This window comes from Myripristis murdjan, chromosome 10 (assembly GCF_902150065.1).
Source record: "Myripristis murdjan chromosome 10, fMyrMur1.1, whole genome shotgun sequence".
NCBI lineage: Eukaryota > Metazoa > Chordata > Actinopteri > Holocentriformes > Holocentridae > Myripristis > Myripristis murdjan.
The window spans coordinates 21,770,134-22,033,920 of record NC_043989.1 but is presented as its reverse complement, the minus strand read 5'-3'; the positions used below and the strand labels follow the sequence as shown (position 1 = coordinate 22,033,920).

The window sequence follows — 263,787 nt, the reverse complement described above, 5'->3', positions numbered from 1 at the left end:
CAAGCCAGCAATTCACTGTTCCTGTCGCTTTGGGTGCATTAGCAGTACATATAACCAAACAGGATCTTGTTTTTTTTAATCGGTTTGATTCTTAGTCTATTGTCGGCTAATTGCGTTTTTTTTTTTAGACAGATCTTAACTGGAAAGTGTATGGGTGAAATGAATGGAAGCGAATGAAGCGGGCGATAATCCAGATGCCGTAACTCTGTAGCAGCATATTTTATGATTCTCAGTCACAGCTCATCAGTTACTGACATCCTTTGCCTAAGTTCAGATTTGTGAACCTTTTCTCATGAAACATAAAAGGAATAAAGTAAAAATGGTTATCATTCACTCCAATGTATTTGCTTGAATTTCTGGAGCCCCATTCCTGAATTTGAATAAGTTATATGAGAGGGCTTGCAGCACTCTGTGCTTCATCAAAACAAACTTCTAAGTTTTCCCTTGGCATATGCTTTTATTCCAAATCAAGGTGCTACTTTTTCAGAGGTAAATTGGGCCATTACTGAATAGTACTTGAAGTCCTTATATCTTCTCCAGTTTCTCTGCAATAAAATACTGAAGATGACCAGTGACTGTACCTCTTAGTGTACTTCCTAATGGAGGCAGGGAATGACTAAATCACATTTCTCAGAGGGCTCACTGACCTGTCACATTTGAAAATGTATCTATACTGGCACACTTACAATTTTGGATTAAGAGTGGGATTATCATTTCATTTAACTGTCATTGATGCATATCCAAGTGCAACTAAATTTAGGAAAGACAGAGCCTTAGAAATTTGAGGATTTAATTTTAACTATACAGATCAACTTGTTTCTAGTGGGACACTGAACAAATACCTGGCAGATAATTTTACCAATTGTGTGTTTTTTGGTTTAAAATTGTATGAAACCAAGTTTCATAAATTTTCATGATGTGAGGGATCTGTCTAAACCCATGAAACAACCGAGATCTTGCATGATTATAACTCACACAGGACTATAACAACATATTCATATGATCATTTGGAGAGCACAGAAGATCAGCCTCTCCAGAAAGAGACTCCACACAGGATTGAGACGACAGCGGATGAGGAGGTAGCAATGGGTTTTCAGCAGTTCAAATTTAATACTTTGTCCCCCTTTCTCTACAGAAACCCAGGTAAAAAAAATCCCCCACTCTCATAAAATACAACAGCAGCAGTTACCAGTAAAAAATGAAATGCAAAAACAAAAAAAGAAAAGAAAGAAAAATAAAGAAAAAAATAGAAAGCATATAAGGGAGGAGGGAGAGAGGATGAGGACAGGATGAGGGAAGGAAAATATATTTTCTATATACGATGAGTGAGTCCAAAGTTCTTCTTCAGTCCGGGGTGGGGACAGCGAGGGCCCTGGGAACTTGCTGTTGTGTTCATTCAAAATGGAGGGGAGGGGAAAAAAAGAACAAAAATGAGTCGAGTCCAATCCAACTAGGGGAAGGAACCAGCACTCTAAGGCAGGGATTTATTCAGGAAGGGCTTTCTCCCTCTCTGGATGAAAGAAAATTTCACTCCTCTTCAGCCTGTGAGAGGTTACTTTTTGTGTGTACATATGAAATGTGTGTGCATGTTTGTGTATGCAACCAGTAAATTGGAAGGTGTGTCTGTCTTATACATATATATATATGGTCATTGCGGCTGCCCCTCTCACTTGCTGCAAAAGAGGTGGCATTTTTCTTTCCTTATTTCTTCATTCATTCCTTTGCTTTACTTTTTTTCTCCCAGTATCAGTCCCCGACTACCTAGTAGTCATCCAAATCAAAGAACTCATCGTCCTCTCCTTGGTACTCCATGCCCTGGAAATCCACCCTGTACCGCAAGATACCTGAGGAACACAAAGATGGCAGATTAACAAGATGAACAGGGTGTCTGGTTAGCTTATGTCATGTTTTGTAAAATCAGGGCAACATTAAAGGAAGAATTTGTACTAGGATAGGCTAATCCCCTTTAGATAGAAGGGGGGAGTATTAGTGTCTACAAAAGCAAGACTTCCTGAAATCTTCAAATGTCTTGTTATAAAGCGCTACTCTGAATTAGACGAAGCTAACTTTTGGGTTATGGAGAAAAATGTACAAGTCATTAAATGAACTTGACTAGCAACCACTAACTCTCCATTTTGGTCTCCCTTTGATTCATTGTCAGAAACAAAATGCAACTTCACAATTAGCTGACATCAACAGGAAAACTGTGGAAATCTTCATCACGTTAATATTATTTTCAATACTTTGACTTGTAAAGTGCTTGATTTCTCCTGGAACTTATTTTCCAATTTTCGAGACTGACTGATTGACAAGTTAAATAACATACTTCAGAAAATACAAACATTTGAAACCATATCTAAGTATATAGCAATGTACAAATGAAGGTAGCCCTGCACACTGCTGTGACTTGGAAAATTCATAAAAGTAAATAAATAAACATTTAGTGTGACATGTTGACCCGACTTTGAACTCAGCGTGACATTTCACATTCCATGCTTGACAAACATCTGTGACTGAGACGTTGAATTAAATTGTTTTGGAATAAAATCAAAGTTCGAGGTGCTCTGGTGGCTCACTGTGTAGAGTGTGTACCATGTACTACTGAGGCTGGCCTTTATTGCATGCCATCCTTTCTCTCTGCACTGGGTCCGTCTAATAAAGCAAGAATGTACCCCTCAAAAAAAAAAAAAAAAAAAAAAAAAATTAAAAAACAAACCAACAAAAAAAAAAAAAGAAAAAGAAAAAAAGAAATCAGAATATTTACAAGTAACAGGCCCAGTCTGCAGGATGACTGTTATGGCTACATATTTTTATTTTGTTCCTGCTGTTCATTAAGACGACTAAGGTGTGCAAAAGTTGTTCTTTTGCTTTTGAGAGGATAAGTAATGTGATACTTTATCGATCTCCACAGGGAAAGTCTTTGTGCCTGCACACCTTCCACAGGGACATCAGACTGATGGCTCAGCAATAGCTCCCTACAGTGTTTTCAGCAAGGTGGATTTCTTGCTATCACGGAGGCTTGAAGGACCTGTGGTTAAAGGGCCATTCGCCCAAATATGTGGGACAAAGTAACCACTCGCCAGTGTCTACCTTTTATTATTCATAACTTGATGTTTGACTTAACTATATAACTCGGTAACCACCACTGCTGCCACAAACAGTGTGCCACAAGCCCTTTCTCAATTAACAATGTGCTCACCCCCGATGCCACCAAAGCCCTTGACGAACTGGGACCCCTCCTGGCTCTTGTCTGTGACTATCTCCAGCGTGGCTCCAAATTTCTTGTAGTTGTTAGCGAACCACTCCAGCAGAGGCATGCTCTCAATCAACTCATGTTCCTGCCCCGTCTGGAAACACAACCATAGTCGTGAAGGTACAGCATGACAGCTATAGATCTAGATCATGGTTAAATTAATCCTGACACGACAATGTGCCTTCATAGATAATGTTTGGCTCACCTCCTTGTCTGTGAAGTGGGACTTGTCCTTTTCCTGCTCTGGCGTTAAATACAGGGTCTTCTCATCTGAAAAGCCAACAAAGAGACACCAAGATTCATAACGCATCATGACCGCTTTTGCAGCTTCATGTTTTTTTCTGCAGTTGGACATGCAGTGTGCTCTCTTTGTGTGTGTCTGTACCGTTCTCAGCACCGTTGCTCTCTGCCCCATGCACGCGTAGAATGTAACGCATGGTGTCTAAGTTCTCATAGACTATGAGGATCTCCACCGCTCCCATCTCCAGGGCTTTGAGTGTGTCTTCCACACCAAAACAATACTTCCCTGTGTCCTGGCTGATCTCATCAAAGTATCGCCCTATGGAAAAGGGCCAGACAGGGACAGGAAGAAAACAATCATAATAATCATAACAAGAATAATAATGATAATAAAATAAATAAAACCAAACAAGAGGCAAGCAAAACTAGTTAATGTGGGCTGATTTACCCAATGACCAAAACTCTTCAGTTAGTCTGTTCTGACTTAAGAAAAACCACAAGAAAACAACAACAGCAGGCAGATAGATATTTTGTTTCCCCGCACACTTGTTAGGATTCCAAAAATTGTTCCAACACGTCGACATAAACACCCACCTATGAGCTTCTTCTCCTGGATGAACTTGACGTTGGATAGGACCTCTGCCGAGAGCTCGATAGCCTGATTGAAACCATTCTCTCCTCCATAGGAGATATCCACCAACTTCAGCACCTTGGCCTGTAACCTCTGTACACACAGAAACACAACTGGTTAAACACACTACACTGATAGATAGACAGATAGATGGTTAGATAGATACACAGAGAGGCACTAGTGATATACTTATGTCCTGCAAACACAGTCTTTGCCAGCCAGCAGTCAAAGCAACAAAATATACAACAAAATTTACTTTCTGTAAATTAAATTCTATCCTAAGTTTGAGCTTAGGTGTAGTTTTGTGAGACGTGAGAAGTGATTCTGTGAGATCTAAATATAAATTCTCTCGGTAAATTGATATCTTTGCCATCTCTGGTACCAGCTGGAATTACTGGCGAACCAGTTCATGTTCCCGTCTTCCAGCGTCTCAGTTGATCAGGCAGATAAGGCTTCATAAGGGCCAGTAGTTCCATCCACAGTATTAGAAACATAGAGGAAGCCTGATTTGAATAGATTTTATTTAATAACATATATGGGATTGTGAGATTCAGTGTGACTTTTTGAAGTCAGAAGGCACGCATACACACACCATCTGAAAATATTTATCTATATAGGAAAAATGTTGCTTGTCTGGATTATTGTCACAACAGGCATCTATAACATTTCATCTTTTGCCCTTTGTAGTTTGGGTCCACATCTTGTCTTAGTGACAAAGGAAATGCACTAATCAGACCTATGCTACCAGACTGTGCTTTCTGACTGATGTCTTTTTTAAACTCTTTGACAAATTATGCTCTTCAGACGTTTTCTGTATTAGCTTTGAAACATCAACCAATGTAAAAATCCACAGCATACTTTATTAGCAAAATCACAACTAAATACAACTTCCTACTTTCCTAGTGTTTGTTGAGCTCAATAAATTACCTTGTTGGGTTATTTTTAGTGTGTTTTTTTCCAAATTCTCTTCGCTCTGGATTTTTGTATTTGGAAAAGACGTTTACATGCATAAATAGAGGATGGCTAGATTGATCAATCAACAGTTTCTGGAAATATTGCACTTTAGAGGAACACACACACACTTACCGGGTCAAACATGTCAGATTGGCTGAGTTCGGTCTTGAAGTCGGCAGAGCCAGCCAGGACCATTCCTGCCACGTTAACTTTGTCGTTGGACACAAAAAGCTGGACGGCCGTCTCAGCCACTTTCCTCACGTAGTTGTGTCTCTTCTCCATTCTCAGACGAGCAAAACGCAGAGCAGATTGTCCTCCTCTGCCTGAAAAAAAGATGAGACAAGCAATGACCAAAATGCACCCTAGCAGACAAATCTAAGGGCCGCAAACTAATACAAAGCATGCGACTGATATTGATCATGTGTGCGACTTATCTAATTTTTTTTCTTCGTTCTTTTGCATGATCAGATTCAGCTTTCAGATGTTAGGTACACAGATTCTCATGTAACTAACAGTTTTCAGTTTTGCCTTAATTCTTTGCATAATTGATCTGTTTACTTTTTGGATATTGAATTGAATATGCATTTGTGTAAGAGGTTGTATATCACACAGTTTACTTGTACTGGTTTACCTGTAGACACTTTTTTTGCTCTTTGTGCAGCAAACAACCTAACTAGTCACCCAGTTATCAGAGTACACACACATGCACACATGAACCCATGAACCTATTCATATCAGTACCAACCCTCTATCCTAATTCTTTGCCCTGATGAAGGTCAGCAGGCCAAAACATGTCAGGCAGGGTTTGTTGTTCTACTATTAAATAGCCAATTAATAAAGACGCTTTTGAGTTTTTGGTCTAGCAGGAGTTCCCTTGTTCAAATGTGTCGAATCGCTATGAGAACGAAGCAGCATTTGATCAGTCTAATTATCCCTGATATGTGTAAAAACAGGGAAAAAGAGTGGTGCTGTCAGCATCTTTTAGAGCACAAAAGCTCATTAGTTTTTTCAACATGAAAGAGTTGTGGGTTTAGTGTCCAGCAGATCTGTGTATTTTGAATCATTACCGTGCTTCTTGGGCAGGTCCACGGTGAATTTGTGCAGCACCTCTCTGGTGTTGCCCTGCAGTGTTCCAAACAGGGCCCCGCTACCGTCGATCACGATAAAGCCAAACTTGCTGTCGTCAGAGAGCAGGGCTGTCAGTGCCTGGGTTTGGGAGAGTGAGAGAAGGAGAGGAGGGGTGAGGAGAGGGAAGCACAGCATGGATTAGGGAGAATGGAAAATGAAATCCTCCACTCTCCATCAGATAAATTTGCAAACAGACAAAGAGCAACTGCTCTCACCTCTGTGTGGAACTTGTTGTCACAAAGGTACAGGGAGGTGTTGATTGGCTTGAAAGGCTCAAAGTCGATGTTGACTTTCTTCTCCTTGCCTTCCTCGGTCACAATGGTGCCACAGTACACCACCAAACCATTAGGTGGCACTGGCAGGAAAGAAAAGGAAGAGGCCATTTGATGACAGAGGCAACAGGTATTAGTTATGGAAACTAAACATGATATACAGCACATACTCAAGAGATAAATCTCAAGAGATACATTTCTACAGCAGAGTTACTCTGGTTGCGCCAATACACCATGATACATAACTATATAAAGAAAGCCTTTCCACCCTGAAAGATTACTCAGAATCACAGAGTCAAGATTTCTTACTTAAGAGTACATTACTACCAATGTTTCAACATTCAGGTTTCATCAGAGCAGCAGGTGTTTACAAGCTAATGACCTATATATAGATCTCCAGTGCCCTCAGCTGAGGGTAATCTAGTGCCTATAACTGGCTGCAAGTCAGACACACTTTATAGATCACCAAAACAGGTAATTACAGTTTCACAATTAACAATCATACATATCACCACCAGTTAAAAGATACAATAAGCCTGTAAAAAAGATACAGCACTATAGAAAACAGAAGCAGTTTCTACTACTTTTATGGTCTACATCTCAGGGCTACTGATACTCCATACAAGAAAACAACAAAGACTTCCATAGAGACAAGGCAGGCAAATGCACATTCATAAATGTGTGAGCATTTCAAAATCAAGATCATTAAATAAAACAACCAGTAAGCCAAAAAAAATAAATAAATTAAGACCTACCAACATATAAATATTAGGCTGCGGATCAAAACTTATCAGACTGTTCAAACACATCCTAACCAGATTAAAATATGTTTAGCTGGCTACAAACCGGTATACTCCATTTGAGTAAAACAGAAATATTCCATTACAGATGTTGCAGTCTCAGTTGTGATCAGCAGTGTCACACTGATAACATCCTCCAAAGATAGTAAAATGTAAAAAGTAAATAAAAAAACAACAAAAAAAAAAAAACAAAACGCATCAGTCTTCTCTCCAAACAGGCAAATACACATCTGATAGACAAATGTCATACTTACTTAACTAAGTATGACGATACTTAACTAATAACTGCAATCGAACGATACTGAGGTTGGCAATCAAATTAATATAATTTCTCTATCAGTCTTAACTTGGCGGAAAACTTGTTCAAATGTACAAATCTAGTAATAATTGTTTGAAGTAACAGGAATGAGATGCAGCCTGTTATGTATTTAGGTATGAATTCTGAGCAACTGGACCTGAAACCAAGCTTATTGGGTGTCTAAGAACCACACATCATAATCCATACCTTTGTTGTAAAGTTTTAGTCTTTGCTGTACAGAGGTGATGGCACCAAGCACAGAGAGCCTGTTGACTCGACTCTTAATGTTAGAGGCGGTGCCAAACTCATCAGCCAACATCTTGGCCACTCTGGATATCTGGTCCTTGGGAGGGATGATCAGTGAGATCATACTGGTGCCGTTACTATGGAGACAGACAGCGGGAGTGAAAGTTGGTTATTACTGCATATACATTCTGACAAACCTTCCAAACAGGTGCACTCATGCCAACACATACACACAATTGCACATTAAGCAGTTACTGTAACTAACTGTGGGATGTGGTATCAAATGACACCCTATAAACCTTTTACCATATGACCAAAACTGAATATGTCACTACAACAGTTCCTCAAATCCATGTCATAATTACTCTTGAACTTCATGGCCTCACACATTTAAGCCATCAACTGTCTCACCTTCATCTTATTCCCACTCATTATTCCCTCTCGCCTGACAAACAACACACAACCTTCCCTTTTACAACATTACCTTGACATGACCTGAAGGGTGAGAGAGAGAGAGAGAAAGAGGGTGGGCTTTAAATTACACACACACACACACACACACACACACACACACAATCTCTGTCCTTGACACCAAGGACTGAGCTTAAGTCCCACCACTCCACATTGTCTTTGTATTCTCTACCTGTCAAAAGGCTGAGCATACACGCTGACGGGGCACACAAACAGGTAGCGGCAGCTTGTTGAATATGGGGCAAATGGTCAACCGTGTGTGACATGGCAGGCGGCAGAGCACACGACAGGAAATTCTGCGCAATACTCCATGGCAAGCTGTCGCAGGACAAGCGGCTGGCTAACGCTGCTAACACCCACATTTCATATGTCGTATTTGATAATGCCGGGAGGCCGCAGGCCACAATACCCCTAACTAACCTGCAAACAAAAGATTTTGAATAGTATCCAACTGACCACTCTGTAGCAAGCGAAGCCTTCCTGTAAGTTGGTCGACTATCATGAGCTAAACACGCTTGCTGTAATGAGAAATTAATATTTACAGCATAAGATTCGTCTGAAAATACCAAGCTAGCTTCATAATATGTACTGAAATATGTCTGGCAGAGCATGTGGGAGCCCAACTAACTGTAAGCTACCCGGCCTGCCATTATCATCAACGTGCTTTCTTGTCAAAGAAAGCCATCGCGGCCTGTATCCAGAGATGACGTCTGTTAGCTAGCCAGCCCCGTTAGCTTCTTGCTGCCATATACCCGTTTGTCAAAGCTACATCCAGCAACATTGTCCGCAATGTCACTGAGAACATGTCAACCTGGATCCGTGTAAAAACACCCTCTGCCAAATCAAGACAGCGAAAAACGTTACAGGAGATTCAATGCGACAGTAGTTAACTGCATTAGCAAGGTAGCACCGAGAGCTACAGAGAGCTAAGTTAGCTAAGCTAGGCTACCACTCCCAAATTCGGCCCCACTTATCCGATCTCCAGCTGTTGCGGCGGTCCGCACAGGCACACACACATACACACACACCCCATCTCCTCAAACCATAAACATTCAAGCAACCAGACTGTCCACGGGGATCGATACACAGCCGCTCTGATCGATGACTTACCCACGAGCAGCTTCCAAACTTTTGATCAGCTTTTTGATTTTCCATATCTCCACGTTCCTGTCCGCCGCGCTGGGGTCGTCCGCCATCTTTCTGCTGTAATCGCTTCAGCACCTGAAAAGACGTGGTAAAAGACGGGCAAAAACATAAGCGGCAAAGCGACCGGCAACAACTCTGACTCTAAGTGTCCTTAATCCAAATCGGCTGACAAAATGTGTCACATAACTAGCTTGCTACCTCTCCAAACCAGTGGTGCGGTGTCCGTGAGGCACCTGACCAGTGCTGGTAGCGGGACTGACCGTGAGGGAAAGACTGTACCCCGGCTGTCTGTGTGAGTAAAGTGCGCGGAAAAAACAGGCCTATGCCGCTTTCCAGGCCCTAGTGTCCACCCTATTCATTATCTAACGGCGCTTGAAGACGACCTACTTTCCCCTAGTTACCCTGGAAACCATAGAAACACTACTTGTCAGCCTTTTAGACGTCAATTTCAGTGTATGTGTGTAAGTAGTGCCGGTACGGTACCTGCCTCGGACAACACCGCTCCGCTCTCTGTCTCTTGCGCTTATGTCTGCCGAGTTCGCCGAGTCGGTGGTCGGAGGAATGACGTTGCCTTCTCGACACCGGTTTCTCTTCTCACACGCAACGCGTGGTGCGACGAGGCTCTCACATGGGGAGGTGGTTAGGATGGGATTGTGATGTTCACTTCCTGGAAACCGCATAGGAACCAACGGCACATTTTGGCTGGTTCCCATTTCACGTCAATCATATAATCCTACACGATAATTGGACCGCAGCTGAAGATAATCACCAGACCGGGCGGATGTACTTTATCTGCTTTTTATGGGACTTGTAGTTAATAAATATGTAGTTTGAAGACAACTCTTGAAACGACGCGCTGCGCGAAGCACGTTGCTCCCACTACTGTCTTTTCTCCGCTTTTTTGTCCAAAAGTCGAAGTCTTAATATCCATGCCACCTTTCAACATTTCCGACTCCTATTTGAGTTTTGAGTTTTTAATAGTCTCTATACTTTACAAAACATTATATTCTTATTTATACAAAGAGTTGAACAATGACATCTGGTGGTCGAAATGAAGTGAAGCTGAAAGGTTGTTTGGGGTATTTGTCCTCAAATGAATTTCACTTTACCTAATTACAACCCTTCAAACAGAAACAAGCTCACTCTACTGTTGCTTTCAGCCAGCTGGCACCTTTTCTCATGCAGATGCGTTTCTAGTTATGAATTTCATGTCGGTTTTCTACTTTCATCAGACAAGGTACAAATTTGCTGGAGTTAAGGGCTGTCTTGAAATGACAAGGAGTGCACACATATTTGGCCATATTGTATTTTAATGTGTACACACACACACACACACACACACACATAAATACATATGGACACACACGTGTCTGTGCTATAGATAGATATATGTAATCTGCCATATTAAAACTTCACAGTAATCTGTTTAACTAACAGGTTTAGCAATGGTACTGAGGTCTTAAACACAACTAAAACTGACAGTTATGATTTTGTTTTCCTCCGTGCATCCAAATCAGCAGGATCAACTATTCCTTTAGCTTTAACTGTTGATACAATGTGGTCTCCTAACTGCTGAGTGAGACATTTCAAGCCAGAAAGGTCAGCTGTCCAATTAGTCTGATTGGTGGTATGAAATCCTTTCCTGAAAATTGTAGCTGGGAGGCACAGTTGTTCCGTTACCTATTGTTGTAGAGGCTGATAATGCCGATGTAAATTATTGGGTGAGATGCTGAGAGGTGCGTGCGTGTAAGCCTAAGATTGCACTGTAAGTGGAGTGCCAGTCTCATGTAGGTCATATCAGGGCTGAGAGTGTGTGATAGGTAGTTCTGGGACACAGTAATTTACTGTTGAGCCTTCTGGAGGTGTTGTGAGCCAAATTCAGTGAAATATCTCTCACTGGAGATGTCTTCTTTACCCAAGTGACACTCCAGCTTTCAGCCATCCCCTCTGTCCTCTCCAAGCTATGAATTAATCAGTTTTAAAGCTAAAGGGCAGTTACATTAAATCTTGTGTATGGTTGGTATAAGCAAAAGACAGATTGTTCTCTTTTTGCTTAGTTAGACACTGTAATTATCGTATCATTCCCTTTTTACAGGAGCTGCCCACTGGAAAAGATGAAAGGAAAACATGCATATTGTACTCATGAAAAGTATTACATAATTAGTAAAATGTTGTCATTAAGTAAAATATTGTGTCACAGTATTCACCATGTCCTTGTGAAACAGGGGCACCCATTGTTAACACATCGATTTTTGAATACATCACACCTTCTCAGAAAACTTTAAGTCTCTCTTTGTCTTTCAGTTTTCCTCTTGTTCTTTCTCTCTCGCTCTTATTTGAGTGTAGGCTCACAGCACTCTGAAACCCTGTTTAGCTGCCATACTCTTCTACTGTAGTTCAAAATGCTCCTTATAGATTCTCCATTCCATAAAATTTATACCTTTTATGGAAATGCCAGGCTTGTCGTTTGATGTGCCACTTCACTTGAAAAGCTGCTTTGAATATATTGTACAGTTCCAAAGTGGAGGGAGAAGTGGTTGTTTCTCAGACACAATCATCAGTGCATAATTAAACAATCATTCATTTAAAAAAAGGTGACAACTCAAGAGCTGGTGTGTTTTTCCATCATGTGATGTGATTTTTCATGGGATTTCTGAGATAGCATTGTTATATATATTTAAAGATGTAGCCCACTGGAGGTGTATGGCAGTGTTTAATCAACAGAAATTGACCTCCAAGTACACCCCCCAAATCGGAAAGGACAATGAGCCATAAACAGTAGTATTTAACCCTTTCAAAGCAGGGCTGAAACAAGATTCATACAGTGTGTGGCATTGGAAATGCAGTCGGGTCTGTGCAAATTTGCACCACTAGGTGCCAGCATTGCTTAATGAACAAATGAACTGCCTCAACAGTAACAGGCTTCTTATTTGATAACAAAAGACCATCATATCCCTAAATCTTCAGTTCTATTGAATTGTTCCATGAGATACTTAGAACTCCAGTCCTCTTTTAGTTCTAGTAATTGGCTTTTGCAGATTGCTTGACTTGAGGACGTAGCCATATGTTGGATATTATTCGATGTCTATGATGAATTGTGATTGATTTGCTCCAAACATCTGTTTGTGCATCAAGGAATAACCTCAGGGATCATCCCCACGGTATTAGGCTGTCCCTCTCTGGCGAGCTGGAGCAGTTGGGGGAGGAGAATCTGTCAGTACCCAGTGCTGTCTGGATTGCTACATCATGGAGAAAAAGTGATAAAGCAGTTTGTGCAACAGACTGCTTCCAAAACGACACAGCACCATAACCAGCACCAATTCATCACCATCTGTCAGCCATCAGCGCTGTAATGATCTGTCACTTGGAAAGGGACGGTGCTTGCTGTGGTGTGCATGGGAGCTGTACTGGCCAGGGTTGACATCCCTGCTTCCACCTGGTCTTGGATTTAGCCTTGATGCATGGTCCACGTTCCTCCAGATGAGCCACCGGGGTGCCTCTTTGGAAAGTTTATTGATGGATATGTGATGTTCAACAGATGTAGGGTCAGAACAATATGAGGATTTACGTGCACAAAACTACTAAAGTAGATTTTACATTTGTCTTTTCATCATATATTTGTATCTGTAAATGAATTCATTATGGTTAGAGTTGATTGAATAATTCATCACTCAACGTAGAAATATCACCAAGAAAGCCTGTCTGCAGTAGCCAATGCAAGGCTTTACAACAGATCCAAACAAATGCATTATTGGGAAGAAAAGGTTAGTTGTGTCAAGGCTTTCTTTCATGCAAAGCAGAGGCACTGGATGAATTTGATAAGTGCAGAAAAGTAGAAACTTGGCCAGAGAGAGCTGTGGGGTATGGAGGCAAAGCATATTACATCAGTTTTAGTTGCAAGTCATGATGTACTACCATCTGCCCACAAGCGGAGGTGGTCACAGTCAGGGGAGACTAAATTGACATACTGGATGCACATGTTGTGGTAAGCTTCTAACCCCTACTCTGCCTCTGACTGGTTAACCCTAACCGTAACCAACCTACAAATGAAGGTAACAATTACTAGCCAGTCATAGGCAGGTAGGATGGATATGCACATCCAGTATGTCAATTTAGTCTCTCCTGCTCACAGTGGTATGGGAAGGCATGGTAGCTGAGGGACATTTTAAGGGAATATGCTGGGTGCTGCAGGGTTGCTTAGGGTTTGTGGCAAAGTCAGCTGGATGAACTAAACATTTCAATGTTGAGCATAAAGTGGCAGGAATTAGTTTTAGTTTTAGTTTATTACTTCATTTGACAGTGCGGGTTAATAACATTTCTGAAAATATACCAGAGTTAGTCAGAAAGGCTAATTTTCATCTGTAGTCCCCAGGCAGGCAATAGTTAAAAGCACTGAAAATACAATCAATGATAAAACAGTGACAATACAGAGCTTGCACTGCACAGAGACAAGAGACACAGCCTTTATGACTTTATGAAAAAAAAAATAAAAAATCAACAAATAGCATAATACAATGTAAGGCCTCGTGTCGTGTGGATATTATGTTCAGGGCTTTACATTGCATAATAATGACAAATAAGACAACAACAAAAAACTATTCTTGCGTTCACAAGTTTGATTTCTAATAAACCAGGCTCTTAATGCTATGGAGAAGGGATGGTAGTTGGCAATCTTTCTTAATTGTTGCAGCTGATTCTTCCAATCCTGAGAGGCTCTGAGAGAAAAAGCAGATCAGCCACAATTACACAATTACATTGTCTTCTAGGGATAATAATAATAAGACAATCTCCTCCAGTTGTTGCTCCAGCAGTTTTGACAAGTTTTTAATGTGATATAAGTACAGAGTGATGGAGGAGCCATGTTGTGTAATACCTTGAAAACGAGACACAATCTATTATATTTAACTATGTTTCCCCAGCTTAGTAAGTTGTTCAGTAAAGTAAAGTAAAGTTGTAAGGTCTATGTTCAAGGCAGCAGTGGAGCCAGTGAGTGGATGTGGAAAAGCATACTAACTAGGGCACAGAATCACCAGCACTGTTGAGTGTTCAAGGGTGGGAATGTTTGCTGGTGTATTTGGTTCAGTATGTCAGTATGTCTAATGGTCCTGTTGATCTCTGAGGTAAAGCTTAACAACTGATTGTTTGTAGCATGTTTGCTGGTATTTGTTTGCCTGTGGGATATTTGCTGATAAGCTGACATTGTTAGTCTGTTGATATATTGGCTGGGTAAAATCTTATGCAGGGTATCTAAAATGCAGGGTCTGCATTTTGTACTCAGGTGTCAGTGATGCTGCGGTGTTCAGTCTACTAAAAGTGGTCTGGAGGGAGTTGTTTCCATTGGAATCCACCACTCGGCACTGTAGAGATGTTTTCAGCCTAATTAGGAAGGAGCTTACTTCATAAAATCAATGACAAATACACTTGTGCACTTTAATCCTGTTATATCTATATCAAATGATTTGTGAATGATGCTGGCTGGATTTGTACATCACTCTTTAAACATCTGAGTAAGTCCTCTGCAGGGGTGAGCCGTCATTATAAGCTATAAATGCAGCGCATGCCCAAGTCCTTCAATTATAATCTTTAAAATGTTGGTCTCCTAGTGTGTCCTTTTATAATATACCTTATTTCTATCATTTTGGTTACAAACCGCTGCCTATATACACGTATTTATCTCAATTTGCTAGCTAAATGCTGGAAAGTTGACAGCTTGACGTGCGCATGCGCTCTGTGATACCGAGTACAGTACAGGCCAAAAGTTTGGACACACCTTCTCATTCAATGCGTTTTCTTTATTTTCATGACTATTTACATTGTAGATTCTAACTGAAGGAATCAAAGCTATGAATGAACACGTGGAGTTATGTACTTAACAAAAAAAGGTGAAATAACTGAAAACATGGTTTATATTCTAGTTTCTTCAAAATAGCCACCCTTTGCTCTGATTACTGCTTTGCACACTCTTGGCATTCTCTCGATGAGCTTCAAGAGGTAGTCACCTGAAATGGTTTTCCAACAGCCTTGAAGGAGTTCCCAGAGGTGTTTAGCACTTGTTGGCCCCTTTGCCTTCACTCTGCCGTCCAGCTCACCCCAAACCATCTCGATTGGGTTCAGGTCTGGTGACTGTGGAGGCCAGGTCATCTGCCGCAGCACTCCATCACTCTCCTTCTTGGCCAAATAGCCCTTACACAGCCTAGAGGTGTGTTTGGGGTCATTGTCCTGTTGAAAAATAAATGATCGTCCAACTAAACGCAAACCGGATGGGATGGCATGTCGCTGCAGGATGCTGTGGTAGCTGTGCTGGTTCAGTGTGCCTTCAATTTTGAGAAACCAGAATATAAACCATGTTTTCAGTTATTTCACCTTTTTTTGTTAAGTACATAACTCCACATGTGTTCATTCATAGTTTTGATTCCTTCAGTTAGAATCTACAATGTAAATAGTCATGAAAATAAAGAAAACACATTGAATGAGAAGGTGTGTCCAAACTTTTGGCCTGTACTGTATTTACAGTAGTTTTGTAGCCGGTGTTTCCTGTATGTGGGTGTTTTGAATGGAAAATAAGCTGTCTGCTAATCAGCTTTTCAGAAGACGCATGCGCAACACGAGTAGCTACATAGCAAGCTTTCTTGAAATGTTCAAGTCAACTGCAAGTCATTCACTTGACAGCTAGCTACCGTTAACGTTGTTAGCTGGCTAGCTAGTACGGGAACGTTATACATTAGTTTGTTCCAGTGTGCGAAATAAGGGGGAGCAAAGGGGAGCTAGCTCCCCTAGTAATGACATGAGCTCCCCTGGCTGGAAACATTGTGAAATTTTGGGGGAGCCGTACCTGCACAGTGCCGGCCAGCACCGCACGGTGTGCGTGGCCACCCGGTCAGGTCTGACGGATCTGGTTGATTATTATTATCAGTTGATTACTGATTGTGCAGTGCCACGATTCGCAGTTAATCACGCTGCATGCATTAAACAATTTTGCGGAAGCAGGAGAGCGGCATGATTTACGTTGTATCCACGTTTGCGCGCTGCGTCCATGACCGTGCATGTGCTCGTGCATGAGCGCCCGTACAGTACTGGAGCACACCCCCTCCAACTGTGCCAGAGTAATTTTAAGTTGATTTAATTTAACAGTCAAACGTTACTTTGGTGGTCCGTGGATACGTTTTCATCATGTGGATTGACGTTTGCGTAGCCCATATAAATGCTCAGGAAATCTGTTGTTAGGATGAAATTAACCTGATCCATCGGGATGAATTTTCTCTTTATAATAATCCTATGTCTGTTCTGTTGTAGGATATGAATGCAACAACCAGCAGTTATACGGCATTAGTAAGAGGTGTAGGCTATTAATTCAGGCATAGGTGTGCAGTACTATTGTTAAAGTGAGCATATGAAGTGGTTGTCAGTTGATATAGTATAGTTAAAAACCATATTATGCATTTTAATTAATAAATAAATGGCCAAAAATTTTCAAGCTCGCGCCTGCAATGAAATTGGGACCACAGCATGACTACACAAAAACGGCACCGCTCGCCATTGGTCCTCTGTATATGTCTACTTGACGTGGGTTATAAAACGTCAGCCTTTAAAACATCTGTGGGTTCTAGAGAATGATAACATCTGAGGCATAATCGGTGTAGTCTTTAACGGGTGACACAAACCAGCAAGACTATTTTGAGCCCTAAAATGTAAAAAGTATGCAAAACATGTAGAGGAGGATTCAGAAGGACTAAGTGTGCGCACATCCAGCAACATTTTTCCGGTGCAAGACAAAAAAACTGCAACTGATAATATAAAGGTATCAAGTCTGCACTTTGCATAACAACCAATAATTTATTCTCTTATGTTTAGGCGACATTTCTCAGGCCTGAGGAAGATCTCACAGATCAAAATGTTGCCAAAACATGTGAAAGAATACAATTATCAGTTTCTGAGGATGGTTCTCTGCAATGTATTTTAACTCGAATACTGGGCCTATTGCAGTCATAAGAGAAACGTCAAGACTATCATTTTTGTTTGACTTGCATGTAATGATTACTCTGGTACTCTAATACAAAGGTTTTAAAACCTTTTTCATGTTGTGGATGCCCAAGTTGACTTTCATCAAAGGTGAGGACCCCAGTTTTATGTCATTTTCCCCTATGGACACTGATATGGAAAGATATTCATGTTTGTGTTAAGTATAAAATTTGTTTAGCTTGAGCACTGAATTGTAGTTTCAAAGTGGTGCATTTTGAACCATGATGGTAACATAATTTCCTAGTGAATGAAATTTGCTGAGGACACTGTGGAAACTCTGGACCGCACTTTGAAAACAATGCTATGCACACCTGAATGACTGATGTGTAATAAATCTGCAGGTGTAGCCTGTGGCCACCCTACCTGCAACATAACACTGTACCCTACATTGTATCACTAGTGGCCTCTGGTTAGCCTGTCCAGGTAATGCTGTCATAATTTGAGTGGCTAATGGTTTGTGCTGTCATGGTGGCATCTGCATGTGCCACAGTGACCAGTCAGTCACTTGGAGGGGGAGCGTCCTGTGTGTATGGGGTGAGTGGATATGTGTGTGGGAGAGTTATGGAGAGTGTGACCCAAAACAGATGCCATAAGGTTCACTAGGCTCCATTTTCCATCTGTGGCCATCTGCTAAAGTGGAGCTGAGGGAAAGAGGGGTGAGTGAGGGGATACAAGAAGAGAGTCTCTGGGGTATTCAAGGACATTATCTTGCTTGTCATCCCTGACAACTTTGGGAGGGCTACAAGACAGAGTGGGAGGCTCCACACAGATAGTAGCCAACCAATCAGACACAGAAACAGGCAGCAAATAGATAAGCAGAGACACAAACACATTGATATTAAGGTTAACAGGTTATCTATAAAGGGAGAAGACCAAAACAAGAACTTTATAGACTAAAATAGACTTTAAAGGCGTCATCGAAAAAAAAAAAAAAATCAAAGCTCTCTGACATATGTTTCTATGACTTTTGCAACCCTGCTCTCAAAGACATGTTAATGTTTCAGTGTTTACCCTCCCATGGAAACTTAATTGCTCTTCAGTGTGTGCTGTGCAGCTCTCGACAAGGGAGAGGAAACCTTTGAACTCCTCAGAGGGAATTAAGCAGCACTTCTTCTCTGCTGACTGGCTAATCTGTGACTCAATATGTCTCTCTCTCTCTCTCTCTTCCTCTGTCTGCCCTCATGAAAGAGAGGATCATAATCGTCAGCACTTCAATAGCTTGCTTATGACTTAAGCCTATCTTCTTAAGATGCACACTGTGTATCTGTGTGTGTGTGTGTGTGTGTGTGTGTGTGTGTGTGTATAGCCTATATGTGTGTGACAAAGTACAACTGTTTAAGTCTGTTGGCCATCTGCTGCGGCACTGTGTTTTTGTGGTGTTGGGAACATTATGATTTTGGATTGCAGTAGCAAAGGCTTTGGCTTGTGTATGTATGCCTTTCTGCAGATCTCAGAGTTGACATTCTTGTCACATCCCTGGCTCTCTTTCTGCTCTCCTCAGAGTCAGGCAGGAGATTTACGGATCTGCTTCCTAATATTAAGTGGATTAATCAGGAACGGAGGGCCGAGGTTGTCATAAATATAAATGAGGGCTTCTGAGGCGTAGGGTGAGACTTGCTTCATGTCCACACAGTGTAGGCTATTAGGAGTTTATCAACGCAGTGGATTAAGACCAATAACCTCAATTTAGAGGCCAGGACACACAGTCTATCTTAATGATGCATTTGAAAGGGGTTAAACTAAAGGTAATGCTGTCTAGCTGGCCTGCCTATACCACTGATTGACTTTGGACATAATCCAATTGTCTTTCAAGCCTCAGGGAGTACAGGGTTTAATATACTATGCTGTTAGTTCAAGTTACTCAAAAACTTTTTTGTGGCTTTTTTTTTCTATAACTGTAACATACTGGATTTTTTTGCTTTAACAAAAAAGGTATTGGCACCTTCTAAACAATGCTATGTCAAAGCACCTCTGTTTACCAAATATTTTTGCACAGAAGGTATCTACTTCTTCCCAACTGAGCACCTTGAAGGCACAGACAGAATCAATAAGGTTTTGAAGGGCTGAATAATCTACACCCCTGGATATCAAATATGACAAGGAAAGTAGAATCGCTTGGACAAACAAAGTGGTACCAGTCAGTGTTAGCCAGGAGGATGGGGCTGTGTTATTATCAACACAACCAAGTGATAAAGCCTTGATGCCACCCATCACCTCGCAGCAAGATAACCAGAAGCTGCTGTCACTCTGACACCATTCCCAAGGCTCGATGCTGTATCTTTGTTTGTTAACAATCTATGAAGGGGACATTAAACATACACATTCAAATATAGATATGGACACACACAGGGAAATGAGCAAACACATTCTTGTGAATATTATCATGAAATATTTGTGGAAAAATCTTTTTTGTGTTTCAAAAGGTGTGGCTGCATTAGACAGATACAAACAAATACAAATTATATTTTTTTGTTCATTGTTTACAAGAAAAACTAACAAAACTAAATTCTTGACAAATTGACAAATTCTTCTAACCACAGAATCTTCTTCCAATTCCTGGCTGTCCAGTTCTTGTGTGCCTGGGCCCAACGACACCGGGCTAGTCTCTGTCTTTCATTGATCAGGGGCTTCTTGATATGCTTGTAGGACCTTAAGCCATGATCTAAAAGTCGGCCACGTACAGTGTGGGTAGAACACTGGACACCAGTTTGGTTTGACCACTGCTGCTGAAGCTCCTGTGATGTCATTCGGTGGTCTTGCCTGCACATGCGGATCAGGATGCAGTCATTTCTTGCTGAAGAAACCCTTGGACGCCCAGATGTTGGTTTGTCTTCCAAGGTGTTGGTTTATCTGTATTTCTGCAGAGTGTATCCAACTGCATCTGCACTTCCTGGCTATCTGGCGGCAGCTGTACCCTTCCTGGTTCCTTGTTTTAGCCATTTTTGTGTCTGAAGAACTTTCAAATGTGCTGGCTTTATATAGACACGAAACTTGGCAACAAAAATTGTGTCTTTTAATAAAAGAACGACCTTCATCACTGGTACCAAAATGACCCAGTACTCAAAAATTCTTATGTATTTTTTGGAACCAATCAATTTTAAGTTTTTAATGGCTTTTTTAGGATTTGTTTAGTATTTTGGCTGTGACTGTACTAAAAGAAATTGCACTTGAAGACCTAAGAGTGATTCTTAATGCAATTTTTCACAAATGCATGGGGTGTCTGAAAACTTTTTTCCACCACTGCATGTGTGTTCATGAATTAACATGCACATTTAAAACATCATGACATTGCAGTTGTGCATGTAATGGTTTAGACCTTATGGATACTACCACAATAAAAGAGAGAGAAAAAAAAAACCCAAACAACTTGTGATGATAATTCTATAACGATGGGTCCACTCAGTTCTTAAAGGACCATTATGTGTGATTTTGAATATTTGACCCATTTAATATAGTTTACACACATTTATACTGCAACAAACCATCTTGTAAATCATGTGTGGGTATTTAAGATTTCAGAACATATAGTGAATTTGCAAATTTGAATTTTTGGTTGAAACACCAACCTGATAATGTTCTACTTCTGTGACTAACAAATCTGCAGGTATTTTACCACTGACAGTTGCTAAAAATACCTGATGCCACATCACTGGGTGTGGCCAGAGATGTACCATGCCTGAAAGATTCAATCCCACGAGATTAGATTAGATTAGATTAGATTCAACTTTATTGTCATTGCACATGTCAGTACAGAGCAACGAAATGCAGAGGGCAGTGCAGAGGGCAGTGCAGTAGAAGTTTTCTCTGTTTGTGATTTAGTGTTGAGTTACCCTTTAAAAAAAAAAAGTCAGTCAGTGCTGGCAGTCGCAAACATTATCATTCTATACTACTTTTTGTTATGAAATAACTGTCAACCGTGATCATATGTTTTTTGTGTAGACCTAACATTGTCTGACTACTATGCCTTGCAGTTATGGTCATTACCATTCTGGTGTACAGTACTCCCATCCAAAAGAAGTAAATAATGAAGGAAATAACGAATATTTTGTCATCGTTTATGATGATCACATTCCAGATGGAGTATCGCACACCAGTACAGAACCATTCACTGTAGTGGGACTTGTTTTGGTGACACCTTTATGGAGACTACCCTGTCTGATTCATTGTGAAATATTCATGTTTTGTGACAGTCACTGAGCACCGGAGAAAGACCAGGGCCTTGGCTTTCCCTGGCTCTATGTCTAACTGACATGTGCACACATACACACACACATATTCCAGGAAAATCAAAGTTTTCATACCAGTGAGTCAGTCCAGTGTACACGGTAATCCATGCCATCACTTGCGGCACAGCGTTAAACCAGTCTGAAATCATTACATCAGAGCCACCACCATCAGCTTCACAGATAGACTGATAGAGAAAGGAAGAGAGGAAAAGGGGGATGGAGCAAGGCAGGGAGATAGTGGAAAATTGATTTTCTGCTGGCTGCATTAATCAGATTGACTACAGAAAGGGCATTATCAGATCAATGGATTTAATACAGCGTATTAAATGAAGACAAAGGCGTGTCTGGCGAAGCGAGCTTGCTTTGACGGATGGTGATGGCACTGATCAGAAGTCAGACAGCCATTTGGGTTAAGCATAAATGCCTCTGAGCACAATAATGTGTGGAGTTGGTAAAACTCCGTCATAAATGCATGACTCACTCACTTTTGCATAAATTTATGAATATATATGCACGTCATACTAAACATTCTATGCTCTGCCATGTGTTTCTGCAAGAACATGCATATGTGAATGTATACGACCTGTATGCAAGTGTGTCGGCTGCATGTGTCTGTTCTTGCGCTTGCATCTGCTGCCCGTACATGCACGCTGAGGAGAAAATGGAGCCACTGAAATGAGGACACCACACAGAGATAGTATGAGGGACAAACAGACCTAAATTTATTCAGACAAACATTGTGGAACTGTCACAGTAAAATCAAGACATTTTCAGCCCATAACATCAACATTGCATTAGAAATCCAAAAGGAGAAAAACAAAAAACAAAACAAAAAATAAAAGACAGTGAAAATCTCACTAAACTATGCTCCTATGGCGAGGGCTACAGGACTCCAGCTACAATAAGTGACAATGACCTTTACACACCTCAGTCTATTTAAATGCAAATGGACAATGCCACATGGCAATTACATTATATTACATTGCTTAAATATCATTAATTTCTTTTTAAAAGTAAAAAATATATAGAACTAACAAATAAGACTCGCAAATATGGCCATTTAAGTTTGTGTATAACGCCTATGTGTTTGTTTATCAGTGTGTCTGAGGATGGTTTAGTCACTGCTTCGGATAAGAGGGAGAGATTCGGAGTATCTGAGCTCATTGTGCTCCCATTAATGTTTGAGCAACACAGGGCTTAACACTGGTAAAAAGGGTATTCTGCCCTTTAAATAAGCAGCCAGGCAGGAGAGGGACAGCTGTGTCTGCAGAACAGAGCAAGGCTCTCTTATGACATCATAACAGGGCAAATGGAAGGCTGGGGTTAACTGCAGCACCAAGAAGAGAGAAAATGGATTTAACAGCAAGAAATAAGCTTATGCACACTTCACAATGTTACAGTGTGAATTTAGATGTCTGCATGTGTCTCTAAAAAGTCAGGGTTTGACGTTTGATTATAGAAAAGGAAAAGAGAAATCAAAGGAAGTGACTCAGGGGAAAGGGAACACCCTCGCAGCAGATTTAGCTCAGACACATCCCTTGTTGGGAGATGAAGCTGGAGGGAAGGTTAGAGAGGAGGGTAAAAACAGGAATGATTAAATGAGCTTGTACTTGTACATGTCTGAGGGAAAAGCGTGAGACACAGGAGAAGGAGAAATGTTGGAAAGTGAGCAGTGGTGTGTGATATTTTTTATTTATTTATTTTTTTTAAATGGGCTTTGTGTCTGTAACTAACATGTGCATGAGAGCTTCATTTCTGCCTGACTGGCTCTAAAGGAAAGAACAACCAGACAGATTGTCAATCTCAGGTGGCTAGTAAGTGGTTATAGCTAATCTCATAGCTAATAGATACTATTCTTGCATTTGAATACTGCAAAGCACCTTTCCAATTAATCAAATCAATTGTGGGACGTTTATAAAATCTTAATGATTTCTGTAGTCTACTATTTTCAAGCAATCTACTATTCCTTAAGAGGCCGGCTTAATTGTGTTGCTCTGACAGCATTTCTACTAAAATACTCTTAAACACTCTTTGCGCCTGTGTTGTTCATAATGAGTGTACTATCAGCAGACAAACTGCACTGACGTGATCTTAACAGCATGAATCCAATAACAAACAGATTATTGCAGATGGTGCCTTAGATTCTCTTCTCTGAAAACATGCACCATGACCTGTTGGATAGCAGTTTGTTTACGAAAGTGTAATGAGATTAAACATTCGCATGTTTGTACTGCATTAGTTATCCCAAGCTAAATATAATGCTCCTTATAACTGGGTCTACTGGGAGCCAACAGATTCTCCTTCTCATCTGTTTTGGATAGTTATAATAGAACCCAAAGGGACACATCTTGTTGCTTTCCTGAATAATGTATGAAAACAAGACTATTAAGATTATTTAGACCCTCAGCAGACTCTAGAGTGAGTGTTGAACTCACAAGAAGTCAGTCACTGAAGGTCCTAGGCTAAAGACACATGATTTCCCCCCCCAAACATCCCTCATTAGGCTTTTAGGCTCTTTTCTGCTGCTTCTGTGCTTTTTTTTTTTTTCAAAGCCAAGAGATAAGTGCTGTTCCTGTTGTTTCCCTTTAGGTCTGTGACTAAAAGCAAAGGGTGCTTTATCAAAGCCTGGAAAACGGGGGGAACTGATGGCGGGCTTTTCTATTTACACTAGAGAGATTTTGGCCATACTCTGAACTGAAAACACAAAAACTAGAAAAATAAATTAATTTTGATTTGGTGTTTCATTGCATAAATAATTTTACACTTTGAGTTTGACAGAAACATTACTCTTTTTTTAAGTGGCATGTTTAATATCTTCTGCAAAGACATCTACTTTCTACCCCCTGAGCTTGGGAGAAGAAGAAATGAGACTCTAGACAGCACTGCAAGAGCAGCAATGTACAATAGAAGCCAAAACAGCGTCACTGTCCTTAACAAAACATGCTGTTTTCCTTCTTTCAAGATGAATTTAATCTACAAACTTGAGCTGATCAGCCAAATGTCAGTTTCAGTGGGAAAGGACAAAGTGTCTCAAATCTTTCTCCTTCCTCTGTTTCCTTTCTGGGACATTCAAGATCAACAATTACATAATTTACAATCCACTAGGAAATTACAGACATACAGACATACCAGAGGCTCTGATATGGACACACTGAGATACATGACAGACAGAATTTGAGACAAACCAAGAGAATGGCAGGGAGAAAAAAAAAAACAAAAGAAAAGAGAAAGTTCATGTTGTCAGGTCCAAGATGAAGGGAGAGGACAAGGCGAGTCGAACTGTCAAAGACATTCAACAATCTTTGTTGGAATCTAAAAGAGTCTCTGTTCTCGGATGGTGGAGAGACATGGTTGTTGATCCAGGAGAGAGAGACTGAAGAGTGAGACAGGAATTATAATAACAAGTTCTTGAACTGAGTGTTGGACCAATGGCTTGGTGCAAGAGGCAGAGGGCAGGACAAAGGGCAGGACACTGGGCGCACTCGTTTAAGGGTTTCCCCGTTTGGCAGAAGTGTACTGGCTACGTGGAGTTTGCACTAATTGCTGGACTCCTGCTATGTGGCAAGGCCTAGAAACTGGTCACTAACTGATTTGAAGCCTCTTATTGGTGACAACTAAACATTGCTAGGGATGGGCTCTGGCATGCACACCCTGTTCTATTTAAAATGTGTTCTCATGGCTGCAGATTCATGACCTATCCACTCAGAATCAAAACTGAAACAAACAACCAAAACAGAAAGCCATCTGATGGAGGACAGTCTGACCAGTAAACTCTACAATGGCCAAACATATAGAAAGAAAGATTCAAAATGTGAAAGTCTACATTTCATTATTGTTACTTGGCAAAATATGATTTGTTCTTCTGCAGAGCTCACAAGAAAGTCATGTATTGTTTATGTTTACTGGAGTTAACAACATGAATATTAGGTACCAATTGCTTTCAGTGGCAGTGATGCTCCTCTTCATACTGCATATGTTATTGTGGGTGAGTTTTTTCTCTCTTCCCTTCTTTCTTTTGCTGCTGCCACTATTTATGCCGTTGATTATGGCAATACTTCCCGCCTTCGCTGGTGTCCACCCTTTATATGAATGGGAGAGTACTGGGCACCCTTAAATGTGTGCGCATGCTGGAATGGCTTCAGATCTGTGCTGAGTGAGCAGAAGTTTGCTAATGGCAGAGTAGATGAGGTGGAGCTACCAGACATAGCCAGTTTCATCGTCCTTGTCCTCCTCTTGGTCCTCATCATCATCGATGGCTCCTCGGGGATGGATCCAACTCCACCTCTGTTTCTGTTTGCCCCGCCCACTCTGTAATGGGTCCTCCTCCTGACTGTCATGGAGAATGACTGCACCACCACTGCCAAAATCCCCTGAGGTCTCCTGCTCCTCATCTGCAGACAAACACAGACAAGACAGGTGACAGATAACTGATTGACACAGTCTGGCAGACAGCCCTTGGTAGTAAGGATTCTTATATTTTACCACATGCATAACCTATTATCTCCTCTGGGAAAATACATATATATGAAAGGTTGAATCCAAAGGCAGAGAGACAATCAAACAGACACATATCAGGTTTCACAGACAAAGATATTCCCTGACTTGAGAAATACTTGGCTTCCACTTGCTGGGGAAGATGTGACACTGTCTCCCTGAGGCCTGAACTGTCGCTGACAATTAGCTCTCTTCTACACAGACCCACTCTGAAGCAGTCCCAATATAGACACACACACAAGCACAAATGTGACAACAAAAAAAAATTAAATACTCATTGTTGTGCTGCCCACACATCCCCGTTTTTTGGTCTGGCTGTGTATCTGTCAGAGAGCGAATTTGTGACTGTGATGTTGCTCATGCTTCAGTATTACATCAAAAAAGAGGCTCTGCAGGCACTCTCCAGTAGCCAAAATAACAAAGGCAGAAAGAGGACAGTTTCATAGCCCTCCATGTGGATCTAGGAGTTAATTCTGAAAGACAGTCAATTTTGCCAAGGGCACAAATGGGGATATTTCCAAGTTAGAAAAGCTGATCTGTGGTGGTACTCGACTAATGTGCAAAAAATTCACATATCTGTGACAGTGTGTGTGCTAGTGAAAGTAGTGTATTAGTAGCCTGACACAGCCACACTATGATTTAGTTTTTTTTGTTCACTACAGGAAACAGAGTCTGGGCACCGCTGGGTTCAAACCGTTCACTGGCTACAAAAATATTAAACTAGAATGTGGCAAGATGGTTTCGTAAGTCAACAGAAAATGAACTTATGACATCAGCTGTGCAAGGTTAGTGTATTAGCGGGTAATTTAAAGAGATGCTTTGCGTGGCTGGAGTCAGTGTGTGACTGTTTGTGTGTGCTATCTTCTTACCACAGTTGGGGTTGCTGTGTTTTCTCGAGCCGGCGATCTCGTTACCATATTTGTCCACACACCAACACTGACCAGTGCTGCCATGGCACTGGGTTGGCTTGAAGTAGCCATCATCAGTACATTGAGGGATATAGGAACCTAGAGAGAGAGATAAAGAGAAATAGAGAGAGATCGAGAGAGGGGTGGGGTGTGGGGGTGTGGGGGGTGGAGAGAGAGACAGGAAATAAGGGAAGAAGGCAAGGAACAGGAGAAGGAAAGTCAAACCATTCTGTTCTATAGTCAGATGCAGGAAAAGTCATCTCTCCTGTAATCGTGACCAAAGTTCTTGTGTATTCACAGGCTGAGACCTGCAATCAATTACCGCTGTGAAGGCTGTAGGACAACAGCCATACATCCTGCTCAAAGGAGACCAGTCACTATCAATAACACACACACACACACACACACGCGCACACACACACACGCACACAAACACACGCACAAATAAACACTTTCATGTGACCCAGTCAAAGCCCATTTCTCAAGCTGTGTTTTGTTGTGAGCCACAACACTAATATACTTAGTAATAAATGACTGTGGTCGATAGTGACAGAGGATTTGTATAAAAGATGTCAAACATGTGTGGGTGTGTGTGTAACACTGTGTGTAAAACTATGTGTGTAATTGATTCCTTTTTCTTTCTTGACCCTCTGTGAAATGTTAACCTGATATTTATCATATTGTTCAAGTGTGTGAGTGTGTGTAAGTGCCAAAGTTGGCGATCTGTCCTTGGACATGGGTGTGTGATTTGATGGCTGTCACGCAGTCAGACTGACCTATGAGGATCTTCTGTGGACTCTGAGTCAGCCTGCTCTTCTCATTTTGGCAAGGCAATCCTAAGAAGAGAAAAACACAAAGACTGTTTTAAAATAAATAAATAAAAAAATAACACTCTTTCACTCATTTCAGTCTTCATTTTAAAATTCTTCCCCTGACCTCAGCATCATTCCACTTAGTCATCCTCTCCATCCTTACATGAGTCTCGCCACTCAATTTATCCTCTAACAACCCTCTTTCTCTTCAGATTTCCTCTTTACAACAGTCTGTCTTTGCCCATCTATTTTCCTTCATTTCTTGTGCTTTCCCTGCTTCTCTCTACCGCTTTCCTTCAAGAGCCCCTCTGTCCCTTTGTTCTGTCACTCTTTCCACTTTAGTCTCCCTGTCAGGCAGCACGAAACAGTACAATCACTCAACTCCTTTTCTACATCATGCCCTCCTTTCCCTCTTTCCCTTTCTTTTTCCCTCCCACCCTCCCTCTTTCGCTGCCTCACTCCCTCACCCTTGGGCTTCTGGAAGCAGTAGCACCACTCATTGTTGGACAGTTTGCCGTCTTTGAAGGAGTCACAGGAGTTGAAGAGGGGCTTCATGCACAGCTCATACTTGTCCAGGTAGATGGCGCTCAGCTCTGATTGGTCCAGTAAGAGGTCAAAGTTCATGTCCAGCTTGTTGAACATCCAGCCCAGTGAGTCTTTACATATGGGCAAGATGCTGGTGTCAAAGCCTGGGGGTGGGGTGGAGAGAGAGAGAGAGGGGGAGAGAGAGAGAGGGTTGAGTGTGAATTTCCTTGATTAGTGCCTTGTTCAGACTGCAGGCAAATTATTTCTTTTGGATTCACTGTCCACATGGTTATTTGCTAGTGATCAGGTTGGATTTGTGTGTTCAGCATTAAGCTATCTGCATGGGTTGCTGTGGAAATTATATAACTGACAGTTTTTCAAATGCAGAAGCAAAACAAAAAGCTGCAGAAATAGAATCACATGCATCATCCTTGGCTTCCTGACATTTATTTCTCAAGTCACAGTGCAGAATTCCTCTGTTGCAGCAGAACATATCATAATGAAGAAGACTGCTGTATGCAGCAATGTTTCATACTGCAGTTATGGCAGTCCAAGCTCTGCATTTTTTCCATTTCTGGCACTCTGGATATGATGTTACTGTCATGTGTCATGAGGTGAGTAATGTTTAGGATGGATTAAAAACTGTTTTTGACCAAAGGAGTCAAATGAACATCAGACACGTATGTAGAAATCTGATTTGAACTGCATTTCAAACCATTTAGAAATGTGGCTCAAAGTTCCTTTGCAGAAACTGGATTCCATGTTTTTTGTTTTGTTTTTTTGTTTTTTTACTGGTCATACTTAATAAAATCAATTTGACCCCAATTTGGATATGCCAAAAATCAGATTTGGGCTGGCAGTCTGAACAAGGCCTACCATTATTGTGGACAACCAGTGGTGGGTACAGTGTGAAGTGCTGTCCGTGGTGCTGAATTCTGTTGGCAGATGTTTATGTGCAAATGTCAGATGTTTTTAACTATAGTTTTTAACTGTAACACAAGAAGATGCCACCATTTGTCAAACACTTGATAGAATTTCGGTGTTCAAAATTTGACTTAATGACTGAAATCTAACGGTGACTGTGTGTGTGTGTGTGTGTGTGTGTGTGTGATACATTACACAGAATACAGAAATACTGTTGTCACCATTACACTGTCTGATAGCTATACTTATGTGGAGTTTGAACAGATAAAGTAGCACATAGAAACAAACAGACACAATTTCTTTTAATCACACTCTCACGTTCACACTTGCACTAAAAGCCATACAGAGAGTTAATGCACTTACGGCCTGTGGCAGCATCAAAGTCGGAGGATTTGAGGTCTCTGTTGGCATCAAAGTGCAGAACTCCGAACCAGTCCTTCAGTCTGGAGGCCAGGCTGTGGAGCTCTGTGTCGCTGCAGGCTAGACACACACACACACACACACACACCCACACATAAAATAATGAGGAGGGGGGGATCAATCCTATGCTGTCTTCAGTTAAAAAAAATCCTCCTGCTCCTATCAAACTTTGATTTAATTTCTCATCTTCACTTTTCCTCTGTGTGCAATCTCTCTTTTTCACCAAACTCTCCCCTTTCTGTTACCATAGAGGGATGATAACAAACACAATCTCTGGACTGTTACCATAGGAACACAATCTGACAATTATATCTGAAGAGCACACTGTGTTTGTGTGTGTGTGTGTGTGTGTGTGTGTGTGTCTCCCAGTGTGATAAAAAAGTTTCTTTTGATCAGCAGCATTGGGTGATAAACCGATAGGAATGGCAGCAGGTGAAGAAAACATAGGAGTCACCCTGGGATGGGAGATGGGTGGTGTGATATTGCTATAGTGTTGTGATGGATTGTAACACATTCATACCTCTGCAGCTTAGCCTTAGCTTGGGTATCATAAATAAGGCAAAAACAATACACACACACACACACACACACACACACACACACACTGCAGGGCCATATAAAACACACTCTCACTCAGACATGCACACAACCATCGATTGGTGTATTTGTAATTCCAGATGGTCCTCAAGGTGAACATAAAACAATATTCTATATTAAGAAGCCACTTGAGAGGGTCTCTCTCTCTCTCTCTCTCTCTCTCTCTCTCTGTGTGTGTGTGTGTGTATGTGTGTTAGTGTAGGTGCAGGTGTAGGTGCAGATGTAGGTGTGGCTGGCTGAGATTCAAAGTAGGGCAGTTAAAGGTCACAATGATAGCCAACACTTTGTGACGGAATGTTGAGGGCAACTTTTTGTATTGGTGGACCGAAAATTGATGAAATAAATGAATAAATCAAAATCTGTGGTTGCATATTACTGTTACTTGATAAAAGACACTGTTTGTAGAAAAGTTGTATAAAAAAGGATTATCTTTGGCACTTGGCAAGACATGAATGAGCTGTGCTGATAGTCAGTATTATAGCATGACCTCGAGTGAGATATTTTTTAAACATCACATGTTGATGCCATACTTCAAAAGGTTTGTCTTTCCATTTTGTCCTTCTTCAAACGATCACAGCAAATCAGCACTGTTGCAGATATTTGCTGTGCTCATGGTTACAGCTGGCACTGACATTATATTGTCACTGTTCTGAATAGTGGGAAACTGTGACATGCAAACAGAACAGGAAGCTCCTCTCTTTCTCATCTCTGCTGATCAATCTCAGTCTTTTTGGCTGCTTAGCAAAACATTCTACACCAGTCTCCCTCTGTCAGATAGAAATGTATTCATACTCAAATGCCACTAGACCGTTTCAAAGGAAATTTCATGATCAAAACAATAACACAAAAGTTTGCATGCAAGACTGGCACTATTCCTAATAAACATCCACCGCATCACTTCTAAGACTGCAGTAACTAGCTTGCTAGTGCTGAGTTGTTATAAATGACAAGGCAACACTTTTTGAGTCTGTCTGCATCAGAACAAAGACAGCATTTGGAAAAAAAAATAAATAACCTGACACGATTATGTCTCTTTACCAGATCCATTCAACAAAATGCTACAAACTGACTTTTTAACAATGATTTGAAACATTTGTCATCTGTTATTTATCCAGAGGTCCAAAACAAATTAGTGGATATGGTTTCTGAGTATTCAGCACTTAAACAAGACTCCGGAAACTTCAAACTCCCTCTTATTTTCTTTTTTTTTTTGATATTCAGATTTTATTCATTTTTCATAATAATAATAACAAACAAACAAGACATATCAAACAAGACAAAGACAAAGGGAAACCGGGGGATGTAAGCAGCAGTTAAAAGGATGATAGTCGAGTATACAAAAAGTCACATAAAGGGGGGCATGGAACCCCGGCTACCCACGGTCACTCACCTACACCCTCCACCGGCAGAGGTGAGCCTGGGCCGGTAGATGTTCAGTTCCTGTACCCAGACCCACCCCTGCCGTCTAGGCATCGGCAGTGAGAGGGCAGCCAGGCGCACGCGCACACCCAGATGGCGTAATGTTCAAGTCAAGAGGCCTCTCACAAAGTCCCAGGGGCCTTGTAAGGCGGAAGGCCTTTCCCTATAGTCCAGAGAAAGGGCAGCCTGTTCCATGGCGAGGATGTCCATGAAGTCATTTCGCCAGTTCTCTATATTGAAACAATTCTGCTTGCGTTCCTTCCAGTTAATAAGGATAGTCCTTTTAGCCACCATGAATGCGAGTGAGAGGATGTAATGTATTGTTCTTGTTGCTTGTATCCTATCCATCTCAACTCCAAGCAGGCAGGAAATTGGACAAAGTTCGATTTCAATGTTCAGCACAGAAGTGAGTTCATTTACAATGTCAGACCAGAACTTTTTGACAGCAGGGCAATTCCATAACATGTGCATGAGAGTGCCTTCCGAATCACAACCATGCCAGCACATAGTAGATACAGACGGATCAATCTTATTCATTGTTCCCGGAGTCAGGTAGGCCCTATGAATTGTTTTTAACTGAATTAATTTATATCTAACACATTTTGAAATGGTTGTACTGTTTCTAAGTGCTGTCTTCCATTGTGCTTCGGAGATAGGCAGACCCATGTCACGTTCCCATTGGCATTTGGTTTGAAAAGTCATACAAGGGTTCGCTGCAGAGAGAAGCTTATACAAAGTAGACACAATGCCTTTTCTTTTTGTGGCTGCTATTAGTTTGTTCTCCATTTCTCTGTGTGTCCCTAGTTCTATACCTCTAGACAATAATGATTTAATGATGGAGTAAATTTGATTATAAGTTAAGAAGTTTACATCAGTCAACCCATATTGTATTTTGATGTTATTGAAAGTTATAATTTCCCCATTATCTACAATTTGTCCCAACTGATTTAGGTTATGCTGTTGCCACGTCTTGTCCTTGAGAGTTTTACCACCTGCTGTAAACAAAGGATTATGCCATAGTGGACAAGAGGGTAGAGAGTATCCACTGATAGACAGGCACTTATGTAAAATAGTCACTATTTCACATGAGAACTTCAATAGTGGGTTATTAAGTCTAGATTTGGAAGGGTTGTACCATAAATTTGAAAGAGTTAAATCCCTACTGTGCTTTGATATCAATTGTTCTTCTAACCATTCACAGCTGCCGACCTCTCTGTTTCTATTATATGCCCACTGCAAGGGGTATCGTGCATTGTATGCAATATAATACTGATAAATATCTGGTAACCCTATTCCACCACTGGGCCGTGGGTTCTTTAGCTTTTTCTGACTAATCCTGGGTTTCTTATAATTCCAAAGAAATCCAGAAAATATTTTGTTGATTTCCTTAAACCAGCTAGGGGGGAACTTAAGAGGGATAGAGGACATCAAAAAGGTCAGCCTGGGTAACAAGTTCATCTTGATCACTTCCGACCTGCCCCACAGAGATAGTGGCAACACAGCCCATCTCTTGGTGTCATCCCTTATGGTCTTCAGTAAGTCTGGGGCATTTATTTCAACCAATTTATCAATAGGGGCCTGGATCTTGATTCCCAGGTATTTCATTCCTTTTGGTTTCCAGCTAAAGGGGGCAGAACCTAGGTGAGATTGAAAAGTTAAGTTGTTAAGGGGGATGGCTTCACTTTTATTGTAATTGACTCTATAACCCGAAAATTTACCAAAATTATCTATAAGGTTTAATACCTGTGGGATAGAGTAGTTTGGTTTCGATAACGTCAATAAAATGTCATCCGCAAAAAGGTTGGCCTTGTATTCATAATCACAGATTGTAATGCCATATATCTCCTTATGTGCTCTTATTGCACATGCTAAAGGTTCAAGTGCCAAGATGAAAATTAAGGGGCTCACATTACAGCCTTGGCGAGTGGAGCGATGGAGTTCAAAGGGATTGGACTTGATACCATTTGTTCTTACAGTGGCAGTTGGTTTATGGTACAGTGCCCTGATCCAGTTCATAATCACTGGGCCAAAACCGTACTTGGGAAGTACATAGAACAGGTATTTCCATTCCACTCGGTCAAAGGCCTTCTCAGCATCCAACGACACTGCTATCGCCGGATGCTGAGAGGTCTCCACCTCGCAAATGACCTGAATCAGCCTCCTCATGTTATTAGAGGCATAGCGGCCCTTTATAAACCCAGCCTGGTCAACGTGAACCAGAGAGGGAATGACCTTTTCAATTCTCATAGCGAGGACCTTGGCAAATATTTTATAGTCCGTGTTAAGGATGCTCAGTGGCCTATAATTGCCCATTTGGAGGTTGTCTTTGCCTGGCTTTGGTATCAAAGATATAGATGCTTGCCGCATGGTTAAAGGCATAGATTGCTTCGATACAATGTCATTAAATAACAGTGTCAAGAGGGGTGTAAGAGTGCCATGGAAGCACTTAAAGAATTCACTGCTATAGCCATCATCTCCACAACACTTTCCAGTAGGTAATGATTTAATAGCCTGTTGAATTTCATTTTCCAAAATTGGATTATCTAGTGAGTCTTTTTCATCACTGGATAGGGTTGGGAGTTGAATATCTTTGAGAAAGTGCTCCATTTCCTCTTCACCCACAGAACATTCTGTTTGGTATAATGCGCTGTAGAATTTAGTAAATGCTTGATTAACTTCCAGCTGATCACTAACAAGGGAGCCATTTACATTGTATATGCTTGATATTGCCTGCCGATTTTGTTGCTGTTTGAGTCTGAGTGCGAGCATCTTGCCAGCCTTATCTCCTGACTCATAATATTTACGACGGAGCTGGTATAAAGCGAATGCATTTTCCTCATGTAAGATTGCTTTAAGTTCTGTTTTAATTACATCAAGTGATTTTTTTAACACTGCATTAGTGGGGTTTGACATATGCTTAGATTCAAGGTCTTTCAGTTCATTAATTAGACTCTGCTTCTTAGCCATTTTCTCTTTTTTCTTAGCCGATGCATAACCTATGATCCAACCCCTACACGATGCCTTATAGGCCTCCCACACAATTTGAACAGATTCAACAGATGTTAGGTTAATACTGATAAATTCTCGCGTTCTTTCCTCAATCAGAGATACAAAGTGATGTTCTTTCAGTAGAGAATTGTTAAATCTCCATTGCTTCATTTTGTTATTAGTTACATTTAGAACAAAAAGAGTGGACAGAGGAGCATGGTCTGAGATGATAATGGGGTGAATCTTGCAATCAATTACATTGCTGACCAAACATTGTGAAAATAAAATATAATCTATCCTTGAGTATGAAGAATGTGCAGATGAATAAAATGTGTATTCACGTGTGTGAGGGTTGACCATGCGCCATACATCTGTTATTTTCAAAATGCATCATTGCTCATTAAGGGAGAACTCTAATGTTGCCAAAGCAAAGTACACAGCACAGAGTAATTGATGAATCCAACACCTAGTGATCAAATAAAGAGATGTCAGTGAAGCAGAGAAGTTGAATACAATAAAAACCATGAAACATGGACATTTAGGTGATGCAGAAAAGGTCACTCCTGTCTCTTATATTATGGTAAGCTGTTACAAAAGTGCTGCCAGTGTGCAGCACACCCTGATCTCAGTAAAAATAGATAAATGAATGAATGAATAAATGAATGAATAAAATTACAAAAACATTTCTTTCCTACAAACATCCTTATATTTCTTAAATATGGTTAGGGTTCAAGTGCATTTGTGTTAACACTGATCACAAATAGAAAGCTGTTTTTTTTTTTTTTTTTTTGCTTTTCCCCGATGCCTGTCTTTGCTTGTTAAATATACTGTTTGTTGAATACATCATGACATTGCAGTTTTAAGTGTAGCAATCTGACCATTTCATTGTTTTGGCTCTTTTGGAGACTAATATAGTTGGCCAAGGTCTTAAAATTTTGATTTGATTTAGCTAACACTGAATGATCTGCTTGTCAGTTCTTTTTTTTTTTTTTTTTATCTCGGCCAGAAAACTTGTAATTACCTATCAACCAAACGTCCATTAAAACAATGTATAGTTACACTTAGACTTAGATCCAACCTACAAGTTATACAAGCTGTGAGAAATGCATTCAGTTTGTTGGTATAAAATTAGCAGGGTGCAGGGCTACAAATAAATACTTGTATTCACAGAAAGCTGCGCAAGTATATACAGTCGTGTGAGTTACCTGTATTTCAGTTATGATCTGAGAATATGAAGACAAATGTTAGGTTGTTGCAGCCACTGCAAAGCAACAGAAGCCAGGTGACAATCTGGAGCAGGGGTGGGAAACCATGTGCCAAGTAGGGCAAAGTCTCTGCAGGTTTTCATTCCTACCAAACTCTATTACTTATTTCACCTTCAATACGGAGGAGGAACTAATCAGTGAAATCTTCTGATTTTTTGTTTGAATGAAAACCTGCAGGCTCTTAGCCCTCCATTGTTCCCCACCCCTGGACTGTGGCTACCCTGAGAGATTGTAGGAAAATAACATATTGCCATGAATATTTCTGCTGGAATCACGTGGAGGAGTGTTTGTGTGTCTGTGTGTGTACATGTGTTAGAACCTGAAAGATTTCAATGTGTTATTCATTTCTGCAGGTAAAGTGCCTAGAACAGTGGGGAAGGATCCCAACAGTAAAATACTGACTATTTTGCTCCACATAAACTTCACAATCTTCCATCTCTGTCTTCCATAAAGTGTTCTGCTTTTCTTGCTTTGCGTCCACAAGCACTCCCTCACACTGTCAGTTCAGTGGTTTTCGCTTTTCCTACTACTACTTCTCTTTTTTCTCTATTGCTGGATTATTCTCCTCCACTGCTTTCTCTTCTCCCTCCATCACTTTCTCTTTTATCAGTCATCTGCTCTCCGACAGAAACCTACCCTTCAAACTTAAGACTGAGGCACACATCTTGGTCTCTTGCTCGCTTTATTATTCTCATCTCTTTCTCTCTTTTCCAGTTTCTTCCTCTGACAACTCTGTGTTTCCTTTCCTCCACCTCCTTCTTCCTACATTCTTCTATGGACACAAAGGATTCAAGCACTTCTTTTGTTCACTTTGACACTCACTACTCTGACTTTGCTCTATTTCTCTGACTGCTTCCTTTTTCAATCCCACTCCCAACATCACAGGTCTCTAGATTTTGCATTGGAGGGACGACTCATAATTCTTTTTCAGTGTGACCCAAATTGCTCTGGACAGACACAACACAGCTGCCTGTGTCAGAGGTCCTTTTGTTGGTCAATGAGTCAGAAAGCTGTGGTTGAAAACACTCATGTACTGAGAGGCAGACAGACAGTTGGACATGGTACACAGGAACAAAATGGCCTGTTAACTGTCTCTCTGTCTTTCAGCTCCACAGCAGGATCAGCCAGGCTTAAAGAAGTCAGACATGCTACCAACACCAGAGCCACTACAAAGGCAACAGAGAGGTTACACGGGTCACACGGTGCATCACTTCACTGTTAACTCCTTGGGTGGAAAGGTGGGTCAGTGGCAAGGGCTTGACCAAAGGAACTAAATATAAACCCTTAAAACTAAGGGATGCAAGTGTCTTTGACAATTATTAACTGAGATTAACATGCCACACAACTCAAATCAGTTATGTCTAATGAAAAACCTTCTATCGCCTTTTCAGCAGAAAAATAGCACAATTTAAAAACCTTGTCTGAAAAATTACACAATGTGGTCTTAAAGGGTTTGGCAAGCCCCAAGGCCATGAATCTCATTCATAACAAATCCTCAAAGTGAAATCACTCAGAAGTGTAGTCATGATTTTATAGATGTAGAAAATATTAACATTGCAATAAATACCACTTTGCTCTTTTAGACATATAGCGAATGACAGAAACTGAGAGTGTAAATGAGAGAGCCAGATGAGTGGAGGGTGATGGAGTCCAGCAGGACGTGTTATCAGCGCTATGAATCCCCTGTGTGTTAGATATCATAGATTAGTATCACACAAGTAAATAACCTCTCTGCCGTAAAGATTACACACAGACTGAAATAACCTCTCTACCCAAGATATTACAGGGAAACACACATACACACAAACACACACAAACTATTCCTCTATCTTATTCTCTCTTATTTTTGCCATGACAGGGTCATCACGGTGTCCCCAAACTCTTCAGTCATCCACGCCTGTCACTGTGTACAAATCACTGATTCATCTGACAAGAAAGCAGTCGATTACTTGCTATAAAAAAGTATGAACCAATTTTTCGGCAGTCAGCAAAACATTAGCAGTGTAGGCATGCTGCCCATCTGGCACTGACAGTTCATTTTTGTTGTTGTGTTTTGAATTTCACAGCCTATAATCACATACGGGATACAGTTTAATCTATTGGACAAGAGGCACAATCCATGCTGCAATGAAACACTTTTCAGGAACTACTAGCACCAACAGGTGCACCTCTGTCATTAAACACGCACACATACCACATGCAATTACAATGTCTCGATAAAAGTTTTTAATTATTTTAGGGCTGTCACCATTAACAAGTTAATCACATGCAATGAATTTTGGGCACATTATACGTTGCTATAATTCTTATTAGTATTTTTTTTTTCAATAACTACATTTTGCATGTTTTTTTATTTTCTCCCTTTAGTGCACCGGAAGTGCGGTTAGCAAACACCTGTGCTTTCTGCAGTCTGGTGGTTGTACATCCACACTGTGTGATTAAAATTGCAGCAACAGAGAAAAAGGACACCTCTGCAATAATGAATGGTCCTTTTCATGTTAAAAGACTCCCAGATGGCGGCATATTACTGTTGACAAATCAACAGTAATATAATATGAACCTTGTGACGAGTGGAATTTAAGTGTCACTTAAGTACTCTGAGTTTGCGCTTCCACCATAATGTCAAACATAACTGCTGTGATGGCGTTTTTTTTTTTTTTTTTTTTAGTAAAGTTCAATTTGTTATTACTCAGAGGGCCATAAAGAGCTTGTTTTTCAATGTGCAGTGCAATGGAATGATGAAGATTACATTTTTCTTTAGAAAACCAAAAATGTTACAAATATCCTGCTGTGACAGCTATTTTCTTGTGGAAGACAAGTAAACGGACATGAAATTCGATTTACTTGTGAGAAGTTGTGAGAATTTAGTCTTCACTGTACTTCTTTTGATTTGAAAAAAAGAATATTACAAGGCACATTTTTTTTCTTTGTGTTAAATTCCCCCTAATCAAGCCATTCTGTTATGAACTACTTTACTTAAAAACTATTGTCTGACAGCCCTTATGTAATTACCCATGGCCAGGTCAGCTTTGTCACACCATCATAAGAACATTCTGCTAAAAACAGTACTATATTTGAATTTAAGTATTTATGTTTGCCGCACACTTTTTATGACATGCAATTGTTAGTATAAAGCCCAGGGTTTAGAAAGGCTAACTTTCTCGCAGACTCATGTGATACTATGCGATTGCATGGCATCACATGAGAGGACAATTTACTTTGGGGTTCTTTGTCTATTAATTTGCATTGACTGCTGTAATATAGACATGCACAGTTTAACTAAAAGTTTTATTTGTTTAAGGTGCATTATCACAACCCCCAACACTTAACAGCAAACTTAAAAGAATGACAAAATAGCATGTAATACATATAGCAATGTGTAAGCAATATATAAAGCAATGTATATGATCCTAAGACAACACAGGCTCTAGTGCTTTACAATAAAACATACTGCATGAGCACAGCTTCTCTGCATGAATGTAACATGCCACACATTGTTGGACTGTACTGAATCAATAATTGTTAGCTTTTCATCAGAAGTTTTTCTCCTGTAATAAAATCGAATTCCAACCTTCTGTCAGCTGTAAGGATGCCAATCTCTCCTTCCTCCTCTACTACAAAAAAAAAAAAAAAAAATTCACTGGGCAGGAAGAGAGGAGGAACAAAAAAGCCAACACATGAAAAGAGAAAGAAACACAGGCTGGGGTGACAGGTTGGCAGCTTATCAGCCTCTTGTTGCTGATGTTTACATGCACATTAAATCTCACCAGTATTCAAAATACTAATGTATACCATCTTGGAGTTGGCACCATATGCTGTTGACGTACTGTAACCTGGATGGACTCATATTCCCTGTCATTAGAAACCAGAACATGATACCAGTAGTACTCCGATAGACATGTGCATGTTTTCCCATGTACTGGACAAGTTCTATTAGATAGACAGATAATGTTGTCCTTTTTTAATAGAGGTTGTAAAGCATTTTCAGAAAGTGAGTCCTGCTCTTGTCACAATTGTAACTTAAACTGCCTTGGTAGATGCATGTGAGGTGCAGAGACAGATGCGCTAGACAAAGAAATTCCATTTACTGAGGGACATATGGATACATATGAAAGACGCACGTGGACTGCCTATCCTAGATAAAGCTTTAAGCAGTGCATGAGCTAGTCACTGTCCACTGTCTTGAAAAAGACACAAACTGTTGCTGGACGACATATATGATAGCGAGGCAACTGGTAAAGCAACGCTGATACAGTATATTGCGGTGAAAATGCACAGGTCAGACTGCAGTGCAATCTATTATCAGGAAATAACACTACAATATTATAGTGGAGATGCGCCTGCAAAGAAAAAAACAACACCATTTCAATGCCTAGTTAATGCTTACCTATATATAACAGGATGCACAATGATATACCTATACTGTTAACACTACTAAGGGTAGAGAAGCAAGCTTTGATCAGCTCAGGAAATATGGGCCATGAAAATTAAATGCCTATAAATTACCAGTGATGTATCATATAGCAAGGCACTCACTCCCTAATTGCTCCAATTTGAGATTCTTGAGCGCGGGGTGGGGGTGGGGGGATGGGGTGGGGAGGGAGCCAGACCAGGAGTTTTCAAGCCATAATGGATGTGTGATGGTGGTGCTATCAAGCCAGTCAGGTTCACTGATACATGATAGCACCAGAGAACATGAATCCATGGGCCAATATCGAACCAGTCAGCGTAAACGGTTTGGAACAGAGGTTGAATTCTGACCTCAAATATTCCCTCTACAATCCATCCTCTATCTTTGAAATGTTCAGAGACTGAGCACAATGCTAAAACATTAAACTTCAAGGTCTGGGCATGGAGACACAGAGAAAGGGAGATGTAGAGATGGCAAAGAAAAAAGTGAGAGTGAGTTTGTATAAAACAGAATGAACAAATGCTAGGAGATGTAGGACAGGAACAAATATATGGGAGAGAGAGTGACTTAGTTTTGCTGTGAAGTAGTGTGGGTCAGCAATGTGTCCTCTATGCTTACAACTGCAACAGAAGAAAAGTGTCACCATCAAATATCAGAACAAAACAAGGGAAAGCTGAAGGGAGCATGAGATGGAGCTTGAGAGGAGAAGAAGAAAAGTCAAAGCAATGGAAAGAATAAGGGTGAGATGGGGGAGGGAAAGATACAAGTAGGACAGAGGAGGGAGGGAGATAAATAGAGTGCAACCAGAGTTACAGGAAGATGGAGTTATGGAGAGAGGGAATGAGAGGATAATTGAGAAAGGAAGGAGAGGAGGAAGAAGAAAAAATGATGGAGTAGGAGACTAAATGGAGTGAAGAGGGCAGGATGATGACAGGGGAGCGAGAAAGAGCATAAAAAAGAAGAAGGCAGGAGACCTGAAGAGAGAGAGAAGGTGAAGGTTAATAGATGAAAGGAGTAAGTGAAGAAGGGGGTTGTTTGTGTATGTGTATGTGTATGTGTGTGTGTGTGTGTGTGTGTGTTTGTGTGGCTGAGGACTTTGCCTGTACCTTGGAGGAAGTGATAGTAAACAGTCAGACAGAAAGCCTGTGTGTTTCTCACTGAGCACAGGAGAACTTATTGATCTGAGCCACAAGTCAAATATCAAACAGCAACTGGCTCATGGCTGGGAATTACCCACCTTTCCTCCTTTTCCTGCTCGCACCCCAACACTCACACTCCACACCCCCTTCCTTTCCCGACTTTCATGTCTGTTAAGCCAGATCAATAGAGTCTGGTGGGGCACGAAGCAGAGAAAATCCAGTGGCCATCACACACACCCACCCACCGAAACACACACACACACACACACACAAAGAGGGAGAGCTTCATCAATCATGTATGTAAAGGATTGAGAAGGCTATGTTCTGTTTCACTTTGTGTTTCATTTTCAACTCTCTTCCACCATCGCTCTGGTTCTCTCGTAGGACTAATGATCTTTCTGTGTGGGAGAGAAAGATATGATTGAAGATGATAATGCATGTCACGTTGAGAGGGGAGAGAGAAATGTGGGAATAATGGAGTGTCTCCTACAGTCTCATCAGCAGAAGAAGATTAATATGCAGGTTAATGATGTAATTCTGAGTGTTTGTGTGTATGTGCTTGTGTTGACTAGACTAATTTTCTCATCAAAAATGTTTCATCAGCAAATTAAGAGTTCATTTGCAAAAACAGATAAAATGTCATTCCTGAAAATAAACAACTTGCTGTTTTAGGTAGTGCTTCACATAAAGTACTTTCTGAACTCAAAATCCAAAGTTTAATCACAAAAACGAGTATCACCTATGTGTTAATTGTATGACTTTCTGATTACTATTTTCTGGAGAAAAATGTTTATAGAAATTCATACAATCAGAGATGTTTTTGCATGTGAAATCTTCAAATACACTGTAGAAACTATGGAGGCCTGCAGATCTCAAACCCTTAATATTCAACTCATAATATTACCTAGAACATCAAGTGACACTTACGGCCTTTAAATCCCTATCTTACTTCCCTAAAAGCATTCCTTGGGGTCACGAATGCAGCACCATCAGCAAAGTCTCAATTCAACTTTTACATAAAGAACTCACAAAGGAAAGCAACACTAGGAACTGCATTATAATATTTGCTTCTATCAATTCTACATATTTAGTTTACATTGAGTTGTGTTTGAATGAAGTTTTTAACATGTACGATGAATATTATATCGAGATTATTATAATTAAGCTTGTCATGTTCAACATCCTCTGACAGCATAAATCATGACTGTTTTAAAGAAACTTCCTTCAACTAGCACCTGTTGTAGCAATCACAGTTAGAGCCAAACTTGGTTATTAGGCCCTGCAATAAAAGAAGTGGCCTCACAGTGTGGCACCGTTTTGGACCAAGCTCTTGGTAACATCCCTCTCCAGAGAAACTTTATCTACTCTGCACTCTTTGTCAAGGTGGTGGTGTTCTGTGTGCTGAGCAGGAAAAGATGAGAAGAGAAGAAGGATGACACCTTGATCCTGCTAGGAGATACTGCTAGTGCCCTTTGACAACTGAACAGAATCAACTGGGAAGCGATTCAATTCAGTGAGATTCATCTACTGCAGAGATACTGATAGGGAGACGTGCTGGTCTTGTTTCTTTGCCACAACGTCCCTCCTCCTGCTGAAGCATGTGTCCTGTTGCCTGGCAACCAGATAAACTACTCCGCTGCCAGAGCCAGAGTGAATAATGAAGAAACTCTAGGACAGAGATTCTATGATGGGGATTTGTCCAAGACCAACTTCCAGATCCTTGTCACTGCATCCCAGAGCAACTGAACATCCTGAACTGAGCTGCCCTGAGTCAGCTCCAAATCTGCTGACCTGCTCCAGGCCAGCAGAGACAGAGCACCCACCCATCGGCCATCAGCCAAGCACATGTGCTGACCTCCAGTTCACCAGAGGTATGTGTGCAATAGCCTAATAGCTGATCTGTAGGTCTGAGTGAACAATCTTTAAATCAGAATTATATCATCTGTGTTGGCTCAGTCACCGACCTCATATCTTGGTCTCTCACCTGTTTCTATCAGGGTGCACTGAGTGCTGTTCCAGCAGGTTGGATTCCACAAGTAGGATGTGTGAGCTATCTCCAACCCAGTCCACAATATATATATACACTACTCACAAAAAGTTAGGGATATTCGGCTTTCGGGTGAAATTTCAGGATGAACCTAAAATGCATTATAACCTTTACAGGTGAACTTAATGTGACCTTCTGTAAACGTTTGAATGCACATGTCCAACTGTTCAATGTTTCAGTACTTTTTGCACAAGTTGCTGTTCTCTAACAAGGAGTTTAACGGCAAAATTCACATCAGGTGTTTGATGCTCCAGCTCATCGAGGTCGTATCATTAGGGAATGGCTGCTGGAGACTGGGGTACCTCAAATGGAGTGGCCTGCACTTTCTTCAGACCTGCATCCCATAGAAAATCTATGGGATCAGCTGAGTCGCCGTGTAGAGGCTCGGAGCTCTGTACCCCAGAACCTCAATGTCCTGAGGGCCATCCTTCAAGAAGAGTGGGATGCCATGCCTCAGCAGACAATAACTCGACTTGTGAACAGCATGAGATGTCGTTGTCAAGCTGTAATTGATGCTCAAGGGCACATGACAAGTTATTGACACTGATATTTTTTGTTGTGGTATATCCACCACTGTTGTTGGCTTTTGTTTCAAGAAATGGTTTGAGATGAGGAAATCACCAGTGTATGCTTCTACTTAAATGCCCTACTTTCATGATATAATATCACTGTAGTGTGAACTTTTTATATTTTCCATAAATTTCACCCAAAAGCCAAATATCCCTAACTTTTTGTGAGTAGTGTATATATGTATGTATGTATCCTGATGTATAATACATCTTTGTGTAAGAGAAGCTGATTGTGTTTTAGTGTGTATTAGGTTTCTTTAATACAAAGGTCACTAAAGGTCCCAAGAATCAGAAGGTGGTCGTGAATGTTTGATAATATGAATAACCAAACCCACACTCACTATAACAGTACAACAGTACTTTTGAGGTGTTAACACAAACCCCCCCTCCTACATATCTCTAAGTGACACTGTGGTCACACCTCTGCTGTGTAATAAAACTGAAGTTACTGAGGAGGCTCCTCAGCGCCTTAGATCCAATATAAAAGTTCTTTCTGGGGATTCCGCATCTTTCATCAATCATAGAGATTATAAAAACTTTTGTAACTCTCTCTACTTTTCCTGAACACATAATAAGCAAGACACCGTAAAAAGGGACCCTTCCTTAGACTTTTGGTTTTAACGGATGCAGAGAATTTTTGTGTTTCCAGTCCCGCTTCTGCCTGCTCTTCAGAATATGTTTCTTCAAGGAGAGAGTGAGAATGAGTGGTTAGCAAAATATGGAGCTCTCAGGAGCAATATTTAATCAAGCTATTGAAAAGACCACTAGATTCATTAACAACGTGCCCTATTCTGTTTCAGGTCAGACTGGAAAGACCAATATGAGGATGCTGGGTGGGTTTTTCTGGCTCTCCCCTTTTTCCTTGATACTCAGGGACCTTCTTCCAGGGTTTCTACTCTGTATGGAAGAGAACCCCTGGGAATGACGTTAGAATGGCCAAGCAGGGCAGATGACCTAGGGCACTGGACCACTTGGAAAGCTGAAATAATTGCATTACTGTGCTGGTGTGTAGATAAATTTATGTCATTAATGTCAATTGAAATATGTCACCATGCAGGCATGATTTCACATGAAAGGGATTCCAAATCTGAAACATGCACAGCTCCATTATTGTGAAGTGGAGGAAGAGTTCAGGCCTTTGATGGAGAACATTCTAGGATTCCTCCTGGCTTAATTCAGCCTCCATGCTAACCAATACTGATTACATACAGTATACTGTATCCAGAGCTCATTCGATAATGGAATGTTGAATAGACATGAGATGGAAAAGAAGACAGCTGCTTCACACAGCAGTTCCTTCTTTATCAATACAAAATTAACCACTGCAAACTGTTTTATCTCCAGACACACACATTCACTGTGTGTAGAGATGAAACCTTAGGCAGTGAATGCTGTTTCCTGTGCATGTTTGCTTCTCATTTAAAAAAAAAAATAAATAAATAAATAAATTCTCTGTGGCCACTTATGTGTACCACTGAACAAAAATCCTTTTGCATCAAATTTTCATGATAAAACTTGATTTGACTGTGCAGTTTTTAATAGTTATGACAGTTGGCAGTGTTAATACATCTTTGCTACTGATTTTTACTTGCTAGAATACGGTATGCAAGCTGCTAGCCTACTTTTCAGTGTCAATGGCAGTTTTTTTCAGAGCTTTTTACTGGAACACATTTACATCGGAACTGGAGACACCAACTCGGAATTTTGTGACCTCCTAGTACAATGGAATGCAGCATTACATCTAGTATGTATGTCAAAATGGCTGCTGTGAACAAGGTCTATTGTGTGAAATGTAACCCTGTCTTGACAGAACCTCTTAAATCATTCACTGTTTTTTTATTTTTTATTTCATTTTTCAGGCCCTATTTCATGGTCAAGCCTGAACATTTTTCCTCATTCATTTCTATTTCCAATGTGGTTTGTGAAATGATCTCAGCCTACAACTTTACTTTGGTGTGATGTCTCTATTAGAGGCAGGGCTACTTCTTGCAATGCAACATGCTCTCATGCGATGACGTGGACTATTTGCACATGTATAAGCTTATTTCATGTGATCTATTAAGAGGCTGTATTATGTGATTACTGAACTTTTTTTTTATTATCGTTTACATAACTTATCTGGGAGGAAGAATATACAATGTACACTGCCTCTTTATTAGGTTTGTCTCATGAGAGGAAAGGAGTGGCTCTTCATCTAGATAAAGGGTGGGTGGGTGTAGAGGGTGATCACCTTGAGACATCAGGACTGTGGTCTGTCTGATCAGATGAAGATGAAAGACAGATAGAAAGAAAGTGAGGAGAGAGGGAGAAGGAGGGTTGAGGTGACACTTTTTAACAAGGAAACAGAAAGAGGAAGAGATAGATTCAGACAGTTAGATAAGGAGATAGGAGGGAGACAGGAGGTCAGATTCATTAAAGCGATACAAGGGTGCGTTTGATTTTCTGTGCCCTGAGCTATTGGGTCTTCATTGGCAGTAGGTTGAGGTTAGGCCAGAGCCTGATTGCTAATGCACTGTCTCCAGCTGCCTGTCATCATTGGCAAACAGAGGCAAACTGGTAAAGAAAAGGGCACTTGTCGAAAAATAATTGGTAGTAAAAATAAGACTAATCCAAGGTAAGAGAAGATTTTTGATTCAGGCTCTGTTAGTCCAGGCAGAAAGCAAAAATGCTGATGGGAGGAGGAAATGATACTAAGTAGGGTCAAATTAACTTCTAAAACTAGGGGTTCAGGAGTAAAAAAAATGTCTTTGAATCAGTGCTATCTACCTGTTTATTTGACATATTAGTTGAGTCCCTTGGTCATGTCACCTGACCTTATCAAGGCCGTGGTTACACCTGTCATTTCAATCCAACCTGGCTCTACCAATCATGCCAGCTCACATTAGCTATCAGGTGTGTACACTTTCAGATTGGATCTTGGCTGCACTGAGAGCTTATCTCAAAATCCACATTTTGGGGTGGCCAGGTGTGCACACCTGTCAGATCTCAGTTGTGTTTGGTCTAAAGCCGTCCAGAAAACTGGATCTTGTAATTTACCACACCCCAATTGATGTTGCATGCAACTGGACTCCATGTTCCATCACGTTCCTCCACAATCAAGGATAAGAAGAGGAAAATAAAGCATGGGTTGTAACAGGGAAACAAACAAACAAAAAACAAAACAAAACAAACAAACAAACAAAAAAACACCACCAAAAGTAGGTTTCCTCATACAAATGTTATTCAGCCACTTGGTGTCATGATCTCAGAGGTGAGGAGTTCCCTCCAGTGTTGGCTGAATACTCAGACTTTCCCTCTCCACTGACACCAGGAGATTGCTGACTGATATGATTTCTGTGCTGTGTTTTTTTTCAGTAACTGCCAGCTGTTCCAACTTCTATTGCTAAAAATGCATAAAATCAACAACAAAAGGAGAGCTTGACTTGCAAACAGCACCATGCTTTTTTATTTAAATATTGCATGAAAAAAACAAACAAATCAGATCTTAGATTTGACCACAGAGCTGACACATAAGTGTCATGTGTGAACATATCAATTAGATCTGATCTGACACCCAATCCGTTCTGGTTGCTAAAGTGCACTGGAAAGACAGGCAAAATTATGCCCTAAATCTAAAAGGCCAAAGTTTGACCCAGGGGGGAGTACTGTCCCTCCCATGTGTAAACATTACTTTTCAATGCAGGGTTATTTGTCATATTCATCTAGAGTTCATATTTTTCTAATCCTTGAAAATGAGTATGACAATGCACGGATAACTGAATTTTTGTATTAATGATAGAGCAGTTTTATACAACTTGTTTTTCTTGATTGTTTACAGATGGCCTACCTATCTTCTATGATCATTTTCTCTGCCTGTTAACCCAAGTTCAGAGCATCCGTTTGGAAAGGCTTTCTGAATCAAGTGCTGTACTTTCCTTAATTTACCTTCTCTCACATTACATTTCAGTTCATTCATGAGCACACAAAAGGGTTTGAGGAATAATTACACAGCCACTCTGTAGAATAACATATAATAAACTGTTGATGTGATGGTGAATTTCGAGGGAATACAAACCAATACAGATTGTACTCTAAGAAGAGGAGCCTCTAAGACATGAATTTTTATCAGGCAGAACTGAGGGTGTAGAAAAACACACCAGAAGACATGGGAGTCTTAGTGAGGGTCAGACTGGGTGACAGTTGAGCATGCAATAGAGATTACACCCACAAACACACAACACACACGGTGACAGAACAGCTAACGGTGCAAACACAGGTGATGTCGTTATAATGACACATGTTATGTGACTTGGGCCAGTATTGTTCTGAGATGAATTAACTCTGAAGCAAGTGTCGCCTGAGGATTCTGCCACCCTGAGGGGAAGAAAAAGTGACAACCCTCGCCTGCTGCTGGCTGCCGTATTGCAGCAACAACTCAAAAGATCAACGGTGTCACACACGTTCCACTGATGAGCTTCACAGTCCATTTTCCACTCTCGAGATCCACTCTGATGACATCACCTCGTGTCTCCTCAACCCCCTCTGTAGCTGTTATTCAACTGGGAATTCTGTCTTTTAAACACAATTAGCCTGTTAGTGTTTGAGGTAGTGCATATTATCACCTAATTGACAAAGCAACATACACCTTGAGTAAACATCCACCATGATGATTAGTGGGAGTATAATACCTCATTAGTGCAATCAGCATATTTGCTCAAATCTATTTATAAAATATTTCAGACTTATCAAGCATGCAGCCTGGCCACTCATGCTAAACTCTTGCTCTTGTCTTACTCTACAAATGAAGGAATACAGCATTAGCTCTTACACCACAGACTATCTGGGTAGGCACCCTTTATGCTGTGTCATCATTAGCCTTCTGTTCCCTATACAGTTACTGGCTCCATCCCTTTACGACATTCATACTGCTACATCACCTCTTTTCCTCTCTCAAAAAAAAACCTACCTTCCTATGTATTCTTATCTTTCCATAGCCTGTGTGTGTGTGTGTGTGTGTGTGTGTGTGTGTGTTTCTGGCATGTCACTGCAGCTTTTCTGCATAATGAAGGTTAAATCACATAGGTTCAAAAACACTCCATTAGTAGACATAAGAGAGAAAGTGTACAAGAGAGGAAGGGAGAAGAGAAGGGACCAACAGAACAAAAAACATTCTCTTGTGTGCTCTCTGTGGTTGCAAGGACAAATTTAATTTACCCTGAGGATTTGGCCCATTCAATCACTGACTTTGCTTTGTGAGTGCCAAGCTCGCAGCTAGCTGTGAGATAATAAGCTGCTAGGCTTAAAGAAACCCATTCACCTAAACTAGCACTGGCATAGCATGGATAATTAATGTCTAATGTCTGTCCGGAATCCCACTACCAATCCCTGCCTCCCATTTGTGGTTTAAGGGCTTGATATCTGGCCAAGGGACAATGGTGAAGGATTTAGCCATGTTCACACACTTGACAAATGTAATAACACTTCAGTTAAAGTTACTACAAAGAAAGATGACCATACCCATGTTTTTCCTTTTACAATATTGCATTCACAAAACCGACCCAGCCATCTGAACTCAGGAAGGTGGTTATCAACTGGTTGTGTCATCTCATTTCATACAAAACTATGAGTATGTTCACATAAAAGAGGTGGGGTTTATGAGAAATAACCAGTTACATGCAACATGTATAGATCCAGAGCAGGGAATAAAAGACTATTGATCACCATGGAGAAATTAGGTTGTCAGAGCAGCAAGAGTAATATGATTCAGCTGAGCAAAGAAAATGGAATGTAAGCACATAGATAGAATGTAAAAATAGTAATAAAAACAGGAGAAAATAAAAGAATCATAAAGGCAGAAGACTATAAATAATTGTTTTATGTAAATATACACTTTTTTTTTTTTTATTTGAGTTTAGTCGCCTTTAGTAGACTGTAAAAGTGGCAAGTATGAAAAAGGGTTATATTTAGCCATTATAATGAACATATATGGGCAACACAGAGACAGTGTAACAGCAAAAAAGTAATGCTGGGGCACAGGCTAGAGAGGAGTACAAGGGGGAAATTGCAGATAGTAAAAATGCATAAGTAAGCAGGCTTATCACTACCTGTCATTAAGGCACAGTGGCCATATTTTTCATTGAAACAATGTGGCGTTATCACACTGAGGCTGTGACAACTTTTCCTTTTCACAAAAACCACCTCATGTTGGCAATTAAAGTTTAATCTATTGCTTCAGTTGCACTCTGGAATGCTATGAATGATTTTTTGTGCACTTAACAGTAAAATTCATTCATTATTAACCACTATACACTTAGGTAAGTTATTTCCTACTTCTTAGAGGCCACAGACTGAATAGCTTAACAGCCTCAACAAACATTTATAATATGGGATATAATGTATATTATATCTCTGATGTAATAAATCATCTTTGAAAGCAAAGTGTTCTGTCAGTCTCTATACACCATTGCCCTGTAAATTCATTAAAGAGTACCTCAAACCTAACCCTAATGATATTTTTTAAATAAATAAATTAATGTATTCCATGGGTAGGGACAGTGATACCATTTTTCCAGAGAGCTGACAAGTGAAAAGGTAGGCTTTTTATGCATTTGGACTGGATAGTCTGAACATAGCCTGTGTCACAGAAGGTAAACTGTGCAGATTAAATTACTACTGTGATGTGTCCCGCAGAAAAGTGAACCACCTTTGTGACATCACAACATCCAGCTTAGTAAGAACTCTATTCTATATTTGTTCTAACGTTGATTCACACTGAACATCTTAACCCTGACTTTTTGTGGATATCCCTGAAAAATTATTGAGGTATAACCGTGGACTGGAGTGGAGTTTAGTTCGCTCTGGCTACAATTGGGTACATCCCACACTCTAAGTTGGAAGTGTGAAATGACTTTTAGTCTGGAGCGAATGGTGGTTTCAGCCCATGGCTAATTTTAGTCACCTTGCTGATCTTTCATCTGATTACAACCCCCTGAATAAATGTATTATAAGATGAAGCTGATGTAGTGTTTACCAGTAAACAGGGTCAAATAAAACTAACCCATGCACCAGTGATTTTGAGGAAACCTAGATTTAATGATTCAGGAAAAGGGTGTATCAGAATGGGTTCACAAATGCACTCTTTTTTTGTTGAAATTCTTTAATAGGAATAGCCCCTAAAGATATACCAACTCATTTTCAAGAGGGTTCTCAATGACAATAATACAGTGTAAGCACAGTTAGACAAAACATTCAACAAAAAAAACAAAACAAAACAAAACACAAAAAAACGATAAGATAATTGAATGATATCAAATGTAATAAAATAAAAATAAAAATAAATAAATTTCAAATAATAAGACACAAAATCCAGAGATCACTCTCCAAGCAGAGCATGAAAATGGATCATTCATTCATAGATTACAGAATGTTTTGAACAAATGGAAAGATGACATGGATCAAATATTTATAGGTAGATTATTCCAGTCAGAGGGAGCTTTAAACAGAAAGCCTTTTGACTTAGAAATTACAGGAACAGAAAATAAGAGCTGTATTAAGTAGAATGTCTTAAATAATAATTAGAGGAGAAAGGTACTATAAACTGTTGTAAATAGTAAGGGTAATTGGAATATTTACATTTAAAAATAAAGTGCAGCCAATACCTCTGTCTTCTTTTGATAGGATAAGGACAATTAAGAGTTCCATACATTGTAGAATGATGAGTTATGAAAGGTCAGCTGAAAACCTCTGCTTTTAAAAATATATTTGGGTGTGAAACCAAGCAGAGATTGTAGGTGTAATCCGAGGGGGACACACTAATTAATTGAGTTAGGTTGAGACTTTCAAAAATGTTTCTTTCTTTACTAGAAGATTTGGCAATCTGATTGTTATTGAAGTCACCTCATACAATAATTTTATTTTGAAAGTAATAGAATTTATAGTAGAAATCACACAGTTAAAGGATTCAACAAGTGCAGAGGGGGGTCTTTAAATGTTTTAGATAGTTAGTAATAGTTAGTTAGTACTTATTCTCAAGCAGAGTTACCTTTACAGAAATACACTCAAAATGCAAAGGTTCAATATCTGGGAAAATCAACTCAGAAATCAGATTAGAGGACATAAGTATGGCTCCACCCCACTCCTAGTGCCTCTGTTGACTCTGTATGAAACATAGTTTGTAAATTTAATTTTAATTGTTAGATATTCTGTTAGTGAGACAAATTTCTGATTAACCCTCCTATTCTGTTCATTTTGGGCTAACACTCATGAGGTTCCCGGTCACAGTGACCGGTAACATTGTATTTGATTATAAATCCACTATGATACATATTATCACCTAATGTTGTGTTAGATCTTTTTATCAACTTCTGCTCTTGTGAAAATGACAAGTTTTGAACTTCTATTTGCTATGTATGTGCTGTAGGCCTAATTTACCTGAGATCATACCATTCGTTTTTAGGGAAAAAACATTATATAGATATTATTTTGACTATAACAAATACTCAGATTAACATATTGTAGTATTTATCACAGAGTACTTCATTTCAATGTTTTCCAAGGACACTGTTTTGAAAACATTTCAATTTTCTAAATAGCGGCAAAAAAATAGCATCTTTTGTGTTCCGTCAGCATTGACCACTATGATTTAGCTAGTCATCCTCATGACATTTTCACATGGAAGCTGACCGTTCCTCTCAGGTGGGGATGAGGTCCAGGAAAAATGACCATTTTTGGACTGAAAGGTGACCACAACCTTCAGCTGGGTCTTCTTCCTGACACCTGACAGGTGTCAGGTGTCAGGTGTGACAGGTGTTGCAGTTCCCATGGTAGGTTCCCGTGAGGGTTGCCATGGAAGCCAAAAAGGGGCAAAGTTGTGTGTGTCTGTGTGTGTCTGTGTCCGTGTGTGTGTGTGTGTGTGTGTGTGTTGTGTGTGTGTTGTGGTTGTGTGGTGTGCCTGCTCAAAGACACCTACATGTTGGGTGTGGGGGAAGAAGTCTGAGAGATACTTTCCCGTGGGGTTGCCATGGAAGCCAGAAAGGGGTATAAGGTGTGTGTGTGTGTGTGTGTGTGTGTGTGCCTGCTCAAAGACACCTACATGTTGGGTGTGGGAAAGAAGTCTGAGAAATACTTTCCGTGGGGGTTGCCATGGAAGCCAGAAAGGGGTATAAGGTGTGGTGTGTGTGTGTGTGTGTGTGTGTGTGTGTGTGTGTGTGTGTGTGTGTGTGTGTGTGTGCCTGCCCAAAGACACCTACATGTTGGGGTGTGGGAAAGAAGTCTGAGAGATACTTTCCCGTGGGGGTTGCCATGGAAGCCAGAAAGGGTTATAAGGTGTTGTGTGTGTGTGTGTGTGTGGTGTTGTGTATGTGTGTGTGTGTTTGTGTGTGTTGTGTGTGTGTGTGTGTGTGTGTGCCTGCTCAAAGACACCTACATGTTGGGGTGTGGGAAAGAAGTCTGAGAAATACTTTCCCGTGGGGGTTGCCATGGAAGCCAGAAAGGGGTATAAGGTGGTGTGTGTGTGTGTGGTGTGTGTGTGTGTGTGTGTGTGGTGCCTGCTCAAAGACACCTACATGTTGGGGTGTGGGAAAGAAGTCTGAGAGATACTTTCCCGTGGGGGTTGCCATGGACATCCAGAAAGGGTTATAAGGTGTGTGTGTGTGTGTGGTGTGTGTGGTGTGTATGTGTGTGTGTGTGTGTGTGTGTGTGTGTGTGTGTGTGTGTGTGTGTGTGCCTGCTCAAAGACACCTACATGTTGGGGTGTGGGAAAGAAGTCGAGAGATATCTTTCCTGTGGGGGTTGCCATGGAAGCCAGAAAGGGTATAAAGGTGTGTGTGTGTGTGGTGTGTGTGTGTGTGTGTTGCTGTGTGTGTGTGTGTTCACACACATCTGTGTCTGCTCAAAGACACCTGCATGTTGGGCTGTGGGAAAGAAGTGTGGGAATGTGTTTAACTCTATTTTATGCACTTATTGTAGTCTTACCCATTCATTTCTAATGACCGGTCATTTGTGACCGGGAACACGATGGGGTATGCAAGTTAAATAAAACAATTCAAAAATTAATAAAAATCTCCAAATTTATTTATGTGTTCAGATGCCATGTGTGAACAAAGTCATGGAACCTCATGACAAACAGATGAAATTAACTGCATTTTTTGGAGAGAAAACTTGTACACCGGTCAGATTTGACCGCGAACACGACAGGAGGGTTAAGTAATGACATTAGGTATGTACTGTTCAACCCATACTCTCAATAAATCACTGTTTGATAGAAGGCTTCAGATGAACTATTTTCAGTCCTTCATCCAACTTGACACGTCAGAAGAATACTATCACTGACAGCACAGCAAAGCAGGCCAGAGAAATACGGCACAAACACACTTTTGTCACATATAGGCTATTCCACTGAAACTGATCACTCCATGATAAACAGCAAGTTCTGGTCTTTCAAAATCTCTTTCCTCCCCATTGATCAGTCCTATACTCATCTACAGCACACTATACAACCACTTCAGACCGTTATGGCAATTATTTCTAACCCTGATACTGATCTTGTCAAGCACAAGACTAATGACATGGCCAGTGTTTCTGGCTTGAAATGGCTTATTCAGCAGTTTAGGAACCAAGAACAATGTGAGACTTCCCGCTGTATGACAAACACTACTACAAAGCATGTGATACTGTACAATAACTCTTTCCATTCTTTGATCCCAGCTGGTGTCCTTTCTTTTTAGTTGCTTGCACTGCTGCTCTTTTGGGCAGCTTTAGAAGCTGCCTGCTGTAACCTGCTGTAATCTCTGATCATGAATCTCCAATTCCCGTGGAGTGGATGTAGATTCCATTGTAATGTAGCTGTTCACATTTCTGTCCACAAAAGTGTGAATTAAATATTAATAATATATTTAGGTGTGGACCTGGGACTCTTCATTTGGTACTCTAGAGAAACTGAAAGCTACCCATAGAAGGCTGTGTGAACCAAATGCATTTCAAGGTTTAGACTTGCAGTGTGGAGACCCCTGGCCTCATCTGTACATGTTCTATGTGCCAACTTAAACCCATCTGTGCACACATTTTGGCCACACCGAGACATGGCAAACTCACTGACAAAGCAGTAAAATAAAGGAAAATGTTTTAATTACACTTTAAGTAATTATTCACGCTCCATATCAAATTACACCGACTTATAATAGTCATATCCCAGGGGAGGATCCAAGACTTAATCATTTGTTTGCTGTTTTAGTTTAAAAACCATTTACCCAAAAGCATCTGCAGTGTATGTTCATTATGGGCCCATAATTTGCATGTCCCATTTAAGTTCTAAAAATTCAAGGTGTTAAACAATTGGACTGGATTTAAAAATAATAATACATTATAGAGGCTTTCTGTGGCACACAAAGCACACTGGAGAGACTATGGCAGTGCGCGAAGCCACCCTCTTCATCAATCTCACCACTGGTTGCACTGACTGACACCCTCAATCAGAAAATTAGGTCAAACCTCTTGTCAAATCTGTTATGTATTTCTGAGTCGAAAAGGGAAATACAGAATGCATTCACTCTTCCCAAAAGCAAAAGGTAAATTTAGGCTACTGGGGTCAGCTGCAGGAGACTCAACCTCCTCTAATGCCATGTTGGTGTCACCCTCTTTCTCAAGCAGACTCCCACTAATTAGAGTTTCAAGGTGAGACATCTGTCAGGGAAAGAGAGCTTTGTTGTTCTTTTGTCCCTGCCAGTGGCACTGACACTCTGTTGATGTGCTGAAGTTCACTTCTTGGCAATGACCTTTATATTGGAACTTTTTTTTTTTTTTTTTTTTAAAACATGAAGGGTTGGGCTCTTGAACCTGACAGTATTAACTAGTGCTAAATAAACTTTTTTCCCCCTTACACTGAAGCCAGAAATTATATTTTGTTTTACTCCTACTTTGCCATTTTAGTACTTTCCCACATAGAATATGGAATGACAAGGACATTTACGAGCATATCAATATTCATGAAGGGCATTCCATAAACCCTCTATAGCTAATTTTGAGAGTTAGGGTGCGGAGTATGAGGCTCATGTGCATGTGCACCATTTCAAGTTTATTGAGATTTATAAATGGGGCACTACATATTGGTGTGTGCACACACGGGTTTCTAAATGTGATTATTTTTGTCTCTAGGTACTTTTGATTCAATAGTGGCCAAAAATCATTGTGAAATACACTGCATTACCCATGAGGCTTTAAGGTTTTGCAATGAGGTTTTCTCATTATTTTTACCCTTGTCATCCCTGTGTTCTGTAATGAATTTCAAACATCTGAATAGTCAGTACGGCCTATAAATAATAGGACATAAAACGCAGTTGAAAAACTTCACAAAACCTCACAACCTATCCCTCTGCTTGTATAGAGGCAAACAACCACCAAGGATGTTCTGAGAATATTAAATATAATGCATAGCCTTCAATTAATCTTCATACAGTTCACTATTGTGAATAGGACAATAGGGTTGTGATACTGCATGATGTTACATGAGCGACAAAGAGAAAAGAAATGAGTGAGGAAGGACACTGGGGAACATGGTCTAATGAATACACTCTCATGCACTCTCCAATTGCAGCAAGTTTTTTTTTTTTTTTTTTTAAAGAATCTTTCATGTATCATCCTAGGCAACAAGATCTGTGTCCTAGTTGATATCTAGATGATGGAAATATTTTTGACATTTTTTTCTTCCAAAAGTATACATCAGGATGTCTGGAATCTCTGTACTTTGTCTCCTGCCTACGTCAATGTTTGGGGATCTGTTTGAAATGGACACTTTGAAAACTACTAAAGCTTTAAATGGTGATACTGAAATTGGAAAGCCATCACCTGGCCGGAGGGAAACTAGATGCAATAATAACAATACTAAAATGGATAGAACTTTGAAGCCCTCAGGCCACATTCTACAAGTGTGGAAGTTTTTTTTTTTTTTTTTTTTTTGAAAATTGTTATTGAAAGTTTCACCCACTGAAATACTAAAGCATAGCCCCGCTGGCGTATACAACACAATGTGCTGTTCTGTTTGCAAAGACCACAGAATAAAGCAGAGTGTAGCATAATTGTACACGTGCAATAAGTGTTCATCAAAGAGTACATCTGCCTCTTTATACAGCCACATTCTGGTTTACTTTGTTTTGGAAATCTTTCAGTGAAAGAAAAAAGGTTGTTGACAGGTGTGGCACAGAATGACATTTAAAAAAGATCCTCTGTGTCTTGTCAGAAAAACTGAAAGAAAAAAAAAAGACAATGTGCACCCTGTAATATTTACAAATCCTACACTGCAGAGTACACTTAGTACTCTAGCTATCACTCAAAACCTGGAAGCAAAGGATACAGAAGATAGAGGTAGAGATGAAACAGAGTGTGAAAGAAACAGAGCCTGTTCTTTAGTTTTTCATCGCTTCTATTAGGGAAAGAGATAAATGGAATGATCACAAGACATGCAGACACTGACAGGGAAAAAGAAATGTGAGTGAGGAGAGGCTTTCCACTGTTACACCAAATGCGGGTGTGCTAGTGCCACTTGCATTTCCACTGTCAACTCTGGGCTTTGACTGCGGCTCAGTGGGGCTATGTTGGGGCCAGTTTCTAGGTGCTAATGGCCCTGCAAATACCTATAGGCCAGACAGGTCTAACTGAGGTCTGTGGTGGAGTTAAGTGCCGTGGTGTGTGTGTGTGTGTGTGTGTGTGTGTGTGTGTGTGTGTGTGTGTCTGTGTGTGTGTGTGTGTGAGTGTGTGTGTGTGTGTGTGTGTGTGTGTGTGTGTGTGTGAGTGTGTGTGTGTGTGCGTGCGTGTGAAACAGATGTCAGCGCAGCAGCTCTTTTTTTTTTCTTTTTTTTTAGCAGAAAAATAACAGAGAAAAGAAAAATGGAAAACAATCGGTAGCCCTGGTCAAATAAGGATATTAGGGCTTCACTCACTATCTAGGCAGAGGATAACATCTATTATCAAATCAACAGTGCTGAAATGAGGATGTTATGCAATATATATATATACACACACACACACACACACACACACGTATATATATATATATATATATATATATATACAGGTCTGCAAAAAACTGAAAAAACTGAAGTCTCAGTACAAGACAGTTACAGCACACAACACACAAAGTGGTGACCAAAGGAAAAAAATCCTGTTGTACATAGCTGTGCAATAGTTAGTTAGCGCCGGGCGTGCAGACTCTAACCACGCGCTTCCTACTAGGCATGGGCGGGGTTAACCAGGTACCCGACTATCCGAGGAGAGAATTTGCAACTCGGTTACAAATTACTACTCGGTTATCTGCGGCAAACAAAAGTGTCCAGTCCAGCTTAGGATCAAACTACATGATCATGTCATGGTTCGGGTATTCTTGATGTTAAACATTTTTGGATCAAACAATATGGTTTTTCGTTTTGTAAAAGCATATTTTTATCAAGCCTCAAACTTTTCAAGCCCATGGAGTTGGCCCTGCCTATAGGCTAGAGCTAAGAAGAATGTAGAGAGCAGGGAGAGAGAGGCTATCGCGTCTGTTAGAAAACATTCTGAAACGTTAACGTTATTGTTCAGTGATTCTCAAATTTCAAATTTAAGCACAACTCTTGTAACATAATTGGATTCCAGTTGTAAGAAAACGATGACAAGAAAAGAGGGCACGCCTGTATTGCTTTGACTGTCGAGGTGAGCTGCATGCAAGAAACAGCAAACAGAAGTGGACAAAGAGTTGCAATGGACGGGTAAATTTAGTCTAGATTGTAATGCTGGTCGATGCATTTTGGGATAGCTGTGTCTGTGAAATAACCACACTTTAACAAACAGAGCTCATTTAACCCGCTGCCTTGCACACTGATTTATGCTATTCCCAGTGCGATGTAATATTAGCTAACTGAGAGCTAACTGAGAAATGCGCATCCCTACTTCCTACTTCCAACTTGTAAGCATAGATGGGATGTGTGATGATTACTCCGAGGCAGCATGTGATAAGCAGGTTATAGGGCAAGACTGCAAGGCTATCGGCTCAACAGTGGAAGTGCGAATGGTTTTTGTTCTCACGGCTTGAGGCCGAGGGGCCACTAACACCATCTGGCACCAACACAGCCCTAGCTCGCAGTGGCACAACAGCAGAGAGATGGCTAATGGCTGCCAAATCTATTGAATGGGAATGCTGAAAGCTGAAGTCTGGACATAAGACAGCTGGCAAAGAGAAAGAGACTAGGAAATATTACAAACAGATATATAAGGAAGAAAGAGGGTCTAAGGATAGAGGATGTATTTCCTGTAAAGCCCTTTGAGACAAATTTGTAATTTGTGATTCTGGGCTGTATAAATAAATAAAATTTAATTGAAATTGAAAGAGTTTTTAAATGAATTCTGCTCACCCCGCTTATCTATCTGGAAATACACACATACTTCATTTTTGCTCTGTCTACAAACACTTTGTAGATTTGTGTGAATAAAAGAAAGAGAGAGAGAGAGAGAGAGAGAGAGAGAGAGAGAGAGAGAGACCTTTGATATTCTTTACCTCACAAAACGGCACACGTTAGCCACTACGTACACTTCTACCATGTGTGTGCAGACACAGCTCCATACAGCAGGATCTGTTCAACAGATCCTTATGGGAGACCACAGCACATGAATTTGCACACAAAGGAGCAACAGCATTTCAATACACAAATGGGAGGTTTCCCCAACAGGGATTAAGCCTAGCTGTAAACTAAAATGCCCTTTTAAACTACAATAAATTTAATTAATTTCTCAGTCATGGACTGAAAAAGTCCTGGATACATCTTAATGTTCATTTAAATGGTCTGGTTTCCAGATCAAAGATTAGAGTTAGTTGTGATGTAAATTAAGGTTTAAATTAAACCTCTAAGGAAGCAGGTTTAAACTCAGATTACTGATATTCGTCAAAGGCGAAACAGTGTCCATTCTGTTTCTCCTTCAGTCCCACACAATTTTGTGCTTTTCTAGATCCAGTTCAGGTTTTATGAGCATCATCTTGTAATCAAATTTGAGTAATAATCTATATATTTTAGAAATGTTTACTTTGATGCTCTCTATTGCTAGTTGATACCTTACAACAGTGAATCAACCTACAGGCAGTTGACCAAAGCTTTCAAATGTTTTATTACAAACTCCTATGAAGAGAGGGGTCTTCTCCCAGAGAGAGAAAAAAATTCCTCCATAAGTGATGTGTTTAATGTTTATGGAAGCAACAACACTAGGCTGTCTGTAATAAAGGTGAGCTGTTTAACACTTTAAATTTAATCAAGGACTACATAGTCCACAAGTAACTAATATGAAGTTAAGATGTGTTTTGGAAAGTCACTTTTTTGGCCATGATTAACTATTCTGGATAACTATTCTGGATCTGGATCGGCCTTATCCTGTTGTAATGGAATCCCTGTCTGGGAAACCTCCTCAAAATGTATCAAATTAACACCCTGACCAGCCACCAACAGTCTGTCACAGTTATATACATGTAAAGAAACCCTCTTGTCCAACAGTACAAAAATCCCACCTATATACCAGATGTAATATCCAACAATGTCATTAACCAATCTGTAATATGAATATTCAGCCTTAAGTCACCAATTGATCAATATTACTGTGGGTCTAACAGCCCACAGTTCTACAGTTTATTCCTTGTTGTTAGCTAAGTAGCCAGCTTAGCCTGCCCAAACAGTAATTTAATCAACATATGTTTTGCCCTTTTTTTTCTAAAGAGTACACTGGCCCCAGAACGTACACACCCAAAGAAAATTCAACCACCAGTTTTCCAAAGAGCAAATTGAGCAAAGCAATAACACCTGACACACGGTTATAGCAATCCCTCCAGTTTGAGTCTACCTTATTATAGAATACAGCTGAGGGAGAGAAAAACAAAGATTTCTGTTTTTGTGAACTGAGGTACAGTTTTAATGTTGAGGGGGTTGAGCTATGTGTGACTTAAGACTTTGTAATGCAATCAACCTTTTTTTCTATTATTTTGTTTGGCTGCCTATGAGTTATTTGGCTACATTTAAAAGTGCACAGTAATGCCACAAATGCTAGTACTTGCTATTAATTGCTATTATTTTAAAATCATTAAATCATGACTGAAGTAACATATCAATTTTGATTTCCAGGAAGAAATACTGAAAATTGAATTTTCTCAAAACAAACAAACAAAAGAAACATACATTTGTATCCGGTCCTGCCACTATCAAATTCAACCCTAGCAATTTCAGCTACGCATCTGCTCTGCCAGACCTTGTACCCACACTGGATAATGCAGGCGTAATTGCGTGGTGCTACAAAAATGCACACCACATCCCTCAAATCAGAGGCTACAGATGGAGTGACATACCGGTCCTACCGCCTTCAGAAGGCTATAAGAATTTAATCAGCAGGAAGGGAAGGCTGTCATACATCCTCCAAGTATTTGTAGATGACACATAGTGGAAAGAATTAGTCCTTAATCTATCCCAGTACAGTCTCTCCTATACTGGAATTACTGCCTTAATCAAATTAAATTTTCCTGCCTGCACACAATGAAATTAACACTTTGCAGGCTCTATGTCACTGCGATACACAGGGTCGACAGAGAGAGATCTAGCAACTCACCAATCTATCTATCTAAACAGACAGCAGCTACTCACCAGTCTTGTCAGTCTTGTGTGGAGGTTTGCTGGGTTCTCGACCCGGCAAACAGGGACACAGTCCTTCACACTTCACTGAGATCACCTTTCCAGACAAACAGCCCTGGAACTCCATCTTACACTGTGAAAATACCCAAAGAAACATGGAAGTTTTTATTTCTATACATTAACTCCAGATTACAACTGAAAACACACACAAGACATGTTGGATATAGATGCACTTACATTACAGACATAAAGTCCTGGACCTCCTACAACCTGGCTAATGAATAGGGCTGGGTATCGATTCAGATTTTCCAGATCGATTCAATTTGATATTACAAGGTCCCAATTTGATTCGATTCGATTCGATACAATATCGATTCAGTCAGGGATATTTCAGTTAAAATACCAATTTTACTTGGATATTAAAAAAAACAAAAAAAAAACATTTAAATAATGCGTGGCTCCAGAGTTTTAATGAGGCTTTGGAAAAGCTGTATGGTCATATGTCCTTGCATATAAAAATAGCAACAGCCTCAGTTATTTTCTGTGCACGTTGAGAGTTTGCTGGTAACTTACGCACCAATACCTGCTCCTGGTTGGTTTGTTTGAGCCGTGCCGACTGTGTTTCTGGGTGATGTCTTGTTAAATGGTTGCAGAGATTCATCGTATTTCCACAGTATTTTACCTTCCCGTTGCATATCTTGCATTATACAACACGTGGATCCGACCGAGCAATCTGATTGGATTCAGATGATTCAGATGTTTAGAATGTACTCAAGTAAGCATGACAGCATGGCTAGCCATGCTCAAATGAAAAATACATCATAACTGAAAATATTATTCAGCCTATAACTTATTGCCCGGGTCTGTGTGATTTCCATGGCACACGAAATGTTTCACCGAAACCCGCATCAAAAGCCGCTGTCAACTTTGTTCGCCTGCATAATGGACCGTTTGGTTGTCAATTTTGATTTATCTGGCGACCTAAGTTTGGATAAATGGCTGAATGAGGAAGACAAGACAGAACAGAAAAAGCCGAGATACGCGAGAGTGACGATCAAAGCGCTGGATCAGCTGGAGAGGTCAGGAAATGAAGCCAGTATGGCCCGGTCAACATCTTGGGCCGTCAAATGTCTACAAGACTGCCTGAAAAACGGTGGGCAAAGAGCTGATTTCTCAACTGTAAGGAAATAAGAGCTAAACAAGATCCTCCATGAATTTTATGGGGCTTTAATTTCCATAATAAAGAGGGTCAGCACCACGGACAGTACCTGCTGAGGCAGAGTCAGAACCATGGACAGTACCTGTAAGATTTTCCACGGAGATGTGCAGACTATAACTTTGTTCTTTTTATTAATGTGTTAATGTTATCAGTTATTAATCAGCCTATTAATCGTTATTCATTCAACTTCTTTATGAGTTGCCTAGGCCATTGATTTAATTAATTTGTCAATTTGTTTGCATCTGTACACTGAAATGAACATTTGATAAATCAACACATCTGCGAAAACTGTCATCTTTATTTCAGAGGTAAATTGATAATTGCCTGGAAAGGTGATTAGCAAAAGCCCCCGAAAGGTGGGGTTGAAATTATATAACTCTGTTCAGCCTTAATGTGACTGCTTACTTTTGTTACTTTTGCTGCTTAGCCACATTAATTAAATTGGAGTGACACACCCCCAGCTGAAATAAAACAAATGCCGGTGAGTTTATTAAAAGATAGATGTTTTTTCTGGCGCCAACACTGGAAAGCAGTAGCCCATATTTAAATATAACTGTTAATATAAGTTTGTTGTAGATAAAGATCAGCTGCGCTGGTGAGTCATTGTCACGGCACCTGTTAGATTAAAAATGACTGAGAGGTCGGCAGAAGTGTAACTATCAGTCCATGAAAAAAATATTTTTTCCAGCGGACATTCTAGTTACAACATGATTGAGCTAGCAAAGCAGTTTTTTGTTGCTATGTGTGGTATTTATTCAGTTTTGGAGAATCACGATGTCTAGAAAACATGATAAGCCCAAGTTGGCTGGCTGACAAGGACTATTTAACGTCAGATCTCATGTATTTCCACTGAAACGGAGAGAATACTAGCCAAAACTTGCGGGCGAAATGCCCACAGTATGAATATATTTTGATGATACATTTTATTTTGTTGGTAATAGTTGTATAATTACATTATTATACTCGAGGGTGTGCTTGACCGTCATTATTGTCATGATGCTAACGTGATAATAATAAACGGAACTCGAGGCAAGCGCTTCGTTCTTGACCACATCACTGAAGATGGTCCTCTCTTTCTCTGGCGCTGCGCGAAGTGGCAGCCTGTTGCAGCAGCTCCCGTGTGCGTCTTAGTTTTTTGTATTTTTCTATTGTAATGTCCTGCCACTTGGTTCCCGGGCGTCAGGTCCTGCCACTTGGTTCTTAGTCTCCTGGTTTCATACTAACTCTCCTTATCTATACAATCTATACAATCATGTATATACTTCAGCGCCATCTGTATATTGTCATACTCATTCCATATGTATATTTTCACATCTCGTATCTCCTTTCCTTAGGTTAGCCCTTATTGTATTTTTTGAGTCTTTAGTCTTTATAGTCTCTATTGTATATTTTTAGCCTTTATTCTTTTTTTAGTTAACTTTATTGTATGTTTCTACTGTTGCTGCTGGAACACCAGAATTTCCCTGGTTGGGATCAATAAAGTATATCTATCTATCTATCTATCTATCTATCTATCTATCTATAAGCACACCCTCTCGTGTAATAATGCTTAATATCGCTTGTTTTTTGTCCAACTCATCGTTTTCCCCGTGCTTGTTGTTAAATCGGAAATACATCCAAAAATCAGCTTTTAAACTCGCTGGCGGTGCCTTCAGTAGTGTACTCACTCCAGCCATGTTGTTTGACTGCTAGCAGTAACAACATCTCACGAGATCTCGTGCCATAAAATGCAGCGCTAAATGCTGATCACGAGACTAGCTGGGTTGATACCCCAAGCTGCTTCTCTGCAGCATACATCCAAAGAAGAAAAAACTAGTTAAATTAAAAGATTGATTTTTGGATTTTATGAATGGATACTGAAGCATTTAAAGGGAAATTGATTAAAATCAATTAAACTGTTTTTTTTTTTAACCCAGCCCTATTAATGAAGGATAGTGTTTACACATATATTTGAGGTATGTAGCTTTAGCTGGAACTATAACTCACTCTGGTGTTTGTGATATTTCGAGATTCTTTACAAAGCAAGGTGAGGGGGGATTGCTGAGGCAGGAATGATCATTTATCTTAAATGAACAGATGTGTCCATTAGGCAGCTGCATAGACACTCCATTAGACACGCAAATGCCCAGTGACATTCTATCATTCACCCCAATACTAACCCAGCACAATACAAAGAGCAAGATGAACTACTTCAGAATGTAATTTAACAGTATCTCTCTTTTCCCAGATAAGTGAGGGGGAAGATATTGTTTTGACTTGCTGAAAAGAAAAATCCAATAATGAAATTCCTGCTAGAGAAATAATGAAAACTTACATGGATTATGTAAATTGTGCCTGTGAGGTGCTGGGGACAAGTGCCGCTACTGTGAGACCATGACCGTGCATAAACACATACACACATGCATGCACCTTATCCTTAACACATGCCTGTCTTTTTTTCCTCACTGACACTTTCATTTTCCACGTTCTAATTTAAATCTATCGTTTCCTCCGTCACCTCTTTGATAGCGCTGCTAATGTTGCTTAATGAAATTTGTTGACAAAGGAGCAGCGCTGTGTCCTGTTCTCCACATATTGGATTAGCAGTCTGGGGAGGGAAGGAAGCAGAGAGAGAGAGAGAGAGAGAGAGAGAAAAAACCCAGGAGATAGATGACCTCCCTCATCTTCTACCTAGTTGCTGTCAGCACACTGAAAACCTCCGAGAATCTCTCTGACTCTCTCTCGTAATGGGTTAATAGCTATGTGTTAAATGAAAACAGTGTTTTATCACCAATTTGTTTCATGGTGCAAAGAGATAGAAGTGGACTGGCTGGTGGAGAAGAGGAACTGGCCTACCTACCACCTTCTTTTCCTCCTGCAAATCCTTTTTATCTGAAATCTACCCTTCTAAAAATGGCCTCCTGGTCTGAACAGAAGAGTGATACATTGGAAAATGGAAAGCAACATGGAATAAGTGAATGAGACAACAGGAAAGGACAGAGAAAGACAGACAAATAAAAAGATGAAGCTTCTTCAGTGTAGGGTAAAAAGAAACAAGACAGCAGGGAAAGAAAGAACTAGGGAGAGGAAAGTAAAGCTGAAAAGATGCCAAATCTCATTTATCAAGGAAAACAAACCAAAAAATCCAGAGGAAGAACATTACAACAGATAAATGATCTGTCCCACTATCTTTTATAGTTGAAAACAAACATGCTGAATTACAACCACTGAAAAAAGGAGAAGAAAAGGGAATGACACTTAGAGGAATGATTGAGAGCCAGAAAAAAAGTAATAAGAAGAGAAAGAGCTTTTGAGACTGTTAGAGAAAGAAACAGAAGGGAGCTCTCGCCTTGGAGGAATAGGTGTGGCCGTCAGATCCACACACAGGTCTCGACTGGAGTGCTGAACACGGCCTACATTTCCCATGAACACCAGCTTCGAGCTTGTGGTTGTGGCCTTGGCTGGTTTTCCTGGGCTTCACACTGAGAGAGAGAGAGACAGAGAGAGAGAGGGAGAGAGAGAGAAATTTAACATGCATGTAATTGCAAGGTGCAACCAGACTGGTGCAGCTTACCCTTCTGGGCAATTGTAATCAGTAGTAGCCTGAAGTAAAGCCTAAAGACAGACTCGCACAGCGGAAAACAGAATGAACATTATCCAGACTGGTGAAATCACTCTTGTACTGGGAGGAAACTACTAGCTTATTTTCTGCCTGTTAGGGTCAGTGGGAACGCAGAGAAACCTGATTGATCCTTCGAGGCCTTTTCAATATTGAATGTAATTGCATCTGATTCAAATCTCCCAGCAATCTCCTCTCTACGTGCTCTCATATAACACCCTGCTGCAAACTGAAATACGAACCAGCCACCCAATAGAACAAAGACTCTTCAGAGAGAAATTAATGTGACAACAGCAAATGATGGAAAGTGAACATCAATAACTGAGATGAACGAGGTGAGATTCCACACTGTCATGCAAACTCTTTCTATGTGGCTGTTTCTCATCCTCTTCCACCCTTTCTTTAGTCACTCTTTCTCTTCTTCATCCTTTCCTCTTAAGTCTTTCTTCCTCCTTTCCTCTTCTCCTCCTTGTGCTTGTAAACCCACTCGACCAGAAGAGTGTCTAGCACATCTGTGCGTGCTAAAGTGTGGATTTTTGTGCTGTGGATATCCATGTTTGCTTGCATGTGTGAGTGAGCTTGTATATGTGTGTCACAGTAGAGTGTGTTGGGCTCTTGAGGGATACTGAACTGTGAAACTCTTACTCTGACAAATCCTAAGAAAACTATTGATAATTGACAGACCAAATGTATACATATTTTGATCTGTCTTTTAAAACCAAAAACTGTAATAAAGGAAAATTGTTTCTCTCAGTAACCTGGCTTATTTGCAATATATAATATATATATATATGTTTTGTCACCACTGTGAGGAAGCAGCGAGTATGTGATAAGTCAAATTTCCTACATGATTTTGCATTGCATGGCATGCCATCTCTCTCTATGCTGGTTATCTTAGGTTACACATTTAAATAGTTTCTACATTTATTTGCAAAGCATTAACAGAGCAAGGATTAAACTAAGCCACAAGCCCAGAAATAAAATATCATTATCAGCATCTTATTTTCAGACTTCTGGGGTAGTTTGGGGAAAACAATGACAAACAGCCACAACATCCAATCAGTTCCTCCACACTAGCTACAATGGTAATGAATTGGAGATCAGAGGAAAAAGTGGAAGGACAGAGTCAAAGGACCGTGCACAGACTGAGGGCAGCCACGCCTCTGTCATTTCTGCTCCATTTTCTCCTAATTTGTTTTTCTCCTCACTCTGTCAGTCAGCTCGTCCATCAGAGAAGGTGGAGAGGCTACACTAAATAAGACCAGGGGGATTTTGTTGTAGTCAGCTGGCAACCCTTCAGTTTCAAAAATCATTAGAGAGAGGCCTGAGACAGACAGGTCATTATTATGGATTACAGGTAGAGTAATATTTATAATTAAAACTCAAGGGTATGTGGTAGACAGTTATTCCTGAGTGACAAAACAATGGTATGGTTTCTAATGCAATCAGAATGCTGACTGCCAGAAGAAAACACTAACAAGGTCTGATTCCAGTTGATCATAATTCTAACTGAATCTGCAGCCCTCTCCTTGCTCAGTTTTCATGCTGGAATTCTTCTTCTTCTTCTTTTTTTTTTTTTTTTTTTTTTTTTTTAATTAAAGATCACACTAGTGTTGATTTCATTCAATATACATTGCACCTGGTTCTTACCTGTGGGGTGGTTGCTTGTGATTGGTGCAGATGGCTGTCTGGTAGTCATGGCTGACACACACCTTGTGAGGAGGGCAGCGCACCTTCAGACAGGGGTCCTTGGTGACATCTGGACCTACAGGGAGAGACCGGGGACAAACTTCATCTTTGAACTGTAAAAAAAAAAATAAATAAATCAAGGAAAAGAACACCCAAATGAAACCAAAGACAAGCACTGATGATGTGGCTCTCATGAATCTGTTTACCTATCAATCACCTCTACTGAACCTCATATTTCCCTCATTTTCCTGTCCTATTTCTCCAGCACTTTCTGATAAATTACTGAAGGATTGACAACATAGTAATTTCCATTGCTTTAAAAACATCTCTACTGCACTGTGTGATAAATAGGACAGTGACAGTCCACTTAAGAATCAGAGGGCCTTTGGTTGAAATTAAAGTTGAAATGGCCAAGCATGAATCTATAGAGGTAAATAATAGAAGGAGAAACAGAAAATGTTATGGAGTAGTAGGAATATTGTATGAAAAAAATATCAAATTTTCTGTAGTGTGATCATCTTAATTAGGACTATTCTTTCCGAGTGCCAACCCCATCTTCTTCAACATCAATATCCACAGTGACAATATTGCTGTGGCAGTGAAGCACAGCTGGCTGGTGTCCAAGGTGACAGAGATCAAAGCAGCTCATTGACTCTGAGCATTGTGTCATTTCACGCTATGCTAACAGCACAAACCCACCCACAGGTGACAGAGAGGTAGGAAGAGAGAAAGGGGCAGTAAAGGAACGAGAACTTAGGTTTTGTTGTGGAGATCGAGCTGACATCAGGCAGTGGGCTCTACATTGATGGTCATGGTGTGCCTGTCAATCAAACAGGCTGTATCAGGTGTGCGGGACAGAGGGAGACGGTCCCTCATCATGACTAAAAACCAACAACTACAAAAGAAAGAAGCTACAAACATGAGATCAAAGTCAAAGAGGTGAGGAAAAGCTCATCTTCATTTCACACACACTCTCTCACAAAAACACACTCACATAAAGGCCTTGACTATTTTGGGAAGACGAAAAACATTTCAAAGCCTAAGTTTATAAATCAAAGCCCTGTGCTATGTACAAGTCATTAGCATGTGGCTGCTAATTTCACAAGACAAGAGTGGTCTTGTCTTCATTAGGGGGCCTAATGACTTGTGTTTGAGCCACAGCTGGTGTCTGATATGGAAACCAACCAGTCTCTGACCTGATCACACACTGCGCTGCTGTTTACATGCTGCTTTATTACAGTCAGATCACACTGTGGAGTCAGCCAGAGACTCAGTCAAACTACCTGATTACTTTTCTGATCCTCACACAGTAAACACACAGCTGTACTGCTGTGGCATCAATGAATGAAGGCCTACACATATCCAGGATACACACATTGGAGGTGACACACCTATATACATTCAGCAGCACATAAACAACCATATGTGGCACATTTTCTCTGAGATAGCGAGGTGATATGTCAACCTTCCTCCTAACATCTGTCTGTTTTGTGCTATGTTTCTATCTCCCGTTTATTTGGGCCTGGCCTCAGCTCTATCTATCAGCGCTGGAAGAAACTCATCTGATTTCTCTGCTCTTCAAAATGACTTTGTCACTGTGAGGAAATGAGAGATGAGAGGAAAAAGAGGAGATCGAGAGGGAGGGAAATGCACCTTAAGATGAGTGTGTGCCTGAAGCAATAAAAATAAATAAATAAATAAATAAAAATCACACACGCATAAAAAAGCGACAGGGCAGAGTGTGTTCACACACAGACAAAGTCACAGACACAAACACACAAATATGTGTGATATCAGAGGTTTCAAAAGTGGGAAGCAGGCCTCAGCAAACAATTTCAAATGAGGCTCAGACACTGAGGGTGGAAATTCATCATCAATTTCTAATAAACTTATGTTTTATTAGTTATCATTTGAAATGAAATACTGAATCACCTAAATGTCTGCTATTTAACAAAAGAGAGCTCGGGGATGTTTCTAGGGAACTGTACTGTTTTTCCTACTTTCCCTGAGTCAGAAAAAGAGTTGAGCAGCAATATTAGGCTAGCAGCTTAGCTCAACTGTTGAGTGTCTTTGGAATCAAATAGCGTCTACGTGATCCTAGTGCTGGGCGGTATACCAATTCATACCGAATACCGGTGGTTTTTTTTTTTTTTTTTTTTATATGATATGAATTTTTCAGATACCCCAATACCGGTGTGTGTGTGTAGCGGACATAACGTTGGTAACAGTACGTGGAACGTAGCGCCGCGAGACATCGTTGGAGGGGGAACTGTTCTTGCAGTGGCACTCACTAAGCAGTGGGTACTGAAGAACTTTTACCAAAAAGAGGAGCTGTGTCGGCTGTTTGGAAGTTCTTCGGCTTCCAAAAAATCTGTCTGGCAAAAGCAAAGAAACTTTCCAGGCTACCACAGCGCACTGACATAGATTGTGTAACAAAATGAAGAGTTGCCACTCCGCTCTATTTTCACTGGCTAACAGCAGCACACTGGCTTAGCTTGTCTATTCAGAGAAGAGGTATCACTTCGGCTTATTTTTCAATCTATGTTATCACAGGCATACTACTGCTCATTCATTGGTAGCTGAATTGTTAGGTCTATTTCATAAGTAATTCACATTTTTAAAATAATAATAATTCAACATATTGTTAAATCAGTCAAATCAGTCTGCATATTAACACAAGTGGCCTTAAATTTGCATAATAAAAAGGTTATGTATTTTGACTGCAACTGTCATGCATTCTGATTCCTTCCCTTCAGTAGAATTATAAGTGCCACCTCTTTGCATCATTTTGTGTTGCCATGTAAACCTGTATTAATACTAGGGTGGACAACTTGGACATTAATGTCCAGTTGTCTGGACATTAATGTCCAGTATTCATTCCTCATGACAGTAAAATAGGTCATTCTAAGTTAATTTACTGCAGTAATTCTTCTCTAAATCATTAGAAAATGTGGTTAACATTTTGCATGAAAAAAGAAAATACCGTCATATAGCCTACCTGTGAAACCGTTATAATTTTGAAAAAAACCGTGATATACATTTTTGGTCATACCGCCCAGCACTACGTGATCCAGACCCATCTATGATCTAGGAACTGAACTAAGCTAAGGGAGGGGGCACCTTTTTTGAGCTGTGTCTGAGGGGAGGCCCACAGACTCGGACCCTCAAAACCCTTAATAGCTACATATGGTTCCAACAACAACATTACATCTGAACTTGTATCTTTATCTCTTAATATCCACTGAAAAATAACAGTATTATGGTGAATAAGATTTGGGTTACCCGATGAGTAAATTGAAAAAGCATTTAAATCATTTTTCACCATCCCTAATTACCTCTACATTATAGCCTATATATTCTTGGCCAGAAACATAAAAAATCAGAGTCTTTTTTTTTGCTTGCTATGGGCCAGGGGTTCTAACATTTTATCCTATAGACTTTTGCTATTTTGACATGAAATGACAGGGTAAATGCAGGTGTTACTAATGACATTAAAGAGGGTTCCCTTCCACAGAGTCAGGGACCTGGCTGGCATTGTGCATGCTGGCTCACTGCACAGGCTGGTGCAATTGATTTGATGGATGCTGGGGCCATCCACTTAAGAAAAATAAATACTTATTTAATTTATTATTTTGATCCCCATTAGTCACTATCAAGGTAGCAAATACATCCTGGGGTCCACACAAGTAAACATGACATCATAGCACAAAAATATTACATCATAATGCAAAACAATTATAAAACAACTACTAAGAAAACTCTGAAAATCTTTTTTCTTTGGTGAACGCACTAGGACTCCATATTAATGCCATTAGAAGGCTGTTTACTCAGCTATTTTATGTCAAAATATAAAAGGGGTCTGCTGAGGCGTCACAGTTAACAGACATGTTCAAATCACAATTAGTCTAGCATGTTTTCAGAAACAGCTTATTTCAGGTCTTATCTACCTAAATAATAATAATAATAATAATAATAATAATAAAAATAAAAACTTATGTAGTATATCTTAATACGTGTAAATTACTTTAGTAGATGATTCTCTTCTAAGAAAATTGATTGATTGTCTAAATTAGAATCGATTTTTACCTCATCTGACCAATAATAAAACTGTAGGTAGATGTAGCATGATTTGTTTGTTAAACTATGTTATCAGACTTTGCAGCTGTTGATATGACTATACCTGTATCCGTGAACTGGCGATACACATACTGGCAAACAAACAAATAAATAAATAAATGCCACTTGCCTCTATTGTGGCTGACACGGGTCAAACCTATCAGGCAGCCTGACGCACTGAGCAGGTGCTTGACAAACCTAGCTTAAACGGCTCCCGCCTCTCGCTTATAGTTGCATACAACCCCAGTCCTACGGTAAGTTAGGACGGAAGTTAACATAAAAAGCCACGGATATATCGATTCGTAATGCCTCGACAAAAACGAGAAAATGTCGATAGTTATCCTGTGTTCATCAAGTCTGAATGTGTACACACGTTAACACGGAGCCACAGCTACCAGCATTAGCTAACTTATCTGACGTTACAGGTACTGGTGGCAAATGGCAACTCAGCGTCTGCAAGTTAGCAATGGCTTCTCGGAAGTTTATGGATCACGTTGCTGCAACTAAAACAGACGAACAGGAGGAGAAATATTTCTGGCCAGTGATGGACATACTTTGCCTACAAAACTATACATTTTCAACGGCTGGCGACGAATGATGAGGCTTTTGTAATCCCTTGTGTGGCAGTTGGAGTCGAGAGTTGGCAAGTTGGTCGAGTTCCTTTCACAGACTGGAAACATGCTTTAGAGACATTCAAAAACCCATCCATCAAAACCCACATCTTATCACAACTAGGCATGTCTCAAAGGTAACCATTTCAAAAATTAAAGACTTTCTCTGATGCAAGATTCAGGAAAAAGCCGAAGAAAACAGCAACTTTGATTTTCGCTGCCTCCAACAAATCGCCTCAAAGGGTTAAACTGATAAGGGGCCAGAGGCATTCAGCAAACATGGTGACGGGAACTTCATTGCCTTACTCAGGTTGAGAGCTGCACCTGGTGACAGTAAATGTGCAAATGACGCCAGCTGCATTCCCGAAAAGCAAAACAAAAAAGTCCTGGGTTGGATATTACAGCCAGCAAAATGGTCAACAATCATAAAACAACACCCGGCAAAAGCTTAGTTAGTGCACGATTTAACTTTGCTACAATCAAAAGAACGTCACAGCAAACGGTTGTATGACCTCAAATGCCAGCATGATGGAGAACTGATCTGAAATGCCACATCTGAGAGGAAGAAAGAGTGGACTGGCACTTACTCTCAGACGACAGAGACGCTTTGTTGACGTCATAAGAGGTCGTGGATGTGTGGAAAAAGACGAATGGACCAGGGCATTACGAGGTAAGATCCAATTTAATTTATATAAATATTGAATGTGTTGAAGACAGGCGCTTCTATCTGAAAGCACACACAGTGGCAGAGGAGAGTGCGAGGTGGATCCCCCCCCCCCCGCACACACATCCTTCCTGCTGTGTTTCTTGACATATAGCACAAAGGCCATGCTGTGGCATTTTTGGCCAAATAATTGTCTTGTCATTGATGTGCCCCCTCTATGTTGTGCTCCACTTGCTTGTAATTTCCATGTGCATGTTGAGGCGAGGGTGGTGTGTGTGTGTGTGTGTGTGTGTGTGTGTGTGTGTGTGTGTGTGTGTGTGTGTGTGTTGGGGTATAGCCTCTGCAGTGATGCTCTCCCTCCCTCTCCTCCGCAAAATATTTTTGTAGGTGTGTTACTGGCTCTGTCGGAGTCAAAAAAAGATCAGCAAAAGAACAATGAGAAGTGAAATGATTGGATGGCTGAGGTGCAGAAGAGAGCATAGAGGAAAGATACAGTGACAGTGATGAAGAGAAGCGGGGAGAGGGTGACAGGAGAGGTCAAGACAGTACAGAGGATTGTGGAGAGGGCAGAGGAGTAGCATGGCATTGAAGATGATAGAGTACAGGAGAAGATGGTGTAGAGAGAACAGAGAGAGAGTTTTATCAGTTTAAGAGTGGATTGAGCAGCATTGACTTCACCAACCTATCAATTCTAATACAGAGTCCCTGCACCACACTCCCCACTGCCCACATGTGTATCTCACACTTCTTTCTCTTCCTCCATATTCTCTTCATTCACCTCATCTTTTTCATTTTAATTATTCATAAAACATCATTGAACTTCATAAAATTGTCACAACTTTATGACCGTATCCTGCATCTTGTTCTGGAATGCATATGTGTTTTTCAAGTTATATTATGCTCTTTCCTTTGTAGATGTGGAATAAATCCTAGTAACAGTTACCGTGGTTACAATGACAACTCTGGCTGGGGATTTGAATGAACGAGGATCTCTGTTGCTGTTAAACGAGAGGACAGGTTGCCAAATAAACAAGTGGAGCAAATGGGAATGTGTGTGTGAAATGAATGTGATGGTTCCTCATCAGGGGCTGCTTGGTAGAAGGGCTGGCTGTGAAAAGACTGTGATTTGAATGAGTTGGCTGACAAGAGAGGAATGGATGGAAAACTCAAGGATGTGGACTGTATACAGGCACTGAGAAATGCAGCTTCGGGGTCCTCCAATTTTTTCGGCATAACAGATAGGAATAGTGTTGGGGCAGTGTGCATCCATGTTAGTGTGTTTAGGTTATCATGTGTGCATGTGTTATTGCAATTCTTGTGTGTCTGCTGTGTGCATGGCAATGCATTTCTGACAGATTTATCAACATTATGCATAGTTATTCATGTGAAATAAGTATGTGCTCTTCTGCTGGAGAACCACCTTTTTAATCTTACAGTGCAATAACTGCACTTCATCCAGTTTCTCTTCAGTGTTCATTGTGTGTCCATTCCCTTGACTATAGGATGAAGTCGGTTCTGACTTTCTATCCACCTCCACTCTCTCTCTCTTTTACTGGCAAAGTCTACAGCACAGAGCCCTCAGGGAGCCAGAGGGCAAACAGCCAGGCAGAAGATGGCCAGAAGCGTGGATGATAATGTTCAACTAGCACAGGGAATTTCAGAGGCTCAGTCCCTAAACTCCACTTAAATACATGTTGGAAGAAACTCCTGAAATACTTGCAGTTTATTTCTGAACAACCTGACATATACAATTTGAGGTGGTTATGTTTACCTTTTCCTCTCTTCTCTTTCTGGGAAAAAAAAAAAAAAAAAAAATCTTTGAAAGGTTAAGATTCCTTCTTGCACCAATACCTTACTGAAACCAGTCTTAAAATTTCTTGTAAACAATGGTTGACATAAAAGTAGAGCTAGGCAATATGGCCAAAAAATTAAATCATTTTTTCCCCCAAACTTTTAACAATTTGCAATTTTAATCTTGATTTCTCTTGTTTATTGCTAAACATAACTAACTGATGGAAATTTTAGCGGGCATGATCATGTGATTGTTGCATGTATATATGCGCATAGATGAGTGAATTGTTTGGCTCAGCTCCTCTTATATCATTATAACATATGTAGGCAAAATCTCAATTTAAAGATAAAACTGTTTTTTTTTTTTTTTTTGCATCACTTTAAAACATAAACACAAATTAGTATATTTAATCAATTTATTGCCCAGACGTATACAGAAGTGTAGTCATTGGCACAAGTAGACTCGGCACATGGTCATTAAATCATGAAAAAAAGCAGTAGAGGAGATGCTTATCATGCACATGATCATGACTCTGATCTCTGCTTCCACTGATAAGGTAAAGTACGGACACTTTCTGAATCAGTGTCAACACTATTAGTGGCAGAAGTGCTCCAGAATAATGATGCAGTTCATCAGTTTCATCTAAATATGCACCTGTTTTTCATGGAGTCAAGATGTTACACAACCTTATTTTGGGAAACTACAGAATGATCCAGGGCTTAAAAACAGCCCCATTAACGTTTAATTGCTGCAATACTTCCACCTTGACTCCTGGCAGAAAAATTATCGCTCAGGCTTTAAAATTTCATTACAAGAAAGGTTAGGTGTGAAAAACCTTTCCCTCTCTGGAAACTGGACTCTTCCACTTTACTTTTTTAAATCTATTGCACCCCTATTGTTCGTTTGGACAAAAAGTAAGTCTAAAAGAGGAGGTGAAGATAAAACGTTCTTGCTGTGTCCTCTAATGTTGGATGGAGGCCAGAATGGAGAGCAGTGATTGGATAATAAAGATGGTCACAGTCTAATAGGACAGGCCACATCGCCAACATGCCCTGTCAGTGAGAAGAGGTTGACCTCAAATTAATTGCTACTGAGCTGGACATAGGTCACTGGGGTGTTTTATCCAGTGTGTGTGTGTATGTGTGTGTGTGTGTGTGTGTGTGTGTGTGTGTGTACACGTATGTGTGTGTGGCTTGTACTTCTAACCTTGTGAGAACTAGGTTGAGTTTTAGACCTTTGGAGTGAGGACATTTTTGTGAAATTAATTTTTGGCTGGTCATAACTCCTTCAAGGTGCTGCTGTAGCTGTAGGATTGAGAGTTGGGCAATCAGTGTTCTAAGTGGAGAGTCTTCTTAAGGATGCATGCACAAAGGTGTATGTGTGTGTGTGTGTATACGTGTGCGCACAATTTTGTCGACTCCACATCTTGCTTTGCTCATTGTTTTCCCCAGTTATTGTTTCTGAACAGCAAATAAACAAGTATAAGATTAAATAAACAAGTGCTCCCTCAGGAGAAATTCTGACTGTTATTTGAAAAATGAGCATCACTTTCATGCTTTGATACACTAATTAAAAAGGTATTTCTCCTCTCTCACCTGGGGGGAATACAGAGGAATGAAAGAGACAGAAGAAAGACAAACAGATTTGGAGGTATGCTCTCTTCTCTCTGCTTTGTGAGCGTTCCTCAGGGTGTGACTGTTTGGCCTGTGAGAGGCACTGGAGCGAGGGATGACAGAGAGGAGTGATAGAGGGATGAAAGCACACAGAACCTCCGGGAGGATGGAGGGCTAGAGCTGAATTAATAACCACAAAATTAATTATTGAAAATCTGGCAAAATAATATTATTGTGGATGTAACTGAGAAACAGAGGAGATAAACAAATGCCATGTAGGCTACATGTCAGAGAAGATACCCCAGTGGCATATGGGACAGAGAAAAGGAGAGAGTGAGAGGTTTCCTTCATTATGAAAAATACTGAAAGATGACAATGTCAAATAATTTCTACATTTAACTAATGAGGAAATTTTTCAGATCTTCACAAGCAAAGGGTTAACAGCATCAGTTGCACTCAAATTGTAGTGGATCCTGTCACAAAACCAGAGGTTCTGAATAATGGGTTCTAGCCTATATTTGCTACTTGCATTTTACCTCTTGTAAACAATGATAGTTTTCACTGATATTTTCTTGAGTTGACCACAGCACAGAGGGTTTCATGGAGGCTTTCTGTCCATTTACAAATGATCAATATTCATAATTGTCCCACATGAATTAAATAGAAAATGTACAAAACTACAATACATATAGCCTATAGAAAATATATTTGAAATGTTTGTAAGAAGCAGTACTTTTGTATGGCCCAATATGAAAGTAAGACCAAATGGCCTTTTGGAGGAATTTTCAGGGAAAACATGGATTACACTTACAATGGCTGTGTGACTGTGGGAAGATTGTGTGTATTTGAGTGACAGAGCTCCCTTGAATACCTGGATTACACACACACACCTACCTGTTGCACAGCTTAAGAAGCTAACATCCTTGAAGTCATAATGATGAAATGAGATAGCAGGCATGATTTTGCTGTTTTTCTCTGGGATTGGCTATTGGAATGACAGATGCAATCATGCGCACATAACGACTTAGGATTTTATCCTAACCACCTTAGCTTGGTACAGCTTGCACTCTGCCTCAGATTGCGATCAAATAATCGCTACAATGAAGATTGTGTTCCCTCGTGCCAGAAATGTATTTTACTTCCCCGAAAGCCTCATTTGCTGATCCGAGTATGAGCACTCAGGAGCTGGATTGGCACAGCTTCCGCTAAAACCAGTACTATGGATGCACACCGACTGTAATCTATTGCCAATTTGCTTTTCAATATGAGTCTGTATTTTTGATATTATGCACCTGAAGAGACACTCTCTCATCCATCTTTCCATCTCTTATTGTTCAGTCTTCTTTAGAATATTCACAGATTGTGCATAAACCAGCATCTAACTGGAAAGATGATTAAGAGTTTGTGTCATAAATATGAAGCTTGTTTCACATGTGTTGATATGACAAGTTAAGATTCTGTCCAGAGTACACTGGCCAGTCATCAGCCCATTCTTCTTAATCAGCCCTCGTCAGTTAGGCTAGTGAGGAATATAGTTATAAAATTCTAAAATTCATAAAATTGTGACACTTAACATATCTCAAATTGACTTTTGGCCCATATCTCCGGAATTGAACCTTCTTGTAACTTCGAAGCAAGGCCATCCTTGGGTTTTTTCGGGGCTTTGAACACGTTACCTTGGTCCTGTGTCTCTACAACCCTCTGTTATGGATATATAAACTTTTGACACTTAATGAGATCAATCCTACAGTAGGCATTACATAACCATTGTATTGCAGTAATGCAATTACAACTTAAGTCATTACAGCCCCTGTCAAAACAGGAGGTGAATGGGAGACAGGGAAACTGGAAATGAAATCCAAATTGGAAGCTTGTCTCCCCCAGCTACTTGGGATTTCACCTCCAGTTTGCAGGATTGGCAAACAAGCACAAGCTATGATACCCCACACGATACTAGGGACTATGTACTTTGGTGTGAGTTTCTGTTTTTTTTTTTTTTTTGTATTAAGCCATTGAAGTGTTAAAAGGACTACAAGAACCACTCAGCTTCATTTACTATTCAGCCAATGGCTGCACATACTTTTGCATGTAATTATTTGGCACAGCTGGGCAAGGTTATTTGGATAGGCGTCTGCCATGTTCCCACATCAGTTCAACAAACCAACCCAACCAGAAACATCCCTGTCTCTCTGCACTGCACTGCTGAAGACTGTGTGTGTCCAAGAATACAAAGTAAGTCCGCTGATCTACACCATTGTTTGTGAAGTCTGGATGCATATAATTGTATTGCGCACTCCAGAGCGCAACGGTTATCCATTGGGTCGCTGTTTCAACAAACTGTAGCCTGTGGTGAGTGTACACTCGGTCAGCACACAAAGACAATGGACAAAGTTTATGTTTACGAACTGCAGAAATCGCGAACACATTACAATGACATTACTCAAACACTAATATGTAATTTTACAAAGAGCAGCAATATGGCACTACCACTTCAGAGAAATGGTGTATAAGAAGAATGTGACTAAGAAATAACATATCTAAGTCTATCAATCATACCTACAATGCTGGGAGAGAATATTTAAAGAAACTGTAGGCACAAGCATTAGCCTAATGCTCAGCATACTTAAAAAGCACAGGCCATGTCGGCTAAAAAAACACATTCTAAATCTGCATATGTGTTTTATCAAATAAGGGCAAAGGAAATCACAAAACTCTTCCTCAGAATTGACTAATCAGCTGTTTGAGGGACATCCTGTATTTTTTAGTGTTTCAGAGACATTGCTGATATTGATTACACATAAAGCTCTGCAGAGGTTGCTCAATAAAGTAGCAGCCCTGTGAAGAGCTAGTGGCTGATTTGGCCCTGTAAGATTTAAAAAGAAGACAGAGTGGTTGAATCTGTCACTGATGTGTGAGCTGATGCCTGAAGGGGGCTTAATTTTGTGCATGTTTGTGTGTGTATGTGTTTTTGTGCATGCATGTGTGCAGGAAGGAACGTTGTATCATTCCTATTACAGAATCAGCTTTTATGCCAGCTATTCTGAATCAAAGTCCCTGAGAGAGAACAGATTCACCTCTGAGACAAACAGCTAGCCATTTGCTGCTGATAGACAAGGACTTGGTGTTTATTCGACCTTGAGAAAAATTCAGTGAACGAATACAAATGACTGCTCAATCAGGGTTATCCTTCGCTAAAAAGAGGCTTAAGTGCTGCTTATGCTTGGCCAGTCTGGCTCACTTAAAATCCATACCTCTTCTATCCCATTTCTATAGCAATTTTATACTTTTATAGACTTTAGTTTTTTTTTTTTTTTTTTTTTTTTTTTTTTTGCCAATAGCAAAACAAACCTCGTAATTTTACTTCAGTACAAACTGTCCAAGCTGCATTTTGGTCACGATAACCATCACAAGGGGCATCATAAAGACAGGGATAGACAGTTACTGCTACAGCTTTCCTCCACTGTATATTTTTTTTTCTGTTCTTTTTATCCTCTCATTCATAGGACTCATTGCTGTGTTGCTCAGGTGGTGGTGAATGTACTGAAAATTTGAATCCTTGAAAATGAAAAAAAAAAAAAAAACCAAGTTGTAAATAAAGCATCAAAATTTTTGCTTAGAATCAACCTGTAGTTTCTTTGAAAATTGTCACACCTGCAAAGGATGCATAAAGGATGAACTGTGTATTTGTTAACGCTTACAAGGAGCCACTCATTGCTCCTATTACCAAACTCATTAACAATCCAAACACATGGAAACCTACAATAACAATACCAATTTTCAAAATTAGGTAACCATACAGTTATTAATAATTTCAGAGTAATTTGTACTTTTCCAGAAATGTCCAAAGTAACAGAAAAATGAGTTGCAAAGTAAAGCTAATTTCACACCTGTCTGTTCTCACTGCATCCTATACAGTTTGGATTAAGGACCCTTCTGCTAAGACAGTAAATTTTCTTTTCCTAGAAAAGTTCCAAAAGGACATAGGAGGTGTTGTAGAGGCTGTCGTTTGTGACTAAAAAAATGTGATATACTAAATGGCATTTGATACAGTAAGTCCCCACTGCCAAATGCAATTAAATGGAAATTACTGTAGCCTAAGTAGAAAAAAAAATGTGTTCATGTAAATAACCTAACAAAAGAAACTACTGGTAATGATGTTGGTGTGCTTCAAGGTTCAATTTTGGGTCCTTTATTATTTTGTCTGTAGATTAATGACATAGGCCAACTTGAAATTTGCTCACTTGCTGTAACATGCTAGCCTGCATGTATACTCATGATACAATTATGTATACCTGCTAAAGTTAGGCAAGCTGCGTGACTCTGTCAGCTATGGCTAATGACTCTAAGTAGCTTTCAGATTCATAAATATTTACAAGTGGCAGGGATCTATCTATCTAGATAGATAGATATATAGGCGATGGCTGAGCAGCTGCATGCAAGCCTTACATCACTGAGCTCAATGCCAAGCATTGGATGGAGTGGTGTAAAATATACCACCACTGGACTCTGGAGCAGTGGAAATGTGTTCTGTTGAGTGACAAATCACGGTTCTCTATCTGACAGTCTGATGGACGATTCTGGATTTGGCAAATGCAAGGAGAACGTCACCTGCGGGATAATGCTGTGGGCTTGATTTTCAGTGGGTGGCTTTGGCGCCTTAGTTCCAGTGAAGGGAAATCTTAATGCTTCAGCTTATCAAGGCATTTTGGGCAATTCTATGCTTCCAACTTTGAGGGGACAGTTTGGGAAAGGCCTTTTTCTATTCCAGCATGACTGTGCCCCAGTGCACAAAGCAAGGTCCATAGAGTCATGATTGGGTAAGTTTGGTGTGTAAGAACTTGACTGGCCTGCGAGTCCTGACCTCAACCCCATCCAACACCTTTGGGAACTAGAATGGAGATTGTGAGCTAGGCTCTCTTGTCCACCATCAGTGTCTGACCTCACAAATGCTCTGCTGGATGAACGGGCAAAAATTCCTACAAACTCTAATATCCTGTAGAAAGCCTTCCCAGAAGAGTGGAAGCTGTTAGCTGCAAAGGGGGACCAACTCCATATTAATGCCTATGGATTTAGAATGGGATGTCATAAAAGCTCCTGTAGGTGTGATGTGTGGGTGGTCCAATACTTTTGTCCATATACATCTATCTGTATCTTTCTATATCTATATATCTGTATGTATGTATGTATATGTATGTACATATATAGTGTGTGTGTGTGTGTGTGTGTGTGTGTGTATCTACAGTGCTTTGAAAAAAGTATTTTCACCCTTCCTGATTTCTTTTTTTTTTTTTTTTTGCATATTTGTCACACTTAAATATTTCAGATGATCAAACAAATTTTGATATTAGACAAAGATAACCCGAGTAAATATAAAATACAGTTTTTAAATTATGATTTCATTTATTAAGGGAAAAAGGCTATCAAAACCTACCTGGCCCTATGTGAAAAAGTAATATCTATCTATCTATCTATCTATCTATCATCTGAGCAGTGACTTAAAGTTGTCATTTAGTAACATTGGCAGTTAAAAGGCACAGCACTATAGATTTTGCAAATTGAGCAGCTCATTTCTCCACAAATATATTCTGCGCCAGTTAGCCTGTGACTTGTCTTTGGACTGCTGCTTCATCTTAGTAATGTTACCGTTACCTGTCTGAGAATCCTGAGGATTAATGATGACATTGCCGGCACCGTCCTGCTAATCCTTTTGGGGTCCGTTTTTTTTTTTTTTTCTGACCAGCTTAAACTTCAGGGGAGGTAGCCTTACATTTTAGCCAGCAGTCTATGTTTGCCTGCCCTTCAGGTCATATCATTGAACCCATGAAGTTTTGTCTAAATTCTAATGTCTGTATTTGCCAGCAAGTGATGCTGCAACAGCAGAGAGGGGTCATAGTCTTATAGAGAGAGGGAGCGAATGCATGCCAGTGTGGTGTCCAGGCTGGAGGTCAGTCCATCTGATGCTGCACTTCCAGACTATTCGCCCTGCATACCACGCCGGTCCAAATATTGGCTAAACATTATACATCACCGAAAATGTGTGTGTGGGACTTTCCCGCATTATGATAGAAAGACTTGCTGGAATCAGTGAAATTATGTGCAATACCTGCAATGCCATGCTGAAATGCCCTGCTTCTAGTATCCTGTGGGGTATCATTTCAAAGAAGTTTTACTGATGTTATTATAATCCATCAACCTACCCAAGGACTACAGATGAAAATTAACCTAGCCAAATCTGGCATACTTTAAGTCATGTACACTGATGTGCACAGTCCCCTTTTGTATAAATAATAGGGATGGTATGATGCCATTTTTTCCTTTTTCCGATCCCATTCCGATACTAAATTCTGCCTAAAAGCCGATACCGATCCGATACCAGTGTGCTTCTGCTGTACACTACCAACCTTACATGATATGATTGCTGTCATCAGGTTAAACCCTTTGTAAAACATGAAAGAACATACAAAGAATGAATGCCACAGAACTGTTCTTTTATTATCCAACTTAGTTTGACAGTCTAGACACTCTTAAACCGTTTTGCCAAATGGCTGACATTTTGCAACTTACCATATTGACCTACATAAAAGACGACCCTGATTTTAAGACGACCCCTCTTTTTCAAGACCCTTTTTTGGAAAAAAACTTTTTATATGGACAATATCTTGCTTGAATAAAAAAGCCACTGGCCGGCATCAGGCCAGTGATTCTGATATTACCAAATAAGACTATATCGGGCCTATACAAATACCAGTATCCCTAATAAATAAACGGAAGTTTGTTAACATAGGTCTGTGAAGGTTTGACTCTAGCCAGTAACTTCTCATTAACTCTGCCACTTCATGACTACTGGCAGTAAACATTTCCCTCTTTTTCTGTGTCCTGTCTCACAGTGGTGCAGTCTCAATCCATATAATCTGCCTTGCATTCTGGGATAGCATAATGCTAATCAGCAGCAGCCAGACACAATGTCGGTAAGCCAAGAGAGAGATTCTTTGGTACAGGGTCTGTGATGCCCATTTCCCTGTTGAAGTTAGACAAAGAGACACCCATCTTCCACTCAGTCCTGTGTTAATTAAGGCACAGCAGCACGACTGGGAGTCCAGTGTGGCTCCAGGCTGCTTATTTTCTCTGGAGACAGTGCAGGGCTGTTGGATTGTATTGGGCTCAACATCACTGCAGATAGATAGCTGACTGAAAGTCTGCCTTTGTTTCTCAGAAATCCAAGTTGGTTTCTTTTTCTTTCAGCACTGTTACAACATTTTCTTGTTCCTCATTTATCAGCCTTATTTATCCCAATTTGTCTAATTATTTTCTTGCCATATATGCATATAGTTTTTGAATGCTTTGACTTTATTCTGACTTTCTGTTGTTTCACTTTACTTTTCTTTGCTTGCCCTCTCTCTTCTAATCTTTTTTTTTTTTTTTTTTTGCTGAGGTTAAACATGGTAAAGTTAACTGTGCTACAGTATTCCTTGTGGTACTGGTTTCAGTGACCTAGGAGGTCAGGAGTCACCTGTAATGTCTGACCAATTATAGTCAGTAAGAAGAATAGAAAGTCTGGAGTGGAGCAGGTAGACTTATAAAATATTTAACAGTCTCTCTGAGGATGGCCTTACTTAGATACTGAGAGCACAGAATCACTCATTCAGTCTGACTCTGACAGAGAGACTGCAGTCCAACATGCTACGGAGTTATCCAATGGGCCTCACTCTCAACTTTTTAAAGACAAAATCTACGTTATGTGTGGCAGCTGCACCCTGTTGGTTGAAACTGTACCACAAACATTTGCTGAATGTTGTGATTCTAGTCTGCTAATACACACACACACACACACACACACAGCACATATATACCCTGAACATGAATCTAGGGGTGAGTGTTGCGGGCCATTTACCCACCGAAAGGTGAAGAAAAACAGAAGCATGTTAAAGTTACCTGGTGGGGTTTGTGAGCTCTAGTGGCACTATAGTGCACACCCTGAAGACCAGGTTCCCATACTGTTCACTTAACATTACTTCACAATGCATTCAGCATGTTTAGTAAGCCTCAAAGACACACACAATGTCGTATAGTGAATATGGGTTCACTTATTATCAAACTGCCTCAAGTCTAACTCAAAATAGTAACTGGCCAAGAAGATATTAGGCTATATTTTCTTTGATCTGAACACATTATTAAAAAGGAGAACATATAAGCTGTAAAGAGAAGCCATTCACTTGAAACTCTTGAAATTTGCCCCTGGATAGGCCCGGCCACAAATAAATTAACTGTAAATATTACCTCCTGCGCTTCTAGGCCCAGTGTTTTTTTTTTTTTTAATTGTGTACTGCTGATGCATTTCTATTAAAAAAAAAAAAAAAAAGAATAAATTCATTAACCCTTACTGTATGAAATTTAAAGCACTGACTAAGGAGTATCGAATACATAGAGGTTAAAGCAATGAAAATTTGCATAAAATTTGGAAATCTGTAACAAAGTCTACACAGAATTTCAGACCACAACACCTACATTAGCTTGTTAGCCTCTGCTTAGCTATAAACTCAAATGCCAACGGAGACCATGTTAGCCTTTATAATTACATGCTACTATAAATACTGTTGTGTTGCTTTGAGGAGATACATCTTTAATCCAGCATATTACTGCCCACACTTTAACCATCTTGCTAAATTCCATATTACAGCTTTCATGTTAGCACTGACTAATAGACCATGATGTTAGGATTGAGGCTAACCCTGGCTAAAGCTCCATAGTACTTAGGGGCCTAGCTTTGATCCTTGTGTGTGAATTCGCCATGCTTTATGTGGCTCAGATGACAGGCTGTGGGCTTGGTTATCTCTCTCCTCCAAACCAACATCTCTTCACACTACCTGAGACAGGGTGGAGTGGAATGGGACTGAACCAAGCAGTGATGTATTATATCCACACTTTGATAGCTATCACCTCTTAATTGGAACTGCAACTGAGACAGGCACAGTTCAGAACTATTTGAATTTCCTGAATGTGCTCACACACAACTGGAGTTAATCACTGGAGAAAAAATATATCTTCTGCAACAGAAACAGTTGTCACAGAATAATGTGGTTGTTAGTATCCTTGTACTTCTGTAACGTCGAATTTCTTGAATCACCATCAGATAGGGTTGGGCGATGTCAACCAAACTGGCACATGACGATGTCCACAGTTCAGGGTTGCAGACTAACTTTTTCAAATGATGAGGAAATAAATGGTTTTATTTTTATTTAAACGTTTGCTTTGATTAAACAAAGGTCGATTTTAATTGTGTATTGTAAAATGCTTAGAATTAGCTAAAGAAGTCACACTTCCCTCTCTAAAAATAATATCTTTCAAGTTTCTCCCCAAAAACAAAATTTTACAAGAATACACTTGCACACATCATGATGCCATAATAATATACCTTTGCCCAATGCTCATTTTTACTGAATAGAGCTTGAATGCACCACAGTGTAACTCAGTGCACCCTAACAATAGTAAGGAGCCTTATTCCTTTCAGTGTGGATAAAGCTGAAGAGATGCTCAGTTGTAGTCAGCCCCTGTAGTGGAAAACACTGGTTGTAGCTGCTATCAATGCATGCATTGATCCATTTAGTCATTTTCTATGTGATAGGCAAATAATAATAATGATAATAAATTCCCCTTTTATCAAAAACACGTGTGTCTTGCCAGAGATGCTTTTGTCCTGTCTTGGGGACGACTGGACTCCCTCAGTCACCAGTCCTGCATGTTAAGCCTAACCAGGATAAGTGGAGATTATTCTGAACTTCAACCTGATCACCAGGGCAGTCCCCACAAATAAGTAACAAGTTAGAAATACATTTTGTATCATAGATACACACGGAGCTAGACGGGAATGCCCACAAACGTCACATCCGGTTTTAGCCTGGGTGGAAAACAAAGCCTTAGCGACCATTGAGAACAACAAGCGGACAATGGTCAAGAGCTGCTGTGTGACGTTTTGCTCATCGAATATCGCAAAAAACCCCGAATTAAAGTTCATACGTTTGCCAAACATAAAAACAGAGCCTATTAGAAGGACAAAGTGGTTGCAAGCTATCCGCCTGATGCCAGCCGGCCGGTATCGCGGCCGGCCGAACACCATATCTACCCACCCGGTCAGGTCAGTAGGAGTAATAACATGGAAGGGGGCAAGCCAGTAATTTCGCCTAGGGCAGCAACATAGCCACTGAGTCTTAAGAAGAAAAAACTGACTAAGAGGTGGTCATTAGCAAACACCTGTATTGGTCAGCTCATGTGTCAAAACAACTAGCCTAACTGTAATTCACTCAAATGAGCTCCATAAACATGATTAATTCATTACTGGCTCTTGCTGTTTGATATTAAGGTAAGTTTAATTGAACACAGCTGTAGAAAATGTAATAGTGTCTCTTACCAGGCGACTCAATCAGGTAGTTGTAAATATCTCCGTACGCGACCAGAGGCAATTGGGTTGGATCGTCTGTCCGGTCCTTAATAAGATAGGGACAACGATCAATTCCGATTTTGGCCAGCTTTGTCAGGTATCGTTTTTTGTCGGCTGGCAATAAAGAGTTAATGTAAGCCATTGATATTCATTTGAAAATCTATATTTTACTGGAAAATAGGATTCAAAAATCGCGCTAAATGAATAGGAATCAATGAGAGCAAACCAATGTTTTCCACCCAGGTGACTCCGCCCCCCAGTTATGACGCGCTGATGACACTACGCCGTGTGTATCTATAGAGGAGAGGCACTGAAATTAAATATATTTTTGAAGCATGGGCCTTTTAAATCACAATGTTACAATGTTAGAAGTCTCATTGGCTGATGGCTGTCAGCCATCAGCAATGGAAGATGATATCGTCCATCGGCCCAACCATACCATCAGACTGCAGTTTTCAAAAAGATGGGAAGACTGGTCTTTCTTTTGAAGAGAGCTGTGTTCATTATCCAAAAGTAGTTTATCTAATACTCATTTCTATTGTAAGTCAGCAAGGCAACTGTGATCTTTATGTGTGATCTTTATTAGGGATGGCTTGATACCACTTTTTCACATCCGATACCGATACTGCAGCCTTGAGGATCGGCCGATACCGATCCGATTCTTTTTGTCACTCTAAAAGTTGTTAATAATACGTGGATGTAATTTGCTTGATACTGACATCTAAAAACACCACATTCACTGTACAACAACTATTCTGGTCCCCTAAAAAAAGAAGGAAAATATGTGACAACAACTGAAGTCATGTGTAACTGCTGTGGCTTAAACTTAAAGCTCACATCGCTTTTAACAGCATTTGTAAACACAACAGACCCAGCTGCACCATTCAGATTTTAGAAATAAAATAAAAGTACAACTTGGTGCAAATTTTGCATTTGAGTTAGTTTTATCAACTCGGAGTAGTTTCACCTGGAGTTAAGCGCGTGCACAACAGCTATAAGATGAGTCACCATGGCAACGGCGAAGCGTCGGGCTGCGTTTTTCACCCCAGTTGAATTGGAAATCTTAATGCATTCATACAGCGAGTTAGAACATTTTTATTTTATTTTTTTAAATTGCAACACCGCTGCAGTGGCAAAGGAGAGGGAGACAGCGTGGGAGAACATTGCTGCTCGGGTCAATGTGTAAGTTTAAATGTAGTCTGTTGCAATCAATAATATTACAGGGGAAAACTGCTTGAATTACTGCTGGCCTATTAATTTATTTCATTTAGGTGACGTGGAACGGTAACGCTCAAAAAGATAATTGTCTGGAAATGCTAAAACATCTATGCGCGGTCTTATAACCATCTCCCGACGAATATTTAATTCTTTGTGCAGTAACACTGCACCTTCATCCACGGGATCGTTGTCGAAAGGACATGCCATGTTTGTGAAAAAAAGTCGCCATCTAACTACTAATGGACTTCTAATAAAGGCCCACTGACTGATTTTTTAATCATTAAAAAAAAAAAAAAAAAAAAAACAGACGGCAGAACTAATACACCATGCCAAAACTCGCCTGCTGACTGAATGAATGAGGAAGTTACATACGGTGTGTGGCTGAAAGAGGGCGGACACAGAGAGAAACTCGAGGTTTCATGAGAAAAACCTGGTCCCGACCAGGTTAGTTTCATGGAGTCTGTTACTGCGGTAACTGACCGAGAGCTTAAGTTACCTCCCTCTGTGAAAAAGGCTAGAGTTACCCCTCTTTCTCTGCTTTGAGTTACCTCCCTTTGTGAAACGGAAAACTCAGAGTTTCCCTCATTTCAGACTCCGAGTTTTCACTAAATCTGCTTTGTGAAACGGACCCAAGATTTGCTGCACCAAAACAAAAACGGTTCTTTTTTCTTTGCACTTGCCTGTAAAAAGTCTCCGTACTCCTTTCCATGATGCTTCTTCAAATGCTTTATTAAGTCCGTTGTGTTAAAACGTCCGGTTTTGCTACCACCCCTTGAGACACTCATATTGCAAACGTTGCGCTTTTGTCCTCCGTTAACGTAAAGTTAACGGAAGACATGACTACAGCTCTGCAGGCTTCTGCTCACGTGACGAAAACACAGGCACATGGCAACCATGGTGACAGCTCGTCTGTGTTACGGCATGTCGTGCAAAGTGAAGTTGAGGATATATGAGATAGCTTGGGCTTATGGATCGGATCGGACAGGTTCTAATAAAAAAATCCAATACCCGATCCAGTCATTTTGGCCTGGATCGGACCCGATACCGATCCAGTGGATCGGATCGGACCATCCCTAATCTTTATGCCAAGAAATAAATGAAATATAATTTAAGTGCTATTACCAGGCCACACTTGAAATGGTTGTAGAATATTCTGTTAAAAATCAAAGGTTGCTTTCACATCCCATAGTCTGTTTTCGTGGCATGGACTAATAATTGGTAAAGTTTGTATTAGTTTGTTTTCTACTACTGGGGCATTAGCTATTTTTTTCATTTTGGTTCAGTTAGCTTTCACATGACAAATAAAGCAGACCATCACATGTAAAGCAAAGTGACATGCGTGCTTATAATAGGTCAGAGAAGAAAGAGCATAAAGAGAAAGGGTTCTGTTCATAATACAAGGAATATCTTTAATCATGGAACTTGTAATGTTTATGGCAGTCATTAGTTGAAACTTCTTTTGATGTTCTGTAATGCCTAAGCAGTAGTCATTTACATTAATGCAGTTCAAGCGTTGATGAGCTTATCTCTCCCACTTCAAATGAATCACTCCAGAGTTCACTTGTAGTGGATCCGAGACTACCTCTTTCAAGTGGACTCAGGTTTGATTAGGGTGTTCTCACTTCCTACCCAAATGAACTGGACAGTGGGGGTAAGCAGACCAAGGTTTGATTCAGCTGGACTAAACACAGCTGGTGTGAAACTGTCCTAAATGTACAGTTTATTTTCCCCAAAGCATCAGGTCATCCTAGTACAAAATGAAGTCAGTGAGACGAAGAGAATCTCCTCAGTCTCGACACCGGCACAAGCTTTGACTAAATTAATGCTAATGTGATGGTAATTATGAGGACACTCACCATCCTGTATTGTCCTCCTGGCTGGACCTGTGTGAGCTTTAGTTCCTGGTTCTCCATGTCTGCTGGGTCGGGCTCCTGTCTCTGGAGAATACAAACACCAAAACCAGGAGGTTTGAATAAGTGGGTTGTTGACCTTTTACCTTTTTTTCCTGCAAATGACATTTTTATTTCATTTTTTTTCTCTATTTGTGATTTCATGACTTTTTATGCTATAAATTAAAACTATTAAAAAAATAGTTTTTCAGCTCATATACACTTTTAGTTAGGCCTTCAGAAAGTGCCAGAATTCTGTGGCACTGTATACTCATAGTGCACCAGTGATCACGCAACACTGAAAACTGTGCATGATACAATACACAAAGCTCAGAAAACAAACTGTATATTTTATCTTTAATGCACTTCTGGAAAAACGCACACTTATCCATTCAAATTCAGGTTTTCCTCGCCCACCCTGCCAGGTGAGACAATCAGTGGAATAGTTACACTTTGATATAAAAGTATTTCTTTGACAACCAAATTCACTGGGCCCAGTGGGCCAGATGCAGGAAGCGATATACAAACAAATTTCTAATTATTTTTGTTTGTCTCCACAATTTTTCTTATTTTGTAAGTACCCATTGATTTCTGGGATTATTTGGGACCAGTGTTTTCTTATTTTTGTCCTTCTAATTGTCTCAGTCCACAAATTAGTTGTACACATGGAAACATACATTTTTGAAGAACATAAATGCATCAAATGAATATAAGTGCATAATCACATTTCTAGATTATTGTGTGTTTTGGAGTAAGTACAATGATTAGATTATTAAAATAGGAATATTTAAATGCAGACATGAGAATTTGTTGAAATAACAACAAAAAAGCCTATATATTATGACAGGTATTGAAGTTATACAGTCATGGACGAAAGTATTGGCACCCCTGGAATTTTTCCAGAAAATAGACCTTCATTCATTCATTCATTCATTCATTCATTCATTCATTCAAATACACCATTTCTCCCAGAAATTATTGCAATTACAAATGTTTTTGGACATACACATGTTCATTTCCATCTATGTGCGTTGGAACAACACACACAAACACACACAAAAAAAAAAAAAACAGAAGAAAAAAAGCTAAATTTGACATCATTTTACACAAAACTCCAGAAATGGGCCAGACAAAATTGTTGGCACCCTCAACTTAATATTTGGTTGCACACCCTTTGGAAAAAATAACTGAAACCAATCGCTTCCTATAACCATCAACAAGCTTCTTACACCTCTCAACTGGAATTTTGCATCAGTCTTCTTTTGCAAACTGCTTCAGGTCTCTCAGATTTGAAGGGTGCCTTCTTGCAACAGCAATTTTGAGATCTCTCCATCGGTGTTCAATAGGTTTTAGATCCGGATTCATTGCTGGCCACTTCAGAACTCTCCAGAACTCATCTCCAACCATTTCTTGGTGCTTTTTGAGGTATGTTTTGGGTCATTGTCCTGTTGGAACACCCATGACCTCTGACGCAGACCCAGCTTTCTGACACTAGGCCTTACATTGCGGCCCAAAATCTTTTGATAGTCTCCAGATTTCATGATTCCTTGCACACAGTCAAGGCACCCAGTACCAGAGGCAGCAAAACAACCCCAAAACATCTTTGAACCTCCAACATGTTTGACTGTAGGTACTGTGTTCTTTTCTTTGTAGGCCTCATTCCGTTTTCTGTAAACAGTAGAATGATGTGCTTTGCCAAAAAGCTCTACCTTAGTCTCATCTGTCCACAAAAGTTTCTTCCAGAAGGACTGAGGCTTACTCAGGTACATTTTTGCAAACTCCAGTCTGGCTTTTTTATGTCTCTGTGTCAGCAGTGGGGTTCTCCATGAGGTGGCGGTCTCTTGCCATCTCATGCCAGCTTCATCTCATTCAGATGACGATGGTCCGAGCTGACACTTTTGCACCCTGAGTCTGCAGGACAGCCTGAATTTGTGTGGAAGTTGACTAAGGATGTTTGTCCACCATTTGAACTATCCTGCATTGCATTCTTTTGTCAATTTTTCTCTTCCGTCCACGTCCAGGGAGATTAGCCACAGTTCCATGGGTTATAAACTTCTTCATTACATTGCACACAGTGGACAAAGGAACTTCAAAATTTCTGGAGATGGTCTTGTAAACTTGAGATTGTTCATATTTTTCCACAGTTTTGCTTCTTAAGTCCTCAGACAATTCTCGGCTCTTCTTTCTCTTCTCTATGCTTGATGTGACACACACAGGCACACAACACAAAGGTTGTAGTGTGTTTGCTACAATGGGCTTGAGCATCACTTTCACTCGACTTTTCAGCTGACTTTTTGGTCATGCACTCGTCATGTAAATGCCTGTGATGATTTTTCATGTGCTGGTATAAGTTGGTTGTGTTGCCGCTGAATGTTGCAACTTTTGCTCGACAGGCTTTGCACTAGGCTTTACACAATCAGGAGTTTTGGGGCCGATCACAGATCAGTGAGTTTAAATAAACCGATCACCGATCCGAACACACGAGGGAACAATATGTCTATTTTAATAACTTGTTTATTTACTGTATATACAATCTTTGCCATGCCCCAAACTGACAGAGATGCAAGGGTAAAACATCAATGACCTCTAGAGGGCATTCAAGGACTAGCCAGACATAAGTTCAAAGTTCATTCACGTCAAACCAAAATAACTTGAGACAGAAATAATGGGTGAAACAACTTACTGTAATTAGATTACTTTATTGTAATTAAACTACTTTACAGGTAAATACTGCAAATAAAGGGCAGTGATGCTGCCTCAAACATTCATAACTCCATGAAATTAAAAGTCACAATAGTGCAAATTAAGGGCAGTATTAGTAATGATGCCTCAAAACATTCATACACAACTCCATGAAATTAACAGTCATACTACTGCAAATAAAGAGCAGTAATGCTGCACCAGAATTTGGCTAGCTCAAAAATAAACAGTGACACTCAGATCAACAGAAAATATGGCACCCAGGCCACATGTATTTCTAACAAATAAAATAAATAAATAAATAAATAGTAGCCAAGTAGTACAGTTATACAGTAATACATGTACTAAATAAAATGTAAACAATGGCTCCCAGGCAAAACAAACATTCCTTTCAATTGAGAAAGGGGGTTAAACTTGCTACATTACTTAGGTTAAATGTCTATGGCTCTTTAAACATCAATGGTAGATTCTTTCTAACAAAGAGGAGTATCTCAACTTTACTGGCTGAAAGCCTGCTTCTTTGATCATCCAGGATGTTGGATGCAGCGCTGAATAGGCGCTCACTGTCCACACTTGTACAGGGTGCAGACAGGTAAGCTCTTGCAGCAGTGGTGAGGGCAGAAAAACGATCCTGATGGTCTCTCCAGTAAGCCAGTGGGTCAGCATCCTGAAGGATGACTGGGTCTGACAGGTAGACATTCAACTGTGACACTGCTGGAGTGGCCTGCTGTGGCCTTTCTTCTTGCATGATCTCACCCAGCATCAATGAAAAGGAACCAGGTCATGGCATCTTCTCAGCTGGCTCATCTGCGTTGTTGGTTCCAGGTCCTTGTCCTTCATCAGGGCCTATCTGTGCAGCCAGCAGATCCAAAAGCAGCCCCCATGTGTGTGCCTTGAGCTCTGCAGAATAGCATCGATCCTTGTACCTTTTATTAAAACGAAATCATATATAAAAAATTACATTAATTTAACTGAACATTTGTTCTTTTAGAGCAACTTAGAATAAGACTGAGGATTTTACTGTGTAAAAACCCAATATATAAGATTGATAAAATAGATTTTATGCAATTACAGAACATGTTTGCTATTCAAATCAGGGTGTTAGGCTCATCTAAATTATATTATTTTATTAAATTAATTTAAGTATATTTTGCAGATTATTTTAGGCTAAATGTGTTTTCCTAACCTTGGGTCTAATAGAGTAGCCAAGCTGTAGAGGGGCTTGTCTTCAATCCCACCAAATCTCTTGGTTACAGCACTCAGCAGTTCCGCTATTGTGGTCCCCACACCATGATCTGATGTGGCATCTCTGCTCAGGAACCGTTTTAAGGCGATCACGGATGGGATCACATCAGAGGCAGATGCAGTGGATGAGCTTATTCCCCTTGTGAGCTCCTCAAATGGTTCCAGGATTTTTATGATGTTTTCTATCAGACTCCACTGGTTGGAACTGAAGGAAGCAGGAACTTCAGCAGCCAATGCACGTTTTTGCTCCAGCAGGCTTTGGAACATATAGTAGCTGCTGTTCCAGTGGGTTGTCACGTCTTGCTGGAACTTTTTGATGTCCTGGCCCAGCTGTTGCTGCACATCATGAAATGCACAGTACGCTTGAGGAGAGCGTTTGAAGTGTCCGATGATGCGTCTCCCGGTAGCGAGAATGTCTGTTATCACTCGTTGCACCAATAACACGTCATAGACAGCCAGTTGAAGCGTGTGGGCCATGCATGGCAAAGTCGGTAGTCCTGCTTCTCGCATGGCTTTTGCCATATTTGCGGTGTTATCCCGGAGTACGACATGAACCCTCTTTCTCGGAATCTGCCACATCTGGAGTATGTTGTCCTATTTCGTCACCAGCGCTGCAGCAGTGTGGGAGCCGCGGAATTCCTGAGCGTGCAGGACCGCTGTTCGGAGTTTGAATTTGGAGTCGATCCACTGGACTGTCAAACTCAGCAGTGACATGGGGCTGATGTCTGATGACCAAATGTCTGTGGTGAATCTTATCGAAGGACTGCCTTCTTTCAGGAGGCTCTCGACGTGTGAATGCACATCCCAGTGTAGCTCATTTAGACCGGTATCGCCACAGTATGTGTGCCCTGGGAGGAGGTAGCGTGGATCAAAGTATGCTAGCAAACGTTGAAATGCGGGTAGAGTTGTCAACCGTCCCTTGAAATACGGAATCGTCCCGTATTTGGCAACCAAAACAAACGTCCCGTATTGAACCAATAAGGGACGCACTTTGTCCCTTATTTTTGAGAGTCTGCCCCGTCTCCCGCTGTTTGACCAATGAGCGGAGTTAGTGAGTGTGCACTCCGTTCATTGGTCAAAGCACTGTCACTCAGTGAGTGTACACTCCGTTCATTGGTCAAAGCACTGTCACTCAGTGTTGCTAAGCTACATTGTGCCTGCCCCTCCATAGCAACAGCAGCAGGTAACCAGGAGCCAGGAGGCAAAGGCGCACCAGTCTGCACCGAGCTGAGTGCAGCGCGAGGCTGGTGCTGGCGCCCGTGCACGCTGTGCCCAAATTGAAAATTTTTTAACTCGGGCGCAGTGCCCAGTGATGACACCTCGGCGTGTCCAATAGGAGAGAATAGTGGAATCAGAAAAAAATCTGGCAGATTTTGGCAGAACGGCAAAACAACAATGGAGGAAAGCATCATTGTGGCTGTCTCTCTGTGTGCAGCGCTGTGCAGCACCAGACTACAGTCCTACCGTCATCTCATTAAAAAAGCCCAATCATGGAGAGAGAGATCCAACAATTTGGGGGTCCCTTATTTGTCTGCCTGAAAGTTGGCAACCCTAAATGCGGGGTTCTCCACAATATTAAATGGCAGGTCAGCGAGCACGATAAACTCCATAAGTTTCCTTGTGCCACCCCTTGCCTTCTCACTGTCACGGTTATACGGATGGGTACTGTCTAAAGTAGTTTGCTTTAGCATCCGTTTCGGTGTTTGTTTTTCTTTTTCCACGCTCCATTTCTTGAACTCGGCATGCTCCTCCTTGTGTTCCTTATCCAGGTGCCTGATTAAATTTGTTGTGTTGAAACATTTTGCAGATGCTTCCCCCGCAATGTACTGCAGTGTTACACAGATGGCAAATAGCTAGAATTTGATCTTTCTCAGACACTCTGAAGTAGTCCCACACCACCGACATGTTTGTTTGAATCCCACGGCGAATGATTCAAGATTAAAAAAACGTTATTGTCTGTCACATAGTGATGGGGCTCAAAACTAATATGGCAGTGGTGTGTAACTTCTTCGGAGTAAATGAGACAGATAAAACAATGAAACAGGAGCATCTGCAAAAAGTTTCAACATGACAATGACGTCATTGATCGGATCGGCGAATTAAGACACATACAGCAGATCACACAAATTGCATAAAATGCAAAATATCGCCCAATCCAATATTGCCGATCAGATCGGTGGAAAGCCTACTTTGCACAGTACCTGTTTCTGGTGCATGTCTGTAGTCTCAAACCTGAAATACTCCCCTATGACCGAGGTGCCGCTTTTTTGGGATTAAATCCCCTAACTCCGCTTCTGGTTCAGCTGAAGCTATTTCAAAACATGTTATTTAGGGACACCAGCTTGTTGTTACTGAGTGTATGCTATTGCCTGGACAATGGCCACTTCTGATTGGTTAGTGTGTCCACGCGTAGCATGTAGCATGTATGTGTAAAATAGTTGACACAACAGATCCTGGTTCAGTTAGGAGCACTGCAAAAAAATGCAGCTTTTGTGATCACATGATCGCACTATCTGAAATCGCAATTTTGATCAGAAAACGATAAATCGTTCAGCCCTAATCGCTGTCCATGTCAGGTCTTCAGAAGCTCTCCTGTCTTCAGGAAGTATACACTATACCACTCTGCTAAGTGGGTGTTGTCATTTCCTCGCACCCCCACCACGTCATTTGGCAGTTTTGTCAGACAGTTGGTGTTGTAAACTTCGTGTAGGGTGAGGGAGTGCGATACGGCTGCCAGTCTCCTAAAGAGGTGGCCGCCCCGTGACACAGATATAGGAAGTGACTCTACAATGAGCTGCCTCTCTTCTAGACTGTCCCTGGCCAAGACACACACCTCCAGTTTACAAACAGGTGGAATTTATCATCCTCCACACATGGTTAATGTTTGGTGCATCTGGAGTTGAATTCTTTTATTATTTTTTTTCTCTTAACAGAGAAATAACAAAAAATAGGAGAGAAATTTAAGAGAATGTTGCTGCATCTGGCCCATTGTTTCATAAATTTGCATGATTGAATTTGTACTCATTCAGTTCAGTTTAATTATATATATATATATGTATATATAAAATTAAACTGAACATATATGCATACATATATGTATGTATGTATGTGTGTGTCATATATATATATATACACTATATTACCAAAAGTATTCGCTCACCCATTCAAATGATCAGAATCAGGTGTCCTAATCACTTGGCCTGGCCACAGGTGTATAAAATCAAGCACTCAGGCATGCAGACTGTGAAACAAGACATTTATGAAAGAATGGGCCGCTCTCAGGAGCTCAGTGAATTCCAGCGTGGAACTGTCATAGGATGCCACCTGTGCAACAAATCCAGTCGTGAAATTTCCTCGCTCCTAAATATTCCACAGTCAACTGTCAGCTCTATTATAACAAAATGGAAGCGTTTGGGAACAACAGCAACTCAGCCACCAAGTGGTAGGCCACGTAAAGTGACGGAGAGGGGTCAGCGGATGCTGAAGCGCATAGTGCAAAGAGGTCGCCGACTTTCTGCACAGTCAATTGCTACAGAGCTACAAACTTCATGTGACCTTCAGATTAGCCCAAGTACAGTACGCAGAGAGCTTCATGGAATGGGTTTCCATGGCCGAGCAGCTGCAGCCAAGCCACACATCACCAAGTGCAATGCAAAGCGTCGGATGCAATGGTGTAAAGCACGCCGCCACTGGCCTCTAGAGCAGTGGAGACGCGTTCTCTGGAGTGATGAATCACGCTTTTCCATTTGGCAATCTGATGGACGAGTCTGGGTTTGGAGGTTGCCAGGAGAACGGTACATTTCAGACTGCATTGTGCCGACTGTGAAATTTGGTGGAGGAGGAATTATGGTGTGGGGTTGTTTTTCAGGAGCTGGGCTTGGCCCCTTAGTTCCAGTGAAAGGAACTTTGAATGCTTCAGGATACCAAAACATTTTGGACAATTCCATGCTCCCAACCTTGTGGGAACAGTTTGGAGCGGGCCCCTTCCTCTTCCAACATGACTGTGCACCAGTGCACAAAGCAAGGTCCATAAAGACATGGATGACAGAGTCAGGTGTGGATGAACTTGACTGGCCTGCACAGAGTCCTGACCTGAACCCGATAGAACACCTTTGGGATGAATTAGAGCGGAGACTGAGAGCCAGGCCTTCTTGACCAACATCAGTGTGTGACCTCACCAATGCGCTTTTGGAAGAATGGTCAAAAATTCCTATAAACACTCTCCTCAACCTTGTGGACAGTCTTCCCAGAAGAGTTGAAGCTGTAATAGCTGCAAAAGGTGGACCGACATCATATTGAACTCTATGGGTTAGGAATGGGATGGCACTTCAGTTCATAGTATGAGTAAAGGCAGGTGAGCGAATACTTTTGGTAATATAGTGTATGTATATGTATATATATATATATATTTCACAATCAGTGCATCACTAGTCATCTAAACAAACTCTCAAAGTCTTCCCTCCCTGTAGGCCCTTTATGTTTATCCTGCAAATAATCCCATTTCCTCCAATCATCTGTCTTTCTGTCTATCCATCTCTGTCTTTCTCTTGTCTCGTTTCCCAAGAGTCACTTTAACATCCTGGCATGACTTAGCAAACAGATTGTTAAAGTCTTTATTGCAGAGTAAAGTTTTATCTTTACTGACTGTGAATCGTCAGGATTCGATACACACACATTCGCAAAAATACACACATACATTTGAATTTTTTATTTGGAAACTAACTAGCCTAACTGAAGGATATAATTACTGGATTACTCGGAACAATAACTGGAACTCAACTTGGACATCTAGCAATGTCACACATCACAAAATGGTATTAAGGGTTAAAAAACTTGTCTAATGGAGAATAGTACCTTGCCAACTGCTTCACTTGTTCTTTGAATCAGGATCCTACACACACACACACACACACACACACACACACCCTCTTTTTTAACTAGGGTGTATGTTGTTTTTCCCTCTCCTAAAACGGTCAGCACTGTTTGCACACCACAGAGTCAGAGCTCGATTGATTCACAGCTTCATTTTGGTCTCAGCTTGTATGTTGTTGACTTTGGTTCTGCCTTGTAAATTGGAAGTGTGGAGCAGTAAAAATCAATTCATGCAAGAGATTAACTATACTTTCTGTAGCATTTGCCAAACTAATATCTACCCATTCCCCTCCATTTACTGTGTCATCCTCTCAGTTTGAATAGGATTTAGATAAGTTTCTTACTTGAATGGTCTTTCTGCTAAATTAACAATGCCCTTGGTGGTTATGTGTGTGTGTGTGTGTGTGTGTGTGTGTGTGTGTGTGTGTGTGTGTGTGTGTGTGTTTTAGCAGGCAGGCAGCATCACTTTATTATTATGTGTGGGTGTATAACATGGTGTAGGCTTATATTAAATGTGTTTCTGTGTGTGTATGTCTCTCAAGCTTCATTTGTGTGATAGCAATACATCTCTGCAAGCTCTCAGCTCTTTGAAGCAGTGAGTTGAGAGCTGAGCTTCATGTTATGGCTATTGATATCAAGTCACTTTTTATGAACCATTAAAATCACAGCAGTAAACAATGTGGGGAGAAAGCCTTGAGAACAAACTACTACAAACCACTAACATATTACAGTGATATGGGACACTGTCATTCCTGTTTTGACACCTTGTTCATTTGATACATCGTACAGTTTCTCAGTTTCTAATACAGAATTGAGGTATCACTGAGGTATCACTTTTTAGTCAATTTATTTGCTCTTATTCAATGTAGAAGGTAAAATATTGTGACATTGGAGCCCTGAAATTGGGCATAGAGGAATTCAGGGTAGATTAGGGATGAATGGGCCCATAAAGTGTCTTAGTAAGTTGTTGGGCCACCAGAACAGCTTCAATGCACCTTGGTTTAGATTATCCAAGTCTCTGGAACTTTACTCGAGGGATGGAGCTCCATTCTTCCAAAAGATACTGCACATAGAGAGGGATATCATAGCAGGGCTGAAGTGCATAAAACCTTCATTACAAAGACAAATGCACAGTTTAGAGTTCAATGGTGCAAAAACCATAAGTACTGGTCAACAGAGATGTGGATCCACTTGTTTCTGTAGAGGGAATGCTCACTGCAAAACAGCAGAAAGTTAATCTGAGTCATCATCTTTATCCTGTGATGAAACATTTCTGCCCTGATGGAAGTCATCTCTCACAGGATGACAATGCCTCCATCCACAGGGAGCAATGGCTCACTGAATGGTTTGATAAGGATGAAAACAATGTAAATAGTGTGCTATGGCCTTCACAATCACCACATGACACCCAATGAGAGAATATCTCTGGATACCTTTTGTCTTTGCCAAGGAGCACTGAAGCTGATCTGGTAGTTTGTTGTGGCCCAACGCCTTTCTAAGACACTTCAATGATTTTTCCTGTAATTTGCCACCTCTCTGTATGTCTGAGTGGACTTATTCACAGTGTACAGAAAACATCAGTCAAACAACAGACAGGGTGTCAAAAGCTCAGTATACTGCAATAAAATGCTTATCAGTACAAAATAGAGGCATAAGACACTGCATCAATCATGTGCAGTTCAGCGATCTAATTACAGTAGGGATGAATACGTTGCTTGTTCCTAAGACCTGGAGGAAATGTACACACAGGCTTAAATGCCACATCATTTCATGTGCAATTGGATTGTTACACTGTGTGACAATGCTGCTCTCCCTGCTATCAGCCGTGGTGACACAACACAATGTTACTGATGCATGAATGTGGCAACCATTGCCAATCTGATAACCAAAACCAATCTGACAACCTTTGATGGATGTCAGATAACATTAGGCATCAATCCTGTCTCTCTGTTTCATCTGGCACCAATAGTGACCTGTAAATAACACTGTACATGGACTAGGCAATCTGATAAGGTCATTAGGCAACCAGAAACTGTAGCTCAACGTTGACTGTTTTTCTTTCACTCTTCTCTCTGTGTATACAGCATATCTCTGTGCATTGTGTCCTTGGGTCTTTGAGCCAGTTGGTTTCTCCATTGCTCCTCTGGACTCACTGTTATAATGGGACAGCGCCTGCAATCTGTAATCTTCCCCAACTCTTTTCACTTGATAATGCATTACACAACCTCCCAATTCTACTGGACATACCCACATAGAGGAGCCCAGAATGGAATTACAATCCAGACTGCTAATTATATTGTTGGCCTTGTTGGTAAAACAGCTGCTACCTGCTGCCAGAGACTCTTCCTTTGCCTCTCTTGTGTGTCTGCTTAGGCTCAGAGACCATTCCAGGGCAGCTCTCCCAACCGTTACAGATGGGGAAGAGTGGAAGGTAAGTCAGGTCCAGAAAACAAGTAGAAGACAAATAAACGAATGGGACTCTGGGAGAGTTGAGCAGATCAGGAAGAAGTGGTCCAATTTCATTCATTAACTGGACAGTGGAATCCAATAAGGAGCTGTGGAGACAAGCTCAACAAGAGGAGAAAAGGCATAGCCAGTGGCTAGAGCAGGGCTCAAAAGTCAGACCATTTCAACTGCAAATGCAACCAAAATTTTCACCATAGAATTTACTTTTGGGAGCACTTGTGTGACTGGACGATATTTTCTTTGCACAACTGTATTTTTTGTCTGGGCCAAACTATCAGTGGTTGTGGTGGAGGGTCAATACATGTAAATGCTGTTTACCCACCTCTTCAAATCTGAAATAGTGTTTATCACCGCCTCGTGTGGTTGTGCATTGACATGGGTTTATAAGCCCAAACTTGGTTTCCTATTGCACTATTTGTTGTGCAGATTCTTGGATCATTCGTTTTGTTCTCTGCCTGAACATGGACAGGTTGTGCCATTGTCTTGTTAGCACAAAGCAGCCGTCAGTGCACCGCCTACTTGTGATAGGCGGGGATAAACAACAATCACTCTCCTGAGCAGATGCCAGCACAAGCGCTGACTGGCACTGATTGCATTGGCAGGCAGACCAGACAAACAGGGCTGTGCGATATGGTCAAAAATTAAATATCTTGATTTTCATGATTCTATTTTTCTTGGTTTTCAGTAGACATCCTCAAAAAGACCAAGACATAGACCAAGACATGTAGGTACAGTATCAGAGATGTTAATGTCTTTCTGCATCAGCAATAAATGTTAGTGCTCCTTAATTTTTTTTTTTTTTTTGGTGTTCCTCAGTTAGCTAGAAGTTAGGTGCACCTAACTTCTTAAGTTGCTTTGTGATTGCACATGCATCCTTTTTCTTTTTGCGTATCTCCTTGCATGAGTGTGAGACCCTGAGATCAAGTTGGTTTTGCCTCCTTCCTGTAAATGGGAAACCGAGTAAATCTAAGAACACGGCTGACATTTTAATGACTACACAGCAGCTGCTCCAAATACAGATTGCTGCCGTCAGTCACAAATGGGGGCAGAGAGCAAGGGCAACAGCTTATGTGCTTGTGTATAAGTGTGTATATACACAAGCTCAGTGTGTACTGTGCACAGGCATTTAAAATTGGCAAGGGCATATGTGATTCCTGTGCAAGAGTGTGCAGCTGTATAGTCTGACTAGGATGTAAAACTAAGCAATTGTTTAGCAACAGTCAAAACAAAACAAAATCAACCAATCAATCATTCAGTCAGTCAGTAAAAAACAAATTCTCTTCATCTTTCCAAGAACTTTATCAAACCAACCAAAATGTAGTTAAAATAGATTTTTTTTAAATCACTAAATTAGTGAGATTGTGACAGTGTCAGCCCTGTTCCCTGTGACCTTCATAAAGCTCTTTGACAAGCTGCCACTCATATCATGCCCCCAGATCCTGATCGATAATCAGTCGTTAAGATAAATCCAGAGATGAGCGTTAACCACAAGACTCTAACGCCTGGTCTGAAATCAGTTTTGTCACACTTGAAGCTACAGCTCTATTAGCGTATGCAATTCTCTTGTTTGTTAATCTAAAGTCAGTTTTGGCGAGTGCAGTGTCAGTTCATATCCTGATGAAGCTCACAAAAATCTGATCTGATTTCAGCAGCTCAAGCCACCCACGGGGCAGGGAAGCTGTCCCTCCATTTCATGCTGTTGTGCTGCTGTCCCCTTTTCTTGGTTTTTCATTTTTCATTCTGACTGTTACTGACTCTCTGTTGACACTTTTCCTCATCCACTCTGTGTTTTCTTCCATCCTCCTCGCCTCTAATTTGACCTCCCCTCCACACTCCCCTCCGCACTCCCTTTCTTTGTCTCCTCTTTCTGCATACACATGGGTGAAGGGGCTAAACATCAGGGGTACATGAGTCAAACAGGTTAACCAGTCAAGGTTGCTAGAGGCAAACTGAGCTAAATGTCAAAATAAATTCATGGCCAATGGACCATCACCATGGAAACACAATGGTGTGCATCAAAGACATAATAAAGCACCAAATATGACAAAAACTGTACACACACACACACACACACACACACACACACACACACGCCAAAGACAGCCATCAGATAACCATTAAGTTACAGAAGTTACAGTTTTGTTTAGGGTGGTAAGTGGAAGCAAACAAACAAAGCATTGTGTCAAGTGGGATGGAGAGAGGTGCGACCTGATAGGGTAGTCTTCGAGATGAACATGTGACCTATTCACCACTTTACATCTGTGGGTGGAGTTGTTAAAGGGCTGCAGGTCAGGTGGTCACCACAGTCTGCTCTTACTTTTTTAAAGATTATTTTCTGGGCATTTTTACTTTATTACATATTTACAGTGGAGAGAGACAGGAAAGAAAGAGGGGATGACATGCAGGGTCTGCGCCATATTTGAACCCAGGCCACCGCGGCTTAGCCTTAGTGGTAGGTGGTATGCCCTCCACAGTGAGCCACTAGGGCACCCCAGAGTCTGCACTTGTTGTCATGCAGGTCCTTCAGGCAGCAGATTGCCAATCTGTCAGCTCCGAATCAGCTGTGAGAACTGGCCAACAACCAAAACAGGAACACATAACTTTAGTCGCACTCCCTAAAGAAAATAAACATTCGGAGTCAATTCTTTTTTTCTCTTGAGTTAATTGAGATAATTTTTTTAAGGATAATGATAGTGATGGTTTGAACACCCTAATTGTCCTGTCAGTAATGGTCCTGTTTGTGTCCTATATGTCTGTCATCAAAGTCTATATAGCAACAAAATTAGAATTTTGAAGAACCACATGGCAGTCATTGTTTACTAAACCATATCAGTATTTAATTTATAATTGCCTGCAAATGCCACCCAAATGGAAACTATTATGAAGAGAGGATGGGCTACTGAGCAGTGGGAATCAGAGACTGCAGATCAGTGAAGTAAAGTTGTGAATGGATGTGATGAAACCGTTTTGATTTTATGGAGGATACATTTAGTGTGTTTTGAAAGTCTGCGGCTCTTAGTGCTACAGTTAAGAGTTGGTTTGTTACACACACTTGCACAGATAGTGGGGCTGGGTGATATATCACTATTTTATTAATATCATGATATTAGATAATATATTGTTTGGGATTTCAGATATTATAATATCATGATATGACATGAGTGATGTCTTTTCCTGGTTGTAAAGGCTGATTTACTTTAAAGAAATACAATTCTTTGAGTTTATTACATAGTTTTAGCTGCTTTATTTGTCTCTACCTGTTTGGTCCACATTACTAATGATTGCATATGAATATATTATGAAAGCAGTAATACACATCCCAGCAGTGCGGTCACAATATTGACACTGATGTATTTAATCAAAGATATTGTGATAATGATTTTTTTCCATATCACCCAGTCCAAGTGTATTCAGACGCACAAAACAACACACAGTTGTCTCGAAGGTGGAGCATCTCAAACACAACAGAGCAAAATCCACTAGCTTCTTGAATGTAGACAGTAGTTACCCTGACTAAAATATTTATCAGTGGCTAGTGAGCAAGTTAATTTTCCACCCACTTGGGTGATGCACGACAGCCATTTTGCGCCAGAATGCTCACCACACATCAGCTTGACGTATAGAGGGAGGGAATCATTGAGCCAGTTACACTTGGGGATGATTAGGTGACCAGATGGAGAAAGCCAAGTTGGGAATTTAGCCAGGGCACCAGGGAACCCCCTACCCTTTGCGATAAGTGCCATGGGATCTTTAATGACCACTGTGAGTCAGGACCTCGGTTTAATGTCTCATCTGAAAGACGGCCGGCAAATTGACAGGCTCTCAGTTCATTTAGTATTGGGCTTGTTAACAGTATATAGGAATTCCTGAGGTTGCTGGAAATGGTGTTTTGGTGGGCACCCAGCATGTTAAGTAGGTATGAATTTTTAGAATCATCACAGTATAGAGTAGTCTGTCTAAATATGGTGCATCAAATTTAATTCTATTCAGTGGGGGTGATGATGTACTTCTCACTCAGTCGGTCAGGTTCAGCAGTAGGCTACTTTTGCTGCTGCTTCAACCAGTCTATTTATGCACTCGACTTTGGCAGTACACTTTGCTTTCGCTGGTTTCATGTATTCAGGAAGGTATTGGGCATGATTAAACCATAGGATTAAATGAGTGGGCTGTGTGTGGGTAGGTGCAGAGGAGCCCTTGGTCTATGTGCCAGAAATACCACACAAATGAAGAAATGAGTACAGGCCTGGAGAGGCTGCTTTGTTCCTTCATATAGACTGGTAAATATGTTCCTAAAAAGGAAAATATTAATTCTAGTGCTCAGATTACATGTCCTGTGGTCTTCTCTGTTGAATCAGATGGTATCTTTATAATACTTTACAGGCAAATTTGTATGCAAGCTAAACATTAATATATGATAATGCACATAGATCTAAATGCAGAATTATCTATTAGTTTATAATGACTGATTGTGGTGGCAGGATTATCAAAAAGAAGATTGCAAATAATTCACAGATTTTCTACCGACCCCAAGCCAAAAATTTCACAATGTTATAAAATTTTAGTTTAGAAAGACTTTATATGAGAAAAATGGTAACTGGACAGGTGGTTAGTGCATTTGTATAGTCTCTTTCATAAAGCATGCCTGCAACAGAGATCGATGAAGCAATTGAGAGGAGACAAAATAAGAATGCCACATGGTTCTCTGTGTGTGCATTTGTCAGTTAAGTCAAGTCAGTGAAGTCAATCATGTGCTTTGCTATTTTATGTTGATTCACACCCTTTGCTCCCACAGGAAAATTATATAAGATTCATTTGGCATGGCTGATACATCAAAAATCTTGAAAAATTCCCAAACAAAAGATGAGATTAGCGTGGAGGATAGAGAGAAGATGGAAATTGAGTAAGACAGACTGAATAAAAGAGGAAAGATGTTGGGCAGACACATGGGTAAAAAGAAGACAAAGAGAAACAGAAAAAGAAAGGGAAAGGAATGTTTAATGTAATGACAATGATTAAGACTGACTGCAGGATGGTGAGGTGTCCACAAGGGGGCAGAATTTTTGTTCTCTTTTTAATTCTTTTGTTTCTCAAAAGAAAATCACAATTGCATTTTCTTGGTTGAGCTGAGAGCTGGCCTTGGCCCTCAGAGCATCAAACACTATCTTAGTCAGCCATAGTCCACACAGAAAGTTCTCCATAATCCAGCAAATGAAAGAGCTAAGGAAATGGATTTAAGATACTGTCAGCTGGATAATTTGTCTGCATTGTGAATACTAAATAGAATATTGTTGAATAAAGCCAGGACAGAGATTTAATTTAATCAGCTGCACAAACAAGACAGAAAACAGTGATTCAGTAAACAAACAGGTTCTAGCACGAAAAATCCCTGTTTAAACAGGAATGCTGTGGTTTAGATTCTATCACAGAGACGAGATACAACACTAAAGAAAGTGATAGGAAAACAGAGCCAAACAGAAACCTACACCAGAAATGTATGTCAACAACACAGTCCTTACATGGATATGTGAATATTTGAAATGGACGGTGATGGACCATATGTTCAGTACGATTACTTTGGATCCAAATTAATACTTCCTATAACTCAGCATCTGCGATTACGTATCAAGTGCTCAAACTCGTTAAGTCACAGCAAGTATTTGGAAACGTAACTGATTGGATTAGGTTTACTTGCGCACTGCCTTGATGAAAGCATTTACATCATTCAAAGCAACACAATTTCAACCATTTCTTTAGGTTATCAGAGAAGCATGTGATGCAGTGAGATCCAGTGAGTAATCCAGTGAGTCAGTGTCAGATGAAAAATGAATGAACATTTTGTCAGATTATGTTGATGAGCTTCCAAAACACCTCGATGCAAGGGGTGATTATCATCAGTGTTGCGAAAGCTGAAGACAGACTTGACTCTACTCATGCAGAGTGCAGCATGTAACAGGAATGCTTTGTTGTCACATACAGCATGGATGCTCTCATGTAATTAAACCCGCTGCCAGTGTATTCAGGTCAACATCTTGTAAATTTAAAAAAGTTAATCAGAACAGGCTAAGGTTTGCGTGGCTGAATAATTTGAAATATTGAGCACAAATCTGGCTGTGTCATTTATATATTCAGGACCTTAAACACAGGCATTTGCTATACAATCACATTTGCTATAGTGGGAGCACTGCTATATTAGGTTCTTACAGGATTATTAGTGTGTGTGTACATGTACTGTGCATTTAAATCAGGCTGATATCTACACTGGTGTGAGAAATATCTCCCCATATTCAGTGTCATTCTGACTGATAGGAGCTCAGTTCATTTACTGTCAAGGGACCTGCAGACTAGGTGTTCCTTAACTGTACGTGAAATGGTAACTACCATGTAAAGAAAGGACACAAAATTTCCTGACATTCTTTGAATCAGAAATCTACAGAAACTCTCTGTTGCCTCAGTCTTTGGATCAGGTTATATGCTTTTACTTTTGGCTCTGGCCAGAACTAGATTTGACACCAGGTCAGTGTTGTGGTTACGTACTACACATTATGCCCCTGTGTTCTGGGTGTTTAAATGTGTTGTTGTACTGCGTAAAAATATATATTACAATGCAGGTTCACTAACTTTTTGCTTTGTATGATACCAGTGTCAATGGCAAATTTTCTCCACTGACAATAATGGCATTTAAAGAGACACAGATACTGTGTTATACTACAGTAGTTATACTTTTAGTAAAATGCCATATGGTAACATTCTGCTGGCTCAGCTGATGTATACTGTGTAGGGCAGTTACGAATCACAAATGCATCTTGATGCACCAGGCTAAATGTGTAAGATGTGGCCACATCGAATTAGATGGTGTGGCTCTGTACAGAGTTGGAAGTGAATTGCAGAATAACATGTGTGGCACTTGTAGTATATGTACTAACATATATCAGTACATCCCAGTATGACATGCATGTTTTATTTTTGGCATCAACTCCCGCTGCCCTCTCCCATCCTGTGGCGTAAGTTTTATAAGAAGGATTGGAAACTTTGCTGCAAAATGTTTATGCATAACCTACCAAACAGCAGTGACATGCACAGGTAGTGCCACTAATCTAATCTGCATTGTATCGTTGAACATGTATCAAGATGTGTGTCAAGTCGGTGGGTGACATTCATGCCCCTAATATCATGTAGCTCCAATATTTTGGGGACCTTTGTTACATGTCAGCCTCATCTTTGCTGTCTCTCTTTACTGTGAACTATGCAACAAAGCAAAAATAGCAAAAAAGCTATATGAAAATCATATCAACAGCATGGAGCTTCTAAAAAGCATTTCTTAGGCAGGTAATGCTAATGCATATGCTAGCAGTTATCAAAGCAAATAAAGTGCTGTTCACTCTGACCAAATGTAGGTGGAGGTAATTATCCACTTCTGCTTTTAATGTGCCTGTAGAACAGATGAAGAACATCAGCACTTTTGCACAAGAGGAAGAGGAAGGAGGAGGAGAGGAGCAGATGAGGACAAAGGCATTTGGCTGGGAATTAAAGAGTTGGTCTGATTCTCTCTCAGACCACAGTAGAGTGCACTGACCCCTGAAGCAATGCTCTGTGAATGTGTGTGTTCACACATTTGTATGCTTGTTTTTTGTCAGACACTGCTCCCCTTCATCTCATCCATCGACTGGGGCACAGACTCTTCTTCACTAAACCTCTCTCCAGCTCTGTTCATTTATCTGTTTTCTCTCTTAACACTTCTGTTTGCTTCAAGAGAAACTGTATAGGCTTTAGGCAGAGTAATGTTATGTATCTTTAGCTGCCAAAGCTTTACAAACAGGTTCAATAGACTCTTGCCATTGCTAAAATATGAACAACTCCCTACCTGGGGAGAACCATCTTATTTTAACATCTCTTGAGTGAACCACTGAAAACATTTGTATACTGACTGTTCTGGATCCTGGATCCAGTGCATCCCTACTTACAACCAGAGATACTGATGCTTGGGTATATGTGTGCTAGGTCTCTGTTTATTTCAGACATCTACACTCTAACCCTGAAAAACCCATCTTCACTTTTAACATCCATACTTCACATTCTCTCTGCTTTGTGTTCCAGATGAAGATCAATGCACACTGCACACACATAAGTCTGATCCATTAAGCCATACTCAAAGACACTTAAAGTCTTACCTTGGTCTGCTGGCTTGGAAGGAGCCCAGCTCTTGAAGTAGTCATCCTGAGTACAAACACAGCAGAACAAAAAGATTAAAAATAAATTAAGGGAGACTGTACATGTTTCTTAGTGTCTACCATGGCTATTTATGTGTACATGTCCACCAGACTTCCTGATTTTTTTGTTTTTTTTTTTTTGTTTTTTTTGTTTTTGTAACTCACTATCTAATTTTCAGACATTTATTTTATCTCCACTCCAGAATTCCAAATATTTTAGAAGGCATACAAATAATAGCCTAGGTCTTGTTTAGTTATCTCTTCCACTTAAATCATCCTCTGTCATGCATCCACCAACCACAATGAGAGACTTTTAAGCATCTTATAGGAGAAGTGGCCGCTGAAGAGCATTAGTCACCCTGCAGCTCAGACAGTGGGAGTTTGTTAAAGCATGCATAAACACACAAATCAATTTATAGGCAAAGCCACATATAAACATGCTCTTACACATATGCACACACAGACTGAGGAGCACACACACTTGCTAACACAAGAACTTTAAACCCTGCTCCCTGCCATAGTGCATCTCAGATGGCATAATAATCTGGCTTGTCTGACTAAGATGGCTTTTCATTTTGCTAAAGTAGAGTCATTGATAAAGCAGCCAGTAGTTATGTTGCCCTGCTCTCTGCTGTAATCAGCCTGGCTTATCAGTCCAACAGTTCAACAGGAATTTAGAGACAGACTACAGTGATTTGTTGACCTGATTATCTCCCCACCCAGACCACTGATCTGTCCCACTGAGATGAGACAAATCACACAGAATTACCCTCCAATTACACTCTGTAAGCAGCCTAGTCTCCCTTAATAAACTACCATTCTATTCACCACATGTCATCCTCAATTAACCACACAAGCAAATGTTTGAAGTTAAATACTGATTAGAGGGTTGTGCTTTGAAAATGATTTCCCCAATCCACCCCACCTACACCCTCTCACTACTGTAGAGGGCACAGTATTGGCCTAATTACAGTGAAATTGGTGCATAATCAAAGTGCAGCATTTCAGCATGTTCTGATTAATCACAGTAGTGGTTTGCATGTGCTACAGGCGGGAGTTGGCAAACAGGTGTGTGGTGTAGGTGTTGGCGTTGTTGCAGTGTGTGTCAGACGGCGGTTACGCCAGTGGTTAACTCACATGGAATAGGATTAAAAGACTAATTGAGCTTTCCATTGAACTCATGGAGTTGTAATTATGAGTTTGAAAGTTTATCAAAATACCGATATATGACATCAAAACAAAATGATTGGCAACACAGTCAATGAGTACGTTTACATGCACATCATATTTCGATTTGGGTCAATATTCTGGTTAACCCTCTTAAAGCCTTAAGGGGTCAAAACGACCCGAGCGTCCGTAAGCCTTTTTCCAGGGTCCTGCAGCGCGCCCATGCCTCGCCCTCGGCTCCGTGGCAGTGGTTGCGGCCTCCAGCGCTCCCGCATGCCCCCGGGCCCCCCCAGACCCCTTAGCCTCGGCAAGTCTTTTTTCCGGGGTCCTGCGGCATGTTCGGGGCCAAGGCTAAGGGGGCCGTGACCTTGAAATATGGTGTGCATGTAAATGTACTCTTTGCTATCTTAAGAAAAAAAAAAAAAATCTGACCATTCAGGCGTTCTTCCCACACCCAAAAACTTTCATTAAGATTGCAAAATTAGTGATCACAATTTCATATAATAGACATAATATATTAGAACTACAAAACCTATGGTGCAGGACACTTCTGTGTGTTGCAACTCAAGGTTGCAACACACAGAAGGTTTAGAAAACAGGTTTAGAAAACATACATACGGTAGTTTTTCAACAGCAAAAGTATAACCTTAACATGTAGCCCATGTTTATATCACGAGTAAAGATGTGTTATGAAAAATTAAAAAAATATATAAATCTTTAGTGCTATTTTTGACGTGTTTCCACAGTTTTTCCACCCACTCTGTTTCGCTGACTAAAAGGGTTGTGTTCAATGGCGTAACATATCAGCATATTATCAACTTTCATGCACTTTATTACACTTTATTGACTTTATTGATGAAAGTTATATGGGACTTGTGGACACATGCCATTGTTACACAACCTCATAGCTCGTGGTAAGTCTGCCTTGGATGGTTACAACTTTATGGCTAATAATCAGATCTTTTTTTCAGAATATCGATTAAATTTGCACTTCCGGGATCTATGAACCACCCACGGCGTGACGTCTTTGAAGCCGAGAATCCGGGAGTCCACCAGGACAGGTATCCTAATTGACTTTCAGTGGACACTGTTTACGTGGTGACTGCAAGTAATTAAAACAGGTTATGTGCGAGGAGCACGCAATGCGTTATTAAGAGGTCGTGCTCATTTCACGGATTTCTGTGTAATCTGTAATGCATTGCAAGGGCTTGCGCAGGTGCAAATGATCACACGTATTGCAGAATCGAAGAATTAAAACGGACGGCCTTAACATTAATCTATCGTATTGATGAGTTATCAAGGACATTTTTGCGTTTTTTTGTTGAGAAATAAAAACTTTAACACAGTGACAGGGAGGGAAATACTTCCGGGCGGAAGCTACATGGGCAGCAGCGATAGTAGCGTCCATAGCAACAATAGAAACCTGAAAGAGACTTCGGAATAAATAACAACCTAGAGATCGTATACATTCACTCAAAGAAGATTATGAGAATCAAATGCACGTTTCTCGCTAGAAATGTTATCAAAGTGCATTTCAATGCATATTAAATTATTGCATTTTCCACTGAGAATAAAAGGAATGTCCGCCATTTTTTTTAAGGCTCTCGCTTCGGGGCTCGCGCAGGCACGCTGGTCACTCTTGCTGCTGGAAATCCGTAGGAATATGCATGAAAATTTGTGCATAACCTTTCATATGATATCATACGAATCGTTTCATAATGTTAAGCTAGGTAGCGTTAGCAGCTAATGGTAGCTATCATCATTGACTTTCATCAGTGAGTCATTTGCTGTGAGTGGACAGGTGCATGCTTTTCTATGTTGTAGTGGCTGTTCATGTTGGTTACAGTGGAATACATTCAGCTTGGAGGAGGGAAGTTCCACCTTGGAAATCGGAACCTCTGACAGTGAATGGAAAGCACGGCATCTCACTCAGATGAGGAGAAAACAAATGAACAAACATATTTAACATCTGACTAGGCTGATTCCAACTGTATTAAAGAAGCGAAAAAAATCGATGATCGATTAATCACGATTATGTTGTGGATGATTATGAATCGATTATTAAATTTTTAAGAATCGATTATTTGGTGACACTGTTCTTTGCGCTTCACCAAGCCGATCAGCGATTCGCGCTCGATCCCTTCGCGAGAGGTTAGACAAACACCGCGAGACAGCAGAGGAAAGACACAGACGAGAAGGAGCGCGGTAATCGAGAATCGCTAATAATCGAAAATCGGTTGTTAATCGAATCGGGACCTCAATAATCGTAATCGAATCGAATCGTGAAATCACACAGATTAACCACCCCTACTTACTACATAGAGTATATCTGAAGGACTGATATTATCTTGATTGTTATGGCCTGTCTAGAATGCAATCTGGGAATCATGTTGGCGCTCATGTACACTTCAGCAATGTGCTGGGGAATTGAACACTCGGTGTTCAGTGTAAGGATGCCCTGTCGTTCCACTCTGCCTCCCCAACTACCCCAAAAGAATTGGTGTTTTTAACCACCCTCCAGCCTGGTTCTGGTAGACTGCAGTGTTTTGAGATGAAACATCTGTTGCTGCAGACCCTGCCTGTTACAGGCAGACTATCTCCAACTAAGGGTCCACTGCCTATTCCTCTGGAAGCTTTATTTTCCACCTGTGCAATCTTATTATTGGCCCTTTCACCATATGAGATTAGCTGGTGCCATGTGCTTACATGGCTCACTGGACTGCTCTGTCAGCAGGTCTCACCAATATTACCTACAGACAAATCGATGCAAGCTCTACCCCACAGTAAACTGGCCTAGTTTGTGTATGACATTAACTTGATAGTTTAGCACCATTTTATAAACCTACTTGAACACTCCTCTCCCCATCAGTGTATTCACCTAAAGCCTGAACCTAATGAGACAGGGAGTTCATTGGTGCAGGAGCAGAGAAGCCTGGAGCGGCTATGGCAAATCACATGGGAAGTTCCAAGATCAAGCTCAATGAACTGAGGCTTGTCTCATGGCAGTTTGTAGAAGAATATAATTTTTTACAATGAAAGCAGTGTCTAAAGTACTGTAAAATGTCATGAAATGTAAAGTGGAAACTGGATAGGATTTTCTCTAAAATTACTTTGTGGTCCCTCTGCATGGACTTGACAATTGTTTTGTTACCACCAGTTTAGTAAATGGTTGAGCATCCATTGCTTAGGCAATTGAATTTCCTGATTTAACTGAGACTGCAGCAACTTAACACAAAAATCTATTCCAGATGAAGTTACACTGATAAAGGAGCTTGTCTGAGCTCATCAGTGTTTAGGCATATCAAGCCCAACGCCTGCAGAGTCGAGCAGGTCAGTCAGCTCTGGGTCAGATGAACTAAACAACAGAGTGCAGTCAGTCACAAGCAAACAAACCAAGGACCCACTGGAACAGAAAACACCCACCCCCCCTCCCCACCCCCCATCACTCTCCATCTTCATCTGTCTCTTATTTGTCTTTATCTCAGATCTGCTTCTTCTTTTCCCCTTCTCTCTTTTCCCCAGTTAGTGCTGCTTCTCCCTAATCTTTGGAAATGCATTGCACTACTGCAAGGTACAACATGCAACAAACTATAACCTTTTTTACATACAGGAATAAATGGAATATATTGTACATTATTTGTGCTTTACTGGGGTGTGAATAGATTTGTAGGCTCAAGGTGTCAATTAAATATTTCAGAATTCAAAATTCTTTCTTTCTGTTTTGTTATCTTTCTAATCTTACCAGTTGTTGCCTCTTCTCAGTATTTCTCAGTGTTCATCTCTTTCCTTTCATCATGTTCTATGTCTGCCTCTCATTAGGCTCTTTTCCACTTCTCCTCGTTCTATCCCTATGCACATTTATATGTCTCAGTCTGACTCATTGTGTTTTTCTTTTGTGTTCTCCTTTCTGCTTGCTGTCATTTTCATCTCTGCCCCTTCTCCCTCTTCTTTGGCACTAATAAACAGGAACTTTCGATTTTCCATTCGCAAAATGTTCAGCGCCAGTTCCATTTGATATTTTGGCACCTGCTTGACATGTGGGACTCTCTCTACTCCAGCGTTCATTGCTGACTGGTTACACACTTGTGTGTTATTGCAGTGATGGTTCTTATCTGTCGAGCATTTGAAGAAGCCAAATGGAGAAAAAACACAAGTAGGTCTAAGCTCCCATAGTCACTTGGTCAGAGAATAAGATTCAAAGGGGAAACAAAAAGGAAATATTACTACACTTGAAGGAACTGGCCTACAAGCATGATTTGGACCAATTGATTAAAAATACAGTTTAAAATAAACTTAAATAAAATCCCATTTCAAGAAAATGTGTAAATAAATAAGCAGACAGTTATTTTAGCCTTCAGTATGATTGAGTTACTTACGTTGTTAAATTAGCAATGCCAATCGCCTTTTTCTGTTGTGTCTATGACCATTACTGTTTCTTGAGAAGACTAGATTAGAATGAGATACAATAATTCTTGTTTACTCCAGTTTGGGGTAGTACTTGTTTCTTGTTGTGCAGTGGGAAAGAGCCCTAAGTTGCAGCAGAGAAACAAGCAGTTCTCTGCAGTGAATCATTTTGTGCACCAGAGGAGACAGTTACAAAATCACATTTCTGTCTCTATAAATAGGAGTCTTGCAAAGTTTCAGAGATGAAATAGACCCTCGTACCTCAAACCCATTCTTTTTGGAAAATGCAAGCTCATATATGACTTTGTTGCATTTGTGCAAGGGTCCCCCTGCACATCCTCAGACTGACAGGCAAAACATTTTTACTACGTAGATTTTTTTTTTTTTAAGCTTGAGAGCTGTATATTAAAAAATAAATAAATAAATAATAAAAAAAAAATCCTCATATTTGCCGATGAATCACCTGGGCGCAGCACCTAAGTCTTATAATGACAGTGAAAACAGTGGCTGAGTTGCTTTGTGTTTGTCTGCCTGACTCTGAAAGGCTGCAGGCTGGTAGGCACTAAGTCAGTCACATACACTCAAACACTCCAGTACCCTTGACATCTTGTGTCATGAACCTGAACCTGCCAGGCGTGTGCCTTAGGTCAGAAGCTGCTTCATCACCCACAGCTGGATCACAAATAAATGTCCACTTAGCTCATCACAGTGATCCAGCAAAAGGGGGCTTTGGCCTTGTGAAGAGGCACTCTCTCTTCCTCTGAGAAATGAGAGCAATTCAGCCAGCTCTCATCTCTGGCCTTTCACAGCTCATCTCCCACAATTTCTTAAAATCAGAACTCATACTGCAGAAGCACATACCATCATTTCACATTCTCTTTGCTGTAAGTAAGTTTTCCATGGTTAACATATGATGTTTAAAAAAATGTCTCTATAGTGAGCTATGAATTGGAGTTTTAGTTCTGGAACCTGACTGTTCAGCTCTATAATAGTTCCCTTGTGTCTTTGATTCGCTCTGTTTTTAACCCACAGAGACCCACAGAGACACATCAGTGTGTTCTGCTGATCACTGTAGTGCAACCCCACTCTGCAGTATGCAATACGTAGTGACAATAACATGCATGTCTATATTATTTTCTCTTTATCTTTTGCACTTGCGCTCATTCACACGCACGCACGCACGCACACACACACACACACACACACACACACACACACACACACACACACAGTAGTCCTTTACTAAAAGTAGCACGTTGAGGACACCATATGTGTATAACTGAAACAACTTGTTTCAGGAGGTTGTCAACAGATTAAGCTTGGCATAGTGACAGTTTCGTGCCAAAAGGCTTCGCCGAAGGTGCGCTCAAAGCTCACCAGCTCAAACCGGGTCTACTGTCAGCGCAGGCAGAGCGCAGCCGGTGTAGTGGAAGTTTGGCTGACCGGCGCACAGTGCCACACGTCGCCAAAACCTCACAGGCAGATTTCCAGAATGTCAGGCACATTAACAATGCAATAAATACCCACAAAAACCAATATTCAATGCTACTATCTCAATCAGCACATAAATTTATCCCCATATCGACCCACATCTGATGTCAGATCAAAGGAGATGGGCACCGTTTGGGATGCGTAATGGAAACCCAACCTGATCACCTGTCAGTCAAACAATGTGTCCAGTACGGTGATGTCTTTTCTAGTCATGGTGTCTGGCACTGCTCATGTTAACTACCCAGTTTTTCTTCCATATATAAATATTCCACACAAATCGAAATTCATCAGTAAAATTCATCAGTTCCTTGCCAGACACTGGGCGTTTACAACAGCAAATGTAAAGGCTTTCATGAACCGGATTTTGTTTTAATCTCTAGTGTGTTGTTGCATCAGTAAGTCATGGAGTCGAAAGTTGCAAAACAAAGATGTATTTATATGAAGATGGCGAGGATTATCCTTTGAGGTAAAAACATTCATGAAAAATGGGGGCTTCACAGTTAGATTTATATTTGCTCGTAAAAATCAATAACTTTAACAGATGGTGACAGAGCTGGAAAAAGAGATGCGAGGCAGGTAGGTAATGGAAAGACAGGAATGAGGAAGACGAATGTAAGGATAGATGCATGGATGGATGGATGGGTGGATAGATGGATGGCAGGCAGCTCCAGCAACATTCCAGCAGCCAAGACTGGCCTCATTGTCCTGAGTGTGTGTTGCTGCTGCTCTCTTCCTCCATGTCAATTGTGTAAATCTTCATTACGCCTTTGCGCAGCGCATTTAAAGGCGAGGACGGGCTCATTTTATTGGTATAATGTGAATCGGCTGTGTCAAACCCACTCCACGCCTTCTCTCCTCCCTTCCACTGGTAGGAGGGATGGAGAAGTACCTGTGCCAGTGCGCACGGCGTGCCAAACTTGCAAAATCCATCTGGCCACACCCAGTTGGCGAAGTGCAGGTGCGCTGCGCCTCCGCCTTGCTCAGTCTGCGAAACTAGAGGCCATAGTGTCTGAAACAGTCAGAGTTAACGTAACTGCTCCTGGGCTTGAAAGCACGGTCTCTACCGTCTTTGTTATTGGATTAGTGGGAGCACCAGAACAGTTGGAGGAGTGGAAAGGAGAGGAGGAGAAAAGATGTATAACAATGCCACAACACAAGAAAATGAGATGGAAATTAATCTAAGTTTACCCAGAAAAAAAGGAAATGAAAGCTTACTCAGCCCAGAAGTTCTTCTACAAACTACAGCTGCTTAGGTTTGAGCTAATGATTCTCATTGCTGACATGCGGTGATGAAGCCCAATTAGCTACTCTCTTTTGTCCTTTCTTTCACTCTGTTCGTCTCTCATCTCATCTTTATTTCTCCCTTTCTCTCTCTGTGATGTTACCAAGGCAGTTATTGGTGCTGGGATCTGACTGTAGCTAACACCATTTAAACTATAGTATAAGCCCATAGCCATTTATACTATTGCAAGCCCATTATATCTGATTCAGTGACTTCACCTGCTCTCAATAGTCCATTCACACTCTGCTGTCAGGTATAGAAACAGGCAGCCTGTGGTAATACACTAAATCACCCACTGTGAGAATCCCGTAGACATTTGCACACTATAAAGAAAGCCATCTGGGAGTAGGACTGCAGATCAGCAGCCCCTTTGGTAAAAGTTCAGCTTCATTGCACTGCAAACAGATGAGGCATTGGATATCACGGGAACTGATACTTCAGGACCAAGTTGATACCTGTAATCCAAAAATACAATAGTACCTGTTTTCCTATGGCACCATATGTACCGGATGTATTTACATAGATTTAGTATTTATTTAGATTTAGCCTTCAGCAGGCGGCATGGTGGTATAGTGGTTAGCACTGGCGCCTCACAGTAAGAAGGTCCTGGGTTTGATTCCCACCTAGGGTCCTTTGTGTGTGGAGTTTGCATGTTCTCCCTGTGTCTGCGTGGGATTCTGCCGGGCACTCCGGTTTCCTCCCACATCCAAAGACATGCAGGTTAGGTGAATTGGAGACACTAAGGATGTTTTCACACATATTTGACCCAATATACAATGTATCAATTTTCAACTGGAGCGGCTCTGTTTCACATATGCTTTTTATCGCTGTACCAAGTCCACCATTCTACAGAATGGAGCGTCATGTATCCATGGCAACCAGACCAAAATGAAGTGTGTAGCACCTTTCCATCTGGAAAAGAAGGTTCAAATGAAGCCTTGAGATGTAAAGAGAACACACATGAACGATGGAGACTCAACAGCAACGCCGTCTGATATGCCTAACGTTACTGCTTTTGGCAATCTATATAGTTTGTCTCGTTCAGTGTCGGGAAGTTATAACGTTTGAATTTGAAAACAAGGCACGGCTGCGTGTGAAGAACAATGTTTTCTTGCACTGGAGAAGCCAAATGCGAATTGCCAGACAAACCAGAACAAGGCACAGATTGATTCTGGTAAACCAGGCCCCCCTCACCATACACAGATATCGGCGAACAGCCAGGTAAGTTGTAACGTTAGACATGAACGAACCATTGATGTTAAATGCAGTTACGTTTGCTAGCAAACACGTGATAGTACTAAACGTTACATTAGGCATACCATGTAAACATATGGGCTCATTCACACCTGGCTTGTATCCCATTTCAGCTAGCTGATATTTTACATTATAACCCTATGGCGGTGGAGAGGAAATTCTGAAAATAACAGCTGTTGTTGGTGTTTTCTTTGTTCAGCTCTCCACCATAGGGTTATAATAAACTTGTGGAGTACACCAGGCTTGAGCTGACCCCGGGTTCGCTGCGCGTTCATACCACTGGTTTGGTGCGCCGCACCGAACTAAAGGGCTTGGTGTGCCACTCCGAGACCACCCCTTCCAGCCGCTCTCGGTATGGCTGTTTTGGTTAACCTCGGGTGCGGCTAGTTGTGTTCACACTACCCGCACCGCACCAATTAGGCCAGCCTAGACAGTTAGGTCGACCTAAACACTGTATGTGTGAAAACACCCTAAATTGCCCCTAGGTGTGAATGTGTGTGTGACTGTCATTGTTTGTCTGTCTGCCCTGCGATGGACTGGCGACCTGTCCAGGGTGTTTCCCTGCCTTCCGCCCAATGAGTGTTGGGATAGGATCCAGCAACCGCCCGCGACCCTTGTGAGGATAAGCGGTTTGGACAATGGATGGATGGACAGCCTTCAGCAGGCTGTAGCATATTCTTCCAGAACTGATGGGGGCAGTATACACTTGTTCAAGTGTGTGCCGAAGAAGAGACAAACACATGAAAGATGGCTCCATGGCTGGGGCAACAGCTTCGCCTCAAGTTGTCCAAAAGAAACACAGCAAGTCGGCTATTGAGGGATTTTGCATTCAAGGTGGATGCTTAAGGGATAATAATAAATTCACAAAATATACAAATGGTGCCATCGAAGTTTCCCATTAAATAGTTGTTTCTTTTTGTAATTATGCATAAGCCCACTTATTATGTCCATATTTTTTGCATATGTCTGCTGGATACTGCAAATTAAATTCTGATTTTCTTTTATTTTCTTTTTTTACTGGTATTGAAATGGGTATCGAGAATCATGGAAATTCACAACTACTGAATTTCTGCTATTGTGAAAACCCTACATGTTCCATGTTAGGGGTGGAACAAGTTTCAACCAAAACTGAAAATTATAGTTCTGCAGTGTTCAGTTCACCAAACCATACATGTGACTGTTTTTTTTTTTTTTCTTCTTGGCACCACAGTTCTTGCATATCAGTTGTTTGTTTGAATTAAAGCAAACACATTCATCAAGTAGATCACTCAACACTTCTTTTAATTAATGATAACATTAGGCCTAACAAATTATTTTTCCACATGCCATTTACTGTACAAAGACACTCTAGGCACTCTTGCTACATTGTACAACTTTTAGAAAAAATTGTTTAGTGCCGCATTCAACTATTTATGTCGAATTCTTGGTATATTGTAAAAATGACAAAGGAACAACTTTAATTCTGAGTCAGTTCAATTTTATTTTTCAAAACTAGCATTGGGGGGGCAACATTTCAAACCATGGCCTAACAATCAGGATGAAAGCCAAATCATGAGAAATCATGAGAAAGCATAACCATTATATCCCTACTCCAGGTATGATTCATGCTTGAAGGGACTGAAGCTTCCTCTATGGATCATCAAATCCATAGTTTTGCTTCCCACCAGTACAACAAACCAGTCTAGCTAATTCATCTGCACAAAGTGTATACATATTGATATACTTTAATATGTGAAAACAGTTCTGCAGCATGCTGAACTGTCCCACATCATGCCAGCTGCTCTACCTTGCTGTGCATTTAGATCAGCTTCAGCTCTCAAGCTCTGCACCAGAGCTGCACCTTATGGTGTGTTCAGACCAAACGCGATGTGTCGCAGTCTCGCTTGAATACTGCCGTGATTTTTTTTTGCTTAAGTTGTAAATTTTAAACTGGCGTGAAGATGCGAGTGGCGCGAATTTGACCTGGAATATATCATGGAGCCACGCGTATTCGTTTGCGTAGAGGTCGCTCATCTCGACGCGTGGTAACGTGACACGTGCGCGAGATGCAGTATTGACATAACCGCTAGAGGCGCTTGTGCCAACGAATACACAGTGACACAGTGACACAGTGACGGTGAGGTCACAGGGTCAGAAGGCAATGGCGGAAAATTTTGAAGAGAGACCCTAACCCAAAATGATGAGTTCTTCCTCCTCAAGCGGATCCCTGTTTGTTTACAATACTGGCATGCGATATCTGGGCAATACCGGCTTTTTCGCGATCTCCAGGTCTGATTGCTGCTGTCTGCCCCTGGTGGAGACCTCCATGCGTTTTGGACGTGTTGTGCTGTAGCAAGTGTGTGCACTCATGAAGCACACTGTGTACGCATACATTAAGTCATGCAGCAAGTATATTCCAACCTGTTCGTGTCTTTTGTGTCATTTGCGCCGCTTGCCGCAAATCCGTGTCTAGTCATGTCTTTGATGACTTTGTATGTAATCGTACCGCGTTAAAAACTCACTTCGCGTTTGGTGTGGACACTCCTTTATGGCAGCAGGCCCACTATGAGACAAAGACTAGAACATCTGGAGCTTCCAGTCAGCTACTGCAGTGACTTTCAACATGCTGCTGAAGCATAAACACAATGAAGGAATTAATCACTTACCTCCACCTCCTTTAAATGATGGCAGTGGAGAGAGAGAGAGGAGGGGGGAAGGTGTCAGTGAAAATGGTATATGTGATGTCCATCAGCTCTATTACAATTCCATGTTACTCATTCTGAATACTGAGCTCAACCCATAGAGCCATTTAATAGGAATCTGATTCTGCACTGCAGGACACGCACACACGCACGCGCGCGCACGCGCGCGCACACACACACACGCACGCACACACACACACACACAAACACACACACATACACCTTACTGCTGCAGGAGCAAGATAGCCTTATTTGATGTGACATGTAATTCCAAACACATCGAGGGCAAATTATACCACCTGAGAGTGGAGAAACAGAGAGAGAGAGGGTGAGAGAGAGGGAGAGAGAGAGACAGAGAGGTTGGAAAGTGATTCATTTCCGGGAAAAGAGAGAATGAAGAAAGTGGAACAGGAAAAGTGAGGAGATGAACATAAATCGCCAACTTACCTTCCTTTCCCTCTATATCTTTCTCTCACCCACACATCCTTACCCATGGACAAACACACATTGAATTTCCAGTGCATTACAATTACATGTCTATGGTGTAATTAAACAATGTGACATGGCTGAAATTATTAAAACCATCAACATTTACAGAAGTTGATGTGCTTTGAAAAACTGTTCCTCAGATTTATAAACTTAGTTCATGGTGTAGCCTACATGATGTCACATGCAATCTGGTTTTGAATGTTTTGCTGGGCTGACAGTTAATGAGGCTCCATATTGTCTGTCAGACAATAATCAGCCAGCAAATGCTAGACCACAATGATCATGTCTCCTGTTGCTGGGTGCTGAATTTTCAACACTGAATAATCCCAAAGATAGAAATATTGGTATGCAGTGGATGATACAGTTATCGGAAGGGTTACATTTTCACTCCTACACACCTTTTACCATCAAACTTTAAAAAATGCTCTTTGTGTTCATTATCATGTTCAATATCAGTGTTTTTCTAACTGAATTAAAATCATTTCACTGGATATTTAACATAAGCAGGATCCATTATAGCCCAATTAAGGGGCTCTTTCAGAGCACATTTTGAGCAGGCACAGCTGATGATGTCTGTGTGCTAGCTGTTTTGCAAGAGTGTATGCATTAGAGACTGGATTTAGAAAGCATAAAAATGAGATTCACTTTCATTGGAGTTGAAACTGCATCATTTTTGTTGTTTTTCTAATTTCTGTGGCTTCCAGACACGTTTCTACACTTTTTTTGTTTGCTGTTTAGTTTATTCTGACCAGCGGCTGAACCATATGGTGCGTGTATTCAATACGATGAAGCCTCTGACCTGCTTTCATGATGACACCTACTGTAAGGAGCTATTCACATTACCAAGTTTGTACCGTGCCCAAGCACGTTTGCCCCTAAAATCCGGATTATTTGACTAGTGTGATCGCTCTGTATCGTGCCTGAATACAGTACACTTCCCCCGCTCTGGCACGGTTGGAAAGGGTGTGCACATGCACTGTCACACAAGTGCGCGGACGTAAATCATGAAACTTTCCTCCTGCCTCTGCAAAATTGTTTAATGCGCGCAGCGCGATTACCGGCGAATGGCCACGTTGCGCAATCAATAATGAACCATGCTGTCTGTGTCACTGTCAATTGTGCTGCTGCAACCGTGTATAAACAAAAGTCGGTTTATAATGAAAGTACAGCAGTCTGTGTGCGTGGAGATCCGGCAGACCTGGTGCTGGCCGGCGCGGTGCTGGTGTGCGGCCACCCGGTCAGGCCTGGTCTGCCGGATCTGACAGGTGCCGCTCCGCCTGTCAGTTGGACCTTTCTGAAGAAGGAGGAAGTTACCTCTGAAACTGTCAGGGTAAATAAACATCCCATGTCTGATTAAAAGGAACAAAAATGTCTTTTAGTTAAATGTCTTTTAGATGAATGTATTTGAACTATACTGATTTATGATGACATTGGACCATGCCTGTTGTCATATTTCAACGTGATGACGTGCATACCGGGGGCAATCGCGCTTGGGCGCATTTGGGCTTTAGGTAATGTGAGTGCAGGCTAGCCGGGGACTGGTGAGGGGGGAATTTTTGCTTTACCACGATACAGAGCAAATGGCCCTAATGTGAGCAGGCCCTACAACTCAAGTCCACCATTGGACTCCAATTAAGTATTGATGTCGAAGATGCTGCTCTGCTGGTTTTACTAGCTGATGTTAATGAAGGATCAGAGTGATTGCTGCTAGCTCTGTTGTCTAAGTCATAGGAATGACCTTTGTTGCCATCACTCCAACATTAACAGGCAACCTTTTCCACATCATGTCTTTGCCAGTGTCATTCAAACAGTAAAGTGTGATTTCAAGGATGATCAGGATATGATATTTTCTCTATTTATAGCACTTCCCTTGTACTTTCCACAACTAGCTAATACATAATTTGGTTATTTTAGCATCACCATAGGTCTCAAATTTCTCTGAATTCCTAGGTGCATTTTTTTCTTGTGTCATTCTAACTAATTATTATTTATGTAACAACTTTATCAATGCCTGGACAAGAAAGTGTACACTTTTCTTCTGTAGTTATAGATAAGATACAGTAGGTTGACAGCAATGTGGCTTATCGATAAAGATGCATCATGTGCTGCTCAGTGGGAAAACTGGAGTGCATGGCCAATACAGAAAATACTGTTTTCCAAACACAACAGTAGCATAAAACTTTCACTGTGTCAACTTGTTTTTGCAGTAATCACCAGGGTACAGTATACATAGCCACAAACAGGATATAAAACATTTATTAATTTAGAGTTTAACACCATTCAAACATATCATCATTAATCTAGGCAGGCCATACTCATAGAGACCAGTTCAGAAAATATGGCTCACATCATAATCATCTGTATAAACGGCAGTACACTGATGGCTCATCATAATTTAAGCTGTTGATCTCTAACACAAAGTACACATGTTTACACACACACAAACCCCACTGCACTGATTCCAACCGTGAATTTTTGAGGGAGGATGAGCCATTTGCAAGATGCCTATGATGGTAATGAATATGAAAATCAAGGATTGTCCACACTCACACCATGATATCTAGATTGTGACTTTGGCTTAAATCGATATGCATGCTTCCTCTCTTCTGCACCAAAGACCCTGCAATCAGTGTTGAACATGAACAGGTTGTATGAATGGTGTTCATTGAATATGCTCATATGTTTAAGGAATAGTGAAATGAGCTCTTTTCACAACTAATGAATATGAATGCAAGTGCCATCACAAGAGTCAATAAGCACGTTTACATGCACACCTTATTCCTGTATTAACTGGAATATTCGCAATATTCCGTTGCACACGTGTCATGTAAACACGCACCGAACCCGATTAAGGTCATATTCCGGTTGGAGAGAATTCCGAATAAGCCCCCTGGAATGTTCCTGTTCCAACCGGAATATTGGGGCAGGTAACCACCTTAGTCGGAAAACTCCCCGAACCGGAATATTCAGTCACGACTGCGCATGCTCGACTCACAAGGAATTCTGTGGCGTCTTTGTTGCTATGGTTAGGAGACTGCAGTCCACCTTCAGCTAATGAAAGACTTAAATATCACGGAGTATATCGATGGGAGAAAACATAGAAATAGTGACAGAAGAAGAAGAAAAAGAAGAAGAAGACGAGGAAGAAGACTTCTTCGCCTGATTTTCCGGCAGACCAGACGCCTATACGCATGCTGCTGCCCCCCGCGGCTGAGTGTCGCATTACGTCAGAGAGTGGAATACGCCGAAACACGGGGGCATGCCAAGTAACATGTAAACGGAATATTCCAGTTGCCGCAGCGCAGTTACCTTAACTGGAATATTGAGCCGAACCGGAATATGGTGTGCATGTAAATGTACTCATTGACACTGTTTAATGGCACCGGAAACCAAGGCAAACAACTGGTATTCTATTCTGAGTTAACCATGCATCTTAACAGTGATGCAGTCCTGCCATTCCTCATGGCCAGTGGCATGGATCAAGCATACCCACGTATGACCGTAATGCATACAATTGACAGAATCATTTCCATCAGCAGCGCCAGTGACGAGTGTTTTAGCCTGCTGAGGCTCATTAAGAGCTATTTGCATTAGTGCATGAATGAGGCCAGACTTTGCTCTGTGTAGATGGGACATGTAAACACAGACAATGACAAACTGGATTATTGGAAATGTATTTAAAGCAATTTGATAACCCTCCACAACTTTGTGAACAAGATAATTGAAAAAGAAGGGCACTGTGGTACGGTGAGTTTAATAGATGCCCAGTGTGCCCAGTGCACGTATGGACAGGACTTTGATCACTGAGATATGCCACTGATTTGTATAGCCAGATGGCACAGCCAGCATCCCTCCTGGTAACACATGCTTTATGGATTCCCTAGGACAACCTGTGAACCCTGACGGTATTCCCCAACCTGTTTGTTAGATAGTCAGTGCACCCACTACAGGTGAGAAGAAACCGTTAACTCAAAGTATTTTTCATTATTCTTCCTCAATTATCATAGTATCAGCTATTATTATTACCACTTCAATGACTGTCAAGTCGGAGAGGAACTTTTCAAGTTTTAAAAGGATTAAGACTGTCATGATAATCACATTGACTGTCAGATTTTAGCAGCACACTATCAAGATGTTTGATCACATGAAACCATGCCGTGCAGTCCTGCGTCTTTAAGAAGTAAACATCAATGCTGATTCAATATTATTTCTAGCAGATTATTATAGGTTGAGTCTATATTTTATATGTGGTTTCCTCAAAAGTATTTAATGAACTGGCATTCACTGCATTAAGATGCTATTCTGTTGTAGTAATGGCAGTGGAGGTTATCAGAAAACTGCATGTTGGTTTGGTGCCGCATCATAAGAGCAAAAGTGCAAGTTTTTTCTGACAAAAAAAAGGAAGAAGAATCAGCTGTTGCACTCTTTAGTTAAAAATGATAATTTCTTGTGATCACTTTGCAATAAGGTCTCCTGAAGCTACTGTCATGGAGAAATTGGTATCTTTGCCTCTTTTGTCTCCTATTCTCTTAAGGATTGTTGAACACTGGTGCAAAATGGTGAATCTAAAAAGAAATCTGGGTAATTCTGAGGGGCTGACAACAAAACTTGACACTCATTTTTATATAGTTTTATATACACTAGTTGAATATTTTTCTGCTGTCAAACTTAAATTGTTGCTGCGCTGGAAATATCAAAGTGATGTCAAATTCTCCACAGTACATGTGGCCAGCTATTTGCAGAAAAAAAAAAAAAAACACGTCACCAACAACGAAAGTATCAGGACTGCTTTGTACATTACCAAAAGCCATTTTTTTTCTTTTGTATTAAGACATTGTCAGTATGTTTTGGGCTGGGCCTGTCTTTAAAGAAGCGTTTGTTTTTATGTTTGACTTTTGATCTAAAAAGTTACTTCAGTGAATACTATAGACCAAAATGTGAAGTAACCTTAGTCCCTTAAGATTTTGTAGGATGTATTTTATTATTCTTTGATCCAATTACTGTCCCAAGGGCTCTTTGCCAATTCAATCTTAATGCACAGTCATCCAAACCATAACTGAATTAAAGGGGCTTGGTATTTAAGTGCTGAAACACATGAAAACAAAAAGTCGATGACCCAATTTTCCACCATACACACTGTAAGGACAAGGAACACAACATTTAGAATAAGCTGTTTTGCCCAAAATCCTCAGTGAGCAATTTTTAAAGTTTGTATAGGAACAAATTAAATATCCTTATCTCACTCTATGCAAGACCTTCATAGTTTTACATGGTTTGAATAAGGCCCTAACATGACAATATTAGTTTAGCACTATTTTGTGGCCTTGGTTAAATGTACTTTTTCTAGTCTTAGTGTTGATTTTAATTTTCCATTCAGCTTTGATTAAGATAAGGACTATTGATAAGGACTGAAGAATTAATGTGTCAATTATAAGTTTAGATGAATCATTTGGATATGAACCCATAGGTGCAAAAATGTGGTACCTGCACTAAATTACACTGCACACTGTAATTGTTAACAAAATAGTTAGATTGCCAAAGCCTTGTAAAGGTTAGGAAGCCTCCACATTTTTTAGCAATAGGGGCCAGAACATAACTTCTGAAGAATGCAGACCTCTGCCAAAGTCACAGCTCAAAGTTACGGCCCTGTTTGGGCTAAGCCACGCCCACATTCAGCAGTGCTGTTGTCTAAGGCGTTCTGACTTATGATATTGTACTCAGGGCACATTGCTGAAACCAAACACCATTAAAGATTTACCTACTGAATTTAGTGTATTTATGAGTCTGGAGCCTTGCCCAACTCCTTCCTTCTCTCTATCCTTGCTATCGTCTCTTCTGTATCCTCCTCTGTTCTCCCTCTCTCTGCCCCCCTGTCTAAGCAACATAGTACTTGTGGATAGGAAGTGGTCTAGGAGCAGGTCAGTATCCCATGAAGCAGATATAAGCTTTGTCAGCTTGTGGCATAATAGAGCTGAGAGCAGATTTTATAGTTTCATAGTTGGATTATCCAGTTCAGTCAGCTGCAGGCCTCTGCAAAGGAAGTAAAGAATGCTGACTACAGGGTAAAAGAAAATAAAGTTGGCTTCTGTTACACTTGAGCCCCAAATAATTTTCAGAAACCAAATTCACATACATGTCTATTGTCCATGCGCACGCACGCGCACACACACACACACAGAAAAAAAAATATGCGTTGGGAAGCCATGCTAGTTTGTAATGTTTGGCTTATATGTTGTCTAATCACTCTGACACACACTGAAATTACATTATCATTATTATGGACAAACATAGGGGGTTCAGAAACCTCATAAATACTATCAGTGTTTTATTATAAGCCATAATGATGAGTGCTTAACATGTCAGACTTGTCCTGCCCACTTGATTTGACTATACCCCAGGTCCGTGTGTGACTCTTTTGGTGATGATGACCTTTTCTCAATCTGCTGACCTTGAAGATTAGTAATGCTAAAGTAGTAGCAGCATAGGAGGAGAATGACAGAGAGAAAAATTGAGTGTGATGTAGACAGAGGATGAGGCAGCTTGGGAAAATGGAGCACAGGATGGATGGATGGAGAATGGATGATAGGCTTTAGTGGGAGGAATGGAGGGGACGTGAAGATTTAGAGGGGGGGAGGAGATTTAAAGGGACGAGGGAACAGATGAAAGAAGAAAAAAATGTGAAAATGGAAAGTAGTAGAGGAAAGAAACGAAAAATGGCAGGATGAAGAGGAGAGGTAGAGGAGGGATGGAGTTTTTTTTTTTTTTCCTAGCAGTGGAGCACCACTGGACTCTATCCAGTATTCATGTCTTCGGCCTTGGGATAGACAGGCAGCATCTCATTGACATGAGCAGACAGATAACTTTGAATATTGCATGCGGTGCTGAGGAGATGAAGAAGGACACGCACATGTACACACACTTTTTGCTAACAGTGAAAGACATACTGTAAAATGTGCAGACATACACCCCTTTAGTTAACACAACAAAGCTAGGGTAAGAGGTGATTATATCCTATATTCTCCTCTAATCCATAGTGTTTCACTCAGATCTGACAGGACCCTTTCAAGTAAAGACAGGATTCAATGAACCAATGATAACATAAACATTTACAGTCTGTCTGTGTCCTCGAAAGTTGGCAAGTCTGCAAAGTCTGCAGCTATGACTGACAGTAGACTGGCAGTCGCTCCAAGCAGACATCGATGAGGTCCAAACCTATGGGGAGAATTATTCGACATGCCTCACTATGGAAAAGTTACCCATCTCAAAGATAGAACATTCTGTGACAGACGCAGGTAAAATATTGCTTAGCATATTACCCTTGGAAAAACTGCCAATGTTTTCTGATGGTGGTGCTGCTATCAGCATTACCAAATGTAGTGTGATGCATTTTTCAGCCCCTGGCGAACAGGTAGGCCTAAGTGAAGTTTGTATGGTATAGCAGGAAGTATTTAGGAAATATTCCTCCCTTCTTGTTTGTACATTTTTGCCATCAAACTTGTGAGGCTGTGTGTCACGGCCAAATGGGTACATTCATCAAAACTCTGTCATAAAAATATTATGTGGGTGGGTAAATTATGCAGTGTGTGCAGTTTGGTGGCAAGTAAGGCAAGTAAAGTAGGAGTAAAAAATAAATGCTGTTGCAAGATAAACCTGATAGCAGCCCTATGTGTGTCCTTTATGTGTGTCCATTCTTTAGTTGACAAAGCATCAAGCATATGTAGTGTATATATGGTTCAAGTTTTTTTTTTGTTTGTTTGTTTGTTTTTGTTTTTGGTTGTCTCGGACAATCAATTTTGCCACTGCATCCAAATACGTTTGCACTAATTCAACACCCCATTAGGTCCACATACTATGTCTTCATGTTGTCTCTTGGCTAAAATGCAGGGTCAGTGCCTGTCGTGTAAAATACTGTATATGTACATAAATAAAATAGACAATGGAACTATTTAATCAGACAGTGAACAATGCAGAATTCCCTCTGTCTCCTACAGTGGACCAGTAACTAGATTGACAGTGGCACCATGGAAAACTTGAATCCTTTTGATTTACATGGTGTGCTGTAGTCTGTTTATTTTACTCCAAATTATACTGCAAAGGGGATGGAAACCATCCATTTAGCTCAAAGTCAGACTTTGTGACTTGACTATTACTGTTAAGTTACCAAACCATATTGAAACACCACTGCGAAGAAGGGATTCAATAATAGCTCTAGAACAGTGGCATAATATTAGCTGTATAATGCTGTAATCTACGCTGAAAGCACAAGTGGTAATTTGTGTGTGCATAAAATCAATCATAATATCAGTTAATTTACACTCCCCATGAATTCTCAGTGGCACATGATCAACAACAGATCTCAGGTGTGCAGTTTAAAAGCAGGTGGTGTTCATCACACCAATATACAAACTCCTGTATTGCTGAGCTAAATGTCACCATCATCGGAAATATGATTTAATAATCATAGAAGCTTCTACAGTCATCCATGTACAATGTGGAAAAGTACAGGGAGTGTGCACAACCTTGCAGGGCACTCATACTGATTGTCTGCTGGGAGCAATGAGACACTGACCTGCTGTTTGTCTGCATGTAAGAAACAAGTGATACCATTTAATTGCACAGGGGTTTACATTCATGTATTACAGTTTCTGTAGCAGTACCTGAGGGAGTGTCACATTAAATGCCAAGTTAAAATCTATAAACATTTGTCTGACACTTGCTGCACAGTTCAGTACGTCTAGTGTCTGTTATCGTTACACACAATCTTTAAACATGATTTCATTTGTGAAAATAGTAAAGTATGATTTTCTTCATGAAATACAGAATAAAAGCTAGAGAGACACAGCACATATGACTAAAGGCTAATATTAGTAAATTAGAAGGTCCAGTGTCACTTTTAAATAGCCAAAGCACATCAGGCAGGTTGTTCCAAAAGAGTAAAAGAGCTGTGATGGTCAAGTCCTGATTAGCCTCTCCTTAGTCTGCTCTAAGGAGAGGCTGATTAAATTAATATAGGATGTTACCACACGCGCACACACACACACACGCACAAAAATCACATTAACAGTGAGTAGCTAGGGAGTATCCATTGTATTTCCTCTGACAGGCTTCCGGCTACCAGCTACCTTGCTGAGTTAGCTTGTTTGCTGTTGTTGCGCACAGACTTGTGAACACCAGCAGTCTCACAGCAGCATGATACATGAGAAGGGGGAGGCACTAGCCGCATGACAAAGCAGGGAATGGACAACGCAATAGATGAATCAGATCCACTGTGTATTCTGCACGGCAAGCCAAATCCTTGCCTGCCATAGCAGTTACTTTAATTACTTCCTTTCCTTCAGACTGAGTCCTGATTGCCTTTTGTTTTTAATCTTAACTTTGAAACAGCCAACAGAGACCTGGCCCAGGACCTCAGGCTGTGATTTGGCTCAGTACGAAGTCTGTGGTACAGGTTTGTGTAACACTCCTCTGTGCTTTTACAAGCAGTGTTGGATAAGTTATTGGATAAAGTAATTAAATAAAGTTACCCATTACTTTCTACAAATTGTAATCACATTACTTTACTTATTACTCACTCTAATTGCTAATGACTTTTGCATTACTTTCTAAGACCTGGATCAGCCCTTATCAGGAGAACAAGATATCAAATCACATGAGTACTGATCAGTTTGGGGTATTACATCATATAAAATAAAAGTCTGATTATCTTCACAGCTGATCATTCAGCCTATAGCACTCCATAACTCTCTCACTGTTCCCCATCTCTCTCTCTCTCTCTCTCTCTCTCTCTGTCTCTGTGTGTGTGTGTGTGTGCGCGCGCGCGCGTGCGTGTGCGTGCGTGCGTGCACGCGTGTGTGTACATGCTCAGTTTCTTTTCATTGTCCTTTGCTTTTCTGGTTGATTACCATAACTGATCAATACTATAAGGATTATTCTTAGTTTCAGTTACAGCAGTGTCAACTGGACCTTAAAATGAGTTCAGTTTTTGAAGTTAGATGAGCCGAAGAAGTGAGTATGTTCTACCTTCATCAGTGTTTTACTGATTACAGGCTGTTTAAAATGAAACTCTTCTTTACTTTCAGCAGACAGGAGGCAGACTGGTCTGGACAAATCTCCACCAGACTCACCGCATCTCATATATTATTTTCTCCCCATTTCTAACATAGTTTTTATTAGTAAATTAACTATAATCTGATTATCAGCACATTAATCCCAACACTGTTTACAAGTGATTGTTAAAAACATCTATTGGGCAAACATTCGAAGATTTAATCAGTGCAAAAACTAAACTGTACTGCTGCATCCACTGTTATGAAATCACATGAGTTTGTATGCCTATGTGTAAGAAAGAGGAAGAGAGAGAAAATAGAAAAAAGAAAAGAGCTATAAAACTAGACAGACAGAACCCTAATTATAGAATAAACTGTATCGAATTGACTGCACTATATTGGATAATATCATAATAACAGTTTCCCCTGCAGTGTGGGGCTACAGCTATTTTGACAACAGTAATGATGATATTTGCCACAACAATGACAATGAAACAGAGTACTATTTTCTTGTTGATGTTGACAGGTAAATATAATATCTAGGGAAACATGGCATATATGGGTAAACTCTAATAGTAAAAGAAAATGCTCCAGTTTCACTTTTGGCTTGTGACAGTTGCACCAACTGTACAACCATTTTCATGTTTTCATAATACAAAATGGTTTGTTAATGGTCAGGGTGGGAAATTAACTTGGTCCACCAGCCACAGTGTCTTGTAGATTCATGGATTCTACCAGCCACTCATATTTTTTACCAGCAACTTTTTAACTTTGAGCACAGCTTGAAACTGTTGCATGCTTTGTTTACATATTTTACCAATGCCCAATTTTTAATTCTCAAAGATTACAACTTGTAATCACTCACTGTTGGCCTCATTAAAATATGTGAGCACATCAGAAAGAAGCTATGCACTGCTACCTCAATGTTGAAGGAAAAACTAAGATACGAAAGTATTACTTCTTGTGTAATTGTTGAACCGTATTTATTAAAGAAACTATTCACTCAAAAGTCATTCATTTCATTTAAGAACATATTTGAGAAAACATTCCATGATATTATCAGGTGCCACTCAATTAAAAATAAATAAATAAATAAATAAATAAAGAACAGGAATAAAGCATAAAATCCCAGCCTCAATCTGCCGAGAACCCGGACACACCAAAAGCTATAATCTATGGGATGGGGGGGGGGATTGCCAACCCCTGCCAGTTGAACACCATCATAGCACTGACCTCATCATAGACCGGCCATTTGGCATCTCCCCTTTATCATTATGTTGCCGCTTTTCATTGAAGAAATGCTTTTTTTCTCAGGCTTACTTGAGTCACACTTGTGAAGTAGACACAGCATCAGTCTTTTTGGGGTCTGCAGGCCTCTTCACTCCAGCCAGATAACACCACATCTTCAACCACTTAAACTCTAAAACCCTTGAACCACTAGCACTAGCAAATTTCGACCCTGGCAACAGAGTTGAAAACTTTATTAGGCTGTCAGCACTGTCAATCACAAGTGTGAATGTACTTGTGTAGTGCATCACAGCAAACGTGAGGTATAATTGATTCAGGAAATAAATTGCCCATCCACACATCACACAAAAATAAGTAGGTGGCTCTTGGTGGCTCTCTGCTAACTCAGCACCACTGTGGCTAGTGGGTTTGGCAAATATGAATGCCACTGCTCAAAATCACCTACATTTGGCTGGTGGTGGATGCAAATTTCCCACCCTGATAAAGATTAACCCTATAAAGCCTGAACTATGAAAGAATTGGCAGAAAATTCAAATTTTTTGAAAATGAACCCTTTATTTAGTCCTATAACAAATTGTCAAAAAAAAAAAAAAGTTCTGCTGTATCATATATGATAGTACTTGAAGTGCCAATAGTATGGTCCAGGGTGAACAGGAGAAGTGTTCAAAGGTATACAACAGTATTTTGGTCAAGTATTGATTGAACAGGAACGGAATGTGTTATTTGATAACGTGTATCATATATGATACAAATGGTTTTATAGGGTTAAGTTAATAAATCAACTTTAGCTAGGGTTAAGGTTATGCAACTTTGGTAAAGGTTAAGATTAGAGTAATAGATTATAATAATACATATAGCTTCTTGGTATGACCTGAGACCTGTAGTATTGGAGCTGAATCGAAATGTATCTGCTATAATGTACCATGACTACCACAGTCTTATTTTCCACATCACCATTTCAGTGTAAACCTGTGCCTGTTTTAGTCACATCTCCTTCACATAATCCTTTTTGGGTGAGAAAACATATTTCCCAGTTTTTATGCATGGAGCACATATTTGCATTTCAAGACTTCATAATTCTCATTTCAGGAAATTTCAGGACATCAGGTTCCTCCTTCCTCATGATATGGCCTTATTGCAACATGACATGATTTACCTTACAGGCATGTCAAGTAAATCCTCATTATATCTGTCTGAAGAGGCCACAGGCTGCAGGGATAGAGCTCTGAATAATAGATAGGTCAACATGTCTCTCAAATAGCCAGACACACCAAAGACCTGCTGCCATTAGCTGTTTGGGAAGGAAGGAAGGAAGGAAGGAAGGAAGGACAGGGAGGTCTTAGTCTCAGTCAAGAGGTGGAGCAGTGCAGACAATGAAGTGCGTCTCATTTGTACAGTGTTTTTATTCACATCCAGTCTGACTTTTTGATGCGAGCGTCCTCTAAACCCAGTGCTGGAAAACGAATTCAAGCTACAACTGTGTTAAAATAAACAAATAAAGCACACAAAATCACAGTCATTTTGCAGCACAAGGTTTGAAATATGCATGCAGTAAACATAATATAGCTATGTTTTTATCTCTCTCAGCCATGAAATATTTATGTAGCCTTCGATTACTGAAGTACCGCTACTGCTTGTTATTTAAATTTATTTTGAACTATTTACCACCTGATATTTTATCTTTATTGACAAATGTAACAGAAATGTTTGTATGAGCCAGGAAAATAAACTCTGAACACTCTGTAACTGTGTTTGGCTTTAACAGCATAACTGATCAATATGGGCACTGATTTGATGATCAATATGGATGCTGATTTAGTGATGCTTTTCTTTTGCGGCCTGTGTGAAGGCCCTCAGTGACTGACAGATTGCTGCACCCATGTGTTCAGGAGCCACAAAAAGGCACAAAGGTAGAAAATAAAACCTGGTGGACTTAAGTTCAAAATAAGTTATGTTTATCCACTGGAGATGCAGACCTAATGAGAAATGTTGTCTCTTGTTCCTCTGCCTTTTTTCTTCCAATTGATTTGAGAGAAATTGACATGACTTCTAAAAAAATGATTGAAAATTGATATTTTATGTTCTACAGTCTTTTATTCCATTCTAAAAGGTTTGGTTTATGGGTACGAACCTTCCATTTCTCTGGTTTGTTTTGTTTTGTTTTGGTTTTTTTTTTTTTTTTTTTTGGTTAGATGACTATGACAGACGTCCAAAAAGGTAGAGTCAATGTCCATCCATCCATTTTCAAGCCTCTTATCCTTCTGGGTCATGGTGGTAACACAGCCAGCAGTGCAGCCCAGGCCTCTCTGGCAACTCTCAGCAGCTCCTCCTGAGGGATCTCAAGGCGCTTCCAGGCCAACTGACAGATATAATCCCTCCACCGTGCCCTGGCTCTGCCCTGAAGCCTCCTCCAAGTCAGACGCGCCTGGTGCACCTCCAAAGAGAGGTGCACCTGAGGGCATCCTTATCACATTCCCCAAGCACTTCACCTCTGGAAAAATGGGGCACACTTTATCAGTAAAGTGTGGCAGAAATTGCAGCAAACTTTTTACATTGAATATCCCAGTAAGTTCACACAAATTACGAAGCTGTCAATGATCCACCTGTTTCTATTATGTGTGTGTGTATGTTGTTCAAAATGAATCGAGCAAAAGTACACATACTAAAAAGAACACATACTCCAGTTCACAGCCTTGTTATACTGGACTATTTACAGAGTAGTTTTGTGTCCTCCTCTATTGTTTGCATTTTTACTGGAAAATAAACAAACCCACATGTCCATCTCCACGTGTGGGCTTTTTTTCAGTCCAGAGTCTGGTCCAGAGGCTAGATTTATACTAAATGCTGAACTCAACCAAACCAATCTCAACCAAAATATTTCATTCTCCTTAGGGGCCATTATATAAAGAATATATTTCTCTAGCTTGTAGTATATTTAATGATCTAACTCCGATATTAATGTTGGTTTTTAATTGTGTAATTACACAAAAGCTGTATTAATTCTAAAATCCCTTCTATGTTATTTTTACCCTCTCCAGTTTGAGAGAGAAACAGGATAATTAAAAAAAAGGTACAAAGGCCAGCATGCTGCCGGCATGGCATTGCTTTTGTGCACAGTATGGCCATTATCAGACAAAACACAAGTGAAAACAAAGATTACACCTACAATATATGCAAAAAAGTATTGGGCCACCTACACATTACACCTGCAGGAGCTTTTATGAAATCCCATTCTAAATTCATAGGCATTAGTATGGAGTTGGTCCCCCTTTGCAGCTAGAACTAGTTTTATAGCTCTTTTCCACTCTTCTGGGGAGGCTTTCTAAAGGATTTTGGAGTACGTCTGTGAGAATTTTTGCCCATTCATACAGAAGAGCATTTGTGAGGTCAGACACTGATGTTGGACCAGTGGGCCTGGCTCACAACCTCCACCCTAGTTCATCCCAAAGGTCTTGGGTGGGGTTGAAGTCAGGGCTCTGTGTGCAGGCCAGTCAAGTTCTTCCACACCAAACTCACCCAACCATGCCTTTATGGAGCTTGCTTTGTGCACTGGGGCACAGTCATGCTGGAATAGAAAAGGGCCTTCCCCAAATTGTTTCCCCAAGGTTAGATGCATAGAATTGTCCGAAAAGCCTTGGTAAGCTGAAGCATTAAGATTTCCCTTCACTGGAAATAAGGGGCAGAGGCCGACCCCAGAAAAACAAGCCCACAACATTATTCCTCCTCCACCAAACTTTACAGTTGGCACAATGTAGTCAGACAGGCAACGTTCTCCTGGCATTCACCAAACACAGACTGAATTCAGTGATTAAGAGATGTGTCTCAATACTTTTGTCCATATGGTATATGTTAGAACTGCAAATAGAACAACAGGAAATCAATTCAAGTGCAAACTCAAGGGACCAAAAATTTCCTAGGAAGACAGGGTCTCTGTGTGTGTGTGTGTGTGTGTGTGTGTGTGTGTGTGTGTGTGTGTGTGTGTGTGTGTGTGTGTGTGTGTGTGTGTGTGTGTGTGTGTGTGTGTGTGTGTGTGTGTGTTGTACGCATGTGCACTTGTGCCATGTGTGTAGCTCCTTGTGAGCATCATATCCATCATTGCTGTACTGTGGACAACTGAGCAAAATAATTTGTCATGAGTCCCTAGAGCAAAATAATGTCTCTTGAGCCCCTCCATACAAAATTTAACATTACTGCTCATATATTTGTAAGAGTAAAAAATATTTTAGAACATCATGTGTCAGAAAATAAGACCTCTGATCTGACTTCAGACCTATACTCTTTCTGTACAGCTAAGTATATTTGCATATGTGTAACCGGTTGTGATACATATGCACTTCAGTAAGTAGGGTGTCGTGTTTTTTTCTCTGTAAGATGTGTGACAGATTGGTTTAAAGCTGCAGTTGCTTTGTCAGCAGCCTCATCAAGTCTGATGGGAAGAGTAAGAAAGAGAAAAGCAGCTGTTGCTTCAATGGGCAATTGTTCTGATATGATGGTAGTGACCAGTTCATGGTTCTGCATCAAAATACCACAATTGCTGTGCCATTAGCAGGCTGTGCAGGTTGTAATTGTAGCGTCCCGCGCAGTTTGATGCAATCCACAAGAACAGTTGTTGGTCCACTTCCTGAGTTCAACACCCCACCATCCCCCCAACAACATAGCTATTTTAATGTGGACCACAGTTTCAAATCAACCTTTATTGTGATTTGATTTGTGTTGTGAATACAGGACTGTAATACCACATTTAGTTTGTGAGCCAGTGTTTTAGTCTTAAATGCACAATGATTTGCAGCTCTGGTCTGGTCAACTTTATAGTTAAGAAGGAATGCCCACACTGCTTGCTATAAACAGTCGACCAACAGAGCAAATTTTGACTTGTCTTGACACATTGAATTCTATAATTTTATTATATTTAATTTCCATTGATTATGTACTAAGTTTTTCTGTTAAACTAAATTACAAAACTGCAAATTGGGTGTACAAATTGGTAGCTATTTATATAGAAATAATTTTTCAAATTGGAAAAATAAAGTCATCTGTCGTTTGCCATTTGTTTGAAGGAGGTGTTAGAGTCAGGCATCATCACGCACAGCCGGCCACACACTAGCAGCAGCTCCTCTAATGTCTGTAATTCTGAAACTGAAACAAACACCTCCTCCTACCCTTTCCACCCTTCCATTTCACTTTCTGGCCCTGTGCTCATTTGCTGCATCCGCACACAGACACAGCATTAATCAGACAAATGTTGTGCCTCAATTTGTGCACTTCTGTACTTACACTTGCTATTTCGAGTGCAGAGTGTGTAACACTGACAACAATAATGGTGCACTCAAAATGGCCAAAAAGTTGAGTGTGGAACGCTGGACACTTCTCATATTCATGGGCTAAAGGCTGTTCTACTTTTCACTCTACAACTGTTGATATGTCACTTTATTAAGTTTAAAAACATTTTCATGTGGGAAAGTAGAAATGTAGATTAGCAATAAGTGGTCAGTTTATCCAAATAAGACCTGTGGGGAAATTTGTGATGCCACACAACTCTCAAGCTAGCTACGGTACAAAATAAACACACTTCCGGTTGTTTACAAAATAAAATCCGTATTAATAGCAATGCGACAAATGCATACAATAATTTAATAAATGACAATAATTGGCAGTAGTGCTCTGCCTGGTTGCAATTCACAGTTAGACAGAAGAAGAGGCAGTCAAATGTTCTGATCGTCATTTCCGGTAAGTGCACAATGTCCGTGTGTGATTTGAGACAACACTACCCTGTTGAAATTCATGCACAACGCAAGAAAATGCATAGTTTAAAAAGGAAGTGTACTAATGGAAGTATCCGAATTGATTCACAGCAAAAGACTGTGAATCAATTTGTGCATATATTTGGTTTTTGTTTCTCATACATTTGTTCTTTACTAAGTTATTGCAGCTGGAGATAAAGGAATTGAACTAATGTGAGATAATGTTGAGTTAGTCTAAGCAGAAATGTCATCTTTGGATTAAAGCATCACTCTGTTCATCTGCAGTTATGTTGCTTGCTCTGTCTCTTTCAGAGTGAGTTTTATTTGGGTAACCTTTTTTTTTTTTTTTTTTTACTGGGCCTAAAATAACTTTTGTTTTTCTTGCATTTTCTCTCTGCTTTTGCCACCCTTAGTTTGTAAAATATCTCTTAAGGTATAAAAAAAAAAAAAAAGCTTATTTTTGTGCACTGTGCCTGTAAGTCCCTGAGCCTGTTGGCTTGGTCCCTGAATGAGAGAGCCAAATAGTATGAGAAATGTGAGAGGAAAGCCAGAGGGAAAGGAGGAAAGTCACAGAGAAACAAATACACTGAAGACAACACAACAACCATGGATCATAAATACTTGAAGTGACAAGGCATGTTAGGTGGTCTATATACTGGAACAGTGCTCAAACACACTCACATACACACACACACCTAGAACTCTACCAGCTACAGCAGTTGCGAGCAGTGAGCTCTTTTCACACCATTTCACGGGAGGCTAAAAAGCTTACTCAGGAGCAGGGTGATGGAGGGAACGAGGAGGCAGATGAAAAAGAGGGGAAAGTGCTGAAGTGGTGAAAAAAGAAAGAATGAGAGATGTAGAAGAATGTGCAGAGAGAGAGAGGGCTGCAGCAAATGGACAGAGGCAACAAGGGGAGAGGGTTCGGAAACAAGAGGGAAGGGAACAAAAATGTTGGGAAAAGAATTTATAAAGTTGGCAAACACTGCAGCACACTGCTACAGTGAGTGTGGAAGAGCTTTATCTCAAGCTGGGGGACACACTCAAAGCCTTTTAAATTTGAGCAAAATCTGAAAACACATTGCATCACATACACACCAATGGATTTCACAGATTTTGTCCTGAAATTGTAAATGTTCTCACACTAGATGGGTTGGCAAGGAGAAACACAGAGTGAAAGTGAAAAACTATGGTGAAATATGGAGCTTTGGAGGCCATACTCAATCAGGCTATTGAAGAGACTTGAGCAAAATCAGCTCTGCATGGAAAAGGCCTGGGAACGACACTAGTTTTGTTGGCTGGACTTTCCTCTTCACATTCGGTTGTCAGACAATAAGTGGTAGGTGGGTCTTATTAGCTTCCCCCTTTATCCACAATAATCAGGGACCTTCCAGGTTTCTCACTGTGTTGAGGACAATACCTGGGAATGTGTTCAATGTTGAGCCCAACAGTTTTCAGTGCGAAAGATGGCATATGATTGGCTACGAGCAAATTGCCAAGCCCACACGCTCCACTTGTTTATAGGACATAATGTATGAGATAACATGAAAAATTACAAACAGAATTAGCTGTAAAAAATGAACTGCTTAATTGTTGTGAAGAGAATGTTTTGGCTGTACATGTAGAAGTTTAGAACCATAAATACAAACATCCAGTTACAAGCAATCAAAAATGTAGCTTTCAGGTAGTATTCAAAATATTCAAAGGGGAATTAGAAAGGCAGACTTTTTATTTCAGTGTTTAAAAACTAGTTTAAGTTTTCAAAATTAAGTTCCACTTCTCCAGAACTTCTGTTTAAACTTTAAGATTATCAGTGACCTCTCCTCTGACAAAGACCAGAGAGTAGAAGTTAGCAGCCTCGCTGTAGTATGGAGAATTTAAAAGAGGAAGACACACCTTTGTATGACCTACCTGCCTTTTCCCCAATCACTCTATCACTCTAACTATGTATTATCTCTGCCCCTCATCTGTCTCTGTCCCTTTATCTCTCCAAAACAAACACCACAAAGACTCTAATAAGCCCTCCTGGGATAAAACTGTGGGCTATTTGCGCCAACGGAGACCTGGTTTCACCCTAAAAAGGTGAGGCAAGGAGTTGTCACTACTTGTTGTTACTATGGGAACTGCTACACAACTCACTGACTGCATAGGAACAACAGGAGCTATTGCTAGCAATTGCTATATGAATGTATTTAGCATTACTTAAAAGCTAAAAGTTGAACAATTTCATACAGTCTTCCTGTTGTCAGCTTTATCAGAAGGGAAGCCTCAGACGCTTGCAACACTGCTCCAAAGTGTCTGTTTTTAGACACATGTACGTGAAGCAATACAGTTGTTGAATTGAAAAGCTTATGTGTTACACGTGATGGTGCCATATTGCATTTGTTTAGCCACTAGAGCATTCTGTCCTTTTCTAATAACCCTGATCATACAGAACTGCTCTGCTTCCATAACAAACACAACCCTCTGTGGCCTCATGGCCAACACCACATTAATTCAAGCCCAGATTGCCATGACTCAGTGTGATCACAAATAACCAAATGTTGTGCCAGGTGCACATCACAGCCATAACCTGACACTGTAGGATTGCAGCCTACACTTCCAAAACTGCCAACAAATGCTTACTGGCGTATCTGATGAGCTCCTTGACCAAGCTTTAACCATGTCCCCTTTGAGATATCACAGCCATCTCCTGGCTTGGCAGCTGGAGTTTTTTCTACAGCTCCTAAAATGCATCTAGAAAGCTGCTCTTCACCTATTCTTCCGCAAATCCACCCATGTCACTGACATCTTGCCTTTGGCAGCCAATAACAAATTCAGAACCACTTTGCTGCCATGCAAGGCTCAACCTTGTACTTATTTTCCTTCTGCCTTCTGCCATCATGCTAATTCATCCTTTTCAAAATTTAGTCACTTATCTTCCAGTTGCAAGAAATGCAGCTCTCTGATACAATCCAAAGGTGCCAAGCCAGTTAAACCAATAAAGTCAATAAAACATTCCTTTTCAACCCAGTAACACTCAAACTGCATTAAGACCTGCCTACTTTTTCAATTACTCACAACCTGAAAACTGAGTGTCCTGTGTTAATATATGTTACATGAACTACTGTGAGGCTAATTAACAAGTAGATATTCAAGGACTCTGATGTGTTCATGTCTTATTGGAAAATGTTTGTCTCTTTAAAGAAAAAAAATGAAAGTACCTTCTCAAATGGCTCATCTTTTTACATAACCCTCTTCTAAAATACATACATCTTTTGCCAGCACCAACACTTAGAGTAAATATCTGTTGCAAGATTACTGTGGACTCGAACCCACTTTTGATTGTTTGTGAAGCAGGCAATTGGGAATTGCCAACTTGTCCTGTTACACTTATTATAAGACACTTTGCATAAGAGTAACAGTTAAATGCCTAAAATCTAAACATGATGTGGAAGGAATCTCTGACAATAATTGAAGAACATTTAGCTTCCTTTATTAGCTTCCTTTATTTTTTAATCCTTTATTCCTTCATTCATATGCCAATGGATACTGAAACTTGGAACAACACACTCTTATAAGAGAAGTGACTTCTCCAAGGCAAACTCACTGGATTTTTATAGTCATACCAATGCTTAGAGCATTCACATAAAATCTCTCCAGGTTCAGATGTTGAGGACCTTTGAAAAGAGTCCCACATCCCGCACACACACTTCCCTGTCTTGGTGTTGCTTCAGTGGTTCAGTCAGTGTAACAGGGGAGCTTGATAACATTTTCAGAAGCCCCTGCTGTAAATGCAGATTTGTTTTGGTTGAAGCTCTCTGAGTCACAAGCCTCTCTGGGAGGTTCTTGGGAGGTTTAGAGAGCTGCTGTGAATAACCAATCACATCAACAGCATCCGCTTAGACAGACAGGCAGCTAATCAACTAAAAGACTGACACTTCTGATGAGAGCTGTCAAGTGGGCTATCCCCAGGCTCTTCAACCGAAAACAAAACTATATTAAGTGCATCCATAGTGCCATGCCTACTTTATGAAATAATGAATGTGAGCTGCACAATATAGTACTTTATTTTAAGGCAAAATTTAACTTTGGTAGTGTTGGTTTGTATGGTTAGCTGGACATGATACAAGTCCACATGGTGGTGAAATATTCTCATTAGTTGCTTCGTGCTCCCCTGAGCTGCTAATCCAGAATACTATTTGTGTCTCTCCATTCACTTCCATAACAAAACAGCTCCCAAAATAACACTTTTAGCAAATAAAAATTGCCAACAAAGCAGATTATGCCAGTATAAAAAACAAGTTCCTTGCGCCAGGAAGAAACAGCCTGACAATACTGTCACAAATAATTGCAATTACACAAAAAAACAAAAACAAAAAAACAAAAATCATTGTCATTGGCTAAATATCTGTCATTTTTGACTGTTAGTGTGCTATGCTATATGGCAGTTTGGTTAGTAATAACCACATTTTCAACCAGTCCTACTGGCTGCTGAGAAGTGTATTATTTTTTCTGCAGGGGAGCTGTCTTATTTTAGCATAGGCCGACTTTTTCTTCGCTTTCTGGAAAGTCAGCTGACATTGAAAACACACCTCAGTCAACCCAAATGGATCTATTCAGTTTATCATCTTTTCTTCCTCCTCGACTTCCTTATTTTCCTCTATCTCTCTCCAGTAGCGGCTTGTGAACAAGAATTTAGTTTGCATGTGTGTATGTGAACTATGAGCAATATTACAATGCAATAGCAAAAGGTTTCACATACAACAAACCACATGCACACACAGGCGAACACAAACACACAGGCAGTGTGACATGAAAGCCAGTCCACGTCCACAAAGCAGTGTGTGACTGATGACGTAGTTTTTATGAAATAAACCAGTAGAGTTAGAGCTCATATGATTCGCCACTGACATTCTTCAGGCTTTTCTCTCTCCACACAGTCCCCCCCCCCCCCCCCCCCATCTGTCTCTCTCTCTCTCTCTCTCTCTCTGTGTGTGTGTGTGTGTGTGTGTGTGTGTGTGTGTGTGTCGGGCAGCCTGCTGTCAATTTTAACGCAATCAAACACACGCCACTTACTCATATTAACGACACCAAAACAAACAGTTTGAGGCCCCACTGCAACTAAATTAAAGTCAAGAACTTTATGAACAGCAGAGAGGAAAATCAATGCTCCTTCAGCCGTATCTGTGCTACTCTGGCTCAAAAGGCATCAAGAGCACCTCTGGTGTTTTATCCTGCAATGATGGATGTTCTCAATAACGCAATAACTTCTGGAATGGAATATTATGCAGTGAATGCCTATGTTGTAGATGATACTGGATAGATATTGCCTTGGAGGTCAAATAATTCTTTAACTCATGCACAAAGCCCCTAATAACTAAGCCAAAAATACATAAAAAAAACAAACAAACAAACAAACAAGATATTACTTGTTTGTCATTTTATTCTCTAGAGTCTAATTCCAGACAGAATGAGCTAACTGACAGATCAAACCTGTGACATGGCCACAGTCAACAAACCATGTACTCAGAAAAAAAAAACAATCATCTTCCCCATAATCACAACAGTTATGATCACCATCATTGACCTCATCATCATAAAGCAGGCAACGATAATACTGAAATTAAGTGATAATATTGGAATGGAGCAGCAAATGTATTGGACATGAAGGCTTTTTGACATCAAGCAGACAATAGGCTGCCCACTTGCACAACATTTGTGTGTGTGTGTGTGTACTGTTTCCAGGGCAGACTATGTGATCGCCAGTCAGGGGCCTAACAGTCTGTGGTTTTATGGGGCTAATTCCAGCAGGCTGGTGTGAGCCAGTCAGCTCTTTTACATTAGCCTATCTGGAGCTGCTCCTCCTCTCCTCCAGCTGAATCATCACTAATCTATCAGACTGTTTGCAGGCAGAGGAGGAGAAGAGGGGAGAGAAGCTCAACAGACTGCAGGAAGATGACAAGAGCTTAGACTGTTAGACACACCTGCAGGCTAGGGGCCAGATGCGTAAAAGTCTGTAGATTCAAGACTAAAAATCTGTATGTGCACAAAAACAAAAATATGCCTATGCACTCTTTGCGTCAGATGTATAAAACCATGTGTATGCACTGTTCTCTACATCTCAGCCATGGTGGAATTGTTTGCATATGCACAAGCCTAAGGCCCGCTCCCACAATAAGCCATAAATGGAGGTTGACAAACCCCAAACAGACATTTTTCACAGCAGCCATTTTGACATGATATACCAGGTAAACACAGCTGTTACTAATAACATTAAGGTTCTGTTCTATTTAGGTGCAGAGGAAACTTTCCAGTGAGCCAACATGTACAATACCAGGGCTCCCTCTGTTACATGATAGAACACCTGATCTGCTCTGGCCAGACAGGAAACTGTTCTTCATTGACAGAATCAGGTAGCGTGTGATCCCTTGTCTTCATTTGTGATGCTGGTCTCTGTCTTGTCGCGCAAAAGCCTCCCAACTGGACGGCAAGCAGATAAATTGATTAGTTTGTGCTGCTTCATCAGGCAAGATGTGAACGTTCTCTTAAGTAGTGTGATGTAGACTTAAAGGGCGAAGAAGTCCTCAATCTTTCATGGCAAAAAAGAATTGTTTCTGCTGGTCGGAAACTTAAACTCTGCAGCACTTCTGACTACACCCAACATTACTGATGGGGGGAGCTGTAAGTGTGCTCTGTTTTGTGACCACACCCACCAGTGATGTAATACTGTGGATTGTGCACAGTCAATGCAGCACAGTAAACATTTCAACCAGCAGAAGCCAGCAAAGTGTAAATTTTCTACATGGGTTTCATGTACCTTTAAACACAGACTAAACAGAACCTTACAACCATGTTACAAATGAGGAGAGGAGATCCAGTAGTACAGACACCTTGTAATTACAGTCAAATAGACCTGAACTTCAGTGGGGAGGAGTATGATTCATACACATTCTCATTAAAGATAGCTACACACCAAATGAAGGTGACAGTGTGCATGTGATGGAAACCATCCTCTGTCCCGCTGGCTCAGAGACAATAACAATGGACCAGCAGAAACAGAAAATCACCAGTGACATTCAGGCTGCAGGCCAAACAACTAATAGGCTCTACCCTGCTTATCAGTGTAGTGCACCCACTGCCAGCCCAGAGGACACACACACACATGGACAGAGTCACCCTGAGTGTTTCAGCCTCTGACTCCCAGCCCTGTGGCCCCTCACAATCCTGTTAATGGTTGAGAGCTTTAAGTTGAGCCAGTTAAGAATGGTGTCGTCGTTTAAGAGATGAGCAGGAAATGAGGGTGGGAGGGAGAATCAGTGTCATTTGTTAAGAGAAGCTGTAACAATGGAGAGAGATTATTGAAGGATTTCACCGTTGCGAGCAAGTCCCACATCACTGAAAATGACAACACACACACACACACACAAACACACACACATTGTGTGTGTGTGTGTGTGTGTGTGTGTGTGTGTATTTGTATTCTCTCTGTGTATCTGAATGCTTGGCTAGGCAGATCTGAACGGTCTATGAGTCTGGAAGTCAGGGAGTTCAATAATGGAATTGCACTGCCATTCAAAACTACACATGCACCTGAGCCTGCATGGACACCTATTTGTGTGTGTGCATGTGCGTGTATGTTTTACATGAACATTATGCAGCAGGCTAGCTCCAAGGAGCAGAGGAGGTCAGAACAAAAAAGTTGTTTGTGTTAGTGTGTGTTGTAGTAGTAGTGATGGTAGTTAAATGAAATCACAACTTTGTTTCCTAACTTTGCTCCCTAAAGACTTAATTGATGGAATGCAAGAGAGATAAAGATATTTTTTAAAAAAACAGTGGTGCATATAAAAAAAGAGTTGCTAATGTTACTCGGTAGGCAAAAACAGCCTCATCATCGCTCACTATGGTTTTTATCATCTTTTCTCTTTTGGATCTTAAAGTACTCATTTCACCAAAATACCCTAACAGTACCCTCCAGCAGATTACTACTGTACTCACTGGTATTGTTTAGTAAAGGTAAAAATATTTAATAATGCTAGTTTAATAGTGATCATCTGTTTTTGGAATACAGTATTTCTTCCAGCATAAAAACTGAACTGCTGTTTTCCTCAAATTACTGTTCTTGCTCCTGCTAGAGGTCTTACTGTGTATTTGTGCTACTCATCAGACACTATACAGGCTACTCACCTCTGGACTAATTGTTAAACATTAAAATGTCTCATCAGAGTGGTGTTTAGCCCATGGCTGATGGTAGACTATAAAGTTATGTCTGGATGGCTCGATGTTCCCTATCAAGGTATGAGCATTATGAGCATCCATTAAGAAATTCTTACTTCACTGGATGATTGTCCTAACCTAATTAGAGTTGGGCTAATATTGCAGTTTGCCAATGTTTCAGGGCAATAATTAGCCAGTAGGCAGTCATTTAGTCCATATAATGTCCGTATAACGTTTGTTCTTGACCAAAGCTAATCAAGCAAAATAGCAATCTGTAAAGCCTACCGTGAAATTTCATTTCCTTCCATATGTTATTTATGAATTCAGTTGTTAAACAAGTAAACACTAAAGGCGCATTTACCCTGCCCCCATTTTTGATCAGTAGCAACAGAAACTCAGAGCAAATATGTCTGGTCTAGAATATGAAATGATGAACAGTGAAAGAGGTAAGACACAGGTGGGTGACTGACACATAGAAAACAGCTGCAAACAAGAAACAGTGACAGACCTGACAGACAGAAACAGAGAGAGGGGGAAAAAATTCTCTCTTAAAAGTAGTTAATTTATTCCAAAGTGATGATAGTGGGAAGACAAGCGGGACAGACCACAGACATCACTGCTCTCTCTTTTTTCTTTTCTTTTCTGTCTGTCTTACAGTTTAATTACCATTCATCACAAACAGCACAAGGCTGGTGATTGGCATTACATTTGAGGCCAGATATTAGCACTGTGTTTGTTTGTCTGACTGAGCAGTAGGATTCATTTCTAGCGCTAATAACTCAGCCGGCTCTTAATGGTTGATAGAAATAATGGAGCTGTCAAAATAAAGTCCTCCAACCGAAATTACCAGGAAGATGTAATGTGTATGGTTATATCCCTAACTCTAGCAAGAATATTGTACGTACTGTATATGTGCTGGAATTGTGTCCTTGGTGAAACATTATTTCCCACAGCAGACAAGGACACATACTAGCTACTGCATTTCAGTGTTACCGACAGCAGGCTTGTCATTGGCTTTGTTCCAATACCCACACTTGTGGTCTTGCAGTCTTGAGTGCTTATTCAGAAGACCGTTCCACATTTGAAAATGCCCAAAGGCAGGTGCACTTAATCCACTGTTTACGAACCCCTACTCTAATAGTGCTTCAGAGTGGTATTTAGAGCTAAATGCATCCCACAATTCATCAGACCTGCCGAAAGGAAAGAGCGGCAATTAAGATGACAAGCAAGAAAACATTCTTATGTAAGTAAAAGTTAAATTAGGTTACCTCTGTTGTTGGGCAGTGTGCCCAGCATAAATTGCTGTGATCTAATTATTTGCTTATTTCTTGATGTATTTATTAATTATACTGGCTGAACCTGTTGTTTTAAGGTTTTGGTCTCTAGTTGGGCATGAAATGATTATATTTAGAAAATGTATCATCTTCATGTAAGCCATGGGTCATACACACCAGTGCAGTCTTCCTTTCCTTTCTTTTGCCAAGGGGTTATAAACCTCCAAACATACCGACTTATACACTTTGGCCATTTCCCGGATATACGCAACTCAAGTACCAAGACTGAAAGTATGGATAGCAGGATACAGCCTGTGTTTCAGTGCCATGATGGGTGGCCTTTGCTTGTATAACTCCACAGAAGAGGGTGGCAACCAGCTGTAATGTGTTTCAGGTTTTATACTCATCATACTTTTGTAAACCCGCTAGCTTTAAAAGGGTTACATCAAAAGATAAAACCTTTTACTATGTTGAGTTCTCTGGTGAGTGGCCAAATAAATATGATATAGTGGTGAAATCAAACTGAGTACTGCTATATGAATGAAGACCGGAGGGAAATTAGAGAGGAAGAGCTATTGGAACAGCTACCAGAAGCACATTTGTCTCAGTGTTTAATATAGTAGATACAGAAGTGTCTGTAGTCACAGCTGTACACTTTGTGTGAACAGTTATCTTCAGTGCTGGAACACAACAGACAGATTCAGTGATATGCCACCCCACACTTGATGAATGGTATCGCTGCTGAATAATTAGGCCAGTTTGCCTTTTTGAAAAGTAAATATGTCTGGAGAAAATTGTCAGTAACTGTCATAAACATACATACATGATACATCAAACATTATGTTTGATGTATCGATAATCCACCTGTTATCAGTTTATCAGTAAGTGGTCCCAGCCCTGTGAATCATTTATTCTTTAGCAGACTCCAAATGAGAATAGGTACATGGGGAAAAAAGAACCGAATCTTTAGTCACAGGATCATCCATCAAATGCCTGTCTGTGAGCATCTACCTTGTCAGTACAACATACACTACTGAGAGGAATCAAGCATGCACACACATCTGCATCCATATCCCTGAATATGGAATGTGGAACACATCCAGGAATGATAAAGCCCTGCATACTTTGCATACTTTGTCAGTTTAGCCCTTAATCTTTAGGTTAGTTTTTGAAGGTCCGCTCCTGATTAGCATATTTATGACTGTAGTTTATTTTCACACCCACTGAACAGAGCAGTTGAGCAGATGCTCCTCTGCTGCAACAAACAGGGTTTAATTAATGTAAATGATGTTTTTGTCATTTAGACCTAGGTGGAATATTAACAAAATAGTCATATCATTCCGTTGTATTAAGCATTTAACATCAACTGCACCATATCATTAAAAGTGAAAATGACGACATGTAGGAAAAGGTAAAATGAGTCTCTTTATATTCAAGGTTTGTGATGGGAAAACTCCATAGACCTCAGGAGCGCTCTCTCTCGCTCCCTCTCTTGCACTCTCTCTCTCTCTCTCTCTGATAATTTGACCTTATTAAGACAGGACAGAGTGTTGGTGATGTAAATAAAACACACACACTCATAATAACACACACGTAAAACTGGTGGATCACCACCTCCCTTGTCCTCGCTAGTATATCAACCATTTATCAGTCTGCCAAACAGCAGCTGCCCTGGGATTAGCCCCTGCTGTCTATCAGTCAAACCGCAGGCCAGCTGTCCCATGGAGGGCAGGATGACAGTGATGACCCCGCACACCTGGTCGACTAAGTGACCCTGGAGTTGCCATGGCAAGTTAATGGATTTCCTGTGCCACAGGAAGTGATACAACAACTGCAACAAGTGAAATATTTCCTCACCTCTTCATTTTCACTGTCAAAACACAGTTGCAGGTTTTTTCTACTAGACTCAGTCTTTCCCAGCACTGTTATCCCTCAATGATTGCATCACAGGCATTAACTTATTACAGAGGCTTTGTCACACATTCTAAATGGATGCTGTGTACAAAGGGCCTTAAAAGGGTCTTAAAAGTTAAGGACATAGTGCTATGTATTCAGTCTTTCCTGGGCAAGTACAAACATATCTGTGATGATATGTCTACCATGTTCACTCTTTGCAATACTGGATGCTAGAACTGTAGTGATTTGCTGAATAATCAATTAGATGCCAACTATGAAATTAATGGCCAACCATTTTGATAAATGATTAATCGTTTTGAGTCATTTTTAAGAGGAAAAAATTCCAAATTCGCTGATTCCATAATTTCAAGTGTAAAGATTCTCTGGTTTCTATAGGCCTCTATGACAGTAAACTAAATATCTAAATAGCTTACCATAGTATCTTTTCACCATTTTCAAACATTTTATGGACCAAACAACAACTTGATTGATCAAGAAAATAATTGACAGATTAATTGATATTAAAAATAATTGGTAGTTGCAGCTCTACTGGATGTGATGTGTTTTCAAATGTTGCAGCGAAGACCCTGGATGTGTGGTGGTTAATGACAATATTAGAGTGGTGACTTTTCTTGAAGTAGGTTGTAGGATGCTTTTGACTACAGCCTGAAGGAAGCATTACTCACAATGGGTTTATAGCACTAACCTTTTATACATGTTGTGATACTGCTTGGTTAGAAATGAAGACTGCTTGTGTTCATTTTTGAGATTCAGATTTAGATTTTTACTGTCCCACATCACATGGGCATTGTGGCTTGAAGCATGGCTCCAATAAAACAAACATTAAAACAAGAGGGCATTAAAAGCACTAAGCAAAAAAAAATAATCATAATAAAATTAAAAAAAAAAAAAAAAAAAAAAGGCTGTGTCAAACTGCTCCATCTTGGCAGCTGATAATGCATGATGTTGTCGATGAGGGGTCTGCAGATGGCAGGACTGCCAAAGATAACGGCTAAGATACTGGCAGAGTCTCACTCTTATTGGCAGTTGCCACATTTGGAGAAGACACTGTTACCTAAAACTTTAGCTGGACCCCTGTCAACGCTACATCACTGAACACAGTATCCTGCAGTTCTTTTGCATCTATTGTCATTCATGTTCCAGACAGACTGGTGCTATCTGAGCATAAATGGGAGTAGCAAAATGTGTGTGTGTGTGTGTATGTGTGTGTGTGTGTGTGTGTGTATGTGTGTGTGTGTGTGTGTGTGTATGTGTGTGTGTGTGTGTGTGTGTGTGTGTGTGTGTGTGTGTGTGTGTGTGTGTGTGAGAGAGAGAGAAAGAGAGAGAGAGAGACAGAGAGAGAGAAACAGTGTGTAATAGAGCCAATGTTCCTTTAAATATTTTATCTCCACTGAGCTGCTCCCTACACCACTGAGGGTCGAAGCCATTTACCTCCGTGACACACACACACACACACACACACACACACACACACACATGCACATGACTGCAGTGTCAGGTGTTTAAAACCTGCAGTCTCCAGCCTTCTTGGGAGAGACAGAAGTTTTCCCATCCCATCAATTATCCTCTACCTCTGAGAGACACAGACATACACACCCCAGCCATGGGTTAGGTTTTCTTAACTGTATGCTGGCTTGCATTTGTTGCTGCATGTGAACCCATGTATCTGTCCATGCCATCCCATCTCTATCCATGTCTTTCTTTGTCTCTCTCTCACACCTCTCTCTCACCCTCTACTCTGAGAGCATTAAACAAGTTTGCTATGATGGATGTGGTGAATTAATCACCCTGCATAGCAAAGTACAGCCAACACATGCCATGCGGCAAACACGTTTTCATGGAGCTGCACCCATGTTAGAGCTCAGAACATGCTGTGTATTTATATTCAGTCACACTCTCACACAGACACACACAGTGTACAGAAAGTTGACCAGTTGACCAACAAGAAACAGCACCCCACAACTCTCTCTCTGACTCTTGTCATCAGCCCTCCCCACGTCCCTCGCTCTTTGAAATGATTACTAACACACACACACACAACTCACCATTATCATTAATGACAGCTCATTGTCATGACACAGCTGAGCTGCTACTACGATTGGTATTGAATCGAGGAAAAGAAAACTGAAGCAGCTACTTTCTTGTCTTAGGGGGAGGAGAAAGTAGCTGGGGTTTCCTGCGACAGACATGAGACATACTGGAGTGAAGTGCCACTTAATCTTTTACCACATGGAAATGAACCTCACCTTCAGGATTTGTTTTTGCACAAACAGGCCCAAAAAGGTACCACAAAAAACAGATTCAGCAATAATCCAGACATGGATACTATTAAGTCCCTTTTTCATGAAATTGAGTTTAATGGATGCCAGTAATATTTCCATGGGGAAATAAGCACTGAGGCAAACCTTGCTGAAAACAGGTTTCATTTGGGTAACCTTCAGTTACTAAAGCCAGCTTATTTTAATTATTGTTCAGCCAGTGTTACAGCAAACCTACACCACAAATCAAGTTTTAACAGGCCACCTCTGTTTATTTATTGTATCCCTTTATTACCTGATGAATTTTGTAATATCAGTTCATTTACATTTTTTGTCACTCAAAATGCACACAAATCATTTCATAATTCACTTCCTTCTGCAGTGCATAAATTAGTTTGTACCCATATTCACTATGACAAACCTAAATATTATGAGCCAGCTCATATTAGTGTGCATGAGAGCTGGAGGCTAAATAAGTGGAATTAATGAGGTGGACTTTTCTGTGACTCTAAGGGCTCTAGTTTCCCGGCGCAGCGCGGGGTGGCGCAGTGAGGCGAACCCCGCGCAGAGCTAGTTTCGACCGGCGAAACGGGAGAGGCGGACAGTGTCCAAGTTTCGCAGACGGACTTGCGCGGAGATGGGAGTGGTGGCGCAGCGGGGGGAGGTGCCGACAGATTCGGCTTGGCGCAGTGACAGTTTTGTGCCAAAAGGCTTCGCCGAGGTGCGCCAAAAGCTCGCCTCCTGAAACCACGTCTACTTTCCGTGCAAGGCGGAGCGGAGCCGGCGCAGTGGAAGTTTGGCTGGCTGGCGCACATCACCAAAACCTCACAATCAGCACAAACGGTGCCAATCTCCTTTGATCTGACATCAGCTGTGACGGGACAGTTGATATGGAGATATATGTATGTGCTGATTGTGATCGTAGCATTGAATAGTGTTTTTTTCGGTATTTATTGCATCGTTCATGTGCCTGACATCCCGGAAGCCTGCCTGTGAGGTTTTGGTGACGTGTGCGCACTGCTCGCCGGTCTCCGCTCCGCGCCGGTCTCCTGGGCTCCGCTCCGCCTGCGGCAGTAGACCTCCTTGTCAGCTGTGTAAACTTTCATTACGCCTTCGCGCAGCGCATTTTAAAGGCGAGGACAGGGGCTCATTTGATTGGTTAAATGTGAATCGGCTGTGTCAAACCCACTCCACGCCTTCTCTCCTCCCTTGCGCCGGTAGGAGGGACGGCGGAGTACTTGCGCCACCGAGAACGGCGTGCCAAACTTGGAAAATCCGCCTGGCCACACCCAGTTGGCGAAGCGCATCTGCGCTACGCCCCCGCCTCGCCTGGTCTGCGAAACTAGAGCCCTAAATGTGAAATTTGGATGACTGATAGAAAATGTGTCATTTCTAGTGTCTTTGAATAGAATTAATGTACATGGGCCAAATGCTTAAACAGGCATTTTTAACACTGGCGTGACCGGGTCAGAGGTTGTTGCCCCGGTTTAGTTTATCATCATGTTGACAGTCACTGAAGAGAGGCATATTTTTCTGTTATTGAATTATTTTTGCCAACAACAAAACTAATTTATCACCATTTATATGCAGTGTGGCAAAATACTGTATTAGCAGTGACTATTTGAGTCTACTTCCAAATGAAAACACCTCATGTAAGTTAAATATTTTAGCTAAATGGCAGCAACCCAATCAGCCTTAATTGATTCTAATTTCAATCCAGTTGAACATTGGTGACTCTACTGAAAATTGTATGCATTTTCAGAATTTTTGCCTGATAGTTGTGTAAATTATTCCATTTGACAACTCTGATGCATCCACACTAGGTGGTAATGGGTAAAGTAGTCTTACAGACCTCTTTTTTACCATTGTGCCAGCGCTTAAGAAAGAAACTTCTGGCTTAACCCTCTGTCGTCTTGCTATAGGGGAGAAAATGCTCTGGCCAGCAAAGATGTCCTTGCAAAGTAGTCAGGGAAACTTGTTTTGGTTGTCACTGTTTTCCTTAAAACCACAAATGGTTTAATAGCTCTATGTAGCTCTTGCTACACATCATTAAAACGATATCACAGAAGCCCATATGAAGTGGATGGGATTGCTACATTGGTACATATATTGTAGCTCAGAGGTTGTTGTTGTTGTTGTTTCATGCAATAAAAGGGATTTTGGAAACAGGTGGATAGCAGAAGGGGACAGAGAATGCTGACTGAAATAGTCGGCCATTGGGAGGCTTATACTCACAGTCTACATCTGAGAGTCAGAGAGAGAGAGAGAGAGAGAGAAAGAGACAAAGAGAGAGAGAGAGAGATACATAGCAAAACTATTCTTTGTTGAACAGTGAGGGGTTGTTGAAACCAAAATATCACCAGACTCATATCTGACTTATTTATTTATTTTTTTTTAGGTAGATTTTGTAGCTTGAGTGCTGCATATTTAAATCCTTTAACACAATATGGTGTGGGATTTGGCCCGCTAAGGTCTCTTTTTCCAATTAAGAGGAGGAAGCTATCCATCTAGTCTCTCTTTTGGCAACCAATTAGTGTAAAAGAAGAGAAATTGATAGTCTAATTACAGTCTTCATGTTATCACACTCATCAGGGCAGATATCCTGGTAAATAATTAGTGTGGATACCAAGAATGACTTTATTTTTTCAAGAAAACTTCATGTATATTAATGTCTCCAAGCTGGCCTTCAGAATTGCCAAAAAAGAGCTGTAACTTTGGACAGAAATGACCTTTTAAATGGTAGCTTCTTCTGTGTGAGTGATAGTTTACACAGGACCGGGGGATCAAAGACCATCTGTTTCATGTCCAAATAGTAGCTATCAACCCCACTCTCTCTCTCTCTGTCATGGTCTTTCTCTCTGTCGCTCTCTCATACACACACATACAGAGTCTAGGAAGGTCAGAGAGAAACAGGACGTCCAGCCAGCTGTTACCATGACACAGTGTGGCATCTGACAGGGGGAGGTGCCCATAGCTCGGTGGGTAGAAGTGGGTGGAAAAGTAGAAGCAGAGGCAGTGGTCAGGTGAACAGCAAGGGGTTGTTGGAACTAAAACATCACCACCATCACTGAGGTTTGTAATTTACTGACACACACTGAAAGTGGTTGAGTCTTGCTAAGGAAATAATAAAAATCATGTTTTTTTCACCTCATCTAGAGCCCTGGGCTGACATTCAGTGTGTCAAGCCAGTCACAGTGCCCAAGTGTAGTTTGCAGTCAAGCCATAACATGGAGCTGTCCATGGTTCTGAAGTTGAATTTGTGGAGAGCTGCTAAACTGCAGGGAGAGACAATACACAAGTTTTTCCTTTGTTCAGACAAAACAATTTTTTGTCTGAACAAAGGAAAAACTTGTGTATATGTCAATGAGAGACAAAATGAACTCAATCAATAGGGAGAGACAATGATCATGTTTATCTACACAACCAAAATGAGACAAAACACACTATAAATTGCAGAAATAGGAAAAGCTATTGTAGTGCTGCTAAGGCTCTAATACGGTGTTACCAAAGCTCTAACTCTGCTATGGTCTAAACTAGAGATGGTTATTGTTAGGATTTTTGATACTAATACTCTTATCTTTTTTTTTTTTTTTTTTTTTTTTTTTTTTTGCCTTAATAAACTAAGACAAAGGATAGAGAGAGAGAGAGAGAGAGAGAGAGAGAGAGAGAATTTATTCAGAAACAACTGTAAAATTATGAATAAAATGAACATTTAAATACAGAGTAGTGCACTACTGAACAGAACAATGCACAAAATGTTGAGCAGAAATTTATGCTAGCAGCTTTCTACAGCCTCAGCCTGACCATCTACAAAAAAGCCTCTAAATTATGCTTAGCCTAGTGAACTCTATAGGCTGCACCTGTGTGGTGTAGGCCACCTGCTGTGGATGAGGGCAGGACTGTGAGGGTGCTATGAGGTGAGCAAAGCAGTCAAAAAAATGCACATTTCTGCACATCTATGTTGTGCTTCTTCAACAGATGTTTTGATACATTGCTTGGTATTGCCTGCCTTTCTTGCAAGGTTTTCATTGCACCTACAAAAACGTGCACTATCGCCGCCAATGTGAGTAAGACATAACCAAACTTGAGAATGTTCAGTTCTTTCTGCCATGACCTCTCTGTCTCTGCTGGTCTGAATGCAGGTGCTGCTGCTGCTGCTGCTGTGTGTGTGTGTGTGTGTGTGTGTGTGTGTGTATGTGTGTGTGTGTGTGTGTGCATGTGCACATGTGCGTGTGCATGAGAGAGAAAGAAAAAGAGTGCTCCACCTCCCCTTACACACAGAAAGGTGGACAGAGGGAGAGAAAGAGAATCAGAGAGACAGAACTGTGGTCACATTAGTGTAAATTCTTTCAAAAAAAAAAAAAAAAATCCAGTTTCTTCAGGGCTGATAGCAGAGCTGATAATGTCAAACCTTATCAGTACTCCGGGTTTTCCTAATTTAGAAACAGCTCTCATTTGAAGTCGGCTGTCAGGGGGCATCCCTAGTTTAAACAACTTCACACAGGGAACAAGCAGCTTCACTTTACCCTTGTTTAGATTTTTGACCCTGAGTGTTGGGAAACTAATGCTGCCTGACTACATTACCCAGAGGGCTACTGGTTTCACTCTCCAGGCACACAGTGTCCATGACTTTATGTGCAGTATTCATTGAGCTGTGCAGTGTGTGCAGTATTCATGCGGCAAGTGCCTTCAGTTCCCGGGAGGCCACTCTGTCACAGGCAATACTGCAGCAGGGAGTTAGTTAGCTTCATAAAACTACAAAATGATGCAGAGAAGAATATTGGAAGGCACAAAGAGCTACAAACAATAGAGCTACAGTCTCTTTATTTCTCTCTCTCTCTCCTTCATTCTCACTCTCACTCTCTCTCACTCTCACTCTCCCTCCCTCCCTCAGCATCCATATCATCACATCTGACAATACAGGACACTTCTGGTGTGGACAGAGATTAGTGCCTGTTGAGATCAAGTTTGAATGTGTCATGCCCGCATTAAACTGATGAAAAAAAAAAAATGAATAAATGAATTCAAAAGTTTTATTTATGTGACAATGTGAAATTTAATACAAATATGTCTACTGTAAATAGTGATTTTAACTTTTAACTATAATTTCAATTTCAATTTTTTTTTTTTTTTTTTTTTTTTTTTTCAGTTCCAATATCAGTGTTGATGATTAAGATTGAGCTTTTCAGACAAATCTGGGGAGTTATGGAAAGCACATTCAACAGGACTGGAAAGCACACTGATACTGTTACTGTACTAGTTCTCACTGACCAATTTGTCCTAGTGTCATCTTCACACATTCACTAGGAATATTTCAGTTGATTATTTAATTTTAATTTTATTTATTTATTTATTTATTGTATGTGTGGATTTGCAGTGTGTGAGAGATACCTGCAACATATGCTCCTATATAGCAGTGATAGCTGCTATACATACATACTATATATATATATATATATATATATATATATACACTATTCACAAAAAGTTAGCGATATTCGGCTTTCGGGTGAAATTTCAGGATGAACCTAAAATGCATTATAACCTTTACAGGTGAACTTAATGTGACCTTCTGTAAACTTTTGAATGCACATATCCAACTGTTCAATGTTTCAGTACTTTTTGCACAAGTTGCTGTTCTCTAACAAGGAGTTTAACGGCAAAATTCACATCAGGTGTTTGATCGAGGTCGTATCATTAGGGAACGGCTGCTGGAGACTGGGGTACCTCAGATGGAGTGGCCTGCACCTTCTCCAGACCTGCATCCCATAGGGGATGGGATGCAGCTGAGTCGCCGTGTAGAGGCTGGAGCTCTGTACCCCAGAATCTCAATGTCCTGAGGGCCGCCCTTCAAGAAGAGTGGGATGCCATGCCTCAGCAGACAATAAGTCGACTTTGTGAACAGCATGAGACGTCGTTGTCAAGCTGTAATTGATGCTCAACGGCACATGACAAGTTATTGACACTGACATTTTTTGTTGTGGTATACCCACCACTGTTGTTGGCTTTTGTTTCAAGAAATTGTTTGAGATGAGGAAATCACCAGTGTATGCTTCTACTTAAATGCCCTACTTTCATGATATAATATCACTGTAGCGTTAACATTTTACATTTTACAATTTTACATAAATTTCACCCGAAAGCCACATATGCCTAACTTTTTGTGAGTAGTGTGTGTGTGTGTGTGTGTGTATACATATATATATATATATATATATATATATATATATATATACAGTACAGGCCAAAAGTTTGGACACACCTTCTCATTCAATGCGTTTTCTTTATTTTCATGACTATTTACATTGTAGATTCTAACTGAAGGCATCAAAACTATGAGTGAACACGTGGAGTTATGTACTTAACAAAAAAAGGTGAAATAACTGAAAACATGTGTTATATTCTAGTTTCTTCAAAATAGCCACCCTTTGCTCTGATTACTGCTTTGCACACTCTTGGCATTCTCTCCATGAGCTTCAAGAGGTAGTCACCTGAAATGGTTTTCACTTCACAGGTGTGCCTTATCAGGGTTAATTAGTGGAATTTCTTGCTTTATCAATGGGGTTGGGACCATCAGTTGTGTTGTGTAGAAGTCAGGTGACTACACAACCGACAGCCCTATTGGACAGCTGTTACAATTCATATTATGGCAAGAACCAATCAGCTAACTAAAGAAAAACGAGTGGCCATCATTACTTTAAGAAATGAAGGTCAGTCAGTCCGGAAAATTGCAAAAACTTTAAATGTGTCCCCAAGTGGAGTCGCAAAAACCATCAAGCGCTACAACGAAACTGGCACACATGAGGACCGACCCAGGAAAGGAAGACCAAGAGTCACCTCTGCTTCTGAGGACAAGTTCATCCGAGTCACCAGCCTCAGAAATCGCAAGTTAACAGCAGCTCAGATCAGAGACCAGATAAATGCCACACAGAGTTCTAGCAGCAGACCCATCTCTAGAACAACTGTTAAGAGGAGACTGCGCCAATCAGGCCTTCATGGTCAAATAGCTGCTAGGAAACCACTGCTAAGGAGAGGCAACAAGCAGAAGAGATTTGTTTGGGCCAAGAAACACAAGGAATGGACATTAGACCAGTGGAAATCTGTGCTTTGGTCTGATGAGTCCAAATTTGAGATCTTTGGTTCCAACCACCGTGTCTTTGTGAGACGCAGAAAAGGTGAACGGATGGATTCCACATGCCTGGTTCCCACTGTGAAGCATGGAGGAGGAGGTGTGATGGTGTGGGGGTGTTTTGCTGGTGACACTGTTGGGGATTTATTCAAAATTGAAGGCACACTGAACCAGCATGGCTACCACAGCATCCTGCAGCGGCATGCCATCCCATCCAGTTTGCGTTTAGTTGGACCATCATTTATTTTTCAACAGGACAATGACCCCAAACACACCTCCAGGCTGTGTAAGGGCTATTTGACCAAGAAGGAGAGTGATGGAGTGCTGCGGCAGATGACCTGGCCTCCACAGTCCCAATCGAGATGGCTTGGGGTGAGCTGGACCGCAGAGTGAAGGCAAAGGGGCCAACAAGTGCTAAACACCTCTGGGAACTCCTTCAAGACTGTTGGAAAACCATTTCAGGTGACTACCTCTTGAAGCTCATGGAGAGAATGCCAAGAGTGTGAAAAGCAGTAATCAGAGCAAAGGGTGGCTATTTTGAAGAAACTAGAATATAAAACATGTTTTCAGTTATTTCACCTTTTTTTGTTAAGTACATAACTCCACGTGTGTTCATTCATAGTTTTGATTCCATCAGTGAGAATCTACAATGTAAATAGTCATGAAAATAAAGAAAATGCATTGAATGAGAAGGTGTGTCCAAACTTTTGGCCTGTACTGTGTGTGTGTGTATATATATATATATATATATATATATATATATGTGTGTGTGTGTATATTTATTTATTTATTCTCACACACACACACACACACACACACACACACACACACACACACACACACACACACACACACACACACACAGGCTTCAGGCTTCAGGCTTACAGTGCATATGCATTGCATGAAGCTCTGTTATACATTATTTCTGTATTATTGGGACTCTGCTGGATTACTGACATGGGAAGGTAACTTTGGCCTTGAATGAAGAAGAATCATGTCTGGAAAAACAAACAAAAAGACAATGATAAATGGTTGCCCCTGTCTCACCTTGACATTTCCACTGATTAAGGCCTTCCCATGACCACACACATACCTGTGACTGTGTGTGTGGTGTGTTGTGTGGGGGAGCATGCATATGTGCATTTCAAATTCTGAATGCATTCATCATTACCAGAAAAGCTAACATTCCAGCTGTGTAACTCAAAAAAGCCTGTGAGTAATTATTCTTAAAATGAAGAAACAGCAGGACCAGCGCCAACAGAGGGCAGTCACCCCCACAGTATCATCACAATAGAATGTATAACTAGTCCTACATTAAAGTACTTGCTGTGAAACTATCTTTGGATTTTCTTGCATTCCAACTTAATGCAGAGGCAGGCTGCCTGTAGCCAAGTGGGTTATGTGTGGAAAATGGCATCATCGGTCCTGTGCCTGGTGAATGTAGTGACACATTCATTGTGGTTACATGCTGCTGCTTCTGTCATCCACTGAAACGCATGCATGCTGCTGTGGTTCATCTCCATCCATAATGCAGGGCACTGGATTCAGCAGGTATAAAACATAGATTAGAAGAAGACAAAGCCAACACCGGCATATGGAGAGATGCAGAGCAAGCCAATCCCTGAGGGAAAACATCTGATCACACATTAGAACCACCTTACACTGGGGTGACAATGTCTGGCAAGACACACACACACACACACACACACACACACACACACACATATAGATACATCCATGTTTTCACACACATACACAGACATGCTGGTCCCAAACATGTTATACATGTATTATGCACATTTACCCACACCCATAAATGTTTATGCTTTTAAATAATGTATACATACACGCGCAGACACACACACACACTCATACCATGTTCCAAGTGTATTTGTGGTGGTATCAGTCTACACAGCTGTGCTGCTGTTTTTGTTCTGCAGAGTGATTGCTTTGGATTTGTCCTTGGACACATCCAGCACTCTAAACAGCTCTGTGATTGCATTACTGAACTTATCAAAAGAAACTCTCATCGGCTAAGCCAAGACATTAGCTGGACTCCTATATGTTGAAGTAACAGATGATATTACTGGCTGTCTGTCATTAACAGAATGTTTCCACTGCCACTGTCTTACTAGCTCAGACAGTGTGAACAGTGCAGATCAGTTTGTATATTGGACAAGGCCTCTTCCCTATTTTAGAGACTTTCCAGGCTTCCACATGTCAGAATTTGTAGCTGTGTGCAGTGAAATATACAAGTAATCATGGCTCTCAGCACAAAGGTCAAACATACATAAAACCAGCTCATTAAACTTATTAACAGCTTAGCAGAGGATTGGTTTTTAACAGGAAAACTGACAGAATTTGCAGTGACAAAGGGACATATCGAAGGTTGAACTGTTGACATGACCATGAAAAATGCTTGGTTTGACAAATTTTGTTAGATTGTATTCCTTTAGTATTTATTCATCAGTCACTTGAAAAGCCTCAGGTATGTGAGGCTATGTGAGTGCAGAGAGGACAGCTAGAGAGATGTACGACTTACCTAGCATTCAGAGTTTGTGCGTTACACACAAGCACACACTTGGAGTTGTCTAAAGACATTAATTTATTCTTCATCCTCTTCATATGCGCATGCACACACACTCAGAACCTGAGTTTACAATATAGCAGTCAGCAGTTTCATGGGGGTCAGAGATGATGAGAGAGGGAGAGAGAATACAAAGAAACAACAAGCAGAATGCAGAAAAGCGAGCAGACAAGCAGAAAGAACAGAAAGAGGTGGTGCAACAGAAAACATAAAGAAAGATAGAGAAAGTGAGGGAAAGAAGAGAGGGAGCAAGTAAAGGGAGAGACGAGAGAGACAGAATGATACATGCTGTGCCTAGACTTTACTTACTGGATGGTAATATCAGGAGAGGGCTGAGCATACTTATTGAGAGGGAGGAATATTTGCCGTGTGTGTGTGTGTGTGTGTGTGTGTGTGTGTGTGCCCCCGTGTGTGTGTGTGTGCGTGTGTGCGTGCGTGCACGCTCTGCTTGGTTGGTTGTAGAGGAGGAAGGGGAGGAGCGTCCGAAGAACAGCTTAGACAAGACAAAACCTGGGAGTCACCTTCACAACACACACACACACACACAGATGTGCACACACACTGAGGTGTTTCAGTGAACGGCAGCCTCTGAGAGACTGTCAGAATTTGTAAAAGCAACAGTGATGGTAATAAAAGATGACAACATGTGGCTGTCATCATGAGATTCAGGCTCTCTCTCAAACCCTCAGCAGCTAGCCATTGGCGCACGTACACTTTCAAACATATGCACACAGTAGGCAACTCAACACTTGTATTAGTAATTGTATTATTATCGAATTGGGACTTAAGGGAGTGAAGAGAAGAGAGCTGTCTCTGCCAGCACATTTCAGACAGAAGGAGGAAGGGAGAAACACAGGAGGAAAGATCTTAAGATGGAAGGAAGAATCAGCTCAGAAGACAGTGAAAGATTTTTTTTTCACTTCAAGGATCAAAGCTGGGCTGCTTGATTGGCAACAAGAGGCTGTCATCATGGCGATACAGAGACTCTGACAGGAGACAGAGGAGAGGAGGGGACTGCAAACGTTATATGATAAACACATACAAACTCTCAATTCTGGCTTATCTCCCATCTGATATTGACATAAACACTTTTATACCTCCAAATACATGGTCTGTGTAAAAAGCAGGGTTGAGTGCAGTAGCAGCTGCTCTGGGTGAGGGCCTGCCACCTATTTTTAGAGCGTGAGCCATGGCAGACTGACCCAGCTCACTCTGCCGGCAATGGCACTGTGGGACGCCTCTGGAAGACTGTCCCAGGACTGTAAAATACTAACTTTGATACACACAGTTTTTGCTACTATATAATATATGTATAATGCTTTTCATGACCTCTAGTAAAACAGTCTAACCTTCACTTTCAAGTCACTCAGCCCATTTGCACCAGTGCTGGTTTAAAATAATGAGCCTTGTGTTTAATGCAGAGGCCACATTAGATTTTTGATTTTGGTGTAAATAGTCTATGGAGTCCAATGTTCATCTGATTTGAGTGGCTATTGAACTGTCAGAATGTTATTATATTGCAAATGGCACATTACAGCCCAAATACTTAACTGTCCATAAACACATTTGCCCACTGGGCCTACGACTACGCACAGAAGCAAGTTATTAAGCTCAGAAATTGCAACAGTCAAGGCCCATCTACTCAAATTATGTCGACCAAAAACACTTTAGGAGAGCATCCTCAAACTCTGTTCTAATGAATTATATTTCTTGCATGTTAAGGCTTGGGTAGTAGATATTTGGATTACTTATCACCTAGAAATGCTTCCTTCATCTGGCCATCTACAATGTTTTGTTTAAACAGCTATTCTGGTCTTTAGAATTTCTTTGATGAATGTATCAACAGCACCATAGAGAAAGCTTCAATCTCACAGTCTTGATTTCACCACATATTAGTGCTCTGTGGCCCTGTAATGATGTTGTGATTCCAGTGTCAGCTTTGGGTCTGCCTGATTGTAGACACTGCTACTAGATGTTATTATTCCTTTTTATTATTATTATTATTTTATTATTTTTATTTTTAAGAACTGTTAAACCTATTAACCTCCCAACTACCAGCTCTGCTGCTGATACTTAGGAATGCCTTTTCCAGTAGTGATCCAATGTGGACTATTACTGCCACAACAACTACCAGAAAGCCCGCTATTTACTCCTACTACTATGACTACTACTGTTTCTACAACCGTTGTTGCAGCCATTTACTTCTACTATTGCTAAAAGTGCTATGACCACCACCACTGTTCATCAGAGCTATCCATGCTTATCTTGGTCCTAACCTAAATACTTTGAAGCCAACAGGTCAGTCTGTAATGGTGATGGTGTTTTTGAACTGTAACACATTGGGCTCAAATCTCAATGTTTCTTTTTTTTTTATGTGTGTGTGTGTGTGTGTGTGTGTGTGTGTGTGTGTGTGTGTGTGTGTGTATATCCAATATGGACTATTATATATATATACACTATATTACCAAAAGTATTCGCTCACCCATTCAAATGATCAGAATCAGGTGTCCTAATCACTTGGCCTGGCCACAGGTGTATAAAATCAAGCACTCAGGCATGCAGACTGTGAAACAAGACATTTGTGAAAGAATGGGCCGCTCTCAGGAGCTCAGTGAATTCCAGCGTGGAACTGTCATAGGATGCCACCTGTGCAACAAATCCAGTCGTGAAATTTCCTCGCTCCTAAATATTCCACAGTCAACTGTCAGCTCTATTATAACAAAATGGAAGCATTTGGGAACAACAGCAACTCAGCCACGAAGTGGTAGGCCACGTAAAGTGACGGAGAGGGGTCAGCGGATGCTGAAGCGCATAGTGCAAAGAGGTCGCCGACTTTCTGCACAGTCAATTGCTACAGAGCTACAAACTTCATGTGACCTTCAGATTAGCCCAAGTACAGTACGCAGAGAGCTTCATGGAATGGGTTTCCATGGCCGAGCAGCTGCAGCCAAGCCACACATCACCAAGTGCAATGCAAAGCGTCGGATGCAATGGTGTAAAGCACGCCGCCACTGGCCTCTAGAGCAGTGGAGACGCGTTCTCTGGAGTGATGAATCACGCTTTTCCATCTGGCAATCTGATGGACGAGTCTGGGTTTGGAGGTTGCCAGGAGAACGGTACATTTCAGACTGCATTGTGCCGAGTGTGAAATTTGGTGGAGGAGGAATTATGGTGTGGGGTTGTTTTTCAGGAGCTGGGCTTGGCCCCTTAGCTCCAGTGAAAGGAACTTTGAATGCTTCAGGATACCAAAACATTTTGGACAATTCCATGCTCCCAACCTTGTGGGAACAGTTTGGAGCGGGCCCCTTCCTCTTCCAACATGACTGTGCACCAGTGCACAAAGCAAGGTCCATAAAGACATGGATGACAGAGTCTGGTGTGGATGAACTTGACTGGCCTGCACAGAGTCCTGACCTGAACCCGATAGAACACCTTTGGGATGAATTAGAGCGGAGACTGAGAGCCAGGCCTTCTCGACCAACATCAGTGTGTGACCTCACCAATGCGCTTTTGGAAGAATGGTCAGCGAATACTTTTGGTAATATAGTGTATATATATATATATATATACACAGTACAGGCCAAAAGTTTGGACACACCTTCTCATTCAATGCGTTTTCTTTATTTTCATGACTATTTACGTTGTAGATTCTCACTGAAGGCATCAAAACTATGAGTGAACACATGTGGAGTTATGTACTTAACAAAAAAAGGTGAAATAACTGAAAACATGTGTTATATTCTAGTTTCTTCAAAATAGCCACCCTTTGCTCTGATTACTGCTTTGCACACTCTTGGCATTCTCTCCATGAGCTTCAAGAGGTAGTCACCTGAAATGGTTTTCACTTCACAGGTGTGCCTTATCAGGGTTAATTAGTGGAATTTCTTGCTTTATCAATGGGGTTGGGACCATCAGTTGTTTTGATTCCTTCAGTGAGAATCTGCAATGTAAATAGTTATGAAAATAAAGAAAACGCATTGAATGAGAAGGTGTGTCCAAACTTACTGTATATCTATATATATCTATATATATATATAGATATATATAGATATACAGTACAGGCCATTTCAGGTGACTACCTCTTGATGGTTCATCGAGAGAATGCCAAGATGTGCAAAGCAGTAATCAGAGCAAAGGGTGGCTATTTTGAAGAAACTAGAATATAACACATGTTTTCAGTTATTTCACCTTTTTTTGTTAAGTACATAATTATTATCATAGTTTTGATTCCTTCAGTTAGAATCTACAATGTAAATAGTCATGAAAATAAAGAAAACGCATTGAATGAGAAGGCGTGTCCAAACTTTTGGCCTGTACTGTAGAGAGAGAGAGAGAGAGAGAGAGAGAGAGAGAGAGAGAGAGAGAGAGAGAGAGAGAGAGAGAGAGAGAGAGAGAGAGAGAGAGAGAGAGAGAGAGAGAGAGAGATAAAACCAATAAACAAAAGCAAAGCAAAAATGAGAGAAAAAAAAAAGTTGAAAACAGATTTACATTTAGAGAGTCAGCCATGTCACAAACTTTAGGGCTTTAAATCCACCCACAGTGACAAGGTCCTTAAGTTGCAGTTTATTTTGGAGCATGTTCCGGTTAGAAAGAGCGCAGAGCCTAAAACCTCTCCTACTCACCTTGGTTGGTACTTCAGAGTAAAAGAAAGCTTTGCAAATGCAGCCTATAGCTGAGGTTACTTTACTGTGAAATGAAAGAGAGCAAATAGGATGGGAGCAGACCTAAGTGAGCCATATAAATAAAGATGTACCAGTGGCACAGTCCTGTTGTAGACAATGCAGGCCAACCAGCATTAGCATAAAGGGAGCAACGATACGTAACGGCATTACAATTTAAAATAAACCTCAGTGCCCTGTGATAGGCCATGTCTAAAGACCCTTAGCAACGTGCTGAAGTATGCATGTATAAAACATCGCCTTTGCTAGGTAACTCTGTCAGTATGATGACCAAACAGTTGGAGGCAAATAACAGAACAGCTTGAACAGTGAGATTACTTTAGAAGATTGTTCCTTTTACTGTACTGCAGCTTTTAAAACCAGGAAAAGGCAACACTTATGTCACATCACCATATTATGAGATCCAAAGTGCCAGACGGCCATGAGTGGCATGATTTAGCAAAATGATACATCAGATAATGAAATCTCCCCTCCGCAACATCTCACTGTAAATGAGATTTAGTTTTCAAGGGAAGCCATTTAGACCTTTACAATTAAAATATGAATACAGAATAGCACAGAACACACTGACATGGTGTGTGTGCACTCCTACATACAGTGTTAAGTAGAAGTCAAGGACCTCCCTTTCCAGTCCAAATAGCCATGAAGTACAAGTAATTTGTTACTCAGTGTCAGAGCAAACAGATATTTAACGCAAAAATACACAAAAATCTTCACAAGTAAATACAAAATAATTTATCAGTATTTAGTGCGTCTACAGTTTGCCTTTAATCCAGCTTTCATTCTTGTTTGGTTTTGAGTTAAAGAAAAAAAAATGCATATTTCTCCATGTTTCTTGAAGAATGTAGAGCTTCTTAACATTATCTACCAGTACTTATTGTCTACCAGTGAAATAAATGTGGTCCCAATCAAACATTTTCTAGAAAGTACTGCATGATGTATTAATATTTGTTGATATTTATCAGCATTCATAAAACCTTCAATAAAAAAAATCACCATCTCCAAATGGTGCTTAACATCCATAAACTTGGATTGATCCTCCACTATGCCTCACTGATAGCTGCAGACATGGTCCAAGAGTCTTCCATTGCCTTGGTGGTGTACATACTGCCTGTCTGGTACTTCCAAAAATTTCAAATTTAGACTTAACAGCCCATAAAACTTTACTCCACATGTCAGCTGTCCGCTTTTGGTGTTCTAGTGGAAAATGTCTTCTCTTTTGTCTATCTACTTTTCTCAGCAGGGGCTTTTGACAGCTACATATCTTCTCAGACCCATTGTGTCGACTGTGTTCTCACGGTGTAAGGATCGACAGAATCACCTGGACTTTTTTTCTGATCTGAGGCAAAAGTGGAGCTTAATTTTTTTTCCTCTGTCTCTCAAAGATGAAAGCTTTAAGTGCTGTCCGTCTGAGAGTTATAGTGTGGATGGTCTACCAGTTGTTGCATGCAGTTGTTTGGACTCCCAATTTCTCCATTTCTTACAATAATTTTTGACCTCTTTTGGAAACTTTTTTTCCCCACTCATTTTTCTTTGTCTTCCACCTACCTAATTCAAGTGAATTATCATGCCTAATATAATCAGACACATCTCAAATATTTCAGTGTGTTTGAGTAATTACTGTAGTTACTGTCACTTTTGAAATGTACACTACTCACAAAAGTTAGGGATATTCGGCTTTCGGGTGAAATTTCAGGATGAACCTAAAATGCATTATAACTTTTACAGATGAACTTAACGTGACCTTCTGTAAACTTTTGAATGCACATGTCCAACTGTTCAGTGTTTCAGTACTTTTTGCACAAGTTGCTGTTCTCTAACAAGGAGTTAAATGGCAAAATTCACATCAGGTGTTTGATGCTCCAGCTCATCGAGGTCGTATCATTAGGGAATGGCTGCTGGAGACTGGGGTACCTCAAATGGAGTGGCCTGCACTTTCTCAGACCTGCATCCCATAGAAAACCTGAAAAGCTGATCCCACAGCTGAGTCGCCGTGTAGAGGCTGGAACTCTGTACCCCAGAACCTCAATGTCCTTAGGGCCGCCCTTCAAGAAGAGTGGGATGCCATGCCTCAGCAGACAATAACTCGACTTGTGAACAGCATGAGACGTCGTTGTCAAGCTGTAATTGATGCTGAAGGGCACATGACAAGTTATTGACACTGACATTTTTTGTTGTGGTATATCCACCACTGTTGTTGGCTTTTGTTTCAAGAAATTGTTTGAGATGAGGAAATCACCAGTGTATGCTTCTACTTAAATGCCCTACTTTCATGATATAATATCACTGTAGCGTGAACTTTTTACATTTTCCATAAATTTCAGCCAAAAGCCAAATATCCCTTTTTGTGAGTAGTGTATGTGTGCTAACATAATGTCAGTTGCACTTTTGGGAACAACTTGTGATAGGTTTTAAAGGATGGAAGAGTTACAGTAGGAGTAGGGTACACAAGTGTAAAGTGGAAAAACGGATATATATGATATTGTACTTAAGTATTGGAGGCCTTTGTGTGATCTTCTGTAATGCTTCACACATTAAACAATCTGCTGTTTGACTGGAATGTGAGTGAATAAAAGGGTTGTCTCTGACTTTTGCATAGTATGGAATGGATGTTCCTCTCTCAATGGGTGGAATCAGTGAGGGTTCTTCCCTGCAATTTCAGTGATAATATGCATGTACACACACTCACACAACAGCACATAATGGAGGATGGTGCAAGTGTCTCATCAACAGGGATACAGCACAGAACATAGCAGAGATAAGAGAACACACACACACACACACACAAAGAGAGAGAGAGAAAGGAACACAGAGAGAAAGAGAGAGAGAGGAAGAAAACTCTACAGTTTGTATGCAGGCATGGCTTGTACTGTAACATCACAGCTCTAGTAATGAATGTGCAAAGGCAGCACAAGTACTGCTGGCATCACCCCACTGACTTCTGAATCCCCCAGTGAGTTTACTATCTTAGAGAAGAGCTGAAGACTTCTAATGCTGCCCATTTGCTAATGCTGTTATTAGGCAATGTTGGTCAAACGGAACATATAAAACATAATTACTCTTAATAAGTTGTGTTATGATTAATTAGTATAATATAGCACTACTCCTATCTCAATTATGTTTGTTTATGTCACTGCATATTCTGTCAAATCTGTGATATGTAACAAAAATGTATAATACATGTATACCACAAAATCCCACGTAATGAGTCAAGGTGCGCAGCATACCAAGTAAGGTGGCATAGTAATCAGCAAACCTTGATATGATCAATCCACCCCTGCATTTACATAGGAGACGTCATCACTTACAAATTATGTCAAGGTTGCCTTGCTCCTTCATAAGTATGTGCTGCAAAATGTTAAGGCATTGTAGGACATCTTAAGACATGTTTTTATTTTTTGTATTTATGTATTTATTTATTTATTCATTTATTGGCAGGCCCATCTTTAAATTGGGTACATGTATGATCTGCCAAGCAGCAGGTATTTCAGTACAAACTGAACTTCTCTGACTGATTTTACTCTTATGCATGTAATCATGTTCCTCCAAACTGGCCTAGTTCTTAAAAGGAGTGCAGTAAGCAGTGCCAATCAGTTGTACATGTTTTAAGTTATATCAGCCATGGCTATGTGGATAATGATAGGTTCCTTATAACACATCTATTGTTGTAGAGGCTGCCGCTAACACTTTTAATGTTATCATGTGACCAAGGACATTAAACTGGACACTTTGACAGCTGAGATTAATGACCACATGCTCTTGTCATAATAACTGATTAACTGTATATTGACTAAATCACCATTGTCTAACTGGCCTGTAAGCAACTTATGCAGAAAGCAGGGTAAATAAATTAAGGAGCTATAAACATTTACCAGTCACAGACCTTCAATCCAGTCCTCATAGAAAAGACTGTTGCTGACTCACTGAGTGAAAGGGCCCAGTGTGTGAAGCCCAGAGCCCCACTCTAATCAGCTGAGTTCCCACTTACTAGATTATCGCGCGCACGCGCACGCACGCACACGCACGCACACATACGAGACCCAAGGTAAAAGCGTAGAGCCCATCTGAAACTCACATCTCTGAATCTGTTCCAGGATCTTTCCTTGTCGTACTGAGCCACGCTGCTCAGCCATTTGTCGTTGTTGTTAGCGGACACCGCCGTTTCCCTGCTCAGCAAGAGAGCCACGACAGGTAGCAGGAAGAAGAGCATCCTCTGGAAGTAAAGACACACGGGGGCAGAGGGGGCGTGAGAGAAGGACAGACCTTCTGACATCCAGTACAGACCGAGAGAAAGTGATAAAATAGAGAAGAGGGGAGGATTTTCCACTGGTTATAGAACAGATGCCACTTGTGACATAACTCACACTGTATCACAACTGTAACATCAGTAACAATAACATCAATAACATCATCGTCATAAAGGAATATTGAGGATTCGATTGGATCAAAGTGCCTCTGCTCCGCGTTTTTCTGAGCGAGTTGTAATCGTCAACACAAATTCACTTGCCTGCTTCTCGTATGCTTTCATTACGGAAATAACAGTGCAAGTCGAAACACAGTTCTCGTTTATCCAGTGGTGTCCTCCCGCTGGCGGAGTTCACTAATACACCTTGTCACTGTTTCACCTACCTGGGATAGTTGGCGTCCAGTTCAGGGCTGAGTTTCTAAGTCCACGGCCCCGGACCTGTGATAGCTCCAGACTTCTGTGTGAGGCTGAAAGCTACCGAGAGCAGTGGACGGACCGATCGCTGCCTTCCCCTCGTCACGAGACTCCGCCTCTCTCTCTCGCACACTCTCGTTCGCTCGCTTGCTCTCATGTGCAGTTAGTGTGTCATTGATTTACCACACTGGAAATGGTGCATTCACACGGGAATAAGCGGCTTTGCTTGCGTGGAGATTTCCAGGTGACAATGCGCTATGAAAAGAAAGGAGGGCCATTGAAGATTATAAAGTAGCATATTAACTAACTACTGGCTGCTTATGATGCTGGATGTTGCATTAGTCACAGGGGAGCGAGAGTGGAGCGCGTTGGTCACCGGGACGCGCAGACCTTTGGTAATGTTTTGGTACTACAGGAATTTGCTGGATCTTAGTCGAAAAAAACATTTAATCTACTAGGAATTACCTTAAGGATATATATATAAAGGATGGAATCTGTGACATGTCATTAAATTTAGTCCGAGGTCTAATGTGCATGTGTTTGGCTTGAAGACGCTGGGGACTCTCTCTGCAGGCGGACGGTCGCTGTCCATGGTGCTGAAACATTCTCACTCCAGCAATTTAGCTGGACACTTTAGTATAGCAACGTAACAGTAGAATAATTATAGAATACCGTACTTGGATCATAAAAAACATGCAACCAACAATAATTAGCAATCTATTATGGGGGAAAGGAAAAAAAAAAAAAAAAAAAAAAAAAACATATGCCAAGGGGTTGGGAAGCTGTTAAGGAACTGGACATGCTTATTTGATCTCTGAAAAACCACAGCAACTGCAGGGTTTGTTTTATTGTACTACATTCAGTCCAACATTTATTATTAGGAATCCCCAGGAACATGTGAGGGGTTTCTATTTTTTTTTTTTTTTTATAAGATAGAGAATATTAGGTGCCAGATTCTCCTTCCCAGAGGTGTTGTATTCACCTTCCAAGGTTGCCCTTCGTCTTTTATCAGTTTTGAGCAAATTTCCCTCGAGTCTCTTGTAGATAACATTTCTTACATGAAACACTCATCCAGTCTCTCTTTGGGCATTAACCCATTGCAACCACTGAAGATGTTCCTTGTGGCCATCAGCCCAACTATTTTAGCTCACTGACCACTGGTAGTGATGTTTTTTCAACAGAATATCAGAAATATATCATTCCTTAAGGCTAAGTCTTAGGCACTTTTGTATTCTCCATCTATAAGCTTCTGCTTGGAGTCATCAATCACACATATGATATTAATTTTCTGTTATATAAATGACATTGAGATATGAGTACCCTTACAACCAGGAGATCCCAGCACCCACAGTGACCTTGAGGATTGCCTTTCAGATATTATGTGCTGGATGAAATTTTTTCCAGCTCAACAAGATTAAATCTGAGGTTGTTATATCTGACTATGGCTGAACAACATGGTTACAAAATATCATATTGCAATTAAGTGATGTATTAAAGGACTTGGAAATACTGTTAAATTCACACCCTTGTAATGATCACGTTAAGTGGGTGGCTCAGTCTTGTGCTCCATCAGTTAAAAATATTTCCAAGATAACTTTTTTTTAATCCTTTGCTGACCTAAAAAAAAAAGTCATCAATGCCTTTATCTCTTACACTTTGACTACTATAATTCCCAACTTTCTTTTGTTTGAATTCCCACTCCTATTTTCAAGAAAAGGGTAGAATTTGGTAAGAAGATAAGACAGGGATTGCACTGTCTTGACTTGAGAGAGGGAGAGACTTCCATGTGTGTCGAGGTGGGTGGAGTGATCACCAGGCCACAGAGGGAGTTGTGGCTGAGCACAGAGCATAGACCCATGGTAGCCTGCAGGTTTCCGTTCCATACAAGCAGCCACAGGGTGCCAGTGGAGGAATGTTGAGGGCGGTGTGATGAGAGAATACAGGAGGGTGAAGGCAAGACCGCTGCAGTTTTCTGAATGCTTCAGAAGCCCAGCCAGGGGAATTTTCAGGAATCCAGATGGGAGAAAGCGTGGAATAGAAGCTAAGCATAAATGTATGATGAGAGGTAAAAGGCCACCAAAAGAATTGGTCTGGCCAATGCTTGTGTGAAATGTAATGGACCAAGCAGACAGATATCAGGCCAAAATATCACCTTATATATTAGTGTCAAACTAAATCTGGCCCAGAACAAGAGCCAGTATGTGTACCTCCTGCCAACACAACCTAAAGTATCCCTCACTGTGACCTGTGTCAGAAAGCCAGATTAATGTGAACAGTGCTTAATGTCAAATGCTTCCCATTTGATAGCTCACTGCAGGTCTTCCTTAAAGGCAGACACTTTAAACAAAGGATTGTGGAAAATGCTTTTCAGTTTTCCTGAGATGTATCTGTGTATTTATGCAAGATAGAGTCATTTAAATGAGCAGAGATCATCTCTTTCCAATCTGTCACAGTTCATCTCTTCCACTCACACCCACTTTCGTGCTTGGCTGCAGCTAAACCAGTCAGCCACCTACCAGTTTCCCAGAGGCACAAAGGCATGCTCATACACAGCTCACTGTGACAGATGAGGCAAACTACATCAGGGTCACTTGCATGAAGCATGTGAATGAGTGTGCACGGTGGATGGATGGCTGGACCACTTGTTTTCAACACATCACCACAATTCACTCAGATGTACACAAACAGCGAGTCTCCAGAGTATGCCGTTCTCATCAACACTTTGCCGGTAACAGCAGCCCAAGGCATCACTGCAATCACACCCAATTACCGCGAGTAGTCCCATTCAAAGTAAATTGAATGAGAAACAGTACAGACATGGTTGCAGCGGCTTCACTGCTGGTGACGGCTGATAAATTTAATTGCAACTTTTAGATGTGCAGTCAGGTGAAACAGAACCGAATTAGAATGAGTTTAGTATTACCTCCATGCCGAAATCCTATTTGTTTTGCTCTTCATTTGTCTGTGTATTCTGGGTGTTTATTTGGGATGGTGCAGAGCCAAGTCCACTCTATCAGTCACGTCCTGCATAATTTGACTGCTGCTTGACTTACCCTGTTGAAACTGACACCTTATTACTGAGGCAAAGCTAAAAAAAAATGATTTACTCAATGTCAGTTTAGCAAGTCAGACTTTTTGAGGCAATATGTTATCATTTTTCACTTAATATATGCTGCAATATGTACTAAGGTTAGATGGATTGCACTTACATATTATACTGTGCAGAGTTAGCATGGATAGTAGGCCTGGTACATAGCACAAACATAGTATCATGGCCATCTGAAATTTGTTGTCACAATATCTTTGCTACATTCTAGCATGCAGTGGGAGGAAAAGAACAAAAAAGAAAATTCTGCAAAATATATCTTAAAGTAATTAATTGCTGACATGGTGCTGGTGATTCAAGTTTATTTTTTATTCTAGTGCTTTCATCGTTTTCTTTTCTCAATGTCTAGTAAAGCAGATTGAAAAAAAAAAAACATTTTATAAGAGGTACTAAAGGATGTTAACATTCCACAACGCAGAAACAACTATGTTTTTATTTATTTTTTCTTTGTTTGGTTTTTGTTTTTTATTAAATACAATGTTGTTTTGTTATACAGTGTTATACAACCCATAGAGGAGCATGTCTTTCGGCTGAACTGGAGTTAAAAGGTTATTTAGATGACAGGTGACATCACTAGCGTGATACTGTAAAGCAATAGAAAAAAGAAGAGTTAAACAGGAGGCCAAAAATTGATTAAATTTTTGAGCAAAGGACTCTTAAATCAAAGTTTAACTTATGGAAGTAGACAATCACTGAAGTTCAGAGGGCACAGACACCCACCTCTTTCACAAACAACCTCATTAAGATTTAATTTTCCTTTCTGGCAGTCAGGCGCCGCTACTTTTATGTGTCTTCTTTATCAAGGCCAAGAGATAAGAGCATTTTCTGCTGTTTCCCTTTATGTGTATCTCCTGGGGTGGGGTGGGGGGTAATGGGGTGAACCATATCATGTACTGTCCCATGCAAATAATATCAGCAAGCAAAAGAAAGTATTGATAATTCATCCTTTCAGAACATGAATATGGGGAAACTTTCAAGGCAGGAAAATAGATGTATCTGATATTTTTCTATTAACACCTGCACATCCTTAATTCTTTGGTCTAGTCTGTGTCGTTCAGAGAGCCAAGCTGTGATTGTAACTTTTCCAAGGTTTCAGTACTGTTTTTAAAGAGAGGCCCTGCCTGCTCCAGCAGACCAGATAACACAGACAGAGAGAGGACAGTCACACAGCCCTCCACCTGGATCAAAGAGCAAACTGAAAGACAAGTCAGCAAGACAAATGGGAGCCACTAAAGCAAAGACACTCCTGCCAAACCTTGTAAGACTGGACTCAATGGAGGGAAGATTTTTGTGTTAGAATAGATCTCTGTTTACCCTATTTCATGTCCAAATGGCTGCTGTGAAAAATGTCTATAAGGTTTGAATTAGTCCTCTTCAGTGCAAACAATGTAAAAGCCTAGAAAGAGAAGGGAAATGAAGAGAGATGGCAGAAGAAAATGAGAAGAGAATAGGTGTGGTATTTTTTGGGGGTACTGATAAGCAAGATTGACGCTGTCAAGTATGTAATCTTTGAGAACTTGAAAGGGAGTTAAACTTTCTTTTGTATTGTCTGTTTTTTATGTTTGTTTGTTAGTTTATGATATAAGCAAAGTTTTTCTTGAGCTGAAGGTGACATTCCTTCATCCATGCTGAGATAAGGTATGCCAATATTGGTATCATGACGGTGGGGTTGTCTGGCTGGAGACAACCCCACAGACCCCAAGAGGAGTTGGGTATCCTCAGCATAAGACTAGTATGAAAAGCCATGTGAATGGATGACTGCACCAAAAGAGAAGGGGACCAAGCACTGATCCTTGAGGTACCTCTGTGGCAAGCAGAAGGATTTAGACACTTCCCCTCTCCGTGCCACTCTGATCTCCCTGAGCAGAAGGACTCAAACCAGCAGAAGGCAGATCCTGAGAAGCCAAGCTCTGCGAGTACAGAGAGGAGGATTTGGAGGTTAAGTGTGTCAAAGGCAGCGGATAGGTCAAGCAGAAGTAGAACAGAGGACTGACCGGCAGCTCTAGCTGATCGTAGTGTTTCCACTACAGACAGAAGTGCAGTCTCAGTAGAGATTCAGCAAAGACTACACTCCTGTCCACTTTTGAAGCCGGACTTGTGCACAGCACCCAACAACTCCCTGTTTGAAGCCTATGAAAATATATATCTGATTCTGTTTTGCCATTTTCCCCTTCTGTACTTGATACTTTCTGATCAGCCCTCATTATTACAAATTTTCACTTTTCTTTGCCATCCACTTGTCCACCCTCTCCATGATTAAGCCCTTGTACCGCCACAACAACTTGGCTTTCTGCCTTCCATTAATCTCTCCTTGGCTCTCTACCTTCTCTGCATCCTTCCTTTGCTTGCTCTCTCCCTCTCCCTCCATCAGCTTCTCCCTCTGCTACTGTAATCCTTTCCTCTCTGTTGTCTTCATCTTGTATCTTATCTTATATCTTCCCCTCTCTTTACCATCAGTCTCTGTATCTCTCATCAGGATTCCAAAAGCTGTAGCACCACTTGTATTTCCATCAGTTTATCCCTCAGTGATTTCAACATTCCCGCTTTTATTCACCCCCTTACACTCCCTCCCACTTTTACTCCTTTTATTTAGTCAGCTTTTTTTCTCCCTCACTTCCTCCCTCATTCTCATTGTTTGACAGTTTATCACCTTTTAAAGAGTCACAGGAGTTGAAGAGGTGCTTTGTGCACAGGTCATGCTTGGCACTCAGCTCTGATTGCTTCAGGAGGAGGTCAGAGTTCATGTCCAGCTTGACCTTGTTCAGAGAGTGAGATAGAGAGAGAGACGGGGATGGAGAGACTTTTATTTATTTATTATTTTTTACTTTTTTTTCACCTTTTTAAAACATCTCCAAAGCTAAGGGCCCACCTACTCATCAACCAGCCATACAAAAAAGAAGGACCCACCCGACATTCCAGCAACACACTGTTTCCTACATGCATGCACTAACCAGAAATAAACAATAAATGAAATAAAAAAGAACAATATAAAGAAACATAACACAACATAACACCTATACGTCCAACAATACTAGATATAGCCACTCACAGCAGAGGAACACCCCAATCAAAGGCAAATCAACTTAAATTTTCAAATTCAGCCCTTAAGTGTGCAGAGATGAAAGTGCTTACGCACCAACAGTGGATCCACTAGCTCCCTCCCTGGTAGGTTTCGCGTCTTGTGAGCCAAATGGCCAACTTGACCTGATCCTAGACAAAATTCAGCCAAAAACACCCCGCAGATCCTAGACAACAATGCAAAAATTGATGACAACCAGTCATAGCCAACACATAAATGATACACAGGAATACTACAGAATGGACATGCCACCCTGACATTTAGATCCAGTCAAAAACACCTTGGTAGCCAAGACCCTGTGTAACACTCTCCCATGCTGATGCCCTGACCTTTTAGGGAGACGGAGCTGTAGAAACCCTGCCATACTGTGCCCTCTCAGGTCACACTGCTACTTTCACTGCCTTATGCCCTGTAGAGTGCAAATGTTCCCGAATGTCACCGATGCAGCCTGAACGACTCTCACTTTTTTCCCCCTCCAAGCTCCCCAGGCTTGGAGTGGCGAAGGTCAGCAGCTTTCCGTCCACCTACTTCCAGCCCTCCAGAACTGCTGAGAGCTTCCAGGAGGGGAAACCTGGTTTCTTCTCTCTTGCTAACTCACCGAATGAGTGCAGCATGATTTTGACAATGAGGGCCCTATCTTGCGCCAGACTCCCTAAACCCGCTATCTGCGGATTTAGGATTTAGGAAGAGGCGTTCCCCCGTAAAATTGCTATCTTGTGCACCTCCCGCTATCCGCAAAACACCTCCGCTACCCGCTATATTATGTATAGGCGTGTTTTGGGCGTTACGCCAGTTAAACCAATCAGTGTGCCAGGTGCCATTGCCTTTAAGGGCAGGCTGCGCTATCCTAAATCCTAAATCCTAAACCCGCGATGGAGAGAGGGAGGTAGATTTTCTCAGGGCTTCTACTGAGGCTAAAGCAAGGTGGCTTTATATACATATTATATATTATATTATAGGCGAGTTAATTCGGGAGATGGAGCCACATGTGTCCAAGTGGACGTGTCACAAGGTTGTACTGATTGAGTAAAATCCCCGGGTCACACACCACACACAGGAGGCAGAGGGGGAACTATGTGTAAACTAATTTATTGACAAGGTAGATTGGGCAAATACAATATTAAAATAATAATAAAAATATAGCACAGCTGCTGGCTTATGATAAAACAATAAAACGTGCTGGGGTAAGTGTCCAATTAAAACAGTCTTTCCTCTAAACAGTCTATATGAGTAATATACTCAGTCCATTCCGGCGGCGTCCCGGTATCAGTCCGACCGTGTGTGTGGCGAGGCTCCGTCGGGGCGTGCATTGAAGCCGCCTGGGCGCGCTCTCGTAACAGCCCACACTTTAGGGAAAGCGGATAGCGGGTGGTCCTGACCACATTGCATGCATTGCATGTGTGCGCAAGATAGCAACTTTAGGGATAGCGCATGAAACACGCCCACGACGCACCTCCAGGCGCAAATGATGCAGTCGGCATAACGGATAGCGGGTAGCGGGTGGCGCAAGATACCGTTTAGGGATAGCGGAAGCTCCTAAATCCGCAATTTGCGGGTAGCGGGTAGTGGCAGCGGATAGCGGGTGGCACAAGATAGGGCCCTGTGTGTGGCACTTCTTCTGCCCTTAGCCCTTCCAGGAGTCTTAACAATACCAGTCTCCTCAGATAGCCATTGAGGTGTCTTCAACCCCATGTCATCTGGCAGGTGGCCCAACCTAAACAATTACTCTTCAGTTGGGTTATGGAAGACAGGCGAGAGGGCAGTTGTTGGAAGTTAGCGTCCTTCTGGCTCACCAGAAAAGACCCTCCCCTCCAGGCTGTGGAGCTCTGCCACTGCAAGCTACACACACACACACACATACACCCCCCCCCCCCCCCCCCCCCCCCCCCCCACACACACACACACACACACACACACCCCCACACACACACACACACCAGAGAGAGCAGAGGGCTGAAGATCACTCACCATGTCAGTGAAAAATGTTTGTGTGTGAGTGTGTGTTGTCTCCCCAAGTGATAGAATCTCTCCTCTGATCAGCAGCACTAGGCGATAAACAGAGAGTAGCAGTGTCGGGTGAAGAAAATGCAGAAGTCACCCTGGGGAAAGAGAAAGAGAAAAAGAGAGAGGAAGAGAGAGGGCTTGTGATTGATGGAAACACATTAAGGTTTCCACAGCTGGGGTACAACAGGTGAAACAAAACAACACAAAACATCAGCCAATGTCCTGCAGTGAGAGCACTCCTGGGTGTGAAAGTCAAATCGAAGTGACAGAACAGGAAATGTCAGGTTTATTTTGAAGTGGGCAGACAGCTGAACACAGTTTAGTAGTAACGTCAGACAGGCACTTAGAGGACTCCCTTACCACACATTAGCTGCCCATTGTTGGCTGCGTACAAGGGTGTGGTGTTTGGAGGACTGAAGGCTAGGTCATTTAGTTAGCTAACAGTAGCTAATTGGGACGGTCAACTAAGGATTCCGTCTGCGTCATTGGGAGTTACCAACAGGTGTAGCCTCATTAAATCAAACAGCTGCTACTCGTTAAATGTTAACTCGACAACAACGTATTTTGATGTTCAAAAAATGGATGTAATCTTTTAAACTTTATTTTGAATCACTACTAAACATTTACTTTGAATAATGAACATCTGAGATGAGATAAATATTTCATCCATTCATTTTGCATTTATTTTAAATTAAATTTGACAACATTCTAAACAACACATTTCTATGTTCCTCATGTTCCTTTTCACTTGCTGACAAAGTCCACAAGAGCCATTGTGCAAAATGATTTTTGGGACATGGAAGGACAAAAGTGATGCACTAGTTGTGTCCTCCAAATTCAGTTTAAAAAAGGCCGCATTCAGAGGACACTTTGGGCTGGGACAGCCTCGTCGAGAGACTATAATGTCTGCAACTTTTGAAGGAGGTAGAACCTGAACTGGGACACAGCCACAATCCCCCATGGTGAGTGAAGAGACAATACTGAATGCCATTAGAGAACATAAGCCGCTGATCAAAGACAAGGTCAACACACATTGGGCAAACTTCCTCAGACTGTTTCATAGTTGTTGATATTACCAATCCCAATTAGTCTCAGTGCTAAGCAATCACTCATTGCTTCAAACATTTGACATTGACAAGGTCTGAGTGCCAATTAAGGAGACTTTCCCTCTTCCTCCCTCTCTCCCTTTCTGATTGATGTGGTCTCTCTTTTTATTTCTTTTGTGAACACAACAGTAAGCTTGGAAGAACAAACATTGTTCTCTGTTTCATACCGAGCCAAACACTATGACTCTTGGCATACCTGATAAAGGATAATGTATTAATATTCCAGAAGGTGGCTGTTAGCATTCCACTGACTTGTTTCAGAATCAGCGTAGCCTCTTATGAGTGAGTTTAGGTTCAGCACATTCAGGCTTTCAAGCAGTCAAATTGATTTAGAAACAAACAAACAAAACAAAACAAAAAAAGCTTTGTTCTTGGGCACTCTTTTAAAGCAAGAGTACAGCAGTTCAAATAAAAAAAAAAAAAACATGAACAGTGGCAAGTATATGTATACAAGTAATTATTGACCCACACGTGCATCATTCTCTGAATCCATGAGGAAATCATGTTGAAACAAGCATTTCCTACTGGTGCAGATCTGGAGGGAGAGAGGCTAATTAATTACTGCAGGGTTGTCATGAGGTGACAACTACAGCGCCACTAACATTACTCTCAGTGGACCCCCTATCACTGCTAAAAGCCCGTAACTGTAACTGTCCTTTGTTGTTGATGAAAAATGCATGCATTTACAAACCATGTGTGAATGTACCTGGTTAGGATATGCAAAAAGACATTCTAATTACCTTGTCTAAGATGGCCAATAAACTAAACTCAGCTTTAACAGCCCCTTCCATAATGGATGTAATAGTAACAGTATGTAAGGGTGCTGAGTTTATCTAAAGTGATTTTTAATTGGGAGGTCTTTAACTCCCTACCAGCCTTATAGGATGTGCAGGATGTGCCTTAAATAGACATGAATAGAGAACAGCATGGAATTCCAAACACTGAGTGTACCTCTATGCAATAGTCAGTTTTACACACGTGTGTGTGTGTGTGTGTGTGTGTGTGTGTGTGTGTGTGTGTGTTTGTGTGAGCAGTGCACTGAAATGCTATAATGATAGCATATAATGTGCAACAACAGATGTCAAGCAATTTCAACTCAATATAGACATGCATTGCAGGGTAATGAAGTCTTGATCCTTCACAAAATTACATTGCATAGCCAGTCATTTTTTGGCAATATCAAACACATTGTACAATGCAAAAAATCTTTATTTTGATAAATAATTTAGTTGCATATTCAGTGTTTTTTTTCTTAAAACAAGTGAAAAAATCTTCTAGTGGCATGAGATAAACCCAGTTGTGTCCAAAACTTGTTTACAGAATTTTCTTGAATTAGTTGTCATTCTCCTGATGCCAGTGGGCTAATTTGCCTTGTTTCAGGCATTATTCTGGCAACAAGTTCTGGCATCAAGTGGGATTGGGTCATCCCACTGGCAAATTTTTATTCCTCCACACCGACGACAGCTGTGGCCAGAGGCATTATCGTTTCCGGTTGTCTGTCTGTATGTACTTACCATTCTTGTGAATGCAGTATTGCAGAAATTCCTAGAGCAAATTTCTTCAAATTTGGCACAAATGGCAACTTGGACTCAAGGATGAACTGATTAGATTTTGATGGTCAAAGGTCAAAGGTCACCTTCACTATGCCATCATCATTGCCTGCAAAAAAAAAAAAAAAAAAAAATGCTTTTATGGCTATTATTCGGTGCCATAGCTTAGCCTTTTCATTTCACTCCGTCTCCCTGGATGACACGGTGTATGTGCGTGTTCCTGTTGTAGTCCACCACCAGCACATTGTTTTTTCTGATACTGAGCTTCAGGTTATTGTTGTCACACCATTTAACAAAGTTCTCTCACAGTCCTCTGTGCTCCTCTGTAAAAAAAAATAGTCTCTAAGTGAAGACAGCATGTTTCTCACAGGAAATCATTCACTGGAATCACACATCAACAATGTGCTAACTTCCATTTCACCAAACATACACTTAATACTGATTATTAAATTCCCTTAAAGTCTTCAACAGAAATATCATATGACTCTAGACAGACATGGATGTAAACTGCAACTTGTCAGATTTGCAGACGCATATAACTGTGAGGTGATAATTCTAGTTGCACTTGTGTTAAGAAAAACAAGGTTTTAAGACTGACTCTGAGATGAAATACCTTGTTAAGATGGTGATCTATGGAGTGGAGACTGACTCCATGTTGTCTCTCTGTGCAGCTGAAGAAAATGATGTTGCCTATCATCTGTGTATACCACCATCTAGAGACAAGGTCGACGGGCAGACAGATCAAGGAGTTCCTTCAAACGTTTCTCTCATTTTTGCTGATATTATCATACACATTCCTCTCACTACTTAGCAAAGCACTCAATCCTTGACAAGGTCTGGCTGCCAATTAAGATTACTGTCTTGATCTGTCTCACTATTTCTCTCTCTGCCCTAGATGATTGACACTGGCTTTTCCTCTGTTACTTTTTGGCCATAGTAAACCTTAAATTCATAATAATCCTGAAGGAATGAGTGGCATTCTCTGTATCAGGCCATGCCAGCAGGTTGAAATGGTTCATTTTTGGCATATCAAATGAATAAATGACATCAATACGTATTAATATTCTAGTAGTCTATTTTTCCTAGTCACATATTAGTCTGTTTTTTATATGCTGCAAAAAAATCTGATAGACACCCCCCCCCCCCCCCCCCCCCCCCCCCCCCCCCCAAAAAAAAAAAAGGAAAATGACTTCTGAATGCAATCTGTAGAGTAGGAACCTCAAACAAATTTTATTATTTTTACATGTACAGACATGCACAGCAACATACATACAAGAATGAATCACCTGCATTTCGTAATTTGGTTTGAGAGGTTGCCATTATAAAATAGTGGAAGACAGGTAACAGATTGGAGCTGAGGGGTGGACAATAACATTTATGTGGTACCATTTGTGACATTTCTACTGGAACAAAAAAGTGATCCCTCTCTCTCCCTCTGTGTGTGTGTGTGTGTGTGTGTGTGTGTGTGTGTGTGTGTGTGTGTGTGTGTGTGTGTGTGTGTGTGTGTGTGTGTGTGTGGAGAGGGAGAAGGAGAGGGACCCTCCTGGCAGGACCCAGACAGATAACATTTCAGAGTTCATTTCCTCGGGTCTGGAGCAGAGAAAAGATCCCAACAGTAAAATATTATCCGTCTTCAGCTCCTAAATATCATTCTTCCTCAGGCAGAAGTGGAATCTGGAGGATATTGCCCTTTTCTAGACACAAACCTCAGCAGCCTCCATCCCTCTCTCCTCCCTCTATCTGACACTTCCTCATCCCCCCGTCAAGTGTTGGTTTCATTGTCTCCTTCTCCCTCTGCTGCCGTTCCCTCACACTGTCATTTCAGCTGCTCTCCGCCTTCGTCATTCTCCTCTGTCGCCTCTGAGGACTCCCCGCTCATTTCTCTCTGTTGTACGATCATCCTCCATCTCTTCTCTTCCCCTCTCCTCTAACTCTGTCAATCTCCTGCTATTTAATAGGAGCCACTCATCACACCTCTACCATCACTTTCTCTCAGATGATTGCAATATGTCTCTTAAGCTCTCTCATTTCTCCTTTTGGTCTGAGTGCTTCTTCTGACATATTTGTTTTCACTGGCCCTATATCTGTAAAGTGTTCATGTACACTCAAAAAAATAAGTCATTGGATAAACGTAATTTAAGGATGCCACAAATTTCCATCTAACCTAATTGTGTACAATCGGTCTATACTGATTATGTTAATTGAATAAGAAAGAGATTTGTTGATTAAATAACATCTAATAATGTAAATACAATTTAATTGGCTTTAATAGATTTAACATATTGTTCTTTCATTAGCATTACTATCTTAATTTAAATTACACGAACAAGATTTTAATTTTTTTGTATAACAAAACCTTAACTTGTTGAATGAACCAGTAAATTTCTATTTCTAGCTTCTAGTTTTCAACTTGTTGCATTAACTAATTTTTTATGGTTTTATATCAACCTTGTAAAAGACTGCATGCACAAATAGATCAATTCAACAGTTTAAATCAATAAATAAGCTAAACAGCTCTTTTCAAACATTTATTCAACACTGCCAATAAGAAACCATTAAGGCAGGCAAATACATCTTCTGCAACAAGCAAACATTGTGCCTATAGGAAAAGAAAAGCACTGATTATGAATATTCTAAATGTTCAATTTCTGAGGATGACAAGGTAAATACAACTTAAATTGACCCAGAAGTGTCATGTAATGTACTGAGCCACAATTGAGGCAACACAGTAACATAGCAAAAAAAAAAAAAAAAAAAAAAAAAAAAAGCCCAGAAACTTTCAAAACCATTAGCTGACATTCAAACAGTCAAATTTCACATTGACATACAAGGCATAAACAGAAACAATACACCAGCCTTTTGACATTGTATTCGGGCTCTTTAACCTGTCATTGAGGTTAATGCAAACTGAAAAGTTGACCATGTCTTCAAGTCAGTGGACATCAATGAAAACATAAAATGTAAAATTTTGTTTTTTTTTATGTATTTTTATAATATTATGTGTCTAAGTGCCAACACTGCCTGAGTTATTTAAAAAAAAAAATAAATGAAAATGCATAATCAAACAGCTGAAACAAATGCAAAAATAAAAACATTTGGCAAAGGTTTAGCCAAACTTTTATCAGCCTCTGCAGCAAAAGTGGAGCTTAAGCAGATTAGAGAAATGATTTTTTTCCCCTTTTGATAAAAGCATTTATATTAATACAATGTCAGCTCTATTTTTATAAATCAGGGTGAGCATGTGTATAGCATGTATGTTTGGGGGGTTCAGAAAGAAGGACTAGCACGTTTGAGTGCTGAATGATTTTTTACTGCTTTACTGATTACTGCTCAAGGGATGCATTTCCAACACACAAATGATTGAAACGCAGATTTTAAGCTTTAACAATTAAAAGTGAACAATACAGCCTCTTCTAGGCTTAAAAAATTCAAGTCAAACAGTGCAACCTTTAAAATACTTTTCGAACCTAATGTGAACCATACAAAGATAAGTCCAATGGGCAACTTTCTGAGCACACAGGAATGATTTCTCTCAGTCTTTTAATGATCCCTCACTCCAGCAGTTTGTTTTTCAGAAATTGTGCCTTTTTTGACAGCCTCTGCCCATCCAGATTGAGAAAGATCTTCTGCAGGACTTCGAAAAAATAACTAAGCTCTTGGGGGTAGCTTAGGTTCAAACAGTATATTAGTCCAAACAACAAGGCACAAGCTTGGGCAACGCTGTCCAAATCACTGAGTACCTCCATGCCTTCAATCAGGACACCAATGTCCACTGGGTCATCCTTGGGATCTCCACCATCCTCTTGAACGACATACACTCCCATGACAGTCTGCTCCATGGACGTCTTTGCCTCAGTGTCTGTGTTCTGCAGGGAAACATGCAAAGGTCTGTTCAACAATGTGACAGGGTAACCAAGCAAGTTTTCAGTGTGTCTACAGGTACCAGAGTCAAATTTCAAAACATTTTTATAAGCCCAGTTACCAACTGTCTAATTTGATTCAGCATTGCTGTTAAGTGCCAGTAATGTTACCTGTTTTTACAGAATAAAAAATCAGGGATGCAAACAGCAAGACCTCAAAAAAGAGAGAAGTTTCTGAACCTCCGGGTTGGGGGAGGGTACTGTTACCACGGATCTTTTGTAGCACAGAGGAGATATGTTGCTCAAACACTCGGTATGTGGTGTTAGTGTATGTTTATGAGTTGTAGAACATAATAAATTATCTTGAAGGAGTAGATGTTTACCAGTAAGCATGACTCCAATAATTTAACAATATGTTAAATTATTTGTTTTAAAAATGTAAATTACTTATCAAACAGACCTACCAATTCAACTACCAATGAATGAGCAGTAGTATGCATGTGATAACACAGACTGAATATGAAAAATAAGCCGAAGTGATACCTCTTCTCTGAATAGACAAGCTAAGCCAGTGTGCTGCTGTTAGCCAGTGAAAATAGAGCGGAGTGGCAACTCTTCACTTTGTTAGACAATCTATGTCAGTGCGCTGCTGTAGCCTGGAAAGTTTCTCTGCCTTTTGGCTCCTGTGGTGCCGGTGCAGTTGTTATTATGTCAAATTCCAAGTTAAAAATAGATTCCGTTTTATTTGGCTAATTCCACGATTCCGTCCGCAATTCCGTGATTGTTGATATTTAACTTTAATAACTCCAATGTTAACAAAGTTTATGAATACATAAATAAATAAAGAGAGGCAAACATCCTCAAAAAATGAATGTCAAGCCCTGCTCTGGACCTGAAGGACAACATTTGAGTACCACTGACCAGATATTAGACAGCACACATAACAGCTACAGTGAGCAAGTGTTTATACTGACAAATAACTCACCTTGTACTCCTTCACAAGTTTCTCGGGGTCTTCATTCAGGTAGGCGCACAGAGACTTGAGGATGCATGCTCGTCTCACATGTATGGTGTCATTCTGAAAAGGAAGGTTTAAAAATTTATTATTTATAGTTATTTATTAGTTCAGTTTACTCTGTTAGAACAGGCTAATAAGTTAAGATCATTGTCTAATTGTATGATGGGGGCAAAAAATACCATTTAAACACATATCTACTTCGCTGTATTACATACCTGAGAGATGGGTACCATGAGACTTTTGATTTTCTTCCCAACCACTCCACCTTTGTGCTGATAAATTTCCATCAGGCGTGTCGAGTGCTGGTCAAGGGCAGCAAAGAACTTTGGCAGCAAAGGCACAGTGGATATGCGCATGAACTCTCTACTGATCTGAAAAACATTAGAAATATAGTTATTCACCTCACAAGAGAGGAACATAAATTACAATGCAAGGAGAGGAAATGTTAAAATATTACATTTATAGACATTTAAATATATTTTAAATCTTGTATGTATCATTACATTCTTGTGTTTGTGTGGAAGTCAGGCAAAACAAAGCACAAGGTATTCACCTCTGTCACAGTGAAAAGGGCTGGCCACCTGCTTTTGAAGTCTGCAACCAGAGGTTCGCCTTGGATAATTTCATGCCTTCGGTACGAGAAGGTCTTCTCCATTTTCTCTGTCACTACCTGGTCATTGTTTCGCTTCTTGATCTCCGAGAGCAGTGCAACTCTCTCCTTTTCAAGGCTTTCAGTTGTTTCTCCCTTTGGATGCTGTGGACAATAGTTCACTTCTGCTCTTTTTGGTTTCTTGACATTCAGTGCTGCCAAGGCTTGAGGTTTGTTCTTCAGTGAATTTACTGTCACCTCTGGACATCCCAGGGCTCTGAGCTTGGTCCGAAAATTGGCCATTTTATATTTAAGGCTAATTTTCCACCCATAACATCCATTAAATGATCCCTTTTCCCACAGGCACGGATGCCTTTTCACTAGGGCTTCTGCAACATCATTCAGATCATTATCAGTTGGGTAAGCTTTGAATTTTAAGATCTCATCTCCCAGTCGTTCCAAAATGTGTGATTTGAGTTTGGGTGGGAGGCTGAAGCTAGTTCCATTTGCACTATACTCAGCATTGGCCTTCTCCAGCTGAATTTCAGCATCATAGCTGAAAACAGGGATTGTGAAAACACTTGGCCAGGTTGACGACCTTGTTGATCGCGTTGAATCAGCAGAATCCGGGGAAGAAAAAGGCAGTGTATCTGAATCTGTGTCGACAGAGGAGACTGATGAGGAATCTAGCAGGCCCCGGTGTTCTTTGGTGTGTATTATTTCTGTGTCCTCTCTTTCTGTATCATTTTGCATGAAGATCACTTTAATGGTTGCTTTGTCTTCTATTTCTGACATTTCTGACAAGTTAATGAAGTCATTTCCAAAATCTGAATCCTGATACTGAAGTCGTATGTCTCCTTGTAATCCAAAATTCGTCTGGATGATCTGGCACAATTCTTCTACTGAGTCTGGAAACCCTGAGGGCAAAATTAGTTTCCTGGCATCATTTTCACCAAGGATGATCCTCAACTTGACTGTCTTGGCCATTGTGTACCTGGCAGGAAAACAATAAAAGGGCAAAAACAAAACAGAAAACTGATAAAAGGCCAGTATAAAGACTTGAACTTTTTGTTAGACCATCAACTATACTACATGTTTCAAACAAAACACCCTTTAAAAAAAGACTGTTTTGACAACTGCCAATTTTAACTGTTAATCACAATAACAGAATTACAGTGGAAGTAACTAACTACATTTACTCATGTTACTATAATTGAGTATCTTTTTGTTTACGTGTAGTTAGGAGTATTTTTTAAAGTCAGTCATTTTACTTATTCGTATTATTATACGTATGTGTATCCATTACAGAGAACAAACAATCCATGATAGATTGTGGAACATTTCACAATAAAAAGCTCAGTCAGCAAAGATGAAAAGAGGAACATGCTTCTACTTTGTTGGTTCTACTTTTTGTCTTTTCCAAGTTTCTAATAATGTGGATTAAGTTTGGAAAAAAAGGGAAAAACATCTGTATGTTGACCTGGATGAGAATCATGTAGACTCAACCATGATATTATGCACTTCCTCTACATTTGTCACTCACGTCTACAGGGTCCTCACTTCAATTAAGTGTAATGTCCCTTTAAAAGCATGTAGCATGCAACCTGTTCTGTCCTCCTTTTCTAACTGCATGGAAAAGATCACAGCTAACAGTTACTGTTTGGAAAAAAGGAGCTCAGTCACTTTTACTGCCAGGACATTTGAAATGAGACACTTTAGATTTTTATAGCAGTACATCTACATATGTAGAATATCAACAAAGTAACAGTATGTCTACTTGAGTAGCAATTTGCAGTACTCTTTCCATCACTGCACAATAGTTGGTAAGTGTTACATAGACAGAGAAATAGAGACAACTAGAAAAGAGAGAGACAGATAAAGACACAGCAAGATTAAGAAAGACCAGAGGCAGAAGATAGATAGGATATAAGTAACAAATGAATAGACAGACAGATATAAAAGAGACTAACTAAACAGAGTGACAGAAACACGGACTTGCTCAACTTACTAGTCCTTTTTCCCCAGTGGGTTAATGTATCTCTTCAGCGTAACCATACGCAGGCCGCCTACTGAATAAGCAGCCAACGGATAGTCATCCACCAGTTGTGCATGCTCAATCAAAACAAACTCTTGTACATGTGATGTGTTAAGTTCAAAAGCTCTGAAATGCTCTCTATACCATGCTGACAGCTTTTTAACAATAAAATGCAGCTTGTTTTGCAAAATACAGATCTGGAAGATTTCAGCAAACTCAGGTAGACCAAACTGATACCCATGGACTACAATCATTCCTCTATTGTATTTCATACCATTGTATGACACACTTTTTGCAACATGAATATCAGTCACATCGGGTAATCTCTGCTTAATAGCACATGCTATGTCACCATTAATAACATTAATTGGTAGTGATGACACATTTGTTACCTCCAAACGTGTTCCATGGTCAGAGGAGTATAAATGAGAGGCAATCATGAGCTGATGTTTTCTGGCAAGTGTGAGAGGTATGTTTCTAAAACAGTTGGTGTGCCGAGCAACTTGTTTAAAAAAACTATGTTTTGCCTCAAATCTTACCGTCCATTTATGGACAAGAGGCCCAAAGAGGCGAATCATTTGGGGGTAGTGCTCCAAGTAATGGTGTTTAGGGAGAAGGCGATTGCCTGGAAAAAGCTCTCGGTACCTCTGACGATGTTCCCTTATTTTGCATTCAAGATACGAAATTGACTCATCAGAATGTACTGGGGCAAGGACAAGTTCTACTATATCTTTGAGATCCAAAAGAATATGCCATGCAGGTTCATCCTCTGACACAAGTGCACCAACAATGAAAGGCAACAACCGAATCAAACACCAATTTTCGTGCACATTGCCTCCAATATTTTTTTTGCTGAGAAAGTATACGGAATTACCTGAGGACAATTTGCTTTATCTCCCCACTGGTATTCAAAATGTTTGATTAAGTAGTTAAGTTTTTCTAAGGAGAAGTATTTCTTACTAATCAATACTGCAAAACAGTAGGAAAGCTCCACTGGTATGATGCCCTCAAACAGGTCATGGGCTAGATCAGGAGGATATCCTGTGCCGACATCAAAATGAGACAGATGCTTACTTAGAACACATTCCCGTTTCACTCCAAAGCAAGAAGCTGCACGTTCCTGCGCAGACTTAACATGAGCTTTATGAACTTCCTGTGTTCTACATTTGAACTCATCAGCAGTCTTTGACTGAATATCAGACTTATTAGCAGTGCAGAATCTGCATATATATTCACCTGTAAAACTTTCTACAAATCCTGCCAGTGCATGAGCACCAAGGTTATCTGCTATAACACAACTGACAGTACCTCTGACAAACTCACTCAAGTGGCTGATGAACACACCCTGTTTTTCTAAGGTTACAAGATCTTGCACAAGTGGATCTAACACTTTTTCATAACCAAATGTTTTCAAATCCTCTGATTTGCAAAGCACAGCCAAATAAATGGACGAGAGAGCAGAATGACAACCAGGAGGCAAATTTCCGAGGACCCAATACACACCACAAAGCTTATGCTTTTTACGTGATGTTCCGAGAGGGTTACACACCTCAAACTCGTCAATGTAGAGTGTTATTGAGATTCTCAACTCTTCTACAGCTAGAAAGTTATTTCTTTTATAGTGTTCACCATCACGAAAACAACTATAAACACTCTGACCACCAGGTAAAATGTGTCTATTTTCTTCAGCTATCTTTTGTTCAATCACTTTATCCAGGAACTGATTGTGACTCAATATTTCCTGCAACAAGTGCAAAATAGGGATGTACTGAAAAGACCTTTTTTCCTTTACAGAAAGGTAATGCTCAACAGCCTCTACTACCCTAAAATTATGCTTATAAAACTGTTTTCTTTTAAAAGACGTGGCAAGAGGACTGCACTTGCTCAAAGCTTTAGTCACAGGATTAGAAGTAGACAAAGACTTGACAAGGTCTTCAATGACAGCCTCGCCAACATCAAGTTTATGGCTTTCAAAAATTTCAGTAACTGTACGCTTTGTGACTGGAAAACAAGCGGAGCTTAACAAAAAATGTAGCACTTCCAACAACTCATCAACTGCTGTGCTTGGAATATGAAACAGGTTTTCCAACTTTAACAATATTAAAGCTAATTTCTGCTCAATTAGCTCTGGCAGGTTTTCTGTGGGACCATCATCACTGTTTGTTTGTGATTCTATGTCATATTCAAAATCTTTCACATCAGAATACTCAGGTCTCACATCATCAAAGCTACCTGATGTTTGATTTGAGTTCGCAGATACAACTACACCTGCTTTAAAATCCTTTACTGTGTGTGGATGATGCTTCCTGTTTTTATGGGTATGAAATGTACCATACACATTTGTCTTGAAGGTGCAACCAAGAAACACACAGCTAACAGACTCATTGCTTCGAAGATGGGTTCCAATATGAGTAAAAAAATCTCTCTCAGTGGAGAGGTCAGAGCATCCACATAACTCACATCTAAAAGAAATTAAACTGGTAGCCCTCTGCGTGTGTGCTGGATGAGCTTTATATATGTGGGTTGTAAGTCCACTATATGTCCTAAATGTGCATGGACAATTCAAATATGCGCATGGATAGCGCTGGAGTCCCCCATAGTGGTGATGTAATTTATAATGCTTAAGCAATTTGTACCTACTGCTCTCTTCTATTCCACAGTCTCTGCACTGCCACATTCACATCACTGGAAAAAAAAAAGATATCATATTAACCAATAGTAAACTATATCAATAACAGTAATAACAGTAATTAACTTTAAATTTCAGCAAACATATATAGTATATACTATATACTGCAAACTTACCATGTACAAGAGAAACACAGTGTGTGTGAAAAGTCATCAAGTCATCATTCACAGTGTGAAAAGCTGTGTGGCTTCTTATTGCTGCAAAATAAAGATTGGGAAAAATATAAATACATTTTTGTATGATTCTATTATTTTTACCTATTCATCCATTCATTTTCTTATTTCCTATTTATTATATTACAGCACACTTAATGTTTATAATTGTATATAGGAGTGTATATATACACTTTTCTATTTTATTTTTATTCTTATCTTATTTTACTTGCACACTGCTGGAGTAGTTTCCATCACATTTCACTGCTGCTGTACATGTACACTGCTGCATGTGGCAAATAAAAATCAACGGCGCTGGCCAACACTTGTTGCTGCCATTTCGGGTCGCGGTAGTCTCTCTCCTCTCTTCTGCTCTGCGTTTACCAGGGCGGGGCCCAGCCCCTCCATACACACACACACGCGCACACGCGAGGAATGGAGCAGAGGAGAGACAGCGAACGTGAATGGAGTTACCGACAGCTACGCTCGTTAAGTTACTTTAAATGCAATAAAGGCTTCGCAAGAGACCCCCAAGGCAAATACTCCAGTGTAACGTTAATGCGTGAACAGCAACAACACACCAAACACAAAACGTTACATTTCATAACGTGTTGTACTGATAACACGAGGCTGGGGGCGGATTAACTTGCCGCCCGCTCCGGACTTTGAGAAACCCTGGTATATCGCTACACCAAACGGTAGTTTAATTAATAACTAATCGCAAAATGTTGGACAACAGTTTAATTGATTGACTGCAAAGGAAAAAATACATAGATATCACAGTACTCACGGTTTATGTCGAGGTTCTCTAGCCACTGCTGCAAACACAAGAACCGTCCACCGTGTCTTCTTCTGCGTTCAGGTTCTTCTAGGCCCGCCAAGATTTTGCGCGCATTTCCATGTACTTCCGTATCCGATTTGAAATGAGCATGCGCAGTAGCAACAGTGCCACAGTTGTTGGCTTGAGGTATCCAGCTTTATTTGGACCACCTCATGATGATTTAATTGATCCAAGTTTTCACTAATTTACATTCAGCGAGCAAAAATAGATAATTTCCCATGCACAAACAAAATAAATATATTTATTTTGAACATATTTATAGTATGCAAGTCAGACAATGCCCTTGGTTCATTTTTTTGAGTGTACACCTCATGTTCACTTTGATAGTTAATCTCTCCACAATCTACTTTCTCTTTTCCTGACTCTTCCCTATTGACTGCACCCTCTCTCCATCTTTCCTTCTCAACTCTCTTAAGACTCTTCACTGAGGCCCAAATTGAGTCTTTGTTTCTGTCAGTGTGACCCAAATTGTTCTGGACAGGCACAGCACAGCTGCTCGTGTCAGAGGTCCTTTTGTTGGGCAATGAGTCAGAAAGCCGTGGTTGAAAACACTCATGTACTGAGAGGTAGACAGACAGTGGGACATGGCACACAGGGACAAAATGGCCTATTAACTGTCTCTCTGTCTTTCAGCTCTACAGCAGGATCAGCCAGGCTTAAAGATGTCAGACATGCTACCAACACCAGAGCCGCTCCAAAGGCAGCAGAGAGGTTACCTGGGTCACGCTGTTACGGCAGAACTGAAATTGATGTGCAGTCCTACGAATGATGTTGCTGCCGTCAGCAGAAGAAACGTAGTATCTCCAAATAGTAATATTTCACAGGTCAACACTCACTCACTCTTCATTTAGACGTGTGAATCACACTTTCACTTTAGGAAATTTTGAGTGATTCGTACAGGTCTGATGTTGCCCAATTCAAGTGTAATTTCTCGGTTAAAAAACTGTTGGGGCCATTTACAGCCGTGGTAGAGTGAGACATACATTGTTGTCATAATCGAGCCAGAGAGATCATATTATATTAGCTAATAAGATGAGAAAATGGATGATAAAATTACAGAAACTGCGATCGATGTTGTGTTAAATAAATTAAAACTACAAATGTTCAAAGCAGAGCAATGTTATGCACTGTTGGCAAAAAAAAAAAAAAAAAAAAAAATATATATATATATATATATATATACACACACACACAAACACACACATATATATGAGAGAGAGAGAGAGAGAGAGAGAGAGAGAGAGAGAGATTTAGCCAGATTTAGAGAAAGCGATAAACTTTTCCTTCAGCTCAGAGTTAGATCTTCTATTTTCTCTTATCACACAGTGAGAAATAATTTTTCTATGCATGTACAAACACTAAGAAACAACCTTTCTGCAGAGGGGATTGCCCACAGAGGCATAAGATTACACAAATAGAAACAAACACATGGATCCCTAGACCAGGAAACAGAGAAGTCAGCAGGTCATCTTCTGAATAGATATAAATGAGCACTGCACTTTATTTGATCATACCTTCTGGTTTTCTATTCTTTATTTGGATTCTCACCCCCTCACATCACCCCCAGCAGGAAATCTAATCCCCACCTGCTGTTACTTGTAAAGACAGCTTCCTCTCCATCCGAACTCTTCCTCCGGCTGTTGTACAGAAAATCAAATTAATCACCAGCGAGGAAGGAGGAGACAAAGGAAAAAGAAAGGCAAATAATATGAAAGAGAATCACAGCTTTGGTGTGCAAGGTTGGCATCTTATCAGAGTCTGTTCAATTCAACACATGGTTCTTGGGTGGGCTGGGGGCAGAAAAAACAACAACAAAAACATGCAAGTTATTACTGGAGGACACATCTGATCTTAGCAATAATAATGTTGCTGCAAGATCACACAGGTAAGAAGTCTACACAGCCTATTTCTGTACAATAACACAGCGGCTGCTGTTCATATAGGTGGCAGCAGATGCCTGAGGATTATAAGCCTTTATTATAAACACACACAACAACCTGTTACTCCTCTTTCATATCAACATATAGAGTAATGTGTGTGTCATTGCGCAATTTACACTAGCATGTAATCGCATATTTAAAGAGAACACTGCCCTGAATATGGCTTAACAACAGCATCAACCTGGACGGGTGGCAGCCTGAAGGTTGGACAGGAGGGATTATAACTGTAAGGTTGAATAGTGTGAATTATGTAACAATTGGATAAATTGGACATGCCATTTTCATCTATTTGTTTGAAAAAAGTAGCTGAAGGTCTGAGAGGAATTTAAAATCCAGTTTGATTTTTTTTTCCCCACCTGCGCCACACTTTTAAAAAAAGCAAGTGGGTGTAAAGAGCGAGAAAGAGGAGAGGGGTAAGGGTTTAGACCAGATTGGTGTCTCACATCTATATTTACAGTGGAGAGATACAATTTTATAACCAAATGACATGCAGTGTGTTTAGCGAGGTTAAACCAGGCTGAACCAGGTTTAGGCAAACACATTTGTGCTTAAATGTGGACAGTATAACCAATATTGTTGTATTTCAGAACTAGATAGCACTAATTAACTCACAGAGTGGTTTATTTTGGATTTAGGGTTAGATTTTGGTTGGTTAAGAGAAGCTTCTCTTTATAATTACCATGCAACACACAGCAGAAAAATTAATAAATTGGGGATTGAGATGCTGAAAGGAAATGTGTATATCCATCAGAGCTGGGCGATACATCAATATTTTTTTATGTTGATATTGTGATAAGACTAGGAATTGTCTCAGATTTTGGTATTGTAATATCAGATAAGGGATGTCTTCTGTAAAGGGATGTAAAGGGATGCAGTTTTCAGAGCTTCTCTTACCGGTAGCTGCTCTGTTATTTGCCTCTACCTGGTTGGTCATCATTTCTGACCACATTAATAATGATTGTTTTTCATAAATGTAACTGTGAAGAATATTTTGTGTCAACAGTTATCCCTGCAGTATCATCATAACATTGATAATGAGGTATTCGGCCCTTTCAATCTCAAGTGACTGCCTGTATGTAGCTGTGTAACTGTGTGAGAGAAATGTAAAGTAAAGAAACCAACTTGCTGAATTGCTCAGTCAATAAACAGAATTGAGCAAACATTTTTCTTTTTTATGTGCTTTTTTCCGCATATGATTTTCCACTTACAATAAAAGCAGGTCCAAACAGTCTTTCTTAAGCTTGAGCCCACGGTGAGTTCATCAGGTTCTTTAAACCATCTACTGGCCTACGGTTTCAGTCTCAATAAGGAGAACATGCTTTGGCTTTATGCTGAAAATGTATACTGCTGGTGTATTTTATAGTAGTGCAAAGCATCAGTCAGTTACCTATTACAAGTTAATATGGCTCCATCAGATACACGACTTGTCCACATAGATGATGGGACTTGACATCCGTGTCCTTTCTAAAGCAGCTCATTGAACATGGTCAACTCAGCGTCCTCAGCATGAGTGCAGTAATAATCACATTGTATGAAATGTCCTGGATTATGATATTCAGGCCACTTATTACTTTCTGTTTATCCTCCTGAAACTGCCTGTGTGGCTCAATCAGCTGTTGGTTGCAGATATCCCTCTGCAGGTGTTACAGATCACTTTTCATATCAGTTTTCCCAAAACTACCATGTAACCACAATTCAGTCTTGTCAGATACTTTGCAAGTAAAGGTGATGAAAGTGATGAAACAAAGTTAAAGTCAAGTTAAGGTCAATATTTTGGTCAAAGATCCTGATTTTGAGCTCCATATTGCATCTCTTGATTACTCAGTTAAATACATAAGCCATATGGATGGACTTGTTTCTGTACTTTTTGAACTGTGCATGTAATACTTCTTGCCACAATGTGGAAAGAAGATGGGTAGGATTTATACTGCTAAAAAAAATGTCACGTTTGCTGAAGCTACAGCACAAAGGACTATATGTAGTTGGTGAGCGCTACACTGTAAAAAGACCTCTGGAAAAAGTCTGGTTTAAAATCACATTCACACCCCCCTCTGTTCCTTGACATAACACACACCCCATCAAAACTGAAGCTAACTCACAGTGAAGGATCCAGGAGTAATGATTCAATCACTCGCAATATGCTCTGCCACTGACATTCATGTTACTTGTATCCAGAAACCCAGTGGCTGGGTCTTTTATCTTCCTTGTGTGAACATATCAAGCACAGACCACAGTAAATTCACCTTTCGACTCAGATTTGATTGTGCACAGCAACAGGATTGTAAGTGTTGTGTTGCTCTAGCCCAATGCCTCATGCTGAGATATGAATTTGAGTGGTTCTCCCACCCAGTCACCTTTACTTAAGAGCCCATTATCCTGATTCTTCTCAGCCAAGGAATTATCCATTCCCTAATGACCTTGCGTTTCAAAACATATCCCCCCACTATACTTTGACACACTCTGTAGGTTTGCACTTGTTACTGTTAGTGCAACCAGGTGAGGTTTGCTTGTTCGCTGCCTGTTGCACACTTGTCTTAGGTACTGGCAGTTTTCATGTTCCTGTCTGATAAATGCACCATCCCACCACTGTTCACTGTGTCTGAAGCAGTGGGCTCCACACTAACGTCTTTACCTGATAAAAAAAAAATTTGGATTAGCACTGCAGTGCGTGGTCTTGGGTTTTGTAGACAAAGAAAGTTGTACGCACATTCAAACAGACCAGAGTGGGCCAGGTGCTGGATAAAAAGACTAAATATAGATAGAGTAAAAATTGTAGAAAGTCCTCTGAATTCTTAGACCTCACTGATACCCCTTTTCCACCAAAGCGGTTCCAGGGCTGTTTCGGAGCCAGTGCCTGACTTAGCACCGGTTCTTTGGTTTTCCACTGCCCAAGCACCAGCCAAACTGGTTCCAAAACGGTTCCAGGCAAGCACCAACTTCAAGCAGGGGCTAAACAGGGGCCAGAGAAAGAACCGATGATGCGACCCACTACGTCATTGGTGGGCAGGGTTACAGACCCAAACGGGAGCAGCGAACGCTATAAATGTATAGCTAAACGTAGTCGTTGTTTGTTCCGACCACTAATACAACGGGTAGCCAGCAATAATTGCATTTTTCGCCTCTGGGCCGCAATGTAGGCTTGTAAACACACGAGCAGTACTTGCATCGCTACGATGGGTCATCCATGTTTGTTATTGTGATTCCGAGCGAGTGTCTTGCACACCCACGTGATCATGTTTTACGCTGACGTATTGACGTGGCTCTGACTTGGCTCCGCTTGGCTCTTGGCCGATGGAAAAGCAAACCGGTTCTTTGTTGGAACCAGTTAAGCACTGGCTCTAGCACCAGCACCGAGCTAGCACCAGGTGCTTTTTGGTGGAAAAGGGGCATTAGAGACTAGTTTCCTGCTATGTTTCGACTCCATTTCAGTTTTTTTTTTTTTTTTTTTTTTTTTTTTATGGTAAAGTTTCTCCTCCAAGTGTCTACCTACATGTCAGTGCCCATTGCATTACTGAATAATATTAGACAATTCCTTTGTGAATGATGCCTTCACGGGGGGATAAAGCCAAGGGATTATGAGGTCATTGATTCTTGCCCTATATGTACCTGTTATTTCCTTTGCCTGGTCATTTGTCTTTGGCTTTGCAGCATTTGCCAGGAGATATAGTTTTTTCTCCATTCAGTGAACGTTGTTCAGCCATTTTATTTCCGGTCTAAATTGCAAACTGTCAGCAACAGGAAGACAATGGGTGGCCAGATAAGTTCAATTGACTTTTCATTGTTATGAATCCAAAAACAAACCAGTCCAACCCAATCCGATTTGCTGTGCCAACACCCTGCGTAGGCAGGCCAGAGTTGTCTCAGCCTCAGCCAAAACCTAAGCTAGACACCACAAGGCTTGACATGATGCAAATATGTGTGCCTGCACATGTGTGTTTATATATGTGGAAGAACACATGTTGAAGATGTACAAGAGACATAGAAATGGTAGAAAGCATGATATAGCTTTGCTGTGAAGCTATGTGAGTCATCATTGTGTTCTCTATGCAGAGAGCCATTACAGCGGAAGGTGTCACCATTAAGTGGACAAATGGCACAGGAGGAGGAGATGAAGAAGGAGAGAGGAGGAGAGAGTAATGGAGGGATGGAGGAAGGCGGGGAGGAGGTGGGTAGAGATGGAATCATGGGGAAAAGGAAAATCAGTTGACGTGTGGCAGGATGGAGGACGAGATGCCTGTATAGAAGAAAGCTGAAGACAGAGGGAGGGGGGGACGAAAGATAGAAATTGAGAGGGTGAGAGCAGAAGAAGCTAACAAAAGGAGAAAGAGAGGGAGAGGGAGAGGGAGAGGGAGAGAGAGAGAGAGAGAGAGAGAGAGAGAGAGAGAGAGAGAGAGAGAGAGAGAGAGAGAGAGAGAGAGAGAGAGAGAGAGCTAACTGTACCCAGGAGGAGGTGGTAGTCAGCAGCCAGACAGACAGTCTGTGTGATTCTCACACAAGCTATCGATCAGAGGGTCAAAAATGAACCAGTGCCTCATGGTTGAGAATTATCCTCCTTTCCTCCTTCCTTTTCTTTTCACTCTCTTTAAGTCAGTCTCCCACACTCCTTCGCTCCTCCTGTCTTTCATGTCTGTTGACTCAAATCAATGGAGACCGTCTGGGGAATCCGCTGACCCTCAGGTTTTTCACATGCACATATGCACACTCTATTATGGACTGTCTCTTGGTGGGAATTTGGTCTACACATAAATACACACACACACACACACACACACACACACACATAAACAAACATCTCTTATCCATGTAACAGATGACTCAGAATGCCATTTTCACTTCAGTGGCAAATCTGCTGCCTCTGTCTCTGCTCCTCTTAAACTATAGCACAAATTTACCAATTTTAGACACTTTCTCTCCACAAGTCGCCTTTATTTAGCTGCTTCATCACTAACTCTATCTTAGTTTGTCTTTGAGAAAGCAGTGACACTGTGTTGTGCTCCAGTAGGATGAAAGAGGGAGAGGACTGGAGAAGTAAAGCGAGGAGGAGGTGGAGTAAGGTGACACTTTATAACAAGGAAACAGAGGGAGTGAGAAATAGACTGAGACAGTCTGATAAAGACATGGGAGGAAGACTTAAGGTCAGAATCATCAAAAACGATAAAAAGGTGTGTTTGACTTTCCTTGCTGTCATTTATCAGTGCTCTGGAACAGAGTCACAAATCGCAGCAGAGCCGGAGACCGATCCAGGGGCAGAGGTGAAACCCTCAGGAAAATTTTTGAGCTCAACCCTGTAAGAAAGCCAGGCAACTTTACACCCTGCAATTTGCTGTTCTTAATTTACCTTCCACTCTGACAGTACCCAGTGGAGGTTATTCAAGAGCACAGACAAAAAAGTAAATCACCTTTTGTATTTAAACTGTCTTAGGTCTCACCGAATCATTGCCTAGATGAAAGCAGAAAGTAGAGGCAACTGTTTGGCTGGTGTTAAATCAGAGGTGCTGTTTGAAGTGACAGTGAATTTTAATGCAAACTGATAAAGATTAGACTCTGATAGGAGGAACCTTTATGACATGAATCTTTTATAAGCCCAATGGGAGAATCAAAGAGAGAGAAAAAGTCAAAGTGGAGGTCACACTGAGTGACAGGTGAGATAGAGATTGCACACACACACACCGCACACTGTGACAGAGCAGCTAATAGTGCAAACAGAGGTGATGTGGTTATAATGACTCAGTTGTGTGATTCAGGCCAGTCATGATGTGCTGCATTGTTCTGAGACAGATTAACAGTGTGGCCAATGCCAACCTGAGGATTCTGTCACCTGTCACCTGCTGGCTGTGATATCACCATGGCAAACAAGGGAGCAACACTGCTACACTCGCACAGATTGGCTACACACTGTATCTCACAGGTCCCTCAACAGTGAAATTTCTTTGTCTCCTTTTCCCCCTCATCTCGTAATTTCTATCTCTCCATCAAAGCCTCCGTCAAACTGGAAGTCTCTGGACTGAAGGAATACCATCTAAAAATAGATTCATCAGTATGGAGGCACATTAAATATCAATGAGAAGCATGAAAACTCATAAGCAGCATAGTGAGTATATTCAGCAAATTAACCAGTGGGACCTGCACTCACCACATCTTGACAACCATGTGATACCAGGTGCTCATATTCATCTCTATGCAGCACTGTTAGTTAGGCAGGATATGAAATACAAAAGACTCAGCACTGACAATAAAGCTGTTTATTCAAGTCACTGCTTGATGTTCAGTGCAGCCTCCCTTCACTTCCATTTGCCCTGTCTCTATTCCATTTTCTAAAGCACAGCCAAGTTCACAGCTGGAGGTTACAGCGCAGTTCATGCTAACACATTCCCCTTTTTGGCAATGCTGTTGTCATAGGACACACCCCTTTCAGCCAATCAGCAGGGAAAATAACTGCGACCTTTACCCGCGACCATCCTTCCCACCGAGTTTTATGATGTTACTTTGATGTGTTTGGAAACTAACCCTGTCTGTGCTAAACCCCACCCACTACCACACACCCCTGAGGCTGACAGGCTCAAAAAACTAAAAACTTACACTGTGCTTCTTTTCCAACAGCCTAGAAAAGGTTATGTGAAATCAACTATAACTATATACTATAACAATAGGCTGTAATACACGGCTATGTTTTACAGCCTCCAGATCTGTAACATTAATAGAAAAGTGTTGAAGATCACAGTGCAGCTCAACAAAATGGGGGAAATGCTGTAAACTGCTCATATATAATATAAAATACATTCAGTTGCAATAACCAACTATCTTTTTGCCTTGTTGAAAATAATCCACGTCACATTGCAGACCAGCATTTGCAAACATTGTAGTCAACCATCTGCATCAAACATGCTGTTAGATAGTTGGTTAAAATAATTCATAATTGCTCATTAGCTACCTGCTGACCAGATCAAGAATCCAGATTCAGTCTTGGACAGTGAGTTGGCTTCTTTTCATTTTGCTGGGGATAAATGCACATAGCTCATTTTGGCAATAGAAATTGGAGGTGTGGAAATTTCTCGATTCTAGGATGCATCGCGATGCAGACGTGGATGATTCTGCATCGATACAGTGACAAAACATAACTGTGTGACCTGTCTTACAGCTGCTATGTGAAAACGTTATCTTTTTCACACTGCAGTACTTCCACCGTGAGCTATGTGTTGCAAATTGTGGTCAGCCAAGTGTTTCTCCTACAGGCTGTTCATTCATTCATTCATTTATTCAGTCATTCTAAAGTTGTTAATTAAGTCATTAATGAATGACTTAATTAATGACTTAAGTCATTGATATCAATGGGGTACTAATGATTTTCATTCTTAATCTATGCAAGTGAGTCTTGTTTTGCTGTCATTTATGGTCATACTAGTTTCTGCCTTCTCTGCTTTCAGTGTTTCACCAAGGGCGTTCAAATGCTTCCCCCCACCTACCCAACCACACACACGCACGCACACACGCACACACACACACACACACACACACACACACACACACACACACACACACACACACACACACACACACACACACACACACACACACCTTCCTGCCAAGCAAGTACCAAGTTCTAAACAAAAAGCAAGTTGATTTATCTGACTGTGTGTATTACTTGGTGTAGCCGTGTGCAGTAATATAGCTAATTGACGATGCAATACTTGAGATACATGGTGCAATCAAATTGTTGACAGGTGAATTGCAGTTGAATTGAATTGAGGCCAGTGAAGATTCACACCTCTAATAGAAACATTTACACATTTATAATTTGATTCTTCATCTCACTGCTTATGTTGAGGTCTCTCTCCTGTTTTGCAACTCTAAACTTGCCCTGGCATTTAAATGGGTAGGTGTCAATCAAAGGGAGGTGTGGAAAAAAATGAATTTTAACTTCACAGTTGTTTCTTTTAGAATAAAGGAAGAAATTTTAGTTAAATTGTTCCCAGCAGTAAATTAAAGTTATTATTGATTTTCCGTGTTTCTGAAACTCATTAAAATGAAGTTGGCTGTTAACTTTATTTATTTAATTCTTTTATTTAAATGCATGCTTATTTTTAGTATTAGAGACTCCTGAACCAGTGCCCTGAATCGTTTGTGCTCCCTGCCAAATTTTCCCTGCTCCCTGCTTGGATTTATGCAGGGAGCACCCTTAAGAGCTGTGCCATTAATTCCAAGACTAACTGTATTACCATTTGTTGCAACCTAACGATGAGGGGTGTGTGTGTGTGTGTGTGTGTGTGTGTGTGTGTGTGTGTGTTTGTGTGTGTGTGTGTCTGTGTGTGTGTGTTAGTGATGAAGGTTTAATCAAAAATGCTCCACTGGGAGAAGGCAGACACACGAGAAGAGAGGAGAGCGAGGAGAGAACAAGAACATTTGTGCTCTTTGTGTGGCTGTCAGACACTGTTGCAAGGACAAATTTAATTTAGCCAGGGGATTTAGCCCATTCAGTGCCTGACTTTGCTTTGCGAGAGTCTAGCTTCCTAACTTGCTGTGAGCTAATGGAGTAGCAGGGTTAAAGAATACAGTTCATTCACCTTTGCAGTGCCAAAACTGCACATCTTATCAACTTTAACTATGGAAAAAATACTTTCATGGCCTAATGATTTCATATCAGACAGAGGGAACCTTACTTACCTTACTAATGAAAACAGCTAACTCAAATAGGCATTCATTTGAATAAATATATTTGTGTATCTAGCTTTCTATTGGCACGTTGTAATGTCCTAGCAGAAGTAAAATAGAGTATACTGCTAGTGAAACTGTGGGATTTCCACTGTGTAGATGGAATAGTGTGCCTTTAAATACAAGGTCACACGTGATGTTCAAGACTACCTGGGAAAGTCAGGGTGGGCAAGGAAACCCCAGATGTTCATCCCTTTAAAATGTTTCGTATTGCTTTTCTTGAATACTGTCTTCATCATCCACCAGGCTTTGAAAATTCCTAAAAGTCTGTAACAGTAGTAGAGTTGAGTTTTAGGGGTTGCAGTTTGTACAGTAAAACATTCCAGTAGGGCTTAATGGGCTTTATTTCCCATTGTAGGCTAACAATATTGTCCCGTTATGGTCGCCTTGCAAGACCAACCAAATGTTTGAGCTGAAATAACAATAGTAATATAATCCTTGGCGTGCCATGCTAACAAGCAAACGGTTTTCTAGGCACTGTTACTGCCGTTTGTTGAGGCCAGTGGATGGTAATAGGTGCAGCTGAAGAATCAAACGAGGGCTGAGGAATAAAAACTCATGTTCTGATTGGGTTGTCCCACTCTCAATTATTAAAGTAGCTTTTACCCCCCAGCTAAACCGCTGGTTTGACTCAGGAGAAATCGACTGATTGGCCCTCTCTTTGCAGAACGACTTAAGAAAGCACTCAAGATTTTCACACTTTCATGATGTTTTCTACACCCAGTGATGACATTAAAACATGTTTTAATGAGATATTACATACTTGTGAATTGTGTGATTTGATAGGAACAGACAGGAAGAGAGAGAGCGAGAGAGACAGAGACAGACACAGAGAGAGATTTTCTGCCTCCCTCTGCACTGCATACAAGGCTTATCTAACTAAAGTTCACTCAGTCCAGAAGGTGTAAAGTTGAGGTAGAGAGAGAGAGAGAGAGAGAGAGAGAATGATGGGTTGGATGACCCCGAAGGCCTTGTTCTTATCTTCTCGTCAATCTAATTATAGTGAAAAGGGGAAAAATGAAAATAGCACCGAGACTGTCTGGTAGGATAAGAGAGAGAGCGATAGAAATCGAATGTCAGCATAGAAAAAAAAAAAAATCAGAGAAATCAAAGTTGTTGTCTGGAAGGTTTTGTTTGGCAGGCAGAATGAGTGAGGAGAAGGACTGAATGAACGCTAAATCTAATTAGTGAGGATGCTTAAAGTCTCGATGTGAAGACAGCTTGCAGAGACAAGGAAGATAGGAAAGATGACAGACTGGTGCAAAAGGAGGAGAGGCGCAGACTTTTGACTTAATGAGTTTACACTCATCCAGCTCATCTGTCCTTATATCAACTCACCATGACACATTCTTCCTCATGGCCTCCAGGCCTCAGCGCTCCTGCGTGCATTCACACACAAACTCATTTTTTGCCCCTCTGCGGATACATTCATCTTTTTCTTTGGAATTAATCATCTTAGAGACTGATTGTCTTTTCCAAGACAACGAGAGACTTATAGAACCAAGTGTACACCAACAGAGAAAGAGAAAGAAAGTCCGGGACAGAGAGTTGGGTCATTTGATGCAAACAGAAAACCCAAAGGAAAGAGCCAAACACTGGAAAACAGCCCATCGCTGCAGATCTGAAAATAGATCTTCTTTACAATCCTTTCACTCTTCACACACTCTCATCTAGTCCTTTCAGTCCCATAGTCAAGGTCTCCGTAAACCAAACACAATTATGGTTTCCATCAAACAAAGATGGAGAGGAATTAGATAGACACTTGTTAAGTCCCTGTTCCCTTCATCATTCAGCTCTAAACTAATGAAGATAAATGAAGAGCTTCCATTCATGTAGACACTTTACTTTTAAATGTGCCTGCTGAACATCTCCTTTTTAAAGGCCCTTTAGAAATAAGTGAAACAGATTTGGAGGGGCACAGTTTGTATGTTTGTATGTTTGTACACATCTGTGTGTATCTGATATTTATTTAAGTCTATGTATATAATACTTAAAGGCTGGCAGGCATAATAATAGCCCACAGACACCAACAGAAATACACATGAAGGTACACAAGCAAACAATCATCCAGTTATCTTGTGAATTCATAAAGCTCTACACATAAATGTGCATAACCAAAGCTGGGCGGCATGTGTGCCTTTCATTCCAAATGCAAGATTAAAGTTCATTCTCTTTTCTCTCCACTGATTTGTTATTTCATTGCTTTTCTACGCTTGTGACCTTCAGTTACCCACACTCACTGCACCTCAACATCTTATTAACTTCTGTTTCTCTCCCTATTCTCCCTCACATGTCTCAAATACAGACATGTACAGTACAGAGAAAACCTACTTGACACACAGTTCACAGTGGCACTAATGAATGATTTTTTTTTTTTTTTTTTCAATATGAGTAACAAGAGCATTTTACTGTATGGCTCTGAGACCCAAAGTACTGTGGCATCCAACCATTTAACAGCACAACCCTCTCCCTCTTCTCTCGAATTTGTGTTTGGGACTTTAACCAGAGAAACTGAGAACAGTAATGCTATTCATTCCTGCAGCGAGCTGACATTGTGACTCTTGGCAGCCAGACAGTGTTTGGGGTGAATGTGTTGCTGCATGCACTCGACTGTTGTTTTACTGGCTGCGGTGGGAATTTTTGCAGTATTTATTATTCCATATCTCTCTGATATGCAACAAACTGCCAAAGTGAAGTGGACAGCTGAACAGCTGATGGCAAGAGTTGAGTGACACGAGTCAGGCACTGATGCAATTAAGGAAGCCACGGTGAATAATCTTGCTGGATAAAACATGGATATAGTGTGTTTCTGCCTGCGGTCATCTGGTGAAAACAACATAACAACTTATTTATTGCAATATAACTTAGAAATTTCAGTTACAAATGATTTCCCCCAAGACTAACCATCATTTTGTCAACTACTTTGAATGATTTGACCAGAAAATACAATTAGCTTCACAACTCCTAACAACTTTCATATGATTGCACACATGGTCAAATTCCTCCCACTGCTTTCCCATCCTGGCCAGACCAAGTCTGTACCCATAATAATCCACCCTTCCTACGCTGCCTTTCTTTAGGTTGCATTTTTCCTCCAGAATCTCTCCATCCATCTGCTGAAATCCTATTTTCATGACAAACAGTAAGACACACACATTCGCTCCATCACTGCTCCCTATAGCTGCCATAGGAAGGAAGGAAAGACGAGAGGCAGAGGAAGAAAATAACATAAGGAAGGGAGAAGAGAGTTTGAATTACAGGAGTGTGAGGGATTGCCAGTGTGTGTGTGTGTGTGTGTGTGTGTGTGTGTGTGTGTGTGTGTGTCTCAATGCATACATGAAGAGAACAGATGTGAAGTCAGCATGTGCTGTCACACCAACACCATTGCCCTCAAACCATCTTGGTGTGTTGTAGTGTATGCTGTGGGCAAAGCTCTTCTTGAGTGTGTGTGAGAGAGGGAGAGGGAGAGGGAGAGGGTGAGGGGGAGAGGGAGAGGGAGAGGGAGAGAGGGAGAGAGAGAGAGAGTGTATTTGTGTGTCTTTGTTTCTGGCATGTTTTCTGACATGTTAGTCCCCTATGATCCAGAGGGCAGCCTTGGATCCTCAGGCAGCGTTTTTTTTGACTGTTTCTAAGTTGTGGCTCATAACCAAATGGGCTGCGTTTTATAAAACGCCCTCAGCCAAGTCAGCATCTTGTTTTAAATCTCTTATTAAAACCTACTTCTGTGTAAAAAGCCTTTGCTTAGAGGGACTTTTATTCCACAATTTTTGTTGTTCAGTTTTAGTGTTTTATCACTTTCATCTCTTTTATTCATTCTTTCTTTTCCCTACCTTTGACTTTTATTGTACTCCCTTGCCTCAGTGCTGTAGCATTGCTAGTTTTCTTCAAAAGACCTTTTTCACAGCAGTCATTTTGATATGAAATAGCAGGTAAACACAGGTTTTACACAAATGAAATTAAGGTTCTGTTCAATTTAAGTGCAGCAGAGTCTTTCCAGTAAGCTAGCATTAACAACATCAGGACCCTGACTCTGCTAGGTCTAAACGGAACAGAACATACATTAATATCGTAGATAATACCTATGTTTACCCCGCATTCATGTCAAAGGAGCTGCTGTGAAAATGGAAATTATTATAGAAGATATTTTGTGGAGCTCCTAGGCTGACAAAGCCATCAATAAGGAGGTGAGAGACATCAGTGCCTTGAACTAGCACCATTCAAAGGCAGGTGGAGACTAAGTGCGGAAACTAACTTTGTGTTGAGGCACATACTGTGTCTGATGGATGAAAAAAAGTGAAATGCTAATGTGTAAACAAAGAAATATTTAGGGAAAATTAAGCAAGGTGGATGCTGTAGGCCTGTGAGTTTTTGGTAACTCATCTGACTTTTTCTAAATGTCCCAGGACTGTTGCAGTGCTTCTGTCCGTGAAACAGTTATAACGTTTTGTCTTAACCAATATTGGTTCAGATAGAAAATAGATAATGTAAAAGTCCTATGAGAGTTCTTTCTCCAAAAGTTATGTTATTTGACAGAGAATCCATCTTGGTAGACATTGATGGTCAGAATGTCATAGACTCATAAATATCGGTCCCACCGTGTATTATAATTATGATAATTCTGTGTCAGCATGGAGATATTGGGGTCATTTCTGTTTTATCCAGAAGTCTAATTTTAGTTTAATCGTTAAGCCTTTCTCATTTCATGAAACTATTCACACACAGACATACTGTACACAGTACTAAAGAAACATACTGAAGACAATCCTTTCCTAGGGGTGTGGGATCTTTAAAAAAAAAAAGCCACATGAACTATTTCAGACTGCAATTTAATAATGTCACTTCCTACTCAAATACGTGAGTGGTAAGAAAGTGTATGTTTTTGGGGAAGAAAAAACAAAAGTCAATCACAGTGCCTTCAAGAGAATGAAAACTTTCATAGGTTATGTACATCCTGCTTGTGAGGGGCTGGGGAGTGTCGGAAGTGCAAGACACTGTGCCAGACACACACACACACACCTTATCAACACACGCCTCGCACACCATCTTGTTTTGTAAAGATACATGCTGCTACCCAGAGCTTGACCTACTGCAATTGCATATTGCACATTTCCATTTGTACATTCCATTTGCACATTTCATCTCACAGTAATATACAATTCGTTAGACTTTGCTGTTTTTTTCGTTTGTTTGTTTGTTTGTTTATGTATATGCACAGATATTCATTTGTTATTTATTCATTTCTTTGTTTTTATACATGGCAATCAGAGAGGCCTGTAATGTAAGAATGTCACTGCGCAGTATAGTTTGCCTCTCTGTGCAAGTGACAACAATGCCTTTGAATCCGTGAATCCTTGAATTCCCCACTGACACTTCCATTTTCCACCTTCTAATTTAATTCCATCATTTCCTCCCTGTCACCTCTTTGATAGCACTGCTAATGTTGCTTAATGAAATTTGTTGACAAAGGAACAGCGCTGTGTCCTGTTCTCCACATATTGGATTAGCTGTCTGGGGAGGGAAGGAGACAGAGGGAGAGAGAAAGCCCAGGAGATAGATGACCTCCCTCATCTTCTACCCAGTCGCTGTCAGCACACTGAAAACCTCCGAGAATCTCTCTCTCTCTCTCTCTCTCTCTCTCTCTCTCTCGCTCTCTCGCTCTCTCTCGCTCTCTCTCACTCTCTCTCTCGCTCTCTCTGGGGGTTAATGTGGTTTTAATAAAACTGTTTTAACACCAATTTGTTTCATGGGAAGAGAGGAGGAGGACAGTGTGTGTGTGCCTGAACATAATATTCATTCTTGCGGGTGTCCTAGACAGCAGGCTTTACGTTGGACTGACAACTTTCTAGAATCACTCTAGGCCTGTCTCTGTGAGTTAATATGGTTTTGATATGCCATTTTAATGCTGCATGAACAGAAAATTGAGAGAAGAGAAAGTGGAAAAGGAAGATGACAGTTGCTGAGAGGTTCAGTCTGGGGCTGCTCGACTAACTGGAGGATGAACAGAGGAATGGAGAAGAGAGGAGAGGAGAGATGATGATTTAAGAGAGAAGAGGAGTAATATGTTCAACTCAGTGGGCTGCAGTCTGTCCAGAGATGAGAGCTCTGTCATATTAATAGGATCTGTTGTGTGTGAGAATATGAGTGGGTGTATTTAACAGGAGTTGTCCCGAGAACAGTGTGGTATTGGGACAGGTCCTAGATAAGAGCAGTGGGAAGGCTCTGCAGATGGAGCTGGACATAGGTGAGATAGCTGTGGGGGGTGTGGAGAGCTTTTCTGAGCCATAAATGATTTTGGTATCTGGGGAGGATATTGATAGCTGACCCTCTTCTCAGTCATTTGTTCAAGCTGCTCAGTGGAAGGAGACAGAAGTAGCGCTGGCTATTATCTGTTAAAATCAACACATCGGAGGAGGACAGGAGTCACAGCGTAAACAGTAGATAAAGCAGAACTTAGACGGGTGGAAGAAACAAATCATAGAGGCAGGAAAGAAGATGTAAAAAAAAGGCTGTATAAAACACAGAACGGCAGAGTGGAGGTAAGGGGGGAAGCAGAAAAGAGAAGTAACTTACATAACAAATCGGTAGAAAGGCAGGACCTCCTTTCTTACGCAAGAAATAAAAATTAGATGAAACCACATGCAATCGAAAACCATAACACAGCACAGAATCTTTAAAAACTTCTGGCATCCAATAATTATTTCAGAATGGTAAGCCACTGTTCTGGTGCCTTTAATGGCTGAACACAAAGGGAATTATTGATACAATGATGTTCACAGAGAAAACGAGGGAAGCAAATGATACGCTTAAAGAGGGCGACTGAGACCCAGAGAAATTTAATAGGATAAGGATGAGACAGTATGAGACACGGAGAAATGGAAGAGACCTTTGCCTGCGAGATAGCCATGTCAAGATTTTTGAAACACTCTCCTGAGGGGAAAAAAAACAACTTTAAAACAGGCAAAATCTGCTTGTTAGGGTCAGTGGGAGCACAGAGAAACCTGATTGGTCCATTGAACTCTTTTCAATAATGAGTGTAATTACATCTGATTCAAATCTCCCTGAAATCTCCTCTCTAAGTGCTCTCACATAACACCCTGCTGCAAACTGAAATACGAACCAGCCGCCCGATAGAACAAAGACTCTTTAGAGAGAAATTAATGTGACAACAGCAAATGATGGAAAGTGAACATCAATAACTGAAATGAAGAGGGTGAGATTCCACACTGCCGCACATCTGCGCTCTTTAAAATCATAATAATCTGGCTCTTATCAAATTCATCCACCGAGACGCAGTCACATCATGGCAGATTAGACATGCACAGGCTATCAGGGAAGAACAGTCATTTCACGGGCAATGACTGTACAAGTGTCTCTCCTTCCTCTCTCTGTCTTTATCCACTCGTCCTCCTCTTCTACCCAGGCTTCCCCTTGTAGCTTGTAAACACAGCAGAGCAGAGTAGGGTTTAACACATCCATGTGTGCTGAAGTGTGGGATTTCCTCGGTCAGAATATCAGTGTCTGCTGAGTGTGTGTGCTGTATGAGCGTGAGCAGCCCAGGGGATGCCACTGCAAAGCTCTTACACTCTGCAGAGAACCTCATTCAAAATGACTGACCACCCATTTCAGGCAGAAAGAGAGAAGGGGGGGGGGGGGGGGGGGGGGGGGGGCTTTTGAGAGGTTCAGTCTGAAGCTTTTCTACTTAACTGGAGGATGGACAGAGAAGAGGAAAGAGAGGGGGCAGAAAGGGGCAGGGAAAGGAGAAAACTTCTCTACATTTGAAGGCAATGAGTAGAACTGGCTTCTTCTAATGTGGAAGACCTAGCAGCCAAATAGCTGACAGGAGTGTATCACGTCCAAATCAAAGAGTATCAAAGAGTCAAAGAGTCAGCTACATTTTTCATTTACTTGTGATGTTGTAAATGAAGGAAACATCTGAGAACATTTTTTGATTTCTTCTCTTTTCTTTTTTCCCGTTTCAAGATATCAGTAGTAAAACGTATTGAAAGAAACTACACATAACAAGGCACTTAAGAGGCCAATTCAGACATTTCACTGAGTTAAATTTTTTTCTAGCGCTGAAAAACAACTGAAACACCTCACACATATCCCAAAGCGGTACATTTTGCTGCATGAAATTTGCATAAAAGTTGCTGTGGTGTGTGCTGCCAACACAGGGCCTTTAGTCACCACTGTGTTAACACAGCACAGTCACATTACCAAAAAGGAAAAAAAGAAAGACTCAAAGCCTCAGTGAGTGATACTCTTGAGAAAGTAGCAATAACTCCAGTAATTTGCTTGATAAATGTCAGAGAAAATAAAGAAAAACACACGGTAACAAAAATGTTCCTGCAGCGCACAGTTATACCAGTGACAGAGAAGCCAAGAAAAAGCCCACTTGAAATTAAAAACATACTGCTACTATTACTACTTCAACCACTTCTACAACTAATATTAATCTCAGACTCAGAAAAATATAACAGTGAATCGTTCACTCACTAACTATCAGGCGGAGCACACATCAGCAGGCATCGTGACATTTAATTAAACATCACTTAATTTTAAGAATCATTACATATCGACACTTTATGATATTTCGAGACTTTTGACACTAAGGTTCAGAGTGTCGAAACATCACCAATCTTATATTAAAGTGATGCTAAATTAAATGTCATGATGTGTATCGATGAGTTCTCCTACTATTTTCAGTGAACGGTTCACTTAAAAAAAGGCACTTTGAGGACTATTAGCATCCCTGTGAAGCTTATTGATGGACCTTTAGTTTTTTTGTTTTTTTTTTTTTTTTTTTTTTTTTTTTTTTGTTTTTTGACATACGCTGTTCAGACTTCTTGTTAGCAGAAAGAGCCTAGCAACAGGAGCTCTCTAATTCAACCAACAACTTGGGATGCCTCATTGTCTGTGAGCTCATGTGCAGCAGGTACACAAGAAAGAAATTATATATACTGTAGGTACAAAACCAATGAACTTATCCTTTAACAGCAATTACACAACTGGTTTAATGGTGTTAAGTGGAACAGAGGCACAGGATTAAGCACTGGATATGGGCTGCGATGAGGCAGCAGACACAAATGTACTATTTAAGCCCTCATCCTCCCCTCCTTTGTCAGCTCACTCTGTAAATCATCAACTCTGTCAGGAGTACAGATGTTAAATGAGACCAGTGGGGTTTTGATGCAGTCCTACGACAACATGTTGTGCTGAGGTCTGGGAGAGACAGGTTATTACTGATGATTTCAGGATTAGTAATAAAAAGAATTAAAACTGAAGGGTGCGTAGGTGGTAGCTGGATTTAGTCCTGAGTAACAGAACAATGCTATGGTTTCTAATGTATAATTAGAAAACCGGCCTTGACAACAGAGGAGGTATTTTCTATTCTTGATACTCTCTGTTTGTAACTCTTCCTGTAATATCTTCCTGTCGTTACAGCTATTTACATGTGTTTTCTCTCTTGTAGACCTCATTTTCATGAACCCGGGAGGTTGCTGCTGTGATTTGTTCTTACCTGTGGGCTGGTTGCTTGTGATTGGTACAGAAAACTGTCTTTGCTTCACATTTGAGTGGTAATTTTGGGATTAGGGCTGCCAGAAACCAGCAAGGTCAAATGTCAGAGACCACATAATATGCAACACTCCAGGGACTGGAAGTAGATAGACAAGAGAATGACCTTCATTGTTTGGATTGTATTTATTAGCACAATAGAAAAAAAAAAGAGCAGAAAACAACAAATGAAAAGAGGCAAGTTATGCAGGTGAGATTTAAAACCCCTACAGGCCTATAGAAGGAATGTCCCCCTCAGTGAACATTATAAGCAAATACAAACATCAAACAATCAACAAAAGTAAAGAAACATGCAAACATAAAGTAAAAAAGCAAATATAAGGTAAGCAACATAAATAAAGCAAAAACATAAAATAAATGTACTGATGCAGCTCATAAAAAAGGGCTACTGAAGGATAAAAACTCAATATGCTACAGAGTGGGACTGCACCTTTAAATCCAAAAACAAAAGCTCTCCTGGCCATGACCTATGTCAAGCCTTGTCTCCTATCCCCACACTACTAAAATGCCTAGAACATCAAATAAAGACAAATAACAAATAACAAGACTACACATACAAATTACACAAATAGCTGAAAGTTATGTCCTGAACTTGTGTGGTTAGCGAGGCGCCATCTGAACAATGCCTGTTATTCATCAGCTCGTTAGGCTGTTTGTCAGCACGGTGGTGATAAGTTCAATAGTTCACCTCACCATCCGCATCACAGCTGACACACGCCCTGTGAGGAGAGCAGGGGTCTTTGGTGTCATCTGGACCTACAAGGAAACATCAAGGGCACAGTGCATTGCTGGACTGTAAGGAATGAATCTTAAAGCCAGTCAGAAGCAAAGCACAAAATCATCATAATGAGCATGTTTTGTTTTGAAGATGAGGGTGAAATAGGCAAGACTGAAGTTCACTAAGTAAGATTTTTACTGCACAAAGTGACTCAATGAATACCTCACCAGGTGCTGACATCTCTGTCTTTCAAAAATAGATTTTGCATGCAAGCAAAAAAAAAAAAGGGGTACAGAATGGCAAAGTGGCAAAAATATTACAGTATTTTGTATGTTCACATGCTGCTCTACGAAGTTAATTTATTTGTCTCTGTTGCCAACAAGAGTGACAGAGAGTCAGAGAAACACCAAAGCAGTAGAACAGGAATAATAAAAAGATATAGTATCATGTCAAGACCAATTTTTAACAACTTAATGGTGATTGTTATTTCTGAGCCCCAGCTGACTGGACCCATGCTGTTAGAGATCAAAGCAGCTTTTTTGACTCTGAGCTTCCCGTGGTACTACATGCAATACACGCAAATGCACATTGACTCTCTCTCTTTCTCTCTCTCTCTCTGTTTCACACACACACACACACACACAGTGAAATGGCTTACGTTATCATGACTTGTGTATAGATCAAAGCGCTGCGATAAGTCATTAGCATGTGGCTGCTAACGTCCCTCCATTAGGGGCCTAATGGGTTGAGTTTGAACCACAGCTGGTGTCTGATATGAACACCAACAAGACTGACCTGATCACACACTGTGATGGAGTTACATGCCAGCTTATTAAATCACATTCAGATATAACATCTCTTTGCCTCTCTCATCCCCACAGACTGAACACACAGTATCACTGATGCTCACACACATGAATGGATGAGCACACTCATAAAGATAGGAGAGGAAGAAGTCTGGAGGAAAAGACATTTTTTTTTTTTATTAATCTCTTTTAGACGTGATTGGTTCAGCAATCAGTGTTGCTCAATCAGTCTCTCCTCTAATGCAGGAGCACTGCAGCTCACTTGGCATTACCTTTCTCTTTCAGTATCCCTCATTCATCTCACCATATCTTCTCTGCTTTCTGCCTCTCCCTATATCTTTTCACAGTCACTTCTCTTCTTATTTGGATATTTGGGACGTGTCACATTCCCTTACTATTTCTTCCACAATTTCTCTGTCTTCTACTTCCCCTCACTTTGCACTGTATGAATAAAAAGATTTTTTCCGACTCTTCTTTCTTTACATTTTCAATCCTTTTCTCCTCAAACTGCCGAAGTCATCTTTCATCTGTCCTTTTCTCCATCCATGTATTCATCCATTCATGGTCAGTCTCTGATGCTGTAGATTGCTATCCTGACAAAGAAAGCTAGATTACATGACCTTGCCTGAATGAGACAATGCGGCAGAGCTTTATAAGTGATGCTCCTTCCTCATCATTTTTTTTCTCCTCACAATTCCCTGTCAGCTCCGCTTCAAAAGTACTCTCCCCTCCAACTTATTGAGCTTGATGCAGCCACTTTCATCACGACATTTTCCCATGTTAACCCACTCCTGCACTCCTTTCACCGGCTTCCTATGGATGTTTAGATTGAATTGGAAAGTTTGGTACCGGTGTTCAAGGTTGCCAAAGGAACCTGGGCCCAAATACCTCCAAACCGGGGTAAACTTGTGGCTTTCAGGATTATGTGTGAGTGTAATGCATGGTGATTCCAAAACAGTGAGACAGTGATGAATTCTAATATCCTGTGAGGGATTGAAAACCTTGAAAAAACTCTCTCTCTTTCACTCTGTCAGTGTGACTAACAGGGAGATGATGCTCACTGTCACAGTTCCTTGTTTCAGCATGTCTTCTGTGAACAAATGAAAGGCCAGTGTTTGTCAGCACCGCATGCTCCTTTATTCACTGCTCATTATTTGCTATCCAGTGAAGATAAAATAAGCATTTAAACATCTATTCTCCGTGTAGGAGTTTTGACTGTTATTTAAAAAATGAGCTTCACTTTCAAGGTTTGATGCACTAATCAAAAGGGGATTCCCCCTCTCTCACCTGAGGGGATTGAGGCAGTGAGAGCGAGAGAGGAGGAAAATGAACATGCTTAAGGGGGCCTGTTATGCTCATTTCCAGCACTATATATATTTCTTTTTTTTTTTATTTATTTATTTTTTTTTTATTTTTTATTGTGGGACTCCACTAGAGTAGCTTTGCAAGATTCACAGTTCACAAATCCCTATTTATCTTACACTGGCCCTTTACGCAGCCACTCAGTTCATCCTCTGTTTGAAACAAGCCATTTTTACCTCCTCCCGAATAAAAAAAAAAAAGAAAGAAAATAACATTTTATTTCTCTGGTTCACTGCATCGTTCTTGCTGCTGCCAGTCCGTCTCTTCATTCATTCTCTAGCTCGCTTGACCACTGCTCTCTCTCTCTCTGTCTCTCTCTTTCTCTCTCTCTCTCTCTCTCTCTCTCTCTCTCTGTCTCTCTCTCTTTCTCTCTCTCTCTCTCTCTCTCTCTCTCTCTCTCTCTCTCTCACTCTCTCTCTCTCCCTCTCTCTCTCTCTAGTGCTCAGCTAACTTGCATGCTGTGCCTCAAGTGGATGACCATATAAATTAATCTGTTTCAAGCTGATGTTAACTTAAGGCTAAAGTAGAAAAAAATGTTGTAAACATAGTATTCAGCCTGGGCTTTTTTCATACACGGATTACCTTTACATGCGTTTACATCATTATTTGAAACATTTGACAAAAACATGTGACAAAAAAAAAAGGAAAAGCATAATAGCCTCCTTTTAGAAAAGCCCCACTTTCTTTCTGTTTTGAGAGCATTCTTAAGTGTGTGACCCTGTGAGAGGCCTATGACAAGGGACGACAAAAGGGAAAGGAGGAAGGAGAGGAATGATAGAGAGATGGAAGAGCAGAGAAAGCCTCTGGTGGGATAAAGCGAGAGCAGTACTAATGCCCAAGAAATGATATTGTGTATGAGACTGAGGAATGGAGAAAACTGACATGGACCATTTCAGTTTCATTTTTGAATGTTACAAGATACCAAAGTGGCTTATTAGAATAGAAATCAGGTAGACACATACAGAAAAGAGAAGGAATTCAGACTTATAGATCAGGTTTTGTGGATAGCTCTATCATTTATAAACTATGAAGCAGCATTTTGAAGTAGCTTATAAGCCACTGTGAAATGGAGGCAGAGAGACAAAAGATGGCAGGCTAATTGAAGAGTAAGTAAACACTTAACCCAAATCTCTGTGAAACCTGATGATGAAAAGTAGGGTGCTTCATCTTTGGTGACAGGTGATGTCATTGCCTATAGAGTACAAGTGGTTGTGCCATCAAAGACCACACACCCTATTTTTTTTTAAAGAACACTTCATATACCCCTTTTCCACCAAAGCGGTTTGAGGGCTGGTTTGGAGCCATCTCAAAATAGTTTGTGTTTCAGCAGAACCTGCTCTCGGCCAGGTAAACTGGTTCCACAGCGGCACCAGCTCTTTGCTGTTCTATAACAAAGAACCAACAAAGAACAGCTTATGGCTGGGGGTGGGGGTGGGATTATCAATCTGATCGGTGTTATGAAAAGCCAAGTTGAGATCCTGCTGAATACTCTAAAACGTCAATAAAAAGATAAAGTCAATCACAATGAAACAGTCATGAGGCATCAGGCTATTTAACGAACCGATTTTAACCTCTGCTTGTTGAAAGATTATATCAACCCCTGACGCTTTTTACAGTATTTTTCTCATGTGAGCACAGCAAGCACCTGTCCCATGTTCTGCCTTTGAGAGAGAAGCAGCTGCCTCTGGCCAGCAGCCACTGGGGCTATGATGTAGCGGCTTTGAGGAGACCGTTTTCCTGCTCGCTGCACTGGGACTGTGACATAATGATGTGGCTCGCTCATGGAAAAGCGACGCAGCTCTTAGAAGATTCACAAGTTGAACTGGCATTACCACCAGCCCTGTGCTAGCATTAAGTTCATGTTGGTGGAAAATCGGGTAACAGAGATCTGTATTTGGGCTTAAGTTATGGAGTAAAGAAAACTGGGAAGAGTGACCAGGCAACTGTAAAATCAAAATGTAGTGTGTCTTGGAGCTGAAAGCAAAACTTGATTCATTGGGTTAGCTGGGTCAGAACAGCAACTGTGCCTGTTTAACAGAGGAGCCTATAACTATAACTGAGCCTATAACTGAGAGCAGATAAAGGTCTTATATTGATCCCCTTATTAAATCTTGAAATTGCTCATAAATCAGCCAGGACCTTTGAAGTTGATGACTGTGACATGAGCACACACTGCACCACCTCACTTTGTTGAAAGTTTGGAGAGAAGTAAACCCTTTGCCTTTGGCCATTACAATTATGTAGAGAGATGTCAGGACAGGAGCTCACAAATTCTTTCAAATCTGACCTGGTTCTTTGTGGTATGACACACTGCTCTGCAAATATATTGTAATACCACACCAAAGGGTCCCATTTTTATTGACAAATATGGTTATAGGGAAATATTGGACTGGACTGGACTGGACTGGAGGTCCTGAATCTTTCATATTTTACACTGTCCTTTGTGGTACCTCTCACCAGATCAGAGAGCAGAGATTGTTGTGTATGAGAGAATTTCTGACATGTTTTTGTACTTGCTAGTTTGACTGACCTCATACACCACTATAATGCGGCACCTCCAGGGGTAGAAGAGTAACAGAAAAGTTCCCATTTACTACAACAGCCTCATTGTTCTTGTGTATGAGCCCAATGTCTTTGTCCCAGTTTATATGACAGCAACAAGGGATGTTCCAGTTATATATTTGATGTATTTCTCATGTGCAGTTACAAAAAATTCTTCAAACAATGCTGCTAAACTTTATTCAACCCCGGACTCAACCATCCATCCATTCATCCTTTTTTTTTCATACTGCTTATTCATGTTCAGGGTCATGGACTGACACCTTTCACTTTTACTTCCACCCAGCACACACTGGGTGGAAGGTAGAAAACCTTCCAGGGTGGAAACACAGTGGACAAGTTGCCAGTTCATCTGAATTTAAACTAAATGTCCCTTTTCACTCAGGTGTTGCCCTGTCAGAAGGCTCTATTGTCTTAACCACCTATGTAGTTGTGACAGCTCCTGGGAATTTGAATGCACACACCATTCAGGTCATTCAGGTTCGTTTCCTGGTCTGTTTTGGTTGGTGCAGGAACCTGAGAGGCTAGATGATCAAAAACAGAAGAATATTGATGTGCAGGCAAGCAGGAGAACAGATGGCCAACAATATAGTTTTTCATTTTGTTTACCTTGGCTTCGAGCCTGAATGCATAAAATGAAGACTGTAACCTGATATAGCACTCAGACTGTTGCGTATATTTCAATATCAAAGATTAGGTGGAAATCGCTAGTAAGCTAACCTGCTAACACCACAATAGGCAGACTGATTTTAAGGGTATCCGCAATCACAGATGACAGCATTCCCAAACCCCTGCATGCATTTTCAGAACAGCAAAATTTGAGGGCAGGGCACATTGTTCGATTCAGCTGTTTCAGGAAACTCTCTTACAAAGGAATATTTTAAATTTAGCAGAGGGCTGTGCAGGGTCAGGCACTCCAACATTCCACTAATTGGAAGTAGACTTAACCATTTGATTGAAATAACAGTCGTAGCAGGAAAAATGTGTGACTTGGTGATTGACCTTTGAGCTAACAGATGTTTGACTTTGGTCCTGGTTAGATCAGGTGCATTTGTCCCTGCGGAAGAAATTATTTTGTGTTCTTTGCCTCCCTCTGTTTTATTTTTCTTTACAGAGGCAATTTTGCTGTGGCCCCTGCCCTTCAGTTCTCTTCAGATGGCTACTTTTTTCTTTAGAGAAACACGTACCCCTCAGAGAAAACACTCTGACCTCTGAAAGAAGCAACTTGCTGTTAGCTGCTGACAGCCAAGGACTCGGTCTTAGTTTGACCTTTAGTTGGACAGCACTGAAAATTTCAGTGGAGCACACACAGTTACTGTGTGCTGGAGACTGGCTGATCTGAGTCATCTTAATTGACCATTACACTGATAAACATACACAGAACTGAAGCAACTGTTTCTGTTACATTTAAAGACCCATGTTGGTTACTGTAAATTCAGTTTGTGCCGCTGACTATCTGCCATGGCTGATTATTAATTCTGGCAGTGCACAAAATCATTAGTTTCTTAAATGTAGCTCATATCAGATGTTTAGACTCGCACAGTGAGTCAGAGGCTGTTTACAGGAATGAGGAAACATTGGACAAAAATGCAACCAGTTTTATTTACCATAATTCTTGACTTAAAACGTGTCTAGCATTTCACAAATACAAGCAAATATTAAATGACAAAAAGCAAGTTATGGTCTTGTGCATAGTGTTATTTTATTTGAAATATCGCAATCCCTGATTTTCAAGGCTGAAATTTTTCACCCCACGAACAGGCGTTTTCTCTGGGTTCTTTGTTTCAGCGTGTAGCATGAAACCAGCAGGACTGAGCTCACCTTGTATTGTCAGCATTTGGAGCAGCTGCATGCTCACAACAGCTGACATTACCATAAAAAGCAAATAAATGGGTGTTATTTTCCTGGGATAACACTATTAGTTGCCATCATAAAATTACTGATGTCTGCGTGCTGGTGGTGTTCTTCGCAAGAACATTAAAAAAACAAATAGTCTACACAATAACAAGCACTTTAACTTTTTCTGCTGTATTCATGTTGCCAAAATAATATCACTCAAATAGGCTTTTACCATTAGTTTATACCATTTCCAGGCGTGTATGGTTACACTCGGTAACATAGATATTGCATTTGACAAATTCATGTCTCTTCAACCTGGGTCTAAAATAATAAGTGTGAAAACGCCTTCTATGATCCTGAGGTGAGTGTAAACCAGCGTGTAATCGATTAAAACAAATATCAAAAGAAACAGGGTTTAACTCTGGGGTGAGTCACCCTGGGGCAACTAACCCTGGGTTGAGAAGTTGAAGTGTGAACGTGCCTCTAGACTTGGTAATTCATTAACTTCAGTTTAGTGTATGTGTGTGTATCTATGCTCCAGTGTGTATGAATGCAAACAAGTCTACATGTGCCTCTTCTCTTCTCTTCTCTTCTCTTCTCTTCTCTTCTCTTCTCTTCTCTTCTCTTCTCTTCTCTTCTCTTCTCCTCCCCTCTCCTCTCATCTCTTCCCTGCAGTAAACACTGCCCTCTTTGTGTGGTTGTTGCATCTCAGCGGTCTGGCCACAATATGTATAGTCTTGTCCCTCTAACAACCCTGCAGTGCATCTTGGGAAAGTTTAATGCTAATAAGCAGCAGACAGACATGTAACCAGACGGTCATCAGACAGATGCTTAAGGGTCAACAGTGCTGAGCAGTCTCTGAAATGTCTCCTCCCCTGCTGAAGTCACAGCAAGACTCCAAGTTTCTACCCAGCCTTGTGTTAATTAAGGCACAACAGATTGACTGTGAGGCTATTTTAGCTCCAGGCTACAGGTCGAGTGAGTTATCAGTTGGCCCAATTAATTAGGTATGATTAGACCTTTCATAAACAGTCAGTATTTGCTGGATGTCAGTGCTGATTATGGCCAATTACAGTCTATGGTGTTGGAAAATAAATAATAGCGTTCCCTGACACTCAGGGGAGTTGTCTCAGCATTGCCTGGAGCACTTTTATAATCTTAGCTCTGTGTGGAAATTTTGACGGGAACAGTGGAAGTCAAGACAGTCACCTTATAAGCACTAATTGAACCCTTCATGCTGTCTGTACATTTTGGTTACATACCGTTTTATGTGCTTTTTTTTTTTTTTTTTTTTTTTTTCTGGCATGATTCTTATGAATCTAGAAGCAATGCCATCTATACCAGAGATAGTGCTGTTTGAAAGATATTTCTTTAATGCACATTGTAGTGGAAACTGATGTGTCTTTTGATATAACTCCACTCACATACAGTTTTATACTACTTCTACTACTACTATTACTACTACTACTACAGTCAGTGCACTTTTCTTAAATACTGTATCCTCATTTATCAACAGTGAGGCATGAGACAAAAATCTTTTTACAGTATTGTCACACTTTAAGATATAAAGTTAAAACAGGGAATACATAGAATGCAATCAGTCAATAAGAGCTACAGCAGTATCACAACTTTCCATACTTTAAAGCAAAAAATCCAAACACCTGTAAACACAGTGTGAATTTTATTTGGATAACTCTGAATACTGCAGATACAAAGTGGGGCTATATACTGACAAACTGTTTTGATATCAGGTGTATCTGGACCCCCTGTAGAAAACCATCAGTCTTCAGTCTGTTTTTGTATCTCTTGCCACTGAACCAGTGACCCTTGGTAAACGTGTCTCTTCTCAGCTAGATTAAAGCATGATCAATAACCAATATTAACAACATCAAGCATCTATAAATCTAGTAATCACTTCACTATGTGGGTACTTGCCTCTCTGCCCTGGTGAGTAGCCAGTAACAGCCAGAGCAGAAGAGGGGAAGCCTGTGGCCAAGCAAACACTTGACAGTGACCGTGGCATGCAGTTCATCATCCAGATGGTTTGACACAAGGAAAGACACTCAACCAATCGGATTGACAGAGGAGGGTTTGAACACTGGATGAATGACCCTCTCTTCCCTTTCCTTATGGTGTCTCACTGGCTTCCCTGTTCATTTCCCCCAGGCACTGTGTGAATGTCTGCGATTACCAAAAAGTATTCCAGTCTGTCAAGAATTTAGTTCAGTTTTGGTCCTCATCCTCTTCGTCTTATTTGTAATAAAGACTGTTTTCTATGTAAACTTAAGCCTTATAAAAATGACAGGGCACTGTCATGTATATCCCTTTCTTTTTTTAAGTATTAGTATAAATAAATAAAAGTAACACAATAAAATAATTGCTCCACCTCTACTCCATGCTGTATACTTCCTGTAGAGGCAATGCATGCCTATGGGGTCATTCAAGTCCCCAACATCACTAAAACTTTGCGTTTGCTGTTTCCTCCGGTTGTACATATATATCTTCTTTCTGTCTAGCTTTCTTGCTTATTTTCTTCTTCTCCCCCTCCACTTTCCTCTATATTTTTCCCTCTCTCAGTCTTTCTTTATTTTTCTGTCCTTTAGGTAACATTGGCTATACTGCAGTGTTCCAGTAGGAGCTGGGGTCAGTGATCTGTGAGGTCAGAGGTCACCAGTAATAATTGGTCAGTTATGGCCATGGCTTCTGGATTGTTGTGGTGCATTTTCAGTTGAAACATAATGCTGGGGTGAGACATAATGCAGCCATTCAAAAGTGTGAATCAATAAGATTTAAGGTGAAAAGGGTGATTTTATTTGAATGGGAAAGGCGGGGTGTTGGGACTGTCCAAAATGCTGTGATGTGTTTATTGGTTAAAACATTTATGTAAACTTCTTGGTATACAAGGAAATCAACACACAAATTACATTGTCCAGCAAGTAAAAGTAATGACATGATACACAAATACAATACTGTATTTCACCAATTAATCGCCCGGCCGCAAATAGCCGCCTGGTTCTTTTAAACGCCTGCACCCATTTTGCATATTAAACGCCCACCCGAATAACCGTCCGGGCGATTATTTGCATGACATTGAGGTAATCCAAAATAAGGCTATTCACCTTATTTTTGCAGAAGTAAACAGTTAGCCGCACAATAACTGTGCGGCACTTCTGTTCTCTGTCAAAATAAGAGAGCTAGCTAACGTTAGAAAAAAAGGTGTACCGTAATCTTAAATCGACCGACTGTAAATATGTTGGACAGTAACTGTGATCACAATAATGGCCTGGTGCAGGTCTGTGCAAAAATAAATAAAGGCCTGCAGCGAATACCCGCCTGGTTCTTTTAAACGCCCGGGGTCCAAGTTGATTTTGTGTATTAAACGCCCGGGCGATTACTTGATGAAATACGGTATATATAATATTGTTGTCATAAATTGTTACTATCATACAATAGTGAGATGGAGCAATGGAGCAGTGAGAGAGAATAATGACTTGAAACGGTCTCTCTTTGGACCACACAGCTGATTGTTCAGGCCTTCAGTGTAATTTCTCCTTGAGTCTATTTGTCTGTGAGCTTTGTGTATCTCTGCTACTCACACAAACAATCCAGTACTGCAGTTCTGTTGAGACAAATACAGACACACACACAGCCAGCAGGATAGGCTACATCCATGCTTCCCCACTGATGTGTAACAGTGGTGCACCCACACGCACAAACACACACACACACACACACACACACACACACACACACACACACACACACACACACACACACACACACACACACACACACACACACACACATACAAACTCTGCAGTTAATGTGGAAGGCAAGCAGCATTCATCTCATTAGTGTCCCCCATCCGCTGTATCAAAATAACAAAACAGAAAAAGAGACATGGAAGCATGGAAGCCCAACAGTTGAGGAGGACCACTGGACCATTTGGTCACATTTAATAAGGATGATTCAGACAAGGGCAACTGTTGTTTTCTACCAGTCTGGGCCTGACAGCCCTTGTTTGACAGGAGAATGAGTGCAAAACCTTGCATTGCTAAGACAAGCTGTATACGGTATACATTCATAACTACTCAACTTGTGCCCAGCACAGTAACCTGACCAAAATTATATTAGTTCCATAAATGTTTCCTGTTGCAGTTTACAGTATATATAGATTGAGTGGTTTCAGAGAGCCAATTAATGTTCAGACTCAGTTCCAGCAAAACACATTTTCTTTCTGCTTTATCTGGATCAAGACAGATGAGGTACACCATTTAAGGCATTAGCTAGGTAGACTGAGAGTTTTTTTTTTTTTTTTTTTTTTTTTTAAATAGTGACAGAGTAGAGAAACAGGAAATGAACTGGAGACATTTTTCTCAGCAGTCATTTTGACCTGACACAGCAGGGTCATCACAGTTTTTTTTAATGGTGACAATTAAAGTTCCATTCTCAAAGAGCCAAGGTCCTGGTGTTGTGTATGGAAAGGCTCTGGTACACTTACATGGAACAGCACCTTGACTTAATGTCAGCAGTAACACCTGTGTTTACCCTGCTTTTTCATGTCAGAGTGGCTGCTGTGAAAAAAGCTCTGTTGCATGTTATTGTAAATAGCCTCTTGCTCTTTTATGAAGAGTGAGATGTGTAATACAGTGTAATTTCCCATATTACTGCTAAATTCCATATTCGCTGGAGAAATGTCCACCTTAGTAAGTCATTTAGTTTTATATTTACCAATACTTGAGTCATCTTTTTGTGAGGGTATGATAATTTCACTTGTTCCAATGCAGTTAATCTATAATTTTTTGCCAACAAGGAAAATGTTACGTATATGGGGGATTTCAGAATCAGGGGCCTCATGTATAAAGCGTGTGTACGCACAAAAACGTGGCGTACGCCCTTTTCCACGGCAAGGTTCAGATGTATAAAGAGTGAAATGAGCGTGGAAATGTGCGGTGCCTCACGCCAACTTCATAGCTGGCGTACGCACGTTTCTACAGCTATTGTTCCTTTGGCGACACTTAGAGGTGATGCTGGGAAACTGTTGATAATATGAAAACAATTCGTCCCAGACACATGAACAATTAAAACTGATGAACAATTAATACACCTGCATGTCAAAGTGATGAAAATACCGAAAATACTGGCCTGGTTCAACGCACGATTCATACATTCTGAGGGAGCAGACTACAAACTGGCACTGTGCGCGATAGGTGGCTTCTTGGTGAGTAAATAATTTATTCGTTTAATTGTCCTAATATTAACCCTCCTCATGCGCATTGAGCATGTGCGCCCCCAAATATGATCGTGTCTTCACAGCATCAGTACCAGTCTGTGGTTCAAGTTAGTGACTTGCTGTTTTTTGCTGGGTAAACTACAACTACAAGTACTCATGTCAATACATTCGTGCGTCGGGCGCACCGGTGGCTCACCGGCCAAGAGCGCGTACTGTGCACCAAGGCTCAATCCCGATCACAGCGACCGGGGTTCGAATCCGGCCTCAGCTCCTTTGCTGCATGTCGTCCCCTGTTTATCTCTATTGTGACTATCAAATAAAGCAGAACTGCTAAAAAATAATATTAATGAACCCTTGCGTAAAGTGTGAAATGTCTTAATCATCCTCACCTTTTCCCCGGCGCACTTCTGCATTCATTTACAGCTACATCCGTGTAAGTGGTGTATAAAATTAACAAGCAGTTAATGAATTCACATCTTACCCGGGAGGCCATTCGGCCTGGCAACATTTGATTTCAACCATTTAAAAGAGGCAAGGACACAGAATTCACGTATTCACCAATGCATTTAATTCAGCGTGTGTGCGCCTTTCCGACCCCACAGCACCGACAGCCCCACACACTCTCCCGCTCACTCCTCTTGCGTTTCGTGTTGGACAGCGTGCCAAACACGACACCTTTGCGCGCCTACACTTCAGTGAGGAACGTCTCTAATTCACATTCCGTGAAATTTCTCTTTTTTCGGTCTTATTCATGTCAAAGGTTGTAGTTTTCTGATCATGCAGAGAGGGCAATCTCAGGTGCCGGGCTCATTTAAATATGATTTGCAAATTTAAATGGGGGCGTGGAAAGGGAGGGGTCAGGTACGCCAACATGTGCGCTCAATTCCACGTTGATCGGGATGTTCAAAGGAAATGTGCTTGGATTCATGTGTACGCACAGATTTATACATCTGGATTTTTTTGGGCGTACGCCATTTTCTGGATTTGAGCGTACGTCATTTTCTAGTAGGAAATCCACGCAAGTCTTTATACATGAGGCCCCTGATGATTGCTGTTTCTGTAGCACAGAGGTTGAATCAACCGTTCATCTTTTTTTGGTATTGCCCTGTTGCTTCTATTTTTTGGGACAAAGTTCAAAATATGTGTAAAGTAATGAATTTAAATTTTCAACTAGATTTTCCTTCTGTGACACTGGGTGATGTAAGAGAGACAACTAACTATATTATTAGCTTAATTATTTTGTTAGGAAAAGATTTATTTTTATAGCTACTGAAAAAGATTCATTAAATATTAATCACTTTAAAATGTTTATTAAGCACTACTTTATTTTGGAGGGCTGTATCGTACATACAGATTATGATGTTGAAAAATATTTAAAAAGATGGGAAAAGTTTATTGAAGCCGAAGGCTGATAATGAGATTTGTATAGTAGGTGTTGGGGACTTGTTCCAACGCAGTTAAACTTTTTAAAGGAGTTTTCTGGGAACAAGTATAAATATCTTGAAACAAGACAGAACCAGAGAAATCACTCCACTACTGTAAGGAAAAGACTCCCGATTGAAGAAAGTTATTTAAATAGTTGTTTGACATAGGAAACAAGGAATTATTGGCAGATTTCAAGAAATTTTATGTTTGAAGCCTAGTGGCAGAAATGTGTTGTGATGGACATTGTTTATGGTGCAGCTTTCATGTTAGCACTGACTAACAGACCATGATGTTAGGACTGAGGCGAACCCTGGCTAAAGCTTCATATTACTGAGGGGGCTAGCTTTGATCCTCCTGTGTGAGTTCACCATGCTTTATCTGGCTCAGATGACAGGCTGCAGTCTTGGTTATCTCTGACCTCCAAACCAACATCTCTCCACCCTACCTGAGACTGGGTGGAGTGCTAACTGAACTTAACACTGCTGTTATACACCCACACTACAATAGCTATTACTTCTTAATGGGAGCTAGGAAAGAGACAGAGGCAGTGAGCAACAACCTTCACTCATGTTTTCAACCATCAATAGTTCTTTCAGTAGTGTTTTCAACCATCAATACAATATGGAAACACCCTGCAACTGAGAAAAAAGTTGTGCTTCTTAAGAAATCAATATGGGATGTGTTTTGGTTCTGTATTTTTAGGTTAGGGCTAGGGTGATCAAGGTAAGTTGAGAACCTTTATGAATTAGTTAAAGACTGAAGTTTCACCAGCGGATACTACAGGAAAGAGATCAAACTAATCAATACACACAGAGAGAGAGGAGATGGGAAACAGAGAGGCCTTCTTCAGCAACACACTAAGTGATGCAAGGCAGCTTCTGTGTGTGTGTGTGTGTGTGTGTGTGTGTGTGTGTGTGTGTGTGTGTGTAGGTGGAGGGGTGGGGTGGGGGGCTGCTTTTGACTACTTTCAGGGACACACACAGGACTTTAGAGTCATTAACTGGGGATGGCTTGTCCAGCTGTCTACCAAACAAACCATTTAGAAAAAGCTGCTTTTTGGAGTTAGTGGTTAGGATTAGGATTAGGTTAAGTTTAGGGTTAGGTATGTAGTTGGGTCAATATGTAATTGCAGGACTTTTTGCGTTTGTAAATTTATGCAAAAAAAGTTAATTTTTGCCAATGTATTTTTTTTCCTTAAAAAGCACCCCTGAAATGCTATGTTTTTAGTAATTTCCAAACTCAAACTCATACCGATTCTAGATATTTAATTAAAAATAGAGATGTTAACCAAATTTTTGGTCAACTATGTTACAGACAAAAACAGTAAAGTTTTAACTTTGGATACACACCAAAAAAATGCATTGTTCCTCAGGGAATATGTGTCCATTTACCTACATGTTTAATTGTAATCCCCAATTAATAAAGAAAATTACGTTTAAAAAAAAAAAAAAAAAAAAAAAAAAAATTCTAACCCTTTATTTCAGAGAATGCATTTAACGATCTAAATATTTTCTCCAAAAACTTCTGAAATTTATAGTAATTTTCTTAATTCAATTATTGTGAGTTATTTCTTACCATATAACATAATCATGAACTACATTAACTATTTATTATTATTTTATGTTAGCAAGCTGCATATTCCATCTCTTGCATTTAATTAAAATCATTTGGTATCACTGTGACATAACAAATAATACAACTAGTTTGTATGGATCACTGGCAAGTTTATTAACTGCAATTTTACAGACACATCACAAAAATTTTGTGACCAAATAAAACTGTGATCCTATAACCTTCAAAAAACAAGACAAAAGTGTCATCAAATGCAAATCAAAAAATGTGAACACAGAAAACAGTAATTCTTTCAGTCAAAACATTGAACAAAAAAAAAAAACAAAAGTGCTTTAAATTTAGTGCAAAACTAAACCAAAATACCACACTAAACAAAGCAGTGTTCCATTCAGTCAAAATTCAGTCAAAAAGTATGCCTCCCGTTTTACGGGGTCGGCATCTCTCCATACATGTTAACAATGCTGCTTTTCTGAAGCAGATAGTGGCATTTTCCTGAAAAACAAGTTTACTTTTTAAGAATATTTAAAATTAAAAACAGTGTTTTTTTGTTTACTGCAAATGTATTATATTGAATGAACTCCTGAAAACTATGTCAAGAACATATCATGCGTGTCAACTATGTCACTCTTAGTCCACGAAGTTACCTTTACAGGGTAACATAGTTGACAGGTATCATAGTTGACATTTTTACTGTTTTCAGGCCTAAAGTCAACAGTGCCGCTTAAAACCAAACACCACACTGCATATATATATATATATATATATATATATATATATATATACACTACTCACAAAAAGTTAGGGATATTCGGCTTTCGGGTGAAATTTCAGGATGAACCTAAAATGCATTATAACCTTTACAGGTGAACTTAATATGACCTGTAAATTTTTGAATGCACATGTCCAACTGTTCAATGTTTCAGTACTTTTTGCACAAGTTGCTGTTCTCTAACAAGGAGTTTAACGGCAAAATTCACATCAGGTGTTTGATCCATGAATCAACCAATACATTTCCTGGTTCAGTTAGAATTGGCATTTAAACGGTCCTCCTCATCATGCTGTTCACATCTTGACATCATGAGACCAAGACGACACGTCAGTACAGAACTGCCCTACACTTTGTGAATGGTACAGTGACAAGCCCATGCTCCCTGAATAACATCATTAATCCAGTCATTGTGCCCCTGCATGAACAACACAGGCCTAATTTCATCTTCATGGACGGCAATGCTCCAGCTCATGGAGGTCGTATCATTAGGGAATGCCTGCTGGAGACTGGGGTACCTCAAATGGAGTGGCCTGCACTTTCTCTAGACCTGGATCCCATAGAAAACCTATGGGATCAGCTGAGTCGCCGTGTAGAGGCTCGGAGCTCTGTACCCTAGAACCTCAATGTCCTGAGGGCCGCCCTTCAAGAAGAGTGGGATGCCATGCCTCAGCAGACAATAACTCGACTTGTGAACAGCATGAGATGTCGTTGTCAAGCTGTAATTGATGCTCAAGGGCACATGACAAGCTATTGAGACACTGACATTTTTTGTTGTGGTATATCCACCACTGTTGTTGGCTTTTGTTTCAAGAAATTGTTTGAGATGAGGAAATCACCAGTGTATGCTTCTACTTAAATGCCCTACTTTCATGATATAATATCACTGTAGCGTGAACTTTTTATATTTTCCATAAATTTCACCCGAAAGCCAAATATCCCTAACTTTTTGTGAGTAGTGTATATATATATATATATATATATATATATATATATATATATATACAGATTTGACTCATACACTACTTCATAATAAATAATTAAAAAAAGACGAGAGAGAACATACTTTGGAGTCTTGCCAGTCTTTTCTTCAAGAGGAAATGATGATGCCATGTGGTGCAGGTCATGTGATTTGGAAAAAACCACACCTCCTTGAGAGTTGTGATTTTTTAGCCGGTAAATTAGTTGAAAGCAATTTCTCAGACACAGATAAAATGTGTTATTTTCCATATAATATTTGATATATTGCCAAAAAATTCTCATCTGCCATGATTATCTCAACTTCATAAAAATAAAATGATCAAAATAATATTTGAATAAGCTCATTTTATTATTTTTTGGCTAATTAGAAGGTAGCTGTTATTAAATTTGGACGGTTATTTTGTTGACATTTTAGTGATTTCCAGTCCTTTTTTATTAATAAGTGATTGTTTCCTTAATAAATAATGATGGTATTTGTGAAAACATGATCATATATAAACATAAAAAATAATTTATTTTAACTTTTAATAAAAATGCGTATTAGATATATCCCATGGACTTAAAAAGTCCCGCAATTATATATTGACCCAGTTGTTATGGTTGGGGTTTGGGTAAATCTCCAGGAAATGAATGCAAGTCTATGTAATGTCCCCCAAAGTGACTTCAGTAAATGTGTGTGCGTACTACATAGTCTTAAGAAAGTGGGTCTTGCTTTTGCTGTCACTCAATTGCAACAACAACAACAACAACAACAACAACTAACCAATTGAATGAGACATATAATGGTGGCTATTGTGCAGCCACAGAAAGCTGAACAGCACTGATCAGGTAGTTAGAGTGTAGTTGGACCAAAAACATCAACAATCAACACTATTCTGTCTTCATGTGGTGTCAGAATTTTTTCCAGCATTAATGTTACAGATCAAGCTATAGCCCAAAAGCTATTTCAGGGGATACTCTTGTAAACACAATAGGAAACTGAATGTGATAGCGCCTGAGTTAAGGAATATCCAAGTCACTTAAATTTGTCCTTGTGCTCCATTTTCATTTTTATTGTATTAGATTTATGTCTCTCTATGTTCTCTGTTCCACCATGTGACAGCTGTGTCACGAGTCGGTCAATTGATGCATCTGGGATCCCAATTTCTCCAACTTGGGCACCTGACATAAGGGAGCATTCAGGTGGTAACTTCCTGGTGGGAAACTTGTATACCCAATAAATCCGACACCACATGAATGCTGCAGCTTCACTCCTGGGAATGACACTTGCCTGAGGCAGCTTGTAGTTGACCTACTTACCTTCCTAAAATGCCTGTCAGTCTTTCCCTAGCTCAGTGATCAGCACTGATCTCTTCCCCCGGTAGGCTGGCTGTCAAACCTTCAGTGTGGTAAATGGCCTCTTTCCTCACAGCAAGATTGACTTTAGGATGGATGCTTTGTGCTTGGAACTTATGACTGTGAAATTGGAGCTGTGTACCAGGGGAATGGTTAAGGATGGCCAGGAGGAATTTTGGAAGGGACAAGCCAGACCTGCAGAGTGTGGGTCAGTGCTGTCTGCACTTCTTAATGTGTCCCACCCTCTTCTCCTGTGTGTTTTCTCAGTTTCCTGTGATAGATACTCCACAGACTGGGAAAAAGTGAAGTTGTTGAGTTTTGACCCACTCCATTTGTCTTTTTTCCTCACTTTCATTAGCTGCCTCTTTGATGGTCATTAGTGCTTCCAAGTTCAAATGCCTCTCACAGCCATGTTATAGGCAACCAATACCTTATTCAGCTTTTCAACTTTCTTGTATTGTTTTGATTGTATTGTTGATGTGGAAACCTCAAAATCTATCAAAGTGTTGCTCTTATTTTATAAGGCATTCTCTCTGTCAAAGCAGGAAAGCAGACCTAAACCTGAAATTGGCCACAGAGAATTGGACAAAGAAGCTTTTCCAATTTCTTTTTGAATGGCACAGCTCCAGATCTTGGTAACAATGACTGACTGAGCACCCAGGGGAACGGTTTGGACTTGCTCACCTGGTACAGTCTGTACCACAAATCAAGTCCTTACTGCCATGGCTGAGAAGAAATGTCATTTGACTATAAGTTCAAACACTGAAATTACAAAAATACCATTGCAGTGTTTTGTCTAGAGCTGCTTCAAATGTGTTAATAACATGTTAATGACAACACAACCTCAACCTTTATTTCTCACTATTTCATTAATCATTCATTTTCATTCACCATTTATTTATTTGTTTGTTATCTGGTTCCATGGAATTATGCAAGCTTCCTTTTCATCCAGCATCAGACTGTGGGTTTCAACCAGACCAGACAGACAATGAGAATTTTTTCATCTGAATAGATCTGAGTACATTCACCAATATTATCTCAACATTAGGTTCATCTTGCAGATGCATGAGGCAAGGAGATTTTGTCAAGAATTCAGTGATTGATGAACTGTGGTTTCATCACAGGTACTGTAGATAATACAAATGTTCAGATTATCCTAGCTCAGGGCTTGGCAACCATGTGCCATGGTGAGCCTAAAGGCTGCAGATTTTCATTCCGACCAAAAACTCCACCACTCACTATGGCACATGGTTGCCTACCCCTGTCCTAGTTGGTCACAGAGCAGAGGCATGCTGTGATGCAGTCTCAAGTTCTGACTGTAGTAAGGTCTGTCTGTAATGATAAGGTGATGGTAATTCTACAGAGCACACTCACCTTCCTGTGTTATCCTCTTGGCTTCAGTTCCTGGTGTAACCAGCTGGAAAATGGCTTCAGCCATTAATTAAAGTGCAAGCCTCTGTTATGCATGAAATCTATATAAAATCTATAAAACGAATGGTTCTGGATGGTTTATCCGATAATTTTTTGAGAGCAATAAGAAGACATATACCTTCATCCACTGTTGTCCAAATGCAGACTGCTAGCCGACTTCACCCAGCAGGTCAGTCTCTTCTGTCTGCTACCAGGACTCAGAGGGGGAGTTTAGTGATTAAGACAATACAGCAACCAATAACAGCAGCAACCACACTATAAAGCTCTGGCAACAAGGCCTATAGTGTCTTGCAGGATATTGAAGCAAACCAATTAGCCACAGCAACAGCAATAATTCAAAGCTAGGCATGCAGGTAATCAAGCCTGTTCAAACAGTAGCATGCAAATCAGAAAGCCATACCAGCAGACGCTGGGCAAGCGACTGATCGAAAGCAGGGAGACAAAGACACAAACTAAGGGTGCTTTCAGACCTGTCCCGTTTGGAGCCGTTGTTCCGAAACAGGGAGCGTTTCCCCCTAAAGATCGGTTCGTTTGGACATATGTGAACACAGCAATCGCGCTCGGATGCGGGACAAAACAAGCGAGCCGAGATTGCCTAGAAGAGGTGGTCTCGGCTCGATTCCATTCGAGCCCTGGAGCGGTTCGTTTGCAGTGAGAACATAATCAACACAGCAACCGACACAACTCACTCATAACTGTGGATCAACCAGCGTCAGAGCCCATCTTCGTCAGCGATTCCTTGTCGCGGCCCGTCTTTTTCTCAGTAGATGCAGTATATTTTCCCTGCGCAGTCTTGATTCCCGGTAGAACGGGATGTTTTCCTCCGTTACAGAACGCCGGTACATTCAGTAGCGGTTTTAGGCATGGGCGAAGCGGGCATTTTTTCATGTCATGTGGGGGGTGGCACAAGCGCAAAAAAAAGAAAAAAAAATCATCAGCGCCGCTCACCTGTCAGATCCGGCAGACCTGACCAGGTGGGCGCGGTACCGGCTGGTGCCGCGGCCGGCCCGCCTGATGCCGACCGGTGCCGTGGCCGGTGGCTTTTTATTCAAACAAGATTTTGTCCATTTAAAAAGTAGGTAGGAGTAGTAACATGAAAGGGCGCAAGGCAGCATGGGCGGCAACATGGGCAGAACCGCCACTGGGTACATTAACCACAGAAATACAGAGAAACAAACTAGCCACACACGCTGAAGATGCCCCATGGTTTTTGTTTTTTCCGGGGTAAGAACGGAAGAGGAAACTTCTTCTTTCGGGGTAATTTCTGACCAATGAGAGAACAGCTGGTTCGCGCATGGCATTTGTTTCCAGCTCTGAACCGCTACAGACGGTCGCCCTGTGAACACAAACGCCCCAAACGAAAAACGTAACAACTGTATCGATTTAGCCCCTGAATCGGAACAAAGCAAACAGGCCACAGGTCTGAAAGCACCCTAAGAAAAGAATAATTGCTCAAACTATAGCTAACCAGTTTTATATACTGCTATGCAAAGAGAAGACTGCACGATGATCAAAACATGCTTAACCACAGTAGCTGGCCAGCTAATCTGCAGCATAACAAAGCAGAACAAAATAATGAAGGGACTGCAACCAATTTGTAAAGCAGCATTCAGTGCCATTAATCTGTAACGCATCCTGCTCAAACAAATATATGCAGATATGGTTGTATTTAGTCCTGCCATTAAAACATGCATCCGAAGATGCATATGATCATTTTACATTTCCCACTGCTCAGTGTCTGTACTTCTAAAAGTTCAAAATAAGTTTCATACCTTAATACAAAACCCATTTTCAGTATCAGTTTAGGAGCACTTGATGGTAAACAGGATGCTTTACCTCCTTCCCTCCAGCTGACAAAGAGAGCCACAATTATCTGAATGGTTTCAAAACAGTTAGCAGCGCACACCTACAGAATAACGACAACATGTCACTGAAAGCACAATTAAAAGCAGTAAACTGATTAAATAGGAAACAAAAGTTTCCTTTTGTTCCCCATACTGAGCAAACAATCACAGCAGAGCGGACTGCTGCCTGTGGAGAAACACACATGTAGTTTGTAATGTAATTAGGTCAGTTTCTCACCTCCAGCATCTGCGGTGGGCCTCCATGTCTCTCTCTGGAGAAAAGGACTAAGAAACACCAGCAGGTTAGAGCTGACTTTCTCAAATCTTTTTTTTTTTTTTTTTTTTAAACTTTATTTATAGATTTTAAAAATAATACAGAACTGTGCACAAAATACTACATCAACAGTGCTATTTCAGACATCAGACAGGAATAAGGGGGAGTCGGGGTGGGGTGCTTTATTTAAATAAATATTAAATAAAACATCCATTCAAATGATAAGTCCAGGCTTAATGGCACTTCAACACTCCAACAGGAGACTGACCAAACCTAGACCCTTATGCTATCTGACTGCATAAGTTTATAAGGACCAAATGGCAAATTGCTTTCTTCAGTCATGAAAAAGAAGCTGCCTTTTCATCACTCCAAATAAACCATAATGACCCAAAAGAAGGCTTCTGCGGTACACTCACAGCATGATAGAGGTGCTGCATCCCCCCGTGAAAATTATGTATGCACAAAAACAACATGAACAACAAAATTGGCCATAATTTTCCCCTTTCATTTTCCTTGCTCAAAGGAATTATTTTTTACAACAACATAAAAGGACACATGAACAGGCGGATCATTCATATGTACAAATCTCTGAATGCACACATTCAAACACACAAATGTAAAATTACACACCATGTATAAAATATGACAAACTTAAAGAACACCCATGGTACATTGTTCTCTTGAAAAAACATTTAAAAAGCCTTTATTATTGCATGGCTAAGCCTTCATCTGGTTGCAGCCTGATGAAGGCTCTTATAGCTGAAAGGCAGTGGTCAGCAGCAAGGTTTTTTAATTGTACCTCACCAAGTAATAATAAAGGCTTTTAAAAATTTTGCTAGGTTCCTTGGATGTTCTTTAAGTTGTATCTGGATTCTACTCTGGATGTTTGCTTAAAAAGGAGACAAATTTAAACTTATTTTCCATTGATCTAACCCCCTGAAAATAGCACCTCGCTTCTGTTTGCCTCATTGAGAACCCATGCAGTGCTGTTATATTATTCTTTTTTTTTTTTAGGTATAAAATTACACACCTTCATACATCAAATACTTGACATGAGACCCCATCATATGGAAATGGTGGCTCTCCCTGAGGAGGCAGCAGAATGGGGCGGCCAGACATACACAGAAAGTTGCAGGGAGTTTTTCATGCCTGTGTGTAGGTTGACATTAACAACCTGAGATGATTTCACTTCCTAATTCAACCACCTCCTTTATTTATTAGCCACCAAGGCTTTTTAGCAGGCACTGATGGATCTCTCTTATTCTTTATTCTACACTCTTTCCCCTGGAGCACCGGGTAACAGCACAGACAATTTATGAGAGATGGATGGAGGGAGGAGGGAAGTGGAGAGAAGTGAGGAACCGGGTAGTGTTGCAGAGGTCTGACAGTCACTGTTTGCTGTTAAGACACCCAGGACAAAGATTTTTTTTTTTCTTTTTTTGAGAAGTCCTCTATTTTTTCCCCTCCTCCCTTTCCCACCTCCAACAATTCTTCTTTTTCTCTCATCATGGGATTTTTCTGTTATCTCAAAGTTATCCTCTCCAGAGGCAATCTGTCTTTCTCTACAGCATTTTTTCCAAGGCCTTGTCTCTGTATATATTCTCTCCAAAGAATTTGAGGACATAACCCCACCCTCCCGTTTCTCTCGTCTCTTCCCCCCAGTGTCACTTTGACTTCCTGACATTTGGCCTGAAGGCTGCTGTGATCTTCACTTCAAACTCTTTGCTCCTGCTGATTTACTGTGATCCGTTTCTGTTGCCTGGAGAGCTGAAGTGTCAGGATCCAGCCGGCACATGCACGCACACATGCATACAGCTTCCTCTCCATTTTATGTAGACTGTATGCTTTGTTTACCTCATCTAAAACAGCTATTTTAGCTCCATTTAGATACCAGAGTTGAGCTCAATTGATTCACAGTTTTATTTTGGTGTGAGCTTATGACAGCACCCCTTGAACACCACTTGTTCTGGCCCACTTACCAATTCCTGTGTGTGTGTGTGTGTGTGTGTGTGTGTGTGCATGTGTGTGTGTTGTTTTCATTTCCCTTCTGTATCTCAGCACGCTCCACACCACAGATTATTGTGTGTGACTGGATAATTTGATATGAGTTGGTATACAGTGTTTTTCTGGCAAGAGTGTGTCTCTTTCTTCTGGTGAAACATAACAGCAAGTGCTTGGCTCTTTGAAGCAGCGAGATAAGAGCTGAGCTCGAGGTCATGGGTGTTGATATTGAGTCACTTTTTTATGATGTGGCTAACAAACCATTAAAATCAGAGCAGTAAACAATATGTAGATGCCGCCTGGAGAGCAAAGCCACAAACTGTCGGCAAATTACAATAAAATAAGATTTGTTCTCGCTATGACGCCTGTTCCATTTAATACATCGTACATTTTCTAATACAGACCGGAGGTGCTCGCAGTTGTTTGTGTTCTGTGTCACTTTTCTTTTAGGCTCTCTCTTTGGAGTGCTTTCAAGTTGTGGAACTGGACGTCATTTTATTACTCTATAGTTAAAATGTCATATGCTGCTGGGCTTCATGTTTGATCGTGGTGGGTCATGGCCTGAGTGGGCCAATTTGGGTTAGTCAGGGCATCAGCCAGGGCTTCTCAATTTCAAGCCAGCTTTACCACCCCGAAGTACTGCTATATATTGAGGAGGAAGTAGCACAGGTGTGTGCAGCTGAACTTAGCTAAAATAGTCTTTCTGTTCTTACACTGATCACTTGACTATTGATGAGCACTCTTTATCCATTGGAATGTGGAGTGTTACCTGCAAGGTTAACTGAGTGGGGCTATGCAATGCACTGCAAAACATCTAATTTAGTCTCATATTAAGTGTAATTTTCTTGATACTAGTGGGCTAATCTGCCTTATTCTGCCATATCAAGAGCAATTAAAAGGTGCAGTGTGAGACTACATAACTTCTGAAGATGGCAGTTTTTTGCAGCCTGTGGTGTTTGGAATATGCAAGAGGTTTTTCCTCCATGCCCACCCAGTTGTCTGCATAGCTCATAATTTAATTCCCTAGTTTAAGTATCCTTAAGTCCTCTGACTTATAAATAGAGTTAATGTCACCATCGAAGTGGTAGTTACAACTACGAATCTTAATGCTACTCTTATCATGCATGTTTTTTGATCAGCCGACCAACTCTGCCGATTATAAACTTGAGCACATTTTGTTAAATTAAAGTTTAATAGTGTGACCTTTTGATGTACTGTAGACTTGGAGATTTTTAATAGGAATTTAATTTACTTTACTGTTTGTCCATTTTATTTTCCAGCTGTCATGAATACTTGCACGTTGCACTTATGGGAACATTTCTCTCCACTACCCTCCTTCCTATAATGACGTGAATCCAGAATAAACATGAACTTAATTCAGCAGGGTGGGTCACCAGTACTTACAGGTGGGTATGTCTTACTCAGCTGAAGTGAGGCTGTTTGAGCGGAAGTGGCTGCTCCCTGTTACCTTTGATAGAAGATTGGACCACCGATGATAAACAGTTTGTCAGATTCCTCTCTGTGAAAATGCCCTAGTGCTTTCCTGGGAGAACAAACTCATCGGCTTGTCCATGTGTTTTTATGTCACCGGGTTTGATCTTGTCCGGTGCTCTGTGAGAAAGGTGTGGACAGACTTTCTGTCGTGTTTTGTCTCTGTTTGGCCAGGCCAAGCTGACTCTTGGGTTGACTTGCCAGAGCAAGGTGAAGGTGCTGGATCCTACAGACTCTGTGGCCACGCTGAAAGGAAAACCTCTGTTGGCCTCAGGGTGGACTGCATTTTTATTTTCTCCAAATCTGCTCTCATATCATTCTGAGAAACCAGCCAGTCAGAGTCAAGAGACTTGGAGGTTCCTATATCATGTATTTCATTTGCCTTGTGATTCCACTCCATATTTGTAAAAATTGTTTCACTTGTTACATTGCAGAAGAACAGTTTTGGAAAATTGGTGTGCAGATATGGAAAAGCTTTGGAATTTAATTTAACCGAATAAGTGTAGAAACCCTGCAAATCTGACAGTGGAGTGATGTAGTACTCAGATAGTACTGGTCTCACTTCAGTGAAAACACAGAAAAGGTTAGTTTAATCAGCTTGATTGAACCCAGTCTGACATGGACACGAGAATATATCAAGCAGGGGTTGTGCTTCTGTGTTTCAGCTGGCAGTGATAGCAACCTCTGAGTGAGAATCTGATGAGGACATTAACTGACCATAAATTTGAGCTCAACATTGACTGATTGACTGTAATCCTTCTCTCTGCAGTCAGATCTATTCTTCTCCACCCCTCCCCTCTCATTCTGTTTATCCGTGTGCATTGTGTCCTCTGGTTGGGCCGGTGTGCCAGTTGGATTCTCCTGTGTTCCTCTGGACTGGTTGTGATAATGGGCCACAGCCTTCAATTTGTAATCCTCCCTTTGACTCTCTTCACTGGATAATGCATTACAAATCACAACCTCACAAATCTACTGGACATACCCACATACAAGAGCCCAGAATAGAATTACCGGTCCAGACTGCTGATTCTGACATCGGCTGTGGACAGGATGAATGTTATCTGCTGCCAAAGACTTGTCCTCCCCCTCTCTTGTCTCTCTGCTTCAGCGCTGAGGCCTTGCACTAACTCTTCTAGGCATTACAGACGGATTGGAGCAGAAAGCAAAGCAGATACTGAAAGAAGACAAGGCAGATATTCAGTTTAAATCAATTCATACCAGATCGTTATGGTCCCATGAAAAAAATGGCACTACATTATAAAAACACCATAAAAACACGTAAGAGCACAATAAAACAAATGAAACACTGGCTGATAAGAGCAGACAGGGAGTCAACAGCTCAATATAACAAAGTCGATCACTGGTGTAAAATACAGATGCAAGGCACTACATCAATTCATGTGCAAATTCCCAAACTAATTACAGCAGAGATAAGTCACTCCTGAACCTGGAGGAAATGTAGCATTTAATCATTGACTGGATACTGGGATCTAATCGGGAGGAGAAAAACAGTATGGCCTCAGACACAGTTGATAATTGGGTAAGATGGGTGGGGTATTACCCTCCCACCTAGCCATGCACCCACCCAACACTTACCTGTGGAGCTTGTCTTCTATCATACTTGAATAAAATGTCATTTGAATATCATTTAAGCTTCGGATGGATAGGTCCTTGATCTTTTGACCACATGTATCCCCATTTATTTAAGAATAAGTGTGAAAAAGATTATATCAGAAGTTTTAATGGAGCCAGAAATATAACAGGAAGAATAAATGAGTCAGGGTATAAAAGTGGAAGCTCCAGCAGCAAAATGCAAACCTATAATCCTCTCCCTGAAACTCAAATCTCTTTAACATGCTGTTGCTCGTTCTGTCTCCCCAAACCCTGATCTGCCATCAGTCTTGAAAAGGACTTGCCCCTGGTGCCTCAGACAGTGTTATCTCTAAACCTTTAAGACCTGATCTGATATCAGCCTGTGGCACAAAAGCTGCTAACTTTCATCCGCATCATGCATTATGCAAATCCTCGCTCACTGATCCAGGGTCAGTTGCAGGGAGGGAAGTGGCAGACGTGTTAAGCCCTGCAGGATCTGATCTGAGTTCAGTGTGTGGCTAAGCCACCTGCAGGGCACGGGCTGTCTGAGTGATATGACCAGGCTCAGAGCTGCGTGTCACCTTTTCACTTCACACACACACACACACACACACACACACACACACACACACACACAAACACACACACAATCACAGGTCATTAAACATGTGAATTACTGGAGCCAAACTGGAGTCTAACCAGTCGAGTTTGTCAAAGCCAACCTCAGCGAAACGACAATACTAATTGGTAGGGCGATGGAGTGTCACCATGGTAACACAATGACATGGAATAATATTATGGTAGAATATTGTGCATGCTCTGGCGGACACAGAGACTCACACACACTCAGTTCTTATCAGTCCAGCTGAATTGTGTAACTTTAAACAACACTGGAAAATTACTATGAAAGCGTAGTTTTCTGAGCTAGGTGTTACTTCACATTGAACACTGCTGAACTACTTTGCACAGAACAAGAAAACAATGAGAGAGAGAGAGAGAGAGAGAGAGAGAGAGAGTGAGGCAGGCTGAGCTTGATTTGGTGCCTGGTTTTAAATAAGCATGCACAGTCATCAGCTGGTTTAGAAATCACACGATTGGATTTCATGTAAAGTCACATAATATGATATCCTAAAGAAATGTGCATTCATAAACTAACTTTTCAGACCTTTCAAGACTGATTACATTTCAGGTAATACTTCAAAACTGACTCCGTATACATGGTGTGCCACTGGTGTATTTGGTGTTCAAAAAGAGCACAGCCCGAGAGAGAGCACTGTCCCTCCCCTAGCAGACTGGAGAGCCTGCAGCTTCAGCCTCGTTAGGGGACGGTTAGGAATATGAAAACGCTAACTATGTTAGAATCAGTTAATGTTACATTAATACTGATAGCAGCATTTGTCCTGGAGCTTATCAATATTTTGGTTTTGACCAATCATGAACTGGTACCAGTTTATTACTGGTTCTTGATACCCATCCCTACATATAATGCAAAATTAGGCCTGCAGTAATACCACCAATCTGGATGCTAACAAAATATATTTTTTATGTGAAATAACATAAAAGGAATGTTTATTGTCCTTATAATGCAAGACACCAACAGTAGGGGATGTAAAAGAACATGTAACGCAGAACTGTTGAAATTAAGGATTTAGAAATGGAGCAAAGAGGGTTTGGTGTGTTGGCGATATGCTAATATTTACTGCAGGGCTGAAAGACTCTGATGAAAGAAAAGAGAGGAGAGACTAGAGAACAATTAAGGAGCGAGAATGTGATAATAATAACCAAGCCTTTTTGATAAAATATGAATGGAATATGTATGAAAAGCACTAACAGCTAATTCCTGTGGGCTTTGTTGGGCGTATCACTGTAATATGTTGACTCACTGCCACCCATTGTTCATGCAGGATCATTATCATTTAATTTTCATCCGATGAACTCAATGCGTCAGAACTCGTAGACGGCTCTCAAACAAAACATAAGCAGAGACAGGGAAGCAGGGAGCTGACGGAGGGTAGAGAGGGGGAAAAACAATGTGCTCGTGGCAGAAAGTGAGAGATATACTGGAGCTACAAAGAAGGAAAAAGAGAGTCAAGAGGAAAAGAGAGTATTGGAGCAGGGAAACAAAGGAGAGCAAAGCAGAGAGAAGGGAAGAAGCAGATGAATGAGGTTACGGGGTTAATGTAGCATCGTCACAACAAACATTACGAAAGAGATGAGCCATTGTAACGAAGCTGCTGCCAGTTTAGTAAATTACCTGCACTGTGAATACTGAAAAGAATACGGCGCAAGGCAAACAATGCTCTTCATATTAACAAAACAATGGTGGGGGAGAAAAGTAAATTAAATTGACTGTGCAAACAACAGAGAATTATGCTTTAGTAAAACAAACAGATTTTGGCCCTGTTTAAGCAGAAGCGCTGCGGTTTGAAAAGCTTTACGGTCTGGCCTAGATTCTCTCACACAGAACAGATACAACAGAGAGACGTGGGAAAAACAGATCAGCGCCGAAACCTACACTCTAAATCTTTGTCAACAACACAATCCAGACAAGTTAATAATAGCAATACTCAAGTGAGATGGACCGTGTGTTCAGCACAATGCATTTAGATTCAGCTTAAATCATCCCATATCTCAACTCTGAGCAGCTGCTGCAGCTCAGAGTGTTAGAGTGATAAAGGGGTTTGACTGATTTAGTTTGCATGTGAGGACTGTCTACTGTATTTAAAGTCAGAGGAAGGGCATTTGTGACACTCAGTAATCAGTTCATCAATAGATAAATCAACATCAACAATAACGTTATGGGTCAATCAAGACATGGGCAAGTTGATGGAAAATGGAATGAATCAACAACCTGATGTCAAAAAATCAACAAATGAAAACTAACTAAATAAACAGAACAATGACTTGATGGACTGAGGATTACAGATAATAACACTGAAAATATCTTTCAGAATTTCCAGTCCCATGAAGTTGAGTTGATTAATGATTGAACTTTTTTTGTGTGAAAATGAGTGAAAGTGAAATGAGCTCATGACACTGAAAACTGAAGACATCTTAGGACATTTCTATTTCACAGGCATGTTGAGACACTGACATGTGAAAGACATCTAAATGCATGTCTTAACGTAACATGACAGCTCTTAAGATGTTTTCACAAAAGTGTTAAGTAATAAAATGTTATAAGACATAATCCTAATTAAGGTCGGCAGATGGCTGGGTATAGAAGTCTCTGGAACAGTGATTGAGATATCGGAGGTTTTGATCACTCGCTGTACAAAATGGAAATCAAGGATTAGAGCCTCATCACCGGTAGAAATGAGACCAGTTTTCTCTCCTGTGCTGCTGACACACCTCTCCTTTTCTCTGTGGCTCAGGCAAGCAGATTATTTTGGGAGACTTCAGGCAAAGATAATTATGTTGGGGCTGTTGCATGCCAAGCATCCACTTCAAGGGTTGTGTGTGTCTGTGTCTTTGTGTGTGTGTGTGAGTGTGTGTGTCTGTGTGTGTGTGTGTGTGTGTGTGTGTGTGCGTGCGTGCGTGTGCGTGCGTGTGTGCGTGTAAGAGGAGGTCAAGAGGAGTTGGAATGTTTGAGAGCCATTATATAATTGTGATTGATGAAGAGGACTTTCCACTGTTGCCATAGAAATTGCATGGTCAGTTATATATAGCAGGCAATTGTGGGATATAGCAGCATATGATTGTGAGCACACACACACCCACACACACAGTAATACTGGTACTGAGGAGTAGGAGTGTGCTCACTTAGCATGAGCATACTTTAATCAAGTAATCAGCCACAAGAGGCGTAATCAATTATTCGTTCTCTGCAAGAGAATTATAAGCAGGCAGCAAGTTGTGTCCCGATTTACATAGATTATATGGCATGGGCACACTGTGCATTTGCTTTTGCTCGACAATTACCTGAGACCGAAGTGCTAATTTTCCATCGTAATCACAAAGAAATGTATACAAATCAATTTATGGTGCGCATACAGACACCCTGGTTGAAGGCTGACTTAATTATCTCCTGCTGGTCAGGTGTGTGAAACAGGAAACTCAGAAGACACCTCCAAGGGGATTATACCACTTATTCCACAGCGTCACGTTACAAAAGATATACTGTATGTTGACTGCAGATCTGCATTGACAGATACGCTGGGAGGTTAATGTTGACATGTCTTTTTGACATTAGGGGCCCTATCTTGCGCCAGACTCCCTAAACCCGTTATTTGCGGATTTAGGGTTGCTCAAGAGGCGTTCCCCCGTAAAAGTTGCTATCTTGCGCACTTCCTGCCATCCGCAAAACACCTGCGCTACCCGCTATATTATGCATAGGCGTGTTTTGGGCGTTACGCCAGTTAAACCAATCAGCGTGCCAGGTGCCATTGCCTTTAAGGGCAGGCTGCGCTATCCTAAACTGGCGATGGAGAGAGGGAGGTAGATTTTCTCAGGGGTTCTACTGAGGCTAAAGCAAGCTGGCTTTATATATATACATATTATATATTATATTATAGGCGAGTTAATTCGGGAGGTGGAGCCACATGTGTCCAAGTGGACGTGTCACAAGGTTGTACTGATTGAGTAAAATCCCCGGGTCACACCACACACACACAAGAGGCAGAGGTGGAACTATGTGTAAACTAATTTATTGACAAGGTAGATTGGGCAAATAAAATATTAAAAATAAAAATATAGCACAGCTGCTGGCTTATGATAAAACAATAAAACGTGCTGGCGTAAGTGTCCAATTAAAACAGTCTTTCCTCTAAACAGTCTATATGAGTAATATACTCAGTCCATTCCGGCGGCGTCCCGGTATCAGTCCGACCGTGTGCGTGGCAAGACTCCGTCGGGGCGTGCATTGAAGCCGCCTGGGCGCACTCTCGTAACAGCCCAAACTTTAGGGATAGCGGATAGCGGGTTGTCCTGACCACCCGCTTTCCCTAAAGTGTGTGCACAAGATAGCAATTTTAGGGATAGCGCATGCAACACGCCCACAGACACACCTCCAGGCGCAAATGACGGAGTCGGCATAACGGATAGCGGGTAGCGTGGGCGCAAGATACCGTTTAGGGATAGCGGAAGTTCCTAAATCCGCAATTTGCGGGTAGCGGGTAGTGGCAGCGGGTAGCGGGTGGCACAAGATAGGGCCCTAGGTGTCTCCAGTCAATCATCAGTCATTTATGTAGCTAGCTTGCTAACATTAGCCTTCAGCACAGCTTCATCAAGTGCATTCATTTGGAACTGAACAGGTGCAGGCTAACAATGGTTTTCTATTCAGAATTTGACCCAGCAGTGTCCACAGTACTGGGTGTGAAGTGTAGGACTGTGTTGGCCTGGTGGTGGTGCTGTGGTGGGACAATCAGGTCCCCAGGACTCCAGACTCAAAATCCATCATTCCCCCAGAGTTTTGTCTACAACACGCCAGTAGAGGCTCAGAAATTATGTATGACAGACGGATGGACAGAGCCTAATCCATAGTCATTTCCCTGATCTTTGATAATTGGAGAGAATAACTTTTCCACTCAAAATCCAGAAGTACAAGACAGCCCAGTGGCTCACTGCATAGAGAGTGTACCACAAAAAACTAAGTCTCAGGCTGCAGTGGGACTGGGTTTGATTCCGGCCCAGATTCTTTGCTGCATGTCATCCCCTCTCTCTGGCCCGTCTTTCCTGTCACTCTGTCCGATAAAGCAGAAATGCTCAAAAAATCTTAACAGAAGAGATACTTGGGTCATTCCCATTTTCCACTTCATTAGTTGGCCAAAATAATGAAAAAAATTCCAGCCTAAAAGCATTCTGGAGGCTGACCCATCAGACGACACATGGCTTTTGCAGTAGTGTTGCTGGGCAAAACATGCCCAAAACATGTTAATTCATTTGTTTTTTAACCTTTATTTATCTAGTGTAGTTAGGCGGAGCACATATGTTCCTTTTCAGCGACACCCTGCTGCACACTCACTTCCACACTCAGGAGCGTCAGGTACAACCACTGAGCAGCTGGAGTAGCTGGAGGTGAAGTGCCTTGCTCAAGGGCGTATTAGCTGTCAGTCCACCCACCCACATTTTCCAGCAAATCAGGGGCTCGAACTGGCAACTCTCTGGTCACAAGCCTGCGACACAAAGGCTCACATTTTTACCCTCTAAATTGCGGAACATTTGTGAGATTTCTTGGGACTAGAACAAAGTCTCAGCAGCAGGCATTGTTGAAATCACCTTGCACCTTTCGGTTACAAACCCTCTTCTCTAACCTTTACACCACAGCTACCCCGAAAATTAGGAGGCCGTATTTATATGGCCTCCTGCTGAGGCACTCCATTCCAGTGACTCCTCTGAATATAAATGTCACCAAACCACCGATGTGACCTGGAGGGACCATGAAGAAGTTTGTTCTTTGTATTGCCAGGTCTTATTGTTGTCTAGAGGCCAGCTGTAGAAGTGCTCATCCTGAGAGGAAACAAAGCAGAGGAGAAGACATTAAAACAGAACAGAAAAACAACACCACCAAAAAAAAAAAAAAAAAAAAAAAAAATCTAGCTGGATTGAGGGGCTGTAACGAAGTTCCCCTTTCCTTTTGTGAATTTCTAGCCATTCTTCTCCTCTCCACTCCAAAAGCCAAAATACTTTAAGCTGTGTAAAGGTGACAGGTCTTTATGAGTTATCTTTTCCACCTCAATCCTATTCTGTAATGCAGCCTCCAGAAACCACACTTTTTTTGAAAGACTTTTAAATATTTATCCAGAGATATGGCCACTGTGTGGCATTAGAGATGTCTCGCTCAGACATCCAGGGAGCGTGTATAAGCATGCTGATTCAGACACAGAGGTAAAACACACACACACACACACACACATATATACACATACACACACAAACAAGCCATTTTCTCTACCATGCTTCTCTCTCTATCTGTCTGATTCTTTTTGTGGCATTTTTTTTTCTACTTTGTTCTTATGCCTCTTTTTCCAAATAATTTCCCCAAATAGTGTCCATTGTCTTATTTTTGTGTTACTGTTAGTTATTTATTTACTACTTTCATTCTTCTCTCTTGGTTGCAATCCCTCATTTCCTGCCCTAGTATTTCATTGTGTCCCTGTATCTCATTAAGCATTGTAATTCACTTTTCCATTCTCTCTCTCTCTCTCTCTCTCTCTCTCTCTCTCTCTCTCTCTCTCTCTCTCTCTCTCTCTCTCCCTCTCTCTCTCTCTCTCTCACTTGCTCTATCCCTGCAGTGAATTACTTTGGACCAAACAGGAAGAATGTAAAGAATCCAAGAAATTCTGCCCTCATTTCTGTCCTATCATCTGTCCGTGTTAAAGAGACCAAAGTGGTAGAAAAGGAGAAGACCCCAGTGTTAATCTGGGCCTCAAGCTTCACTTAGAGGAGGCGCAGAGAAACACCATGAGAGAAACCGAGAAAATTTAAGGTTAAAAGAATATGACAGAGCATTTAAAGGGAGAGGTGTGTCTGATCCACCCCCTCCCTCTCAGTAACTCTCTCTCTCTCTTTCTCTCTCTCTCTCACTCAGACACTCACACACACACACACACACACACACACACACACACACACACACACACACACACACACACTCACACACACACACACACACAAACATGTCTCGCAACTCTGGAACTCTAAAAACCAAATTAGCAGACCAAATTATACCCTGAGGTCCTTCCTTCACTCCCTCCCTCTCTTCATCTCATTGTCTTGGGTCTTCGTCTCTTTTTCTCTGCCTCCCTCTCTGCTCATTTTACTGCCCTCTGACTGAGTCAAACTTAATTAACCTTTATAGGTATGAAAGTAGAAAGTGTGGTGTTACCAAGACAATTAGACCTGCACAATTCTGATTGAAACTGACAGCATTTACATTAGTGTTAGACAATTTTTTAACTTAAAGAAACACTAAATTTTTTGGGAGATTTGCCTTTTTGAATAAGAATATGGACACAAATGATCCAAGTGTCACCGCAGGTCCACTGGTCCCAACCCTTTACCTTAGGTCAAGGGTGTCAAACTGGTGTCATGGAGGGCCAAGAGGCTGCAGGTTTTCATTCCAACCGAAAACTCCACCAGGTGATTTCACTGATTAGTCCCTTCTCTCTGCTTGGAGGTGAGGTAATCAGTGAAATCACCTGATGCAGTTTTCGAAAACCTGCAGCCTCTTGGCCCTCCATGGCACCAGTTTGACACCCCTGCCTTAGGTACTGTCATGAGTGATATAGACAGCTGGCACTATTTCAAAAGGGATAAGATGAGAACTTGTAGTTAAAGCTACATGGTAAGCAATTGTAAAGGTTCAGTGTGTAATAATTTACTTGCTTGAATGTGCAAATAACACAACAGCACAGGTGTTGGTGATCAGTGCCAGTCAATCTGCTGTTACCTTGATTGCTGCTGGGATTTCAAGCCGTGAAACTACCCAAGCTCATCTTGCCACTTTGTGTTGTCGCTCCCCAACACACACACAGCCAGGCTGATGCGGACTCAGGGGGCTGGGCTAGTCTGCAGAGTCTGGTGTTAGCAGGCTAATACACATGGTTGTTGAATGCCCAGACTTGTTCACTCAGTCATCATAGTGCATAATTGCATCCATGGCATTAATGAAACATTAATAGATGAAAACACTTTTTATCTTATAACTCCTGTAATGTATACAGGCGGGAACGATGATAGCCACTAGATGGTGCTAAAAGCATCAAAAAATTATTTGTGTACCTTTTTTAAATTATATACAGCATTGTGTAGGATCTCAAAATAGGATTAATAGGTTGAATTTATGTGAAATGTGATATGAAAATATACATTTCAAACTACCAGTGACTGCTTTCCCTTTATACATAGGAAGTTAACGTATTATGACTGTATATGTAATGTATGCCAAATGGAAGACTGTATGATAAGATGTGCCATCAAGCTTGGAGCACATCTTATCATCCTGCCAGTCAAGCCTTGCTGACAGTAAGTTCAGATGGAGGCATGATCATGATGTGCTGGCTGCTGGTCTAGAGGAGGAGAGAAGAAAGACACAAAACAACACCAGGATCAAAGGACCACACCTAATCAGTAAGAGCAGGCGAAAGCTCCAGAAGGACACCAGCTCGCGCAGGAATTCTGACAACAGCTGCAGACTGGGACATGAGAGTTGACTTCAAGAAGAAACTCAAATTCCCGGAGGAAATAACCACATCAACCCTCAGACGGGATATTGCGCTGTGGTCCAGATTCACAAGACAAGTCGTTCTCCTGGTGCTTACAGTTCCGTGAGAGTAGAGGATGGAGGAGGCCTATGAGAGAAAGCTTGCAAAGTACCCGGCTCTCATCCAGGAGTGCCAACAGATGGGCTGGAAGGCAAGTCACTTTGGATTGCCCTGTTGATTTATTGTAAAAGAAATGGCTTGGAGATTCACTAAAGAGACTGGAAACACCAAAACATACAACATTTTAGGTGTTGATTGATTTATATATGTTATTTGAGACAATAATATAAACCTCCACATATCAGTGCCTGTGTTGAACTGCTGGGTTATTAGGCGCTAAATCTACAATTTTCTTACTTAAGGAGTTACTTATGCGGTAGTATGCAAAAGTATGTTTTGTGGTATATTAAAAGGTTCATTTGGCCTACAAATTAATGTTAACCACAGTTTTTCTTTTATAAAGGCCTGTAAGGTGAATTGTTTGTACCTGACAAGTTTCGGCTACCTTGCTTCTGCAGCCTTCATCAGAGGTGTCAGAGGTGGATAAAGGAGGCGGTCGAAATCAGGAAGCGGGCCCCAAAGACTGTCAACCGGGATGAAGGAGCCTACCAGCTTTCCCACACCTGGGACACAGTCCTGCAGGGCCACCCCCGGTCGTTTAGCAGACCACCAGACGGCAGAGGGCGCCCCGCCCCTGGACACCGCCATCCCATCACTTCAGGTGGGATGGCAAAATCCATATAACACATCACAGAAGACGTCACACCAACATCACGTGACACCTCTGATGAAGGCTGCAGAAGCAAGGTAGCCGAAACTTGTCAGGTACAAACAATTCACCTTACAGGCCTTTATAAAAGAAAAACTGTGGTTAATATGTTTTGTGGTGTTGTATTTCAGTTCACATATACCTAATCTAATTAATTCAATAGCTGCTCCTCCCGACCCCTCCCACACCCTCTTCAGTGCTGCTCTTTTCACACCAGCGGGGTAGGCAGAGAGCAGCTGACACTGGGGGTACTGTCACGCTTTAAGCAGCTCAATAACATGCTTAACGCATTATGCCTGACCAGCTGCCCCACCTTGCTGTGCATTTAAATCAGCTGCAAGTCTCCAGCTCTGCACCAATGCCTTATGGCAACACACAGAAGCACGTCTGGAGGTTCTAGCAAGGCATTGAAGTGAATTTCAACATATTGCTCTTAAAATATTAACACAATTGATTAATCGCTTTCTTCCACTTCCTTTAAATTATGGCAGAAAAAGAGAGAGAGCAATGTAAGGAAGACAGAGAGAGAGAAGAGAAGGTGAGATGGGTCACTGGCAATGGCATGTGTGATGTACATCTGATCTGATTAAGGTCTTTTGCTGGCTTGCTCTGAATACTGAACAAAACCCAGGCATTCAGTTAATAGGAATCTGATTCTGAGTGAGTGGAATAGGAATGCACTACTGCATGCTGGACACACATCCAACCACATTCACATTCACACACATAAGCACACACAAACATCCACCCTAGCACATTCACAGACATAGTCACATACACTATATGGACAGACGTATTGGGCCGCCTTCACATTACACCTACAGGAGCTTTTATGACCTCCCATTCTAAATCCATAGGCATTAATATGGAGTTGGTCCCCCTTTGCAGCTATAACAGCTTCCACTCTTCTGGGAAGGCTTTCTACAACATTTTGGAGTGTGTCTGTGGGAGTTTTTGCCCATTCATCCAGAAGAGCATTTGTGAGGTCAGACACTGATGTTGACGAGAGGGCCTGGCTCGCAATCTCCATTCTAGTTCACCTAAAAGGTGTTAGATGGTGTTGAGGTCAGGACTCTGTGCGGGCCAGTCAAGTTTTTCCACACCAAACTCAGCCAGCCATGCCTTTATGGAGCTGCTTTATGCACTGGGGCACAGTAATGCTGGAACAGAAAAGGGCCTTCCCCAAACTGTTCCCACAAAGTTGAAAGCATAGAATTGTCCAAAAAGTCTTGGTAAGCTAAAGCATTAAGATTTCCTTTGTCCACTCGTCTATCACACTGCTAGATAGAGAGGTGTGATCAATCACTCCGCAGAACACATTTCCACTGCTCTGGAGTCCAGTGGTGGCATGCTTTACACCGCTCCATCCATTGTGCTCGGTGATGTAAAGCTTGCGTGTGGCTGCTCAGCCATGGGAACCCATGCCATGAAGCTCCCGGCGCACAGTTTTTGTGCTGATGTTGATGCCAGAGGAGGTTTGGAGCTCTGCAGTTACTGAGTCAGCAGAGCGTCGGCCACTTTTTCGCATTATGGAGCTCAGCATTTGGCAACCCTGCTCTTTAACTCTATGTGGTCTGCCACTTGGTGGCTGTATTGCTGTAGTTCCTAAATACTTCCTCTTTGCAATAATACCACTTACAGTTGATCATGGAGTATCTGGGAGGAAAGAAATTTCATGAAACGACTTGTTGCAATGGTGGCATCCTTTTACATTACTATTACAGTACCATGGTGGAATTCAGTGAGCTCTTTAGAATGAGCCATTCTTTCACAAATGTTTGTAAAGGCAAACTCTATGGCTTGGCGACTGATTTTATATACCTGTGGCAATTGGACTGAATCAAACACCTGAAATCAATGATTAAGATGAGTGCCCCAATACATTTGTCCATATAGTGTATACACACAAACTTACCGGATACTCCCAAACACAGAACTAAGTAGGTTGGATATTAACAGACACTGACATAGACAAATCGCAAAAAGTGAACGACTAAATGCTCTGTGGAATTATTCCATCTTTGTTTGATGTTCCCTTGCTGCACTACATACTGTAATATTCTTTTAATCTCTTTTGTTTTCCTGGTAGTCAAATCATAAGCTGTGCGTAAAATAAGTCTCCTAACAGACTCCAGCGCAGTACTCCAGTTCAGGTGACGATTGCTACAGACCCTATTATTATTCAAATTGTAACATAGGTATAGAGAGATTAATTTCTCAGCAGGTCTGACAACTTTTCACAGTCTTCACGGAGTCCGTACTTGCCCTTTTGATTTAAGTCGTTCTGCCGGAGTTTGCCCACAGATCTTGAGGGACTAGCTAAGAGATGAATTGAAATCCGTTTTAAAAAATGTGGAACAACAGCTGCCACTGGGATTCCTTTGTTGTAAACGCTCATGTTCAGAATACTGTAAGATACTGTTGGGTGACACGGACATTTTTTTCTTGAGAGGCAAGATGGAATTTGTGTTCTGTGACCAAAAAGGAAAATTAGATCACTGAACAGTCTCAAACACACACACACACACACACACACACACACAGATACACAGATACAGTTGTCTGTGTGTGTGTGTGTGTGTGCGTGCGTGTGTGTTAAAAGAGGGAGTCATGTTGAGAGTGTTGACTGATGATGTCATAAACACAGTGCCCTGCTGAGACTAAACAGCATTAACACAAACAAGGCCAAAGGATTAAGGAGGAAGGCCAAAACTCATCAGATGAAGTGGGTAAATATAATTATAACCACAATCCCCTTGATTCCCATTGTACTGAAAAATGTATAATACTGGTCTGTACAGAAATTGAGTATAGGAAAAGTCATGGGGGGAAAGTGTGCAGTAATTGTGCCCAATATTCTTACTCTACTAACACTGAAATTTTCACTCATTTCCACACAAGTAAAAAAAATATTAAATTTCATCTTTTCTTAACTATAATAGTACTCTTGTGGTGTATCTTTTATGGCTTATATTGGACAAAGTAAGCCTCCTTTAAAAGTGAGGATTGCTACATAGTGCATATAAATGCACTAATGTTTTTGATTATGCCAAGGCACCAGAGTTATTATCATTAACAAAAATGAAAACTAGGTGTGAAAAAACATTTTTCTTAACTGAAATCAAAATGAAAACAAGGCTTTACAAAAAGCTAGAACTAACAGAAACTGTATTGTATAAAAAAAACATTTTTAGTTGTCCGTCAGTTGATTTAATTGTTCATTTGTCCTAAGTCATCACATTTTTTTCAGACAGGATGAGGGTTTGCTCAATTTTTATTATACTTTATTTTAATACTTTTTCTGACCTTTTTGAATCTCGCACCTGACAAAAACCCCATACTACAAAAAAGACATGATAATAGCTAAAATAAACTGAGCATATTCAAAAAATAGAAAACTACACTAAACTAGCAAACTTGCTTTCAAAACAAATAAAGACTAAACTGAAAAATGCAAAACTATAATAACCTCATCATTTCATTCAAGCCAGTGATGGCTCTTCACATTCTAGAGCATTAAAGAAAATGATGAACTCTTTCTTTTTCTTTTTCCATAAATCTGTATTTAGATGTTGTTTGTTTTGCTTGTGGTATATGTATTGTTCTATTTATCTTGATAATTATTCCTTAGCCTGCATGCGGGACTACGGTTGCTTCTAGTTTTATTTGTGCTTTTACAGTTTGTTCATCTAGTTGACAGATTTGTGTGGGACCTAGATATTGTGAATTGCAGTATTGCTGCTGTTTATTTGTTGATTATTATGGCTGATATTCAGCCTCCTACTGTGTTGATGAGTGGATTTTTGACAAGTGGTTCATTGATTGCCCTGCCTCCTTTTCTCATCCATATCTGTGTATTGGAGAGAAGAGAATCTGTTTAAGCTTGCTTGGACCACTGTATGAGGAGAATACAAAGGGAAGACAGGCGTTGAGGTAGAGCCCAGATGTATGAATAAAATAGCAAGAAAGCAGGTTGAGACAAAAGGAAGGCCACGTCATGGTCAACTGACAGCTGCTTTGAATTTTATAAATGAAATAGCTCAGCTTTCAAAGTTTTCTCCTCTCATGAGTGGAAGGAGAATCACTGGAGCAACACAATCTTTCTCAGTCTTTCTTCTTGACAAAGGTGCAAAACAATGGGGTTTGAACATTTCAGTGCTGCCTGCATCTTAATCAGGGTCAAGACGTTACGGTCTCTACTAGTTTATTTCCATTTCTTACTTCTCTTTGCTCCACTTTCCTCTCTCTCGTTCAGTGGCTACATCACACTTGTCAATAGGCACCTGTCCAAGGGCAGATCAGCATCCTGTTGAGATGATATTTGAGCTATGCAGGAGTGCTGAGAGCAGATTTTACAGTTAAACCACTGTGCATCATCCAGGTCACTGTACAGCCTCTGCAAGGGAAGCGAGGAATGCTGAGTAAGATCACAGTAAAAACTGTTTAAATTTGTATAAGATTTCAGTTTAAGGGAGATATGGTAGCCTCTAAAAACTTGTCTTGTTTATTTATATGAACAGTACACAAGGTCTTTGTAAGGCCATGTGAGATATAAGATATTTATTAAGGGAGGGAAAAACAACAACAATAAGAGATTTGTGTATGGCAGCTTAGGGAAGCCATTGTTGTTCAAATTTATTAGCTCCACTATCTTCAGATCACAACTTAGTCATGCTATTATTTTGGGATATTCAAATGTGTTTTATTTTCCTCCTCATCAAGAGATAACAGAAAAACAGTTTTCTCAAGATCACAAATTAGGTAAACGGTTTTGTTGCAGTAATTAATAATGAAACTTTTAAGTAAAGTGTAACACATGCATGCCTCTCTTACACACTATCTCAGAATGCCCTCTTCCTCTTCAACTTTACAAAGGACAATCTTGGGATCCAATCTGAAATTTACAAGATAGGAGTGGAGGGGAGAGAAGACAGCGGTTATCAGAAAATAGAGGAAATGGGAGAATGTAAAGAAGAGAAGACCAATAAAAGGATTTAAGAGCGAGACGATGTTGGCAGTAGGAGGAGAAAGAAGAAGATGATGATGAAGAAGAAAAAGATGAATAAGAAGATGAAGATGAAGAAGACTCTATCCAGTATTCATGTCCACAGCCTTGGAATAGACAGGCAGCATCTTCTTGATATGAGCAGACAGGTAATACTGAATATTACATGTGATGTTGAGAAGACAAAGCAGCACACACACACACACACACACACACACACACATACACAGCCATGCATTCCCATTCACACACACACATTCACATTTGACTCATAACACAAGACTACGGTGGATTTTTTTGCAGCCAAATTAAAACTTCAACCTCAAAAGCAGAACTTCTGGAAAATATCTGTCGCTTTTACTCCCTGTTTTCTATACAGTGACTAATACATCAATTATAGCATTAAGTTGAAGTAGGACTGACACTGAAAAGGGATTCATTGGTAGTAATTGAATCCACACATTTGCATTGATGAGCTGAGAGGCAGCACTAATGAAAGCTGCAGATCGAAGATAAAAGAAGAGGAGGAGGAAAGGAGAAAATGAGGATGGGGAATTCGCAGCAAATGTAACATTTTGATAACATAACAGTGCCCCTCTTTCTCTCTCTCTCGTTCGACTCCCACTGCACCCCACACTGATAGTGCGGCCATGGCGACGGGCCAAATGTTAAGCCAATCAGGCACAGGCTCTGTTATCTGCCTCTGGGGAAACAAGGGGAGGCACTGGCAGATAATTATCCCTTCCTCACTCCACCCCATCACTCCATCACTTCCTTCACTCCTGAACTCAGTGTTTCATCCCTCTCCTCCCATCTTGGTTCCCCTCTTTCTGCATTTCAGCCTTTTTCTCCTCCATCAGCATGTTAGTGCTGTCCCAATCTAAGTCACAGTCATCCTGCACCAGCCTCCTTTGCTTCACTTCATTTTGCCCGAATGGACTCTGTCTCTTTCATCCCGAACCAAAATGAAACCAATCCCCAGCCTCTTGGTCACACTAACCTTACAAAATGATTTTTATGTTTGCTGTGGGAAAATATTTGTGCATTTTTTCTCAGTGCTATGGAGGGAGAAAAAAAATCAGGCTTTTCTGGAGCTCACAGAAAAAAAGATTTACAGTAAAAGCTGAACTCAGCCAGAATCCAAACCTCTCAATATCTCCTTGCCTTTGACGGTGCTTCTGTAAACAATCTAATACTTTATAGAAAACTACAGTGTGGCGGTGTGGTTCATAATAAGAAAGTCAGACATCAATGCATGTTTGTAATTGCAGAACCAAGCTACATTGACTGAACATGTTTACTCTACTGTAATGTTCCTCCAATTTAAAATAAAAGAAAGAGAGAAAATCAAATGTGAGAGGGAATTCTGATGAAATATTAACCTTTTTTTTTGTTTTTGTTTTTTTTTGAGTAAAGAAACTTAGCCAAGAGAAAATCAATTCAGGCACAAACACAAACAGAAGGTAATGTGTGTGTGTGTGTGTCCTTGTTTTAAAACAGAGGACCGTGCAACAAAAAAGCGACTCTAGGATTTTCTCTCTCTCTCTCTCTCTCTCTCTCTCTCTCTCTCTCTCTCTCTCACTCTTCTCCTGGGAAAAGAAAGCCAAAAATGAGAAGAATAAAGTCACAGCATAGGGGAACAATTGCACTTTAGACAACAACAATAGATCCTACACACACACTCAAGGGAAGAAAACATCAATAAACAACATGTCATCCTCCACTGGTGATGCAGGCCGCCCCTCAGGCTAGTCGGTGACAACTTGCATAAAGCTTCCAGGTTTTGCCAAAATCAGCCCAGTTTGTAGCAATTATGACTTTGCAAAATTAGAACATTTGCCTTTTAATCATATGGCCACCTTCACCAAATTGGTATAATTTTAAAAACGCTAGAAAATTGTGCTAAAATCATGCCATTGTGAATACAGATCATCTCTTTGCATTCTGTCAAAATCAAAACAATGTCTGGCATTCGCATGTGGACTGACAATTTAATCCCATACCTCCTAGATTTCATCATATGGGGCCAAACAACACACCTGCACTCTTGTGTATTCTCTCTACATATAGATTTACGTGAGTTTCCTTCTCAAAGCACAAAAAGCCTTGAAACACATGTGGTAATGAACCACCTATTACCATTTATCAAAGGCTGATTACGATTAGCAGCTCAGTGATTGTACAAGCCATTTAACGCCTTTGAAAAGCTTGTCTTAATTTTAGCGCTAACATGTCTGTAATTGTTATTGCTCAGAGGAGACACTGACAGTTACAGAGACAAGTACTGCCAGCTCTCCTTTATTTCAGCAGTGGAACATTTTGTTCCCGCCTTTGTAGTTGCACTAACAAAATGGTGAATGTGTTTTTTTTTATTATTATTATTATTATTTTAGTTTTTGTGAACCTGTGCTGTCTCTTTGTTGGTGCCACCATGCTGTTTCCTGACACAAAGAAGCATGCACAAAAACAGGTGTTTACTGTATATTGCACCAGTGATATGCTAATTAAGGGAGTTCATTTTCAGCCTCTGTCTGCCTTTCTCTTTGAAATGATTCTCCTGAAAAATCATGTTAGTGTCCATCCATGGCTAAATTGTGCAAAATACGGCAGGTTACAGAGAAGGGGCTCCCTTTCTAAAAGCATGTAAAAGGTATTATCAGCATAAATAAACAGTCAAAGTAGTCTTTCTTTGTGCTTTAATATGCAATACGGAAAAAGCAATTCACCAACAATGTTACGACCAAACTTACTAGTGTAGGCTAATTCAAAGACCGTTGGGAAATCCCCCCTTCTTTACACGCCCAGGTTACATATCACATATCGTTCAGATTCATTAAATTCTGAATGGTTTGGACTATTACTGAGCAGGAAACAAGGGCCTCCTGTCTCCTTGTTGGGTCATTAGATACAAAGTGCTGAGTGTAATGAGTTAAAAAGAACACTTCAACTCTATCCTATGCAAAGGACCTCAGTTTGCCAAACACCAGCAGTCTCACTACAACTAGGAGCAAAACCAGGTGTAGTGAGGACAGAGCAGCCGGGGAGTTTTTCTGTTTCTGCACAGTGAGCTAAACACTGGCAGAAGCGCTCATAACAAAATGTGAACACAGAATATACATGAATATGGGATAAGAGTGAGCAAATGATTGTAGCAATAAACATAAACAGATGCATGACTTTTAAGCATGAGTACTTCCTTCACAGTCCACTATACAGTTCCTGCCCTCGACAATGAAGAGAAGATCCAATGGTCCATCCTAAATCCTAAATGCATCATCTTAACTTTTTCAAAAACTCACCCACAAAAATAGTGTCCTTCACTTGCACTGATACAGAAAAAACTGATAAGCATCATTGTGTGACCAGATTTTAATAGTAACTCTTCATATTATAATTCACATTAATTATGATTCTATGTCTATATCAACAGGACGCCAGACAGAGAATTATAAATTTGTATATACTGGTACATCTTTTACATCTGTTTTCTCTCAGACTCAAAGAATGGTAGAAGTAGAATGTGTTTGCTTTCACAACTTCTTTTTGTATTTTTTTCTCTTACTTCAAGGTTAGCTGTTTGTCTTGAAGAGAAGACAAGAACGGGTGCAGACACTCCAACATCTGCTTTGGCTTCACTGCTGCAGTAAAAAGCAGAAGTTAGATAACTCAGCTTCTGTCACCAAGTTCCCGTGGCAGGTGTGGTAGGCGGTTCCCTCAACCAGCAGCGGTGGAATGTAAAGGCGTTTTCCTGCTCAAAACAATAATGATCCGGTTTCCCATTGGCTGCATACCACCACAGTGTCAACACAGCAGGTGCCAGAAGCGTGCTATCATGCATTATCACTGATCAAAGACTGTTGATTTTGAAGACTACGTCTTCGTGAACACAAACACATGCGAGCGCACACCCACAGCTCTGACACAACAGCTGTGAGCTCTGAGCGCATTTCACACCATCTTAAGGGAGGAACAAAGTCTTAATCAGGATGAAAGTGATGGACGGATGGAAAGAAAGAATGAAAGAGAAAGAGGGTCAGGCAAGGACAGTGTTCAGTGTTCTGATATAAAGACAGAAAGCAGAAACTGAGAAGGATGGAAGTGAGACAGAGCAAAGGTGGGGAATTCGAAGGATGCTAAGAGGAGACGATACAGAAGACTGCTGCTTAAGTATAGCTGCAGTAGAGAGGCATCCTTATCTCTGAAAGCACACTACACCAAAACTAAAGCTTGGCACACACTTCACCTCAAGCTGGGTGTTTACCGGCAAAGACACATTTCTACCTTCCACCAGCTGTACCGAGTTTCAGCTGTTTGAGTTAAAGATATGACACTGGGTTACTTTTCATGATGTAGCCAGCACACCGCTGAAATCAGAGCTGCATACAATGTACAAAGAATACCTGAAGACGGAGTTGGCACATTACAGTGAACTAAGACATTTGATCTCATGCTGCCGCTCACTCTGCTTAAAGAGATGACAACAGATCATTTTAAATGGCAAAAACAGAAAAGTGTGGAGGAAGGGAGGCAGCGTCTGGTACATATCATCCTAAAGAAACAATAAAAGTTTCATTAGGGCATGAAAACAATTTAAGAACATATGATTTTTCTCCTTTGGCTGGTTTTCATGAATAAATAAGTACTGGCAGAGGAGCAGTTGGCAAACATTTGACCAGATTATCACCCTCCAGATGACTTCAGATAATCATATACAACGACTGTGCCATTTTGTTTTGAGTGTGTAAGAGAGTGGAAGTAACACAACAGCAGAACACTTTTCATAGTTACTTTTCCCACTCTTAAAGTTCAGTTAGTGGCATTCTTGATAGGTAAAAACTAAAATTAACCAACTTTACTAGACTATTCATTGAAAATGTGTCTTTCACCCCTGATTAGGAATAAGCAATTATAGAAAATGGATGATATGTCTTTCATATTCCTATTCTCTCTCGTAACTCTTCCGTTGTTACATGTTTCCATTCCATCATTATATATAAAAAAACAGATGCTGGTGAATATTTAGGGAGAGTTTTACTAGAGGGAGAGACACAAAGAGAAAACAACAAAGAGATAGGGAGGGAAAAGTGCAGTGACTTACCATGGTGCACACCTATATTTACACTCTTCCCAGGATCCCTCTCCAATCATCCTAACAGCCCATTATCTCAAGTCCCTCATCTCTTTCCTGTGTGTGTGTAAGTGTGTGTGTCTCCCTTTCAACCAACACTACAAGGAACATAATGAGCCCTCCTGGGGATAGGTCTCCCCCATTGGACTATACCCACTCTGATTGGCTAAGGGGAGGCTTGGTGTCACTGACAGAGCTGAGGAGCCATGGGCCCTCTGGGCCACCCCTTTATGATTTTCACTTAATCATTGTGATTGATATACTTAGTCATTTTATAAACTATCATAGTGATTTTTGTTGCATTTCTGTATTGTGTCTTTGATCCACGGAGGCATCTATAATATGAACACATTATTGTCTCAGAAGGTTTTTGTATTGTCCGTCGCATACTGCCCTGTGTGATGCCAAGTGAAGTCCCACTTGTGCCAGCACGACTCATAGACGAAGCTTTATTCTATTGTCGCTGTTTATTGATGATACTGAAAAGACAAATGTTCTATATTTGCCTCTTTTCTCAGTTCTGAAGCAGAACATGAGCCATGTTAACTTGTTTCTGTCACTTAGAGAAGCTCCTGTGACATGCATCATCAAAGTGATCAAAGTGAATGGAAAAGCTTCTATTTCTACACATGGCGGCAACAGAGTATACTTGAAATATACTTGTTCACCAAAGTATATTCACTTAACTCAGTGAGGCCTTGGTGCTTCCTTTCCATTTGCAATGAGCCAATTCAGTATAGTTACAAAAGATCCTGAAGCTTGAGGTAATCCACTCTTTTAAGTGTGTTCTTTGAGGAGGAAAATTCTCACCGAGCAAGAATTCATACCAGTATAACATACGATTTCCCAGAAGAGGACTCCGTGCACTCTTATTAAATCAGCTCTTATAACTCTTCATTCAATCTCTACGGATTCAAATGTTGAGGACCTTTTGAAAGGACTCCCACAACCCTCACAGACTCTTCTTTTCTTCCTGTTGCTGCCAGGCTGACTGGGGAATGATAATATTTCCAGAAGCCCTGCTGTAAATGCTGATTCATCTTGGCTGTGTGTCTCTCTGCGACACAGGCCACTCCTGGAGATTCTTGGGAGGTTTGTAGAGCTGCTGTGAATAACAAATCACATTAACAAGTATCTACTTAAAAAGACAGTCGGCGGGCCAATCAATTAAAAAGCTGACACCTAATGTTAAGTGCTGTCAAGTGCAATATCCACAGGCACCTCAACCAGAAATAGCAATGGCTGTACATTAAACACACCCTCACTGTCTCTACATATCCTGCAGGGCTTCTTTAAATTATTTAACATCATACCACAGCCAGTTCCAGTCCCAACTTGTGATTGGATTAGATACATTCTGATCAGGTCCAATATCTCCTGGTAATGACACTCAAACTGCATTTCTGTACACATATCACTCCACCTTGTTTACATTTGATACCTGGAACTAACATGACAAAGTAATATTTCACCTTTCCAACTATAGCAGCTGATGCACAGTAATGGTTAACCAGACTTAACCAGAGCAGCAGTGAATTACAAGGATTTTGGAA

At 40.7% G+C, this 263,787-nt stretch overlaps 4 protein-coding genes and 1 long non-coding RNA gene across 8 annotated transcripts; 1 reads left to right on the top strand and 4 right to left on the bottom strand.

The window, feature by feature from the left end:
• Window positions 1-1,072: 1,072 nt before the first annotated feature.
• Window positions 1,073-10,116, bottom strand: LOC115366809 (eukaryotic peptide chain release factor subunit 1). 3 transcript variants are annotated; one of them, XM_030062446.1, is made up of 11 exons: window positions 9,923-10,116; window positions 9,404-9,514; window positions 7,784-7,959; window positions 6,422-6,561; window positions 6,146-6,284; window positions 5,211-5,401; window positions 4,088-4,217; window positions 3,639-3,812; window positions 3,459-3,523; window positions 3,200-3,347; window positions 1,073-1,844 (listed from the first exon to the last, which is right to left on the bottom strand). In XM_030062446.1, the coding sequence occupies exons 2-11, from the start codon at window positions 9,487-9,489 to the stop codon at window positions 1,762-1,764; spliced, it is 1,332 nt and encodes a 443-aa protein (XP_029918306.1). In that variant the 5' UTR covers window positions 9,490-9,514; window positions 9,923-10,116; the 3' UTR covers window positions 1,073-1,761. The 3 variants fall into 3 exon arrangements, with proteins under 3 accessions (XP_029918306.1, XP_029918307.1, XP_029918308.1); XM_030062447.1 differs by having other exon boundaries at window positions 9,927-10,116; XM_030062448.1 differs by lacking the exon at window positions 9,923-10,116 and adding an exon at window positions 9,638-9,786.
• A 12,268-nt stretch (window positions 10,117-22,384) lies between these two features.
• Window positions 22,385-172,697, bottom strand: LOC115366684 (testican-1-like). 2 transcript variants are annotated; one of them, XM_030062250.1, is made up of 13 exons: window positions 172,615-172,697; window positions 172,061-172,198; window positions 122,386-122,394; window positions 110,104-110,149; window positions 90,620-90,700; window positions 68,276-68,390; window positions 66,356-66,488; window positions 61,821-61,941; window positions 29,711-29,827; window positions 28,366-28,587; window positions 27,863-27,922; window positions 27,048-27,185; window positions 22,385-26,075 (listed from the first exon to the last, which is right to left on the bottom strand). In XM_030062250.1, exons 2-13 carry the CDS (start codon window positions 172,193-172,195, stop codon window positions 25,879-25,881), a joined length of 1,374 nt encoding a protein of 457 aa, XP_029918110.1. In that variant the 5' UTR covers window positions 172,196-172,198; window positions 172,615-172,697; the 3' UTR covers window positions 22,385-25,878. The 2 variants fall into 2 exon arrangements, with proteins under 2 accessions (XP_029918110.1, XP_029918111.1); XM_030062251.1 differs by lacking the exons at window positions 90,620-90,700; window positions 110,104-110,149; window positions 122,386-122,394; window positions 172,061-172,198; window positions 172,615-172,697 and adding an exon at window positions 73,348-73,489.
• LOC115366687 (uncharacterized) lies at window positions 72,604-195,763 on the top strand. The gene is made up of 3 exons (XR_003928854.1): window positions 72,604-72,684; window positions 72,856-73,711; window positions 195,308-195,763. It is a non-coding gene; the product is annotated as an uncharacterized LOC115366687 (long non-coding RNA).
• LOC115366686 (testican-1-like) lies at window positions 176,205-181,233 on the bottom strand. The gene is made up of 5 exons (XM_030062252.1): window positions 181,195-181,233; window positions 180,799-180,929; window positions 178,402-178,507; window positions 177,554-177,661; window positions 176,205-176,335 (listed from the first exon to the last, which is right to left on the bottom strand). Exons 2-5 carry the CDS (start codon window positions 180,799-180,801, stop codon window positions 176,325-176,327), a joined length of 228 nt encoding a protein of 75 aa, XP_029918112.1. The 5' UTR covers window positions 180,802-180,929; window positions 181,195-181,233; the 3' UTR covers window positions 176,205-176,324.
• On the bottom strand, window positions 186,264-194,696 carry LOC115366683 (uncharacterized). The gene is made up of 7 exons (XM_030062249.1): window positions 194,624-194,696; window positions 193,798-193,878; window positions 193,629-193,677; window positions 188,922-189,951; window positions 188,584-188,739; window positions 188,336-188,428; window positions 186,264-187,356 (listed from the first exon to the last, which is right to left on the bottom strand). The coding sequence occupies exons 3-7, from the start codon at window positions 193,667-193,669 to the stop codon at window positions 187,042-187,044; spliced, it is 1,635 nt and encodes a 544-aa protein (XP_029918109.1). The 5' UTR covers window positions 193,670-193,677; window positions 193,798-193,878; window positions 194,624-194,696; the 3' UTR covers window positions 186,264-187,041.
• Window positions 195,764-263,787: the final 68,024 nt, after the last annotated feature.

What these genes read in the sequence shown, in the direction of transcription:
- LOC115366683 (XM_030062249.1), bottom strand. Translation starts at nt 193,669, where the DNA reads ATGTGGCAGTGCAGAGACTGTGGAATAGAAGAGAGCAGTAG. An exon ending in TCATGGTACCCATCTCTCAG is followed by an intron (nt 188,429 to 188,583) that starts GTATGTAATACA and finishes CTTCCTTTTCAG; the next exon opens with AATGACACCATACATGTGAG. An exon ending in AACTTGTGAAGGAGTACAAG is followed by an intron (nt 187,357 to 188,335) that starts GTGAGTTATTTG and finishes GTTTCCCTGCAG; the next exon opens with AACACAGACACTGAGGCAAA.
- LOC115366686 (XM_030062252.1), bottom strand. An exon ending in CTCCTGTGACTCTTTAAAAG is followed by an intron (nt 177,662 to 178,401) that starts GTGATAAACTGT and finishes CTGTACTCGCAG; the next exon opens with AGCTTGGCTTCTCAGGATCT.
- LOC115366684 (XM_030062250.1), bottom strand. Translation starts at nt 172,195, where the DNA reads ATGCTCTTCTTCCTGCTACCTGTCGTGGCTCTCTTGCTGAGCAGGGAA. An exon ending in CTTTGATGCTGCCACAGGCC is followed by an intron (nt 28,588 to 29,710) that starts GTAAGTGCATTA and finishes CCCCACCCCCAG; the next exon opens with GCTTTGACACCAGCATCTTG. An exon ending in CTGCTTCCAGAAGCCCAAGG is followed by an intron (nt 27,923 to 28,365) that starts GTGAGGGAGTGA and finishes TTCTCTTCTTAG; the next exon opens with GATTGCCTTGCCAAAATGAG.
- LOC115366809 (XM_030062446.1), bottom strand. Translation starts at nt 9,489, where the DNA reads ATGGCGGACGACCCCAGCGCGGCGGACAGGAACGTGGAGATATGGAAA. An exon ending in AATCTGACATGTTTGACCCG is followed by an intron (nt 4,218 to 5,210) that starts GTAAGTGTGTGT and finishes CTGTGTGTACAG; the next exon opens with AGGTTACAGGCCAAGGTGCT. An exon ending in CCAGGAGAAGAAGCTCATAG is followed by an intron (nt 3,813 to 4,087) that starts GTGGGTGTTTAT and finishes CCTTTTCCATAG; the next exon opens with GGCGATACTTTGATGAGATC.